Here is a 288,358-nt window from a genome sequence, read left to right on the forward strand (position 1 = left end):
TGTGCATGATTCAATGGCATATGAAGAATGTTCTACTGGGGGCATCGGAGGAGATGTGTATTTAGCATAGTTAGATAGGAACTTCCTGGTATTTTTCAAATAATTTCCTCCTGATTGGCTCAATTGGAGACTTCCTGTTCCTTTAAGCACACTTCCTCTGTGATTGCCTCCAAAATTGAAGAACACAATTAGCCAGAATGAACTCTCTTTGCTATTTACAAAGTTGTTTTTATTCTCATTAAAGAATTTATTCTTTAAGCAGCCAGTGCTTTGCCTCTTTGCATATTTTAACTGTGCCAATACTTCCTGCCAATCCAAGATGGTTTTTTGGCTACTGCTGGAGCTGCAGTATGGTATTTGCTTTCCTCTGGGGCCACTTGATGAACTTTGGATCATGTACTGCATACAGACCCCCCTCCATCTCAGGAGGCTAGTGTAGTCCCGGGCATTTTAAATAAATAAATCAACTCTGCACTGTCCTAGATCAATTAATCCAGGGTCTGGGACAGCCTGATAAGGACTGATTGATTAACTAGTTAATTAAGAAAATGTGTCCAGATCCTTTTTAAGGCTGTTCACAATTAAACCAATGAGACAACGCCACCCAGGAAATAAAAGCAGAGTAAGTCAGTAAAAACATTAAAACAGGACAAGTTAATAAAATTAGTAAAAACCAGTCAAAGCAATAAAAATGGTCAATAAAAACAGAGCAGGGCAGCCATGGGGAGGCAGCATACACATTTTCTAAATAAATAAAAACAACCTAAAAGGACCAGAGCAGTCTAAACTGATACCAATACAGCAGCCTTTTTGTTCATAATAGAACACATCATATCAACATAATGCAATGAAGGGGAGGAGGAAATGAAAGGCGGGAAGCAAAGACGGAATGCTTGGCATTGCAAGGGGGTCATTGAGCCTGCAGGGACTGTTCTCCACGTGGGACCTTGGGCCATTCACACATTCTCAGCCTAGCCTACCTCACAGGGATCTTGTAAGGATAAAGTGGAGGAGAGGAGAATAATCTCAGCAACTTTGAGTACCCACTGGGGAGAAAAATGGGGCATAAAATGGGGCAAATAATATTAAAATAAGTGTTCTAAGAACAAGACTGCTTATCATGGAGGTGCTTGGGGGGGGGATCCCATGGCTTCTTTGGAGGCTTATCGAGGGGTTCTTCGACTCCAAGATCATAACAAGCCACCTTGCCTGAAAGAGAATTTGCTTGTTCTTGCTGCCCTCTACAACAGGAGTAGTCAACCTGTGGTCCTCCAGATGTCCATGGACTACACTTCCCATGAGCCCCTGCCAGCAAACTCTGGCAGGGGCTCATGGGAATTGTAGGCCATGGACATCTGGAGGACCACAGGTTGACTACCCCTGCTCTACAATGTACAGGATTCATTCTGGGGTGCATTCTGGTTTGCGAATGTGATGGTTAAACCTGATACGACTGTCTGGCACCCAATAGGAACCCTCTCCAGAATCCTTTGCAAAATGCAAGGGGTTCCATGGCATATGGGCAGGTGCTCTGCAACATATGGGAAGGCTGAAACCATGAATGAGACTCAGCGCTCCGGGTTTTCTGCCTGAGCTCAAAGGGTTCATTCTGGCCAGCTCCCCACGCTCTGGTTGCTTTTAAGGAAGTGACCTGGGCGTAAGATAAATTGAGTTCCATCTGTGTTTACAGCACTTACTCCAATGTCTCTCTCACCAAGCCTCTTCCTGAGACAGAGATGTGTCTGTTTTTCCATCAATCACAACAGGAAATTTTTTCTTTGCTCGTCCGCAGGACAGCCAGCGATTCCTTCTAAGCCATGAGCTGCACACTTAGCTGCCCACAGGATAAGACTTGCCGGACTGTTTTGAACTAAATATCCTGCCGCGTGGGATTGGAGGCCAGGCCTTCCAGAGCAAACATTGTCCAGAAGAAAAAAAGGACAAAACCAGGTGTGCAATTTCAAGTAAGGGGATTCACATGCAGCTATATGACTGTTCAAATGTTGTTGCTTTAACAGAAAAAGCACATCTTAATTCTGAAAAGGGAATAGTAGTAGTAGTAGTAGTAGTAGTAGTAGTAGTAGTAGTAGTAGTAGGTTGTTATATGCCACTTTTCCTTCCCTTTCCTCTCCCCACAACAGACACCCTATGGGGTGGGTGAGGCTGAGAGAGCCCTGATATCACTGCTCAGTCAGAACAGTTTTATCAGGGCTGTGGCGAGCCCAAGGTCACCCAGCTGGCTGCATGTGGGGCAGTGGGGAATCAGACCTGGCTTTCCAGATTAGAAGTCCACGTTCCTAACCACTGCACCAAGCTAGTTCTCTATGAGCAGTGGAAAACACCTCTCCCCTCAATTTCACCCCTAGTACCCTCTTTTCTTTTCTTTTCTTTTCTTTTCTTTTCAATGTTTTACGTATTTTATCATTTGCTTTTGTACATTCACTAATTTTTATTGACCACCCCCCCAAAAAATGGAATAGCCTTTCTTGAGCAACTACTACTACAGTTTTAATGTAATCACTTGATGATATCTATCAGATTTAGGGTGTCACACATCAGCTTTGGCAATATGGAGCCTTTGGAAATGCAACTTAAAGAGTCTGTTAACTCAAGTGGACACCCACAACACTCATGGGAAGATCCATTCTCCCTCTTACATTTATTCCCCTCATTACTGCCACGGGGGCCGGTGGAGCTCCCACCACGAAGCCCACCAAGGCTTCTTCTTCCCCCATGACACCAGCAGCAAGCCTGTATAGCTCCTGGCCTCTGCCACCAGCCTGGCCGTGGCTGCCTGCCCCTCATCACTGGCACCACTGTTGGGAAAAGGAGGAGGTAGGGGAGTTGTCTGTCCATGCTCAGGTAGCACATTTGTTAGGGGGGTAATCTGCCTGCAATTCTATATAAAGAAACTTCAGACATATTTTAAATGTGGCTTATTAGAGAGGCTTGAATTGGGCTAGAGCCTACTCAGCTATGGACCAATAGATGTCATTCATTGCCATGGGAGGGGGAGGCTGTGAGATGCTTGCCTTGTGCAGTGGAAAACTGTTTCACTGTACTACCATTCTGCCTTGTGCACGGGGTGACTGTCCCAGAGTGGCCATCTGGCTGCCATCTGGGTCCTCTGTTGTCACCATGCTGTCTAGATTCCGTAGGGTACTTGAAAAAATTGGTACGCAGTCCTCCCGGAGAAACAAACAATGGACGCATTTTGACTCTGGGTTGCCGTCCCACATAGCATTTTAAACCACAGTAGTTTATTCCCCTGTTAACTTCAGCTCTGGAGTGTTTAAAATCTGTGCGGCCTGCAAGCTGACACTTCAGTGGGGAGGGGATCAAACAACTGCCGTTCCTCCCAGCACTTCACTCCCATGCTGAGACAAAATGCAGTCTCTGTCCCAATTTTCTCTTTCTTGTCGAAAAGAAAGGCAGATGTTGCCTTGGCAGGAAAAGAAGTCCTACCCACCACTTTATACCTAGGAATACAGAAGTAGCTTGCAAGCCAGGAAAAAAAGTCCATCTGATGTAGAAGATCTACAAGGCCTCAATCATGCCTGTAGGCAACTCATTGTGGTGCTAGAATCATAGAGTTGGAAGGGGCTTTCTCAACCAGGGGGTCGTGAAATCTTGGCAGGGTTTCCTGAATGGGTGGGAGTTAATTAAGTTTTATAAGTTTTTAAAATCGGTTGAACATTTATTGGGCAATGTGACCATATCTGGTCATGTCAACCTGCTCCCCCCCCCCCATGGCCAATAATGAGCCTGGAGGGGATGGTGACCCCAGGTAGGCGTGTCCACAGCTAAGCTTCACAACCATATTCTGCACAATCTTGTCACTTCTGGGGTTTCTCGAAGCCTGAAGAATGCTTTCTCAACCCTAAAGAAGTTGAGAAAGGCTGAGCTAGTCCAACTCCCTGCTCAATGCAGAATCAGCCTCAAGTATCCATGATTATGTATCTGTCCAGCTGCTGCTTCAAGATCACCAGTGATCACCTCCTTAGGCAGCCAATTCCACTGCTGAACTACTCTGACAATGAACATTTCCCCCCCTGATGTCTAGCTGGTACCCTTCTACATATAATTTAAAGCCAGTACTGCAGGTCCTAACCTCTGCTGCCAACAGGAACTGTTCCTTTCCCTATTCCAAGTGACAACCTTTCAACTACAAGAGAGCCATCATGTCCTCTCTCAACCTCCTCTTCTTCAGGATGAACACTCCCAAGTCTCTCAGCCTTTCCTCATAGGGCTTGGTCCCCAGGCCCCGGATCATCCTAAAATTTTGTTGTGCTACTTCAGACCAACATGACTACCCACTTGAATTAGACTTTGAAGAGTGTTACTGTAGAATCATAGAATCACAGAGTTGGAAGGGGCCATACAGGCCATCTAGTCCAACCCCCTGCTCAACGCAGGATCAGCCCAAAGCATCCTAAAGCATCCAAGAATAGTGTGTATCCACCTTTGCTTGAAGACTGCCAGTGAGGGGGAGCTCACCACCTCCTTAGGCAGCCTATTCCACTGCTGAACTACTCTGACTGTGAAAATTTTGTTTCCTGATATCTAGCCTATATCGTTGTACTTGTAGTTTAAACCCATTACTGCGTGTCCTCTCCTCTGCAGCCAACGGGAACAGCATCCTGCCCTCCTCCAAGTGACAACCTTTCAAATACTTAAAGAGGGCTATCATGTCCCCTCTCAACCTCCTTTTCTCCAGGCTGAACATTCCCAAGCCCCTCAACCTATCTTCATAGGGCTTGGTCCCTTGGCCCCAGATCATCCTCGTCGCTCTCCTCTGAACCCTTTCAATTTTGTCCACATTCTTTTTGAAGTGAGGCCTCCAGAACTTCACACAGTACTCCAGGTGCATTCTGACCAATGCAATATACAGCAGGACTATGACATCTTGCAATTTTGATACGCTATAAAGTACAGCCCAAGACTGCCTTCATCTTCTTTTTTTCAATATTCTCCTTGCCTCTTGTTGGATCAAGGTGGAACTGTTCTTTTTCTGCCCCCTCCGTGATCTTCTCTTTACTGCTAATCCTCGGAGAAGTTTCTATATTCGTCTGAATGACTGGAGTGGACTCAGGCTCCATCTGCGAAGATTAAATTGACTTTATCTGCTTATCTCGGTCTCCACTCAGGCCCTTAGCAGCTCATTCTCAACCATATTTCTTTCGACAAAAGGCTTATTGATGTCAATGGCTCGTGTTTACATGGATGTGTAGTTATGGGATTGAACGTTTGTCTTCCTCTAATGTGTTCAAGGAAGGGATTATTGCCATTGGCAAGGTTTTCTCAACCAGGTGTTCGTGAAACCCTGGGGTTTCTTGTGAACCTGGAAGGGTTTCCTGAATGGGTAGGAGTGAATGAATGTTTAATATATTTTTTAAACTTGTTAAACATTTATCAGGTATTATGACCATACTAGGGGCCAAGCCCGTTGATTCAGGAAGACAATGGGCGCTAGATTAGGGGGGTAGAGTGGAAGAACTCAGCCTCTCCCTCTTCCCAGGACCTGCAGGCAGCTGTTAAGGAACTCACCAGCAGAGGCAGCTCTCTCGTGTGGCAGGGATCCGCAGCCTCTGAGCCTGGGAGGGAAGTGGAAGGAGGAAGAGGTGGTCAGGGGTGGTCGTGTATATTTCAAGTATTGAAGACATGTTATCATGTATATTTCAAGCCTCACGGTCAGTTTCTTCATTTCTTGGCTGCAGCACCAGGAGGTAGTTTTGAGATCTGTGTTGGAGTATTGTGCTCAGTTTTGGGCACCACAACTGAAGAAAGATGTAGAGAGACTGGAGCATGTCCAGAGGAGAGCTATGAAGATGGTGAGGGGCTGGAGACCAAGTCGTATGAGGAAAGGCTGAGAGAGCTTGGTCTGTTAAGCCTGGAGAGGAAGCGACTAAGAGGTGATATGATAACCATCTTCAAATACTTGAAAGGCTGTCATACAGAAGATGGAGCAGAGTTGTTTTCTGTTGCCTCAGAGGGTTGGACCAGAACCAATGGGTTGAAATTAATTCGAAAGAATTTTCGGCTAAACATCCGGAAGAAGTTCCTGATAGGTTCCTCAGTGAAACAGGCTTCCTCAGGAGGTGGAAACTTCTTTGGAAGTTTTTAAGCAGTCTAGATAGTCATCTGACAAAAATGCTGATTTTATGAACTTAGGCAGATTGTGGGTGGATGGGCAGGAAGGGACGTACCAGTGATTGTCTCTTGTGGCCCTTTCTTGCATACCCAGGGAATTGCTGATTGCCAATGTGGGATGGCAGGTGAATTTCCTCCAGGCCAGACTGGATTCTGGAGATTTGTGTGTGTGTGTGTGTGGGGGGGGGGGATCACTTGGGCATGAAATTGGGGTCACTGTGGGTAGGCAGGTAGTTGTGAGTTCTTGCATTGTGCAGGGGGTTGGACTAGATAGCCTTGGAGATCCCTTCCAACTCTATGATTCTATGATCTCCTGGGATTACAAGTGATCTTCTAGAAGAAAAAGAAGAGCTGGTTCTTACATACCGCTTTTCTCTACCTGAAGGAGTCTCAAAGCAGCTTACAGTCGCCTTCCCTTTCCTCTCCCCATAACAGACACCCTGTGAGGGAGATGAGGCAGAGAGAGCCCTGATATAACTGCTCTGTCAGAACAGCTTCATCAGTGCGGTGGTGAATCCAAGGTCACCCTGCTGGCTGCATGTAGAGGAGCGGGGAATCAAACCCAGCTCACCAGATTAGAAGTCCACACTCCTAACCCCTGCACCAAGCTGGTTCTATCTAGCGAAAGAGATCCGTTTGCCTGGGGAAAATGGCTGCTTTGTATGGTAAACTCTACAGCATTATACTTGGCTGATTCCTTCCGCTTCCCAAACCCCACCCTCTCCAGTACTTCCTAGGATTGCCAGCCCTGGGTTGAGACCCTGGGGGGGGGGGTGGAGCCAGGATTGGGCGTGATTGGGAACAGGGAGGGACTCAGTAGGGTATAATGCTATGGAGTTCACCTCTAAAGCAGCTATTTTCTCCAGGGGAACAGATCTCTGTTGCCTGGAAATAAGCTGCAAAACCAGAGAATCCCCAGGTTGTACCTGGGGACTGGCATCCCTACTCCACCCCCAAAATCCCAGTGTGGAGCTGGCAACCCTATTTGTGCTGAAGAGTTTTATATTTTTTAAAGCCCCCCCCCCAGATCCTGGCACTTCTTTCCTCCCTCATTTCTGCTGCCTATGTAAGCCAGGACTCAAATTGAGCCCAGGAGGGATACTAGCGGATCGTTCATCCTCTGTTTTGCAGGGAGCGTTTTACCTCGGAACTGCTCTCTCTCTCTTTCTCTGTGTTAGTGTGTGCATTTGTGTGTGTGTGTGTGTGTGTGAGAGAGAGAGGAGAACTGAATTATGTTGTAGTCCAGGTGGCAGATTCATGGTTTTAACAATGTCCTTTGGGAAGTGATCTTAGGCCTCTAGAAGAATGGGACTGAATCGACTTGGATGCTCCTGGCGGAAAGTAAGGACATTTATTCCAAACAGAGGAGGGCAAAGGGTTCCAGACAGGGCTGTTTAATGTCCTTTGGTTTAAGATAAAGGCTTTACACACACAGAAACACACATCTACTCTCCTCTATGGGGTGGCTGGACTTGAAAGTGATTCCCATGCTTGTGGCTAACTCAGAATCCGTCACCTGAGTTCAGTGGGACTCAGTCCTCAATAAAGCGTGCACCTTGGTGTTTTTCACAGAGGAAGTTTCAACAAGATTTCACATTTCCTAACATCCGTGGCAGGCAGAAATGTCAACCCCTGTCAGTTGATTTTTTAGAAAATGGCTCTTTGCCATTTTCCACCAACCTTCCATTGTCCTGCAAACAGTGCTAGGAAAATGCAATGCATGGGAGTCAGTTTGGAGAATGGGTACAATGCCATAAAGGCCCAAACATCGCATCCAGGAGAGCTGTTCTCTGTTGTTTGGACAACTGGAGCCATGGGAGATTGCCAGGTCCCACCTGGAGATTGGAAACCGGACCTTGAGACCATTCCCTAGCAGCCCTTGCAATGCACAGAGATCGCCACCTCTGAAAGTGGGTTCAGAGGTTAAGGGACTTTCAGCCTGACACATGCAAATCAGTTGGGATCCCACAAGCTCTCCAGCCACCACCTGGAGGCTGGCAACCCTAACCAGAGACTTTGCTCCAGCCTCACCAGATCTGCTTTGGACACCGAAGGTCCGAGGTTCAATGCGCGGCCTCTCCAGCTAAAAGGATCGGGTAGTGGGTAATGTGCAAGACTTTGACCCAAGACCTTGGAGAGAAGCTGCCAGTCAGAGTAGGCAATGCTCACCCTGATGGTACAATCGGCTGACTCAGTATCGGGCTGCCTGCCATGTTCAAAGCGGTAGCAACACTGTTTCCAGGAGTGGGGAACGGCGCTTTGGACTGGTCCACCGCTTGCCCCGACCCTCTTTGGGATGGGACCTGGGCAACCTGGAGCGCGCAGGCCAGGAAGCCGACGACGAAGGGGCCCGGCCGGGCTCACGAAGGGGGCGGAGCCTGGGCCTCCCCCCCCCCCGCAGGAGCCCGAGGGGCGGTGCGTGTCTCTGGGCCGGCGATGCTGCCGTTGCGCGATCGGCGCAGGGGGCGCAAAAGGGCCCGCTCCTTTCTCCGCCAGGCAGCGCCGGCGCTCTCCGCAGGGGGCGTTCGAGGCTTGCTCCGCCGGCCGGCCGGCGCAAAAGCCCGTGCGCCGCTTCTTCCTTCCCTCCGAGGCAGGCAGGCAGGCAGGCAGGCAGGCAGGCGGTCTCCGCTCCCGTCCCCGGGCAGCTCTCCGCCCTTCTGCGTGCGCGCAAGCCCGCCTGGGCGAGTTCTGCTCTGCGCGCTTGCCTGGCTCAGGGCTGCGTGGCTCCCGCTGGCCCAAACTTTGACCGCCGTCGCTGCTGCTGCTGCTGCTGCTCGGAGTGGCTCGAAGCGAGCGGAGCGCCCATGGATTTACCCCGCCGGTCCCGCCGCTGCCCCCGCCGCCTGGCGTGGCTCCTCTTCGCCTGTTGCGTCGGCCCCTTGGCGGCCGCCCGGAGGAACATCCCGCGGAGGGAAGGTAGGTCGCCGGGGACGGGCACCGCGACTTGGCCGGCGACCCTGCACGGAGTCCCGGGGGAAGCTCAAGGAGAGCCGCGTCGGGCGAAAACCTGGAGAGTCCTGCTGGGGGGGGGGGGGTGGGAGAAACTGCGACCCCAAAGCCTTCGAGCCCCCCGGAGTCCCACTTAACCCAGGCGCGCCCGGAGGAGGAAGACCCTTCGCCCCTGCCTGCCGGAGAGACCTCCGCGGTTGCGCCGAATCCCCTCCGTTGTCCGTCGGGTCGGCCCCGGACGCGCAGAGAGACTCCATGTCTCTCTGCGTTAGGTTGGGTTGCGGGTTTTTTTTTTTTTTTTATGATATGTGACCCGCCACGAGCCTTGTGGGAGTGGCGGGCTATAAGTCGAGTAAATGAAGAAATGTCCATATGATCTCAATTGGCAGGCGCTTGGTGGGTAGGAAGGGGGGATGGAGAGGGCTGGGACTAGCCCCGTCTTGAAACCAGCCCTTATTTCAGCCGCTTTGCCCAAAAGAGGCTTCTGTTTCCTGTTGCGGGAGGAACCATCGGGTGACTCTTCCGACCCCACGGAAATTCGTTCCCTCGTGGCCGCCCCCAGGTTTAGTCTGCTCGGCGCCCGGCAGATGGCAAGGAACGGGGAGCAGAAATGGTAGGGAAGGGAGTCGGCTTCAGCAGTTCTCCTCGGGTTGTTGTCTGAAAGAATTTGTAGGGCTTTGACTCAAATCCAGCTATTCTTAGTTGCTGGTATTACTAGTCTTCATAGTTGCCAAGGTATTGTTTAGCAGATGTGCATGAATCACCGTTGCAGACGCATATGACTTTAATTCAGTATTTACACCTAGCGTTAAGAAGGGGGGGGGGATCTGGCTGTTTTCAGAAAGGACATCCTTGCTTTGAGTCCAAATAGCAGATCTGACATCTCCCCCCCCCCCAGCTCCTTTCCCCTTTAACGGGTAGGCAGAATCCCCACCACTGCCATTCCTCTCCAAGCCGAGAAAAGTTTAACCTGTTGAATTTCTGCCTGCTGCATAGCTGTTCAAGGCAAGGGAGCTATGCCAGAAAAAAAGGGGGCAGGCTGTAAAAAACCAGTTGCTCTATGAAGGGTCAGCCTGAAGCTCAGCTGAAAACACCAACTGCACACACATTGGGTAATGCACTTTCAGTGTACTTTTGCAGCTGGGTTTTCTTGTGCGGAAACAGGAAAATCTACTTCTGAAGCGCCTTGAAAGTGCATCGTCCAGTGTGTGCAGTGTCCCTTCCATTGCCCGACTCCAGAGTAGCTCCTTCCAATGCTCAGCAATGAGGGAGTTGTGGTTATTTATTTAAGGGTTCCCCATTTAGTCTAGTGCAGGGGTAGTCAACCTGAGGTCCTCCAGATGTCCATGGACTACAATTCCCATGAGCCCCTGCCAGCGCTTGCTGGCAGGGGCTCATGGGAATTGTAGTCCATGGACATCTGGAGGACCACAGGTTGACTGTCCCTGGTCTAGTGGATGCTTGGGCGTGCTTCTTGTGAGCATTTCTACCGGGCGTCTCTCTTACGGCTAGGTAATACTTTATTGCTTCAGGAGATATCCGCTGGAAGACTTAACTCCCTCCTCAGTCCTGCGGTTAAAGGCTGGCTCATCGTACCCCCCTACTACCCCCCCCACACACACTATTTGACAGCAGGCAGCTGGTCTTGAACTGTGACGGTCTTTGGGCAGGTTGCCTGCCAGTCTGTTTCATTCACTTCAAACACGAGAACTGTTGGGGTTGCTCCCAGAGGCAGTATAATGTTCTCCGTCCCTTTGGTGTCCACAATGTCCGGGTGTTAATTGGATAGGGCCTCCGATGGAATGAACCAATCAGGGCCTCTTTCTGCGGCGTCTAACAGGGGAAAAAAAAGAAAGCAGGCTCAGATATCAGCATGAACAGAAATGCCGTCCGGCTCGAGAATCAGAGAATCGTTCCGATGGGAAGAGGCGGCCAGCCTCGCTTGGTCCATGCCGAGAACCTCTAGAGCAGGGGTAGTCAACCTGTGGTCCTCCAGATGTCCATGGACTACAATTCCCACGAGCCCCTGCCAGCAAACGCTGGCAGGGGCTCGTGGGAATTGTAGTCCATGGACATCTGGAGGACCACAGGTTGACTACCCCTGCTCTAGACTTCCCTAGCTCAGTCCAGAGGCGCTGATGGGGTGCAGTCTGCTGGAGGGATTGGTGTTCAAGTGTGTGGCTTAGAGCTGCCCAAGTTTTTCCTCTCGGGTGCTGCCGTCTCGCCGTCGTGGTGACTTCTCCATCCTGCCTCTATCCTGTTGAATCTATTGGGGAAGTGTAAATACAGGAAGCTGTTTCAGCCTCATCCAGGCCATCTGATCTTGAAAAACCTCTAGCGCAGTGGTTCTCAACCTTCCTAATGCCACAACCCCTTAATACAGTTCGTCATGCTGCGGTGACCCCCAACCATGAAATTATTTTAGTTGCTTAACTGTGCATAACTGTGATTTTTCTACTGTTATGAATCGTAATGTCAAAGGGTCCTGAAAGGGTCGATCAACGCCCCCACCCCCCACCCCCGAGGGCTCACGACCCCCAGGTTGAGAACCTCTGCTCTAGAGAAAGAGGCGGATTTGACCACTTGCTTGGAGCTGTGGCTGGCCTGTTTTTCCAGTTGAGGACTGTTTTGTGCTCCTCACTTACCTGTGTTAACTGGGGCTCATGCCAGATTGCCCTTCTTTTATTGCCCCTAAGAAATAGCAGCTCTCCCTTTTCTTTCAGAAGGCGATAGGGATATCTAAAAACTACACTAGGACCCTTCCTTAATCTTCAGTTCTTCAGACTAAGCATGTGTTTCTCGTGTGGGCTTCAAGCACATGATGTTTGAGCCTCTGCACGTTTACTCTGAAGCAAAGCCCATTAAGTTCAGTGGGGCTTACTCCATAATAATCAATTTACAGTTGTGCAGACTAATCCAGCGCATGATTATTGTCAATAAATTATATTGAGCATACCAGGACAAGCGCGTGTTACATGCTTGAATAGCCATGCGTAAGATCTCTCTGTCAGCTAATTTTTTGAGGTTTTTTTCTCTAATTCTTCTCTGGTTTGTGTAGTGTTCCTTTTCAGTCCTATAATAATAATATGGTCTGTGTATAAGACTATAATAAGGTCTTTTTGGTGACTGGTTTGTAGTACCCACCAGTTTGTCAGTAGTGCTTAGGAACTGCCTTCAAGTAGCTGAGTTGTTTGTTTTAGTGGCTAGCACAGGTATATGTGGGAGATGTGGTGGTAGAGCATTCTATGCGCTGATAACTTCTGTGGACTGATCTGCAAGGCTGGTTCGGGTGCGGTTTCAGACTTGGAAAAATCCCTACATGGAACACTCTTCTGCATAGGAAATAACACAAAACTTGCACATACATTACCCCAAGAAACAGTTGCACATGCAGATCCTTTGGTATCAGTGCTATCAACAGTCTTCTAGGCTCATTAGAATGTATGTATTTACTTGTTGTAGTCCACCTTTCTCTCTGATTGTCAAGGCGGATTACAGAACACAACAGTGCAGTCATCCAGTATAATCATATCCATGGGTTCCTCTTAATATTTAGGAAACTGGCCAGGGGTTGGAGTGTGTCTGGCCCCTGAAAAGTGTCTGGAATCCAATCTGGCTCAATCAGGGTGTGGCCAGCAAAGCTGATTGGGCTGGCCCCTACAGCTACTGCCCTCCATGGCCAGCCGGCCGCTCACCACTCTGCCACTCAGCCCACAGATGCGCCTGGCTGCTGGAGCCATCTCATCCGTTCGGGGGGAAGGTCGCAGAGGGGGCGGGAAGCCTGTCCGCACCTCCGGATGCCTGCCTCCTGCCCTCCCTTTCTGCTGCTAACACCTGGTGCGTTTTAGACTGCAGCGGGCTTGAAGACTAGTATTTTAATATTTCTGATTTTTCTGCAAACCTGGAGAGGCTCCCAAGTTTGCAGAAAAATCTGTTCAACATTGGTGTGGCCCTGATCCACAGATGTGGGCCACATGTTGCCATTTGATATATAGGTGAAAATGACCACACCTTGACAGGGGTAGTCAAACTGTGGCCCTCCAGATGTCCATGGACTACAATTCCCAGAAGCCCCTGCCAGCATTCGCTGGCAGGGGCTCCTGGGAATTGTAGTCTATGGACATCTGGCGGGCAGCAGTTTGATTACCCCTGTTGTAGGATAATGCTGTAAGTGTCATCCAGGCTCCATATGGTCCAGCGGCCAATAGAAATTGCTCAGTACATGTAGATGAAACAGACACACCTCTAGTGGAACGCCCATGAAATAATTGGAATGGGGACAGAATATGCTCTAAAGAAGATGATGAAGAGCTGCTTTTTCATACCCTGCTTTTCCCTACCCAAAGGAATTCCAGAGTGGCTTATGAACACCTTTGCCTTCTTCTCTCCCTGTTAGTTAAGTTGGGACCAAGAGAGCTCTAACATAACTGTTCTATGGGAAGAGCCCTAGTAGAGCTGAGACCAGCCCAAGGTCACCTAGCTGGCTTCTTATGGAGGAATGGGGACTCAAACCTAGTTCTCTGGATTAGGGGTGACCACTTTTGATTCCCTATGCTCCTTCGACAGGCAGCCAGCTGGGTGACCTTGACCCAGTCTCAGTTCTCTTAGGGCTGTTCTGGCGGAGCAGTTATTTGAGAGCTCTCTCAGCCCTACCCACCTAACAGGGCATCCGTGGTAGGGAGAGGAAGGGAAAGGTGTTTCGAAGCTCCTTTGGAACTCCTTTGGGTAGTGAAAATCAGGCTATAAAACCCAACCCTTTGTTTTCTTCCATCTTTCTCTACTTGCTTACTTGGTATGCGGGGGTGAGGGGAGTTGCAAAAATCAGGGCCAAACATCCATGCTCATTGTCTGCCAGTCTTTGCCGGACGAAACGCACATGCTCCGGTTTAAGTGGCCCCTGCTCTGGGTTGACTGGAAGGGTTGAACCTTGCGGGGCATCTGGGACGTTAACACAATGAGGATTTTCATGTCGAATGAATGAGAGCAGCCAGAAGGAAGCAGACAGTCGCTCCGTTACAGCACACTGACGGGGGCTTTCATGGAGTGGCACTTCTGTAAACTTTCTTGGGGCTCTTGAAAGGGGGCGCTTTAAGAAACATGAAAGCCCCCTCAGAATCCGGGCTCCTTTTGATCTGCAGCTGACGTCAATCGAGACTTTTGCATGGGGATCAAGGGCAGTGCTTGGTGTGGAAGGCTGGATTCAGAGCACAGTGGGTACCCCCCCCCCCAGTTTTGGTGCATATATAAAGGTTGAAGTGATGCACATGCTTGCCAATTACAAGCTAGGGGCTGTGGCTCAGTGGAGAAGCATCTGCTTTGTATTCAGAAGGTCCTAGGTTCAATCCCCGACATCGCCAATTAAAGGACATGGCAGTCCATGAGACTGTGGAGAGCAGCTGCCCGTTTGAGTTGACAATACTGACTTCAATACACTGATTGTCTAATTCAGCGTAAGGTATCTTTGTGTCCATTCATGTGCATCCAACGGATGCTCACCAAGTTAGGCCCTGAGGCTCAGGCGATGCTCTGGAGAGGTCTCCTTCTCAAACTGGAGTGAAACGACAGATGATTAAATGAGAACTTTGATGACATATTAAATAGCATTTTTTAAAAATGACGGATTCTAGGACTATTTTGCTCATGAACCCCAGGCTTTGAAGTGAACCGCTAGCATTAGCGAATCAGTCCTGCTAATTAATTAATTGCAGGCCGAAATGTGGCTCTTGGTTAGACTTTAGTTGGAGATGGTTACGTGGGAAGAGGTGCTTGGTGTTGAGGAGGCTGCTGAAGAGAACCCAGATGCCATTTTGGTTCCGATTCCGCTGAGGTTATTTTCCAGTTGCTGCGTGGTGCTTTTGCCTTGGTATGTCTTGGGGTTGGATTGCAGACATTTAGGGGGGCTCTTCCCGGGGGCGGGCAGGTCAAGCCACAGCCATGAGAACAAGGGCTTAGCACTTCCCATGGCACTGTTTTACCGACTGGAAGTCACAGTTTCCTCCCTTGGAGAAACCGACAGGCAGCCCTGCACATGCATTTGTTGTTGTTAGGTGTGAAGTCATGTCTGACCCATCGCGACCCCTCCAGGCCTTCCTGTCCTCTACCATTCCCCGGAGTCCATTTAAGTTTGCACCAACTGCTTCAGTGACTCCATCCAGCCACCTCATTCTCTGTCGTCCCCTTCTTCTTTTGCCCTCGATCGCTCCCAGCATTAGGCTCTTCTCCAGGGAGTCCTTCCTTCTCATGAGGTGGCCAAAGTATTTGAGTTTCATCTTCAGGATCTGGCCTTCTAAGGAGCAGTCAGGGCTGATCTCCTCTAGGACTGACCCGTTTGTTCACCTTGCAGTCCAAGGGACTCGCAAGAGTCTTCTGCACATACATGCGGAGCCCTCAACTGGACATGTAGTGGCTCTTTGTGTGTGTGTGTGTGTAGGTTTAAGCACCTTTTCCTGTGGGAGTCTAATCACCATGGAATTGGCTCTCCCCCCCCTCCCCGCTCAACACTCATCTGTAATTTACCAAAGCATGTCTCTGACCTGCCACAGGTTTGTTTGGGAGCATTTTAAAGAATCTTATTTGTAGTGAAACACTTGAAGTTTAATTAAGTAGGGAAATTGGGTAAGATTGAGCGGAATGGCTGATAAGCCCCTACCTGTGCTTATCTTGCAAGGCAATCCAAAGGGGAGTTCTACCCTTGGATTTCATTGGAGTCCAAAAATATGCTTTGAATGGCTGAGGTAATCATACAGTTCGGCCCTTTATAGCTGCAGCATCTTGTTGAATGCAAACTCGGGGGTGATCTGGAGGGAGTCCTCTAAGAGAGGGGAAGGAGCCCGCATTTGGAAGGGGTGTTAGGAAAGAGAGTGTGACAAACTTAGGCAGATTGTGAGTGGGTGGGCAGAAAGGTTTGTTTGTCTCTTGTGGCCCTTATTTGGAAGCAGAGATAGCGCTTCTTCACCTCCATACATTTCTTTAGCTGCTGGCCTGCTGGTTGTCCGCTGGAGGATAGCACTTTTTAGGTTGGTGAATCCACTGTTTGGGATTCACCAACTCGCGCTTTAAAATGGCAGATATAGTGAGCAGTTTGCTGGCCAGACGTGGGAGGTTGGCAACGTCACGTGGAGCACCCAAAATATAGCATCTTCAAAGGGTAATTATGATGCTAAAATTAAGACATGCAGAAAAGCCCGAAGTCATTCGTTGATGTTGGGGGCAAGTAGAGGGGCTTGGCAATTGCCCTCTGAGCTCCTTTCGGTAGTAGGCTGCCCCTTGGTAGAGGCAGAAGACTTGGGTAGGCCTGGGTTTCGTGCAGAAGGGCACAACTTGCGCTATTGTATGTGGATGAGCTTAATCATCGCGTTTTCATAGGCACTGACTAAGGTTTAAGAAAAGCTGCAACCTTTGCTCATCCTTCTGCTGTCTGCAGCAAGGAAAACAACATCTGCCGGGCCCGCAAATAACCCCTCTGAATTCCAGTTTGTCTGCAAGATTACCCCAAGTAAGAGGTTTATAAGGTGACAGCTCTGCTCCAGAAGTCAGGAGGAGTTTTAATTAATTGACTCCAACTCGGTTTTGATCTGATTTAGCCAGTTTACCCAACTTTATTTCCAGTCTAGTTGCTATTTATTTTTTCCTTCGTACTTCGCTCCATGGCATAACTTGTTCGCAAAGGTCAAATCAGTCATTGCTTTCTCTCTCTCTCTGTCTCTCTCTCTCTCCCTCTCAATAATTTGATGAAATTGTAGTTTTAAAACTTATTTTGAGCTGAGTCATAGTTTGGTTGTTTGCTGTTGTGCAAGTGGCACAGTGGGAGCCTTAATGCTCGAGAACAGGCTGAGCATAAGCTTTTATTGGACAGATGGCTAATTTTACTAGCCTGACCTCAAGGATCTTGTTCCGTGATCCCTGGTTAGCTCAATTGCTGCCGCTAAGTACTGGGATAAATGGGAGAGACAGAGTTTGTGAATTAAATGGCCATTAGCTTACTCTAATTAAAGGGGGGGGGGAGAACAAAAAGGACTCTAGATGGGGAGAAAAGGAGATTCACTTCTAAAAGCAGCCTTCTAGATGTCTATATAATTCTGTTAGGAAAAAAGAGGTTCACTTCTGAAAACCCACTTCTAGATTCGTATATGATTTTGTTAATTTGGGTATACAAGGATGGGAGACAAAATGGGGGAGAAATTGAGATTCATTTGTTGTTGTTGTTAGGTGTGAAGTCGTGTCCGACCCACCGTGACCCCATGGACAATGATCCTCCAGGCCTTCCTGTCCTCTACCATTCCCCGGAGTCCATTTAAGTTTGCACCGACTGCTTCAGTGACTCCATCCAGCCACCTCATTCTCTGTTGTCCCCTTCTTCTTTTCCCCTCGATCGCTCTCAGCATTAGGCTCTTCTCCAGGGAGTCCTTCCTTCTCATGAGGTGGCCAAAGTACTTGAGTTTCCATTGGTGTTCGGAGTCAAATGTAGTGCATTTTTATTGATGCAAGGGTTTAGGGGGGGCAGGTAGGGGGAAAGATTGGATATATCTCTGTTAACGCCATCCCTCTGCCACAACTTGAGTTGTGTTGGAGTCGGTCTGGTGTGGGAGGAGAGTTTTACAAATGCTTTGGACTGCCAGGAATGCCAGTAAGTGGGTTCTAGATCAGCCTTATGAGAAGACAGGACTTGGTAGAAAAGACGATAATGCTAGGAAAAGTTGAAGGCAGCGGGAACAGAGGAAATCCCAATGTGAGCTGGATTGACTCAGTTTGCAAGACCCAAGCAAGGCAGGTAATGATAGGACATTTTATAGGCCAAAAATTCACATGGTTGCCAAAGGTTGGAAGCGATTTGATGGCACATATGTACGGGTCTGGGAAGTCCAAGGTCCCATTCAGCCCCAGATAGTAGGGTCATTAGATATCTCTCATTCAGGGACATCAGTGGGTTAGATTTGCTTAGATTATGGTTGGCAGCTCTGGATTGGGAAATTTCTGGAGATTTTAGGGATGGAGCCGGGAGATGGCAATGTTTGGGGAGGGGAGAAACCCCTGAAACATTCTTCAGGCTTCGAGGAACCCCGGAAGTGACGCGATCCTGCAGAATATGATTGGGAAGCATTGCTGAGGACACGCCTACTCAGGGATCCCCCTGTAACCCCCTCCTGTTATTCCTGATTAGAGTGGTCTGCAACACCCACACATACAATTACCTGGCAGGCCTGAGGAAGGCTTTTTGCTGGGGCTTCGGAGAGCTATTGACAGCCTGTGCTGCCTTAGTAAAACAAAGCTTCATGAAGGTTATATTACAGGTAGGAATAGTTGTCAGTCCTCATGGTAGCTGCGAGGAGCAGATCAGAGCAAAGCGCAAAACCCAAGAGCAATTACATTCCCTTCCTGGGACCTTTTCTCATCTGCTTCCATCCTTTAACAGTCGGCTGGTCTCCAGCTGTGTTTTTCGGGTAAACCCGTCGATCGCTGAGTTTTGTGCATAATGGTGAAGACACAGTCATCCTCTTCAGAGGAACATTTGTGGTATTTAAGAAGGTTAACGTGGAGCCTTTGCTAACGTACATTCAGACACAAGTGTCCTGTCTCATAAAAACAGATGAGCTCAAGAAGGTACTTTCAGCTAGTCTGATATCTTTGGCCATCTGTGCATTGACTGAATGCGGGGAGAAAGAGTAGTGCATGAGCATACTGGCCTTGTGCCCCCTCTGCCAGATCTCACATGCTCAAGAGCATGGTGGCTGTGGGTGGAGGAAGAGCTGCTTCCCTGGGGCAGCATGCAAAAAGTGCCCCCCTGGATCGCAGGGAAGGGAGCCTGTGCAAGGACTCTTCTTCCACAGGTTTGCACTGGGCAGGTGATCCCATGAGCATTCAGAATTGGGAAGGTCCAGTGCATGTGTGCCTGGAGTGGTCCTATGTTGAAGGCAGGCTGTTAGTTGGTCTGCCAAAGTAAGTACTTCCAGGCTACATCAAGAGATGACATCATCTAAGTACCTGATGCTAGCAATGAATCATAGAGTTGGAAGGGCCCATCAAGTCCAACCCCTGCTCAAGGCAGGATCAGCCTAAATCATCCTTGATAAGGATCTGTCCAGCTGCTGCTTGAAGACCGCCAGTGAGGGGGAGCTCCCCACCTCCTTAGGCAGTCCATTCCATTGCTGAACTACGCTGACTGTGAACATTTTTTTCTGATATCTATCTGTATGGTTCTTCATGTAGTTTAAACCCATTGCCGCAAGTCCTATTTTCTGCATAAATAATGGCATAAACAGGATACCTGAGCCGACAACTTGTATGAAGAACTTTTCTTCATGATGCCTTTAAATTATTGTGTATAGCCAGCAATACACAGATTGTGGGTCCCCCTCCCCTTATTGCTTGACTCTGTATATGCTTTTTTGTATATTATTGATCTTTGCCTGGTCACAGTTCTCTTAGGGCTGTTCCCACTGATCTATTCTCTCAGAGGTCTCTCAGCCCCACCCGCCTCACAGGGTGTCTGTTGTGGGAAGAGGAAGGGAAGTGTTTGGAAGCCGCTTTGACACTCCTTCAGGAAGTGAAAAGTGGGGCCTATAACCCCCCAGCTCTTCTTCTTCAATTGGAGATTCTGGGGGCCTGAACTTGGGCTCTTCTGCATGCAAAACAGACCCTCTGCCACTGAGGCACTGCTGCTCCCTTGAGCATGAAATCCTCCATGGTACCTTTTATGTATTAGCAGCCACCATGGTCCCCCCCCCTTCTGCTGCCATTTTGGGCTGTATCAACAGAGGCATCACATCAAAATCACAAGATGTCATAGTCCCATTGTATACGGCACTGGTCAGACCACACCTGGAGTACTGTGTGCAGTTCTGGAGGCCTCACTTCAAGAAGGACATCGATAAAATTGAAAGGGTACAGAGGAGAGCGACGAAGATGATCTGGGGCCAAGGGACCAAGCCCTATGAAGATAGGTTGAGGGACTTGGGAATGTTCAGCCTGGAGAAAAGGAGGTTGAGAGGGGACATGATAGCCCTCTTTAAGTATTTGAAAGGTTGTCACTTGGAGGAGGGCAGGATGCTGTTTCTGCTGGCTGCAGAGGAAAGGACACGCAGTAATGGGTTTAAACTTCAAGTACAACGATATAGGCTAGATATCAGGAAAAAGTTTTTCTCAGTCAGAGTCATTCAGCAGTGGAATAGGCTGCCTAAGGAGGTGGTGAGCGCCCCCTCACTGGCAGTCTTCAAGCAAAGGTTGGATACACACTTTTCTTGGATGCTTTAGGATGCTTAGGGCTAATCCTGCGTTGAGCAGGGGGTTGGACTAGATGGCCTGTATGGCCCCTTCCAACTCTATGATTCTATGATTCTATGATTCTATGATTCTCTGTCTCAGCTTCCCCCTTCCTCGCTGTGCTAAATAGTATGTGCTGTTGCAGTACCATGTAATCAATGAAATTGCTCCCATTACCATTAGTCTGAAGGGAACAGGAGAGAGGAGCGGGCCGGTTCTTGCACTTTTTGTGGACCTTGACCCCTTTTCTGGTCTCTTTAATAATGTAGGTTGGAACAACCCTGCACTACACTGTTGACTGTCCTACCTGTGCTCTCTCTAATTTCGGAGTTGCACCACTAGACCTTCTCCTTTTTTATCTTGTTAGAAGAGAGGCGGGGGAGACGACATTCTCCTAACGTGGCTTACGTCCAGATAAAATCTCGGTTGCAAACGAACACAAAATCGCATCGTTAAAAACAGCCGCAGCAAGGAAACAGAAGAACTAACAGTCATCAAAGGACAAAATCCAAAGCAAGGTTGCCTAAAAGCACCCAGCGGAAACTGTCAGGATCCAGACAATCTAAATAGCAGTTCTGGATACATTCTAATTTAGCAGCTTCACAGTGGAGTCTCCCTTCGAAATTCTTTTGTTGAAGAACGGTGATTTTTCAGTTTAGCAACAGGGTGTCTTGGGAGACTCAAATATTCCGCTGCTGGTTTCTAGATGCTGCCACATTTTAATGTCTGATTTGTGCCTGTTTATTCTTTTGCACAGTGTCCCTGTGTAGGCAGAAGGGAATGGTTGGCAGATGATGGCCTCTAGCATGTTGGCTGATGACCAGACCTCAATGACATGGCTGATGTCAGGCCTTATAATAGTTTTACCAAAGGGCTCAGCTAGATGGTATGTTGGGTTTGGGGGCTCATTACATGGAGAATCAAGACATTCCATTTCCCAAGTGCTGCAGGGCTGGGTTTGGTTTGTGAGCCTGGCACAGGGAGTAGACGGGTGTTGGCCTTCCCTCTAGCCCCATTTTCCCTGGCTGGAATATCCGTGTGGGGAAGGTTGCCCTCTTTTGGGCACCCCAGTTGAAGAGGGATGTGGACAAACTGGAGCTTGTCCAGAGGAGGGCAACAAAGACGGTGAGGGGTTTGGGGGACCAAGATATATGAAGAGGGAGCTTGGTCTGTTTAGCCTGGAGGGGAGACGACTGAGAGGGGATCTGATCACCATCTTCAAGTATTGAAAAGGCTGCCATGTAGATGATGGAGCAGAGTTGTTCTCTCTTGCCCCCGAGGGACAGACCAGAACCAATGGGATGAAATTATTTCAAAAGAAATTCCGTCTCAACATCCGGAAGAAGTTCCTGACAGCTAGAGCGGTTTCTCAGTGGAACAGGCTTCCTCTGGAGGCGGCGGGTTCTCCACCTTAGGAAATTTTTACACAGAGGCTGGATAGCCATCTGACGGAGAGGCTGATTCTGTGAAGGTTCAAGGGGGTGGCAGGTTACAGTTGATGAGCGAGAGGGATGTGAGTGTCCTGCATAGTGCAGGGGTTGGACTAGATGACCCAGGAGGTTCCTTCCAATTCTATGATTCTCTGTGTATTGAGTGCAACTTGAGGGAGAGCTGGAGCAGACTTATGAACAGAATCTGACCCTTTCCCAGGTGCCCTTTTGGTATTTATGTATAGTCAGCAACAAGGCTGGTGCAGAGTGTTACCTAGAACTGAATCTCCTTTCACACCATATTGAAAAATGGTCTTTCACAGGAGAGGTTTCTCCCATCCCTCACGCCACCCACAATGCCAATAGCTTTGGGCACAGCGTAGGTGGGATTTAAATGGCGTTCGGCCGTAGACCGACTCTCTTGGGGCTCGGCCTCCTTCAATCTTGCTGCAAACGAGGGGAGGGGAGTTGCCGCATTTGTCTGCACGGTCTCCTAAATGCTTTCAGCCACTCTTAAAGGATACAGCAAAGCCGAATATAAACAAAACATCCTCCTTCCTGACGAAAAAGGCTTAAAAATTTTTAAATGCAATAAGGGAAAGCAGGTGAGGGGCATAGTCAAACATTTAGGTAAGGTCAGAGAGAAAGACCTGTCCAAAGAACCACCTGGTGCATTTTGTGGCAAGTGGGGCCCTGTCTTGGCTTTCTGTGTATGATGGATGAAGGCACCATGTTTGGTGAATCATAGAATCCTAGAGTTGGAAGGGGCCACACAGGCCACCTAGTCCAACCCCCTGCTCAACGCAGGATCAGCCCTAAGCATCCTGAAGATGAATGATGGACCAGAGCTGGCTGGCCATGGCCTGCCTCTTCACAGCAACCCTGAACCTCCTTGGGGATCTCCCATCCAAATACTACAGTGGTTCTCAGCCTGGGGGTCGGGACCCCTTTCGGGGTTGAACAACCCTTTCTTAGCGGTTGCAACAGGGTGACCAGCTTGGCAGCGGCGGGGGGGGGGCACGATGCCACTGTTGGCGCTCCTCCTGAAGGCACCACCAGTTTATATACAATTACGAACAATGGAGCTTCACGCCATTGGTCAGTTTCGGTTTAATTTCCGTGAAAGAACCCTTGCATAATTTTATGGTTGGGGGTCACCACCACATGAGGAGCTGTATTAAAGGGTCGCGGCATTAGGAGGGTTGAGAACCACTGAAATACTAACTAGGGGGAAACAATGTGTGTGTGGGGAATCTAAACATGTTAGCTTTCAAATGCATGGGAAAGGGAGCCGGTCATTGGTGGAGCTCCTATTCTAACGCTTCCCTGACCCGGATAGGCTAGGCAAGCCCGATCCCATCAGATCTCAGAAGCTAAGCAAGGTCAATCCTGGCTAAAATTTGTATGGGCGCTCTCCAAGGATTTGGATGGAGTTCCTCCAAGGAACACGAGGAGTCGTGATGCAGAAACAGGCCGTGGCAAACCACCTCCCAACACCCCTTGCCTGGCTGCCAGACAGTCCTTGGCTCTTCCAGCTACACTACACACACCACGTGATAAGTAAGTAATAGTTGAATGCAGGCCCATGTCTGGCATCTCCAATTAAAGGATCTCAAGAAAGCAGGTTCCGAGAGGGGTGTTCTTCTTGGCGGAGACTCAGGAGAGGCGCTGATAGTCTACCGGTCTGATTCGGCGTAATGCAACTTAATATATTCATTTCAACAACCATCTTACAAGCGGGGGGGGGGGGGGGCGGGGACCAGGAGGGGAGGCGCAGTCAGTAAATAACAGAGGAAGCAGACATTGAAATGAATGTCATATATATATATTTTTTTGCCATTGCATTTATTCCAAATCCATTTCCACCTGCTTTTAAGCACCACTTTAAAGCTTTGCCCGCCCAGACTATTAAGAACAGCAACAACAACAAAAAAATTCCTTGGGCTCAGACATCATAAAACAAGTGGGCGAGAGAAAGGAAAGACAGGGAGACGTGTTCCGTCCCCCTCCGTTGCTCTTTTAATACGGAGAGACAAAGTGAGTTAATGCAGGCGCTGCAGCTGGAAAAGGTCACCCCGAAGAGAGCGGTGGTAAAGCGAGTCCCATTTCAGTAATGAGATCTGACTTTGAAAGGTCTTGGGGGTCAGGAGTAAAAAGGTAGTCAAACTCTACTTGGGTTATTTCCCCCCCCCCCTTCTCCCCAATAACTTCTTCTGCTCAGACTCCTGCTAGCGTGCACGGATCAATTTTGTAACCCCCAAGAAACAAGCGATGGAGAAAGAGATTTGTCTCCGCGGCTGGTGACAATGAGGGGAGGGGGTGGGGAGGAATTACTGTAAAAATAAAATGCCACAAATTCAGCTTTCTAAAATCAAACTCCGAGATCAAAAGCCCTTACGGGTCCGATTCGAAACCTCTTGATGGCCGCCGGGTGCGTTTTGAACGTTTAATTTTAGTGGCGTGTGAGATGCATTATGGCTAAGGGAAAAGGGGAAGTCGAGCGCCGTTTTACAAAGGGCGAAATGAAACGGCAGCTGTCAGGAACGTAGGTGTATCAATGAGTGGAAGAGCACTACCTTCCCCAAAGACTTGACTATTTCTCTCCCATTTCCACTGTGTCCTTATACAATTGCCGCTGGTGGCCGACGTTTAATATTCATAACGTTTCTTCACCGTAGCGTTAGGTTCCCCCGCCTTTTCCCCTTTTTCATTCCAATTCTCATTGGGTTGTTTGCAGAAGGAGCTTAAACTGTGCCTTCACCATGTGTAAAAATCATCGGCGTCATAATAATGAGGCTTAATAGTACTATAATTGTGTGAGTAGGCAGAGGAGAGAGAAGAGGTCCCCAAGGAGGGGTTTAAGTGGCTACCAGCCCTCCTTCCAGCTCATTGGCAGTTTCCTCCACACACCACACTGAATTGTCGGAAACACCTCCGGGTATAGTAAAGACAATGCAAATTGAACTAAGGCATTCAAGGAGGACTGTGCGTCAGAGGGAGTTCAGTATGAACGGGCACGCATCTCAGGCATTGAGAGCCAGCGTGGGGTAGCAGTCAAGCATGTCGGACTAGTATCTGGAAGCCGCAGGTTCGAATCCTCACTCATGCTGTGGAAGCTTGCTGGGTGACTTTGGTCACACTCTCTTAGCCTAACCTACCTCACAGGGTTGTTGTGAGAATAAAATGGAGGAGAGGAGGACAATGTAAGTTGCTTTGGGGAGAAAGGTGGGGAGCAAAGAAATTACAGTTCGTTGGGGAAATGCATAGGCCTTCCAGGGCAGTTTAATTTCATAGTTATTAAAGATGATGATCGGTAGCCTTGGTCTAACCCAGTCGTCCTTACATTTTTGCCATGGAGAAACCTATGAAACATTCTTCAGGCTTTTGAGAAACCCCAGAAGTGGCGTGATTGTGCAGAACATGGTTGGGAAACATAGCAGCGGACACGCCCACCTGGGGCCCCTCCCCTTCCCACTCCCTTCAGGTCCATCATTGGCCATTTTGGGAGGAGGGGCGGGTAGTTGGGTCTGACTGACAGCACTCTGCAGCTTGGCCAAGGTTTCCTGGTAGGTTGACAGGGGTAAGGAAAGATGAGGAAGAGCTGAAAGGCAGATGATGGTAGGCTGGCTGGTAGGTGGGAAGGGGAGAAGAAAGCAGGGAAAGAGAAGAGGCCATGGGTGCTTTCAAAGAAGAGAAAGAGGAAATAGTTGAGGAGGGTAAAATGACATGTCCCCCAAGCATTGTGGGTCCCCCACCTGTACATGTATAAAATATGACACGCTTATATATGAATTAGGGGCCAAGCCTGTTGCATTCAGGAATACAATGGGGGCTAGATGGGGGGGGGGGAGGTGGAAGAACACTATGGATGGCCTCTCCCTGCCACCAGGACATGAAAAGGCTGAATTCTGGAGGCCCCCGGGAACTCACCCACAGGGGCAGCTCTCACGCAGCAGGGATATGCAGCCTCCGAGCCTCAGAGGGGAGTGGAAGGAGGAGGGGGTGGTCAGGGGTGAGAGACAGAAGGTGATTGGCTGGCTGCTAGAAAGACAGGCAAGCCGGTTGGAGGAGGAGGCACTCAGGAGCAGGACAGCCATCCTGAGTGGGTGTTAAGCACTGAGTGGCACTTAAGCCATGAGACAAGCTCCTCCTCCAAGGCCTTACCAGAAATATATTATGTGGAGCAGATATGTAGGTTGTTGGCTTGACTGACCTTATGCTTTTAGATTATATCTTGGATGCTTTAGGATGCTTAGGGCTGATCCTGCGTAGAGCCGGGGGTTGGACTAGATGGCCTGTATGGCCCCTCCCAACTCTATGATTCTATACATCAACATGTGATATAAAACATTACCTCCTGTAGAGGAGAGAGTGGGGGAATGCCTATTCTGAGAAGATGCCTGCCTCCCTACTAGCTTTTCTGATAGAACAAAAAGGGAGGGGGAGCTTCTCTTCTGACCCTGAAGAAACTATGCTGGTTATAGTGGTGCTTCCGTGGACGACAAGCCATGCAGCTTGCGGTATGCAATGAGGAGGGGAATTGGGTGTGATCACCCCTCCTTCCTTTTGTGCCAGTAAAGACCCCCAAGGCCATCTGAAAATGGAGTGTAACTTTGTGCTGCAAGTTTTTTAAACGCGGAAAAATTACATTTGCTTTCTCTGTGTTGGATTTAAAAATTTCCACTGCCTGTCCTGCTATTTGACATCTCAAGGGACCTTAGGAACTTGGGCTGGGAAAGATCTTTACCTCTGTCCCTGGAGCTCGAGTTTCAAGATTTGCTGGCAATTAAAGCTGACAGTGTTGTCCCAGCTGTACGCTTTCTCCTGCTTGGCAGGTGTCATTCATGGCCTTGGTTCTTGTGACGGACAGCGATTAAAACTAGCCTTTAGAGTTTTTATCCCATTTGCCAGTCTTTCACTGCAGGAGCATGGGAGAGAAACAAAACGTCTGTGTTGTCATCCTGCAGAGAATATTTTATAATGACTACCAGATTTGAGAACAGGGAAGAAACTGTATTTGCTTTGGAAACGCCTCAATAAGACCGAACCGTCGATTCCTCTAATGATCCTCACCGAATCGCTGGAAATCACAGAGCCATGTATAAATGAATGCCAGGCAGGGAAATCAGAGGCGTCTCTCAGAAGTCTGTTTCATCTGACCACTTAGTAATTTCTAGATCAGTGGTGGTCAACGTCCGAGGATCCATATTAGGGGGCAACACTGTTGACTTTCCAGAGCAACACTCCAGGAAAAAAAAAGACTGTTCAGGAAAATCTGCCATTTTCCCCTCATGGAAGGCAATGGAAGACATCTGATCTCAATGAAGACAGAAATAGAACCCAGTGAGTCTTTGTGCTACCACATTTGCTAAAATTCTTAAAACCAATACACCTTACGTTTTGTAAATTTTAATCTAGAATTTAAATGATAATTTCTCAGTTTATATCTCAAGTTCCTAACAGGACCTTGAGAGGTTGGCTTGGTTACAAGAACAGTTGGTTTTTATATCTCACTTTTCACTACCCAAAGGAATCTCAAAGTGGCTTCCAGTCACACCTTCTCTTCCTCTCCTTACAACAGACGTCCTGTGGGGGGGGGGGGGAGGCTGAGAGAGACCTGATATTACTGAAGAAGAAGAGTTGGTTCTTATATGCCGCTTTTCTCTACCTGAAGGAGTCTCAAAGCAGCTTACAGTCGCCTTCCCTTTCCTCTCCCCACAACAGGCATCCTGTGAGGTAGGTGAGGCTGAGAGAGCCCTGATATTACTGCTTGTTCAGAACAGCTTTATCAGTGCTGTGGCCAGCCCAAGGTCACCCAGCTGGCTGCATGTGGAGGAGCAGGGGATCAAACCCAGCTCTCCAGATTAGAAACTGTTGTTCTTAAGCATTACACCAAGTTTATTCAAACTTATTTAGCATGTATATATTCAGTGTTTGTCATTGGGGAGACCCAAGGTGACTAATAATACAAAGAAAAAAACAAATGAAACAAAACAAAGAGATGGGTTTTCTACCCTGCTTTCTACCCATTTTTTATAATGGGCTTTGAAGCTAGTATCTGTATATACCGAGAGATGTTATTCAGCTGCTCCTAACTAGCAGGATCTTCCCCAATACCTCCCCACCATTATTCTAAAAAGGGGGGAGATCAGAACCTCTGGTCCCTAGGGGCCTGACACTACCTCTTTCCTATCACTTTCATTTTTAGATTGGCTACTGAGTGCCAGGCAGCTCTCTGTTGGCTTCCCATTGCAATTTGGCCATCGGGATGCCCTCAAAAGACACCTGGTTTTGCACAGATGCCCACTAGAAGAAGGAGGAGGAGGAGGAGGAGTTGAAGTTGGAGAGCCCTGCTATTACTGCTCGGTCAGAACAGTTTTATCAGTGCTGCGTTGAGCTCAAGGTCACCCAGCTGGCTGCATGTGGGGGAGTGCGGAATCGAACCCAGCATGCCAGATTAGAAGTCTGCACTCCTAAACACTACAGCAAACTAGTGATCTCATTTTGCAGTCAGATGCTTACTGAAATGGAACTGTTGTTTGGGGATGGGGTAGCAGGGAAGACCCGTTACAAACCAGGAGGGGCATGTTTGCTCCTCTGTGACCCTTTAGAACCATGGGCCACATCACAAAGCGACACTCCCTGAAAAAAGGAAGTTAGGATTTGCCCCAGGCATTGAAAGGGGGAAAGGACAAGAATTCTGACCCTCTGCACAGTGATTCTAACAAGGGGATTTTCTTCTTCACCCAGAACCTTCCTACTCTTCAGTTTTTAGCCCCTCCCTTACACGGTGAGCTAGGGATACTCATGCCTGCCCAAGCAGCCTGCTGAAGCTCTTCTCTGTTGTCAAATTAAGGTAGCTTCTTTCCACCCCATAGCTTCTTTCACCCATAGGAGGGGACATGGCTCAGTAGTAGAGCACCTCCTTTCGATGCAGAAGGTCCCAGGTTCAATCCCCGGCATCCTCTGGCTGTAGGTCGTGGGGAAGACCCTGAAGTTAGATTAGCAGACTAGTCAAATAGTGACCTTGATCAACCTATGGTCTGGCTTAGTATAAATTAGCTGCCTGTGTGCATGGGCTCTCCATTCCCCCCTCTTAGGAGGCATGGCCTGTACAACCATCTTTTTCATAGTGCTTGTAGCTGCTTTCCTTTCCAGAGCTGATTCACCCAAATATTTATGTAATTTGCTTGTTTTCTCTGCTGGATCGCTCTAAACCAGACGGCCCATTTCCGGAACCAAACTGGCAGCTGCCAAATCATGGTCTTTTGAGGGGACAGTAAAAAACCATCCTTTATTCCATGGGAGGATGAATTCTTATGTGCGGTTCACCACTGTAGTCTTCTAGGGATGGATGTGCATGTATGAACCAGCGGTAAGAAGCAACAGAGCTGTATCCTAGAATCATAGAACCATAGAGTTGGAAGGGGCCACACAGGCCATCTAGTCCAACCCCCTGCTCAATGCAGGATCAGCCCAAAGCATCCTAAAGCATCCAAGAAAAGTGTGTATCCAACCTTTGCTTGAAGACTGCCAGTGAGGGGGAGTTCACCACCTCCTTAGGCAGCCTATTCCACTGCTGAACTACTCTGTGAAAAAAAATTTCCGGATCGTGTGGAGTTTATTGCGCTTCCTGTAACTGCACTCCTGTGCAGGGCTGGAGATCCTGAATGGAGGCATGTGGCTCTCTGTGATGGACTGGACGCCATTAAATACCGCTCTGCAGAGTCCTATATAGCTATTTGTCGTGCCTGTGAAGCTGTCTTTCTGTCAGCTGGTAATCTTATCTGAATCCTTTCAGAAACTGGCGCTTAAAAGATGCATGGCACCCTGTAGCCTCCTTTCCCCTCTCTCACATCCCAACGCTACTATTGCCAGAGGCAGTGCTTTTTAGATTTGAAAACTCATCTACCTTCATGATATATTCTTCAGATATCTGATTTCCCAGCCCTCCCTGTCAGCACACGGTGAGGCGAATTTTTCTAAGGATCAACAGTCAGTTGAGGGGAAAGGTGTAGATCTGTTCCAGTTGTCTCGTTTTGAAGCCGCAGTGTCAGGATGGGCTTGGACTTCATATCTTCTCTTAGCCACGAAGCTCATTGGGTAGGGTTGCCGGCTCTGGGTCGGGAAATACCGGGAGATTTGGGGGCGGAGCCTAGGGATAGATAATGCTGTAGAGCAGTGGTCTCCAACCCCCGGTCCGGGGACTGTACCGGTCCGTGGATCAGTCGGTACCGGTCCGCAGCTCCTTCTCGTCCTCCTCCTCAGCTGCTGCCCCAGGGGCTGCCCTGCCACTCTGCCACTGGCTCACCTTTGGTGCTCTCCAGTGGCCATCATGGCTGGGGCTCCCCCTCGGCATGGCACTACGCAGCTGCTGCTGGCAACACCCCCAGTGGGTGGCAGGAAATCAGGGGTGCCAGCGGGAAAGCAAGTGGAGCAGGGGCTCAGGCGGCGGCGGCATTCTCTGGGCCTCAGTAAAATTGTCAAGCATTGACCGGTCCTCGGTGATAAAAAGGTTGGGGACCACTGCTGTAGAGTCCACCCTCTAAAGCAGCCATTTTCTCCTGGGGAAATGGTCTCTTCAACTGGGGGTCTGTTGTAATACTGGGGGGTCACCTGGAAGTGACTTTGGTGGCCTTGACCTTAGTGACTGTGAGCATGATGATGCTGTCTCCTAGTGTAACTTGTTTTTGTGATGTTAGTAATACGTAATGTGAATTTGAATTTAATTCTCTGGTCTCAGGACAAGATACTTGACAGCACAGTTTGTCACTTGCAGGGACGTTTCCATGCTTGGGTGGAGACGGAAGGTACCAACAACAACTGGGAAAGTGTCTGCCATTAATTACTAACGTGGGCAGTTTCATTGCTCCAATGGTTTTGTGAACTACAGCTGAACTCAAAAGGACTGCTTAGCTGTTTTAGCAAAGAATTGTCATATGGCATCCTATGGCTTAATTTGGATATTTTGACACAGTTTACTAATTTGCCACAATTTGCTTTTGGCTTACATCTCTACAGTTATGATGGTTGTTCGTGTAGTGTGAGGAAGAGTGCATGCACTCGAAAGCTCACACCTTGAAACAATCTTTGTTGGTCTTAAAGGTGCTATTGGTCTCTTTGCTAGTTTTACTTGGTCATTTTGTAGTTAAAATGGAGTTGTTGCACATTTCAGAATGCTTGAGCACATGTTGGCTTGGCCCATGTTCTTTTTCGTACTTTCAAAAGTGGTAGCCATTTTTTGATGGACTGTGTGTTGACTGTTCAGCAGGTTGCTTTATTGCTTTCCCTTCAAATGGTGCACTGCAGCACCACTGGCAATCTGTGCCTGATGTTCCCACACAGCTGGATTCCATGCTCCAATAAATGGTTTAAACCAGGTGTAGTCAACCTGTGGTCCTCCAGATGTCCATGGACTACAATTCCCATGATTCTCATGGGAATTGTAGTCCATGGACACCTGGAGGACCACAGGTTGACTACCCCTGGTTTATATAGACAGTTAAATCACTTGCAAATCATATAAATCAGTCCTAAATAAGGGCTGTGGTTTAACAAGAACAACAGTTGGTGTTTGAGTAGTCCTTGGCACCATTTATGTTTGCCAGTCTGTTTGGATGGTCAGCATTTTTGATGCTTCCACAGTTTGGAAAACCCTACTTCAAACCTGTTCAGCATGCATTCAAGTAGTTCAGAGTTGGCTCATGTCATGCAGGAAATTCACTTGTCGAACAAGTTCATGGCAATATTCTGTAGCATCCCGGATTGTACTGTCAATTTTACCACCCTGAACTCTTTGGAGGAAAGACGGGATGTAGAAGTAAAGAGATTATTCTAGGAGACAATCTGCCTGAGGGCTACATCATGTATTATAAGAATAGTGGGCACATGTTTTCATTCTCTATGGTATTCTTTGTAGCAGGTATGGAAGTGGTGCTTTTTTGTGCATTTATAAATATTCTATGCCCCGAACTGAGCTCCTACAGTCAGTTTCTCATGGAGTCATTCGTTCTCTGTTCTGTAAAAGGTCAAGTGACCAGAATTAGGGGAACCTAAGGTGGGACCCCTCCCTCCCCAACTGGCCTCAAGAAGGGCAGCGGCAGCCGAGGAAGAGCCCAGCCGACGGATCCATGGAGGCAGGAAGGGAAGGTGTGAGCAGGCGGCAGCAGAATGGTGGGCTCCTGCGGGAATGGCAGCACCGTGCAAGTCCTGCCCCAGAACCCAGGCACCTGCGCGGGGGCCTCCTGAGCCCGGCCTGGCTGCTGGGCTGCCGCACACTGCGCTGCAAAATTTTTTTTTTCCAAATTGGAACGCTGCGGGATGCGGGAAAAATGCCCCCAAATGCGGGACTGTCCCGCCAAAGGCGGGATATCTGGCCACCTTAGTAAAAGGCCTTCTTCGTCATCAAGAAGAAAGCCACAATTTAAATAACTGTCTTAGATCAGTTTTCCTGCTGCGTAATTTATATTAACTGGTGATTGCTGTCCAACAGTTAAAACATGCTTGACTTGCAACTAAATAGAGCATTGGTGCAATCTAGGATGGTGGTACCAATCTGCTGCTTGTAGTGAGGTACATTTGCATGCACTATCAACCCAAAGGGCCATATGACTCCTGTATGAACTCAGGTACCTCACTGGCTGTAGTACAGTAGTGTATATATCCCCATAAATAGGGTTGCCAACCTCCAGGTGTAGCTTGGAGTTCTCCCAGTACAATACAATACAATACAAAAACCTTTAACGGCATCCACAATACAAAACAATGTACAAATCAGTTCTGCAATACATCAGAAAAGTTGTAAGGAAAATGACAGATAAGAGAAAAACGAAACCAGCAGGCCAAAATGATAAGTCTTTCAGCCACTCTTGTGGCTGAATCATATAATTTCTGGGCAATCATATAAATCATATAATTTCTGGGCAATCAGAATGGGCTCCTAGGTATATTTTTCCTCGTTTTCAAATACTTCTTCAATGACTGCAGAGTCTACAAATAAATGTTTTCATAACAATTAGCAAGGTATCATGAAATGTTCAGAATAATACAAAACCAAACTAGATCCATTTGCCAACATACCTGTAATCCATTTAACAGTAAATTAAGACGTATCTCTCGGCTTTCTCTTATCTGTAACATTCGGAAATGAACGGTGTAGTTCCTCTTCACTGAATTCATCGTGGCATCGTGGCAGTAAGGAAAATTACAGCAGGAGTTCTCCCAGTATTACAAGAGATTGCCTGACTACAGGAATCAGTTCCTCTGGAGAAAATGGCTGCTTTGGAGGGTGGTTTCTGTGGCATTAAAGCCCTGATGACCTCCCTAGCCTCCAAAACTTCCCCCTTCCCCCAGCATCAGTCCCAAATCTCCAGAGGTTTCCCAAGAATTGGCAACCCTATCTTAGGAGACCCAGGAAGAGATTGTAAAAAGATCAGGCCTGAGCATCTTCTTTTTAAAGTTAATTTCATGGGATTTTTTTTCTCTGTGCTGCTTAATTGATGGGTTAGTATCTGGTCCTCTTCCTAGCCCATGTTTTAAGCCCGGAGCAAAAATTGGTAAGGAGATAGTTGAGGATATTTTTCATTACTGAGAGGTAGCTCAGGTTAAAGTAAAGGTCGACACCCCACCCCTTGTCACTTAAAGGAGGACAAACATGACATGGAAGTATTTTTCTGCACATGTATATAAACATTAGGTGCAAACTTAAATGGACTCCGGGGAATGGTAGAGGACAGGAAGGCCTGGAGGATCATTGTCCATGGGGTCGCGATGGGTCGGACACGACTTCGCACATAACAACAAAAATATAAACATTAAGGTAAAGGTATCCCCTGTGCAAGCACCGAGTCATGTCTGACCCTCTAGTGTTTTCATGGCAGACTCAATACGGGGTGGTTTGCCAGTGCCTTCCCCAGTCATTACCCTTTTACCCCCCAGCAAGCTGGGTACTCATTTTACCGACCTCGGAAGGATGGAAGGCTGAGTTAGCCTTGAGCCGGCTGCTGGGATTGAACTCCCAGCCTCATGGGCAGATCTTCAGACAGCATGTCTGCCTTAACACTCTGCGCCACAAGAGGCTCTTTATAAACATTAACGTTCCCTTATTTGACAGCTAAAAGCGCAATCCTAAACAAAATTGCAAGGCTTACCTCTATTTAGGATTGATTAGAAATATCCTGAAGCCCCCCCCCCCAAAAAAAACCCAGATCGTAGTTCCCAAGCAGAATAATGTTTTTTTTCCCATGAGGCGGAAAGTAAGAGTACTATCCTGCCGTATTGATTTCTCTGAGGAGAGTAAACCATAGGCCTACTAAGTATGTCCTTTTGAAATCAAAATCCATTGATTTTTATATATCTTAGTTGTTATGTATCTACCCAACACACTGCAAAGAAGAGTCATTATTGCGGGGGGGGAAAGATGTTGTTGGGGAAACAGTCTCACCTAGAAGGGGCAAACTCTACACACTTGAAATATATACATTTCTCAGGAAGATAACACAATTCCGCATTCTAATTATACCTCAAGCTTTTTTTTTTTAAAGGAAAAGAAAAAAAGAGGAGCATGGAATTGCTGTCACCTGTTTGCGAGAAGCCCCCCTGCTACCAAACATGTACGAGGAACAATGAGAGCGGCATAGATTATTGTACGTTTTCTCAAAATAGTGTCATATGCACTATAAAGCTTCGCTGTTTGGTTTCCAAGCGCAAGAGAAGATGATGTGCCCAACCCATTAGTTCCGAGGATTTTAGGACTTGTCAGTTGTCATCAAAACACACCTGCAGCGCTGCTAAAATGTATACTTCCCTTATGGTCATTAACTCACAAAGGACTGAGAATAATGGAAATATTTCCGCGGGCCTCACGAGCACGATAAAAGACCAAGGACAACCAATTTCAAACCATGAAATGTTGGTATTTTAGTACAGGTATGGTTGCGCAACCTGGCATGGTTTGGGTTGTTAGGTGTGAGCACTGCCAACTGTGGAATCTTACTGTTGTAGCTATCCTCTGAACAGCTGTGCCGGCTGCAGGCATGAGTCGAGGATAATGTTCAGTTCCGTGTCATGAAAAACTGCACCTGCTGATTTCTGGGCATCAGTCTGGCACTACAGGGCAGGGAACAAGCCAAGGGGAGGTTGTTTCTAGCCAGTTGGCAAGCCAAGCAGGCCGTAAAAATCGAGGGACTAATAAATAGAGCAGAATGCCGTTTTGACTCCTCTACTGACATTTCGGTTAACAGGGAATTTTTGCCAGGTAGGAGCGCAGCCAGTCCATAGCTATATTCAGCACAGCGGTACTTACTGCTGCAGATACTTTTAGCCATTCTGAATACTTGGGAACTCAGGAAGTCTCTGAAGTTGCCTGATACGGAATTGATGCATCTAGATCAGCGCTATCCACTGCAGGAAGCAGCTCTTCTCTGGCTGAGAGGGAACTTTTCCAATATTATGGTTACGACCCCTGGAGTGCAGACCACAGTTCTCTTCAGAACCAACAAACAGGAGTTCCAGGCAGTGGAATAAAACCGAAGTCTTTATTGAAGCAATGTAGGAAGCAACAAAAAGGGATCATGTTCAGGCAAAAGCATCGTCATACACAAGTTTGTTTTTGGACAGCAGAACGGTTATGTTCTCATCTCCATGCCTCTGAATTGCCATAGTTCAAGCAGGAATCCCTGTTTCCACAGTCGACCGTTGAATCTGAGTGTGAAAAGAGAAGAGAGTCTAAGTCAGGGGTAGTCAACCTGTGGTCCTCCAGATGTCCATGGACTACAATTCCCATGAGCACCTGCCAGAATTTGCTCATGGGAATTGTAGTCCATGGACATCTGGAGGACCACAGGGTGACTAAAGGTAAAGGTAAAGGTATCCCCTGTGCAAGCACAGAGTCATGTCTGACCCTTGGGGTGACGCCCTCTAGCGTTTTCATGGCAGACTCAATACGGGGTGGTTTGCCAGTGCCTTCCCCAGTCATTACCGTTTACCCCCCAGCAAGCTGGGTACTCATTTTACCGACCTCAGAAGGATGGAAGGCTGAGTCAACCTTGAGCCGGCTGCTGGGATCGAACTCCCAGGCAGAGCTTTCAGACTGCATGTCTGCTGCCTTACCACTCTGCGCCACAAGAGGCTCACAGGGTGACTACCCTTGGTCTATCCATAATACTGTTCCAGTGTTTGTCTCTTGTGGCCCTTCTTTGCATACCCAAGGAATTGCTGGTCACCACTGTGGACTGGTAGATGAATTTCCTCTAAGCCAGGCTGGATTCTGGAGATTTTTGGTGGGTGGGAGATCACATGAACGTGAAACTGGGGTCACTGTGGGTGGGCAGATAGATGTGAGTTCCTGCTTTGTGCGGGGTGTGGGGTTGCAGTGGACTAGATGGCCTTGGGGATCCCTTCCAACTCTATGATTCTATGAGTCTAACATCCAGGTGCCAGGCTGTAGCCAGGCAATGTTTACATTCTAGGTGGGAGCAAACTGATAGGCATTAACATAACAAATGCAGTACTCTGCACTTCAGAGAACTATGGGAAAACCAGGCCCTGACCAGGCTCTATTCTGCACACAATAGATAATGCACTTTCAACGCATTTTAGAAGTAGATTTTCCTGTTCTGTACAAGACAATCCAACTGCCAAAGCACATTGAAAGTGCATTATCCTATGTGTGCGGAATGGGCCCAGGAGTGCAACTCCAGCCCAGGGGATAACTGCAAGAACTGACATGAGCCAAAACGTGGCACGTGACAATTATTTACATGATGATCTTGAACTGTGGGTTCCAGGGATACAAAGCATGCCCTCCGCCACTGAGTTGTGGCCCAGCCCCTAAGAAGTGGCTATTAAATGCAGATCTAAACAGAGGGGCAACTTCCATGTCCATCCATTAAATTCAATGGGTATAGAAGGGTGTCAGTCCATTTAGTGTTGCCCTATCAACAGGTTTGTGCAAAATAATTTAAACAACATTTCCCTCGGGAAGGCTCAGTGAATGACAATTTAGTGAGCGACACTCAGGGGCCGCAATATGTGACAAAACCAAATCGTTGTAAGGCTATTGAACTCTGTGGGTTTAATCTTGTTTAAATTTGTGTTGGATTGTGCCAAGACTGTCGAATGAGAGTGATTCAGAGCCCCCTAAATCTATTTCTTTATGATACTGCTCAGTCAGGCCATCAGCGTGAACTCTCCTATAAACACTCCTGATAGGGTCTGCTGTGGTTTTATCCAGTAAATCTGTGAAATGCCCATGCCCTGTGTGTGTTTATGTTCAAAGGCAATGAATGATATGCAGGACACATGGCATGCATTATGTTTGCTTCCAGGACATAGCCACACAGCTGTGAGCTTACCCTTTAAAAAAAAAAATCCGGATAAACCCAAGTTTCTGCCCCGGAGAGGATGTCTGCTTGCACTTCAAAGTGCTGATCTGAATAAAATGTAAAAACAGAGATGAAGCAAAACATTCGAAAACTAGCAGAGGATTCCTGAGTGTTGGAGGAGGGGTTAGTTCCGCTGGTTGAAATCATGGATGACTGATCACTTCTCGGTTTGGATTGCACAAGTGAGAAGAAATTGTGAGAATCCCCCCCCATTCTTTAAAGTACAATGAATATTGTTCTGAACTGCAGGATGTTTTGCAGGATGATTTTGTATTGTTTTCCCTGTGGCTGTTTCTCCATTTTACATCCATCAGTTATGTACTGTCGTTGGTGCTGGACCAAGGCGGCGTTTGGGTCACACTGGTATAGGGGGAAATGTTTCATGCATTAGCCCTCTTTTTTTAGTTTTGCACCTCATTTGCAAAAATGGAATAGTTCATAGGTGGTTCTTGTTTTTTGTTCAGACAAAAGAGAACTCCTGGCCAATCAATATATCCTATTGAGTATACATTGATATGAGAAGAAAGGACTCCCAGCCTAATGCTGGGAGCGATGGAGGGCAAAAGAAGAAGGGGGTGACAGAGAATGAGGTGGCTGGATGGAGTCACTGAAGCAGTTGGTGTGAGCTTAAATGGACTCCAGGGAATGGTAGAGGACAGGAAGGCCTGGAGGATCATTGTCCATGGGCTCGCTATGGGTCAGACACGACTTCACAACTAACAACAATACATTGATGTTAAGTGTGTTGACCATATTTTATGTTTGTTTTTTTTCCCCATGGGACAGGTTGGGGAAAAAATGGAATTTTCAGAACTGGATATCAGGGAGCCCAAAATACCAATGTTCCCAGTTTTCCAGGTTGAAAATACTGGTTTGATATTCAGATCCAGCCCCACATCAAACCACATAAAAAGTGAATGGTAATTCCAATGACCTGCTGGCCCTCGGGGGAAGATCCTCCCCTCGGATGGCCATTCAGATGGCCTGGAACACTGTTGAGAAGTGCTGGGGGGGGCACTGGTTGGCCCTCACTGGGAGGGTCCTCCTACTGAGGTCCACTCAGAGGCTCTTTCCTGCCCCCCTGCTCCCACTTCACAAGAACATGGAGCACCCTCAGGAAGTAATCCATACACCTTGGGACGAAACCCAGGCATGCGCTGTCATGCTCTGCTGTACCACCACACCACTCCACCACAACTACCCAGCTGAAGGCCACGAAACTCCTCCCACCTGTACTGGGCTGCAGCTGCTTCGCCCACCCTGCTCTGTACAGTCAAAGGCGGTCATCACTAAAAGCCTGAGCCACCCATGCCGAGCCACAGCTGATTGGGCAAGCACTTGGATGGCTCCTGCAGGGCAGGCTGAACTGGCTGCTGAGCTCACCTGCCCTGCTCTGCAGGAGCCCTCCCCCCTTTTGCCTGCCTATCCTTTTGAATGGCTGCTATGTTCCTTCTCAGGGTGCGCGCCCAGCCCCTGCCCTTTTGACAACTGTACCACACTATGTGGGGGTACAGAAGCTGCCAGGCCTCCCGATCAGCATGCCACTCCAGGTTCTGTCCTGGTGGTCCATGATCTTCTGTACCTGTTTTTAAAACAGGCTTTGCCACTAGTATTCGTATATTAATTGGCACCAATATTCCCAATGGAGGGTCTTTCTGGAGCGCTGTTTTTTTCAGTAAGTTGCATAAAACTTGCAGCAGAGCTGCTGGTATCTGTTTTTCAAACAACTCCCAAATTTCAACTGAATTGGACCAAGAGGTCCAGTTCCATGGACCTCTGAACAAGGCCCCATAGAATGCACCAGAAAAAAAAGAAGCCTTGAAACGCTGTCTCCTGATATTTCCAGTTAATCCTGAATGTTTGTAGGACTCTTCCTGGACCCATTCTCAGTATCCCAGAAAGAAGAAGAAGAGGAAAAAGAAGAAGAGTTGTTTTTATGCCCTGTTTTTTTTAACACCCAAAGGAATAATAGAATCATAGAGTTGGAAGGGGCCATACAGGCCATAGAATCATAGAATCATAGAGTTGGAAGGGGCCATACAGGCCCCTTGTCCAACCCCCTGCTCAAGGCAGGATCAGCCCAAAGCATCCAGGATAAGGATCTATCCAGCAGCTGCTTAAAGGCTGCCAGTGATTAGGAGCTCACCACCTCTTTAGGCTGAACTACTCTTAACTGAATTCCTCCCCTCCGATATCTAGCCTATATCGTTCCACACATAGTTTAAACCCATTACTGCAGGTCCTATCCTCTGCTGTCAACAGGAACCTTTCCCTGCCCTCCTCTAAATGACAGCCTTTCAGATGCTTGCAATTGCTTTCCCTTCCTCTTCCCACAACAGACACCCTGTTAGGTAGGTGGGGGTGAATTGAGCTGTGAGAGAACTGCTTTAAGAACAGCTGTAATAGGACTGTGACTAGCCCAAGGTCACCAAGCTGGCTGCATGTAGAGGAGTGGGGAGTCAAAACTGGTTTTCCAGGTTAGACGCCACCGCTCTTAACCACTATACTAAGCTGGACACCATCTGAGGACCCGAATATATCCAGAAAATACAAGGTATTTTTCAGAGACAAATGTGGATGACATGTATCTGAATGCACAAGCAAATACAAAACCAGCAATGCTGCTACCCATAAATCCTCAAATAGCTCAGACAAAAATCTTCAAAATGATTCTGGCCAAATTATGCTTTGCTAAGGCCTGTTTTCTGGATATCGTCCATGACATCTTTATCATTTAGATACCAAATCAGCACATGTACCGTCCAGTTCATACATAATTAATGACCAAACGCATGCCTCCCTTAAAATTAAATGGGGTCAATAAATCTCACGCTTGTAAGAACAGCCCTTGGAAGGCACATGTATGATGTAAGAGTCACACCATGCTAATGTTTTATTTTGTAGCTTTGAGAAAGTTTTTAACCTGGCCTTTGGATTTTGAGTTATGAGGTTCTTATATTTGGGATGTCTTATGCCCTTAAGTTGCGAAGGCTGCGAAAGTTGGACCATAAGGAAGGCCGAGCGTCAAAGAATTGAGGCTTTTGAACTCTGGTGCTGGAGAAGACTCTTGCGAGTCCCTTGGACTGCAAGGCGAACAAACCGGTCAGTCCTAGAGGAGATCAACCCTGACTGCTCTTTAGAAGGCCAGATCCTGAAGATGAAACTCAAATACTTTGGCCACCTCATGAGAAGGAAGGACTCCCTGGAGAAGAGCCTAATGCTGGGAGCGATCGAGGGCAAAAGAAGAAGGGGACGACAGAGAATGAGGTGGATGGATGGAGTCACTGAAGCAGTCGGTGCAAACTCAAATGGACTCCGGGGAATGGTGGAGGACAGGAAGGCCTGGAGGATCATTGTCCATGGGGTCGCGATGGGTCGGACACGACTTCGCACATAACAACAACATGCCCTTAAGTATAGAAGCTTTCTGAATTTAAGATGGCAGATGGAAATATTGGCACCTTACCTCATGAAAACTTGAAGATGTCCATTAAGCCAGTGGTCCCCAACCTTTCTGAGGTTGGGGACCGGCAGGGTATCGGGGCGCGGCCCGCGGCCCGCACGGCCACGCCCACGCGCATCGGGCCGCGCCCGCGGGTCGCACCTACGCATCGGGCTGCGCTCACGCATCGGGCCGCACCCGCGGGCCGCGCCCACACATCGGGCCGCACCCCGCGGGCCGCGCCCACGCATCGGGCCGCGCCCGCATGGGCGCGGCCGGCCCTGCTTCCCTCTCCCCACCCTCCCGCAGTAAGAAGCTTCCCGGGCTGCAAGCTTGTGGCCTGGGAAGTTTTTTACTGCGGGGGGGGGGGCGGGGAGAGGGAGCCGCGGCCCGGCGCCATGGCCTTCGCGGCCCGGCACCGGGCCGCGGCCCACAGGTTGGGGACCACTGCATTAAGCATTCATTCAAACATAGCAATATAGTTGCCATACTTGGCAGGGATGTGGAAGGTTAAAGAATCCACTGTCTATTTTCATGTTCCCCCTTTTCGAGCCAACCCAGGGCCTCTTTTAAGTCAGAGAGTACAATTGTCTCAGCGTCATCACCTTTCTTTGCCATGGCTGCGTCTAGAAGATTTTTGGGGCTTCTTATTCTTTCCAGCTGAGCTGTGGTAATTACACACTTCAGGGGGTGGGCGAAATGAGATGTCACATTTTTTTCCATTTTGTATTTCCTGACCCCTTTTTTTGTGTTGCCTCTCCATCTTCATCTCCCTGGACTTGTTTCTTTAGCCTCGCTCACCACAAGTAAAACGCAGTGAGCTGTTACTGCTGAAACTGTGAAAGTTGTTTCAGTGGAGTTTGGGTGTTTTTGAAGAAAAAGAAGAAGAGTTGGTTTTTATACCCTAAAGCAGGGGTAGTCAAACTGCGGCCCTCCAGATGTCCATGGACTACAATTCCCAGGAGCCCCTGCCAGCGAATGCTGGCAGGGGCTTCTGGGAATTGTAGTCCATGGACATCTGGAGGGCCGCAGTTTGACTACCCCTGCCCTAAAGAGTCTCGAAGCAGCTTACGGTCGCCTTCCCTTCCTTGCCCCACAATACTCACCTTGTGAAGTAAGTGGGGCTGAGAGAGTTTCAGGGAGAACTGAGATTGGCCCAGGGTCATAGGGAGGAGTGAGGAATCAAACCCAGTTCTCCAGATTAGAGGCTGTCGCTCTTAGCCACTATACCATGCTGGCTCTCATGGTGAAGAAATGATTTGGTGGGACAGTTATTTTTGAAATGTTTATTTTTTAAAAAATTATATTTGGCTTTATATACCGCTGTTCCCTAGCGAGCTCACAGTGGTTTACAACCATAAAAAGAAAACACAATAAAACCCCATAACATCCCTTAATAAATACTATTACTACTACTAAGGCGGCAGGCGAAAAAATCCACTAAATGTCTCATCCCCTCATCCAGTCAGCGGTCAACCTTCCTACCGTTCTACTGGTGGAAGTGAGGTATCAGATTAATCAGATGTTATCTGATTTTCTGACTATGGGCAAAAGTTTTTAAGCATTAAGAAGAAGAATTGGTTCTTATATGCCACTTTTCTCTACCAGAAGGAGTCTCAAAGCAGCTTACATTTGACTTCCCTTTCCTCTCCCCACAACAGACACCCTGTGGGGTGGGTGAGGCTGAGAGAGCCCTGATATCACTGCTCGGTCAGAACAGCTTTATCAGTGCTGTGGCAAGCCCAAAGTCACCCAGCTGGCTGCATGTGTGGGAGCGGGGAATCAAACCCAGCTTGCTAGATTAGAAGTCCGCACTCCTAACCACTACACCAGCCTCTTTGTTTAGAACAGGAAAAAAAGATAATGATTTCTCTGGTTCATATTTACAACCCCAATGCGACCAGCAAATGTTATACTAATGCTAACTACAAAAACAAATGAGGCATTCGTGTGAAAATATGAGCTCTGACTCATAGGATCTGTTTTCCTCTAGAAATAAATTGTTTCGGTCTCTAAGGTGCCTTTGGACGCCTCTTTTATTTAGTTACCGACTTACAGATTTTTCCATTTGCAAGTAGTTAACTGTTATGTTTTTCAACAGCTTTTTAAAAGCTACAGCAAATTATGATAACTTTTAACAATGTTAGACAAGATTTCCATAAATCTGTATAATTCACCAGGTAGCCCTTTTCTTTGTGTTTTGTGCTGGATCGCCAGTGGCATGTTGATTTCCATTTTAAAAGAAATAAATTGCTGCATCTGAACGTGCTATCACCAATAATAGTTCTTTAGGGACCTGTTTTCCATGATTGTTCACAGGTGAATGTTCCATCCTGGCAAAAGGTAATCCTACTTTTGAAAGTCACTGGTTGAAATATCAACCTTGGAAAATTAGACTGGGCCTCTTTAGGTCATTTATACCCAACATCTCTCAAGATAGGCAGAAACATAGAATCATAGAATAATTGAGTTGGAAGGGACCTCATGGGTCATCTAGTCCAACCCCTGACCTATGCAGGACACTCACAACTCTATTGCTCATCCACTGTAACCTGCCACCCTCTTAAGCCTTCACAGAATCAGCCTCTCCGTCAGATGGGTATCCAGCCTCTGTTTAAAAATTTCCAAAGATGGAGAACCCACCACCTCCCGAGGAAGCCTGTCAGGAACTTCTTCCAGAGGTTTAGACGGAATTTCTTTTGAATTAATTTCATCCCATTGGTTCTGGTCCATCCCTCTGGGGCAAGAGAGAACAACTCTGCTCCATCATACATGGCAGCGTTTTAAATACTTGAAGATGGTTATCAAATCCCCTCTCGGTTGTCTCCTCTCCAGGCTAAACAGACCAAGCTATCCCAACCTTTCTTCATACGTCTTGGTCTCCAAACCCCTCACCATCTTTGTTGCTCTCTTCTGGACACGCTCCAGTTTGTCTACATCCCTCTTCAACTGTGGTGCCCAAAACTGAACACAATACTCCAAGTGAGGCCGGACCAGAGCAGAGTAAAGCGGTACCATCATCTCCCATGATCTGGACACGATACTCCGTATGATACAGCCCCAAATCCCATTTGCCTTTTTAGCCACTGAGTAACACTGTTGACTCATGTATGGTTGCTAAAACTCCTAGATCCTTTTCACACATGCTACTGCTAAGACAAGTCTCCCCCATCCTATATTGGTGTATTTGGTTTTTCCTACCTAAATGCCGAACTTTACATTTGCCCCTAGTGAAGTTCATTTTATTCAGTTTAGCCCATTTCTTGAGCCTATCAAGATCACCAGCGAAAGTGCCGCGCATGCACGATTTCGATCGTGCATGGCGCATGTGCGCATGTGGGGGTGCGGGGGCGCATGCCAAATGTGCGGGTGGTCAGTTGCCCTGCCGGTCCCCAGCCTCAAAAAGGTTGGGGACCACTGTCTTACAGGATGCATATGACTGCGTATGAGATGGCAGCGAAGAATGCAAAGAGAAATTTCTATGCAGCCTCCATTGTGCCACTAGCTCTCACCCATCACAATTATTTAGGGTAATTTGGACCTTGATCTCCCTTGATAAGGGGCACCCAAACAATAGTCAATTGGATATCGATTGAATATTAGCAGTGAGGCATTTGTGAGCTTTTTTGCGGATAAAATCTTGGCACTCTGTCGCAGCCTCTTCCCAACTCTTAATACAGTAAGGAACTAGAGACCACTTGGCCATCTCTGGGGGGTGGTTTTGATTGCTTCAGATGCCTTTTGCAGGTTGAAATGGATAGGTTGCTAGCATCAATGAGGCCCACCACATATCCCATTGATCCCTGTCCTTCATGGGTCCTTAAAACAGGCCACGAGGAAGTGGAAGGCCAACTCCATGAGATAGCAATTCTTTCCCTGATGACAGGGATCTTTTTTTTGGGGGGGGGGGGTGAAAGAGGCTTATTCCCAGGAAACTATCCTTAGGATTGCAGGAGGACTTACTATGGCTTTGCCAATTCTTACTCATTGGGCTCTCTTGTCTGGAAGAGAGCTGTATCCACCTGTGAGGATTCTCAGAACTGTTGGTTTATCCAGGTTTATTAAGCAGGCAAAATAAGTTTTGGTTGGTTACCTGCATTCTGCAAGTATGCCCAAGCATCCTTACTCCCCTTTCACACCACTAAGCTAACATTTTCTAGGAGAAGGAGTGCACATGAAATCTTCATATTAAGACATCAAGACTCCTGTTTATTTCTGCAGCAAGAGGCTTAACATAGCTGCCCCTCTGGAATTATGATTCTAGGACTGTGGTTAATCTGAGCATTTGGGTGTGATTGCCAGAGGGCGAGTACACAGGTCACTGTTGTATTGGATTATGATTATGTGCAAGTGCTCACCTGTGAATGTTTGCTTTATTAAAAAACACCAACGATCTGCTTCTGCAATCTTTACTAGGCCAGTGCAGGTCTTTTACTTCATTTGGAGGCAGTGTGCAGCTGCATTAGTCTGTTGTGCGGGACACAATGACTGGTATGCTGTTGCCTGTTTGGTCTTAGCAGCAATACTGGCCCTGGTTGTCCTTCACCTCAGGAGTTCCTTTGATCCTCCCTTTTGCTTAAGGGCTAGAAGGAGAGGGTCAGCAATTGTGAAGTTGCAATGGGAGACCACCAAGGGTTGTGGTGCCAAGGCAGGCAATCTCAAACCACCTCTGAAAGTGTCTTGCCTTGAAAACCCTCTGGGGTTGCCGTAAGTTGCAACTTGACGGAGAAAAGAATGTATTAAACCCTCCAGGCATTTTTACTTCTTCCTTTTTGTGACAGTTGCATTTCCCCCCCCCCCATGCTCTCCTGCTATCATCATCTTTCATGAGGCTCCAGCATTAATGGAGGTTGGACACAGCATGGCTGCAGGTCCAACCAACCTTTGGAAAATAGCCTGTGCCCTACACCGATGCTGTTCTAATTCAACCTTAAGGCTATTTGGTTCCATGATTATGCCTTCATGTCAAATGTTCTAGAGCAGCCTCCCTCAACTTTTTACCATTGAGAACCCCCTGAAACATTCTTCAGGATTTGAAAAACCCCAGAAGTGGCACGACCAGGCAGAATAGGGTTAGGAAGCATAGATGTATACAGTGACTGGATGGGACTGTGAGCTTCGCTTTGGAGGGAAAATTTACGTCAGTGTGGGGAAGGGCGTGGAAGGGTATGCCATCATAGGGGGGAAATCTAAGACCCTTTACTAGGCACACCATGGTCCATATCCAAATCAGGCACCATGCATGTGGGAATAGAGGAGAATCCATAACTCATGCCTGATGGTTATCCAGTTGAGGGCCCCATCCTCAACCTGCATACTCTGTTATGTGCAGCCCAGCTTTTATGTAGAATAAATATTATGGGCTTGAAACATGGTGTGAGATTGCCTGTTCCATCCAATTCTACTTTAACAACAGTTCCTCAAAGCCTCAGAGTAGGATATTTCCCAATACCTTTTAGGGGAAATCCTTCAGCTTGATGGGTTCTCCTTCTGTAAAGCAAGTGCTATATCACCGAATTATAGACACAGGAGACTTTGGTTGTACCTTTGACACCAGCGACTTTAATCCCTATCTCCCTCTCCCAAGTTGTTCCATAGAAGAAAACAATCAAGTAAATTATTTAAAATCTCAAATGTCATCTCCCTCCGCTTGTTCTCTCTTATCCCCAAATGTGTTGGTGCTGATCGATACCGGTGAGTATTTGTATGGCGTTAAATTTTGTGTTTAACCACCGAACCGATGTTTGTGGAAATGACAAGAGCAAACCTGGAAGAAGGTTCTCTCACGTTTGCTAAAGTGACCTTTACGATAACTTCATTTCACCTGGCATTTTTGTTCAAATTGGTTGACAAGCCATGTTTTAGCGGCTTTTTCACCACCGTTTCAACAGATAAGGTCAGTGATACCATTAGAAACGAGAAGTTGTGATAAAAAGAAAAAGGTCTTTTCGCCAGTTCTTGGTTCTTGATGAAAGATCTTTATGGAATGAGCGGTTGGGTTCAAGACCACCGACAACAACTCGAGTGTTTTAAGTACTTTGGAAGAAATTCTTTTGCTTGGTTTGTATCCGATCAAGTATAATTTTATTGTTTCAGCCAAATGCAGTTTTCTTGTTTCAGCCAATCCGTAAAACACAACTATTAAAACTCCAAATGACACTTTCAAAAGGTATTCAGTATAGGAAGAATACAAGACAAGTATAGTTAGGTCAATCTGTCTTTCTTATTTTTTTAAACCTTTGAGAAACCCCTGGAACTTTCTGCAGGCTTTGAGAAACCCCAGAAGTGGTGTGATCATGCAGAATATGATTGGGAAGCATAGCTGTGTACATGCCCACCTGGGGCCCCTCCCCTTCTGACCCCCTCCAGGCCCATCACTGGCCATTTCGGGAGGGGTGGGTGGGTTGACATGACTATATATGGTCCTATCATGTTGGAGACAGATGCTGCAAATACCATGGACAGCTAAAGTTACCAACAAGATAGTTTTAGAGAGGAGCAAACCAACTATGTCACTAGATGGCAAGATATTACCACTAAAGCTCACTTACTTTGAAGAAGAAGAAGAAGAAGAGTTGGTTCTTATATGCCACTTTTCCCTACCCAAAGGAGGCTCAAAGCAGCTTACAGTCTCCTTCCCATTCCTCTCCCCACAACGGACACCCTGTGAGGTGGGTGAGGCTGAGAGAGCCCTGATATCACTGCTCGGTCAGAACAGTTTTATCAGTGCTGTGGTGAGCTCAAGGTCACCCAGCTGGCTGCATGTGGGGGAGCACAGAATCGAACCCAGCATGCCAGATTAGAAGTCCGCACTCCTAACCACTACACCAAACTGGCTCTTTGGACACGTCACGTGATCAAACTTGTTGGAGAAGTCATTAATGCTTGACATGGTCAGTTGCAAAAGGAAACGTGATCGCCAAAGGATCCGCTGCCTTGACATGATCAAAGCAGATACAGGGATGACCATGAACCAACTAAAAGAAGCAGTCCTTGACAGAAACGTATGGTGAAAACTTTCCTATAGAATCGCCGAGGGTCGGACACAAATGAACAGATAACATTACATCATCACCTGATAAATGTTTAACAAATTTAAAATAGATATATAAAATTATATAGATACTCCCACCAATTTGGGAAACTCTTCCAGGGCCGTGAAGAAACCCCAAGGTTTTCACGAAACCCTGCCTGAAAAAGCCTGCTCTACAGAGATCAGGTTGGCATACATGATTCTTCCATCCTGTGTTTTATCCTCACGGTGACCCTCTGAAGGTAGGGTAGACTAAGAAAGCATGATGGCTCATGGTAACTCACAGAGTGAGCAATCTAGCACAGGTTTATTCCCAATCCTACTCTGGTGTATTCAGCTGGCCTTATTCCTACAGCAATGTTGTTAGGACAGCATTGCAAATTTCCTAGCGAGCAGCAGTTTGAACTTTATGGCAAAGAGTGAAACCAGTTCTTTATAGCTTCTAGTCTTTTCCACCTGATTTGTTGGGTTGATTTGATTATTTATTGCTGCAGGTGATGGAGGGTGAGAGAATGAGTGGTAGGGAGAATAGCGAAGAGAAAGAAGTAAAGAAAATGACTGCTTGGTTGAGTCTAGAATTTGCTGGGAGGAGGGCAGATTTTATCCATGTGGCTTCTTATGACTTGGTTGCTAGGACTGGAGGCCTAACAACACACATGGATTTGAACTGTGTGGCCAGTTATTTGGCTACAAATGTTGAGTCTCATTTGCCATCCACCCCATCTCCTGTATGTGATTCAGCCCCACACAAGAGAGATTTAGTTTTGAAGCAGCCATGTCACACAGCTCAGGTCATCTTGTCAAGGCTAGTGGGAAATTTCTTCCAGTGAACAAGCAACAAGGTTCCTGTTCTGTTTGTTAGATATTCATAGTTCATTGATTGCTGCAGCTGAGGTCCTTCCGGATTCCTTCTGGAGAAAAGAAGATAGGGCAATTTGTGAAGAGGACAGAGCCCTAGAGATACTATTTCTAGCCAAAGGGCTCCGATCTGCCATAGGCGAAGCAAGACTTCTAAAGCTACAGGTCTTTCCACTCTACAGTGTCAGGTGTGATTTGTGGAGGTGAGGCAAATTGAAGGGCAGGGCTCTTGTTGAACATCAACTTGGCATTCAAACGGTTTCTCTTTCAGTCCGTCTTCTCCAGGTCAAAGGATCAGGTCAAAGGTGATGTGAGAGATCTCCACCTGAGATTTTGGAGCGCAACCGCTCGCCAGAGTAGACAGCACTGACTTTGATACGCCAGCTGTCTGACTTCATCTTAGGCAGCTTTGTGTGTTCATATATGGTGGGGCCAGGAAACTGAATAATGTGAGAATCTCTAACCATATCCCTCTCCAATGGTGACATGGCCATTTTATCATCTTAACCTTGGCGTCATCCTCAGACTATTGAAAAGTAGCTCTGGAATGCATGAAAATACTTCAACTATTTCAAAATAATATTCCTCCAGACCTCTGTTGGCCCTAATCCTGATGGCCTAGAGTAGCATGATTTTGTCAGATATCAGAAGCTAAGCAGGGTCAGTTTTGGTTAGCATTTGGATGGCCTATTATGCACGGCTGCTGAAACGGCGGCATGGAGAACGTGGAGGAGGAAGAAGCGAAGCAAACCGCTTATGCACGGGACGGAATGCAATGGCGGCAAAACCCAGAGTATCCGATTATGCATGCGGCTGCTCCAGAGCTGCTTCTGGTTGCGCCCTGGTCCCGGGAAGCTCCATTTTCTTCCGCATCTCGCTAACGCAGCTTTTTCGGTGGCATACATTGACTCTGCGCCCGGTTGCTGCCTGCAGTGTGCATAATTGGTGATTTTAGCCACCGCCATTCCTCCCTGAATGCGGACCTTCCACTCCGTGCATAATGGGCCGATGGGAGACCACCAAGAAAGCCTAGAGTTGCTACGCAGAATTAGGCAATGGCAAACCACCTATGAATCTCTCTTTTTTTGAAAACTCTATGGCAGGTTTTCTCAACCAGAGTTTCTTGAAAGCCCTGGGATTTCTTGACAGCCCTGGAAGAGTTTCCTGAGTGGTTGGGGGTTAACTTTTAATATATTTTTCAAATTGGTTAAACACTTTTCAGGTGATATTACCATATGTGGTCATGTCAACCCAGCCACCCTTCCTAAAATGGGAGGGGCCCCAGGTGGGCATGTCCACAGCTATGCTTCCCAACCATATTCTGCATGATCGCACCACTTCTAGGGTTTCTTGAAGCCTGAAGAATGTTTCAGGGGTTTCTCAATGGTCAAAAAGTTGAGAAAGCCTGCTCTGTGGCATCACGATAAATCAGTAGCAACTTGGGCTTACTTTCTATCACTGTCTGCCTTTTGAGGCTGTGGCTCTGCCACAGTTGGCTGACTATGCATATGGGCATGGAATATTTTAGTGGAGCAATAATGTATGGGTAAGACAGAGAGACAAGAAAAATAATTGCCCAGGTGGCATGAGCCGTCCCTCGGTATGAACGGCTTTGGCTTCCCTTGTAGACGGAAGATGGAGGTCAGGCTCCATTGCTTCGTCATTAATTGTGCATAACATATGCTCTTCTTAAGCTGTGCCATCCTCTCTGTTTACATTTATTATTTCTTTGATGCCATTGCCAAGGTTAGCCAGCAATTAACTGAGAAGGTCTGTTAGCTTCCGCAACAAAGATGCCCTGTGATCCAACAATAAGAGATCACAGGTAAACCACCAAAGCAGGGAACCAGATGCACAACCCCAGAAAGGAGGAGCTGGTCCTCTGTATAGACAGTACTCAGGGGGCGGGGGGATAATCATCTCCTGAAATTAAAATACAAAATCTGTGTGGGAAAATACCTAGTTCTGGCAAGATGCTAAAAGTGTATATAATCTGATGAGTGAATACTATAACATAACAAGATTGCTGATCATAGAATCATAGAATCATAGAATCATAGAATCATAGAATCATAGAATCATAGAATCACAGAATCACAGAATCATAGAGTTGGAAGGGGCCATACAGGCCATCTAGTCCAACCCCCTGCTCAACGCAGGATTAGCCCTAAGCATCCTAAAGCATCCAAGAAAAGTGTGTATCCAGCCTTTGCTTGAAGACTGCCAGTGAGGGGGAGCTCACCACCTCCTTAGGCAGCCTATTCCACTGCTGAACTACTCTGACTGTGAAAAATTTATATACACTCGTTTTGATTCTTCCTTATGCTTGTTCAGGAAATCTTCTGGAATATGCCGTGTTCTGTCCCAAGAAATTATGTCACTGTCTTGAGAAATGATAGAACCCATAGATTCTAGATTCACAGCTCTGGCCTCTTTGTCAGACTAGAGTCTCTTGCTGTCTCTTGCACGATTAATTCATTGGGCCTTTTGTAGCAGGTGGAGCTAATCCGAAAATGAAAGCTCAGTTTAGGAAGTTGTTTATTGTGCTGGTAAGAGGACAAGAGTAGGATTAGTAACGGGAATTGCCAAAATAAGCCTCCTTGAGGCAGCAAAAACATTTAGGAGAAAAGAACCTATGGAGAGCTTGTGTCAGTGTGCACATGCTTGGCCTGAGTGCAAGAAGGTATTTTTTAATTTCCCACTGTGCCTTAAATGCTGTCTTTTATCTTTGGGACAGATAGGTTGGGGCCTCCTCTGGATATAACACTGGACTCGTTGAATTGCACAGCATTCAGCATACAATGGAGGATGCCTCGGCAGCATGCAAGTATTATTTCGGGGTACACTGTGAGTATTTTTGTTGTAAATCTGGGTGATAAGTATACTGGAGATAGAATCTTAGAATCATAGAGTTGGAAGGGGCCATACAGGCCATCGAGTCCAACCCCCTGCTCAACGCAGGATCAGCCCTAAGCATCCTAAAGCATAGCCTTAGCATCCTAAAGCATAGCTCCTAAATCCCATAGCTTTTGCAAATCCTAAAAACAGTACAGCATCCTTCCTAAATTAATCTGCCATCCTATGCAGAGTTACACCAGTCTAAATTCTTTCACACCAATAGGCTTAGACTGGAGTAACTCTGAACAGAATAGCACAGTTAGTCTATCAGTCTCTTCCCAAAATATGTTTCAATAAGTGAAGAAAATATCCTGGTGAGTGCTGGCCAGAAGAAAATAACGGGCCATGGGTGAAGCATAAATAGGCATGCACTTAAACTGTAGAAGGAAACATGCATTTTTGACTGACCTTTGTAAATGTCCTTCTATAAATGATGTAATCTTATGGATGCCCAGTCGTTTGAACACAGTGGTTTGATATTTTAAGAAGAAGAAGAGTTGGTTCTTATATGCCACTTATCTCTACCCGATAGAATCTCAAAGCGGCTTACAACCGCCTTCCCTTTCCTCTGCTCCAAACAGACTCCCTGTGAGGTAGATGAGGCTGAGAGAGCCCAGATATTACTGAAGAAGAAGAGTTGGTTCTTTTATGCTGCTTTTCTCAACCCGAAGGAGTCTCAAGCTGGCTTACAAATGCCTTCCCTTCCTCGCCTCACAACAGACACCTTGTGAGGTAGGTGGGGCTGAGAGAGTTCTGACAGGACTTCTATGTGAGAATAGCTCTAACAGGGCTGTGACGACCCCAATTTCACCCAGCTGGCAGCTCGTGAAGGAGCGGGGAATCAAACCCGGCTCTCCAGATTAGAAGCCACCGGTCTTAACCACCACACCAAGCTGGCTGTCTTTTGGCTGGTGTTGTATACCACCCATGAATGTGCTTCCTGGTGGGCTGCTGATTTTGGTTACTGCTACCATGTCAGAATGAAACTTAAATACTTTGGCCACCTCATGAGAAGGAAGGACTCCCTGGAGAAGAGCCAAATGCTGGGAGCAACTGAGGGCAAAAGAAGAAGGGGACGGCAGAGAATGAGGTGGCTGGATGGAGTCAATGGAGCAGTCGGTGCAAATTTAAATGGACTCCAGGGAATGGTAGAGGACAGGAAGGCCTGGAGGATCATTGTCCATGGGGTCGCGATGGGTCGGACACGACTTCGCACCTAATAACAACAACAACCATGTTAGAAGTTAGACACTTCCTAGAAGTGAAGAGCAGTTCAAGAATGGATGGGAGAGACTCATGGAAGGTCTTTAAGCAGAGGGTGGCCAGCCATCTGTCTGGGATTTGCTGCACTCTCTGGAAGGCTGGACGAGATCCGTAGGGCCCCTCCCCACTCCAGGCCTGCCACCCTTAATCTGCTTTTGCATTTGGGCTCTGTTAATGCACTTGTGTCCTTGTAACCTAAGCTGACTTAACCAACTTCTTCTCAAGGTATACTACTCACAGGTCACGGCCGATAAGCCAATTAAACAGCAGTCGCATGATGTGCCTCTCAGTCTGGACATGCTCAGTACAGTAAGTATCTGGTATTATTTCTACATCACTTGATGGAGCTTTTGGTGTACCAGTCGTTTCGCCACAGGTGCTTGAGTTATGGTCTGTTGGCGTTGCTGCCCTCTTTTTGCTGTGCCTCCTATGCCTCCACACCAGCATCTGTGCGGTGTATCTCCATGTTAAGAAAAGCTGTGCCTTTTGCATTTGGGCCATCCCACAGCTGTTCGAGAGGCTGGAGCCCTGTTAGAACAAGCAGGCTTTGAAAAGTCACAAAACTCACCCTGGGGATTTTTTTAGTACCAGTATTACTTTGTTTTGCTTCCATCTTCTGTTTTATTTTCCTGTTTTAAAACAGGGAGGAGGGGTTGAAAAACCGGGGCGGGTGGGGTAGGGGAGCCTTGTTGTGTAAATTGAACACACGTGGTATATATTTTACATATTTGCTTTATGGCACGGCGTTTTAATTAAGACGTCTGCATGCTTGTGGAAAAATTTATGAGTCACCGAAAGGCTGCAGGGGTTGTTCACCGTTAACTGCGACATGTGGTCCCCATCAGTGCTCTTCAGACGCAAAGTCTCATTAGTGTGTGCTAATGCCTTTTGTGCGCGGAAGTGATTGAACACAAGAGTTTTAAACTGAAACGCAGCTCTGTGTTTTAGTAGGATTTGGTCCTTGTGGGTTGAACTTAAAAACTGCAGTGTTTCAAGTTCCTGTACGCCTGTGCGTTCTCCGGCCTTCTTCATTTTAATCCTCCAAGAAAAATAAACTTCTCTTTGATCACTTCTGCTTCTAGGAGGAAATTGGAATTAGCTTGCAGGATGATGGAGCCCTCACTTGCCATCTACCAGAAGAGGGCAAGTGATGGCTTCGTTTCATCCCACCATCACTGCCTGTTTGTCCACCTACTTTCCCTTGGAGCAGTGAATGAGAGTGGCCTTGTCCTCACTGATACTGAGGGGAAGAGCACTAGGCAAGTGAGCAGTGAAGGTTTCTTGCCATCACTGGGTGAGTGAACTGTTGGAGGGAAAAGCCACCTTCCCTTTGGTGGCCAACTTGGGCAACAGACAGAAGGAACAGAGAGCAGTTCCCCACTGCTGTAGGAGATGGCACAGCTAAAGACTTCTGGAGGGAAACTTCCTGAAGGTCACACAGAAATCTGCAGGCAGTTCTGATGATATGTTTAATTTATGCATTTGTCTTTAAATGTACTGATTTCTTATGAAGTTTTTTCCTCCTTCCTCCAGGGCCAACTTGACGGGCAAGCAATTTTTGTAAGTACTTTTTTTGAGGGGGAAAAAGTTATCAACACCCAAACCCACTAATGCAGGGATTCAGTTCAGCTCTCTTGTGCAAGATTTGGCACCAGTCATTTGGGAAGGGGCAAGGGAGAGTGGCTGAGACAGGGTGCTGAGCACAATCCAGGGCATGTATGCAGACCCAAAGTCACAAAATAAAACAGTAACTATGCCTGGTGAGGTCCAAGGTTGCCAGGTTGCAATTTAGGAGCCACACACTTACCTTGAACCACGTGTAAGCAGTGAAAGAGGTGGACACAACTGAAGGTGAAGACTACACTGTGGAGCATGCAGAAGTTCCAAGATTCAGTCCTTAGCCCCTCCAGTTTCACAATGATGGGTATCAGAGCTAGGAACGTCTTCTGTCCAAGACCATGGAGAGCTTCCTCTGGCAAAATCTGGCTTCTGCCAATGCTGGAATAACTGGCCTGTTGGTGACCTGACTCAGTTTAAGCTTTACATGTTCACATTTTATTTTCTGAAATGACCAGGAGTCCATAGACACAGAGACAGGATTGAAAGGATACAGAGAGCAGTCTGGTGGCAGTGTCTTCTGCTGCAGATACATTGTCAAAGGCAATCTCTGGTCAAGGCTAAATAGGGAACAGCTTGTTCTGTTTTCTTTCTACAAGCCAGTCCAAATGATGGTGGAACAACTTTGTACTGCTGTGAGAGATGGTGTAGCATAGTGCTCTAGTTGCTCCATCAAGGTAGTGCCTGTTTCAAGTGTTACGTTGGCCAAGAACTACTCGGTGACCATCAGCAAACTCCTGTCCCTCCCTCCCCATGGGCGATGGGGTCCTGTGTAAGGATAATCAAGCAGATGCGCTGAAGTATCTTGAATGTTAGATGTGAACTTAAGAAGAACCCTTCAGGATTGGACCAAAGGTCCACTCAATTTAGCAATCCATTTCTAACAGGAATCTTCCCCATATCTCCAGAAAGTTCATGAGCTGTGCACATCTTTGAGCACCATGCTGTTGTTACTCCTATTAGCTGGTCTGGAGGTGGAGGGTTTGTTTGGCCATCTTGACTAAAAGCCTGTCTTCCATTGCCATGAATTGGAGTCCAGGCTCCAAGCTCCAGATGCCAGTGAGATATAGTGGTAGGCGGCTTCCAATATGTCAAGCTGGGTTTGATCTTCTTCATTGTCTTCATCTTCTTTATCTTCTTCATCATCTTTGTCATCTTCATCTTCCACCATGAATCTGTCCGCACCATTTTCCCAAGTCGTTTAAGCATGTGGCCATCCTTGCCTTAGTTTTCAGCAGGGAATTTTCCTATATTGGAAGACGTTCAGTTTTTTTTTCTCCTGAATCTGCTGCCTATTAGCTTCATTGGATGACCCCAATTTTGCATGAGAATTATCCAGTTTATCTGCTTCCACCACACTGCACATAATTTTATGTCTGCCTCATTGCCTTCCACTGTAGCCATCTTTCCTACTCTAAAATATAAACAGTAAGCATTACTTGTAAGTACCTATAAGGCCAGTTTGTCAACGTGAACTTCCATGATTAACATACCTGTTTCCAGGCCTGAGCAGGCTATACATCAAAAATAAATGAATAAGGTAATGCAAACTGATGCTCGGGGGAAGCATCCACTTCTCCTTTGCTCTGCCCCATTATGCCCAAGCAGTTCTCATCTCTGGGAAATGGCCAGCCTTGCAAGGGCAGAAGCTTCTGTTTATTTTCCTTTTCCGCCACAAGAGTGATGGATGACTTAAGCAACACTCCAGTAGCTAAGATGGAGTCTGGGCTTCAATTCCTGGCACTTGCAAAGGAAGTGATTTTCTCTCATTCCTTCCATTATCTTGGGGATGGAAAATAAGAGTGTCGCAGGAACGCCATGTGCTTGCTTCAGACAATCAAAGCAAAAGGCTGCTGTTTTGGGGGAGGAGGGAGAATAAAGAAGCACAGTATGGCCTGATGGACAAATTGTTAGTTTTCTGCACCTGGAAATATTATTTCAAGCTGTTCTGAAGTTTCGGTAGTTTTCCATTTGCTGTGAGTAAGATTTTAAGCATCTGGAAATGAGAAGCAGGGGGGAGAAGACAGAAAAAGCTGTAAGAGTTACCCTCATGTGTCAGAGCTGGACTGTCCATGTGCTTGTATTAACAATTTGCTTTAGCTATGAACATGAAAAAAAAATCTCAGCCAGTCCTATGGTCCTGCTAAGGCCAGCAATTGTTGTGCTAGTGCTTGTGCTCATGTAACATTGTCTAACATTGCTATGGTCCAACAAAAAAGGCCATCTGCAGAGTTCTTCCACCCCACCCACCCAATCTAGTGCCTGTTGTATTCCTGAATGCAATGGGCTTTGTCCCTATGAAAAATAATGTGCAACTGTATGAACCCTGCTAGATGGCACCAAAGCCTATCTACTCCAGGCCTATGTTTCTGGCTACAACTAGTCGACAGATTGGAGCTTTGTAGCCAGAAGAATTTGTGTTCACCTGAGGGACAGGAGAAGGTCCTGATTGGGATGTCAGCCCAAATTTAGGGGCCTCAGGCTGATTTGAGGGCAGGCAGGGAGAAGGATTCATCATGACAAGGGAAAATTCGAAACTTTGCCTTTTGTTTGAGAGATTTTTCACGGCCACTGTCTTCACCGTGACCTTGTGGGCGTCAAGCAGCTTGGAATTTCCTTCCGAACTATTCTGAAGTTCGCCTCTCTGCGGGTTTAAAATTACATTGGATCACATCCTTATTTGCCTTTTTTGTCCAACAGGAGGATGTTTCTGGCTTAACTTTCAAGAACAAACTTCTGCGAGCCTTTGGCAAACTTTCTGCAGAGGTCTAGAATGTACTGAGAAATGGGCGTAGGTCAAACTTCTGGATCTTTCAGAAACTTTGACAGGAAGAACACTTGACCTTGGTTGTGTTTGTTTGTTTTTAATCTATTAAACTAGCTTCAGTGTGAGTCTTCCAGAGAGATTTGGGATGGGTTTTTTTTTTTTTGTGGTGTGGGGGGGGGTGGAAACCCTCAGAAGCCAGAACTAGACACGATGCTGAACATAAGAAGCTGTTGATAGTGTTAACCCTCAAGTGAGTTCTACTTCCTCATGTCTTCACATGTGTTAAGGTTTTACATCAGGGGTAGTCAAAACTGCGGCCCTCCAGATGTCCATGGACTACAATTCCCATAAGCCCCTGTCAGCGTTCGCTGGAAGGGGCTTATGGGAATTGTAGTCCATGGACATCTGGAGGGCCACAGTTTGAAGGCCCCTGGTTTACATAATGTAACAATGTGCAATTTCCTGCTTCACTCCACCTTACTGAAAGCTGAAGTTGTAGAAATTCAAGGAGAAACCCAGTGTGATGGTGTCATGTTGTATGTTTGCTAAAAATAAAATAAAATTTCAGGAGGGAAATAGACATTCTTCTTAGCTAGAATATTTTGTTTTATCCTTCTCTTCCTCTGTGGAACTCGAAGTGGCATTCATGGTTCTCCCACCTTTATTTTAGCCTTGCTACAATTCTATGTGTTAAGTTAGACTGTGAATGAGCTAAAAGGTGAGTTGGGGAGTTCCATGGTAGGATGGAGGTTTGAACTTGAGTTTCCCCTGGATTCAGCGATGGGGTTCCCCACTCTGGATTGGGAAATACATGGAGATTTTGGAGGTGGAGTCTGGGTAGGACAGGATTTGGGAAGAGGAAGAACCTCAAGAGTTATAGAGTCCACCTTCCAAAGCAGCCATTTTCTCCAAGGTTGTCTGGAAACCAATTGTAATAGTGCAAGATTCCCAGGTGCCACCTGGAGGTTGCCATCCCTGTCCATCACTCTTAATATTTGTACCACTATTTGTCTCAAGGGTGCCATTTTTAAAAGCTTCAGCATATAAACACATGGAGCTATCTTATACGGAGTTAGACCATTGGTTGATCGAGGTCACAATTGTCTGTTCCCACAAGTGGTGGCTTTTCTGGGTCTCAAGCAGAAATCTTTTGTGTAAGTTGTTATCTGATACTTTGGACTGGAGATGTTGGGGACTGAACCTGGGACTTTATGTAGGCAACGCAGAAGAAGAGTTGGTTTTTATACCTTGCTTTTCTCTACCCTAAGAAGTCTCAAAGTGGCTTATGATCAACTTCCCTTCCCCTCTCCACAACAGTTTTCTTGTGAGGGACTGAGAATTCTGGGGGAACTGGGACTGGCCCAAGGTCACCCAGCAAGGCTTCATGAAGAGGAGTGGTGAATCAAACCCAGTTCTCCAGATTAGAACCTGCCACACTTATCTACTATGTCATGCAGACTGTACCACCGAGCCACAACTCCTCTCTTGAAGGGGGGCTTCCCATTCTCTGCGTTATGTTATGTCCTAGGAGAGCTAGGCCCCTCAAAGCATTATTTACAGTTAAACAAAACAGTCATTTTTGCTGGAGAAGTTTAATATATTCCCCTTTCCCCCCCCCTCTCTTCTTCTCTCCCTCCTGTTTGCTAAACAGGAAGTTGTTATTGGGGATTTGAAGCCAGGAGCACTGTTCCGTGTGAGTGTCGGAGCTTACGGCTGGACTGGAAAAGGCCGGCCCAGCATGCCCAGAGACGTAACCACTTTATCAGAAGGTAAAAGCTGTGTGAATCGTTTTCCATTATGGATCCCGATTGGGGCAGGCATAATCCCAACCATTTCATTTTGCTGGCAGGAAGACAGCACGAAGGCATGGGTACAATGTACGGTTGCGGAAGGTGGTGGGGGAAAATTCAAAGACGCTGCTGGTCAGAGGGCGAGATGCAGCTATAATGGCAGAACAGTCGGGAGCGTCATTAAAGATTCAGAAGGATAAACACAGCCTGATGTGCTTGGCAGTCTTGTGAACTCTCTTGAAAAAGCATTTACAAGGGCATTTGAAGATTTCTTTCACTTCAGACGACTCCCAGCACTTGATGCTGCCTCTGAATTGGAGCTGTTTTTGCCTGTGCTATAGACAAGACCAGTTATAGTTTTCCCTTTTCCACAACTCAGCTGAATTCGGGGGACTTAGTTCCTTTGGGATCCCGTGGATAAATTATGGGAAAGCATGCTGGTTGTTGTGGGACCCTCACCTGGCTTGCCCAGGCTAGCCTAATCTCATCAGATCTTGGGAACTAAGAAAGGTCAGCCTTGGTTAGTACTGGATGTCCAGAGTTGCTACATGGAGGCAGTCAGTGGCGAAACCACCATGGAAGGTCTCTTGCCTTGTAAACCCTACAGAGTCACCGTAAGTCAACTGCGACTTGAGGGCAGATGTTAGGGATGCTACTGAATAGTGCAGCCCTACCTGAAAGCCCTGACCTAGATAGCCCAGGCAAACATGGTCCTGTCAGATTGAGGAAACTAAGCAGAGTTGACCCTGGCTAATATTTGGATGGAAGAGCTCCAAGGGTTTGGGGGGTAGTTCCTCCAGTGAATATTAGGGGTCACGACACAGAAACAGGCAATGACAAACCACCTTTGAATGTTCCTTGCCTGGCTGCTGGACAATCCTTAGATCTTCTGGCTACACTACACTAGATAGGTAGGTAGGTAGGTAGATAGATAGGATTGGATGGATGGATGGATGGGATGGGATGGATAGAGAGGGAGGGAGGGAGGGAGAGGGGATAGATAGATAGATAGATAGATAGATAGATAGATAGATAGATAGATAGATAGATAGATAGATAGATAGATAGATAAGCCCTACCCAAAACATCTGTTTCATTCTCCCTTTTCCATCAAACTAATTGAACCCATGAGTCTTTCTTTTCTTGCCTTTTAATGTCTTCTTGTACTGAATTCCCTTTGCCATCAAATGTATGCATTTTAATGTTTTGGGTATTAGTTGTGTATCAGTGACACATGTGGATGGCTTATAACATAAAAATGCTGTGTAAAAAGTCATAAAAAGGACCAATGAAACTGGAACACCAGAGACGAAAGTTTGCAAAATGATGTGGCTCACGACAAGAAGATAAGAGAATAAAAAGACATGAAAAGCAGCTGATGTACATATACATCAGCACTTCCTTTCCTTTATCAGAGGCTCTCTTCTCCCGCTGTCTCTTGCCTCATGGGAGTTTTAGAAAGCTGGTTCAAGTTCTTTAACCAGGAACCAGTAAGACTTTTATTTCTGTGGGCCTTTGAAGGCTACCAGTATGGGATTTCTGGCCCACAAAGGTTTGTGTGACAACCTCTTTATTAGCCTTCCAGGTTTCACATCCTTACTTGTTTTTTGGGAGCAGATCTGTTCAATCGATTGAACCTGTCTTTGAAACTCCCGTGGCGCTCAGCAGTACAATCCAAAGTTTTATCAAAGAATAACAAAACATATTGTGGCTAAAGGTGCAACATTTCTGGAAGTGTTGAAGCCCTGGGGGGAAACCTGACATTCTAGGGAAATTTGAAATATGTGGCATATTTACTTGCCTATCAAATCTAATCTTATTGTACCAGTTTAACAACTTCAAATGCATCTTTTTAAAATTTAGCATCTAAAATTATGCTGTTTGGCATATTTAAGGAATTTAAAATGATACAGATCTTGGTTTTCTAGAAGAAAAATAGCTGTTAACAAGAAAACCAGATGCCCCATTCTTTAAAATTCTGTTGCCAGCTTTTAGTCTCTAATAATTGCCAACTCAATATTCTTGTTTCCAAGGAGGGGGATTTGTCTCAAGAGGGGGGCCAAATATAAAGGGTGTTTTGCAGTGTGCATCAGAAGAGATGTATATTTAGCACAGATAGGATAGGAACTTCCTGATGATTTTCAAATTATCTTTCTCCTGTGTCCTGATTGGTTCAGCTGACTTCCTGCTTGTTTGAGCACACTTCCTCCCTGCTTGCCTCCAGAACAGCAATTGAACAGAAGAATGACTGCAGCTAGATAGTTAGGTCTCTGTTCTCTCTTTCTATAGATAGCTGTTTCTTTTCATAACTATTTTATTCTTTAAGCAGCCTGGTGCTTTGGTCCCTCTGCATACACCGACTCTGCCAACATTTCACCTAGAGGTCCATGTGACACGTGTGTTTCTTTTATCTTAGATAAATGCATGCCTCCTGATCCACCTTTCCAACCCCAAGTCATCATAGTTTCTGATTCAGAAGTTGCTCTGTCGTGGAAACCGGGGTCCAGCGAAGGAAGTTCCCCACTTCAGTACTACACCGTGGAGTTTATCAGGTGATTGTCCACAAATTCTATCTCAGTTCATGTCTGTTTCAGATTCATATCTTGGTCTGAATGATGTTTCTCATTCATTTATTTGTTCCAAAGGTTTAACCCTATATGTTGTATTTTCTTGCGAGCTCTAAGATAGCTTGAAAGTTTTTCACTGTAGATAGCAAGGATGCTCTGTTCAGAAATTACAGAGGTTGCATATTCACTCCATGTACAGTGTTCCCATGATTGTTGGCTTTTTACATGTGTTCGGCAATTCTCGTTTTCCATTCAGTGCATGTACATGAGATACTGTACATGAGATTTTGCATATGAAATCACCAGGAACTCACACGCTCTGCTCCATGCTGCTTTCTGCATGCACAAGTAGTCAGCCAAGCTTGCTTTCTGCTAGAAGACTTTTATGATCACAGCTACCAGTGGACATTCTCCAGTGTGGAGAATGACAATTTCAGTATTGCTGTAAGTCAGGCAAGACCAAGTTATATGGGCATGAGATACTAGCCCACATGGAAAAAGTGCAAGAGTCCAATACCACCTTAAAGACTAACAGAATTTGTGGCAGGAAAGGAGCTTTTGTGAATCACTGAAGAACTGAGCAAAGACGCATGAAATCTCATCCCTGCCACAAATTTTGTTAGACTTTAAGGTACTTCTGGACTCTTGCTCTTTTCTACCACTACAGACTAACATGGCTATCCATCTGGGTAGTGGCCCCTAGTTTCTGTTGCAGAGTGAACGTGCGTTGGCTCTTACAGAAAGATGTGCACATGTTCACAAAAACAGATCTATAGATCCTGTGATGAGAACAAGTGTGGTGTAGTGCTTATGATTACCATCCAGGACCTCTGGGCTCAGCTCCCCAGTCTGCCATGGAGGCTGGGATGGGAGGATGGGAGCAGCATTGAAGCTCCCTGGGGCGCCCTTTGAAGAGAAAGCAGAATATAAATGTGGAAATAACATGCAGTGTTCTGTGACTGCCCACCCACTAAGAAACTCCTGGAAATGTCAGCCTTTCCGGAAATACTTCCATGTTTTATTTTGCCCAGGTATTCAGTAAGTCTTTTAAGTAGCCATTGTATATGTTTTATTGTGACTGTTGCTGACCACAGGTGATTTACCTGTGATGTCATGGTGGGCCTGGAACCCCTCTGGCTGGTATCGATCCAAACACTGCAATGCCAGCGTAGTTCTGGGGAGCTTTGAGGCAGGCAGCTGAGTGCAAAAGGGAACCTTGGAAAGAGTCAATTAATTCCATTTGTTAAATTAAACCTTTTAAGAATTTGCATTGGCAAGCAAAACAGCTGAGCAAGTGTGAAGTATTATAATAAATAAATACTGACGGGTGTGATTTCTTTCCCACGCATTGCTGCGCATCCCAAGCCTTCCCATGATTATTTTATCGTGTTTATTTGTAATTTAATTTGAGGATTGGTTTATGGAAAATGTACAACTGCCGAGCTCTGGATAATGGCATTTTGCATATGAAATCGCCAGGAACTCACACGCTCTGCTCCATGCTGCTTTCTGCATGCACAAGTAGTCAGCCAAGCTTGCTTTCTGCTAGAAGACTTTTATGATCACAGCTACCAGTGGACATTCTCCAGTGTGGAAATATCCTGACAATTTCAGTACTGCTGTAAGTCAGGCAAGACCAAGTTATATGTGCATGAGATCATTTCTGTGGGCTTCATACTTGGTTTGTATAGATACCTAATATTTAAGGACAAATTAATATTGACTGGGTTAGAGCTGTGGATACCTGTGGGTACAAGGTTTGTACATCTGTCTTATGTTCCTGTCCCCCTGGGAGAGTTGAGCCAGGAGGTTGTGGGACCCACGTGGGCTGTTAGCCATACAGGGAGGGGTTGTGGCTCTGTGATAGAGCATCTGCTTGTAACACAGAAGGTCCCAGGTTCAATCCCCAGATATCTCTTTCCAGTTGAAAGGATCAGGTAATAACTGATGTGAAAGACTCAGCCTGGGACCCTGATGCCAGTCTGAGCAAACAGTACTGACTTGGATGGATCAATGATTTCAGCCAGTAGAACGCAGCTTCATGTGTGTTCATGGGTCTGCTGTGAGGAAGAAGACGGGCCTAAATCACTCTTGATACCTCCTCCTTCAGTGGAGCTGTCCTGAGGGAAGAGGGAGGAGAAGACAGTTTCAGCCTGTTCACCCTCTTTAGTTCAGTCCCCACACACCCACCCACTCATTTTGGCTCCTGCAATTCCATCCACTCTGGGAACCCTCTTTCTTGAGATCAGAAAAGTCTTCTGGTAGGAGGGAAATAGCATCCATCACTATCTTCTACAACAGACCTCTAGATCCAACCATTTAAACTCACACTCAAACGTTCTTCAGTTTGAACCAAGAATACCTCATCCTAGCAATAAATTATTTGTATTTCATTTTAAAAACATGTGAGGAATGCAGGGAGGGTTCTAGCAATTTCTTCCAATGTCAGTTCAAAACATAAGTCAGCTCAGTAAAGCTAGTTCTACCATTGACTCTATCCAAACAGTTCCCTAAGTTTTGTACTTTTCCCATGACCTTGGGCAGCAAGATGATTTAGAAGCCAAGAAACTGGCCATGAAATATGCTTGAGCACATGGACAGTCTTCTGTAATGTGACTTGTGGGCTTTGGTGATTTGCGGTGATTGGACAGCCCTCATTGCATGGCCCAGAATTCTCATCCTCCGGTCCAGAAATTTATCATGTTGCCTTCACATTAATTCCAGCCCCCTCTTCAGAGCAAATCAAATGAAGAATCCAATGGCAGACACAAGGAGATCTACATTGAGTAGGAAATGGAAAGGAGAATAACACATGGGACAGCCTGTTTATAGAATTTTCTCTTTTGTACATGATGACTCAAGGTCAATTCATACCCCACTATTCTTATACTAAACCAGCATAGCTGGTGTGGAGCAACTGACTGATTTTCATTGTACTTTTACTTATGGCGGGGTACTCAATTTTCTTTTCTTGTGCTGGTAAAAATAAGCAATATGTTGGTTCAGTTAGAAACAATGTGTGGGTCCTGGAACGCTAGTTCCAGATTTTTATTTTTTAATTAGTTTCACATGGTCTCGTCCAGGAACGGTCGTGAAGATTGAATAATTGAAGGTCCACAGTCTCACAAATATATTCCTTCCACATAGAAGTCCAACTTGCCAGAGACATTGCTAGCCTTGTACATTCTCTCTTACTTGCTAGATTTATAAGGACAGGGAGAGTTTAAGGGTGGAGGCATTGAGGGAATCCGTTGCCAGCCAAAAGATGAATGCTGTGATGATATTTCTGGCCGGCATTTAAGGTCCGTTTTGTACTGGTATACACATTTGGCCTCAACCCACTCAGGAATTCACACTGCTGGCTTGTCTAGAATTTGTTGTTGTTGTTAGGTGCGAAGTCGTGTCTGACCCATCGCGACCCCACGGACAATGATCCTCCAGGCCTTCCTGTCCTCTACCATTCCCCGGAGTCCGTTTAAGTTTCCACCGACTGCTTCAGTGACTCCATCCAGCCACCTCATTCTCTGTCGTCCCCTTCTTCTTTTGCCCTCGATCGCTCCCAGCATTAGGCTCTTCTCCAGGGAGTCCTTCCTTCTCATGAGGTGGCCAAAGTATTTGAGTTTCATCTTCCGGATCTGGCCTTCTAAAGAGCAGTCAGGGCTGATCTCCTCTAGGACTGACCGGTTTGTTCGCCTTGCAGTCCAAGGGACTCGCAAGAGTCTTCTCCAGCACCAGAGTTCAAAAGCCTCAATTCTTTGACGCTCGGCCTTCCTTATGGTCCAACTTTCGCAGCCATACATTGCAACTGGGAAGACCATAGCCTTGACTAAACGCACTTTTGTTGGCAGGGTGATGTCTCTGCTTTTTAGGATGCTGTCTAGATTTGCCATAGCCTTCCTCCCCAGGAGCAAGCGTCTTTTAATTTCTTTGCTGCAGTCCCCATCTGTCTAGAATTACCTGAGCCTAAATCCATTGATTAGCTAATCTCATCTCTCTCTCCTAGTTGGTTGGTTAGCAAATGAAACCCAGGTAAGAGAGTGTGTCTGAGCTCATTCCTGGGGCTTCTGCCTCTCTTGAGAAATACTGGGATCAGTCTACAGAAGAGGGGTGGGGCTCCCCTTCCCACCCTCTTTTACTATATTTCATGAAATGTAGTATATGTTATACAAGAAAAATAGTATAGAATTACTATATAATTTCAAGAAACATAGTAAAAGAGGGTAGAGAGAGGAGCTCCACCCCTCTCCTGTAGATTGATCCCAACATGCCAATGTGATTGCAAGTAAATTTGGAAAAATAAGAGGTGCGTCTGAATTTTAAACGTCTCTTGGTGCTTTTTAAAGTATGTGGCTTCAGTTTAAATCGTATGCATCAATAGGAAAAGACACATTTTATTGGTCAGCGTCTGCTTGTTATGAATACAGTATGAACAGAATTTCTGTCTCAGGTCTTCATTCATAAATAGGAATCTGGATATGCTCCTCAATAAAGTAGCTGTGGAGACAAATGCGGTAAGGATTGAAAGGTACCTATTCGGGGTGTAAATATCCCAGAGATACTGTTAATTTATGCAGTTTCCTTTTGTTTTTAAGGTGAAACGTCTTACTCCACATAATTGATACAATTTTCATCTTGCTTGTCTGTGTTTAGAAACAAATTTTTGGGATCACCATAGTACTTTGCTCAATTCTTTTGCGGTTGGGAAACCCCTAAAGGGACCAAGCCCTTTGAAGATAGGTTGAGGGACTTGGGAATGTTCAGCCTGGAGAAAAGGAGGTTTAGAGGGGACATGATAGCCCTCTTTAAGTATTTGAAAGGTTGTCACTTGGAGGAGGGCAGGATGCTGTTCCCATTGGCTGCAGAGGAGAGGACACGCAGTAATGGGTTTAAACTTCAAGTACAACGATATAGGCTAGATATCAGGAAAAAGTTTTTCTCAGTCAGAGTAGTTCAGCAGTGGAATAGGCTGCCTAAGGAGGTGGTGAGCTCCCCCTCACTGGCAGTCTTCAAGCAAAGGTTGGATACACACTTTTCTTGGATGCTTTAGGATGCTTTGGGCTGATCCTGCATTGAGCAGGGGGTTGGACTAGATGGCCTGTATGGCCCCTTCCAACTCTATGATTCTATGATTATAAAACATTCCTCAGGCTTTGAGAAACCTCAGAAGTAGCATGGTTGTGCAGAATATGGTTGGGGAGCATAGCCGTGTACACAGCCACCGAAGGCTCCTCCTCTTCCCACCCAGGCCAGGCCAATCACTGGTCATTCGGAGAGGAGGGGAAATGGGTCAACATGACCATATATGATCATATCACAGATAAATGTTTAACCATTTTAAAAAATATATACAAAATTAATTAACTCCCACCCATTTGGGAAACCCTTCCAGGGCTGTCAAGAAACCCCAGGATTTCACAAAACCCTGGTTTGAGAAAGCATGCCTTAGTTAGTGGAACCATATAATATCAATATTTTAGTACTGAATTATATAACAGGAACGGTATTTGGTAACGAATTGCGAATTCACTATTAATGCTATTTAGGCAATTATTTCAGTGCATAGCGGTGGTAGAAATTGTTGTCAGGTCCTGGGCAACTTTTGGCAACCCCACAGGGTTTTCAAGAGAAGAGATGAACAGAGTTGATTTGTCGTTGCTTTTGCAGAGCAACCCTGAACTAACCAGGGATGACCCTGCTTGGCTTCCAACATCTGACATGATAGGGCTAGCTTGGTACATAGGAGCGCAGATACAAATTTGGCAGGGCACCTTTGAGCTTGTTTGTTGAGCTTAAGTACAAGCACTGTCTTGGAGTCTCCAGAGAAAACATTGTACAACTTGGACTGCTAAACGTATGGAAACTTATTCTACCTGATTTTGAGACCCTGAAACACTGCACAGTTTTTCAGTAGGGAGTAAAAAAAAAAGAACTATTTCCAAAATCAGTTGGATATTAATCAACAGGAATGGTTCTTTAAAAAGTAGAACAGTTCTATCACTCTGGTGTGAGAGACCTCAGATACACCTGGAGCTATTTGATACATAGTAGTTAATAAATTTGTGTCTGACTTATTTGGTACTGTTACAGAATTTCTGTCAAAATAATTTGAGAGCAGAAACGGGTCTTGGAAGTCACCTGAAGCCTTTATTCATGAAGGCATCTTAAGGTTTTTTATTACAGACTTTTCCTTGACGTGGGAGACATTTTAAAGGATACCTCTTGATAACGCCTTGACTATACTGGGAAATGCTGAGTCCATGTCACTGAAAAGTGTGACACCCGTGGTGGTATTTTTACATCTCAGTAGCCAAGAGGTAAGAGCCTCTTGTGGTGCAGAGTGGTAAGGCAGCAGACATGACATACAATCTGAAGCTCTGCTCATGAGGCTGGGAGTTCGATCCCAGCAGCCGGCTCAAGGTTGACTCTGCCTTCCATCCTTCCGAGGTTGGTAAAATGAGTACCCAGCTTCCTGAGGGTTAAAACGGTAATGACTGGGGAAGGGAATGGCAAAACCACCCTGTATTGAGTGTGCCAAGAAAACGCTAGAGGACATCACCCCGAGGGTCAGACATCACCCGGTGCTTGCACAGGGTATCTCCTGTGCAAGCACCGGGTCATGTCTGACCCTTGGAGTGACGTCCTCTAGCGTAGTGGTCCCCAACCTTTTTATCACCCAGGACCACTCAACACCAGGGACCATTCACTGGGGACCGCTCAATGACTTTTACTGAGGCCTGGTGGGGGGGGGGGGGTAGTTTACGCCTCTGCTCTCAACCACTGCCCTAATGCTCTCTGATCGCTATGGTAATGTTTAAACATCCCTTCAAAATAAGATACAGACATGCCACAACAATGAACATAAGGAACATTTTATTTTCATGTAAATTTTAACTCATGACAATGGCAAATCAATGGGAACCCTGAACTTGTTTCTCTGCAACGAGATAGTCCCATCTGGGAGTGATGGGAGACAATGACACCCGAAGTGTGTTGTAACGGGCCGGAGGGGATGAAGTAAAGGGCCGGGGGGGGGGGGGAGAAGGCGTCCTTCGGGGCCCACCTCCAATTAGTCGAAGGACCACATGTGTCCGCGGCCCACAGGTTGGGGATCGCTACTCTAGCGTTTTCTTGGCACACTCAATACAGGGTGGTTTTGCCATTCTCTTCCCCAGTCATTACCTTTACCTTTAGCCAAGAGGTAGAGCCGACAATCACATTCTCAGGGGATAATTTCTTACTTCTGCTGTGGTCAGTGGTCCACATCCCCTTTCTGAGCACCATTTTTAATCTGACCCTCCTACTATTCCACCAATCAAACGTGCTCATTCGGTGGGTGCAGTAAGGGCCTTTTCCATGGCAGACCCACAATTAAGGAACAACCTCCCCAGGGAGGTAAGTCTGGACCTTTCATTGTTGATCTTGCAGGAGGCAGTTGAAGACCATTTTATTTTTTAATTTTGAATAATTTCATTTTGATTGATTTAGCTTTTATTTTGGCAATCCTAACTGGAATATTTAAGCTGTGATTTTTACTGGTTTTATAACCGAGGTTTTAATGTGTTTTGCATAATACTTGATTTATATCATAAATCACTCTGAGTGCTTCAGGGGAGAACAGCAGCTAACAAATGTTTTAAATAAATAAAGCCACAGTCACATATCAGTATTGGTCAAAGAGCAATCAATAAATAATCAGTATAGATATGAGGCATTAATCAGGAATTTAGAATTCTGCTAAATATGTGTATTTCATCTACTACATTTCATTGTTGCAAAAACATATCTATTCCTCCTCCTATTGGTATATCTCATTGCTATTTTCTGACAGAAAGTCCTTGAAGCAGTAGAGACAGTGAAATAGATATTTTACTACAATTAGGTCTGGATTATCTCCCAATGGCCCCTTGTTTTACTCAAAGATGCAGTTTCCTCTTGAGCTGGGGAAATGAGTTTTGAAGAAGACAAAGCAAGAGGGGGTAATTGGGATTCTCTATGGATGTTTACAGGGATTTTTCCCTTTAAGAGAACTCTCAAAATAAACTGGACAGATGTTCAACCAGAAAGGTTTTTTATTAAAAGAGGAATAAAAGGGAACACACACACACACATACAAACACACTGAAAACATATACAAGGACAGTTAAGAGGAAATCGGGGAGGAGAGGGGAAAAGCAATTTCAGAAAAGGCTATAATTACCAGTCTTGAAAAAAACAGGTTCATGGAGGCAGCAGCAAAATGTCCAGCCTTTCACAGAGAGAAGCAGAACCCAACAGATTCTGGATCTGAGAATGCAGATACGCTGCTATGGAGCTGGGTGCCAATTTATAGGCCAAAATGCTCTCAGGGGCAAGCTAAAGTATTCACCCCCAAATAAATAACTTGATAGGTTTTCTGGAGGTGGACAGTGATTTGGGAAAAATTTGATATATTTTCCTGAGGTGGATATAGGTGTAAATGTTGCTTGATGACCCTGTAAGTATCAGATGGGAAAAGCTGCCAGGTTTGGTGAATAGAATTATGTGTTGCTTAAGTAGGGTAAATGGGGGCAGGGAAGTGAGGCTGGATATTAGTCTTTAGATACTTAGAAGACCTATTGTCCTAAATTATGCAGTTTGAGGTTGGTATGAGGTGAGGCTGAAATCCAGTACTCCTGAGCCAATTGGATCCTGGTACTCTTGGGAACATTTCTTGCAGGTAACTTTTGATTCTGAGATGATCAGAGCTAGATCGGAAGAACCTGGGCCTGACTCATACCAAACATCTAGTAGTCTAGTCTAAGTATTAGATGTCTCTTTTGTAGAGCACAGAAAGCTACATCTTAAAATAATATTAACTTCCATTCCTGTTGGATGGTGTATAGAACACAATTTTAACAGGCAGCAATTTTTAAATAGTGGAAAATGGGATCACCTATAAAATTTTAGGTCTGCTGTTAAGCAAGCAGTATAAAGAAGGAAGGAACAGATGTTCCTAATTATCTGAAACAGTAAAGGACCACAGCTTGGATCAAAACTAAATGTTGAGTGGTCAGATAGGTACCAAATAACAGGCTTCCATTTTTCTTCTTAGTTTGGAGAAAGCACCATGTTAGAATAATTTTTTTCAGCGAACAATACCAAGCACTGAGGTTTAAGACAAGACAATATTTTGGGACTGAGTCACTCTCTCTTGGGCAGTTGTATAAAGCTTTATAAAAACACATATTGGTGTCTCATGTGACTTGTGGGAAATTCGTCTTACATAGTTCAGAGAGTTCTGACCATGCTGAAACGAACAGTTCCAGACTGTTCTGTTTTTATCATTCCTGCTCGACAAGAATGACCCTCAAATGATTCTTGTATTGACTGATAAAAGAAGTCACTTGAATCAGTTTAGGCAGCAGTGGCCCCCAATCGCATCCGTTTCAGATAAACAGGAAACACACGGATGCCTGCCTTGTGCTATAATTTTAATTTGAATACAGCTAGACTTGTTTGCAGTTAGTTCTGTATAAACATTGGAAGCTCCAAGGCTTAGAAGTTATTTCCTGCAATAAATATTACATCTGAGAAAAGGACAGCAGCTTCATTTTACCTTGAAAGGTCAGTTCCACCCCTGATATTTTCAGACAGTTTCACTTGCAAGTCTTTAGTGAGATGGTGAATGGCACAATCTTCCTTGCACCCCACAAACAGAACAATGTGGAGATTTTGCCCCATAAAAACAATCTAGCACTAAGATGCTAACTGGTGGTTCATTCCAAGGCAAGATGTGGGAACTCAGAGCCGCATGTTTTTATCGGACTCTGTATGACTGTATTCCTGTTTTTTCCTGGACGTAGCCCAAGATCCGTGAAGCTGCTGGGTACTCTCTAAGAAGTAGCATAAAGGCCTTAGAATCATTGATTAATAGAGTTGGGTTATCAAGTCTAGGGTCACCTAGTCCCAACCCCCTGCAGAATGCAAGAAGTGGCTACAAGAGCAAAGCACCTACACAGTCCCTTCTGCCCACCCACTTACAATCTGCCTAAGTTCCCCACCTTATGGAACAGTGATATGAGTGGCAAGTTCTCAGTTCTGGTGCGCATGGTGTTCTGTTTCAGTCAGGACTGCAACGTATGTGGAAGAAGGGGCTTCAGCCTTCCCCAACCCTAGTTTACTGACCTGAAATGGGCAGAAATGTGTTATTTGTCCCTAGGGAAACCCATTTCTAACTCAGGGAACGTGTAGGCTTTCCCAGTGATGCAAATGGGATGTTCTCATGATTGTTTCAGGGAGGAGACTGAAGGCTGTGATTGGAATTGGGCAGGAGAACCTACAAGTCATATCTCATTGCTATGCTGGAAGCTCAATCCCAAGCCAGGTGCTCCATCATCAGCTCTCTGGCACCCTGGTGCAGATGTGACTCAACAGGCAGAATGGCCGCCTTGGTATTTATGGGTCACCCCAGCCACAAACCTTCTAATTTGTCATGCTTGTTTGATGGTGATTTAGAAAGCAGGTTTATGTGAGAGTTGAACACATGAAGCTGCCTTATACTAAACCAATCACTGGCCTATCAAGATCAAAATCGTCTTCTCTGATCGCCTTCTCCTTGGGGTCTCAGTCAGAGGTCTTTCACATCACCTTGACCTTTTAACTGGAGATTCAACCTGGGACCTTCTGGGTGCAAATCAGATGCCCTAACACAGTATCCCAATATCTGGCCTCAATGTAGTGTGAAGAAAGACACATGGAAATGTGGATTTGTTTTTCAAGGATGCAGAATGAGCGCAAGTATTTAATACGACTCTTCCTCTCTTACTTACACGCACAGAGCAGTAAGGTACTGGTTTGTATAATCAGTCTTTCCCAAAGAACAATAAATTCACATCAACTGATAGTGTGGGAGAAAAGCAATTCACACTTTTCTGTCAGGCTTGTACAACTTGCCGGCCACTGTTTGGAGGGGGGCTCTATAAACATCCCTTTTTTGCTGCTTGGCTTGAATTGCAAACCAGGGGTGGGGAGGGGCTTGCTGAACACACCTGGAATATTATACGGAATGGATGGTGGGGTTATATTCCAACTCTTACAAGTTGTGATGCCTGTTTCTCATTTTTGGGGTGCAAAAAGAAATCTGGCGAAATGTGGTTTCAGTATTTCATGGTGGGGTGCAATGTTCTGTCTTAGTTTTTGTAACACTGTGAGTTTGGCCTGTTTTTTTTGGGGGGGGATTGTGTCCCTAAGGGGGAGCTATAGTAGTGATTTGAGGGAAAAGACAGACGGGGGGGGGGGGGTCTCTAGAGGAAAAAGAGATAATTCTGAGGAGAAAAAAAAGGGACACAAAAAACATTGGGGTCCAAGGGTGGAGAACAGAGAGGCTTGAGGAGGATCCTTGAGAGATCTGCAGCAACATGAAAAAGCCTGGAAAAGAACAGCAATAGCACCACCACTACAGCCAGCCAAGCCACACCAGCCAGAGTGTGAGAGACTTCATGAAGACATCAGTAAAATAGTTTAGTATGTTCTTTGGGCCCAACTTTAAGCTGTGTGGTCTGAGTTATGCATATATGTTGTGCATATTCGTTGAATTAAACCCTACTTCTATTTTAGTATTTGGTTATAGTTCTTTCTTTCTTTCTTTCTTTCTTTCTTTCTTTCTTTCTTTCTTTCTTTCTTTCTTTCTTTCTCTCTCTCTCTCTCTCTCTCTCTCTCTCTCTTTCTCTCTTTTTCTCTTTCTCTCTTCTCCCCTCCTGCTAGGAAGTGGAAACCAAAGGGCTAGAAGCACTACTGCTTTTTCCCCCTACTCATCTCCATTCATAAATCTAGGTCCCATAATTCCTTCTCTTAACTGGGGTTGGTGGGAGAAACTGGGGTTACATTTGCTGGCACCACTGAGACCTGATATACCTAAAATGGTAGGCGACTGCTTGACAGAGTTAATTTTTTGATATTAAATAGGATTATTGGTCCGTGTACAACCATCCTTGTGTGGAAGACATACGGAGTGTGTCCACATTCCTCTCCGGCGGTTCCTTCTGACCTCTCAGTAAGCATTTCTAAGGTTGCAAGATCCATGCAAAGGAACGGCCACGATGGTCATTTTGTTGAGGGCAAAGTGGTGAAATCCTTTCCTCAGCAGAGCTCAACTTGTGGAAGAGGAAGGAAGAACAAATTTACCTCCTTGTCCTCCTCATTACAGCCCTCCCCACAAATCTGTCCAGCTGTTGTTCCATGTAGTCCCTTATGTGGGAATGTGGTTTCCAAAACCTGGAAAAAGACAGAAACATGAGGAGATGAGGCATTCTGTTTACAGAGTGATAGATAACGCCCATTTGGCTTTTTTTCAATTATTTGTCAATATTTGGCTAATTTTAATTATTCTTCATTTTTGTTTAACCCAAAGGCCTGACCTGGACACCAATTGGACTGTAATTAGAGAGCAGATCCAGATGGACTCCATGGTCCTGAAGGGGCTAACGCCAAACTATCAGTACCAGTTTGCAGTCCGAGCGACAAATTCCTACGGCTCCAGCCTGCCTAGCGATCCCAGTGATACCATCAAGATGTTTAGTGAGTAGAACTCTTTCATTTCTGCTGCTCGTAAAATGTGAAGAAACCCTTTTCCAAGCACTGATGAACATTGTTATCCAGCGCTGATGTGGATAGGGAGCCTCTGGTTAATCAAAGATGCTGGGGACTCAAACTTATTGCTGTGTTCTACCCCTTACCCACTGGAAACTATGGTGACCAAACCTCACACTCTTAGGGCCTGGAACCACATGCCTGGTGGAACCCTTCCCCTTGACACCTGTCCCCTTGAGTCGTCATCACCATCATTATTGTTATTAATTAGGCTTATATCTGCTGCTTTCCAAAGACTTGTGGCGACTTACAACATAACCCCCCCCCCCTAAAATCCCCACATAAACCCATTATACCCAGGGCTCTCAGTGTCATGAACCCCTGTTCCTGACCCGTAGTTTCGTCCCTTTTGATGTTTGGCTTTTTCCCTCGTGCTCCCAGATCTCCCATGAAACTGTGGCACCTTCCTCCTGCCCCTCCTATCCCCCTCTTGCATTTCAAAGCATCCTTCCACGTTCCCTCCCTTATTGCCTCTTGCAAGGATGGCCTTGCTGGGAGCTCAGACTAAATACCAGATGGCCGGATGAGCTGTTTTGGCACCTTGTAGATCAGAGGAAACTGTGTTGCCCTTTCTTTGTGAATCGATGGTTCCCGCCAAAAGCGGTCCCTGTGCCCCCCTTTTCCCCCTTCAAGGTATATAAGCTACGTAACCCCCTTCCTTAACATCTCTGTCAAGAATCCTGCCTGTGAGCTGTTTGTGAAGTGCTGATCTATGTCCTGATTCTCCAAATAAAGACTTCTCCGTAAAGCTTCAGCTTGAAGCCCGAGAGTGATTTCTGTTGCGCGAATCTGCTGGGTCTCAACTGCTTGGTTCCTGACACTCAGTCCCCTACAGCCCCAAAGATTGGCGGCCTAGAATCCCTCCCTCAAGCAAACCTCCATAGAAGTGGGGGTTGTAGATGTAATACAACTGAGCCTGAGGAAGGGCCATGGTGTTCCTAGCACTAGCACTAACTTGGCCAGGAACCAGCCAAAGACCTGGCGGAAGAGCTCCATTTTGCAGGCCCTGCGGAACTGTGATTGCTCTGTCAGGGCCCTCAGCTCTGTCAGGGAGCTCATTCCTCCAGGAGCCATCCTAGGTGGGCAACTACCCCAAAGCCCTTCACCGGAGCTGCCTTTTGATGCTCAAGACAGGCCAAGAGAGAAGAATGTTGCTGAGGACAATGTCCGCTGTCAGGGCCAGATTTCAAAAGCATGTCAATGATTAAATCTCGGCCGCTGTACCGAATTGCATTATGTTTTAATTAAGGTGTTTTATTGTTTTATAGCAGGGGTAGTCAAACTGCGGCCCTCCAGATGTCCATGGACTACAATTCCCAGGAGCCCTTGCCAGCATTCGCTGGCGAATGCTGGCAAGGGATCCTGGGAATTGTAGTCCATGGACATCTGGAGGGCCGCAGTTTGACTACCCCTGTTTTATAGTATTGCATTCTAACGTTTTAAATATAAACTGTCGTGAGCCGGCCTTGGCCGCGGGCAGCAGGCAATAAATCGAAATATGAATAAAAATAAAATACAGAATCAATCCAGCTGGCTATAGAGGCAGGAGCAGGACATGCAGGCCCAAATATTTATTTATTTAAGTTTTTATTCCACCCTATCTCAACAGACTCAGGGCGCACCACAGCACGAGTAAAATTACAGGAATAAAATCCTTTAAAAAATATAAAAATCTAATAATTTAAATTGGGATTTTAAACATTATAAGATTAAGGTACTAATATTGCCCTTAGAAATTTAAGGGGGGGCACAACCCTTACTGGGGGCATAGCTTGGAGGGTACAGACAGCGAGGTCAGTGAGTTCCGATGTCTGATTATACATGTCAGATACATGGGCAAATGTTTTCTGGGGGCATAAAAGTTTTTTTTCTGGGGCAATACTGGTTAAAGTTCTCCAGATATTCAGGTTCGAGATAATAAAGCCAGCATGGTATAGTGGTTAATAGTGGCAGCTTCTAATATGACGAGCTTGGTTTGATTCCCTGCTCCTTCACATGCAGCTAGCTGGGTGACCTTGGGCCAGTCACAGCCTTGATAGTGCTGTTCTCACCGAGTAGTCGTGTCAGAACTCTCTCAGCCTCATCTACCTCACAGGGTGTGGGGAGAGGAAGGGAAGGCAATGGTAAGCCGCTTTGAGATTCCTTCGGGCCGTGAAAAGCAGGATGTAAAAATCTACTCTTCTTCTTTTTAAAAGCAATCTTGCTCTCACCCCTATTTCTCACCCCCAAGTATGACTGAGGGTTGGCGATTTACAAAATTCTGTGAAAGCCAAGCTACCGGGGCAATTAAAGGAAGCTCCAGGCCAAAAAAAGAGACATAAACACTGTTCTCATGCTGCTCTCTTATTCAGCTGCCACTTTCAGTCCTGAATTACTAGTTGAATTTTTTGTTGATGGCAGCTTCATACAGAATTGATAGAAGCAAGTATCTTAAGGAGAAGTTCTGCTGACATTGTTCACCTCTTCCTTCAGTTCTTTAAAATTGAATTGTATATATTACGACCACAAGAAAGACCACAGTAAATCTTTAATACCGTGAAAGACAGTTAGTTGGAGGCGTTTGCTGTTTCCAGGATAGACCGAAGGATGGATATAACACAGATAAGTCTGCCTCTGTTTTTTTCAGTCAGAAGGCCATGGGTTAGAGTTTTGACAGCTGTTTGTTCTAACTGGGCTTGAGAATATCGTTGTATTGTTGGGACAATCCAGAAATGCACCAATCTTGAATTAAAAAAAAATCTTTTAAGAACCAGTATGCTATAATGTTGCACTAAGACCTAGGACAGTGGTTCTCAACCTTCCTAATGCTGGGGCCCTTTAATAGAGCTCCTCATGTTGTGGTGACCCCCAACCCTAAAATTATGCAAGTGTTCTTTCACAGAAATTAAACTGAAACTGACCAATGGCATGAAGATCCACTGTTCATAACTGTATATCAATTGTTTTTTTCCTCTCAGGTTTCTCAGTTCAGTTCTGCCTCTTGACCCACCATGCCGATCTTGCTCTTTTCCACTGCTCCAGACAGATAAATGCTCTATCTTGATCTACCCCACAAGGCTGTTGTATAGATGGCGGCCGCCCGACCAAGATGCTTGCCTTGCCACGACCCCTGTGAATGGGTCGTTTGACCCCGAAAGGGGTCCCAATCCCCACGTTGAGAACCAGTGATCTAGGAGATCTGGTTTCAGACTCTCCATTCTACCACAAAGCTCACCCAGGTGGTCAGCATCATAAGAACTCAAGAGGAGCCCTGTAGGATCAGACCAGTGGTCAATCACTCCAGTTCTGTTGTAGTGCCAAAGCCTTCCCCTGTTGTTGCATTCTGGTGCTGGTGTCCAGAGGTTTACTGCCTCTGAATATGGAGGTTCCCATTAGTCATCATGACTAGTAGTCACTGATAGACCGGTCTTCCATAGATTTGTCCACTCCTCTTCTAAAGCCTTCTATACCCGTGACCATCATTAAATCCTGTGGCAGCAAATTCAGCATTTCAATCACTTGTTAATGGAAGTATTTCTATGCCCCCAAGCTCTTGTAGTTAGGAAGAAGAAGGAAAATTCTCTCTATTCATGTTCTCTACCCACTATCATGTTACCCTTAACAGTCTCTTTTCTAAACTCAAAAGACTCTCCAGCCTTTCCTTATACAACCCCTTGATAGATTTGGTTGCCCTCCTCTGTATATTTTCCAGCTTTGCAATGCCCTTTCTGAGTTATTTATTTGTTTTACTTTATTTTTTAATTTGTATTGCACCCCTTCCAGCGTTGCCGACTTGGAGTGGCTTGCAACATGATCATAAAAACACGTACAATAAATGTATAAACAGTTATAAAATTTAAAGCCATCTAAAAACCCAATCAGCTGTATGGGCAGACTAAAGTAAAAAGACTCCCGTGATTTTTGGTTTTTCGGTGGGGATAGATAGGGAGCCCAGTGGTGTTTAATTAAGTTAGATGTTCACTGGCCCCAATCAAATGCCTGGTGGAAAAGTTCCAAGAGTCCTTGAAGAACTGGACCAGTTTCGTCAGGGTCCTCAGCTCTTCTGGGAGCTCATTCCATCAGGTCCAACCAGAACTGCACATAGTATTCCAAATGAAGTTGTGCCATGCATCTATGCAGGGATATTATAATATTGGCTGTTTTCATTCACTGCTGTGCCATGTTGGACTGACATTTTCACCAAGCTATTCACTAGAAGAAGTTACATACACTAGCTAGTAGATTAACAACTTCACATAAGAGTCATATAAGAAACCTTGGTTATATGCTGTCATGATCCAGAGACTTACTGGCTTTTAATTTCCCCAGGAGATCTAGAATTCCATCTCTTGTCACTTCAACTCGGCTCCATTCTTCAGACTCCTTTCCTGAAAATAGTTACCCTGGTCTGTGTACCCGCCCCATACATTCCACAGTGAACACAGATGCAAAGAATTCATTCAGATAATCTGTTATCTCCCTGTCTTCTTTTAGCAATTCTTTAATCCAGCCCCAAACTGGCTCGCTGGGTGGGTGGTATAGAAATCAATCAACAAACAAATAGCTTCCAAGCATCTTCTTTGTACTAGACTCTCTTGCATTTCCTGTTCAGTTTCCTTCTAACTAGTTTCCTCTTCAGGAGTAAACTGTCTTGGACTTTAGAGTCAGTTTGCTGTAGTGGTTAGGAGTGCGGACTTCTAATCTGGCATGACGGGTTCGATTCTGCACTCCCCCCACATACAACCAGCTGGGTGACCTTGGGCTCACCGCGGCACTGATAAAGCTGTTCTGGCCGAGCAGTAATATCAGCGTTCTCTCAGCCTCACCCACCTCACAGGGTGTCTGTTGTGGGGAGAGGAAAGGGAAGGAGATTGTAGGCTGCTTTGAAACTCCTTCGGGTAGAGAAAAGTGGCATATAAGAACCAACTCTTCTTCTTCTTTAGGGATAACTTGTCATTGACACGAATACTGAAATTAATAGCAACATAGCCAATGTTCCCAGTTGGTGCAACATCTGTATTTTGCACCATGTCTTGAGCTCTGCTCAGAACTAGATCTAATGAATACCTTTCTGTTTGGCTTTTTTCCAATGTACATTAATTTATGAAGTCTAGGAGCCTCATTTCAACAGCATGGTTTGAGCACAGGTGAGGGTAGCTGAAGTCATCCATTCGCACAAGGCTAATCTGCTTTAGTCACCTCCTTTATTTCCTTCTCCATCTCAAGATCAGCCTTGAGGCTTTGATCAGATGAACAGTCTGCTCTTTCTAAGCCTAACACCTCAATGCATCATTGCAGGAATAAACTGAGGAAAGAAAAACCATGTTAAGCTAGTCTGAACTTCATGGAGGAAGGGCAAGAAAAATGTACTTTGTTGGCTTAAAGGTGGAAGTAAAAGTTCAGTAACACATGGGTCTGCATCCAGGAACAGCAGGCCCCACATCATGATTCTCCCCCCTTCTCCATCATACTTTGTATAACTCATCCCATATCTTGATGTCATTAAGGACCAAGTATAATGATATCAAAGCAAAAGGTAGCTTGGTTCAGACTAACCTCCGAACCATAGTTTGAAGGATTAGGAATGGGTTCATAACACTCTTTGTCCTGTTCCTGTTTTTCTGTTTCATGTTAACCTCAGCTTGTCAAGGTGTTCAATATCTGAAATGGCTTATCTCACATGACATATCTCTTCCCTTCTCCTCCTCTCTGACCAAACATCCTCTTAACCACCTACTCTTGTATGAACCTACTTGGCCATTATAGTCATCTTTGGAGGTCCTCTTCAGGTGGCAGCTCAAAAGGTGGCCTTCTCAGTTGCAGCATCAATTATGGGTCTCCCTCCCTAGGAATATTCAGCTGTCCCTATCTATCACTGTCTTCTGCCAGTGGGTGAAGATTGTTACCCCCCCCCCCCTCCATCTACGGTTCCTTCAGGGATTGCCTCCTTCCTGCTGCATGTTTTTGAGTTTTACTTTGTTCTGATTATCATAACTGATTTTATTATATAGTTTTATGATGTTTGGGCTAACAAGTAGCCACCTTGGTGGCCCTGTTTAGGCAGAAAGGCAGGATATAAATATTGTAAATAAATAATAAACAACCTGTATCCTATTTTTGTGCAGACAAACTTGAAGATTCCAGGATAGATATATGATGCTCCCTTTTTAAAAATTGCAAATGACTCAGAGCCTTAACATTAGACCCACCTTCTTTATTTGCCATTGTTTAATATCCCTTCCCCCCAGACCTATTTATAATTATGGTTTCCTTTCTCTCCCATGGTTTGCTCTTTATGCCCAGTCCCATTGAGACCTTTCTACCTTTTCCTTAGACTGTTTTGAACACTTTTATCTGTGGAAGGTTCTTGGGTTTAAATTTAACTTCTGAAGAGATTGTTTATGGAAACCAAGCTACAGTGTGAGTCGCAGCCTGGAGATCTTGATAGAAGGTCAGCCGCCCTTGTTGTTGGACATATGTACTTCTCCATCCTGTTTATCTTACAACTGAAATGCCGGAATGCTTTTGTAAACAAAGCTAAATGTATTTTGCCATTCCCAATGGTGTAGGATTATCTTCTTCCCATTACACAATCCAGATAAGGGTTTATAGTAAATAACAATAATAATTATATGTAACATAAAAAATATTTTTGGGTACCTAGGATGCTTTTGGTGTTCTAAGTCAGAGGTAGTCAAACTGCGGCCCTCCAGATGTCCATGGACTACAATTCCCAGGAGCCCCTGCCAGCGAATGCTGGCAGGGGCTCCTAGGAATTGTAGTCCATGGACATCTGGAGGGCCGCAGTTTGACTACCCCTGTTCTAAGTGCTTTGCAGGCTTTATCTTGTGCCAAGGTTTACGACAGCCCTGTAAAGCAAGATGGTATTGTTGTTCCCATACTGTAGAGAAGATCAGAAATCTACCAGAGGCTTTCAGTGAATGGAAGGGGAGGTTTGCAAGCTTTTGAAGCCCTACAGAAATATTTTTGAGCAGGAATCATTGTTGGATTGGGGAAGGGAAGCCCAATGGGTGACCATCAACTACATGAAGTCCTATTGTCACTGGTAGCTCAGTTTTGGGGGATTTTGCTTGTTTCTTTAGAACAGGTGTAGTCAAACTGCAGCCCTCCAGATGTCCGTGGACTACAATTCCCAGGAGCCCCTGCCAGCATTCGCTGGCAGGGGCTTCTGGGAATTGTGGTCCATGGACATCTGGAGGGCCGCAGTTTGACTACCCCTGGTTTAGAAGCTGGTTACCATGCACAGTCCTGCATAAAGAGTTGTGCACTGTGGGAGCTCACATGACACTCAGGGAATGAATAAATAAAGGTTACAAACCTTAGGATTTTTACATGAAACAAGTGATACTTGATTCTGTGCAGAAATAAGTTGCATATCTCACAACTAAACTGAAGTTCATCAAGCATTTTCCCAAAACCAGAAAAGCCCTAATCTATAGATGTTTCGATTACTTTCCTATCCCAACTTTCTTCTGTCATGGAACTCAGTGCAGGTTTCTCCGAAGCTGTCCTTTCCAGGCATGGATTGGGACACACAAATCTTCTTCCTTCTCTTTCGATTTCGGTGCCTGGCCGTGGGTGAAGCATGACTGGGGACTCCAATCTGTGTTCATTATTGTGCATAGAAAACGACTCGGCATCTCGTGCTCTCTTGTCTGGGTACAAGCTGCACTCTTGTGAGTGTGGATTCTGTACCAACACTGCATTTATGTTCAATTGTGTCTGATAATCAGTTTTGTCTCCCCAGACCCAGAGGAATTAGGGAGTGGAAGCCATGGGCATCAGTATATCACGGACTCCGACATCGGGGATGATGACAGAATTGATATCGATGATTCAGACTATGACATTTACATTGATGAGGTAAATGCGAAGGTTTCAGCCTCATGTTTGGTTTTTTGATGCAGAATTTAGACAAGGAGACCTGATAGCAATTGAGTGTGGAAGCATAAAGTCATGCCCAATTGATGCTGGTCTGTCTCTCTAGGTGTTCTCATTAACAATTTTACCATATGCCTAGAAGGGACATTCTGTTCTTTATTACTGTTATATAATAAATAATAATATAATAAAATCAATAAATAATAATTTCTTAACAATTAATTAATTAAGTCAGGGGTAGTCAAACTGCGGCCCTCCAGATGTCCATGGACTACAATTCCCAGGAGCCCCTGCCAGCATTTGCTGGCAGGGGTTCCTGGGAATTGTAGTCCATGGACATCTGGAGGGCCGCAGTTTGACTACCCCTGAATTAAGTAATACATAGTAAAATAATAAAATAATATAATGATATCATAAAAATCCAATAACACAAACAAATAAATAAATAATAATTAATAAGAGGCTGAGCATGAAAAGAAATCCGGATTGTAGTAGAGAGAATGTCCATCATTAACACCAAGGCTACTCAGGTAGACTCATCTGTTTCCCTCTGTTGTTTTCTTCTGCCAGCCAATGAAGACTTTGTTTGGTTTAGGGCAAGCCCAGAGCACTGAGTCTCTGTTTCCTTTTGGGCAGCTCGAACACACATATGGTTGGGTCCAATGAAAAATGGACATCTAGCTTCTGTCAGGCCCCACCCTACCCATATGCTTCCATCTACACCGATATGGGAGATCTAGACCTTTCTCGGTCTGATTGAGATACGACAAGAGATACCAGTTTTTAGATAGCAATGCCATATTTTTAACCTGAAGTTGTTGAAGTATTCTAAAGAATACTCTCGACGTTGATTGAAGTACATCTTTAAATAACATATATTCCTCTAGACCAGCATTTCCCAACCTTTTGGCTCCTGAAATAATTTTTCAGGCTATGAGAACACTGGGAAGTGATGCCAGCTGGCTGCACTTCCCTACCACAGCCCCCCAGAAGTGACAGGTCACTGGAAGCGACATCACTGCCTGTGTTAACAAGCAGGTCTGAGGAGGAGAGAGACAGGGGAAGAGACAGGGGAAGGCTTAAGGCGGGACTAGGCATGCAGGCTCCACCCCCTCCCATATGCAGAAACAATGAGAAAACTCATGCTCGGAAGAGGGGGCGGGGAGCAATGGAAGCAGCCAGTTCCCTAGCTTGTGGCTGAGTCCATTAAGTCAAGAGGGGAAAGGCTACGGACCCCCTTCAGAGCTCCCACTGACTCCTGGAGGTCCATGGGCTGCTGGTTGGGAACCTCTGCTGTAGACCTAAATCTTGCACGTCATTCAGTTTCAGTATTGTGACATACAGAACTTCTCTAATGACCTAAGAACAAAGGTACTCCAAGAGAAGTCTAGGGGAATGTATGTATGTTTCTGAAGTGGAATGAAATAAGTCCATAACTGGTACACTTGTCATGCCATAATACTATTCACTGAGAAATTAAATGATCAATTTACAGACCGGATGTGATTATTTGAACCTGTATTTCAATTGAGTTCGAGATTATTCTTTAGAATACTTTATTGCATTTGCATTTTGTTTTAACTACTGATATTGTGTATCCTCTCTTGTATTGTTTTGGTCCATCCGTTCCATCAGGTCTAGTCAGTCTGGCAGCAGATCTCCATGGTATCAGGCAGAGGTCTTTCTTGTCACTTACTGCCTGTTCTTTTTTAAACTGGAGATGCCAGGTATTGAACCTGGGACCTTCTGCTTTTCAACCAGATGTTCAACCCCTGAGCCACAGCTTCATGTTGTTTGATTTAGTTAGGTGTTCTCTCACAAATTCTCATTTGTGAGAGCCAGCTTGGTGTAGTAGTTAGGAGAGCGGACTTCTAATCTGGCGAGCCAAGTTTGAATCTGTGTTTCCCCACATACAACCAGCTGGGTGACCTTGGGCTCACCACAGCACTCAGAAAACTGCTCTGATCGAGCATGAATATCAAGGCTCTCTCAGCCTCACTCACCTCACAGGGTGTCTGTTGTGGGGAGAGGAAAGGGAAGGCAATTGTAAGCTGCTTTGAGACTCCTTCGGGTAGAGAAAAGCGGCATATAATAACCAACTCTTCTTCTTCTTCTTCTTCTTCTTCTTCTTCTTCTTCTTCTTCTTCTTCTTCTTCTTCTTCTTCTTCTTCTTCTTCTTCTTCATTTGCCCTCCTCCCTGCGTGTGTGCCTCTCTGTTTATGTTTTAATCTTTGAAAATGTTCTATATTTGCCTTAATTGTTCACTGCTTGGTGACCCTTAATTGGGTGGAAAGGTAGCATACATATATTTATAAATAAATAAATATACTGGCTTTAATTGGCCCTTTGCTTTCCAGTTCTGTAATAGGAGGCTGAAAATGTTTCTTTCATGCGGGCCTGCCAAAGCAGATATAGCCATTGCGTAAAAAGAAAAAAGGGGGTGTAAATGAAATTAGTAAAGAAATGAATATTGTTGCTTGCATTCTAAGAGACTGACCATTAAAGCAAGATTCAGGATTGTTCCAATCCTGGTTGAAATTGACCCTTGCTGTATAATTCATTAGTAAAAGACTGCAAAAAATGACTTTCTTGTGGTCCAGCCAAAGGGGAGAGACTCAATCCCTGGAGCAGTGGTTGAATCCCAGCATCCAAATGTATACAGTTTCCATTTGGATGTAGATGTGCCATTATTTCTGCTGATTATTTCAAGTTTCTCTCTCTCTTTTTCATCAGCTCAAACCACTTCCTGCTATCAAAGGAAGTAACAGGAAGTTTTTAGTTGAAACGAAGATCATGCAAGGGTCTAACCCAAGACTCCTTTCTAGGCTGCTTTCAACTCCTCCCTCTCCTGCCACTTCCACTGTGACCACGGCACGCCCACCGTCCACCACCACCACCAGCACCACCACCACAGGAGCTGCAAAGGCCACCAGGAAGAACACTGTTGCTTCGTTAGTGAGACAGTTCGATCAGCCCTGTGACGAAACCTTCTGCTCCACGGACAGCTTCTGTGTCAATGACTATGAGAGGAGTGGTTCTCGATGCCACTGCAACCTCGGCAAAGGAGGCGAGACCTGCACAGAAGGTTGGTTGAGCTGGATTTCATTGGCTGGCCCTATCAGTCAAGATGAGTTGCCAAACCATGTTATTTCCCTTGATCCAATGTGACAAATAGCTCATTTTCCCATGATCCTTTTCATGGCCCTGAGTAATGTCCTTGGAAGGTCAACAGAAATTTGTGAATGCCCCTCCTATCCCTCAAATGCCTTCAGTCTTCTTGAGCAGGGGGTTGGACTAGATGGCCTGTGTGGCCCCTTCCAACTCTATGATTCTGTGAGTATTCTGTGAGTATTCTTATTTGCAGTTAATTAGGTGGTTGGGCAGAAAGTCTCCCTTGCCCTGGGACATACCATTTTCATAGCTTTTGGCATTATGGCCAAATGATGTTTTCCAGGGTCTCTGGCACCTGGATTGCTTCTATAGTACCAGTACGGGTGATAAACAGGATGCCACAATAGCTGCCATGGCATCCAGGTAGGTGGCTAGGCAGGAATTTATAGGAAAGATCTTATGAAGCGAGCTGCTTTCCTTAGGGCATGTTTGCAAATCAGTTCTGCATTTCATTTATAATTGAATCCACTAGCATCTTAGAGACCCACAAGATTGTCAGAATATGAGCTATTGAGAGGGACTCAGTAGTAGGACATGCAGAAGGTCCCAGGTTCAATCCCCGGCATCTCTGGTTAAAAGATCTGGCAGTAGGTGATGAGACCTTGGAGAGCTGCTGCCAGTCTGAGTGGACAATATTGACTTTGAGGACCAAGGGACTAATTCAGTACAAGGCAGCTTCACATGTGGTCAGGTAGCAGACGATATGAAAGACCTCATTCTGAGACCCTAGAGAGCCACTGCCAGTCTGAGTGGACAATATTGACCTTGATAGACCAAGGGTCTGATCCAGTAGAAGACAGCTTCACCTGTTCACATGAAGGTCACAGCTCCCTTAGTCTGAGAGGGAGTTTTGACTCTCAAAGGAAATCCTGTGGGTCTCCACATGAACTTAAAATCTAGCTGTTCTACTGCAGACCGATATGGTTACCCTCTGAAGCATTTCACTTGCCATTTCAGTACAGAAGTGGACATGCAAGCAAGGTCTTTCTCCAAAGTGATGAAGTTCATAAGGGTGTCTGGAGAGACATTTATTACCCATCTGCTGTTTTCCTTGAGTGGACAGCTGGTCTCTGAGAGGCAATATAGCTCTGGTTACCATATGTTTGGGATAATAATTAAAAAAAGACAAAGACAGAAGATGGCTTTTCTCCTTTGTGACTTGCTTGTGAGATTCATTGGAGTGTCTGATTTGCGATAGCTGGAAACCAAAGGGCTGGACCGCATGGACTTAGGTATGTCCCAGCAAGGCAACTGTTAGGTTATGATGAATACGTATCAAGAATATTTTGGGGAATGTAATTCCTTGGACTGCTGTGCTAAGTAGCAGAGTGAACATATGAAGCTCCCTAGTAATAACTCGGACCTTGGGTCCACCAAAGTCAGTGTCATTGACTCAGACTGGCAAGAGCTCTCCAGGCTCTCAGGCAGAGATGGTTCATGTCATCTAGAGCAGGGGTAGGCAACCTGTGGTCCTCCAGATGTTCATGGACTATGATTCCCATGAGCCCCTGCCAGGAAACTCTGGCAGGGGCTTGTGGGAATTGTAGTCCATGGACATCTGGAGGACCACAGGTTGACTACCCCTGATCTAGAGCCAGGGTGGTGTAGTGGTTAAGAGTAGCGGACACTAATCTGGATAACTGGATTTGATTCCCTGCTCCTGCACATGCAGCCAGCTGGTCACAGTTCTCTCAGAGCTCTTTCAGTCCCACCTACTTCACAATGTGACAGCTGCGGGGAAAGGAAGAGAAGGTGATTTTAAGCTGCTTTGAGACAGTGAAAAAAGTGGTATATAAAACCCAACCCTCCTTCTTTTTCTACTGACGCGTCCTTTTAACTGGAGATGCTGGGGATTGAACCTGGGACCCTCTGCATTCAAAGCAAGGCCATTTACACTGAGGCAGAACTGCTTGGTAACAGATGCTCCAGCTTCCCATTGCATTCTTTTTTTTTTTACATTTATACAGTCAAAGACCAGCAAAGCAGACATATGTTAACAAAGTAATTTGAAGAAACTGTATATAAAGGATACATTGAAAAATATTTAGAAAATATTTACAGTAAAATTCCCTATGTCCTCACTGTGGCCCAATGGCTCTGGCAACAGAGAAGAATCTTGCAGCTGTATCTGAGATTCCAGGCTCAAGGTTGGTTAGCAGATAGGAGGTTTATTATTCATCTGATTTTCCTGGAATACTTTGGAACAGGGGTAGTCAAACTGCGGCCCTCCAGATGTCCATGGAGCGAATGCTGGCAGGGACTCATGGGAATTGCAGTCCATGGACATCTGGAGGGCCGCAGTTTGACTACCCCTGATAGCCACTTGTGGAATTGGACACCATGGTATCGCCCTTCTGGCAAAGCAGAGGGCAAAAGATTAAAATGAACCAAAGTGAAAACTATCCTATGCTTGAGAATCAGATGAGACACTGTAGGTCAGGCTTTTTTGACAGCCCTGGAAGGGTTTCTTCAATGGGTGGGAGTTAATTAATTTGGTATATATTTTTTTAAATCTGTTAAATATTTATCAGGTGATGTGGCCATATATGGTCAATTCAGCCCACCCGCACCCTCCCAAAATGGCTGATGGGCCTGGAGGGGGTGGGAAAGGGAGGCACCCCAGGTGAGCTTGTACACAACTATGCCTCCCAACCATATTCCGCAGATCATGCCACATCTGGGGTTTCTCAAAGCCTGAAGAATGTTTCATGGGGTTTCTCAACAGTAAAAAAAGTTGAGAAAGGCTTCTGTAGTTAGAAATATTCTGGTGAATCTTAGTCAACCTAGCTTTTTGGAGCTTTTTGTGAGGACAGAGTGGAGGAGAAAATTTAATTGCTTATTAAATTACTCAAGGTCATTCAGCTGCTAGGAGAGTATCCAAATGGATTGTAATTTCTCTACTTTTCCCCATTTTGAATAGAAGGTGTCTGTTAGTGGTTGCTTGGAGGAAGGACAGGCAAAAATATTGATAGATAATGGACTGTCTACACCCTGGTCGGATGAAATACTGCATTCTTCTCCATGAAAGCAAGAAGCAGAGCCCTCATTAGAGACACCACCTGGGATGAGAAGACTATACCAGCTGCTGCTAGGAGAAAAGAATTAGGAGTAAGGGAATTGTCTGCTAAAGGTTAGAATGCAAAGGAGCAGGTGGTCAGCTTTTGCCGATAAGTATGATGTGGTCCAGAGAAATTTCTTCTCTAGTGCTGCAGTGTCTGTCTATTTTTACTTGGGAGTTATTTGCTAGCACTGTGTTCTCATTGCTTTTCAGATGTAAATATCCAGTACCCTCAGTTTTTTGGCTATTCATACATTACCTTTGAACCTCTGAAAAATTCTTACCAGACGTTCCAGATTTCTGTTGAATTTAGGGTAAGTGTAAAGGAAGACATTTTCCACGTTATGTTTTATTTTGACCGATACGAACATGATAACAAGGAAGAACCGAGAGCAGGACTGCGCCAGAGATGGGCAGCTCAGAAATTTTACAATAGCCCCCCTTCTACTTCAAGCCCCTTTAAAAAGCTGCCCATAGAGGCAAGGCATAGAAACTTAGCACGTCAGAGGTAGTTTAAGGGTTTGGATTTGACCTTTAAGGCCATTCACTGTCTGGGCCCCAGCATACCTGAGGCACCGTTTCACTCCCTATACCCCGCTCAGAGTTTAAACACGTTGGTGGTTTGTGCCCCACGAAAAGTACGCCTGGCCTTGACCAGGGGCAAGGCCTTTTTGGTCCTGGCCCCAACTTGGTGGAATGAGCTCCCGGATGAGCTAAGGGCTTTGTTGGAGCTTTCGTGGTTCTGAGGGCCCCTTGGTGCCCTCTCCATCACATTGCTAGCCCACCTTTCTTCTGAACAGCTCAGGGTAGTGTACATGGTTTCCCAGTTTGTCTTCATGACAACCTTGCTAGGTGGGCTAGGCGGATTACGGTCCAGGATCATCTGAATGAGCTCTGGGGTAAACCGGGAATTTAAAAACCAGGAGTCTCCAATTCTAGCCTAACGCGCTGTACTCATCAGAAGCTTACTTTACACAAAACAATTTGAGCAGAGAAGTCACCGCAAAGCGATCTGTCTCTCTGTTTTTGTGCCAAGTCACATCATGCACAAGGTCCCACTTGGGCAATTTGCGATTTAGCACATCCTTTGTGTGAAGAGCATGCAGAAGAGTCCTAATTCCATTTTTCAGGGTCCATAATACCTGTGAGATCGGAACATCATTTCTTTGTGTCGATAAATCAGCACCATACGTTAAAAGTGCATTGTGCACATGAATTGCGGCCGTTCTCAGTATAAATTGCATCTGAATTGACTGTAAAAAAAAGGGGGTGGGGGGGGCGTATGAAATGCAAACTGATCAACCAAGCCAGCAGTGAAAAGGGGGGAAATAAGAGAAACAAATATACAAAGAAATGAAATGGGCGACCGGGGGGGGGGGGGGGGTGATAGATCTCTCAGTGTTTTAATGGAGACAGCTTGGGTTTTCAAAACAATGCAAGGTTTGTCCCCCACTTAGGTATCTAAATGTGTTTTGGGGAGTGATGAGTGTCATTAAATCTTTTGTTTGCTTTTGCATTGTCAGTCTGAAGCAGAGGATGGCCTGCTTCTCTACTGCGGAGAGAACGAGCATGGGCGTGGCGACTTCATGTCCGTAGCAGTCGTCCGGCGAAGCATTCAGTTCAGGTAGACGGCCGGACAACTGCTTTCTGACCTCTTTGCTGGTAAAAAACCTGTGGCCGCAATCCTAGGGTGGAAACTTACACAGGACTTGATGGCTAAGTGAATCATAGAATCATAGAGTTGGAAGGGACCTCCTGGGTCATCTAGTCCAACCCCCTGCACTATGCAGGACACTCACATCCCAATCGCTCATCCACTGTAACCTGCCACCCCCATGAGCCTTCACAGAATCAGCCTCTCTGTCAGATGGCTATCCAGCTTCTGTTTAAAAATTTCCAAAGACGGAGAACCCACCACCTCCCGAGGAAGCCTGTTTCACTGAGAAACCACTCGAACTGTCAGGAACTTCTTCCAGATGCTTAGACGGAATTTCTGTTGAATTAATTTCATCCCATTGGGAAGAGGATCTGCTTGTTATGCAGAAGGCCACCTCCTGATTGAACTGAACAAATGCCTCCCCTGCTTATTATTAAGTGTAGAGAAGATCAAAAGGAGAATCTCTTTCCAATAACTAACAACAATATGTTGGAAGCACAATAAAATCAGAGTCCAGTAGCACCTTTAAGAACAGCAAAGATTTATTCAAGGTGTGAGCTTTGAAAGCTCATGCCTTGAATAAATCTTTGTTGGTCTTAAAGGTGCTACTGGGCTCTGATTTTATTGTGCTACTTCAGACCAGGTCATGGTGGGAAGTTTTGACAGCAGTTCTGATAAAGAGATTGCTTTCTGCAGTGCTCAGTCCTTTCTGAAAAGGCTATGAAGCACCCAGAAACATTTACGTTGGCTCTGTTTGACTGGCGAGGAAGCTTAATGTCCGACATAAACTTACAATGCTGAAGATCAAGACTCCAAGCGAGAATCCTTTAGTGCAGTGGTCCCCACCTTTTTTATCACCGGGGACCAGTCAATGTTTGACAATTTTACTGAGGCCGGGGGCGGGGGGGGGAGGTAGTCTTTTGCCGAGGAATGTTGCCGCCGCTGCCTGAGCCCCTGCTCCACTTGCTTTCCCGCCGGCACCCTGAACTTCCTGCCACCCACTGAGGGGTGCTGGCAGCAGCAGCTGCGCAGTGTCACGCCGAGGGGGAGCACCAGCCATGGCGCCCACCGGAGCCGGAGCCAAAGGTGAGCCGGTGGCAGAGTGGCAGGGCAGCCCCCGAAGCAGCAGCCGGGGAGGAGGACGAGGAGCAGCCAGGGCCCGGTACCGACTGATCCACGGACCGGTCCCGGTCCGACAACGGGGGGTTGGGGACCAATGCTTTAGTGCAGGGGTAGTCAACCTGTGGTCCTCCAGATGTTCATGGACTACAATTCCCATGAGCCCCTGCCAGCAAACTCTGGCAGGGGCTCGTGGGAATTGTAGTCCATGAACATCTGGAGGACCACAGGTTGACTACCCCTGCTTTAGTGAATTCCGATATGTCTGTATCACAAAGGCCTTTGAACTCCGGTGAGGTGACAAGGAGGTTTAGAAAGCGGGCCTTGGAGTCATTCACTGCCTGAGCTTCTAAACCATCACTCGTGTGCCTCATTTAGGAATTGAGCTGATCAAGCAGAGATGTGTTTTGTGAAGTGGCAGACGGCGACCTACAGATAAACTGTGAGCTAGTAAAAATGTGTACGGGCTAGTAACGCTGATGGGCTTATTGGCAAGGCTGATTTTGCAAGGAGCAGGAGTAGATAACTCCGTTCTGTTATTCGCAATTGTGCATTCTGCAAGCATAAGAGTATGGGCAGCAAACTCTTCAAGGCCGTTTTTCAGACTTCCCTTAATCAAACCCAAGGACTGGAGGCCAAGCCGGGGAAAAAATGTATGGCAAGTTTCTCGTTTTTGCATCTCCTGCTGGGGCCTCCTTGTCAATCAACTCTCCAGCTGCTTGAATTTCCTGCATAGAAACCTGCCATTATTAATACAACACTTGCTCTCTCCAGGGCGCCAGCAGAATTCCCAAGAGAAATTATTATGATAGCGCTAGGTCTGATTCGACTATCCCTGCATTGCCAAACTATGTCTGAAAGTTGGTAGTCTCTCTCTTGTAGATGGGGATATTATTTTTTAGACAGTAGCCGGTGGAGGCCATATATTCTGTGGGGAAAGGAAAGAGATTTGGAGGGCAGTAAAGAAAAGATAAATGTGGTACAGGCACCTGACCCTTCAGGTGGAAATGAAGCTGCATTTTGAAGAATTTTCCTCCCCCCCCCCCACACACACACCCCTCACACAAGTTGTAGCTACTATTAGGATGAGATTTCTAGGGGCTAATGGCATGAGGGGACAAGATTTTTAACCCCTCCCCACTTCCCCTTTCTCTCTGGCAATCATAAGCTCCAAATCCCTTTTATTCCCAGTGGGAAAATATACATTACTTATTTTTCCCTCAGCCACAAAGAGGTGTTTTGGTTTTTTTTTTTTTTTTTAAGTAAGGTTCCAAATCTCCTCTTTCCCTCACTGGCATCCCTCTGTAAAATAAAACAGTCCTTTCTGTCTTTATAGGTTTAGTTTACGCCTGAAATGTTTATAATGTCTGAAATGCATTTAAGCTTTTGATATTCACAGCCTTGGGAACCCTGTATCAAGTAGAAAGGCAGCCTTAGAAACATTCTAAATAAAAAACCCTAAAATTATGGTTTATTGTGTTACGTCTGAACTGAGCCATCCTGTGATATTCCATCCTCAAATGTCACCTGTTGCTCGCAGGTTCAACTGTGGTACTGGAATTGCGATAATCACAAGTGAGAACAAAATTAAGCTGGGCAACTGGCACCGAGTGACTGTGTTCAGGGACGGATCGGACGGGTGGCTTAAGCTGGATAGCAGCCCTCCGGTTTCTGGTAAATCTCAGGTGAGTCACCCTGTTTGTCAAAGGTGATAAAGCTACGGCAATGATGTCATGCTGGATGTTCAAACAGGCCCCTGAGAAAAGGGATGGCCAACTAGTATCATCAGCTTGTCACTGCAGGTCTCTAGACCAGGGGTAGTCAAACTGCGGCCCTCCAGATGTCCATGGACTACAATTCCCAGGAGCCCCTGCCAGCAAATGCTGGCAGGGGCTCCTGGGAATTGTAGTCCATGGACATCTGGAGGGCCGCAGTTTGACTACCCCTGGTCTAGACACCAAATCAGGGGTGTCTGCTCCTGGAAGTGGAGGATCTATATAAAAATTAGAAGTTAATAAGACCTTCATAGGTAATGTTCCACAGTTCTATAGGACATGTGTGATAAAGCTGTTCTACCAGGCCTATGGTTGAAACCTGTCAGAATTTTAGCTGGCCTCCCTGCCCAAATCCACCCAATTAATCCTCGTCTGAGAAACAACATTCTCAAACACTGTTCTCCTCCTCCTTTCTCAACAAGGGGGTGGCTTCTGGCAAAGCAGTTTTTTTTTTTAATTTTAAGAATTTGAAAGTTTAAGATTCTTATATCTTAATTTAAAAAAAATATATTTAAGCTATATGCTTTTATGTTGTAACGTGCCCTGGGCCTTCAAGGAAGGCCAGGCTAAAATATAATAAATAAAGTATAGGAGTGCATGTGCTTGGTCAAAACAAGGTCAAGGGGGTGTGCATGTGTGTGTGTGTGGGGGGGGGAGGAGAGATTGAGGAGTCATTTTGCATCCTGAATGTTCTCCAGACACTGGTTGGAAGTGATCCTTTCCATAGTATGCATGGAATCACAACACAGTAGAATTTCTAAGAACATAGAGTTGATTCTTTTCCCACAGTGTTTACTACACCTTAATTAAAACTTGTTAGGTAGCCAGATTTCCAGTTAGTTCAAAGACTAAATCTAAGGCACAGCAATGAAACTTGGCCTCTTCTTCCTCAGAGTGTTTCTGGTGAATTGAAACCCTTTCTAGACTGAGTTTTGGTTTCAAACTGTTTTATCATAGGATACTAGCCATGCCTTAGTGGCAGAACATTGCATTGTACTCAGAAGGTCCCAAATTCCATCCTTGGTATCTCCAGTTGAAAGGACCAGGAAGTAGGTTATGTGAAAGACCAGAAACCTTGGAGAAGATGCTGCTGGTCATGTAGTAGTGACACTGATAGATCAGTAGTCTGATGCAATATAATGTCATGGGCTCATGAGGTTTTCCCAACATGTGGTCTTAGACTTGTCTGAGTTGGGTCAATGTTTGGGAACCATATTGTCCCCCTTTGGAGTTCTGTGGATGAGCGGCATGAAATAGCTAATAACTGAACTGTTTTAATTATATTCTTCTCGCCAAATTTCCTATCTGTAGTTGATTCTTTTCCTCCTCCTCCCAGGGTCAATACAGCAAGATTACTTTCCGGACTCCTTTCTATCTTGGAGGTGCTCCCACTGCCTACTGGCTAGTGAGGTCTACGGGAATCAATCGGGGCTACCAAGGGTGCGTCCAGTCTCTCAATATCAACGGGAAGGCCATCGACATGCGGCCCTGGCCTTTGGGCAAAGCTCTCAGTGGGGCAGATGTAGGTAAGTGCAACATGTTGTGATTCCCATCTGGATCAAAGAAAGGAAAATATGAGTTACTTTCTATCAACGTTTTAAGACTGACTTTGATCTGCCCGTCTTCATTTTGCTTTTTGTCAGAATGTAACTAAGTTATCTGGAGCAGGCTTTCTAAACCAGGGGTTTGTGAAACTCTGGGGTTTCTTGACAGCTCTGGAAGGGGTTTCCTGAATGGATTGGGGTTAATTAATTTTTAATATATTTTTATTTTAATATATATGGTCAAGCCAACCTGCCCTCTCTTCCCATTCCCAAAATGGCCTATGATGGGCCTGGAGGGAATGGGAAAAGGAGGGCCCCCGGAGGGGGGAGGGGACACAGCTTTGCCTTCTAACCATATGTTGCACAATCACACCACTTCTTGGGTTTTTCAAAGCCTGAAGAATGTTTCAGGGGTTTCTCAATGGTAAAAAGTTGAGAAAGGCTGAGCCTTGGATAAAAGTGGGTGATTTCTCAGAAGGAAAAACTCCATTGCAACAGTTCTGTGGGCTTGCTGTGAATCTTTCGAAGCCTTGGATATGCACAGAATGTAATGCTGGTCACAGAAGTCAACTTCTGATGCTTCTAGCCCTTATGGATGCAGAAATATGATGGGAAGAATGACACTTGCTGATATCTCAAGAACCAGAAATTCAACAAAATAAGATCTGCATTAGTTAAGGGTGCGGCTACTGTATGATGCATAACCTTTTTATGCCATGCAGTGTAGTGGTTAGAAACTTGGACTAGGAATGGGGAGGCCAGGGGTCAGAGCCCCAGTTACCCATTAAGTGACCTGAGTAACACTAGATCAGTCAGTCTTTCTCAGTCTAAACAACCTCACAGAGTTGTTTTGTGGCAAAAATGGAAGCAGGGTGAACCACTGGGATCCTTGGGGAAAGAGAAAGATAGACAACTAACATTGACTTGTTCTGTTTTTGTTTACAAAATTCACACGCCACCTTTCTGCCCAGTCAGGGCCATCGAGACAGCTAAAATACTATTGAAAACATATTGAAAAAAGCAATTCATATAAATGAAAACCAAAACTGAAGTACACATTAAAAACACATAAAACAGTAATGAAAACAGGGCAGGAAGAAGGGATTGCTGGGGAAATGCCAATGATGCAGTGGCCTTCAACCAGAGGCAGAGGTCAGTGACAGAAGGCTACAGCATCCAAAGTCAGACCTCAAAAAATGACCTTAGTGGTTAGATAGGCTTATTATGCTAATGGATAGAATAAACCATGCTATTTATTAATGTAAGAATAATCCATGGGAGGTAAAAGAAGTGGTCCGTATCTTCCTGGTTTGCATAATTTATGCACCCTGTAGTAGAAGTTCCCTTGGTGCAGAATTCGGATTTTCCATGTACAGAGTTTAACTTTTTGCTTTTTTACGGGCTTCGCACCATTCTGCATATACCATCAGGAGTTTTGAAACCCCCCATATTTGTATCACTTTTATTACATGTTACTTCCTAGTATTCTGGGCCCGGACAGGAACGGCAAAGTTATGGTAATGCAGTTACAAAGCAGTTTCAGGTCTTTAAAGGAACAAAAGATGAGAAAGTATCGCACTGTGTGAGATCTGGATGTAACCCCACATAGCCTTATTCAAGACTAGTTTCCCTGCATGGCGTTGGTCAAGTATACCTCTTTCTGCCAGACTCCTGGGGTTAGGCTGGGAAAAGAAATATTAATGGACTGAAGTTTTGAATCAGAAAGCAGGTTGACAAACGTGTCTTAGTAGCCATGCGGTAGATACAGAGATAAAGCCCGATTTCATCTAATGTGTCTTCGATACAAGCTCTTGCTTTTTTTCTTTCTCATCCTCCCTCCAAAGAAGGCTCTGACCAGCATCAAACATATCAGCAATTGCTTCTCTGGCCTCTGGATAAAGACCAGGTTTTTGTGAGATATGAAAAGCTAACAGGGTGGCCCAGAAAAGCAGGCGCGGGAGAAAATAAGGTCTTCGGAGAGCACAGAGAGTAATTTCACGATAGAATGAGAATGTATGAAATACACATGGAGCTTGAAACTTATCAAAAGCTCTCTCTGATCTGTATTAGTTCTTTGATCTTAGCTGTAGCAGTTCTTGGTATTTCAGCAATCATATATACTACAGTAAATGTGTGTGTATTTGCCATTTTTGAACTGAAGTGGAATGATAAAAACCCTCAGGTGTGTACCATTCACTGTAGAGTGGTCTTGGGGCACATATGTACATGATAGTTTGAACACCTAACATTTTGTACTCTGATTTAAATAGTTCTGTTCCCTCCCTTGCCTGTCACCCAATAAATGTTTAATACTTAAAAAAATATATATATTACCAATTAATTAAATCCTACCCACTTGAGAAACCCTTCCAGGGCCATCAAGAAACTCCAGGGTTTTTTGAAACCCTGGTTGAAAAAGCATGGTCTAGGGCAGTGGTCAGCAACCTTTTTCAGGCTGCGGACCGGAGGGGGGGGAGGGCGATCTGGGCGCCGCGCATGCGCGGCAGACCATGCGCAAACACACATGTGTGGCAGATCCATGCATGCACGTTTGTGCCATGCGTGGCCGCAAATGCACATGCGCGGTTTGCCCATGAGGCTGGACATTCAATCCCAGCAGCCGGCTCAAGGTTGCCTCAGCCTTCCATCCTTCCGAGGTTGGTAAAATGATTACCCAGCTTGCTGGGGGGTAAATGGTAGTGACTGGGGAAGGCACTGGCAAACCACCCCGTATTGACTCTGCCATGAAAACACTGGAGGGCGTCACCCCATGGGTCAGACATGACCCGGTGCTTGCACAGGGGATACCTTTACCTTTACCTCAGCTCTACCATAACAAGGACTGGATGATTTCTCACTTTGTGGGAGATTTCTAGGGCTTTAGAGTTTCTGTCTCATAAGCTCCAAACAGCAGCTTTTCAGCTCTGAATCCTGCAGTCAAACTTCATTACATTAAGAATAAGCCTTATTCAGCCAAGACGTTCCATGTTTTATATTGCCTCGGTTTGAAGATAAAATGATAATGTTGATGGAGTGAGCAGATGGGAAGCGCAGCAAACGTTCACGTGATGGTGTAAATCTTGAAAAGTTTTTGATTGGATTAATAGCTTTTTATTCCTATCGCTTGATAACTCAATTCAGTTCCCTTGATGGGTTCTTTTCAGTGTGTTATCAAGGCTGTCTTTCACCCTGTGGGATTTGTTGCTGGTAGCATTCGTATCGAGTTGACTCCTAAATCTTTTGGGAGGCAATGAGTTGGATCTTACTTTTGTGTATAAGTGAAGATACTTTGTCATTTAAATTTGTCTGGGTTGGTGGGTAATGTAACTTGGGTACTCAAAACAAAGCAAAGGCCGTTTAGATTATTGCCTCAGCATAATCCGAGGCAGGATTTTTGGAGATATCCTCTCTGTCTGGGAAATAAGCAAGAGAGACCTTGTGAAATATTGTTTCCCCCCCTGCAATTGAAAGGGGAAGGTCCTGTAAAATATGCTACCAATCCTGTTAGAAACTCTTGTGGGAGAAGACAGTTGTAAGCTTAGACTGAGCAATGTCTGCTGTCTCCCGAGAGCATTGTTTTGGGGAAATGAAATACTGAGGGTGGCTTGCCATAGCAGCAATCCCAGAAGTCATGGCAAGCCCCTGACTGATGTTGATAGGATCATGGCACAGAATGCCTGCTGTGAACTAAGGAATTCCTCCTAGGAATTCTATCTAGATGCAGTTTCCAAGATTGATTTTGTTGTTGTTGTTGCAGGAGGTAATTATGTGAGGGCATGAACTTTATAAAAGGTGTCACATGTGAGCATAGAGCAGAGGTCACTGGGGGAATGAGGGGAGAGGTAACTATGAATTTCCTGCGTTGTGCAGGAGGATGGACTAGATGACTCTCAGGGGTCCTTTCCAGCTCTGTGTTTTTATGGGTGAGCAGAATGCTCAACAGCTGTTTGGAAGATGCCGTGCCAGCTCATATGTGGACTTGTCCTTCAACAGACACAGGGAGGAAGCAAGCTCATCTCCCTTCCATCATGGAGAGCAAACCAGTCACTCCATGCCAATGTCCCTCACTCATGCTTTGTGGGGTCTTACGTCTGATGAAGCATTTGCACAGAGTACATGGCTTTCCTACCCACATGCTGGAGGCCTAGATTGAAAGCAATCTTTCCCCTAATGCAAACTGAGTGTCAGCCATAAGGAACATGAAAACTTGTACTTAGAAGAAGAGGGTTTTTATATCCACTCTTCACTATTCAAAGGAGTCTAGAAGCGGCTTACAATCGCCTTCGCTTGCCCCCCCCCCCATAACAGACACTCTGTGAAATAGATGAGACTGAGAGAACTCTGAGAGAACTGTGACTGGCCCAAGGTCACCCAGCTGGCTGCAGGCAGAGGTGCAGAGAATCAAACCTGGCTTTCCAGATTAGAGGCCTCCGCTATTACCTGCTACACTAAGCCGGCTTCACAGGTTAATGGAATTTGGGTGTTTTTTTTCTTTTTTAAGAGCTATTTCCAGTATTTGGAAGAACTCAGAATTGAGTTTCACCCTTAGATTTATGGGAATGCTGTGTGATAAAGATACCTAAACCTATTTTTCCCACCCAGTAAGGAGGAGGAGGAGAAAATCAAAGCTGAAAGTAGTTTTCCCTGAACCTCCGGGGAGGGCGGTATAGAAGTATGATAAATAAATAAATAAAATAAATAGTCTCTGTGTTCAAAACAGCTAGGTGTGGAAGGTATGCCAGGCCCAATTCCTTGGGACTCCTGTTTCCATGGCCTCAGCAGGGAGGGGGCTTGCCTCACCCTAAAACTCATCTGCTGCTGCCTCATAGCCGGTCTAGAACTAAATGGGAGTCCCCCCTCAGCCTGGCCTTGTCACAATTTGTGTACCTCCATCAGCATTGCCCACCCTCATCCCCTTTCCCCTGTTGTTATTGTTGTTGTTCTAATAATAATAATAATAATAATAATAATAATAATAATAATAATACATTTTTAATAAATAAATAAATTAAATAGTTTTACCTGCCCTTTCTCTTTGGACTCAGGGTGGGGTACCCCATTAAAAAAAATACATTGAATATAAAGGTAAACAATAACTTATTAAAAATCTAAAACATTTAAAACAATTTCATCCATAATTGCCTAGTCTGAGGAAGGGTGCTTGCACTCGAAAGCTCATGCCTTGAATAAACTGTTGTTGGTCTTAAAGGTGCTACTGGACTCTGATTTTATTGTGCCTATTCTGGGATTCAGTAGGAGGGAAGAGGAGAGGGGCAGAGAAGTACAGTTGGGGCTTTGATAGGGAGGCCAGTTCAACTCAGTGATATTATAGGCCTCAACCATAAGCCTGGTAGAACAGCTCTGTTTTGCAAGCCCTGTGGAAACGTTCAGGGTCCGGCAGGGCTCTGATCCCCTTTGGGAGAACATTCCACCAGGCCAGAGCCAGAGCCAAAAATGCCCTAGCCCTGGTTGCGGCCAGTCTGATCCCCTTTCATTGGTCCTTGGATGCTGTGGCAACAGACAGGTTGCTTCAGCCTCAACAGCCAGTGGAGCTTGAAGGCATGGCTGTTGTCAAGGCAACTGTTCTCCATCCCCATCCTAAGACTCCATCTTCCTGGTCTTTCCTGAGATCTTTGCTTCTTGACCTCTTGGGCCTGTCACATTGGCTGTCTCATTGCTGTACTACTCCAATCACTGATCACTGAAGGCCCCTTCACGACTCCTCCATATCTGGTGGGGCTTTGCCCTGGTCTTCTCTTTGGGACTGGTGGGCAGATCCCCCATGTCAGGCACACTGCTGTCCCTCACCCAATTGGCATGATCACTAGAGCTTCCAAAGGTGTGGGGACTCTGTCCAGCAGTCTACAAAGTAGCTAAGAGTTCAATAAAACAGTTCTCATACTGTGTACCATTTCAGACTGGGATATGGCGGTTAGAGTATAAGAAAAGTCCTGCTGGATGACCCCAGAGGTCCCTTCAGCCCAGCAGTAGCTGGTTTCTGACTGCAGCCAGCCGGATCCTGTCTCCTCTTCTCTCCCCACCAACTGCCCCTGAACCTTTAGCTGTCATGGCTAATAGCTGTTCTAGACCAACCATGAATTTATCTTGTCTCCTTTTAAAACAATCTAAGCTAGTTGCCATCATTTCGTCCTGAGTCTAAGCTCACTGTCTAAGCTATTTTCCATCATTACCTCTTGGATGATCTTCCGTGGAAGAAGAGAAATGTCTGTATATAGAAAATTAGATAGCAAGAGGGAAGGCTCCTAGCCTTGTTTTGTGCTGCACTGAATCCCATTAATGTGATGGCAAATACCTTGTGCAATCTTTCTCAAGGCTCCTTTTTTAAACAGCTGGCTTATTTTGTGATGCTGTGTTTTCTTGCTGAAGCTAAGAAGTGCAAAGGTTGTCATAGATTCAGGTGGGTAGCCAGGCTGGTCTGGAGCAGCAGAGCAGATTCTGGGTCCAGTGGCACCTTTTAGACAAGCAAAGTTTAATTCTGGGTATAATGTTTTTCACACACATACCCACACACGTCTTCAGAAGATATCATATTGCTCAGAACTGCCTTTGCTATTCTTCGTGTCTGTGAATACAAGGACTAAAAGAGCCAGATTGGTGTAATGGTTAAGAGAAGCGGCTTCTAATCTAGCGAGCCAGGTTTCATTTCCTGCTCCCCCCCATGCAGCTAGCTGGGTGATCTTAGGCTAGTCACAGTCCTGTCAGAGCAGTTCTCACAGACCAGTCCTGTTCTCACTCAACCCCACCTATCACACAGGGTGTCTGTTGTGGAGAGAGGAAGGGAAGGCAAGTGTAAGCCAATTTGAAATACCTTCTAGTAGAGAAAAGTGGCATATAAGAACCAATTCTTCTCCTTCTCCTCCTCTTCCTCCACCCCCCGCCCACGTGGGCATGCCTATCAGCCCATGATGTGAAATGGGCCTCCTTTTGGTGACACGCTTGAAAACTACTCAGATTAAAAATAAAATAACAAACCATTTCAGAGGCTTGCTGAATATTAAAAGCAATGTTCAGTGGGCATAAATTGATGCCAACCATTTGTTGGGACCACAAATAAAGTAAAGCCATCAGGGTTTAATGAACTTGTGATGACCCCATTGTGGGTATTTCAAGGCAAGAGATTAGTAGAGATGGTTCCCTCTGCATTGCAGCCCTAATTTTCAATGGTGGTCTCCCATTCATGGCTGATCCTGCTTAGTTTCTGAGCACTGATGATATCAGGCTAAGCTGGGCTATTTGGGTTGTTGGATGCCAAAGACCTCGTTTCAAATCCTTATTCAGCCATAATGCTTCCTGGACACCATTGGTCACTAATTCCCATCATAGCCTACCTCGCAGGATTGTTATGATAATAAAATGGCCCCTTGTTCTCTGCCCTCTCTTCTTTAAAGAATGGCCAAATGCACATATTTCTGAAGCATCAAAATACAGATTATAGCCCTCATTTAACATTTTACTTTCTCATGGTTTTATTGAAATACTAGCCGAAAAGCTCGTTGTACTGGGAAATACAATGGGTTCTAGCCTCACCCTCCACCCCAGGCAGGCCAGCCAAGGTCTGGAGAAGCCCAGCAGGCCTTTTTGAGGTGGGGGGAGTGCTGGCAGGGACTTTTCCCCTGGTAAGGCTGCAGCCAGGGCTGCTCTGGGCGAGGGTGAGCGCTGGCAGGGGCTCCCTCCCTCCTTCTCCCCCAAAGGGCCAACAGTCCCAGGCCTCCACCCTCTCTATCAGCTCCCGTTGGCTTACTGCAGGCTGGCACTTCTTCCAGATGGAAGAAGTTGGAGGGGGATGCAGCCAGGAGCAGGACATCCTTCCTGATTGGCTATTCGTTGGATGGAAAGCCAATCAGGGATGGGACAGCTGAGACAGCCTACCTGATTGGTGGTTAGGCAGTGAGTCCTAATTCCTCCCACTAGCCCCTTACCGTTTTATTTATATGTTCAGAAGATTATGGGTGTGTTTTTGTTCATAGCCTTATATTCATTATAATCGCCATGAAACAAACTGTTCATACTTGTATTTCTCTTGATAGGTTATATTAATAATCTGTGGAGTGGCAGCATCTCCATTGCTCTTTTTCTTCCCCTATACTGCAGGGAAATAGAGAATGTAATTTTGAAAGTAACCATCATCTTAAACTTGCATTTCGCAAGACGATGTGAGCTGAAATATTTAAATGTTCTTCAGAAGTATCTTTGAAGCGGTCAAATAATTTCAGCGTTTGACAATTTCTCTACTATTACCTCGGGCCATTTTCCTGTTATATAGCAAGATGATAGAGATGCTGATTATAGACACTGGCATGCTGGCAGTATGGATTACCTGCCATGCAGATGGGACCATTAACGACAAATTGCTGAGCGGCTAATAAGCTTACATCCTGCTGCTTAACTCCTCCAGCTCTTATGGTGGGTCTCCTCACATGGGGAACCAACAAAGCAGCACTTAAGGTAATTGAGGTTAAGCAACAACATCGCCCTTGTAAACAGTCGGGTGACATTTGGAGATTTTTACATTTCGTCTGTGAGAACAAGCGAGTCTAGTGATGGGAGGGGATCCATGTGGCAAGCGTTTATCTACAGGGAGTCAACATGATTAATTCCTATTTCTGCCATTTTGTGAAACTTCTGTGTGACCTGATGCCCAGTCACTTAATCTGGGACTTAGATTTACATGTCGCCAGGAAAGAGTTGTGTGCATGCGGCAGAGAGCTGGTAAGATTTGTTCAGGCCCCTGGAACACAAGTAGCTAAATTAGCCCCTATCCTTTGAGGCCTGAACGATGCATCTGTATGGTTTCTCTGTGTTTTCAGGTGAATGCAGCAGTGGAATTTGCGATGAGGCTTCCTGCGTTAATGGCGGCACCTGCACGGCAAGCAAAGCGGATCGATACATCTGTCTTTGCCCGCTGGGGTTTAAAGGCCGACACTGTGAAGAAGGTGAGAGGGTTACTGCCAGTCTTGCCCATTAACATTTGGCACTGGGTATGTGCCAGGACCAACCTGTGCCCTCTTTAATCAAGCACGTCAATTGCATGCCCACAGCTTACTAGTGGTGCTCAGCTGGTTTTTTCACAGTCTGTAGCACTTTGTAGCACAGTCTGTAGCTCAGCTGGTTTTTTCACAGTCTGTAGCACTTTGTATTCTGGCTCAAGGAAATCTAGATCTCATTTTGCAAAGAAATCTAGATCTAATTTTGCTGGTTATAGTGTTGCAGCTTGCTGGAACATCAGAATTAGGTCTATGGATGCTTCCGTACAGAGGTTCTTTCTCACTTTGGCATCCAGATGGGAGTGGTTTTTTGTCAGCGCTTCCACAAAATGTCATGCTATGATTGTCTTGTTTTCCCTGTCCTAAACTCCAGCCATCTGGAAGGAATGGTCTGCCTTTTCCTGCCCTCACACTGGCACCCATTTTCCTGTCATGAGCCCCTTAGGGGTGTCATTTGTCCACCATGTTTTCCCTGCCACCAAATTGCATCTGTGTTTCATTTAGTTTTATAATAATGTACACATGAAAGAGCCTTTGTCGTACAGGTGGACTGTCGATTTTTACAATATTTTAGTATTAGATTTGTACCCATATTTTGAAACGGGAACACCGAGGGATGCTCAGGGGCTGCCTTGTATTATGTTAACAGGAAACAGACTGCTAAGTCTAAATGCAAGGGTGCGGTGTGAGCTTCTTGTGAAGCATTTAGAGCAGGGGTGGTCAAACTGCGGCCCTCCAGATGTCCATGGACTACAATTCCCAGGAGCCCCTGCCAGCAAATGCTGGCAGGGGCTCCTGGGAATTGTAGTCCATGGGCATCTGGAGAGCCACAGTTTGACTACCCCTGATTTAGAGTGTACCAACAATATTTTTTCATGGCACGCTGTTTCAGCAAAAGAATTTCAAGTGCTTGATGGAACAACTGAGCTTCTCTTGCTTCGCTGAGGAATTGAAGTAACATGTGTCTTTGGCCTGCTCTTTCAGCGTTCACCCTCGCCATACCTCAGTTCAACGCGACCTTGAAATCCTTCGCTACAACTCCCTGGCCATTGGAACCGCAGTACTACCTGTCCTTCATGGAGTTTGAGGTTACATTCCGTCCAGTTTCGGCCAATGGCGCTCTTTTGTACAGCTATGACACAGGGAGTAAAGACTTCCTTTCCATTATCATGGTGGACAGCTTTGTGGAATTCAGGTTTGACTGTGGTTCAGGCACTGCAATCATCAGGTAAGTGAAATCTGTACATGTGCTTCAGTTTTAGCTTGTTGCTCTTTTGAGGCATTTAGGTCAACAATTACCAACTCCTGATCTGGAGAGCAGGTCTTGATTCCTCATGAGAGGAGGAATGGTTAGGAGTGGTGGTTAGGAGTGTGGATTTCTAATCAGGCAAGCCGGGTTCGATTCTGCACTCCCCCACATGCAGCCAGCTGGGTGACCTTGGGCTCGCCGTGGTGCTGATAAAGCTGTTCTGACCGAGCAGTGATATCAAGGGTCTCTCAGCCTCACCTCCCTCACAGGGTGTCTGTTGTGGGGAGAGGAAAGGGAAGGTGAATGTAAGCCGCTTTGACACTCCTTTGGATGGAGAAAAGCGGCATATAAGAACCAACTCTTCTTCCTCTTCAGTAATATCAGGGCTCTCTCAGCCTCACCTGCCTCACAGGGTGTCTGTTGTGGGGAGAAGAAAGGGAAGGCAATTGTAAGCCGCTTTGAGACTCCTTCGGGTAGAGAAAAGCGGCATATAAGAACCAACTCTTCTTCTTCTTCCTACACATACAGCCAGCTGAGTTACCTTGGGCTGGTTGCAGTCTTGTTAGAAGCGGTTCTCACAGAGTAGTTCTGTCAGAGCCTACCTCACAAGGCCTCTGTTGTGGAGAGAGGGAGGGAAGGTGATTGTAGGCCACTTTGAGACTCCTTCAGGAGGTGAAAAGTGGGATATAAAACCCAACTCTTCTTCTTCTACTGCTCCTTGTTGGATATAGGAGGTCTTCCATGGCAAGGACATATGCAAGGAAAAAGGACATTTTCTCTATTGCTCTTTTTTCAGTACTGGGTCCTGCCGGATTCCTTTATGACACATTGCTCCGAGGTTGTTATTACTTTATTATATATCCACTTATCCAGGGTAATTAAATCCTACCCATTAATAAACAAAGGGAAGGGAATGAACTAATGACTTTTGGCAGCTAATTTTGGGGAAAGATGGCAAAGGGATTGTTTAGTACAATGGTTTTTCTAGCGCTTCTAATGCATTTTTCTTTTTGCTCTTGGGTAATGCTAGAGCTCATCAGTGACAACGTGTAAAATGTGGCGTGCATTTGAAATGTAAATGTGTGCGTTGTTGAATCCGAAATGCCGTTTCCATTTCTTCTGCAGGACTTAGCTAAACATAATCGGTCCAATGGGTAATTTAATTTATATCTATTTGTTATCGAGGCTGTCTTCCGCTCCTCAGATTACAAACAATTTTACAAAGATCACTGAGATACTTTTCAGAGTCGTCCTGCGGGAGGCCTGACACCTCAATTGCAAATTTACGTTTCTTAGGAGCTCTTTCCTTAATTAGGATTGTGCTGCGATTGGGCAATCCCAGAGATCTCTGGCTGTATTTAGGTACGCTTCAGTGAAACAGGTTTTATAAAACATACAGCACAATGCATCTTCTGCCACAGATACCCCTGGGGAGTATTCTGGGCTCTTTCCTCTTCCCCTCAGTAAACATTAGCTAAGCACAGGTGGTTCAAGGGGTTCTGTAACACCTCTCAAAAGATATCTAGTCCCTTGCGTCTCTCCATAACTTTCACATATAGGCCATCCTTGAGTAGTGTTAGTTTGTTGGACTGGGATCTCGGAGACCCAGGTTTAAATACCCACTTTGCCCTGGGAGCTTGCTGGGTGAACTTGGGCCAGTCACACATTCTCAACCCAGAAGAAGAAGAATTGGTTCTTATATGCCACATTTCTCTGGCCTCTGATCTTACTTGCTCTGGCCACAACCAAAGACCTGGTGGAAGAGCTCTGCCTTGCAAGCCCTGTGGAACTGTGCCAACTCCATCAGGGCCTTCAGCTCACCCAGCTTTCAGCTCCATGTTTTGAAGTTAAGGTTTAAAAAAAATGCTTGGGGAGGAGTTCTCTATTTGGTTTGTTCATTATCAAACTAACCTCATGGTTTGTTCTGTGTACCACATGTATAACCGTTTACTGCCATCAAATGTTGGTGAGTATGAAAGTCTTTGGACTTAGGTTACATTTATGTTCCTTCTCCTCGTGAACAGGAGTGAAGAACCTGTCAGTTTGAACCAGTGGCATGAGTTGAAAGTGTCCCGCACAGCCAAAAATGGCATTTTGCAGGTTGATCAGCAAAGACCAGTTGAAGGAATGGCTGAGGTAACAAAAACCCATTGGGATGGTTTTTAGCACTGGGCTTGTTCTTGTTTGGGGGTTTTGTCTGGGCTATGTTCTGGTTTTCAAAAAGGAAACAAACCCAGTGTGCAACACAAACCAGGTGAGTGCCATTTGGGGTTCCAAGACAACAGGTGGTGGCTGGAGATATCTTGCTCTTACAGCAGTTCTCCTGGCTACAGAGATTAGTTCACCTGGAGAAAATGACTCCTTGGGAAGGTGGACTTGATGCATTATACCCCACTGAAGTCTCTCCCCTCCAAAACTCTGCCCTCCTCAGGCTCTACCTCCAAAGTAGCTAATCTGGGACTGGCAACCCTACTAAACAGCAAAATACTCTGCTTATTAGCTTTCTAAAATGATACACTTTGGTGATGATTTGGCAAGCTTGAACATAAACAAACTGAAGACACTCTCATAATGCAGTGTAACTTTTCCCCCCACACAGGGAGCTTTCACACAGATTAAGTGTAATCCTGACATATTTATTGGTGGAGTACCGAATTATGATAATGTGAAGAAGAATTCAGGAGTCCTCAGACCATTCTCTGGGAGCCTCCAGAAGGTATGCGTGTTCCAGAATTATGCCTCTCACTTACATGTGTGTCCCACTTTTCCTAGGCCCATTCTGCACACACAGGATAATGCACTTTCAATGTGCTTCGGCAGCTGGATTTTCCTGTGCGGAACAGGAAAATCTACTTCTAAAGTGCATTGAAAGTGCATTATCTATTGTGTGCAGACTAGGCCCTGGAAGGTACTCAAAGCCATATGTATGGTTCTCATAAGGCGTGAAGCCAGTTTAAGTTTCAGAGATAAAATTACTTTGTCTTCATTCAGGCAGGAGAGACCTGACCATATAGCAAAGCAGCAAAGAAAACAAAGTGAGCAGAAAGCGAAACTGAGGATCGCAAATTAAATTTATTCCTCAGTGTCGAAGTCAAAGTCAAAATGAGTCCCTAGGCAGATTACTCGTTTTTGAACAACGTCCTCGATGACTTATTTTTACACCACCAGGTTTCCTTTCATAACAATATATTCCAATCAAATGATTTATGAGTCTCAAATTTTCACATCTATCCAAAAGTTTTCACATTCAATTGACTTGGGGATCTAGTGGTCTCATCCTATAAGCATCCTATTTTTTGTTGTCTAGAGCAGAGGTAGTCAACCTATGGTCCTCCAGATGTTCATGGACTACAATTCCTATGAGCCCCTGCCAGCAAATGCCGCAGGTTGACTACCCCTGGTCTAGAGATTAACTATAATAGCAGGAGATCTCTAGGTACCACCTGGAAGCTGGCAGCCCTCATGGAGCAGGCTTTACTGTCTGGGGTGGCTCATCCCTCTTGAGGTCTTAATGTCCCTTCCAGTCCTTGTTGGGTGCAGATCCAATTTGGCTTGTTCCTAGGCTGATGTCCACACTTGACTCTAGCATTGGGTTAGGGTGGCCATGCCATGCCATGAGTCCATCTCTCAAGGTGCCTTCAAACTGTTCCGCAATATAAACAATTACTTTGTTGATTCATTTTGGATTTTGATGCAGCGAATATTTCAGAATATATTTCGCACTGGAATTCTAGCAGACTGAAGAGTCTTCAGGATTCATGTAACTAGATGAGTTAAACTTTTTAGGCTTTTCAGGTCATGTGTGGACTCCCATTTTCGGAGGCTGCAGAGGGCTATCTATAGAAATCAGACGCGTCATTTTAGATGTTTTCTGGTTTGGTTGCAAGCATCTTGGGAAACTAGGGATTTGCTGCTTGATCAATTTGCACCTGCCAACCCAGCTTAGTTCCTAGAAAACTTATGCTTATTAATACCCCCACACAAACTTGGTCATCTGTGGTAAATGAGTCTCAACACCAGATCTTAGGGCACACATTTAGATTTGGATGCTTTCGCCATAGCTGAAAAGCAATATTTATTATGCCTTTATTCCATCCAAGATGCTCTAGGTCAAACTTTCTCAGCTTTTTTAATGTTGAGAAACCCCTGAAACATTCTTCAGTCTTCAGAGAAACTCCAGAAGTGTTACAATCATGCAGAATATGCTTGGGAAACATAGCTATGTACACACCCATCCAGGGCACCTCTCCTTCCCACCCCCTCCAGGCCCATCATTGGCCATGGGGGCGTGGAGGAACAGGTCAATATGACCCTATATGGACATATCACCCAATAAATGTTTAACAAATTTAAAAATATATTAACTCCCACCCATTTGGGAAACCTTTCCAGTGCCATCAAGAAAGCCTGCTTCAGATTTCATATGCTCCAGCTTCTCTTTTCTACTTCCAGCATCCCTGCAAGTTTCCTTGGGTGAGAGATAATGGCAAGACACTCAGTGGTTTCATAGTTAAACCCAAGGCTGCCTGCTCCCAGTCGGAGATGCTAACCGCTACATCACATTGACTAGAATAGAATTACCTAGACAAAAAATAAATGGAAAGGTTTGATATCTGTAAGAGAATTGGTTCATTATTTTTCCTCCTTTCAAACCTTCAAGGTGCTAGGTGCGCTGACTAATAAAATTTCTTTGCGCGCCTCTAAATTCTGTAGATGAATTTGCAAAGCTACAGGAGCCGAAGGGGAAATCAAACAAATGTTTCCCTGAGCTGCTGCAAAGCTTCCATCCAACGCTTCACTCCAGGGTTGCTCCCATATTTCGCACGTCAGTGATGCTTGGGAGGAATTTCCCTACAGGTCATATCCTTCTAAACGACCGGCTTATCCCTTGCCCTTCAAACCAGGACATTAGAATTTAGCACTCTGATCCCGGTTTGCAGAGGAAGCACAAACCACAGTTTGCACCTCCAAAGCAAACTAGGATTTGCACCAAAACTGGTAGTTTCTAGTGGGTTAGTCGAGAGGATGCATGCCGCTCTGTACTCCCTGAAGAAAGGGAGGGATTAAAAATGCAGTAAATGAACTAGTTAAATTGGGAAAAGTGCAAGAGGTTCTGGGAGAAGGATGGGGCAGCAAGCAAACCTGTAGTGTCAGCTTCTCCCAAGAAGTTTTCCTCATCCATCACAGCTTTGGCTCAAAATAAAGCCATGAAAAAAACTATTCCTTCACTACGGTTCAGGCACAAGGCTCATAAATCTGACAACTTTTAGAAGTTGAAATGTTGTGCTGCAGAGCTTAAAAGAGCTGATCTCTGTTACCTCCTCCTTTTTCTCTTGAGGGTAAGCAGTGGAATCTTTTGGAAGGCTGTTCTGAAGGAACATCATGATGAAAATAAACAGATGTTAGAAATGACCGCTCCAAACAGCCTTCTCTTTCTGAACTCTCATGTGAAAAGAGAGGCCTTTGAGAGGTTAATGTGTTGAGTAATAAAGCAAAATGTTGAAATAGGAGACTTTCTGTGGATTTCTGTGCCCTGTCTCTTAAACATAGATTATTCTGAACGACCGGGTAATAGACATGAAGCAAGATTTCACATCTGGAGTCAACCTGGACAATGCTCTTCATCCCTGTGTGTACGCCCCCTGCGTCAACGGGGGCTCCTGTGTGCCCAAGAAGGACAACTATGAATGTGATTGTCCATTGGGTTTTGATGGGCAGAACTGCCAGAAAGGTAACGAAGGTTTCTTTTGGTGCTTGAAGTGCAGAATATGCACCCCTGTGGGGTAGACCTGCCTAGAGAATGAACTTACACTGCTACATTTAACAGGGAAAAGAAAGCAAGGGGACAGATGCTTGCAAATCGTGGCCTTGTAAATGTACTCTAAACCAGGGGTAGTCAACCTGTGGTCCTCCGGATGTCCATGGACTACAATTCCCATGAGCCCCTGCCAGTGTTTGCTGGCAGGGGCTCAAGGGATTTGTAGTCCATGGACATCCGGAGGACCACAGGTTGACTACCCCTGCTCTAAATCACTGAAATAGGGACTTAAAGGAAGGCCAATTACCTTGAAGCTTCATTTCCTTCCAGTCTTGTCCCACTTATTGTGTTTGGCGATTTTCCCCATTTTAGTTTGCTTTTTAATCCAATTTTTACCTCAAATACCATTTTATGCGATTACATTAGCATTTACGCGCAGTTGATAACAAAAACACAGGGGTGTCAGAGATAAGGGTCAGGGACTTGAATCGGCCTGTCCAGGACTGTTATCTGGCCCACAAGCAACTGATTAGACAGAGGGAACAGGAGGCTGCTGAGATGTGTGTGTGTGGGGGGGGGGATGAGTGAACAGAGCCACCCCAATTGTGCCTTCAGTACAGTGGAATAACCTTCTCTGCAGCTATCAAGGGGAACCCCTTCACTTCCGTCCTTGCCTCACCATAAGTTGGGAGCTGGCACTGCTGCATTCATGCCTGCTCAAGATTCAAAGGAAAAACCACACAAACCTCTCCACTTGACCTGCAGCTCCAGGGATGCTGTTCTGGATGGCCACAGGAGTTTAGCATTTGGACGGGGGGGGGGGCACAGATGATCATCTGCCAGGGCCTGCTAGTGGCCAGTACTGCTGCTGTATTTATGCCTCCCCATGCTGTGACTGTACTTTGGCCCATGATGGGGTGTTCTTTGACTGTTTCTTCCATACATCAGAGGCCTAGAAGAAGAAGAGTTGGTTATTTATACCCTGCTTTTCTCTACCAGAAGGAGTCTCAAAGCAGCTTACAATTGCCTGTCCTTCCTCTCCTCACAACAGAAGCCCTGTGAGGTAGGTGAGGCTGAGAGAGCTCAGACAGGACTGCTCAGTCAGCACAGCACTATCAGGGCTGTGACGAGCCCAAGGCCACCCAGCTGACTGCATGTGAGGGAGCGGGGAATCAAACCCGGCTCACCAGATTAGAAGCTGCCACTCTTAACCACTGTACCATGCTAGTACGAATCCTGCCACAGAGCATGCAGTTTGTTGGCTGGGCCATAGGCTGCTGCCACCTCATGGAAGGGGCATGCTGGCAATCTCCAGCTGTTCAGCACAAGCGCATGGCCTTGTGTGCGTGTGGCCCACTCCCTTTCAGATGATCCAGTGGCCTTTGGCCTGGGGCATGTACAGTCACAGTTTCATTGTGAGTTTGTAGAAACTAGTAGGGAGGCTACCTAATTTCAAATTGAATCAAAATTCTCACAAATTTGGCGGTTTCCTTAAGCCTTTCCTACAATGATCTAAGTTAGTGACCTTTACTACATCACATGATAGTGAGTTTTGTGAAGATGTCATGTGAAGAAGTGGCTTCTTTCTTAGTCCTGTCAGGTTCATTTGGTGACCATGAGTCCCTCAGCATTGTTCAAAATTTTATAAACAGCTATCATGTTTAAACCTGTTCTCTAACAGGCCACTAGGCCCAACCTCAGATGCCCCTTTGAAAATGCAGTTCTGTGGAAATTTTTCCTCACCTTTACACTTTCCAAATATCCCAAGCTAATTCCCCATGTGGACTTCTTCTGTGGTGATTGTGGTATCTACAAGATAATCCATCACGGTTTCTTGACTCAACCTTTTTGACCTAGCAGTTTAATGACTCACTAGTTTTGAGTTGTATGCGTTATCCATAAGAGGAGCAACATACAATAGACCATTTTCAGCCACAGATGCCGAATAAAAAGTATTCATGATGGGTTTTTAGGAGGAGGAATTATAGCCAAAGAAATTGCATTTTGTTAGGGGATATGAATCTCCTCAGAATTTGAATTTTGTTGGTCTTGTGCCCACAAATCGGAGCTTCAGAATATAAGAAATAAACACAACCCAAATCGCATTGGATTAGTGATTACTGATAGATTTGACAGTTTCAAATATGGATATTAATTGTAGTGCCAGTTATTCTACATTTGTTTGATGCTGAAAACTCCCATGGTTAGTACTGGAAGACTCTGTGCCGGTGTTTGTGAGAGCAAAGTATCTCTGCGGCGGATGGAGCTGATGCCCTTAAGGAAGGGGATTTAAGGTCTTGAAACTTTATCCTCATTTGAGTGAGCTGCCAGGCCACCGATGCACGCCTCTTAATCCTTTGCTTTACTTTGGCTCCCTTGTAATTTGACAGCAGGAACAAATCCTTCTTCAGTCACACAATGGAGACCACCAAAGAACTCTTTACAAAATAAGAGGTGGGTGGGTTATACCCCAGGAGCTAAATCTGCTGTAGTATGGCCTTTCAAACCAGCAGATTTCTTGGTAGAAACTTCCCTAGAGTAAGTTGCATGCAGTTTTATTCCACCAGGGGGCAGCAGCATTCTTCTGTTGGTTTGTGTCTTAATATGGAAGATGAGTGGAACTCTCAGGGAGCCACACTTATAATTTCCTTCACCCGAAAGAGCCACAAGGCTGTTGTCTACCCTGTTCGCCATCTGTTCGCCATCTCCGACACTCACACACTAAATATAATATGATAGTTGAACATTCTATCGATTCACAGCCAACGTACATCAGGGCAAGAGACATTCAGAGGGGTTTGCCATTATCTGCCTCTGTGTAAAACCCATTGTTGTTGTTGTTAATGTGGAACACATCTCCTGGTGTGCTCCTTAAAACGGAAATGATAGCAGACATGACATCCATTGTCCCGCCTTAGGGAACGCGCCAGCAGATGGAGGCTGCAGCGGCAGAGCTGAGAGGCTCAGAGCTGGGCCTTGGAGCTCTGCCATGATGGCACCCAACTTCACAGGCTGGTCCCGCCCTCCAGATAGCGGGGCCAGCCTGGGAAGAGGGAAGATGCTCCGGCCGGTGCCAACAGAGCTCCGAGGCCCAGCACTGGGACTCAGAGCTCTGCTGCGCCGCTGGCAGATTGCCACAGAACTCCTGCTGTGACAGATACAGAGGGGGAGGGTGTGGGGGGAGGGAGGGATCAGGAAGGAGAGGTAGGTGGGTAAAGCAAGTACGGAGCAGGGGGGAAGGTTTGTGTGTGTGATAGAGTGAGGGGGGAGGGACCAGGAAGGGAGAGGAGGAGTCATGTGTGTATCTGTGACAGAGAGGGAGGGGGCCAGGACCAAGGAGTCCCACAGCAGGTATGTGTTCCATATACCCAGTGATAGTCAGACTCTCACTAGATGTTTTTGTTTGTTTGTTTGTTCTAATTTTCTGTCAAGTCACAAGTGACTTAAGTTGATCTCTTCTCAAGAAGAGGCATTCAGAGGTGGTCTGTTATTGTCTGTTTTTCTCCGTACAATTGACTACCTCCATCTTGTTTTTTTTTTTTCATATCAGCTTGCTCAAAAGGTTTAACCTTGAGTCCAGAAGCCATGCTCTGCAAAACCATAGCTTAACATATATCCCCAGATTTTCAAAGTCTGGCCAACACATTTTGCAGATAGGAAAGGTTCTGGGGCTTAGCCATGATGCAGTGGTAAAGAAGGTGAATGCAGTCTTGGGCCGTATCAACAGAGACATGACATTGAAATCACACGATGTCGTAGTCCCACTGTGTACCGCATGGGTCAGACCCCAGCTGGAGTGTACAGTTCTGGAGGCCACCCTTCAAAAAGGATGTGGACAAAATGGAGAGGGTGCCGAGGAAAGCAACGAGGATGACCTAGGGTCTGGGGACCAAGCCCTGTGAGGAAAGGCTGAGGGACTTGGGAATGTTCAGCTAGGAGATTGAGAGGGGACATGTTTGCTGTCTTTATGTATTTGAAAGGAGGTCACTAGGAGGAGTGCAAGGGGCAATTCTTGTTGACAGCAGAGAATAGGACCCACAATAATGGACTTAATTCAAGTGTAGAACAGTACTGGCTAGATATCAAGAAAAAAATTCATAGTCAAGAGTAGTTCAGCAGTGGAATAGGCTGCCTAATGGAATTGGTGAGCTCCCTGTCACTGGCAGTCTTTCAGCAGCAGCAGCTGGACAGATCCTTCTCATGGACACTTTAGGACAGGGGTAGTCAACCTGTGGTCCTCCAGATGTCCATGGACTACAATTCCCAGGAGCCCCTGCCAGCTAATGCTGGCCAGGGCTTAAGGGAATTGTAGTCCATGGACATCTGGAGGGCCACAGTTTGACTACCCCTGCTTTAGGATGATCCTGCATTGAGCAGGGAGGTTGGACTAGATGGCCTGCATGGCCCCTTTCAACTTTATGATGCTAAGTTTGAAACAACCCGTTCAACAGGTAAAAACAACAACAGCAGCAAAAACACCTAATGATGCAATTGTTTAACAGCTAAAACTAGATCTCGGGTCCAGACCAGACAAAATGCACATGTCGGGGCCTTGGCAAGAAGCTGAGGACCTTGGTAGAACTTTAGGTGCCCATACAGAGGTTCCATTTATTCAGTTTTATTCTGATGTCCTGCAGCATAGTTATAAAAGGGAGGGGACAGGTCTGAAGTCTTGCATACCTAGAATGAGTCATCTGTTTGAAATTGTGCTGCTGGAAAATGAAATCTTAATGTTCTTCTGCTTTATGCTGACCCTCTGCAGAGTGTGGAAATTATTGCTTGAACAGTAAGTAACCCCTGAGAAAGGCTTCCTTCCTTCCTTCCTTCCTTCCTTCCTTCCTTCCTTCCTTCCTTCCTTCCTTCCTTCCTTCCTTCCTTCCTTCCTTCCTTCCTTCCTTCCTTCCTTCCTTCCTTCCATTGTTTGTGTCTCTGTTTGTGTGCACCTCTCTATCAAGGTAGCTGCATGATTGACACTGCTTTTGGTGCATAACCTACAACAAACAGCATTATCCTAGATTGCCATTTAATGCCACAACATCATTATAATGTGGCTTGTAAACAGCCATTTTGACTTATCCCCAAAGACTATTGAGAATTGCTTGTGTAAATGCAACAAGCCAAGAGTCTTCTGGCTCTCTAAAGATTAACTATTTAGCATGGCAATACGTGTGTGTTAACCTTTAAGGCTCTTTGTTGTTTTGGCTTCAGCAGAGCATCCTTTCCAACATTCAAGTATATGTTGCATGCAGGTTTGTACGTTGTATGAGTTTTCTCGCACAGCTGATATTTTTACCCTCAAAACAAAAAAGGGGAGGGGAATCAGAAAAAGAAGGCGAGTTGGATGACTGCTTGGAATTACCAGCTCTTGTTTGTATACTCGAAATCTATTGGATTGCCTTGGAAATAGAGGATCCAAGTTTTGCTATTTATTGCAAGAGAGTTCTAGCTTATGTGATTGCAGCTAAAAGTCTGCAGCTGCCCATCTTCATCTGATTCTATTCAGTCCTTGCCAGAAGAAAAATTCAAAACTCAGACTTTGGAATTATATTGGAATCCGATCCGATGGGATGACAAGGAAATATCAGCAAATGCGATCAGTCTGTGTCCTGTAGCTCATTCACGGAATTTGGGCTGCGTAGAAAGTTCTGTTTAGTAGAATAGAGAAGTTGCTAATTTTGGTATTGGGTGCAGTCCAGTGAAAGTTAAGCACTTCTAACACCCACACATTTCTGTGATAAGAATGTAGTGAGTTTTCTTGCTAGAAATCAAGAAACTGTTGTTCAGTTGAGGCCATTCTTCCCTGATTTCACAGTGACTTCATTCTCTAGAAAGTGCGTGAAGAACAGTAACCTTCAAAGTGCTGAGCATTGCCTGACTTGCACCCAAGGAGAATGAAAATGTCCTGCCCTTTCTTCCGAATTACTCTGCATGGCACAAAAAGCATTCTCCTGCCTGCTAAAAAACTTCAGGGAGGGTTCATCATATCCAAGTTGCGCCTTGTGGTCCTGGATCAGCACTTAAAGAATCCTCCTGGAATCTGAAGACAGAAATGTCCAGTTTTTCACTGCAGGGGATTGTGGTATTTCCAAACAGGAAAGATAACAGTAATGAGCTTTGCTGATTCCAGCAGAACGTGACTAGATGCTTGCAGCCTCATTTCTTCTGCACAAAACCCCCTTAAAATTCCATTCAGTGGAACTGGGTGGTCTTCAACTGCAGCAGCCGCTGGAGGACCTTCCATCAGTGCAATTTGCTGAAGGTTTGCAGGCTTCAGTGCTCCTCTGTAGCTTCCGACCACACTGCAGCAGCAATGCATGGCATGGCTCTCCATAGAGATCAGACACATTGCACAGCAAATGCCCATCTTCTCACCAGGTGCTCTTGGTGATGATCGGTTGCATGGAAGCCCCATGCGGTAGGCAGGATCCACATGGTAAACCAGTCCTACACTATACAGCAGCCTTCCTATGGACACTGTACCGTGTAATCTGGTTTAACATTTAAGCATTTAACTTTGTTCTTACTAATTTCAGTGAACAGCAGAGCTGAAACGTGCACGATCAGTACAGGGACAGGGAATAGCTAATGCTTGACTGTACCATTCCCCCTCTTCACAAGAGCCTCTTGTGGAGCAGAGTGGTAAGGCAGCAGACATGCAGTCTGAAGCTCTGCCCATGAGGCTGGGAGTTCAATCCCAGCAGCCGGCTCAAGGTTGACTCAGCCTTCCATCCTTCCGAGGTCGGTAAAATGAGGACCCAGCTTGCTGGGGGGTAAACGGTAATGACTGGGGAAGGCACTGGCAAACCACCCCGTATTGAGTCTGCCATGAAAACACTAGAGGGCATCACCCCAAGGGTCAGACATGACCCGGTGCTTGCACAGGTGATACCTTTACCTTTACCGTGCTCCCTCTGCCCTGGTATGTTAGCCTTCTGTCTACAGAGAGTTTCTACGGGAGAGTGTTCAAATAGGTGGCTCCCATGCTCTGGAAATGGCCCAATCCCAGCATAGATGCATAGTTGTCAGCTAAGAGCCAATGCTTTAGGCGCCCCTCTTCCATTTGATTCCATCCAGGGTGGTTAGGATAGGCAAGCTGGGCTATGCAGTAAGTAGTAAAGCTGAACAGTGGGCAGCCCATCATCTTTGGTGGCCAAGGGAAGCATATGGCTTCCTCCTGACCAAAACATACAGGGACATAGTATGATGCAGAAGGTGCCATACTTAAACCAGTTGATTGCCATGGGCCTCAACATGCCTCACTCGGGTTGCTTGGTAGTAGCAATGCTGAAGAAGAAGGGGGTATGTTACACCTTTTTCCACCTGCGCTCCTAAGCAGAATAGACGTAGAAGGTGGTGACCCTGTTTGGGATTGGACTACTAGGCTATTATCAGCAAAAGTTGCCCTTAGTAAAAGCCTGGCTACATGCAACCCAGGCCTGTGTGGTTGAGTGCTTTGGTTGCTGCAGCTCCATGGCAGAGCATTCACTTAACACGCAGGAGGCCCCAGGTTCAATCCCCGGCATCTCCAGTTTAAACAACCAGGCAATAGGAGATGTGAAAGACCTCAGCTTGAGACTCTGAAGAGCCACTGCCAGCCTAAGTGGGCCATTCTGACCCTGATGGACCAAGTTTCTGATTTGGGATAAGGCAGCTTCATGCGTGTTCATGTATGTTCCTGCTTCAGCCACACTGGGCATTTTCCCTAATTTCATTGCAGATAAAACGGCCATTTGCCTACCAGGTATTTCTTGTTTGTTTGTTCGTATTTTGCTACCATACATTCTCCCGCACTCCACTTTTTCCATTTCAGCCACACAGAGGAAGGGCCAAACGTGATAAACAAAGGGAAGTGAGCAAAAGGAGAATGAAAACTTTAAACTCAAGTTCTTCTTTCTACTGCCCCTCCATTTTTGTTTATTATTTTGTTCCGAGGAGGGCCTGTGGCTTGGTGGCAAAGCATCTGCTTGGCATGCAGAAGGTCATACCTCCAACTAAAAAGATCAGGTGGTGGTTGATGTCAAAGAACTTTGCCTGAGACCCTAGAACAGGGGTGGTCAAACTGTGGCCCTCCAGATGTCCATGGACTACAATTCCCATGAGCCCCTGCCAGCATTTGCTGGCAGGGGCTCATGGGAATTGTAGTCCATGGACATCTGGAGGGCCACAGTTTGCCCACCCCGCCCTAGAGAGCAGCTGCCGATCTGAGTAGGCAATACTGATAGTGGTAGACCAAGTGTCCAATTCAGCCTAAGGCAGCTTCCTGTGTGTTGGGCATGGCCCTTAATGAAACTTTACTTGATCATTTAGCTGGAAGTCAGAAACAAATTAAGTGCCTCCTCCTCAGCATGCTGCAAAGATCACAACCAGCTCCAGTCAGAGGAAATGGGTGGCCAGCAAGATGAGCCACAAACAGTTACAGTCTCTTCAGAGGAAAAAGCTGCCTTAACACATTGGCTTTATTCAGATGTCATGAATGAACAATGGTGGTTTTGTGATGAGAATTAACCACTGAGGTCCTCTGATTCATGGGTTCATTTCTCCTCTGGCATGGCACCCTGAGTTGGGAGACTTTCTGGTTTCGAATTATTTGTTTACTTTAGAACATTTATATCCTGCCTTTCTGACCTCTCAGGGGCCAGCCAGGCAGCTGACAGAACTCACAAAATAAAATCACGTTTTAAAACCACTAAAGTTTCATCCAGATCAGGAACTTTTAACAAACTGCGGAATGATTACGCTTTTTTTGCCCTCGAAAAAGAACTGTAATTTTGGACTAAACTGTAGTTTAGAATCCATTCTTATAGGGAAGGGAGGGAAAAAAAAACAATTAAAGGATCTGATTTGGATTTTACAACAAATTGTGGGTAGTTTGAAAACAGGAAGTCTTTGAGCTTGACATGATGGGGGAGAGGAAATACCTCAAGCGTGCAAGATTTCTTTTCATCACAAAGGAACCATGGTTTGTTTTGTGTCTACATGTTGACTGAATGCATCCATGGTGTTTGGCAGCAAATCAGTAGGGAAGGAGGGAAGACAGAGGAGTTACTCCCTCATGGAAAGGTGTCTTGGAGCTGAGAGGCTTCCCACAAAGGATCAAGAAGGAAGGACTCTGCTTCAAGAAGCAAGATGGAGTCCCTACACCATAATTGCTCTAAAAATTCTTCAACCAAAATACTTGCCCTTATGAGTACTTGGAGAATGAGTTTCTCTGTTACAGAGGAGAGTTATGTTGGGTACATGAAAAATAAAATTGGTAAATGAATTTCCGGATCGTCATAATAAAGATCAATCCACGAATACGACTTTTCCGGGAAGCCACCTGCCGGCTTCTGTCGCATCAGCCACACTTAAACGGGGAACCATTCTATTTATTATTGAATTTCTGTGACCATTTACAACAGATATGATGTATAAAGATATTTAAACCACGGGAACATTACAAACATTAAAATATACCAAGTCACTGTAGCTACCCATTGTCAAGTGAACTGCTCCCTTCTGGTCCAGAATGGGCAGGAGTGGTTAAAGGATCCATGAGTCCCATAGCCCCAGAATGGGTTTAAGGATCCGCAGGGCCCTAGCAGAGCACAATTGCAGTGGGAACAGCCAGGCAGTAGAAAGGGGTGTCACTCTGAGTGTCCTTAAATTGGAAAAAGTTGAGAGAAACTATGGCCTTGATCTGTTGGGTGGGGGGGGAAAGCACCTTGCAGGGCCCCTGGAAGTGCGGGGCCCACCACACATGCTACCTGTGCTATGTGGGTAAACCAGAGCTGAGGATGGGAGAGAATGCTGGAGGAGAGCCCTAGATGTGTTCCATCAGCTCACATTTTCACATTCAGCTCTGTTGGGTGTTACTTTGCCTGTGCAACACTCTTTTGAGATCTCACATTCAAGCAATCACTCCTTGGTTTCCCCCCACCAATTAGAAGGGTGATCCCATATGTAGATGTATGTGATTGCTTCCTGAGCCTGACTTCTGAACATCTTTGGATAGTGTGCAAGAAATCTCCTGGGTTTTTACACTGAAATATTACAGTTAGCCGTATTCCAATGGAGTGGACTTCCAACGGCATGAAATAAAGCCCAGTTTCAGCCTCAAGGGATGAGTCAGATTAAGTTGAATTTGGTACCTTTGATTCCCATGGAGGAGATACCAATGCTCACTCCTGGTTATCCCCATCAAGTGGAATATGAGCAGAACAAGGCTTATCATTTTCCCCACCATGCTTTTGGACCTTGTTTTTTATTTGGAGCCAAGATATATTCTTTTTGAGTCATACTTTATCAGGCTGCCATTTTGTCTGGGTTCCATTGAGAGAGGGCCATTGCCTGAATATGTTTTATGCACTGAAGTTCATTGAGTTTTCTTCAAGTTCATTGCAAGTAAAGCCTGTTGTTTAATATTTCCCCCTCTTAATCTTCTAGCTGTTATGGAAGCAATTGAAATTCCTCAGTTTATCGGTCGCAGTTACCTCACATATGACAATCCAGATATTCTTAAAAGGTAAAATGATACAGAATATAGAAAATTCTTTCAGGTACATTTCAAGTCTTCTTGTGAAGAAAACCATGTGGAAAGGGGGATCGGTGCATCACTTTGTAAAGACAGGTGGCAGATATTTAAACAGTCATATTAAAAACTGTATTTCTGGGACAACCCGAAGTTGGGTGTTCCATTTCTAGCTAGCAAAATGCCATCTTGGAAAACATGATACCTTGCTAATGGAAGTTTATAGACCGGATTTTGAACAGTTGCAGTAATGTCATAATTGGGGGACTCTGGGGCTTGAACAAGGAGTTTGTTTCTGAGACTAGTAGCTAAACAAATGGTTTAGCCATCACTACTGCCCACCAACTATGCAACATAATGAATAACTTATGGGAATGCTGCAACTAAATGAGGTATATTTAAAATACATGTGTAATGTTAGGGTTGCCAGCTCCAAGTTGGGAAATACCTGGAGAATTTGAGGGTGGAGAAGGGCAGAGTCTGTGCAGAGGTGCGATTTCAGTTTGGTATAGAGTCCACCTTCCAAAGCTGCCATTTTCTTCAGGTGAACTGATCTCTGTTGCCTGGAGATTCGTTTTAATCCTAGAAAATCTCCAGCCACCTGGAGGTTGCCAACCCTACGTAAAGCACATCGATTTCAGAAATAAGTTCAGTGAAATTCATACACATAATGCTAATTCACTAACTCCTTAATGTTAGATCCTATTTCCTGTGTGCCACCCTTGAAAGGCCAGGGTGAGAGAGAGTCACAGTCTTAGATTTCATCCTTCAATCCGGGAAAAGAATATTAAATAGGTCTTCATTTGCTGTGAGAAGCCATTGTAAATAGTGGGAAGTTGCTGCCTAAAATTTGCCTTTACTCCTCCGTTTCCACATCCCTCAAGATTTGCCGTTCCTACCCTGTTAAGAATCACTGAGCTAAACTAATAATTTGCCCTAACATTCTTGGAGAAGATATTTTGTTTTAAAAATCTGAAGTAATATATTCCTTTGGCCTAGACACAGGTACTAATATTTTGTGTGAATTACTGAAACAGGTAATTCTGCCACAAAACTATGAACATTTAAATAGATTCTGGAGTTCTGCAGTTCACCTTTTACACTATTTGCCCATTTACTTAGGAAATTTATATGATATTTTTGAGTCCTGCTTGATGTTTATAACTAAAAACAATACCACTAACTTGTATGAAACATCATAAATTGTCAATACTGGAAACAAAGGAAGCCATTAAAACAAGCCAGGGACATAAAAGCAACATAAAACAATCCTCAAGCACCATTTTAAAAATCCATAAATGTCCAAAAGAATGTTTTTGTCTGGAAAAATATACCAGTTATAATTTTTCGTGCCAGTCACATTCCTACCTGAAAGCTCACTTGGGAAACTTGTTTTTCTCCTTCTTTTTCTCAACCGGGAAGTCTCTGAACATCTATAGAATTAAATTAATAATCCCCACCCTGTACTGTAAATATTTTGCAGGTTACCTGTGGCATGAGGAGTTATTTTGCCACAGGCTCTTTCTCATAGTTCTCATTTTAAAGACAAACATACAGAGAAGTGTGTCACTTTATAATCTAGTGCAGCTTCATGGTTCCCTAAATTACAATGGCAAGGCCCGATTGATAGCGAGGGAAGATTCGACTAGACTTGAAGCACAAGGGTCTATTATCGAGGCAGGCTTCGTATGTGCAGAGAACAGTGATTGATTGCAGGGGTTCAAAGGAATAATTTTTTTTCATTGTGACATCCGTTTTTATACAACTTAAAGAGTCTTTCCCTGTCCACTAAACAGAGTGTCAGGATCAAGGACAAATGTGTTCATGAGGTTCAAAACAGCGCTGATGGACGGCCTGCTGATGTGGCGGGGAGACAGTCCAATGAGGCCCAACAGTGATTTCATCTCGTTAGGTCTTCAAGATGGTGCCTTGGTCTTCAGGTAAGCTGCTTATACTGGGTCTGGGAGTGGAAAGTTTGCTAACCTCTAGATGAGGGGTAGTCAAACTGCGGCCCTGCAGATGTCCATGGACTACAATTCCCATGAACCCCTGCCAGCATTCGCTGGTAGGGGCTCATGGGAATTGTAGTCCATGGACATCTGGAGGGCTGCAGTTTGGCTACCCCTGCTCTAGATTAAGGTGACCAGATTTTAACATTGGTAAAGTGGGACACCATTGACCGGGGGGGGGGGTTCTTGATTAAAAATTTGGTCTATATGGAAGCAACAAAAAGTTTCATAGAACTCAAAAAATAATATTGTAATATATGTATTTTTTAATTTCAACATAAGTACAATTTGCCAAGTACCCCCAGATGTCCCTCCAAAAGTGGGACACTCTGGTCACCTTACTCTAGGTTGGGCCTGGAGATCTTCCAGAAGTAGTATTGATCTTCAGACAGTGTTCAGTTCCTTGGAGAAAATTCCTGTTTGGGGGGATCGACAATGCCATCTCAAGGAATTTGTGAACTGGAGATAGAATATAAGTACCCAGGAACTATGGGTATATTTCCTGCTTATTCAGATCTTCTACAAGGAGCAGTCCTGCTGCTAGGTATTCTTTCTCTGTATGAAATGATAGAGTTTTCAGTGGAGAGGCAGTGTGCAAGTTTGTTTGGTCCCATAGGAATTTGCAGCAAGCTGAGATCTATCTTCTTATTTGGTTTTCTGTTTTATTTAATCCCCTCACTGTCTCTGCAGGACATTTTTGATGCATTATTCTGAAAAGCAAATGTTCTTACTGCCAAAAGAAAGGAAATTTAAACCCAAGAAGTGACAGACAGTAAAATTAACGCTCTGTTCTTGGGGGGATTGTTTCCTGTCCTTTGGTGGTTCAGGAGCTTTTTATGTGGTGCAGTTCTCGTATTATTTGTGGTCGGGGTATTCATTCATCAAAGGGCCTGCTGTTTCTTTTGGTTAGTTTTCCATTCTCAGATTAAGTAGCCGCAGAGTCTCTCGAGAAAACAGTTGTCCATCTTGGTGTGATTATATAGTCACACAATGTCATAAAATGCTATTTTCACAGTGAAAATACACTAAACTAGACATCTGAGGCATCTTAACTCATGCACCAAGATGGAATATGAGAAAGAGAAATTATACTGAAAAATTGTTGAGCCTTTAAAAGAACATCCCTCATCAAAGATAAGTGCCTCATAAGGACCAATACAGATATTGAACTCTATCCTGAAATAAGCTTTCTCCCTGGGTGGGTGCCTTTCCGGCTTGTGAGGTCCTGTCATTCAGTAAGGAAAATGCTATGATGTATCGTAGTGTCAGATTTCTGGTTGAATACCCTATAGGCACAAGACTTATTATATACGGGTGTCTTCCCTCAATTTCACCGTGCATCTCTGTTGGATTTTCTTTGTCATTCAGCATTGATTATCCTCCCTTTGGTGCCCAGTTTACCTTCTGATTGCATTTTCCCTGGGTTTTCCGAGAGTGCTTTTGTGTCAGTTTTCCCCTTGTTTCACTTCCAAGCTGAGGTAATTCAAAAGCTTACAGATTCCCTTGGGTTTGTCCTCCGCCCTTTTGCTGCCCATCAAAGGCTGCTCCCAGCACGTGTTGTTTCGCCCACTCTGCATCTTCCACCATCCTCCCCCCTACATTGACGCACAAGCTCCATTTCCCCCTTGGTTTTTTTCCCAATTTTTTACAAATGGCATGAGTCCAAACACAATTTTTACTTTCAGATCACTGAATTTAAAAAAGGTAACATTATGGAGGGAAAGTTTAAAAGGAGCAGCACAAGGTTTAGCTCCCTGCTGGTATTGACTTGAAAAGGGGATCAGAGAGGAGGCAAATGGCAACATCCCCAGTACAAAAAAGAAAAGAAAAGGATTTCAGTGCTGCATGCGCACAAAATAAGCAGAATCATAAGCGTGGAATGAAGTTGACCTGCGATGTAAGGCGAGAGAGACACACTGGAATGGAAAGCCCTACAGCTTTGAAAACTCTTTCCCTTTTAATGCTTTAGTGCAGTGGTCCCCAACCTTTTTATCACCAGGGACCGATCAACACTTTTACTGAGGCCCCGAGGTAGGGGGTTGTCTTTTGTCGAGGGACGTCGCTGCCGCCTGAGCTCCTGTTCTACTTGCTTTCCCACTGGCGCCCCTGACTTCCTACCGCCCACTGGGGGGCGCCGCTAGCAGCAGCTGCACAGTGCCATGCCGAAGGGGAGCCCCAGCCACTGCGGCCACCGGAGAACACCAAAGGTGAGCCAGTGGCAGAGTTGGCAGGGCAGCCCCCGAGGCAGCAGCCGGGGAGGAGGACGAGGAGGAGCTGCAGCCCAGTACCGACTGATCCACGGACCAGGGGTTGGGGACCACTGCTTGAGTGAACAAAGTGTGGGGCAAGTTGACCAGTTTGGTGTCTCTGGAAGGTTAACATTAAAATAGTGGCTGAGTCCCATGAAGCTTCAATGACCCACCAAACTGAAGAATCGCTTGGGATTGAGCCATTTGTTGGAAGAATGCAATCAGCACAGAACTGGCTTTTTTAAAATGCTAAGATTATGACCAGTATGCAGGATCAAATTAGAGAATCACAAAGAGAAAACCACACACACATTTGCAGAGGACAGGAAATCAGCTTTACGGGCCGGACACGACTTCGCACCTAACAACAACAACAATGCAGCTGCACCAGGGCATCAGCAACCCCCCCCCCCCTGCATTTTTTCAGTTAGTGAAAGAAGACTTTAAAAGCTGTCCAGAGTCTCCTACCTCTTACAAATTCAGCCCTGTGCAAAATGTGGAGTTGCAGTTGAAGTTGTACAGGTGTGTATGTGCGTGAGCATGTGTGCGAACACATGCACACAAATGTTGGCAATGCTTACAACTTGCAATGCCAGTGTCAATGGGTTTTACCATGTATTTTGTACACTCAACATGTTCCCCCATATTATGACATCTTGTGGCTCGTTCCCATTTTTTCAGTGGCTGATAACATAGCAGAGAATCCCCCAGTGCTCCACAGTATGGAAAACAGGGTTCAGAGTGGCTTATCAGTTTCAAAAAAAGTCTTGTCAATTTCTACATTGTGGTTTCCCTCTTGGCCTGCATTCCTTTCTGTTCCCTTTCATTCAAGGAACTAACACTAAAATGCATGTGAGAAACGAGAACCACAAGTATTTAAATGGACGATACTTGCTGGATGCTATTGCACAACTGTGTTAGTTCAATTGTGTAAATGTTTAATTTTTTTTTAAATGGACTGCTCCATTGTAAGTGACATTCCACTCCTATTTATAAATGAGCCTATTTTTAAAAAAAATTGGGGGGGATTTCAGAATTCACTGGAGGAAAAAGAATGGGGCATATAGCAAGCGCAGAATCCAGAGTCAAATTTAAAAACTTACTGCTCTGAAAGATCTGCAGTAAGATGTGAATGCATATTGGGCCAGAGGCACAAAGCCATTCCCTTGTGGTTAAACATTGCAAAACTCTTATCTACTTAGAAGGAGAACTGAAACAATGCTGACATCTAGTTGTATCGTTAAAAAGTAATTAGTTTCTTGTGGGATCCTGAGTGTGAAAATGTAGCCCTAGTAAAAGCATGAGCAAACCATGTAAGGGTGAAGATTTATCCTAGATTTCTTGGGAAGTCAAAAGATGTATCGATCATTGATCTAAGCTTTTTTGTCTGCTGAACGTTTGACAAAACTGGTTCAGAAAGGGGGGAGATTACAGAAATTCTGAATCAAATAGGATTTGCTAATTCTCTTCAAGGGTAAACTGTGTTGGTCTGCAGTAGAACAGTTTGCTTCAAGCTGTATCTGGAGAAGGGAGCTTTGACTCCCTCACATTTTTGGTAATCTCTGAAGAGCTCCTGGACTTGAGTTGATTTGTTCGTTTTGAATTGGAGCCCATTGGAATTATAGTGAATTTGCTGCTGTTGTTTTTTTTTTTGGGGGGGGGGGCTCCAGTTCACGTTTAAATTGTTGTTGGGAAATTCCTGTTTTGTTAACATCTGTAAAATCTCTGCCTGCTTTTCTTTAAACAAATGTTTACATGATGCTCCATTTTAAGTGCATAAGAACTACCTTACTGAATCAAACCAAGATTCTATCAAGTATGAGCTATCTCATATTTTCTCCGCCTTTGCATCTGGTCATCGGAGACAAAGTCACTCTGGATGCTTAGTGTTAGCTGTTTGGCTGTTGCTAGATTTTTCCTCCACACTTGTGGTTGCAGACTCTTTGGGGACTTTTCTACCTTTTTGTTGCACTCTTTTTCCAAATTGGGAACCAGATTCTGATTATGAGGGCAAGCACAGACCGCAGTTTGCCACTTTATATGAAAAACAGGGAAGAAATGGATGTACCAGAAGGAAGCAGAGGGATAGAGGAATGTGTCTATTATTGTGAGACTTGCTTGCACAGTTTTAATATAATTTTGTATCTGCCTTGAATCTCCATGAGAAAGGTGGGCACTGAATTAATAAACACATCTCAACCAAAACAGCTACATTTGAAGCCTTCGTGTTGGGTTCAAGGGTAATTTCCTGCTGAATGGCTCTCTTTTACCTGTTTTCCTTTATACTTCAAAGTGCTGCTCCTGGGGAACATCGTACTCTCTGGAAGAGCTGAGATCTGGAGATCTGCAGTGAAATTGGCAACAATCCACCTCTGTCCTGTTCTCTCCAAATGGCTAACTGGATCCAACCCAATGTCTATACTGGATCAGTTATATAATCCTGTCAATGCCCAAGTATTAAAGATGAAGCATAACTGAGTGTTCAGAGATTTGAGCATGCTTCCCTTTCATTCCAGCTATAATCTGGGCAGCGGTATTGCTTCCATCATGGTGAACGGCTCCTTCAACGATGGCCGATGGCACAGAGTAAAGGCAGTGCGGTAAAAAAAAATAAATTGTATTTTTATGCTCTTATCAATGTATTTGGTCCAGTCACTTGAACAATGGAAGGCAAAGGGTGGGATCTGCTCCAAAGAGTATGCTCTAAATGTGAATTCAGAAGAGACTATAGAGGGAGAAATAATGCTTGACGGAGAAGGGATGGATGAAAGGCAAAGGTTTTACAAGATGGCCGTCAACAGTAGTGGTTGCCTTGCCTTGGGCTTCTGTTTGATATGGGGCATAAACCAAGCCTCCCAAAAACAATGAGCTTTGAGCAGCCACCTGAAAAGATTTTCAGAAATTCACATGTGAGTCAGATCAGGAATGTTTTGACAGGTTTCAAATGTTCCCAAAATACAGGAACACTGAAAAGGAGTTCTCTGTTATTGTCCTACATTTGGTGCAGCAGTGGGAGACAGATGAACATTGTTAGCTGCCACCACAAGTTTGCTGGCCAGGAGTAACAGCCTAGAATCATAGAATCATAGAATCATAGAATCATAGAATAATAGAGTTGGAAGGTACATCATGGGTCATCTAGTCCAACCCCCTGCACTATGCAGGACACTCACATCCCAGTCACTCATCTACTGTAACCTGCCACCCTTTTGCCTTCAAATTGAATTAATAAAATAATAATAAACAGTCATATTGGCTACACCTGTGTTAAATCAGTTAGGATGTGGAGCCATATCTGAAAAGTGTGTGAGTGACTATATATCTTTTTCAATTTAAGAGATGGACAGTCTGGGAAAGTCACAGTGGATGATTATGGTGCTAGAACTGGCAAATCACCAGGAATGATGAGGCAGCTGAACATCAATGGGGACCTCTTTGTTGGTAAGATCCTCCTTACTCTTTTCTTCTTCATTGAGGATTTGGCAGATGGTGGGTCATGCTTGTTCATAATTTGCTGGACAAACCTTGCAAATCAATCCATTCCTGTTCCCTTCCATTACGACAAGCACAGGAGCGTCCAGATTCCCTAGATCAGGGGTAGTCAACCTGTGGTCCTCCAGATGTCCATGGACTACAATTCCCATAAGCCCCTACCAGCAAACGCTGTGATCTGCAACCCCTGGGCCACATTCCTGAGTGTCCCTCAACCCCCATAAACATATTCTGGGGGTGACTGAGCTTGGGGGAAAGTGAGGCACAGAAGTTTGCATTCCTTTGCATTAAATCCAACATTCACACATTGAGCTGTGATTGATCTTTGGAGAGATCAACAGGAGCATGAATGTGGTGTCATATCCTCCATGAAAGTTAAGGCTGATTTTTGTTGGCTTTGACTCTCTTAGGCCTGGTTTTAGAAAGCTTGCACACAAGCATTGGCTTTCACAGGCATGTTGTCTTGGAACAGTGCCCGCAGCAAAACTGGTTAAGTTGGAACGGATGGTTTTGCTTGGACAATTAACTCCTACGAAACTGTTTTGCCACAAAAAGACCAAGCCAAATAAGCAGCTCCCGGGATAAAATTCGAGAATCTTAAAATATTTGGCTTGGCCTTGAGTCTCTAAAGCCGCCATTCACAATAAGAATTTGATCTAACATGTTAGGCTGATAATGATTCAGTGCTCTGCCTTTTTTTAAAGACAATGCTCTGAAGGAGGGAGCAGCTGTGCTCATTTAGCAAGCCGAGATACATGCGTGCCAAAGGCTATACCACAAGCTCATAGAGGGGGGATGTGGCTCAGTGGTAGAACATCTGTTTGAGACACAGAAGATCCCAGGTTCAGTTCCCAACAAAAAGGTCCAGGCAGTAGGTGATATGAAAGTCCAAGACCCTGGAGAGCCGCTGCCAGTCTGAGCAGACAGCAGTGATGTTAACGGACCAGGACTTCCAGTTCTGGCTTTGTATGATCCACATTAGAATTACACTAAAACGCAACCCCATTCATAGAGCTCATCATAAACATGAGCATGAGAAAGAATGGGCCAGTCTATTGAGGACGGCCACATTAGAGAATATGATATTAACACCAGGGAGTCCCAGTCAGGATTGGTGTCATGATGCTGTCATGATTGGTGTCATGATAAGGGGGAACGACCCTTAAGTGGGCCACTTTTGCCATCTCCTTTGGAGCTGCTGTTCTCCTGCTTTGCTTCACTTTTTGTTGGTTTTCTACAAATGGGATTCTGTTGCATTGTGTATTTGCATTGTGTATTTGGTGTCCCACCCTATTGATTGCTGTGAGTCCCAGGGAGAAATCAATAGATGAACAAACAGGCAGATGAAAAGTGACTTCCATGGCAGGGGGACCCGGGCATAGTAAGTGGGCAGGGCTAGGTGGGACTCTGGAGATGTGACTGGCTGTGTGGATTTTTTTTAAAACATTGGATCTTTACTTTGGCAGCCATTTTGTGGCTGTGCCCACCGAGCTGTGACAGAATTCAAAAGGGGACCCCGGCTCTGCGGTAACTGTACATTTCCCGCATAGCAGCCATAAGGCCTTGAAACCCTCAAGGAAAGATTTCAGCATGCCGCCTTCTTACACACACACACACGAAACCAAAGTGGGCTTTCTTCCACAGCTGTTTTAATGTTGAAAAAATAACAAGAGAATCAAATAGCCCCTGGTTATCTCCCCCACTGTGGGCCCAGCATGCTTTCCCCCTCTTCCAGTTTATTCTTACAGCAGCAAGCCAGTAAGGCACCCCAAGATCTTAAATGGTGACTTTCAAACCTGATTCTCCTAGGGTTTAGATCAGGGGTAGTCAAACTGCAGCCCTCCAGATGTCCACGGACTACAATCCCCACAAGCCCCTGCCAGCGAATGCTGGCAGGGGCTTGTGGGAATTGTAGTCCGTGGACATCTGGAGGGCCGCAGTTTGACTACCCCTGGTTTAGATGGACACCCTGACCATAACATGATAGCTTAATTCCAAATGGATTTCTTATAGTGTAAGCTTGTTGCAGTTTGCTTGTATGGCTCCTCAGCTGGGGTGTCTCATTCACTCTCACTTCTCTCTCCCTCCCCGCTAGGCGGAATGAAGGAAATTGCACTACATACAAACAGACAATACATGAGGGGATTGGTGGGCTGCATTTCTCACTTCACCCTCTCTACCGATTATCATATTTCACTGGTTGAAGACGCGGCTGATGGAAAGAACATTAACACATGTGGGACCAAGTAAGAGCCGGAGAATCTTTGCATGGAAGAGCCTGCCTGACACGCACCGCCAACCACAATCCAAATAACCGATTGTGCACACTGAGGACTTTTTCGAACGGGCCTGGAGGCCAGAAAAAAACAGAAAACCCAACCCAATCTGAAGCAAAATAATTAAAAGGGGACCGTTTCCACACATTCCTTAACAAAAAAAAAAAGACGGGATGCTGTGCTATCTCAGTCAAAACGCTTTGGGCTGGAACTGTCCTGCTGCACAACTGATTTAGAATATCGTTCAGCGATCCCCAATGGACTTGGATAGAGCTGGTGCTTGGCCAGGTCTATAGCTGTGCATACCTCATCACCCCCTTGCACATGCAGCCGGCAAGCACACGAGTGAGCAGTAGGCAGGTGAGCGGGCAAAAATGGCACCTTCTCCAGTTTTGGAGAAGCGGCTTCTGCGACCGTGAGAGGCACCTTCTTGGCTTCGGTTCTAGGCAAACTGTAAGGGCTTTAATTTTCTCGTACTACTGCCTTGACTCCCACTAGGCGTCTGGTACCTCCCCCTAAGTAGATATTGTGTCCTCTGCAGAGATACTGGGCTGGAACAGTGGTAGCAGCGTCAATGTGCACACATTTAGATTCTGTAACCTCATGACAAGGCAAATGCTCACGGCAACTGTAGCGATGCAGCAGCAGAACCTCTTCTGCTTTGAAGGAGAATCAACTGAAACCGGGACTAAAACCGTATTTTCTGCATCAGCTGCTGCTGCTCCAGCCTCATTGGAGCCTCGGTGGAGAAAAGAAGTCAAGGATCAAAGAGTTTCTGTCCTACTCCGCTTCATCCTTTTGTATGTTTGAATAATTCCCCAGGAGCACTGCAGGGAAATCTCTCTGCACATTGGAAACCTAACAAGTCGCAGAGAAGGGTAGCAGCCCTCACATGTAGCTTTGTTCTCATAGAGGGGGACATCTGTTCATGCAATGACACTTCCTGTTAAAACAGTAGACTGTAAGGAAGGGGTTTCACCAGGTGCCCTGCTGGTTTTGCTTCATCTTCTGTCCTTGCACTGCAAAAACACCACCACAGAGAGCACGCTCTCTGCCCTTTCTTCCTCCCTGCAGACGGAAGTAACCAGAGGAGGACTGACATTCTGCAATAGCGTTGGGGCTTAGAAGACCTGCCTGTGGGTCTGTAGACCATGCCTCAATCCAGTGTCCCAAGGACAAGTCAACAAATGAGAACCTGCATGTCTGCAAAATGATGCACTGACAAAATCTTTGGAACTGCAAGAGCAGGATTCCGAACATTTGGACCTTTTCTAGCATGCAATGTCACGGTGACGATCATCAGGCAATCTTAGTGGCGTATTTTGAAAGCACTGTATGGATCCATTCGTTCTCCTGCTCCAGACTCATCTTTTGCATTTACTGAAGGGGGAGGGGGGGGATAGAGTTCCAGCTTCATCCTGCCCAATGTAAATAATCACCCAAAGTTAACCCCTTTGGCAAGCCCTGCTGCGTGGTGAAGAGGACCAGACTTACTATTTACAAAGTTTACTTTTTTATTCAATGAAAATCAACAACCACAGTTTTTTAGCAGTAATTTTGTACCTGTATATTTTTATATAGCAGCAGCTGCAAGATTGACGGGCTAGCGTAGTTTTTGCAGATTAGGTGTCTTGCTCTCACCATTCAGATTGTTGCACAGCTAAGCGGAGGAGAGCTAAGATGTTCATTGGACCGTGGGATTGAAAAAAAAAGTTTCATGTGTATTCGTGATACAGTTTCAGTGGAAACGTCTGAAACAGAACTGGGGTTACTGTTTTTTTGTAAATTTAGTCAGCTGAATATGTACATTAACAAGGCTTTCTGCTTTAAAAGTATTGTAAAGATGTTAAAAATGGTGTTCTATTACAATTTTTGGCATCCTTTTTTTTAAAAGAACAGGGGTCCAAATGAGACATTATAGAGGTCACAGATATCCATCAGTTAAGGATATACAAATGGAGGACATATTATTGCTCATGAGGGGGGGACATTTCCATATTCCCATCAGTAACATAAATAAAACAAGACTGGGTGGTGGTGGGAGGAGTTGGTATTCCTCACCTACTTGATTGGACTTAAGTCCAACAAACAGCCAATCAGGTAGACTGTCCTGTCCCTGGCCACCTCCCACTCCCTCAGGAAGAAGAACCAGCTCGCTCTGCTCACATATCTCCAGAAGGTGAGCCAGCCAGTGAGTGGGAACTAAGTGGGAGGGAGGGCCTGGGATGCCAGTTGGTCCCTGCCATGGTGTCACCTGTGGGAGGGGAGGAGATGGGAGAGTTCTGCCTCACCGCAGCACTGCCTGCTTGTCCATCTCCACATGGCCACGTCCTGCTTTCAAGCCATGGCCTGCCTCTCCGTCTCTGTGGGCCGAGGCCGCCTCCCAGCCACATGCTCAGAGCAGATGTGTGATCTGGCCAGCCCCTTCCCTACACCCTCCCCAATCCTATGCGAGGCTGGGGGTGCTACAGCCCTCCCTTCTGTCCACCGATCTGCCTGCCCGTCAGCTTGGTGGGTACTGCTGCTGCACCAGCCAGGGATGCAGCTGCTTCCCTGCCTTGTAGGGATGGTGCTGTCCAAAGCTGCTGCCTGTCAGGGGGCCAAAAGGGCTTGCAGACACTACATCCCTGCCGCAGGCCTACTCATCTCCCCATGGCCCCAGGCTGCCTCCCAGCCCCTGGATACTTACCACACTGGCATACCGTACCAGGGTCTGCCTCTCTAGGCTCTCCACTTTCCACTGCTCTTGGGGAGAGGGCAAAGGGTGCTCAAGGGCCCCATAGGGGCCTGACCAGCCTTGGGGTGCTCCTCCACATGCCCTCATGAGTGGGGGAAGCTGGAGTCTTCCCTCCTGACTCCCTTCTCTTTCTCTTCCTTCTTTTGTTTTATTATTCCTGCTTTGTCTCTTTTTTCCTCCCTTTCCTCCTTCTCTCCCCCCCCCCCCAGGATGTCCTGGGGCACAGCAGTCTTTGTGACATACAATCTTAGTTACATCATTTTCTTTAAAAAGCAAATGTTGCTTGTATCATTTAATCCCCCTGTGGGTTTTTGTTTTGTTTTTATAAATTCCATATTTTATGCAAATCTGGAGTTCCCCCTAAGTCTTGTGGGGATTTTCTGGTCCATTCTCTGAGGCTGATGCCCAGAAATACTTACCAAGCATGAAGCCAAGATTGGATTAGGACCTTTTCTAGGAAAGGGAAGATGGGCTACTAATCCTTTGAACCCCCATTCACTGACACTGGGTGGTCTGTGCTATTACCATTTCTAAAGGAAAAATAATACATGTTCTTTAAAACCTGTTCTTCCCCATGCAAATAGAATCACATTTTTGATTAGAAAAGCCAGTCAGAGGGTTGAACGGTTCAATTCACCTCCCACATTGATCCATAATTTCTATCATAACTTCAGCAATGAATCCCAGGCTTACAGTAGAAGTCAAAACCTGTGACCTCTCAAGCACTGCCTGAATCATTATTACTACCATATATCTAGTACAGGAGAGTTGTTAGAATTTTTGGTTATTAGAGTAGTAGTTAGTCTCCATGCCTCTGAAATCATATGGAACTCCAGAAAACTCTAATGGTAAAGGTATCCCCTGTGCAAGCACCAGGTCATGTCTAACCCTTGGGGTGACGCCCTCCAGCGTTTTCATGGCAGACTCAATACGGGATGGTTTGCCAGTGCCTTCCCTAGTCATTACCGTTTACCCCCCAGCAAGCTGGGTACTCATTTTACCCACCTTGGAAGGATGGAAGGCTGAGTCAACGTTGAGCCAGCTGCTGGGATCGAACTCCCAACCTCATGGGCATAGCTTTCAGACAGCCTTTCAGCCTCTTATCACTCTGTGCCACAAGAGGCTCTTAGAAAACTCCACAACCCTCTTATATTCTGCACTGAGAGAACAGAAAGTCACAGTGCAAGGGTTTCAGCACATGGCTATGAACCAGAGAACTCAACCACCCAAAATGAAAAGTTAGAAGTGGGGAAGGGCTTGTGACGGGAAGGATACTAAAAAATAAAAATCTGAGAATGTATAAGAAAATACATTTATTAAACTTCATGGCAATATTCTGGCAAACTCTTCAATTACATGCATATTTGTAAAACAGATAAGCAGTACATTGCCAATATGAGAACCAAGCAAGCTTGCTGTATGTTCATGCTAAATTTAATAAGATTAGTACAGACCACCTTTTCTTCTCCAACTGTGTTTCCCAATGTTATATTCCATATTACCAAAAGTCTACTTAGGTAATTTTACATAGCAGCATATGACTACTTTATGGTTCAATTTACAGCATAGCTATTTATTAAGCATCGGCTCTTCTCCACTGACTTCTTAGCTCAGTTAGACTGGCAGTGCCAATGTTCCACTGCTTGGCAGGAGAAGTTTAGTCCTTTCCCTAGTGCTAAACAAGTTACTGGCATGGGGATCGAAAGATTACTTCAGCTGAACAGGGGAAATTATTAATATCTACATTTCTAGTTTTGCAATATGTAATGGGGACCCTCTAAGGCAGGGGTGGCCAAAGTGTAGCTCTCCAGATGCCCATAGACTACAATTACCATGAGCCCCTGCCAGCTGGGCTCATATAGTCCATGAACATTTGGAGAGCCACAGATGGGTTTCCCTTTGCTGGCATGCAGTACAGCAATGATACCAAGGACCCAGAGAGACTGAAAAAAGAGACTCAAAAGCCATCCCAGAGATTTCAGCATATACAGTAGAATAAAAAATACATTCAGTTGCATACGTCATTTAGGTTTGCTTAAGAGACAAAGACCATCTGAGTCATTGGGAACCAAATTGGCAACTGCAGCAACTCTCTGTAGCCAGACTAAAAGGGAAGGTGGGTGACTGTTTAATTGTTTGCACACAAAACACCACAAAAACTTAAGCAACGGTAAGTATTCCAGTTGGATTAATATTATAATGCTTATTTTAATATTTCAAAAAGCTTTGGAATTATCTTCACATCCATGAGTACAGAATATTTAATATGCTATCTACATTTCAATAAAATCCATTAGCATTTTGAGCTATGAAATACAGTATTTATCATACAAATAACATTTAGTATTGTCCCCCCCCCCAGCCCCCTTCTTCGTGTTCTTGCTCACTGACCCAGTTCAACTTCCCCAGCTCTACTTCCCTCCATTTTCTCATTTCAGAGGAATTCACATTCATAATGAAGGCCTCAGCCAAGTGATCACACAGGAAGAAGGCAAAAAAATCTAACCTACCAAAGTTTAACATCTCCGGTTTAGTGTCTAGAATTCAGAAATCACTCAGTGGGGAAGATCCATTGGAAAATGGTAGGCGTCAATTCCTTATCTTCAGAGAGTGCTTGCTTAATGCACCTAGCCAAGCAAAGGATTCTGGGGCATAGTGATTTGGGTCCACTTTCAGTTCATATGGAACAACGGCCTAACAGGCCTCACCCTTCAGGACTTACGAGGTGAACTCTCTCTCACACACATCATCATTGTCCTTGCAGAGGACCAGGATTGGATGGTTTAAGGAAGCATGTCTGCCATTACAGATCTTTTAATTAAGGAATCAGTGTGAGAAGGCCCAGTTTGAGATAACACTGGCGTTCAATCAATGCCTGTGAATTATCCTAGCTGTTCTTTTTCTGATAACTTTGTGTGAGCGCACCACTAGTCTTGGTCCACGTAAAACCAGATCTGATGGAGACGACCCATGATGTTCAAGGATGTGATGCTCTAGAAAGGGCTCCATATTTTCACCCAGCTTTGGTGGGTGAAAATTTGCATCCAATAGGACTGCTTTGAAAATGGGCAAATAATCTTCCCCATTGCGTTTTTTTTCTTGAGTTCAACACCATTCAAGCAAAACCTCTCTTAAGATGAGTTACAATGACTCTTTGGCTGTATCTGTTTGGCAGCCTTGGTCTAAGCACTTAAGTGGCCCATCCTGACATTTAGGACCCACCGTGGAAGAAAGATGGATTTTTGAAGGCACTCTTTCTCAACCTGTTAACCTCTAGAAGTCCTCCATGGAAGCAGACAGGCCCTTTCAGATCTCTTCCTGCCGTGCCTCCTGCTTGGTCTTAGGGACAGGTTTGAACAGCCTCTGTGCATTGTGACAGCCAACCCCAGCAACACCTTGGCTGCACATCTGGATCTTCCTGAGCAGTTTTTGAAGGTGGGCCTTGGAAGGCAATAATGGTCATGCTGCCTGAAACATAATGCACCATGGTGACTCCTGCTACACACAAGAGTAATGACAGCTGATCATGATTCCAGGCCTTTGGACGCATAACACCCACCCACATCTGCTGGTCTTGCATAGTGTTCACTGAACTGGTTGATACACGTAACCAACAAGTAATGTAATGAGAGATTTTCCATTTAACCCAAAGTGACCACAACGCCCTACTTTGCTTTTAAACGAAGCTTACGACATGGTGGTAATATTTGTGTGAGGTATATATCATACACAGATGATTCAAAATGTACATTCTTAAAACAGTTCAAAAATGCCATTTCAAAAACAGGATTCACAGTCCCTTTCTCCAGATTTGCTAACACAAAAGCAACATAGAGATAATTAAAGGCCATCATCCTTTGTTTAAAAAATAAATTCATTCTCTCTTCTTTTTAACAAAATGATTTGTAACACACACACATAAAACTATATATGGCTCAAAAGAGAAGCAACTTACTTCAGTATTTTCTGCAAGGCATTTAACGGGATGGAAACAATGGTTTAAAAAAGGCAAATGCTACCAACTGAAGTGCCAGAATTTTATGTCCGGTACTTCCCCCCTACCCCAAAGAGGTGCAAAGGACAGATTAACTACATAATTTATAAAACTCCCCTTTAAGAGAGAGGTTTCACAGAACTGCTTTTGAAACCACAAACAATTTCAATCCTGCCTTTATGGATATAGTGTAAATTCTTGGCTACTAAAGATGCTCTTCTGAAACTAGAGAATCGTCCAGTCTAACCTCAACATTTACTGTGAAAAATCAAAACCAAAGGCAACCACTGGGCTTACCTTTGATCTAAAGAGCAGACAACTTTTGAATTTAACTCAGATTCTTACCTCAGAATTTACCTCAGATTCTCAGAATTTACCTCAGATTCAAGGGTACATAGCACCACAGAAAGAATTAAGAAAAAAATTGGCATAGAAGATCAGTTTGCTTTGGGATTTGGAGAACAAAAGTGTGCATTGAGAGATATGGGAGATTTATGGGGCCAAGCAAGCTACACTGAACTTCTTGGTGGGGGGAAGGTCAGGATATAAATGGATGGATAGGCTCAACAGACATTGAGGGTACCTCCTCTTTGCTGGAGGTCTTCACACAGATACTGGCCAGCCGTTTTTACTGGGGATGGTTTTGAGTTTCCTACACTGAGAAGAAGGCTGAACTACATAGCCCTTCCAAATCTAAGACTTGGTGACAAGTAGGCAAAAATTGTCACCACATAAAACAGAAAAGGGATATTGGCAGCTGTCAGAAATTACATCCCCTCTCCCCACCACACACACTTAGTCAACAAAGGCAATAAAAGATTCACCCCTCACATTAAAGGCACAACTGTAACTGCATTAAAGTACTTTTTCATCAAGAAAATCAGAAATTTCCCTGCTCAGATCTGCCAAATGGTGCTAACAAACAGCCATTCAAAATGTGGTAGACCTTCATACAGTTAAGGATACATGATGCATTTCAGACTGCAGCTAGAAATGCAACAGCCATCCCAGAGTTTAACTGAAAATCTCTGATATACAGCTGAGTTCACACGTGGGACGCACTTGGACTGAAATCAGGTTCAGAAGGTCAGTGCGTTGGTCCCTTGATTTGACTTCCCTGGAGTCTGCAATGCACAAAAGTGTTCAACCCGCAGTTGCCAATGAAGAAATCTGAAAAAAGTTACATGCCTTGAAAATATAAAGCAGCAGCTCTACAAGTAGTGTGTAATTACACAAGTGCCTGTGCAAGAAATATAATGTAAAAGTTAAAATCTGGTTTAGCTTCATTTAAAACAGAAGCCAATCGGTTTGTACCCCGAGTCTAAAGAGTTCTTTATCTTTGTGGATGGTAGATTTAAGGACATCTAGGATGGGTACTTGTCTATACAAACAAAACACCTGTTCTCCACTTTTAATTTGGGCAAATGGCAAGGAAATTCAGAGAAAGAAGCTCCACTTTGGATAGCTAGACGTGGAAAATATTCACAGATGGTCAAGGTATTTACAACAATAAGGGTTTTTCATGGAAACAAAGGAGAGGAACAGTTATCAAACTTATCCTGCTTCCATTGGTGGTGCCTGTGCAGGAAAAGTGCCACGGAAAACATTTTTACTGTAGTTAAGTAGTCCTACTTGGGACAATCTGCCTGTGGCCTTCTCATACAAACACAAGTGACAAAGCAGTTTCTATGGATGCACGAACAAAACCGTGATCTGAAGTGGAAAGCCAGTGCCTGGGGCTATATCGCTACAGACCGGTGTGTGTGTGTGTGTGTGTATGTGTATGTGTCATGGGACCGAAGGGGCCTGTGGAACAAACACAACAAAACCACCTAAAAGTGAAGCATGTTGCAAAGAATTATCCTAGCCAGGCATGACCACATGATTTCAGCCAAATAGTCATTCGATTAAAAAAAAAAAGCAACCAACCTGGAAAAGATAAGCATCATTTAAAATACTGGAAGCTAAAACTTTAATCTATTCCTGACTGAGATTTTAAAATCAGTGTTACACTCGTTTTTGCACCCCTGAGTCAACTTTTGCATATACATTTATACAGCAGGTACAGAAACAAGCATCCATTGCTTGTCAAAAGAAAGACAGACTTCCCAAGCCGAGGTTGTAATGGACAAGCTATCTCCCCTGGATTTCTTCAGCTCAAAGACTGGTTGGGTTGAAAGTGCTGTCAAGTCAGAACTGGCTTATGGCTAGCCCACACGGTTTTCACGGCAAGAGGCTAACAGTGGTGGTTGGCCTTCACTTGCCTCTGTGTAGCAATCCTGGGCTTGGCGGTTTCCCATCCAACTACTAACCAGGACTGACCCTGCTTAACTTTGGAGAGCTGATGACACTGGGCTAGCTTCGTCAGGGCAAAACCTGCATTTAGCCCCAGAGATATTAAACAAAACAAGGAAGCCCAGACTGCTTTTAAGCGTTGAGTGCTCTGCACATCAGTTCAAGGACTAATACCTCCCAATGATCATCAATGCAGTCTTGTAGTGTTGGGGACAACTTTCCCCAGAATCCTAAAACTGTTCAAAGATGCCTCTGCCTGGACGACAACTGGATGGGTGAACAAAGAGCTCATCCTGGACGTGCCTACATGCTCCAAATTTTTACACCCCACACATTTGTGTCCAGGCCAAAGGCTAAGCTTATATTGACTAATTATTTCTTTCTTCTTGATCTTGATTTCTGGAAGTGGGTTGGGCTTTATTTAAAACATTTATATATGCTGCCTTTCAGCCCAGACAGAGTCCCCTGTAAGAACCCTAGCCCTAACCCTAACCCTAACCCCAAGGGTGGGGGGGGGGGGCGGTTCTATCCATTTACCCATTCTATCAATGCAGAATGCAGTCACAAAAAGAACGTTGTGCCGTCTGACAGCGGGGAACAACTGCTTAGAAGCAGTTGGCTGCTCTTTGGTTTCGGTCGTAAGAAAAGGTGACCACAGGGTACGCCCCCTCCCTAACTGAGATACTACAAATTAGCAGCTCAGCCAGCTGTAGTGCTGGTGAAACCTTGCCATTTTTACACTGCAACTTATACAAGGTTAACATTCAAATTTCACTGAAATGAAATTATAAAACCTGCTGCAACAGCACCTCTGGGGCTACTCCTAAAACAAGTCCCAGCGTACAGGAGCTTTCAAGGCAAGTTCTACCATCATAATGCTAATCGTTTGGTTTGCTGTGAAATAAATTTGTGAAGTGGGTTAATGTCATTAACCCCGGGTTAACGGCTTTGGGGGAGTCTTCGTCCTCTTTGGGCGGGATCAGAAACTGTCGCGAATTGATCGAACAAGGGCTCCCGAACGAGGCATTTTCGTTGTTGCTCTCTATGGATCCAGGAGAATCTGGGCAGCCCGTGTTCCAAGTGGATGGATTCACTTGAGGTCTATAGCCTGCAGCCTCGTCCATATCTTCTTCTGCAGATGATGTCTCCTCCATTTTTATTATGCTGTTTACGGGCAGTTGCATTTGGGGCTTGTAGCCTGCAGCAGCCACACAGTCTGCCTCTGCTCTTTCCTTCGGTTTTACTTGAGACGGATACATGGACTGGATGTTCAGATAAACGACCTGGGAAGACCCCATGGATTCATCTCCTGGTGCGTTGGAGATCTCTTCTTCTATTATTGGTGGACAATAGGAGACAACAATATGGCTCTCTGTTTCAGAGTCAAAGCCGTCTTCTGAAAGCTCATCTGCCATGGGCGATGAAATTGCCGTGTCCTCTATCTTGAGGCACGGGGACTGTGTTTCCACCACTTCGATGTTGTTGGGGGTACATGGATTCATCTCCAAGGTTTTAGGGTTAGCCTTCCCCTACAAAGAGAAAATGCAATAACTAAAAGGAGCACTGAAGCATTTCTAACATTTACTAAAAAACAAGTAATAGAATCATAGAATCATAGAGTTGGAAGGGGTCATACAGGCCATCTAGTCCAACCCCCTGCTCAATGCAGGATCAGCCCAAAGCATCCTAAAGCATCCAAGAAAAGTGTGTATCCAGCCTTTGCTTGAAGTCTGCCAGTGAGGGGGAGCTCACCACCTCCTTAGGCAGCCTATTCCACTGCTGAACTACTCTGACTGTGAAAATTTTTTTCCTGACATCTAGCCTATATCGTTGTACTTGTAAGTCCATTATTACCAACTGGCAGCAATCCCTACCTTGGTATGCTGCCTCTAGAATATTCCCTGACCCAGCAATTGAAGCTAGAAAGAGCAGATTGTGTGGTAGGATTCACAAATATTAGCATGACGGATACAAATGGGTAAAAAATCCATTCCCAAAAACGTTCAAATTGAGCTAACGAGCGTCTATATTCTTTCAATAAAATAAAATAAATTCCTGACACGTTTTGAGGTATCAGTGAATATCAGGATTATTTTAAAACATGTGAAATGATTTTTTAAAAATAACTGAATGCAATTTTTTGCAGAGACAGGTCTGGGGTGAGGGGACAATCCTTGGACTCCAGGCACCTACAGGAAGACCCTGGAATGTTGAAGAATCAAACCCATTCCTCTACCACAAAATATGATGTTAAGAACAGTTCTTAAGAGATTGTGAGGTCGAGCACCCTCAGCATCTTTAAAAATTAGCAATATAGCGTTCACGTTGTCCAAGAGGAGCCATCATTTTAAAGGGACTATGATGAGACAGAGAGGGCCAATGTAACTGGGGTCACAATTGGAAGGTTCCAGTAAGATCTTGAAGGCAAATGGATCCTTGATCTCCAAGGACTGAAGAATAAAGCTGGGCAGACACAGGCAGAGAGAAAGGAGGAGATTTAGGCCCATGAAAATGGTTGGAACTGACCCAAGGAGTACACATAATGTTTAGCAAAGAGATTTTCTGCAAATGTTCAGGTCTCTTTACCAGTTCCCTGTACCTTGTTCCATACAAGAATCCTTGGTTATCAGCCTACCCCTGTTTCACCAAGTGTTAAAGCCACTTTTTATAGCTCAACAAATGCAATCACAATGACGTCAAAACATACAACATCCTTCCACCTCAGGAAGGAAACAGGAAGATATCTTTCTTCAATTCCTGCCCCCATTATCACCATCTTCTAACTATCTGCTAACCAGAGAACAGAGTAATAAAATGAAAACCATTACCTCACATGGACCCTTCTGGAATTCCAGAGCTTTACTGTTTACAGGGTTAGGAATGTCAGGATAGAAGGTTTCTTTGATCCTTTGGAAGTAAGAACACAGATATTACTGTCAGGAATTTCCAACAAACAGCTCCACAAGTACCAGGCAGATTTTTTAATTTCCATTTTTCGGTTCAGGTCTATTGGACTTGACAAAAGGTCACTATTTCTGAAAAACTCCAGATCCACATACTGGTATGCTATAGGGAGCCACGATTTTGAGGAAATCCTGATTTTTTTTTCTGGTTCAATTGACCCAAGAAGAAAAATACCAGTGTAAATTAAAAACAGGTGAATTCTGGGGCTGCCTTGGCTTCTCTTGCAGCACAGTTTAAACTGCACTGTAAGAGAAGCTGATCCCAGGATCTAGAAGAAGAAGAATTGGTTCTTATAAGCCGCTTTTCTCTACCCAAAGGAGTCTCAAAGCGGCTTACATTTGCCTTCCCTTTCCTCTCCCCACAGCAGACACCCTGTAAGATAGGTGAGGCTGAGAGAGCCCTGATATCACTGCACGATCAGAACAGTGCTGTGGTGAGCCCAAAATCATCTAGCTGGCTGCATGTGGAGGAGCGTGGAATTAAGCCTGGCTCGCCAGATTAGAAACTGCCATTCTTAGCCATAACACCACATGAAGCTCTTTCCTCTCTGCTCTTTTCAGATGTACCCATAATTCCTGAATAAATCCAGGATTTCCCCCCCCCCCCTGGGTTTTCCCAAGAAAACTTGGGTACATTTGGGAAGCTGAATTATACCTGAAAAATACTGATAAATTATTTTTCCAGGTATACTTTCAGGATGGGTAGATCCCAATGCACACCCTTCAACAAGAACAGCTGTCTTTCTCTACATAGCTGGCCAGGGAACAAACGTTTGAGGCATGCAAGTAGTTACCATTCCCTCTTCCGGTAGCAAAGGATGCTGGTCACCAAGGCAACCACAACCATGATGGCCACTGGGATGATGATGGCAATGATTAATCCCACTGCTGAAAAACATAAGAGAAGGGGGGGGGGGGGAAACAAGTTAGACAGCCAAGTTCGTTAGCTGCTCCTGACAAAAGTTACAGGCCCAAAAAGAATTGGGGCTTCCTTGCAAGTATTTTGAAGCCACAAAAACACACAGCGCTTCGTCATATTACGCCAAACTTCCATGAAGTTGCTATCTAGCCTTTAGATAGCTTGTCCTAAATGGAAGCATTGAATCTGGAATCTCTAGCTTTGCCCTTGGGGTCCACATGCTATGATGGTACTATGTCTTGAGTTGGGAATAAGCATTCTTCTTTAGGGAATGGCGGCATTTCCATGGCATGTGTATTTGTTTTAATTACAGGAATATATTTATTTGTTTGTTTGTATTTATATACCACCATCCCTTGCAGCTCAGGGCAGATAGAAATTTTACAATTTACATAATCTGCAGATTCTAGCAACTCTAAACCCGTAGCACAGGGGTAGTCAAACTGCGGCCCTCCAGATGTCCATGGACTACAATTCCCAGGAGCCCCTGCCAGCATTTGCTGGCAGGGGCTCCTGGGAATTGTAGTCCATGGATATCTGGAAGGCTGCAGTTTGCCTACCCCTGCCGTAGCACCTCCCAATATTAACCTCAAGAGGGATATGTTCAGAATGGATCTCCTCGAGGTCTACAAACTTGATTAGGATCTGTAAAGGCCATGCTCTTTGTAGATTACTATCTTCCCTTGTGTAAAACAGTAAAGCAATAATTTCTACATACATTTCAATTCCCTGCCCTGAGCTTATAAACCTATCCTAATAGCCGATACAACAGGCATCTCTTTAAACTGCCCATTGGGATCTTCATGGTGGGAACAGCATGCTAATCCCCAGGACTTCTCTGCACTAAGAAGAGTAGAGCTGAGTTTTTATAATCTGCTTTTCCCTACTTGAAGGAGTCTCAAAGCAGCTTGCAAGCACCCTTCCCTTCCTTTTTCTACAACAGACACTCTGAGAGTTATGTGGGTATGTGAGAACAGCTCTAAGAGAACTATGCCTGGTCCAAGGTCACCCACTTGGCTGCATGTGGAGGAGTGAGGAGTCCAACCTGGTTCTCCAGGCGACAATCTGCTGCTCTTAACCACTACACCAGGGGTAGCCAAACTGCGGCCCTCCAGATGTCCATGGACTACAATTCCCAGGAGCCCCCTGCCAGCATTCGCTGGCAGGGGGCTCCTGGGAATTGTAGTCCATGGACATCTGGAGGGCTGCAGTTTGACTACCCCTGCACTACACCATGCTGGCTCCAAACACAACAGCATATCAGAATTGCAAAAAAGAAGGGGCATATAGCTACCATGTTAAAACGATAGAGGTTGAAGGTGGGCTAGGTAAGGCTGAAAAGTCTGCTTGCCAAGATACTCTCCCTGTATTTTACGTTGGAGATCCATGATTGGATTTCCCCATTGTTTTTTTTTTTTAAATCACTAAGAGCAGTGGATCACACAAAGGGGGCCTCTGGACTGGCGTGTGTGGTATGGAGCAAGGAGGGGGAAGCTCCCTGCAGCTGCAATTAGCCCTGGGAGGAAAAGGAAGCAAGCACCTTCTCTTGGCCTGTCTTTCTCCCTAACATATCTAACTGCAGCTGAACTTCCCCCATTCTCATAGGAAAAGCTTAAGGTTCCATTCCAAGTACTTTGGCCCCTATCAAAATTGACCCCCATGATTACCCCTTGGAGTTTTTAAAAAAAAGAACCTTAGGAAAGTAAATTATGGATCTCCAACACCATCTGTGGTTTGGTGCTCAGTTGTGGATTTAAAATTTGGGTACTCTCTCCCTTCGTTAGTGTATAAGGCTGTCCTGATGTCCATTTTCCAGAACACTTAAGGAAATTCTGTTCTCTTGAGCTTCTCATGACTAATTCTCCATATTTACTGTGTTCTGTGTTCCAGCTGCATCTTGGAGCTCTAAGTGACAGCGTAATATGACTGTGAGACCCCCAGACAGAACTTCTAGCTGTTGTTTTGATCATTTTGGTGGTTTACCAGTTTCAGTGTACAACACTTTGTGCGTTTTATACGTCCGATGTCACCTGTGAATTTTCCATGAATAAAGGACAGGAGTCTGGTGGGATGTTCAACTCAGCCGTTGCTCCAAGACCCACCGTTTTACACAAGGGAAAATAGTAATCTACAAAGAGCATAGGATCCTTTACAGATCCTATTCAGGCTTGTAGACATTGAAAGATCCATTCTGAACATATCCCTCCTAAGGTTAATATTGGGAGGTCCTCAGGGTTTAGTGTTGCTGGAATCTGCAGATTTTACTTTTAAATTTGTAGATGTTTAAAAGATATTCTTAGGCACTATAAGTCCGATCAAGCTTGTGGACAGACAGGACGTATAAGGTACTGTATTTTAATTTTAATTTATTTAAATTAATGCAATTAAACAAACACAATAATCTCTGAAAACACCTGAAGAACATCTCCTTTCAAAAAGACCATTGCCTAAACAATAGACTTTCATGGATTTGAACTTGTATACCTCCAGATGCAATGTAGAAAATGGGACAGCTTTCCTACTGTTGAGCTTTTTTCTGAGATTGGGCATGATGAGTATTTCACGGATTGCGTATTTAACCATTCAATTTAGATGCACATAGAGTGGTCATAACAGGCCCCACGAGCAGTTTACAACATACAAAAATGTCAGGCTGTATAGACACGTCTTACAACACCACAGATAATGGCAACACCACCCACTCTGTGTGTGATTGGAATCTAGAAGGGGTGTATAATTCCTTATTTGGGGCCAAGTGACTAGGTTTTGAACTTCTCCACATGAGCCATGTCACCTGTCCTGACTATGTTTGCTCAAATATTCTGTACCTATGTTTTATTGGTGTGTGTGGGGATGGGGATAGGAGGGAGAGGACCATATTTCCCCTCAAGCTGTGTGCTAGCTGTCACCCGCACTTAATCTGCTGTCATATTTAAGAAATTTGAATTCTGAAGTTTTAATACTTCAGCAGTGGAATGGACTGCCTACAGAGGTGGTGAGCACCCCTTCCGTGACAGTCTTCAAGCAGCGGCTGGACAGATGCTTATCGTGGATGCTTTAGGCTGATCCTGCATTGAGCAGGGAGTGGGCTACATGGCTTGTTGGGCTCCTTCCAACTCTATGATTTTCTATTATTCTAAATGGAGGCCACCTCAAGTTCCATGTGCAGAATATAAAGACAAACCAGATGGGTAGGCCTTCTGTCAGTTTATGTCTTCTACACCAGGGGTAGTCAACCTGTGGTCCTCCAGATGTTCAGGGGCTCATGGGAATTGTAGTCCATGAACATCTGGAGGACCACAGGTTGACTACCCCTGCTCTACACCCAACAGGCCCTCCACCCTCCACTCTCTGTTCAGCTTCCCCAAATCTCTTCAAGCCTGTGATAGTTATAGTACCTTTTCACAGATCATGATCAGTACAGGGGGAAGCGGTGCTTGGCTTCCCTATGTATGGCCTCTATTGGATTACATATGTGGGAAACGCCTCTTGGATAGCAGAGTAGGAAAGTGGGTATTGGCCAGAGAGAGGGTGTCACTTGCTTTTGCAGAAGAACAAAGTCAAAGGCTCTGGTGCAGAATTCCATGAAACGATCCCTCGTATCACATGGGATGAATCAGGAGTAGTAGTTCGCAGGTGAAGAACTTTTGTCATGAGACCACTAGGTCACTGTGCATCCCTCCCATTACCCTAAGGCAGGGGTAGTCAACCTGTGGTCCTCCAGATGTTCATGGATTACAATTCCCAACTCATTGGAATTGTAGTCCATGAACATCTGGAGGACCACAGGTTGACTACTCCTGCCCTAAGGCAATGAAGACAGATTTTGGGGTGGTGGTGTTGGCCCAAAGCCGCAGAACACTGTTGAAATCCAGTGGCACCTTTAAGACCAACTAAGTTTCATTCAAGCTTTCCAGGACAAGAAGGGTGCTTACGCTTGGAAGCTTGTCTCTTGAATAAAACTTTGTTGATCTTAAAGGTGTTGCTGGACTAAAACCCTAGACGTCAGTCGTAACAGTTCAACACCAAGGCCAGATCAGATCTTCTGAGAAAAGCGTGTCGAATCCATGCACCTCTTTGAAGATTTCGTGCGTGGTGGAAAAAACAGTCATTTTATTTTTTTTTATTGAAAAACATCAAGCGGAGAGCAGGCTCTGATGGCTTCAGGCAGTGTCCTCACTGCAAAAGCTCATTGTGTGCCCACAGTGCCATGCTTGGCCTCCGCCCACGCCTTGCCTTGCCCCCGCCCCTCTCGTATGCAATTCAAGAGTCGCTCTGAACAACGCTGTCTTCGCAGAATCTCTCGGAGATCAGGGGAGCAGGCTGGCCTCCACCACAGGCATCTCAGAGCAGACGCTGCAATAAGGAAGCTTTAGCATTTCATGTGCCACAAAAACTTTTCTTCTACAAAGAACAGTTTGACAACACGTGTGTGCAAACACACTCCCCGCCATGTATCTTCACGACAACCTTTTAAGGCTGGCCCAAGATCACCTAGTGATATTTGGGGCAGAATAGGGATTAGAATGTGAGTCTCCCAACTCCTGTGTCTACCATCTATCTACTACATCACACTGAAGATTGATGATGTTAGACATTCAGTCGAATCCAACTCCGGGCGATCCTAAGGATCAAGTTGTCTCCATGGTTTCCGACCTTGCACCGTTTCTTTTAGTTGTATAATACTCTGGCCAGTGTCCATTTTGATCTAAGCACCATGCTCTTGGTCGGCATGGTTTTCTTTTACCACTGACCAGTCCAAGCATAACTGCTCTCTCCGCTGAGCTGGAATGCATGACTTGGCCCAAGTAAGTGAGCCGGAGATTCATGATTTTGCGTTCCAGTGATATATCAGGCTTTATGCGCTCCAGTATTTCCTTGTAGATGACGTTGCACTACTCCCTCCCCTGTTCTCTTATGCTCATTCTTTCCCACTCTACATCCTACGTTGGTTCTTCAGCAATGTCAATTGTTTCCCAAGCCTAGTGATTTTGTATTCCCCCAACACCTGGCATTGTTTTGGCAAGAGTTTACATTCACCTTTGTGGCTTCCACGCAGTCCCACAACTGCAAGTCCACACCTGCCCCACTTCACAATTTCTATCATCTGATGTACGCTATGCAGCTTAGGTTTACTTATGTTTACCAACAGTGAGACTCTGTTTGAGCAACATTAGTTCTTCTGAGCACACAATAAACACAAGCTACATCTCCACACAGAGGGGGTAGGGATTTGAGGATGCCTTTCTCCCTCTCCAGAGTCCGCTGGAGTCTTATCAAACTTGCTGGTGGTGATCTGGTAATGCTCATCCAAGCGACTGGAGTCTTGCCCTGGTTCAAAATGCAGGGGCTCTCCTTTATTGATTGAAGTAATGAACATGTCTCATCTGCCCTAAACATCTGCTCTGGTTGCTTATTTAATACCAGGTTCGATTCAAAGTTGCCAACTCAGTGTTAAAGTAGCCAGGAATATACAAATTGGAAGGATTGTGTCCCCACTATGTGAACCTACGCAAAAATGTGTTAGTTTTCAATGTACTATGTTTTAATGCAGGAATTGTCAACCTGTGGTCCTCCAGATGTTCATGGACTACAATTCCCATGAGCCCCTGCCAGTGTTTGCTGGCAGGAGCTCATGGGAATTGCAGTTCATGGACATCTGGAGGACCACAGGTTGACTACCCCTGTTTTAATACATTATGTCCTAGAGATGTTTTAAGTTGCACTTATATGTTGTAAGCCATCCTGAGCTTGCAGGAGTGGAGTAGTGGCCCATAACTTATAAAATACAGCATTCAACAATTTTTATCATGACGAATATTTAATTTGTCTCTGTCCCAATGTGTAACTCCCATCCATAATCCATGGTTCTCATGTTTGTGACACAGATGTAGAACTATGTACTTCTCCTTATTGGATTGCATCTTTGCCCACATTTCCAGCTTGTTCTGATCTTGGTGAACTCTAACTACCTTCTTGGGTGTTGGCTACTCCTCCCAATTTGGTGCCATCCACAAATTTAATGAGTAGTCCCTCCATCCACATAAATGTTGAAAAGTATCGGACCCAGTACCGAACCCTCTGGCACCCCACTACTCATTTCCCTGCAATCCAATGAAGCACCATTGACAACTACTCTCTGGGTGTGGTTCTCTAACCAATTCCCTATCCAAGTAACTATCTGAAAATCCAGTCTGCAGCTCTCCAGTTTTCTGAAATCCAGGCAAACAACAGAAGTGAGACTCATCCGGGGATTTTAATTAATCCAACGCAGAAATGTGTCTCTCAACAACCTCTCTGTCCATGTCAACCAGCTGTCCAAACACTGCACCTTGCCTTCTACCATCCCTAGATACACCTATACTCTTCTTTAGGGGAAAAACAGAGGCAAACTAGGCACTGAGCCTTTCTGCTTTCTCTCTGTCCTGTGTCAAGAAGTTCTCCAGTGGGTCTATTGCCTTATTATTTGCTCCTCACATGAAGCAGCTTTTCTTGTTATAGTGGTCTTCCCTGGTCAGTCTCAGCTCACTCCTAAGCTTTGACCTCTGATGGCTGACCTACAGTGCCTAGTAACCTGCAGATACTCTTATTTAGAGGTCTGTTCTTCCCTCCATTTCTTGAACATTTCCTTTTTCTTCATCAGCTCCTCCTGAAGTTCTCTGTTTACCCCCTTCCATGTTTCCATGGACATCGGGAGAGCCACCATTTGGCCACCCCTGATAGACGTCATGTACAGGAGATCTGTTGATTCACACCTATAGGAGAAGGGTGTATGTGTGTGTGTGCTATCTATAGCTTCCTTGATTACTTCTGCACCTTGAAAATTACAGAGGCCACAACTGCCACTTGAGAAATCATTGTGTTGTCCTGTTTGTTTGTCCCTCCTCCACACACACAAACCTAAAAGAAGTCAAGTGGGGGGGAGAAAGGGGATGGGAAGAGAGGCCCAATTCATGAGTATACAATGACTGTTCAACTGGCCTCAACCATAAGCCTGGTGGAAGAGCTCCGTCTTGTAGGCCCTGCGGATCTTAACAGGATCCGTGAGGGCCCTGATCTCCTCGGGGAGCTCATTCCACCAGGCAGGAGCCAGGGATGCAGATACGCAGAAGGCATGAAGGTGTATGAGCCCCCAGAAGTACAATTTAAGCTAGATATTGATATTTTGAGCAATTGTTGCATCAAAAAGGTGATCTACGTAATCATCTGTGCATGTAACAATACACTGGCATGATTGAGAGAACTGTAAGAACAAAGATATGTGAACATAGATTGGGGATTAGAAATAAGCAGGTAGAAGTTCCACTGGTGAGGTACTTCATAGACGCAGGGCACTCGGAAGAGGACTTTAAAATCTTTGTTCTGTCAGTGTTCCATCAACACAGATTCAACAATCTGGATGTTAAAAAATGGCTATCAAGCCATGAAGCGTGTTCCATACACAGATTAAAAATGTCGCTCCCTCAAGGTTTGAATTCAGAATGGGACTTATCTTTGTTTTCTACAGTAAATTGGGTCCATCTAAGAGTGAGCTTTTCTCTTTAAATGCACCAAGTCAATGTGACATTCAGCCCAAGGATAGGAGTCTAAAACAGCAACAGGGGACTGATTCTTTGGACGCTCAGTGCTGTTGTCAAGAGAAATCCCAGAAGACAGGGGACCTGTTTTAAAAATGTGCTTGACTCCTGTATTTCTAATGCTGAGTCAGTAATTTGATCTCAAGTAACTGTGTTTTCATTGTGACGGGCACTTGTAAATTTAATCACCATGATGGGATGTTATGCAGGTACAATACTGAGTAGATGTCAGTTTGTGTAGATGTCAACTGTGTAGATGTCACTTTGAATATCACTATTTGTATCCATTTGCATTCTAGAATGTACCGAGGAGGACATATGTGAAACAGGCTTGTCTACTCTCCTCTTGAAGTTGCCCTTTCTATTGCAGAGTGTTCTAGAAGATTAAAGGAAGCACCGCAAGAGATTGGTCTGACCTTTTTGATAGATCTAGAAGTCAACAGAGTTCACATTGTATTGCCTACACAGCACCTTCAGTAAATGCAGAGGATTGAAAACAAGTCGCTTGGTCACGCTGCTTTTAAATGTTTCCCTTAGGAAAGTCTTCATTCATTCATTCATTCATTCATTCATTCATTCATTCATTCATTCATTCAGATTTTTTATCCCATCCCTCCCACCAAAACATAGGCTCAGGGCAGTTTAGAAAAAGTTCAGACGTTGGTTGAACATAAATATAACAATAAATAACAATAATAACCCACTCCCACTTACCCAGTGTGTGTTCAGGAGGGGTGGGGAGAAATTCATTCATTCATTCATTCATTCATTCATTCATTCATTCATTCATTGCAACTGCCTAAAAGAAGCGGGCATCATCAGAATCTTTAATAAGGGATCAGAGAGCTAGGAGGAGAGAAAAGCCTACCCAGGCAAGATCCTTCTCCTCCCTCGAATGCCTACTGGAAAAGGGAGGTTTTACAGCCCCCACAGAACTGCAAAAGAGACTACAGGGCCTGAACTTCCAGCAAAATGGCATTCCAGAGGGTCGGAGCCTGTTGCTGACAGTCAGGCCTGCTTCAGGCCAGAAATCTCCAGCAGACTGGAACCCTGGAAGCATAACACCCTCTTCATGTTATAGCGGAGGATGCAGTCTTGCAGGTATGATGGCCCCAGACTGTATCAGGCCTTAAAGGTAAAAACCAAAACCTTGAATGCACTCTGATACTCCACTAGAAGCCAATGCAAGTGGCGGAACGCTGTGTAGATGTGTGCGTGGCAAAGGGTCCCAGTTAGAACCAGCACAGCTGCATTCTGGATCAGCTATAATTTTCAGAGTAAGCTCAAGGGCAGCCCTGCATAGAGCGCTTTACAGTAATCCTATCTGGAGGTGACCACTGTGTGTATCACAGCAGCCAGGTCTGAAGGGGGCAGATATGGCACCAATTGTTTAACTTTGCAGAATGAGAAAAAGACCAGCTGTGCAACCCAAGCTACCTTGACTTCCATGGATAATGAAGCATCCAGGGGCAGTGCTCAGTTCTTAATGGACAGAATCAAAACCAATTGTACTCATCCAGCATTAAGAGCTGGCCAGCCTCAGCTGCCCCCTCATAACCAAGCCATAGGACCTCCATCTTTGCTGGACTCAGTTCGAATCTGTTCCTTTGAAGACATCCAGCCATAAATTCCAGACACTGGGTTGATTTACCTGGGACAGGATTCTAGTCGGCTGCCCTTTGGAAAGATAAAGCTGAGTATCATCAGCGTACTGGTGAGAACCCAGCATGAACCAACTCTTCAAGGGGGTGCATAAAGATATTGAACAATACATTCCTTATGATATTGAATGTTTTTGATCACCATTGGAAGATTTTTTTTTTGCAGGAATAGGGCCTTTGCTATTTCAGTATTGTGCACGATACTATCATTCCACTGTGAACAAGGTCACAGCAACCCCCAATCCAAAACTAAAAGGAGGATGCCACTTACAATTTTCCTTGGTGATCACGTACAAGCTGCGCCCAGGTCCAATTCCTCCAGCCGTGTAGGCGCTTAAATTCACGTGGTAGCTGGTTTTCCCTTGAAGGTTTATTATTCTGAGGCTTAATTCGTTAGGCTCCGTAATGTTATACAATGCTGGAGGGCACGGGTTTAAGAAAAAGGGGAGGGGATAGAAACAAGTCAGGTATTCAAACTCATCCCCCACCAGCATCCTTCAATGCATCTCGGAAGCAAAATTTGGTAAGAAAGATTTTGTGAGAGCAAGCGAAGCAATGTGCAGTTGGTTAAAAGCACAGGAACCCCCATGAGCATCTGGCAAAAGCAACTAGATTCCTACAGCTATAGTTCTCAAGTTTGTTGCATACAAACTAGTAAGGTTCAGATAAATATTTCCACTGGTGGAAAGAAAACTGTGGCAGAGCAGCTCTGCTCTGAGCTGCAGGCTCTATTCCACTGTGCCATCCAAGGTTTTCCAAAAAACCCTGAGGGTCTCTCTCTCTCTCTCTCTGTCTACCCATTGCCACTACCTGGCCTTTGTAGGAATTGCTCACAAGGCTCCCATCTTCCCTTCCAGTCTCTGAGGCTTGCCTCTGTGTCTCCCACTATCCAGTGTCTGCTTATCGTGGGGACAGCTTATTGCTTTGGGCACCAGTGGAAGAGTAGCCCCCTGACAACTGACTGTCCCGCCCCTTCCTCCTGGTGCTCCTATTGCAATAGCATGTCCAAGATGGTGGGGGACTATGTGGTACAGAGAACCACTATCAGTATCAAAAGATATAAAGTAGCGATCCCCAACCTGTGGGCCACGGACCACATGTGGTCCTTCGACTAATTGGAGGTGGGCCCCGAAGGATGCCTTCCCCCCCCCCCGTCATGAGTTACACTGTCAGTTTAACTGTCATGAGTTAAAATTTCCATGAAAACAAAATGTTCCTTATGTTCATTGTTGTGCCGTGTCTGTATCTTATTTTGAAGGCATGTTTAAACATTACCATAGCGATCAGAGAGCGTTAGGGCAGTGGTTGAGAGCAGAGGAGTAAACTACCCCCCCCACCAGGCCTCAGTAAAAGGCGTTGAGAGGTCGCCGGTGATAAAAAGGTTGGGGACCACTGATATAAAGTATTTATTAAAAGGAAAGTGTTCACAAGCACCGGGTTGAGCAAAGGATTCAAAAGAAAAACACAGTTCCTCTGTCTCTCCCTGTACATATGCTCTCTATACATGTGACTTTATTTTATTTTATTTTTTTATTTATATCCTGCCACTCTCCGAAGACTCGTGGTGGGTCATGTGAAAATAATTTAAAACCTCATTAAAAATCAATCAAAAATCCCCATTGAAACCCATAAAACAGCTGCATAATCCCCAATCCTTCCCCAACTACAGTCAACCATCACAGGTTCAGGATCGCAGAGTGGAATAGCATTTGCCAGAGGAGGTGCCCTAGTTTTCCATGAAACCTGGCCTCAACCGGGCGGAAGAGCTCCGTTTTACAGGCCCTGCGGAACTTTCTCACTGTTCCCCACTCCTGCTGCAGCACAAAATGCCTCTGCCACAATGAAGCTCCTGGGGCCAGAAGCAGCATTTCCAGTGGCCTCTGAGACTTTGAGAAACTGAGGCTGTGATGGATAAGGTCATCTGCAGAAGCATTCCACTGGATCCAACCCACAATCTGCATTACTAGAAAGTCTCATGAAGATTTCTGTCTTTACTTGGACGGTCAATACCATCCAGCACATGTGCTGTTTGAAGCCCAATTGGTCACAAGCCACATTTCATAAGCGATAGGCACCATTTACCTGTTTCAAAACCCTTGGACTTTATACCGCCTTCTTCCCCCTTGGCAAAGTGAATTAAATAGCCTTTTAAGAAACCACCACAGTCACTGAGGGGAAGTTTCTCCCATGTTATCAAGATGGAATCTGAAGTGGTCTTTTGCACTACCACCTTGGGTGCAACTCTCGGACCTGGGGAGAAGGCAAAAGGAGGGAGAGGGTTGTGTTTGGATCACACATTAAACAGGAACACTGCAACTGAGCATTTTGGGTCATCCAGTTTAAAAGGCAAGCTACATTATAAAGGAAAGCATCTTCCATCAGCCCAATTTCAATGGTAGAGTGTAAGAAGTAACAACTGGATACAGCCCAGGAACAACTCTAGGTAGGCAGAAGAAAAGTTGGTTCTTATATGCCGCTTTTCTCTACCCGAAGGAGCCTCAAAGTGGCTTACATTCACCTTCCCTTTCCTCTCCTCACAAAAGACACTCTGTGAGGTGGGGGTGAAGCTGAGAGAGCCCTGATATTACTGCTCCATCAGAACAGCTTTGTCAGTGCCATGGCAAGCCCAAGGTCACCCAGCTGGTTGCATGTGGGGGAGTGTGGAATCAAACCCAATTTGCCAGATTAGAAGTCTGCACGCCTAACCACTACACCAAGCTAGCTCAAGTGGATGAGCTCTTAAATAAAAGCAACCCCCTAACAAACATGCCCATTTACCTAGGTTTTTGTTGGTAGTCCACTGCTCACTGGTCCAAGAGTATACAAATATAATTATAAATAAATAAAATTTGAATCCAGCAGTGTCTTCCAGACCAACCATAATTCCAGGGTATAAACTTCCAACAGTCAAAGTTCCCTTTGTCAGAGACAAACTCTCAAAAGCTTATATCTTGTAAAGATCTTCTACCAGAGGTGAACATGGCTACCCACCGGCAAACTATCTGCATTATTTCTGATTACTGTTTGATTTCACTGACTGGCAATGAGCTCCATACAACTGAAGACCAGGACCAGGCACTACAATTGGATAGAATCCCTCCTAGAAACAATGCAGTGAGAGTCAAGAGCATCTAATGAGACAAAAGCTCTTCTCCTAACCTTTAGGGAATGACCTTCAGCTCAAGGATCTAAAAAACAAATGGAGGAAAACTGTTGTTGAAACAGCTTTCCAAGACCAAATGACTTTGTTAACCCCAACCTATAATGCGAGAACAGCTTCATTTTTTTTACCTGTGCTGTTTTCGATGTAGATGTATCCTCCTTTGGATATAACAAAGGGCATGATTAGACCAGAAGCCCTAGAGCATCCTGTTGGCCACAAGGACTAGCCAGATGCTTCTGAGAAGACCATAAACCATAGTCTTTTCTGCGGTTGCCTGGCAACAGTTGATCAAAGGTGTTCCATTTAACTAACATGAGTGAGTGTCATTGATTGGCTGGTCTGATATAAATATGTCTAGTGTCTTTCTAAAGCTGATCTTGTTCTTTCCTTGTTTCTCCTGTCCAAGTGGGCTTCAGTCTCTTGCAAGCACAGAACTGTACAGCTGAAGACACACCTGTTCTGCTTTGAATCTGTCCAGAAAAATGGTAGTGACTTTGCTAGAGCCACCTTAAAATTACAGCTGGGGTAAAGAGCCAGCAACTAAACATTGTAGGGTAACCCAATTTTTACACGCATCCATACAAAGGTGAATGCATTTCACCACGCAAGGTGAATGCATTTCAACGAAAATAGGAACTGTTCCTTTGATCTCTTAGCATTAGTTCAATAAATTTCAGCCATATATATGTCCCTTTCTCTTACGTTTGACAGTTAAGCAAAATGCAAGTGTACTTACTCAGTTCTTCTGTGTAGCCACATATGAATTTCATTAGCTGATATCCTTTGTCTTTGCAGCCAAAGACAGAAAAATTGTATCTCAATCCAGGCTGGAATAAAGCTGAGAGATAATAAGAATATATTATTTCAAAGAAAACATTTCTTCCACAACGCTTTGATCAAAATATCTAAATGTGTGTTTTCATGCAAGTAACAACGGTTCTGCAGCTCGTTATTTTGTTCCTTGCAAAAGAAGGAATTGTTCCTAGATGGCTAAATTTTGCCATACCAAGCCAGGAACTGTGATGTTGTGGCTCTCCCAAAGCATGAAGGATTCTAGCTGTACTCTGATCTTGATATTTGGGGCTTTCCCCCTGTGGTTGTTCCAATTTCTACCCCATCTCCCTCCAAACTTGCCTGACTCATAGAAGGAAGATCCTGTGTGTGTGTCCAAAGACTCATCTCAGCTTTGGGTGATTAAGAATCATGCAGCAGCCACTGAAAAGGTTACTGCTTAAAAGGCTAAACCCCTCTTGCCCAGACCTCCGTCTAGCTGCAGGGGGAAGATAGGAGCATCTGACCACAGCTACAACCAGCCAGCTTCTCATGCAGTTACAAACACCGCACCGTAAGTAACTGCCAGACCCTAGTTGCTGGATCCCATTAGAACGCTTGTATGCATTTCATTTTCACTCCCCCACTGGCTAAAATTTTTCAGAAAGGCAGGGAAGGCTGCAACTGTAATAAAATGACAATCTGTAAGGCAATGGCCGATCTCTGTCATCAACAATATGTTATCAGGAGCAGCTCTAAAGGAACTGCTCCAGTTTGGCTACTGGAGACCTTGTTATTTTGTTATTTTAAGTCAGTGCAAGAGAAAAGGATGGTGGCCACTGGCCATCTAGACCGAAAAGGCCTGTTAAAAACAAGATGTTTCCCACACTTGTTCTGTTCCCCAAACAGAAGAAAACACAGATGGATGGGCATGCAGCCATTGCAACTTGGCTACAATTAAGCAAACAATTGTTTGCACCATGAAGGGACACACAAACAGAGATCTTGGAGGAATCATGGAAGGTTTTGTGGTAGCAAAGGAGAGGCAAATCATTTCACAAATACAGCGCGCCTGACAGGTACACTCAAAACTTCCTGGTAAGTCTGATGCTGCACCATCATCCCTGAATGGCCAATCAAGTAAGTCCAGCAGTTTTCCAAGGTCTCAGGAAGCTCTGCTACATAATATTGTTTGCTGAAGAAAAGTGAAAGTTTGGGGGCTTGCACATGCCACGCGCATGCTCCAGCACTGAGCTATGGCTTCTCCTGCAACAGGCCCTCACATTTGCAAAGGCAGTCTTCCATGAAAACAAGACAAAACACATGCCTCAATGAAGTGAAATATCCTTATTTTCTTACCAGATTTGATCACAGCATGGGTCACATTGGAAGGAAATGTTTCCCAGTCAACAACACAGGGTTTAGACCCAGGTAGTTGACACCATCTCACTTTGTAGCCACAGGTAACTTCAGAATCGGAGTCCCATTTAATGGAAACACCATCCCCTGTTGCAAAACCCTCTTCTCTTGTGGGATTGCCTGAAACACAAAGAGTGCCATAGATTCAGTTATTTAGACCCCCCCCCTTTTCCTACCCGTTCAATACAAATTCACAGAGAACCACAACAGCATACCTTGCGATGCCTAACGAATACACCTTCTAAAATTAAAGTTGTACAATCACTACCCCAGTTAGAACATCACACAGTGTGCGCCTTCCAGAGCGTCTTAGCTTCAAATTTCAGTTCATATCAACCAGTCTCAAATGTTCCATTTTAGAGCCAGGTGACTAAATGGATGGTGGGTGAACAGTATCAAGCATTCCTGAATAAATCTGCTTTCAGGTCTGGCTGCAGGACTGATAAATGACCTACACTGGAAGATGGACAGAGAGAGCACAATTCTGTTGGTTTTCCTGGACCTGTCAGAGATTTCTGATTCCCCTGATAATGGTGTCCTTCTGGATCAATTTTCCAAGCTGGGATGGGGAGGCATCTTCTGAGCTCCCCTCCCTCTTTGAGATGAGAACAGTGGCAATTGTGTCTACACCCTATAGCACCAAAGTTCCTGAAATCTTGACACTGAAATTCTGATACTCTGCCCAGAGAGACTTGCCTCTCCCTTTCTGTTGCCATATTCCACCAGCAAGTGAAAAGTTCTTCGTTTCGTGTGGTGTACCCTCCGTGATTGTTCCTCCATGCCATGTTCATTGTTGTGTTAATGTTTGCGTATGTGTGTGTATATCTTCACCTGGTTTTTAATGATATGGAATTTAATGGTTTTTATAAGGTGTTTTGGATTATGTATGTCTTTTATCTATTAGATGTCTTGGTGGTCCAGATGAGGGCAGCAAGACAAGGTATAAAATTCTGCAAATAAACACCCTCTCAGCTGCTGCTTCCATTTCCTTCCCCCAGAAAACCTGATGCCTTTTCAAGTAAGAAGGGGAAAAGATGAGGCAGACCAACACAGCTAGAGTATTTATTTAGATTTCTATACTGCCTATTTCTTTGCAGCACCCATTTCCTACTGAAGACAATCTGAATTTATTTATTTAGTCATATTTATATACCGGTCTCCCCTGAGGCTCAGGGCGGTTTACATGGAACGTAAAGAATTACACACTGAACTCTGCTTTGCCAATAAGCTAGAATAGAACAATGGTGACAATAGTAATAGCAACAGAAGATAACAATTTAACAGAAGAGTAATCAAACAGGTCCATGGAATAGATTCAGATACATGGATTCCAGGGCGGGAGGTTCAGGGGCCCAGTGGATGTCGCTGATTCCGGCCGACCTCAACCAATGAATGTAAGACCCCATTGCACATGATTGCTGTAGTCACCACTAGAGTTTTATTCTGCAGGACCTCCATAATAATGGAGACCAGGTTGCTTGACACAACTGTGGTAACTGGTCAGAAACTACAAGTGTGCCCCTTATCTTATCCCAAAACCAACGCTGTTTGTTGAAGGAACATATGATGTTATCCGTTCAGTCGTGCCCGACCCTTAGCGATTCTATAGGAAAGTCTTTGCCATGCGTCCCTGTCTCTAACTGCTTCTTTTATTTGGTTCATGGTCAGCCCTGTATCGTGTCGAAGGAACATATATATATGGAGAAAAGGAGAAAAGGAGGTTGAGAGGGGACATGATAGCCCTCTTTTAAGTATGATAGCCCTCTTTAAGTATTTGAAAGGTTGTCATTTGGAGGAGGGAAGGATGCTGTTCCCATTGGCTGCAGAGGAGGACACGCAGTAATGGGTTTAAACTTCAAGTACAACAATTTAGGCTAGATATCAGGAAAAAAAAATTCACAGTCAGAGTAGTTCAGCAGTGGAATAAGCTGCCTAAGGAGGTGGTGAGCTCCCCCTCACTGGCAGTCTTCAAGCAAAGGTTGGATACACACTTTTCTTGGATGCTTTAGGATGCTTAGGGCTGATCCTACATTGAGCAGGGGGTTGGACTAGATGGCCTGTATGGCCCCTTCCAACTCTATGATTCTATGATCTACCCAATCCAAAACAAAGCTGTAACACACACAATTTACTATGGGTAGAGATGCATGGTCTAGGGCTTTCATAACAACCAAGCATTCCCCCCCCCCCACACACACACACATACAAATATTTATAAGAAAATCTTGTACTAGGAAGCAACACTCATAACAAGACACTAGACACACTAACTTAATGTCTGCTTGTGCTGGAGCGTCTTGCAAGTAAATCAGATTTCAGTCTATTAAAAGCTCATCAGGACTGTATTGGCTTAAATTCAGATTTTCCAGCTCTCCGTTAGGAATCAACTGGGATAAACCAGACTGTGGAACAAGCTACACGTCCTAACCAAAAACAAACCGTATGAAACAAGTAAATAAGGATAACTTTCTGTAGTACCATCGATAGGATGGCTGTGCTAAATACATTTTCTGGCATCCCTTTTCCCTTCCTTGCCTACGATTGTGTCGGCAGCTAATGTAATGCTTAGATTGCTGATCCATTAGCCGCTCAGCCTGCGGCAATGACGAATACCAAATATAGGCTTGAATTGGCACTCGGCGGAGAACCGGGGGTGAGGTGGAGGAGATCTGTTTAGTGCAGGAGCTTACTGTGATAATATTTATTTCTAGCTACCAGCTGCATATTGCAAGTGAAACCAGTAAGTTGAAGGAAGCTAGCAAATCCCCCCCCATCTCAAGGCACCCAAGGGACACAGGCAAGTTTCATTAGAACCGACTCACAAGGAAATGTATCTAGGATTGCATCTGCTTGCCAAGAGCCAAAGTGGAAATGTTTATCATGCCCCTAGCTCACACGGGGAAAATTTCAGACTTGCGTAACTTTATTCATGAGTAAGCTCCACTGATCTCTGTGGGCCTTACCTGCCTCGTCATACGCAGCTGTTAGTCAGAAGTGAACTATTTTGATCCAACTTGCTGCTAGGCTCCTGTCTCCCTTTAAAAATGCTCACGAAACTCACAGCACACCTCAAATGACATCAAGGGCATCCTTCTCTCTTCTGGGCCTCCAAAATATTTCCAGGATGCTCAGAATGCAGTTCGAAAAACAAGCTGCCAACTTATCCCTCGTACAACGTTCTGGATGAGTCACGCTTCAGGACTGCCATCCGTGACTCACAGGGAGCTTCAGAAATGAGTTACAGTGTGGGGTCTTGCAGACAGAGACATTCACTCAAACTGTGTTCCTAAGCAGCGTCTAACAAGCAGCAAGAATTGCCAGCTGTTCATTTAGTTCACAGCCACAGAACAGACACCTGGACCTTCCTACGGTTCTGAAGGACAGGAGGTTATTCCCCAGAGAACTAGCTTATTTTATTTAGATCCAAAATGTTTGACATTTTGTTCAGCCAATGGGTTGGATTCCCATCTGTTTTCCCACTGGTGAGAAATCTCTACCAGGGAACATGGACTCATATAGCCAAGAGGGGCGGTAGAAGCTGGAAAAGGAATTGGACGAGAACAAGCAGAAAAACTAGTATAATCCAACCCCAAATACGCAAGGGCAAAGGAATTCAAGATGGCGCTAGTGTACAGGGAGCTTCAATGACATTCAGTTGTGAGCTTTCTGTTTTTCACATTTCCTGCCCACAGGGAACAGCGAGGTTAATTCCAATAGTAGTAGAAAAGAGCAAGAATCAAGTAGCACCTTAAAGACCAACAAAACTTGTGGCAGCTTTTGAGAGACACTGCTGGGTTCTTTGGATATCTTAGTTTTTATTAACATCTGGACTGATGGACAGTTCCAGAGAACTCAATAATTTGCAGAAGAGCAGGATCAAGCCCAGTAGCACCTTAATGACTAACAAGACTTTGAGGGTTTAAGTTTCTCAGCATCAAAGCTCCTCTTATTAGCAAAGCATATGCTCTGGAAATCTTGTTGGTCTTTAAGATGCTACTAGACGCAATCTTGTAAACTTAAATGGACTCCAAGGAATGGTAGAGGACCGGAAGGCATGGAGGATCATTGTCCATGGGGTCGCGATGGGTCGGACACGACTTCACATCTAACAACAACAACAACAAGACACAATCTTGCTCTTCTACAAGTTATTGAGTTCTTCAGAACTGTCCATCAGTCTAGACGGTACTTAGGAGTCCAGGGCTGCAGTGAGCTTCACCAATCGGGTATCCGCATTAAGTTCAGAATCAATATGGTTCACGATGGAGAGCTGTGGCCTTCCAGGTTGCCCAAGGATAGGTGAACTGGCCCAGGTGAGAGATTATGCATATACTGGCATGAAAAGATTTCAACATTATAAAATGGAGGTGGAGGAGATTTTTTTAAATGTTGCAATGTCTGGACTGATGAACAGTCCTTGGAAACTCAAAAACTTGCATCCTGTTATGTGTCCTTGGGTTAATTCCGATAAAGAAGTATCACATGCTTACTGTAGCCATAGTTTTAGCATGCTGCGTTTTGTTTCCTTCTGTCTGGTTGTTATCCACCCTGCATATTACTTTAACCACTGAAAGGCAGGAGACACATTCCCTTAAATTATTCTTCACTAATGGGTGGGCAAGCTGTTCTTGCCATAAAAGCCTGTCAAACAATATAAATCTTCTCGATGAGGAAATCCTGAGAAGGTCCCTTGGGACACCATTTGAAAACGTCGTATTACAGACACATGGAAAATCGGGGAAGGAATGATAATTGCCTTCACAGCATCGCAGAGTGAAACTGTGAATAACATCCCATGGGGGACTGTGACATGGGAATTGGATTCCGGAGGTCTCACGTACAGACCACAGCTGGTGTGGAGGCAAGATGCTTCCTACATCTCTTCCTCCTTTTGGGATGTAGGGAAAAACCCTTGGGGGAGCACAACAGTCAGTGCAGCTGAATGGTACAGTTGCCAGGTCAAAACTGCAAAGACAAAGTTGAGTTGTATCACTGTTTTCATATCCACACCTGGCTTTCAAGCAGGACTTATTGTGTCTGTGGCCTGGGAGCCAGGGAACGAAGGCCAGTAGTGCAGAGATGGTTTTCACAACAAAATTCCACCATGGTCTGCGAAGAGGTAATGCTCAAAAACACTACTGCTAAGAAAACTGGCTCCCCCCCCCCTTGAGAACTGAACAGTGCTGCTGATGAAACTAACAAACTGGAGCGTGTCCAGAGGAGGGCAACAAAGATGATGAGGGATTTGGAGACCCAAGACATATGAAGAATGGTTGGGGGAGCTTGGTCTGTTTAGCCTGGAGAGGAGACAACTGAGAGGGGATTTGATAACCGTCTAGAAGTATTTAAAAGGCTGCCATGTAGAGGATGGAGCAGAGATGTTCTCTCTTGTCCCAGAGAGACGGACCAGAACCAATGGGATGAAATTAATTCAAAAGAAATTCCGTCTAAACATCAGGAAGAGCGGTTTCTCAGTGGAACAGGCTTCCTCGGGAGGTGGTAGGTTCTCCATCTTTGGACATTTTTAAACAGAAGCTGGATAGCCATCTGACGAAGAGGCTGATTCTATGAAGGTTCAAGTGGGTGGCCGGTTACAGTAGATGAGCAATTGAGATGTGAGTGTGCAGGGGGTTGGACTAGGAGGTTCCTTCCAACTCTATGATTCTAATTATCCTGTTGTTAATTTCGACTGCTAATAAGATTTTTCCCAAGCTGTTTCAGAAAGACTGCTCTCAGTTAACCCCTTAGGACCTGACTTTTTAGAAGAACAGATCATCTCTTAAACACTTGGCAATTTAAGGATATCTTATTATTATTTACAGCTGAACCTCTCGGTCTCTTTCTTTGAGGAGGTAAAGACCTTTGAGACCAACACTGTCCAAGGATTAGAAGGATTGAGACTCTTAAAGCACTATCGATACAACAACTGGGTTCAAGAACAAGGGAGAACAAAACAGAGCTCGAGATGAAAGTATTCATATGGGAAATAGTAACAAAGCACACACTGGTTCTTCGTTTTGGATGGCTTCATTCTTCATACTGACCCACATGCCTTTCTGCAGTTTTTAATCATACCATGGGCAGCCTGTCCTTCCTTCTTCCTTACAGAGCACTGGTGCAAATCACTGAAAGCCAGAAACCTGCCATCTCCTTTCTTTCCACAGGAAGTGTAGCTTTGACACACTGAGTAGACCAACTGGGTCCTACATCAACTGAACTATCCCAACAAGAGATCGGTGTCAGACTCTTTCATTCAGAACAGACCCCAGGATGCCCAAGTATTCTACTTTTTGGATTTCCATGGATCCTTTATCTATTGCAATCAACTCCTTCACCAAGGCTTTTTTAGGCCTTATTGCTATAGAGCATGGGCCAAGGCAGAAAATCACCTGTGCACACTTCCCAGGCACACCTGCAAAGAGAAACACCAGCAGTGACACCCTCACACTTGACACGGGTCCTAGCAGCAGGACCTGCCAACAGGGAACTCTAGACACAGTCTGGTAGGTGAGACTGCAATCTACTTGAGGGCCTGAGCACATGGGCTGAAGGCTACCACCCTGCAATATCTGTGATTCCCTACACATTTCCTGTCCATTCCATGATGACCAGCGATGGAAGCTGATAGAGATGTTCCAAATGCCTCTAAACCCAGGCTTTCAAATCTTTATTTAACCTCTTTGTTACATACGTTGTTTCCTAGACAGCTACACAGTAGGACTACCAAACCTTCAGCAGTTGTGTAAAAGAAGAGACACAGTTTTTTCCCTCTCTACCCGAAAGAGTCTCAAAGCAATTTACCATCACCTTCCCTTCCTCTCCCCACAACAGACATCTTGTAAGGTTTACAACCGCCTTCCTCTTACTCTCCCCGCAATGGTCACCTTGTGAAGTAGGTGGGGCTGAGAAAGTTCTTCGGTCCAAGGTCACCCAGCAGGCTTCATATGGACCATTTATGCACTGGAGGTTTCATGCCAGGCTGCAGTTTTAGTCATGGCAGGTTGCCCCACTTCTTCCTGCACCCACACAGGGGAGCATTTGGCCTGGTGCACCTCATCTGCCCCCGATTTGTACTCCTGCATGAGAGCTGGGGCAGTGAAGTCCCCAGTGCATAAATGGTCATGGAGAAGAGGTGGGGAATCAAACTCGGTTCTCCAGATTAGAGTCCACTGGTCTTAACCACACCACCACACTGGCTCTCTGCAGAGGTTTTCTGCAGGTGCAGTTTGCTATTGCAGGCTGAGAATTGCTATACCTGCTCCAACTCCCTGTTTTTCCATAATATTTAGACACGCATTCAAAGTTCTTACGTCTCTGAAAAGCTGTTCATACCACATTCCCAGATTCCCTGCCTGATGTTGTACTTACCAATCAGAACTTCTGCACTCTTTATCCGAGCAGGAGGAGAGGCGCCCCCTTTGTTCTTTGCCATGACATCAAATACATAATCTTTCCCTCCGAGGTTTATTATAGTGCCATTGTGGATTGCAGAAACCTCCTGAAACATCAAGCCCTTATCCGGTTCAGACCAACACACTTTATAATTCTGTATCAATCCATTGGCTTCAGAAGCAGGTGGTGGCTATTGAGAGAAAGAAATTGTTTTGAGGGAGGGGGGAATTATTTTGAAACACAAATAAAATACGGCTTGCAGACAAAGCTTGCCTTATAATATTGATAGATACGTTCTCCCTTTACTACTGTTTTTATTATCACTTAGTAACAGTTCTTCGGATTCTGATATGAACTTAAGATATTGGATTTTTCAAACCCTCTCCACAGTAAGTACAACATGCAATGTTATTAAAATAGGTCCCCGTCAGAAAGAGACTGTGTGATATGATGAACTTAAGATTTTCATGACAAAAAATTATAAACAAATTCTAAGAAGAGTTAGTTCTTATCTGCCGCTTTTCTCTACCCGAAGGAGTCTCAAAGCAGCTTACATTAGCCTTCCCTTTCCTCTCCCCACAACAGACACCCTGTGAGGGAGGTGAGCCCTGAGATTACCGCTTGATCAGAGCAGCTCTATCAGTGCTGTGGTGAGCCCAAGGTCACCCAGCTGGCTGCATGTGGGGGAGTATGGAATCAAACCCAGCTTGCCAGATTAGAAGTCCGCACTCCTAACCACTACACCAAACCACTCCTAACCACTACACCAAACCACTCCTAACCACTACACCAAACCACTACACACGTATTTAATTACCGGTTATAACAACATTAAAGTTCACATAATCTGAGAAAGACATGGTGAAGGAAACAAAGATAGTTGAAGGAAATGTGATGGGGGAAAGCACTATGAGACGACAATTAATGAACTTGGGGGAGGGGCTAACCCCTCCCTCCCACACACACAATCTCAGTCGTGCTTGCTTCAGGCCATTTTTTTTAGCACTAGGCATTTATGTTTGAAACGTTTCTGACCAGGGGCTTCTGCTTGCTTTGATCTCCGTAATTAAACCCGGCCTGCCTTGCGAGAACTCCTCATAAGTCATCATGATGCAGAACTCACAGAGGGAGACCCTCACAGGCCTAACCCTTCATAATGACAGACATTTTGTCAGCAACAATGGGGACAGGACTTGTGGCAGCCAGGCACATATAACACACTGATCTTGGAATAGAGCTACCACAAGATAATGCCTACCGCAATCTAAAATGCATTTATTTATTACTTATTAATTAGGCTTATATACTGCCCCTCTTGGACCACCTGGCTTGGGGCAGTTCACAATAAAACATAAATCTGTCAGTTGTTTTATTCAGAGCATGGTAACTTTCCATGTTATCTGACCCCACAGAAATCATTCCTGTTAACTATTCCCTCCAGCCTCACATTTCTTAACAAGAGTGGTTCTACTGAGCATGTTAGCCATACACGGTCTGCGCCCAGTGTACCTGAGGGATCGCCTCTCTGCTTACACCCCCCAAAGAGCTTTACGCTCCAAGTACTTCCGACTTTCTGGTGATCCCTGGCCCCAGGGAAGCTTGCTTGGCCTCATCCAGGGCCAGAGCTTTCTCCGTCCTGGCCCGCACCTGGTGGAACGAGCTCCCATAGGAGATCAGGGCCCTGGCGGAACCTGAACAGTTCCGCAGGGCCTGCAAAAGGGAGCTCCTTCACCAGGCATTTGGTTGAGGTCGACCTGAACCACCACTCCTAATGGGCCCTTCCCCTGAGTCCACCTCCTACAGCACTCACTAGAACTCCGCCCAACCCACTGGGCTATGTTATGTGTTGATTTAATGTTCTCCATGTTTTTCTATTGTTCTACTATGTTGCTTGTCGTTATCTCTGTATTACTGTTAAACAAAATTATCTGTACCATTTCTGTTGTATGTGAACCGCCCTAAGCTTTCAGGGAGGGCGGTATATTAATATAATAATTAATTAATTAATAACCACTGGTGCACAATATCGGAGGAGAGAAACATCTCATCAGAGACAATTGTGTGCACTGGCTCAGTTGGTTCCAGAAGACCAGCAATGCATCTAAAAACAGCAGAAAATCTAACAAACCACTAAACAGTTAAACAGGTACCTTCCAAAAGATCTTTACAGTTTCTCCATCAGGACTTCTTTCGCGCCAAACATCTGGTCCTCTTGCCGGAGCTAGGAAAGGACAGTTTTTAATTACAAAAAGTAAATGATGACTTGTTAGCAGCGGACACCAAGTCCTGACACCTTTAGGGCCAGACCATCTGTTTGCGACACTGGCCAAGACTGACCCCACAGAAATCATTCCTGTTGACTATTCCCCCCCAGCCTCACATTTCTTAACAAGAGTGGTATATACTGAGCATCAAAACCAGCTTTGCGCAATCTTTTAGTACTGTGATTCAGGGCAGAACAGCAATATAGTAAAGCATAGAACATGTAAAGGTAAAGGTAAAGGTATCCCCTGTGCAAGCACCGAGTCATGTCTGACCCTTAGGGTGACGCCCTCTAGCGTTTTCATGGCAGACTCAATACAGGGTGGTTTGCCATTCCCTTCCCCAGTCATTACCATTTACCCCCCAGCAAGCTGGGTACTCATTTTACCGACGTCGGAAGGATGGAAGGCTGAGTCAACCTTGAGCCGGCTGCTGGGATCAAACTCCCAGCCTCATGGGCAGAGCTTTCATACAACATTTCTGCTGCCTTACCACTCTGCGCCACAAGAGGCTCTTCTAGAACATGTACATTCATAGAAAAAAGTGATTTTGTCCCCTTGCACCCCACCCCACAAATCAGACAAATATGATGGAGAGGAGGGAGAACCAGATACGAGTACCATTTGCAGACTTTAATTACAAAGGTTTCATTGGCTGTGAGCATTCAAAATTAACCCTTCTATTGGAGGGGCAGTCAACCTGTGGTCCTCCAGATGTTCATGGTCTACAATTCCCATGAGCCCCCTGCCAGCCTTTGCTGGCAGGGGGCTCTTGGGAATTGTAGTCCATGAACATCTGGAGGACCACAGGTTGACTACCCCTGTTCTATTTTATTGGCTCAACTGTCATGATATTATGGAACGTGCAAGTATGTGCTACGAACTCATATTTCTTTGGCAGGGGTTCAGCAGAATAGATGAAGTGTTGGTCAGCTATTACTGGGTAAACGAAGTGTGTAAGCCAGGGGGTTGTAGATGTGTGTCTGTACAATAAGAAGCAGGGGAAATGCAAAAGGAGATGAGGAAAGAATGGACAGAAAGTACATTGTAACTGAATGTAGAGAGATGAAATTCCAGTTGGCATGAAACTATATTTTTTTCCCCAATAGAATATTCCATTAGCTCATGCTACAGCAACAAATATTATCTTTAAGAAGAAAAAAAACCTTTAAACCTACTCTCTTAAAACATGATTCATATCGATTCCAGTCCATATCATGTGATATAAATGAGGAAAAAGATTCCATTACCTCCTTCTTAACATACCGTGAATGATTTAAAAATACCACTTGGTTGCCATTTTGTTAAAAGTAAATCTTTCCCAAATATTAGATTTTTAAAATAGAACGCAAACTCAGTTTATAAATGCCAGATTAACGATTCTAGGAAACAACCTGAGTTCGTCATCCATGATTAGAACTCCAGATGTGCTGTTTGATTCCAAGTCTTAGAATTCACCAATTACTTGACGTCTTGAAATCACTGCAGTGGGAGAGTAGACACAATTGTGCCAAACCCACCTCCACCTTATGACCCAGGGACACTCTGTCTACAGGAAGTGTATGCATGAAGGTTCCATCCCCATGAGTTGAACATTCCTGAGCCTGAGCTTGGAGCTCAAGATTATACAGGCAGGAGACGGGGGCCAGTTTGCTCATGACTGCTCCCCACCTATGTAAACTGATTTCGGTATATGAAGTAACATCAGTGGAGGACAACTGCAGTTGGAGCTTCAGATACAGGGATTCCCAAACTGACACCATGATAAAAAAAAATCAAGCACTTCTAAATTGTAGAAGAAGATTTATAATCTGCAAATCCATACACCACTCTGAATCGAGAGGAGTTTTCCCTAAGCAGGAATGTCTAAATTGTCTTCAAATCACTTTACTTGTGTTTCCTGGCTCGAACACGACTTTTCCATGCTTGAATTTGAAAAGAGAAACACATCCCCATTACTCGTTAAACTTACGGGCTTCCCGGGTTGTGTGGTGTTTACTCTCACTCCATTTGCTCCACTTCCAGAAGAAGGGATCAGCAGCTGAGCAACGAACTTGGAAAGCGTAATTTGTGTAGGGATGCAATTTCTCCACGGAGACCGAGTAATCTGAATTTTCGGTACCATTCAGCTGAACATTCTGCAATTGAATAAAATCAATTTATAATGGTGGAGAGTGCTGGACTGCTAGGAATAGAACAACTGGCATCATATATTTGTATAGCACAAGCAATGTACGTGGATGCTTTTCAGAAGGGCAGGACCAAAAGCACCTCCTCTCCCTTCCAACCCCAAGGAGCTCACAATCAGAAGGGTCCTTTCACACACAGCCCTAGCAGCACAAGAGCTACTTCCTTGCGGTGAGACTCACAGAGAAGAAACTGTATGTACTGAATGGCAGAGCTACACAGGCAGGGCCAATTCAACCAGTCATTCCCACCTGACTATCAACAAAGAAAAACTCCAAATGCAAGAACAAAAATGCTGCTCCAGAGTAGCGATCCCCAACCTGTGGTCCGCGGACCACATGTGGTCCTTCGACTAATTGGAAGTGGGCCGCGAAGGATGCCTTCTCCCCCCCCCGGCCCTTTACTTCACCCCCCCCGGCCCTTTACAACACACTTCGGGTGTAATTGTCTCACATCACTCCCAGATGGGACTATCTCGTTGCAGAGAAACAAGCTCAGGGTTCCCATTGATTTGCCATTGTCATGAGTTAAAATTTCCATGAAAATAAAATGTTCCTTATGTTCATTGTTGTGACGTGTCTGTATCTTATTTTGAAGGGATGTTTAAACCTTACCATAGCGATCAGAGAGCGTTAGGGCTGTGGTTGAGACTAGAGGAGTAAACTACCCCCGCCCACCGGGCCTCAGTAAAATTGTCAAGCGTTGAGTGGTCCTCGGTGATAAAAAGGTTGGGGACCACTGCTCCAGAGGACTACCAAAAGGAACCAAGAGCAGTGCCCAAGTGTTCTTGCTCTAGAACTCTTCATTGGGCTGGATATTAACAAAAAAAAGGATAGGGAAGAAAAGATGTCTCCAGCCATCATTTTAAGACCTTATCTTGTCACAGCATCCTCTGTAAAATGCTGAGCTTAACACCTACCCCCCACACCTTATAGCGGGTTTTGGAGGGGGGGGGGAGAACATCCAGCTTGATAATAAAGAGTTCTGGAGATCTCCAAAGCTTGTACTCTGTATCCTGCCATTTTGTTTGGTCCTAATCACAAGGTATTACACAGTTTTTGTTATCATTTATTTATTTTGGATAGTTCTATGCTGCCCTCTTCAAAGTCCTGCTAAAAGGCAGTTTGCAATGAAAATTCCCAGCATATGTATTAAAAATCCAGTAAATTACACAAGCCATTATTTTATTTATTTGTTGCATTTATACCCCGCCGTTCCCCAGAGGCTCAGGGTGCCTTACAAAGGACTTAAAAATACATAAGGAATTTAAACATAGACGTAGGCAGTATAAAAGCTATCCATAAAACAGAGCTGGGTGCTAAAGAGCCGGTCTGCTTAACTCCCTGACGTTTGAAACACGAAGTAGGCAGCTAAGCAAACACGCAAGCACACAAATTCAAAGCAAAAGGTACCTACCAAATTTTCTGTGCCCCCACTACGATGAATTTGAACCAGACACTGAAGCATAATTGGTTTGAAATTGCCAGAGAGACGCCATGAGAGAGTGAGGCCGGTCGCACTATCGTTACCCACAGTTAATGCTGTGGGGGCCTCTGGAGAAACTACAAGGGGGGAAAGAACAACGCATCAGAGGAACGAAATAAAGCTAGGACATTTATACAGCTGGACCATAATCCTTCTGGCTTTGGGAATCTGCGGGCAAAAGGGCCAATTTAACATCTGTGTTGGGTTGAATAGCTCTTCAGTCTGCTGTCTTCCTATTAGTCTGGAGCAGGGGTGGCCAAATTATGGCTCTTGAGAAGTCCATGGACTACAATTCCCAAGAGGCCCCTGCCAATTGGCCATGGAATTGCAGTCCATGGACATCTGGAGAGCTACGGTTTGGCCACCCCTGTTGAAGGGGGCCAACTAGGACTTCCTCCTGTGACACCTGACTACTGACGTACAGCTGCCTCCTCAAAGACCTCACCTGCCACCAAGTTGGACCATGCCACCCACCCAAACCTGTTTGTTACACAGGGGGGCAGTTTTATCATAAGGAAAACACTATTTGGGTAAAATCGAAGGAGAATAAAAGGTCCTTTGTCAGAGTACAAGTAAATTGCCCCAAGTTTTGTTCCTGTTACATGGAGAAACATGGAGAAACACAACTTTGAATATGATGCACTGTCTAATGAATTAGGAAGCTAGCACAAAATTTAGAATAGTTATGAGGGGGAGGGGAAATGCAGAGAAAACCTAAAGATATAAATGGAGTGCTTATTCATTTAAATATTTCATGGAGGTTTTGAAGGGGAAAAACTGATTTCTGAATGAATGTTTCATCTTGCACATGCACAAAATAAACTATTTTTTTGTGTTGAATATTTTAATAACTTACCTCTATAATTGATATCAATTAAAACAGAGGATTCTGATTGACCCAGGGGATTGGCACCATGGACTGTAAAGTTATATATTCTCTGATTGTTGAGAACTGGAAATTTACATTGATAGTATTCAGTAATTTCTTTTCCATTATATGTCACATTTTTCCCAGATATACTGCGAAATTTAAAAACAAGACGGTGAGAATTAATATTCCGTTCCCAACAACGCATTTGGCAACAAACTTCTATTATCCAATCAAAGGGCAGCATAATTAGAATGTATCAGAAATAGAGTAAAGAAAATAAACATGCGTTCATTCTTTTAAAAAGTATCACTAACTGGATCTCATAACCTATCGGAAGACAAGTGACAGCTGCCAATCTGCTCAGCTTTCCCCCTCCCCCAGGAGACCTTTCTCAGCCCAGGACTATTAAATCTGGGGGGCTGCAGGATCCAGGCAGGGTAAAAGCCACATGGGTCAGAAGAACAAAGACCTGCCCTCCTGCCTTTGTCATGAGTGAGGTTCACCCTCCCACTGCAGCTTCCTGACCCACAGACTATGACATCATGCATGTTCGACCACCCCTGGAATAACCTTTCCTGTGGCTGGAAGAAGGCTGCTGGAGAAAAGAGAAAGCTAGGAAAAACCGCAATCCTTACACTGGATCCAGCCCAGTAAATTGAGGAAGTGAGCAGTGACTCACAAAAGCTCATTCCCTGCCAAATTCTTTGCTAGTATTTAAGGTGCTACTGGACTTTTGCTTTTGTCAACAGAATATAAAAGAACTAGAAGCCCTTAGTCCAATGTATCCCCCTATAAATTTTAACAAATTTTATCTTCCAGGGCCATCAAGAAACCTCACAAAACCCTGGGCCTATTCTGCACACAATAGATAATGCACTTTCAATGCACTTCAGAAGTAGATTTTCCTGTTCTGCACATCCTATGTGTGCGGAATGGGCCCTGGTTGAGAAAGCCTGGTCTAGACAAGTGCCAAATCCAAACAAACTATTTAAAAAGTTATACTTGATAACATAAGTCTACAAACAGGGATGGCTGCAAAAATCACATTGACTGGATCACATACACCCCCATGCCCACTTGGAACACTTATTCGATGTAATCCATGTGTCTTCCAATGAGCCACCCAGCCAAGTTCTCCTCTCCCTCCCCCAGGCTTTGCAGAGACATCAGAGAGCACTAGTCAAGATCATCTAATGCAATGGTCCCCAACCCCCGGTCCAGAGACCGGTTCTGGTCCATGGAACAGTTGGTACCGGGCCGTGGCTCCTCCTCGTCCTCCTCCCCGGCTGCTGCCTCGGGGGCTGCTCTGCCACTCTGCCGCCGGCTTGGTCGCCATGGCTGGGGCTCCCCCTCAGTGTGGTACTGCACAGCTGCTGCTGACAGTGCCCCCCAGTGGGGCGGCAGGAAGTCAGGGGCGCCGGCGGGAAAGCAAGTGAAGCAGGGGCTCAGGCAGCGGCAACGTCTCTCGGCAAAAGACTACCCCCTCCCCCCGGGCATCAGTAAAATTGTCAAGCGTTGACCGGTCCCCAGTGATAGAAAGGTTGGGGACCACTGATCTAATGGGATATTAACATCATATTACATTAGGGAATATTATAATTCATATGAAATGATCCTGATCACCTTTCAAACAAAGTATAGTTCGTTCTTCGCTCTGGACTGTACAAATAGGTTTGTCTTCCTCTTCTCCATTCACAAGAGATGTCCTTAAAATCTGTTGTTTCACAGGTTAGGTTCTGTGGGATATCAGGGGGGTCTGTAACAGCAAGAAAAAAGCAACTAGATGTACTGTCATAAACAATGAACCTTAAGTCACAGAGATTTTTAATGTTTTCAAGTCATTAATGTAAGAACTTAGGCAGATTGTGAACTGGGTGGGCAGGAAGGGATGTGCCAGTGTTTGTCTCTTGTGGCCCTTCCTTGCATACCCAGGAAATTACTGATTGCCAACGTGGGATGGCAGGTGAATTTCCTCCAGGCCGGGCTGAATTCTGGAGATTTATGTGTGTGTGTGTGTGGGGAGGGGGGGGGGGAATCACTTGGGCATGAAAATGGGGTCACTGTGGGTGGGCAGGTAGGTGTGAGTTCCTGCATAGTGCAGGTGGTTGTACTTGATGACCCTGGAGGTCTTTTCTAACTCTACGATTCTATGAAACTCCATTTCAGTGTGGTGGAGGTAGACAGTGTAGTCAAATCACAGCTGACCTGGCAGGGTTTATAAAAGCAAGAGGTGGTTTGCTATTTGCCCCTCCACAGCAAATCTGATGAGATGGGGCAAGCCTGCTTGATCCAAGTTAGTGATGGGCAACTACTCCCTTCCTCTGAATAGTAACAGGGTTACCGAACACAAGGAGCACCACCAAACGTTTTTGGAAGTTCACCTTTTATTGGGTCCTTAGGGTAGAACAGGACTCTACATTTGCACAGATTATCAAGATTTCTACACATGGCATGAAATGTAGCTCAGACAGAGCTAAGCAAACTGATTTTGACAACACTGCCTACCTCCACCACACTGAAATGGAATTTCATAGAAACATAGGAGTTGGAAAGCAAATAGAGTAAATACTTAAGGCTCCAAAGGATGAACCTGGAAGTTTCAAAAGCCCAGAGAAAAAGCAGGCTGTGTAACCCCTGAACTTGTTCTGCCAAGCACTGACATACTTCTCACAGCAGCAGCCAGTACGGCTGCTAGTATTTCATTTGTTTTCTCCCTACTCATTATTTCCTTGACCTTTTTATTTTAGGCCGAGTCCAAAAGATGTGGTTTCCTGAACTTCAGCAGGAAAGCCAATCGGCCTAACTCGAAGGAACTAAAACAGGGAAAAGGTAACATTTCTCATATACACAAGCTTTATGAGTTAGAGACAATCATATTTTGAACCAGGTTGTTTAGAATTTCCTCCAGAGCTTAATATAATTCATTCTCGCTACATACAGTTTCTGTTGTGGGGATAATCCAGTCCCTGAAGACGACCAACAGACAGTTCCACCACTCAATCAGTTCTGCACCAGACTTGTATACATACAGCAGAGTCACAGATTGGGCTCCACGGACTGATAGAGCCAAAATACTTGCAGGACCGCCTTGCACCCTATGCCCCCCACAGGGCCTTGCGCTCAGCGGGTACAAATCTGATGGCCATATCCGGGCCCCGGGAGGTGCGTCTGGCCTCAACCAAGGCCAAGGCCTTTTCGGTCCTGGCCCCTACCTAGAGGAGTGAGCTCCCGGAAGAGCTAAGGGCCCTGCGGGATTTACCAGCTTTCCGCAGGGCCTGTAAGACGGAGCTCTTCCACCAGGTTTATGGTTGAGGCCGGCGCCTGGATGGTAGATTCCTTCCCCCCTGATTAGGTCAAGTTGGCGATCGTATCCAGGTGGGGGGGGACCCCAACATGGCAGTCTGCATATAGTATGTCTGCAGGCTTTCCTTTATTAAATGCTCACCCTTTTGGGGGAAATCAGGATCTAAGCTAGAAATAAACAATAAACCTTATTTTTGTAGTCCCCTCTTCTCGTGAGGCTCAGGGTGGCTAACATCAATCAACACATACAATTATCAAAAGCATTAAAACCGTCAAGTCATACCCAGTCCAATTTCCATCTTAAAGAAGAAACAATCCCATTATTTACATCCCATCAAAGCAAAGAGTTAAGATGAATGCCTTTGCTGAGCTATGTACTTACAGCCTACAAAGACAACAGTTCCAGCAAAATTGATGGGATCCACCTTGCACCATGCATTTTCCCCAGCTGAGATGCTCCTGTTAACGTTTGACACGTAGATCGCAGAACTCCAGTTGGAGAGGCGGATAGTCTGGTCAGGTGGGTGAGAGCTATACTTTAAGCTGACAAGCTTTTGTGTTGTCTCCCACACGCAGCAGAAAGTCAAGTTGGAACCTACTTGCACCACTGAATCACCAGGAAACATTTTAAACAATGAGCCCGTATCGTTCCCTGCAATAAACAAAGGGAAGGATTGGGGGGGGGTTGGGGGGGGGCAGGGGGAAACATTCAGTTTATGATTATTCCCTTAGTCACCCAGTTGCACAACTGAACATTTCACCCAGACACAATACACCAGGAATTATTCTTAACGCAAATCCCAAATGGAAAAGAAACTGGGTAAGAATTAGGACCATCCATCTTTGTCCGTGAAGCTTAAATTAAGGTAGTTTTCCATTTCAGCTGAACAATATTATGCAATTTGATTTTATATCTATCACACCTGCGAGTAGGATGCTGAACTTCCCATTCCTTTCGCCTCTACCTGAAAAGCCTATTTGAATTTTTGCAACTTTTTCTATTTTCTTCCAATAATTTCCCCCCTCCCCCTACTGTGCACATTTCTCCGTATTATGTGTGCCTTGGCATAGCGGCACAGTACGTTATAAATACAAATGGCACAGACAGGACCTATAAATGTCACTCAAAATGCATATAAAAACCATACAGCAAGCAAACATCAATAGTACAAACTGTGAAAAGTGAAGAAACTGAAACGGGTGACAAAAAAGTAAATGAATATACAAACTGACAAAATAAAAAAACTTTCAATTATTGCTAATTGTGTCGCACATTTGACATTACAGCTTCATTTCTTATCTCCAAATACATGACATGCAAGGAGACGGGGAAGATGAAGCATGGATGCACACCTAAATTGGAGGGTGGGGATGATGACTAGAAACAGAATGTGAGAAAATTGGAAATACAGGTGGAAAGAACTGGAGTACTGAAGGCAAGCATGTACAAAGACAGCCAGTTCAACTATTGTTTTCCAAATAGTTTGGGCATTCATTGCATTTTCATAGCACCCTCCCATACAGCTCAGAGCATTTTACAACATAGGTTCATAACATAGACATGGTCCAGGATACACATTACATTACCGTCCAGAGCTAGACTTGGGAAACTGTCTCAACATCAGTAAATAAATAGCCACTAACCATTCAACGTTTAACCGTAAGCCAACACAATACTCCGCATATATAATTTTGGTCTTTTATGTATTAACTTCATACAACTTGGTCTGAACGACTGTAATAAAGTTTGACCCTGACACTCCACATTTAACCGTTAAGTATTGAACAATTTAACGTCACGTTTGACCGTAATCTAAACAGTTGATTGGACCGAGGGCTGTAGCAGGGTGTTCTGGAAGGCCCTGTGGCTGTTATCCACTCCCTGGCCCCAACCAAAGGCTTGCCAGAAGAGATCTGTTTTGCAGGCCCTGAGAAACTGCATTAGCTTCTGCATGTTTAAGGAACATACCCTATCCTTAACTTTGGGTGTATGCGATTTTACCAACAATCCAACCAGTTCAAAATGCTGGCTCTCAACCAGCTGACTGGTGCTGTGAACACCACTGACCATGCCTACATAACGGCAACATGAACCCCAAGTAACATCTCATTTTACACTAAAGCCTAATGCTAATTCAAAACTTACAGGGGATCAACTCAAGAGAAAAATTCACACAGATGAATTCTGACTCTTACGTGTGTCACTGTTGGCACACTTAGTAACACACAAGCGAGATGAGGCGCACTAGCATAAAATCTTCTGGAATTTGAGCAAACGGAAAAAATTAACAAATGTATGGAGAAGCAATGCCATGCAAGCAATTTTTTTGTTGTTGTTGTTCTGGCACTCTGTAGCACAGTGGTTCTCAACCCTGGGGTCCCGACACCAAGTGGGGTCACCTGGCCCCTTTCGCGGGGTCGCCAGGGGAGGTTAGCAGTGGTGGGCAGCAGTGGCGGCGGAGGCAGTGCCATGGCACTAGCCGCTTCCACGCCGCCTCAAGATCATTGTGCGCTTGCGTGTGCCACCTCTGCTGCAGTTGGGGTTGCAGCATTACGGTGGTTGAGATCCGCTGTAGTAACATCAAGTCAGTGATGGTCTAGGTGTTTCTCTCAGTACCTGGTTCCAAAGCACAGGACCTACCTGTGCCGCATTCTGCTGTAAGCCACACATGCAAACCTGTTTTGCAGTAGCCATCATACGCTGACATCCTGTTACCTGGTATCTTGGCTAGCGGGCTCCACTCACTCCACGACGACATCCCCGGAGAGCCTTCCTTCAAGTGATGGTAACAGCGAATCCGGACATAATGAGTGGTACACTCTAAAGGTATGTCTGATGTCCAGCTCCAATAGAAGATGTTATCTTTTTTGCCAGTTAACTTTGAACGATACGTTTCCTAAAAATGTTACAGAAAACTTTATTAAAAGCTGTATTTTTGACTTCTTATTGATAACAACAGAAGGAAGTCTCAGGGAGGGATAGCCAAGTGGCCTAATCAGGGTCCCAATTTGGTCACACTGAGAGGAAAGCCTTTTAAGATGCCAATTATAAAGGAACAACAACAAAGGGTTGTACATCTCGTATTGTTTTTCTTCTAAGTGGAAAATTGGCTCATCCCAATGACTTTGCAGCCCTCTTGATCCAGCTGATCTCATTTGGCTTCACTGACCTTCAAGTTTACACTGGGATGACTTCAGTCACTGTCTGCTGGTGTTTTTGTCACCTCTTTCTGTCTCGTAATACTGAATCATGGCTTTATTCATGCTTCCCAAGAATAATTTTTCGGCATAGCCTAATCTTACTATAAAATAATATAATGCAATTTTGTTTATTTAATATACCACCCTTCCATAATTGTGTGCTAACCTGACTCATAGCAACCCCAGGCACATGGGTTTTCAAGGCAAGAGGTGGTTTTGCCATTGCATAGCAACCCTGGGTTTCTTGCTGGTCTGCAACCCAAGTATTAACCAGGGTTGACCCTTCTTAGATTCCAAGATATGATAAGATTGGACTAGCCTGGGCTTTCAGGCTGCTACCAAAAGGTTGTCCCTTCCCACCCACCCAATAAAGCATGAAGGAAGCATGTTCATTTCTGGCTTCTTTACAAAATCACCTTGAGTAGAAATGTTTGCTTAGATTACCCTACTCTGAGTACGCATCTTCCATATTGGGGGCATAGAGATAAGGTTTATCTGCTAAGCAAGCCGCTCTGTAGGGAATGGAAATGGGACAATCTCCCAAATGCTGTTCACAAACTAGATGTTGAACCTGTATCTGCTACTGACATCTGGCCATTTCCAGACACATCCAATACATCAGGGGTAGTCTAACTGCGGCCCTCCAGATGTCCATGGACTACAATTCCCAGAAGCCCCTGCCAGCGAATGCTGGCAGGGGCTTCTGGGAATTGTAGTCCATGGATATCTGGAGGGCCGCAGTTTGACTACCCCTGCAATACATGCTAGGCCTTCTTGCAATATTATCCCTTGTCTTATTAGCTCTTCCTCTGCATAGAAACATTGCCCAGTATTGTCCTGTACTGGACAGATAAGAGCATTGGACTGAGGTACTTTTCAGCCATAAAGCAGCAGCTGATTGGGTGATCTTGGACCAGGCTCCATCTCAGCCGAAGCCAGTTCTTCTGAGCACAAAATAGGAGTAACAGTGGCATCCTAAAGAGAGCTGCACCATTCTAAGCCCAATATTTTCAACTGATCTAGAAGAGACAACATTGCCTAGGATAAGGTGACCAGATTTTAACATTGGTAAAGTGGGACACCATTGATCGGGGGAGGGGGGTTCTTGATTTAAAATTTGGTCTATATGGAGCAACAAAAATCTTCATAGAATGCATAGAACGCAAAAATAGAATTGTAATATATATTTTTTACTTGTAACATAAGTACAATTTGCCGGGTGCCCCCAGATGTTCCTCCAAAAGTGGGACAATCTGGTCACCTTAGCTAGGATGACACTTGTGACTTTCTATATTTACCCTAAACTCCTTGGTGGGGATACAATGGCAAGATACAATTCAAGTGATACAGTTTTTATTCAGTAAGTTGGATCCAACCAACTATTGCACAAGTGTTAAAGGAAGGAGGGGACCCCCTCGGACTACCCAAATCAGGTACGGGGGGGGATCATTGACTCAAACCATGTGGAACAGGAGGTGATGTAAGGAAAACTGGGAAACAGTGACTGAAAAGCCTGGCTGAATCCCACTCCATGTCTTCAAAGGCTTTCTTATACTTAGAAAGTGATCTATCCTATTCAAAGCTTGGGATGGAGAAATGAGCAAGGACAGGAACAGAAAAGTGAAGTGACAACTCACCACTGCCACGATCTCCATCGGGTCCTTACGCAAAATCTGAATTTCCCAGGTAGCATCCATGTCCAATGGGGTGGCTGAGTCGCCATCATCCCACTCCAAATTCAATGTGCGGGTTGAAAAGTTAGCAGACAGGTTACGAATATGTGGAGCGTGGGGAACATATGCTTGGAGAAAAAAGAAGAAAAGGGAAAACCTGGTTCAGAAACTGCAGGTATCAATTCAAGCAATCGACAACAGAATTAACTGCATTGCTCCACTCTGAATATTCATATTGTACTTGAGATTTTTTCAGTTTGTACTTGTCTACCTAAGGGAAAGTTTTTTCATTGCTTTCCAAGCATGAAGACAATTCCAGATAAGCTGCCATTTTGCTGCTACATATTGGAGTCCAGTGGCATAACAAGAATAGCACAACACGTTTTTGAGAGCAGGGGCACAAAGGACCATCCAGATGCAGCCAACTTATGGCAACCCTGTGGGAGTTTGAAAGCAAGAGACAAACAGAAGGAGTTTGCCAGTGCTTGTCTCTCTGTAGCAACCCTGGGTGCCCACTGAGCAGGGGTAGTCAAACTGCGGCCCTCCAGATGTCCATGGACTACAATTCCCAGGAGCCCCTGCCAGCATTCGCTGGCGAATGCTGGCAAGGGCTCCTGGGAATTGTAGTCCATGGACATATGGAGGGCCGCAGTTTGACTACCCCTGCCACTGAGTATTAACCAGGGCCAACCTCGCTGAGCTTCAGAAATCAGATTAACTTGGCCTAGCCTGGGCCATCCAGATCAGACTGCACATTTCTAGGAAATACAAAAACAACCCAAACATACACACATACAAAAATATGTATATTCTTATTTTATTGATTTATAGTTATATTTATAACCTGCCCCTCTTGATTCAGTCATCGCAAGGAAGGTTACATCATGCAAAAATATAATACTTATAAAGCAAATCATAAATATCGGTTACAATTCAATAAAACATTCATTATCTTTCACTTAGTCGAACAAATGACTACTGATCCTACAGTCAGTATGTATATGTGTGTGTGTGTGTGTGTGTGTGTGTGTATGTATGTATGTATGTATGTATGTATGTATGTATGTATATGTGTGTGTGTATATAATGTATATATGTAAATGTGTGTATATATGTATATATGTGTATGTGTGTGTGTGTGTGTGTGTGTGTGTGTGTATGTATGTATGTATGTATATACACACACACACACACAGACACATACATACACATACACACGATATAGAGAGCCAGTTTCCTAATGCCTCCTCCGAGGGAAGCTAGTATGTTGGCAGGGGAGGCACACATGGTGTTAGATATTCCAAACATGCTGGCCTCAACCATAAGCCCGGAGGAAGAGTCCCATCCTGCAGGCCCTGCAGAACTGTGCTAGTTCCCAGGGCTGGTTTATCCATATAGCACATGCAGCACATGCTACGGGCCCCGTGCTTCCAGGGGCCCCTCAAGGTACACTTCCTCCATGGATCAGGGCCATAGTCTCTCTCCTTCCTCCTTTCCCCTCTTTAAGAGCACTCAGAGTGACACCCCTTTCCACTGTTGGGGACCCTTCTGCCCCCCATTCTGGCTGCTCGGACCACAATTGTACTCTGCAGAGCTGCACAAATCTTTAAACTGACCCTAGTGCTATGTGCCCTGCAAATCTTTAAACCACTCCTACTAGTTCCTTCAGACTCTGATGTTCTCTCATTCCACCAGGAAGGGATGAATGTACAGCCCACACTTCTGATGAAGTGAGCAAGCTCTGACACACAGAAAACACATGACAGCATACATTATGTTAGTCTTCTGTTTTATTCATCATGAAGAGAGTTCCTCTTATGGCCGGGGTGGGAACAGCCATATGGAAACAGGTTTTGCAAAAGGATTAAAAAAAAAATACAGGGACAACTTATATTAACCGTTTTGCAGGCATCTATTGATAGAAAGCATGTGGAATTTGACAAAGTACAAGACAGACCCAGCAAGCAAATGCTTGAGATAGCTAAATTAAGGGGAGGGAGATGAAGGACAAGGGGAATACTCTTCAGACGCCGCACGGTGTCCCATCTGTTTCCAGGGCCAAGGTGAGCAGGGGTCAATAGGGTCTGTTGGCATCTTTTGGCCGCTTTAGTTGGACCTTTAGCCTCTTCATGCCGATCTGGAAGCCGTTCATGGCCTGAATGGCTCCCTGAGCACTAGTTGGATTGTCAAAACTGACAAAACCAAAGCATTTACTTTGGTTGGTGGCACGGTCAACAAAGACTTTGGCAGAGATGACGTTGCCAAAAGGCAAGAACATCTGCATGAGTTCTGCATCCCTGAACTCTTGGGGCAGGTGATAGATGAAGAGGTTACAGCCTTCGGGACCTTCTCTCTGTTTCTGGGGAATGATGGGAGCTTGCTGGTGGAAGGCCTGGCTGATAGGTGCATAGGCGGCTGGATATGCTGCTGCATAGTGCTGCATGCCTGCGTAGGCTTGTTGGAGCGTGAATTGGGGGGCAATGGGAAGAATTTACATTCATTTGAACTAGTCATATGTAGGCCTGGTTACAACGGAGAAGGGAAACTTACAGGGTTCTGCCAAAAGATTCATGCTACAGGAAAGTATAATGCGACGGCTGATGTACTAGGTTCTTCTCCCAGGAAGGAGAATTTGTTTCACGAGGACGAGCGTAATGGCAGAAAAAGAGGCACACATTAAAAGGTCTGTGTATTTCAAAACAAAAGATAATGAGAAAGACCAAGCAGGAAACAAAAGTTCCACTTCCATTAGAGTGAAATTTGTCACGTCTCACCACATTCAGGTTAACCCAATTTGTGGCAGTGTCTGAACTTTCATGAGTCACCGCTCACTTCTTCTAGTACTGAACCTGAAGAAGTGAGCAATGACTCACGAAAGCTCATACTGTCACAAATCTGATTAGTCTTAAGGCAATGCTGGACTCTTTTCTACTGCTACAGACAGTCCAACACGGCTACCCATCTTGATCCATATTCAGGTTTTTGGCAAGCATAAAAGGCACAATCTGACCCTAGTTCAGTGAGACAGCCTTGTGCAACCTGTACATTTCCAGTTGCTACAATAAACTTAAACTGAAAAATATTGGGCCTGATATTGTCTGCATTATGGGTCTGAGTGAACAAGACATTTTCAAGGCAATTTCGCGTAGACTTGAGGATATCGAAATACAAACTTTATCCTCCATCCCATGTAATTCCTGTCCCCCCCCCCAATTCTGGGGCATTTCATCCAACTATAAACTCCAAAGTATTTGAAACTCAAATACTTTGGCCACCTCATGAGAAGGAAGGACTCCCTGGAGAAGAGCCCAATGCTGGGAGCGATCGAGGGCAAAAGAAGAAGGGGACGACAGAGAATGAGGTGGCTGGATGGAGTCACTGAAGCAGTCGGTGCAAACTTAAATGGACTCCGGGGAATGGTAGAGGACAGGAAGGCCTGGAGGATCATTGTCCATGGGGTCGCGATGGGTCGGACTCGACTTCGCACATAACAACAACAACAAATAAACTCCTACCTGCTTACCTCTATCAATTGGGGTCTCATTTGACTAGAAGGGCCTTCTTTCTTACCAGCATCAACTTCTTTCCCTCAAGTGTGTCCTGGGGAAGATTCCATCAGATTCCCGCCTTCACCTGACTCTGTCTACATGGTTGTAAAGTCCGGGACACACGACCACGTATTGTTTTGGCGTGTCCAGTCTTCTCTCCCCAATGAGCTTCTATCCAGTCATAGTGGATGGGTTTAAATTCCAAAGTCAATTCCAAATCCCTCCTCATCAAATTAATGCTTTCAGAAAAGGATCCCATTAAACTTTCCGGGGTAGCCGATGCCCTTGGAAGCATGTCCCAAATAAATTACTTATGTTTGCTAGCGCGGGAATGTAGTCTTGTCTAATTCATTTTGTTTCCTTGGATTGTGACTGTGTAAATGGTAATGACTGGGGAAGGCACTGGCAAGGCCACCCCGTATTGAGTCTGCCATGAAAACGCTAGAGGGCGTCACCCCAAGGGTCAGACATGACTCTGTGCTTGCACAGGGGATACCTTTACCTTATGCCAATAAAGGTTTTCTGAGTCTTCACAGATAGCAGATTTCAAGAGGAAACAGAGCCAACAACATATGGAATCAATGGGGCATGCAAATGATCAACTTTGATCAGAAAGTGCCCCAAAATGGCACACCGGTTTATGCACCTGCTTCGAATGCCTGAAGCCAGAAAACAGTATGTGAGTCATACAATTACAACAGCACCTTGAAAATCTCCACTGCTGAATACTTACAAAATTAGCTGGAGGGTGCCTAGATAATCACTCACATTTTGGCAGCTTCCAGATGTCAGAGGCAGTGACCAAATAGTTAAACAAAAGACACAACACTTCTGTGGAAAATTCCTACCTGGCCAAATCTCCAGGCAGCAACACTTATAATTCACTTCCAACACCCTCAACTCTCAAAACATAGTGCTTTCCTTTGAAGATCTCCAACGAAACACATTTTGTACAGAACAGCCTGGCACCAAAGTCGGCTGTATTTCTTTGATGATATGTATATGACACACACACACGCTTCTCACCAGAGAATGAAGTCATGCACAATAAAACATAAGCACATCCACAAATCATTTCTCCCTTGTGTCATCCCAGCTTCCTTCTGCTCTGGGTATACAAGATCAGAAATGGTAAAAAATTAATGAGCGTAGAGCTAGTCATGCTGAACCAAATTCTGCACAAGTCCATACAGTATATATAACTGGAATATACAGTATATATAACTGGCTGAGAGCCAGTTTGGGGGAGTGGTTAGGAGTGCGGACTTCTAATCTGGCATGCCGGGTTCGATTCTGCGCTCCCCCACATGCAGCCAGCTGGGTGACCTTGGGCTTGCCACAGCACTGATAAAACTGTTCTGACTGAGCAGTGATATCAGGGCTCTCTCAGCCTCACCCACCCACAGGGTGTCTGTTGTGGGGAGAGGAATGGGAAGGCGACTGTAAGCCGCTTTGAGCCTCCTTCAGGTAGGGAAAAGCGGCATATAAGAACCAACTCTTCTTCTTCTTCTTCATAATGTGCAGTGCCTTTTCACAGACCATGCAATGGAAGGCTCAAAAGTAGCTGGAATTATTTGCACTCTGCACATACACAGAAACAGGGAAGACAAACACAGTTCACTTAAACACCCCCATAGTCCTTGGAAGTAACTGCTGAAGGCAGTCCCAAATACACTTTCCAGGGAGTGAGATACTAGAATAATACGGGACTTGCATGCCAGCTCAGAAGAAGAGTTGGCCTTTATATACTGTTTTTCCCAACCTCAAGTCTCAAAGCAGCATACAATTGCCTTTCCTTTTGCTCCCCACAACAGGCACCTGGTGAGGCAGGTGGGGCTGAGAGAGTTGTGAGAGAACTGAGACTGGCCCAAGGCTTCATGTGGAGGAGCAGGGAATCAAACCCAGTTCTCCAGACAAGAGTCCCCTGCTCTTAATGACTAACACCACTCCTTTAACCACGACACTATTTGGGGAATCAAACCCAGTTCCCCACATTGGAGGCTGCCGCTCTTAACCATTACACCAACTGGTGGCGCCCAGGGTCACTGCACAGAACAGGCAATAACAGCCTCTGAACATCTCTTGCCTTGAAAACAAAAAACCCCTGTGGGGTTCTAATGTCAGCTGTGACTTGACACCAATGCCCCCTGCCCCAAACACCGTATGTTGGCTTTCAAGAACTGCAGTGGCAAAATGGTTCAGTCCAAAAGTCATTGATTTGGCCTGACTCACAGCAACGGTGCTGCCTGTAAAGCAGAGGCTGTTCACCAGAACAGAGGTACCCTGTTGCAACTCTGGCAGCTGCTCTCTACAGGAGCTGTGGTGCAGTGGAAATGTGTTTGGGTCTTACTCATTAATGGAACAGTTCAAAAGCAAGACTTCTGTCTAATATGAAGATTTGTGTATTGGCAGGACAGGAGCCCTTCAGCTCAACTTGGCAGAATCTTGCGTAAGACCTGGGTTCAGAATCTTCTATGAAATGACTTGCCATATGACTTGGGTTCAGAATCTTCTATGAAATGACTTGACGGTATTTAGGGATGCAGAAATCATCAGGACTCTTCTTGCTCTCACCAGCATGGATATGCAGGGTTAGATAACCCTTCATCTTGCTTTGTGGCAGAACAAGCCCAAAAACCACAGAACCACAAACCGCCGTTAAAAAGTGCTAATATATAGGAAGCTGCTGTCTGACGAAAGGGTGTCAGTTTCGATTCTGAGCACGGCCTAAATTATTCCCACCACCAAAATTATCCAGCAATTACAGCCCTGCACACAAGTTACAGTGGATCCATGCACAATCCATGCACAGCACACACATGATCTTGCAAACGTGAGTTGAATAATGCTTACAATACATCACTGTGATTGAACGTGATTGATGCCCCAGGCCTGGGCTCCAGTTTACCTTTTAAGTGAACAGGCACCTTTTAATTTGTTCTATTTTACCGCTCATAGGGAAAAGTGACACACACTACAAACACACTCTGCAGTCAAAACCCTCCTTCTGGCTACCTCTCATCTGTTGCCAGGCCATGCCCTACCCTTAACATGGGCAGGATATAAACACATTCACTCTGCTTGTTCTGACACGAAGGAAGGAAGGAAGGAAGGAAGGAAGGAAGGAAGGAAGGAAGGAAGGAAGGAAGGAAGGAAGGAAGGAAGGAAGGAAGGAAGGAAGGAAGGAAGGAAGGAAGGAAGGAAGGAAGGAGGGAGGGAGGGAGGGAGGGAGGGAGGGAGGGAAGGGGAGGGGAGGGGAGGGGAGGGGGGGAGGGGGAGTAGAAGAGTTATAGTTCTTATATGCCACTTTTCGCTACCCGAAGGAGGCTCAAAGTGGCTTACAGTCACCTTCCCTTCCTCTCCCCACAATAGACACCGTGTGAGGGAGGTGAGGTGGAGAGAGCCCTGATATTACTGAAGAAGAAGAAGAGTTGGTTCTTATATGCCACTTTTCTCTACCAGAAGGAGTCTCAAAGTGGCTTATATTCACCTTCCGTTTCCTCTCCCCACAACAGACACCCTGTGAGGTGGGTGAGGCTGAGAGAGCCCCGAGATTACTGCATGTGGGGGAGTGCAGAATCAAACTTGGCATGCCAGATTAGAAGTCCGCACTCCTAACCACTACACCAAGCTAGTGGAGGGAGGGAGGAAAGAACAGTTTTTCTGCTCTACATACTTCATAAACTCTTATTTCACCTTTTAAACCCTTGTGGCATACCTGAATGCAGCCATTACCCATTTTAAACCCATGTGGGGTAACTGAATGCTGCCATTACAGAAGGTCTTCCAGATGCATCATAAGGGGGCACAGGCAGACCAAACAGAAGCCCACTGAGTGATCTTGGGCCAGTCAAGGCACTCAAATTAACCTGCCACACAGGACTGGTGTCGTGATAAAATGGAGGAGGGAAGAATGATGTGGAAGGCCACACAGGGTCTCCATTACAGGGAAAGTTCAATTATAAATGAAGTAATCTGGCAAATTTCTTTTCCAGAAGGCTGGAACAGTCTGAAAGCCAGAGGAGCTGTTTTGTTTTTTAAAGAGGGAATCTCTTCTCTTATCATCTCTCTCAAAGACAGCTGCACTTTTATGTTTTTGCTACTCCATGTGACATCCTCAACCCTGGGAAAACAGCTGAGCAAGAGACTTCGGGCCTCCCGACCCTTCGTAAAATATTTCTTTCTTTCCAGCAGAGAAAAGACTGGCTACAGTTCCCGCAGCTGTGCCTTTCTCATGTTAGATGAAATTTCTGATTTCAAAAGGGGTGAAATCCAAGGCTAAAAACAAACTAAAAGAGGCAATAGAACAAATTCCAGTAATGTAGACAGGTCAACCTGTGCTAAGAATCACAAATAAAGGAGTCTTGTGGAATTTGTAAGACTAATAAAATTATTTCCTTGTAAGGTTTGCGGCAAATTAGAGTAGGTTTTATCTTGCTCAGAAAAGCATGGGGGGAAGGGGGGTTGTGGCTCAGTGGTAGAGCACCTCTTTGGCACACAGAAGATCCCAGGTTCAATCCCTGGCAGTAGATGATGCGGATCAGGGGTAGTCAACCTGTGGTCCTCCAGATGTTCATGGACTACAATTGCCATGAGCCCCTGCCAGCAAACGCTGACAGGGGCTCATGGGAATTGTAGTCCATGGACATTTGGAGGACCACAGGTTGACTACCTCTGATGTGAATGACCTCTGCCTGAGACCATGGAGAGCCACTGCCAGTCTGACTTTGATGGATCAAGGATCTGATTCAGTCCAGGGCAATTCCATATGTTCATGTGTATCACAATAAATTTGGCAGTTTTGAAGCTGACACTCTGGTCCTTTTCATCATCAGTAATAATAAGATCAATCAGCCTTTCCAAACTTTATTTCCATTTCAAGCGGTTTAATCAACTATTTATATATCTAAAACAACACAATATTTTACCCTCAAAGAGCCCTACTCTCCGCCACTGTGAACTGGCTGGTGATCCCTGGTCCCAAAGAAGCACGCCAGACCTCAACCAGGGCCACAGCCTTCTTGGTCCTGGCCCCCACCTGGTGTAACGAGGTCCCTGAAGAGATCAGGGCCCTTCCTGAACTACCACAGTTCCAAAGGGACTGTAAAAAGGAGCTGCTCCTCAAGGCATTTGGCTGAGGCCAGATGACTCAACAACATCTGCTGGTTCCCCAAACAACCCCCCTCTATGATCAGAGCCATGCTGTGTTCCCATAGGTTCATGTTAAAAGTTGAGAATAGTTGTTGCATCTATTGTTGAATTTTGTTATAAGCTGTTATGATCAGTTTTGGAACCATTGTTATATTTGCCATCACTAGACTAGGATGTATACTCATGACGTTTTATGTATCAGCCCTGAGCCTTACGAGAGGGTGGTATAGAAATTCAAGAAAATAAAATATAATAATAAGGTTTACAGCTTTTGTTCCATCATGACCTGCAATAAGGTGGGTGGATTCAAATGGGTCGCTGGGTTGGTCTGAGGCAGCAAAGTTTGAGTCCAGTGGGATCTTTAAGATCAATAAAGTTTTATTCAATGGATGAGCTTTTGTGTACACTTCCTCAGACACCAATAAAGGGAATGCTCCCTCAGGACTGATTTTTTCAGTGGGACCACCTTACTTCTGGAAGAGGCTCTCCACATGGCACAGAGTTAAGCTTGTTTGATTCCATTACACCTCCTGCACTAGCTACGCATATCTATCTACCCCAGGGGTAGTCAAACTGCGGCCCTCCTTAAGGATGGGCGATTCGGATTCGGAAACGCCCGAATCGGCCGAATCGGGGCCGATTCGGGCGTTTCCGAGCCAGAAACGGTCCGAATCGGACCTCTGGCGCCCCCTAGCGGTCCGAATCGCCGAGATTCGGCGATTCGGGCCGAATCGATTCGGCAGGCCCGAATCGATTCGGCATGAGTCGGAGGCTTCAGGCAGCCGTTGCCTGAAGCCTCTCTGCTGTTTGGCTTTTTTTTTTTTTTCAAACAGTATTTTTTTGCCGCCTAAAATGGCGGCGGGGGGGAGGGGGGGAGTGAGTGGCCAATCAGAATGCCTGTAGCTTTTCAGCTCAGGCATTCTGGCCACTCACAGAAGACTTTTTATTTTTAAATCCCCTTGCTTTGTAGCCTGCCCGGGAGGAGGCTACTTAAAGCAAGAGGCTGCTTGCTGGAGCTCACTTTGAGCTCTGGCTGGCTGGCTGACTCCTAAGCTCTGCTTGGTTGAGCAGCCTGCCTGCCCTGCCTGCCTGCCTCCTCTCCTGGGTGGACTTCTGGACCTGGCTGTGGACTCTGCGCTGGACAAGACAGCAATAGTTTGTTTTAGGGGTTTTTTTCTTCTGCTTTTCTATTTTTCTCTATTTTCCCCCCTCTCTCTCCCCCCCCCTCTCTCTCTCCTCTTTTCAAAAGTTTTTTGCCTTTGGGTTTCTGTGGGTGGGGGCCTGGGGGGGTTGGGGAATTGTGTTTGCTGTTCATTGTGTTAACTGTTTGCTGTGTTGTTTTTTGTTAAAGTATTTTGGGGGTGGGGGTTGGGGCTTGTATTTTAAAGTTGCCTTGCCTTGTTTCTGATTGTTTTTTTTTGGGGGGGGGGGTTGGTTGTTTTGGGTTTTTTTCTACAGGTTTCCTCAGTTGCCACCTTTGGGCTTCGTGCCCTGGGTGGCAGCTGGTTGTTTGATAGGTGTGTAGGTGTTTTTTTGGTGGGGGGCTAGTTTTAGTTTAGTTTGTTCTTTAGTTTAGTTTAGTTTGTTAGGTTGTGTTTGTTAGGTTGGTTTAGCTTAGGGCCTTGCAGGGCCAGTTTTTGCCAGCCACCTTTGGGGGAGTGCCCTGGGTGGCTGCTGCTTGTTTGTTGGGAGCTGTTTCTTTGGTAGAGTTAGCTTGTTTGGTTAGGGCCCTGCGGGGCAAGTTTTTCTTGGTGGACACCCTTGGGGGAGTGCCCTGGGTGGCTGCTGGTTGTTTGCAGAAGCTGTTTGGTTGGCCTAGGCTAGGCTTGGTTTGATTTAGCAGTTTGGGCCTTGCAGGGCCACTTTTGCTTGGTTGCCACCTTTGGGAGAGTGCCCTGGGTGGCTGGCAGCTGGTTGGTGTTTTGGGGATTGTTTGTTTCCTTCCTGGGGGGAATTGCTGCGTTCTTCTTGGGGTGTCCAATTAGTGACCCTTTAAATAGGCAGTAAAATCCATAGTGTTAGGAGAAATTATAAAGTGCAAATAATTTTTTAGAATAGATAGTTTCTTTCCTAAGTAGCCAGATAGGATTTTTATAAGAGAACAGTGATTTGGGTTTTAGGTTAAAATTGTATTTTCTTGATAGTTAAAAAAACATTTAAACCAGCAGGGGCTGTGCCTTATTGAAGGCCAGCTTTCCTGGTAGAGACAGGAATTGATTTAGAGGCCAACAGGTTTAGGGGTTCTTCTTAGCAGATCAGGTGGGGGCTTGGTGCACAAATCTGCTCCAGCCTTCCTTCTAGCTAGTAACACTCAGGTAGTTTAAAACACTTTGAAAGTCTAAAAAGGTTTTTTTTTCCTAATTTTTCCCTGCTGTAGGTTAGGTAGGGACAGTTAAACTTAGCTAGGACCAGACAGGTTCCTTTAGTTTAACAAAAAAAAAAAAAAAAGGAGAGAGAGAGAGAGAGAGAGAGAGAGAGAACAGGAAAACTCCATAGAAGTTAGGTCAGCTTAGGGTCTAAAAAAACTAAACAGGTAGCTGGTGGGAGGGTTTTATAAGTTTCAAGGTTTCCTTAGAAACAAGTGTTAGGGCAGTTAGTGGTAGGGCCTCAAATTTCCCTGTCTCTTAGATTACAGACAGTTAGTAGGAAAAGTTTGTCCAAGGGAACATAAGTGGGAAGAAGGAAGGTCAGGCTAGGGGCCCTGGGGGAAAGGCCCTACAGAAAACCAGAGGGGTGGAGGGGAGTGAGAGGGGGAAGGAAGCGTCCTTCCCCCCACCTGAGAAGAGGCCTGTCTTGGGTCGACCTTCCACCACTCCGACCTCTGGCCGGAGTGGTGCAATAAAGAGTGTCCGCAAGGGTCTCTTTATTGAGGCGGCTGACGGGGCGCCCCCTTCTAAGGTGCGGCAGGCAGGGGTCTTTGCTGGCACTTCTGCGGGGCCTGCTGATCAGGCAGCCCCTCGTGCTGCTCCTTTTGCTAGCGAGGCATGGGGGCGTCAGGAGGAGTTGCCTGATCTCTCCCTCGGGGTGAGCCTTGGGGACATGAGTGGCTTGTCCTTCATGTCCCCAGGCATCACCTCGGGGGTGCAGAGAGCCCTGGAGGAGATGGGTGAGGGACTGGCCCGCCAGTCTACTCCCCTTTCTCCTCCAGGATCCAGCAGGCTTCAATTGGGGGGGGAACAGGAGCAGATGGTTGAGGTGGTGCAAGAGGGAGAGATGGAGGTGGCACCCCCTGCCCCACCATCTCGACCCCTTCCCCCTCTCTCACCTCTTTCTGTCCCCACCTCAGGACACGGTGTGTCCGGCCCGAGCTCCTCACAGGAGGCAGCTCAGAGGACTTCGCAGGCTGCAAGCCAGCCTGCGTCGTCCAAAGGCTCCAAAGTCTGGAATTACTTCCAGATAGTGGAGGGAACCCACCTAGCAGAGTGCCAGCTCTGTAGGCAGAGGGTTAGTCGTGGAAGGCAGGAGCGCCACTACACGACTAGCGGCCTCATGAACCACCTGAAGAGGCACCACCAGGCTGTCCTGCTTCAGGGGGAGAGACAGGCTGGCAGTGGGGTGCCTGCGCAGGCACAACCTACCAGCACGGGGCTGGAGAGTCTCCCTGGGACCTCCACCTCGAGAGCTCTCCCTAAGAGTTCTGCTCAGGGGGCGGGTGGAGTTAGAGGGAGGCAAGCGACCATGGTGGAGATGCTTGCCCGGGCTGGCAGTGGCATGCCAAAAGGGGGGTTTGAGGCAGGGTGTAGGGCCGCGAACCATGACCTAGCTGCGCTCATGGCCGTGGGTGGGTACCCCTTTCGTCTGGCCGACGACATGTACTTCCACCGACTATGCCGTCGCATATCCACCTGGTACACGCCTCCTAGTCGTACCACGATTAGCAGGACAGTGTTGCCCTCTCTTTATAGGGCAGCCAGGTGCCGGGTGGAGGTAGAGATGTCCCGAGCTTCAGGGACCGTACACTTCACCTCGGATATATGGACGTCATGTCATGCGCAAGATGCGTACATCTCGCTGACTGCGCATTGGTGGGACGTACGGGAGGTGCTGGGTGGGGTTGAGCCTGTTAGGCAGGGTGAGGGCTGCCGGGCAGGCTATCGCCATGCCTTGCTGCACATCGAACCCTTCGATGTGCGGCACACGGCAGACAACATCGAGGGCACCATTCGTAGAATGGTAGATGGCTGGGTAGGCAGTGGGACGGGGGTCACCAAGGGCTTCTTGGTGACAGATGGTGCCCTCAACATGACCAAGGCGGTCAAGGGCATGGGCCTGAAGCACATCTCCTGTGCGGCCCACCTTCTCCACCTCGTGGTTAAGGATGCCCTTGGGATCGGCTCCAAGGGAACCGGTTCATCCGCCGAAGCCATTGACTTCAGGCATCTCATCGAGAAGTGCCGGAAGATCGTGGCGCATTTCTCTCACAGCTCGTACGACGTCTCGAGGCTGGAGAGAAAGCAGGTCCTGATGGGCGTGCCGCAGCACTGCCTTATCAGAGACGTCAGCACGCGCTGGAACTCCACCCGCGCCATGCTTGAGCGCTTGGTGGAGCAGAGGAGAGCCTTAGACGCCCTTGTCCAGGAGACGAGGATGTTTATGCCTGGGGAGTGGCTCACCCACCGAGAGTGGGAGATCATTTCTCAGACCGTGGAAGTGCTTGCGCCCTTCAAGACTTCCACGGAGATGCTCTCGTCTGACACGGCGAGTTTGGGTCTGGTCGTGCCCATGGTCCACAAGGCCCGTGTGGTGCTGGCCCCCTTCCTGGACCCGGCTCGAGGACGTGCAGACGTTGTTCCAGCCGTGCGCGCGCTTGCGAGGAGGCTTCTGAGAGGGCTTGAGAGCCGCTTCGAACCCCTCTGCAAGTCTGTGACATACAGGCTCGTCGCCATGTGTGATCCGCGCGTCAAGGGCAGCTTAGCAGAGAGGGAGAGGAGCCTTCCTGAATGGCGCGAGCTGCTCATTCAGAGGCTTGCCTGGTGGAAGTCCAAGGAGGCTGAGGTGTCAGGCCAGGCAGGGGAGGAAGGAGCCAGCACGTCCGCTGCTCCTTCCCCCCCAGCCTCTGCTGGCACATCAGCCACTGCGGGCCACCCTAGCGAGAAGGCTGAGCAGGGCAACTTCTTGCTGGGGTTCCTCCAGCCCACTCCTTCTCTTGAGGGCAGCGGGTGCCCGAGGGAGGACAGTGCGTCTGGGATGGTGAGGGCTTACCTCGGTGAGCCCCAGGAGTCCGAGAACGCCTGTCCCTTGAGATACTGGGCCAGGATGGAGGCGGTCTGGCCGGCCCTCTCCCGCCTGGCCCGTGTCTACCTTTCGTGCCCGCCAACGAGCGTCCAGAGCGAGCGGGCATTTTCTCATGCTAGCAGCACCGTCTGCGAGTATCGCTCCCGCCTGGCGCCCGAAAGAGTCCAGCAATTGGTCTTCCTCAAGGTCAACTTGCCGGCTCTTGGCCATCCAGAACTATTCTTGGAGGAGGACTGAGGTGAGCACAGAATTGCTGTGACTGCATCCTCTCTGAGTCTGTTCTGGGTGGCGGGGATGAAAAACGCTCGCCCAAGGTAAAAATTCAGACAGGACCAGTGCCCTGGCCAATCTAAATTGCCCCCCCCAACCACACAAACAGAAATTCTGCAATCACCAGAGGGCCAGAGATTAAATCTGGGTCCCTCAGTCATGCCACCCATTTGGAAAACTTTTCCCAGTCCCAAAGTGAGCCTTAGAGCTCAAGGTAAACCCAAGAAGTAACTGAGCATTTCTCAGTGGGTGCCCAGGAGGAGTTTGTTGTTGTGCGTGCGCCGATTTGTCTTTTTGCTGCTGCCAGGGCTGTTCTCCCAGAACAGCTCTGCCAGGGCTCTCTCAGGATGTGGCCTGAGTAGAGCAGTTGGGTTAGAGGTGGTTTGAGGCGGTGGCCTGTTAGGTTGTTGGATTCCCCACCAGTGTCCACTGCGCCGTGTGTGGACTTCTGGGGGGGGAATGTGTCTTTTTGCTGCTGCCAGGGCTGTTCTCCCAGAACAGCTCTGCCAGGGCTCTCTCAGGATGTGGCCTGAGTAGAGCAGTTGGGTTAGAGGTGGTTTGAGGCTGTGGCCTGTTAGGTTGTTGGATTCCCCACCAGTGTCCACTGCGCCGTGTGTGGACTTCTGGGGGGGGAATGTGTCTTTTTGCTGCTGCCAGGGCTGTTCTCCCAGAACAGCTCTGCCAGGGCTCTCTCAGGATGTGGCCTGAGTAGAGCAGTTGGATTTGTGGTGTTTGAGGGCGGTGGCCCAAGCGTAGGAAGGGAAAGGTGAGTGGAAGCTGCTTTGATACACCTTTGGGTTGTGAAAAGCAAGTCTTCCTCTTGCTTTGTATTTGTTAGAGGGGGGAGGCTGGATGGGAGAGCCAGTGATGAGTCCACAGCATGGATGGAGCATCCAGATTCGCCTCTGAGCTCCTCCATTTGCTTTCTGAGGCTCTCCTGGGTTAGTGCGTAGGCGCCGTGAAGCTTTACAGCTTCACTGGGGGTTTCTGGGGGGATCTCCAGGTCTCCCCTGGAGGTTGACATCCCTGAGCCACTAGTGTTCCTAGTGGTGCAGGGATATCCCCCCCACAGGCCAGTGCAGGGCCCCCCTCTCCTCTGCAGGGGAACCCAGGTGAGAACTCAGTGGACCTTATTGGTTCTGCAGTTCTCACCTGGAGGCTGCTTAGGCTGACAGCCACAGGTTCCCCTGCACCTGGGAGAGAGAGTCCCTTCCTGGCCTCTGTTTGGAGCCAATGCAAGTCAATGTCTCCATTGACTTGCATTGGCAAGCCTTCCCCCGCCTTCCCCGGGGGCTGGGAGGGAGGGGGTGCAAGTTGCACCCCTGAAACTTCTTGGGGATCTCAGGGAGGGTCTTCCCTGAGTCCCCTGAAAGTTTCAAGAAGATTGGACCAAGGGGTCCAATGCTACGGGCTCCCAAAGAGGGTGCCCCTATCCGCTCCATTGGTTACAATGGAGCGTCAGGTTCTCTAGGCTGAACATGTTTCTCCATAGACTTCTATGGGGGATGTTCCTTGGGAGCCCCCAGGATGGGACCCCCTGGTACAATCTTCCTGAAACTTGCAGGGGATGGAGGGAAGACCCCCCCAGAGATCCCCTGCAAGTTTCATGAAGATTGGACCAAGGGATCCCCATCCTATGGGCTCCCAAAAGCGTGAGAAAAAAATGATTTCAGCAGGTAAATTGCCAATTTCCTTGTTCTGTAATCATTTTTTTCTCACGCTTTTGGGAGCCCATAGGATGGGGACCCCTTGGTCCAATATTCATGAAACTTGCAGGGGATCTCTGGGGGGGTCTTCCCTCCATCCCCTGCAAGTTTCAGGAAGATTGCACCAGGGGGTCCCATCCTGGGGGCTCCCAAGGAACATCCCCCATAGAAGTCTATGGAGAAACATGTTCAGCCTAGAGAACCTGACGCTCCATTGTAACCAATGGAGCGGATAGGGGCACCCTCTTTGGAAGCCCGTAGCATTGGACCCCTTGGTCCAATCTTCTTGAAACTTTCAGGGGACTCAGGGAAGACCCTCCCTGAGATCCCCAAGAAGTTTCAGGGGTGCAACTTGCACCCCCTCCCTCCCAGCCCCCGGGGAAGGCGGGGGAAGGCTTGCCAATGCAAGTCAATGGAGACATTGACTTGCATTGGCCCCGAAACGCCCGAAACGATTCGGGAGGCTCCAATGCAAGTCAATGGCTTCCATTGACTTGCATTGGCCCCGAATCGGCTCGGACAGCTCCGAATCGATTCGGGAGCCTTTCAATGCAAGTCAATGGCCTCCATTGACTTGTATTGGCTCCCGAATCGATTCGGACCGGTCCGAATCGGTCCGAATCGGCCGATTCGGATCCGAATCGGTCCGAATCGGGCCGGTCCGAACCCAAACCGGTCCGAATCGGGCCGATTCGGATCCGAAACGGTCCGAATCGGGGCCCCCGTGCACAACCCTAATGTCCATGGACTACAATTCCCAGGAGCCCCCTGCCAGCAAATGCTGGCAGGGGGCTCCTGGGAATTGTAGTCCATGGACATCTGGAGGGCCGCAGTTTGACTACCCCTGATCTACCCGGTCCTATCATGAAAGGGACTTTATTTGACCCACTGTTTTGACATCTCTTTTTATTGTATTATATTACTTGTGGTCCTCCTTTTCCACTGGGACTCAAGGCAGATTTCACAGAATGAGTCAAAAAAATCAACAGGATGGGACATTCAATAAACAACGAACTAGGAAGTGGGCTGTAGAGCCAACTCAGAAATACAAAAACAGAACTGAAGCAAAGAAGGCTATTGGCATGACACATTAAATGAAGCAAAATTACATGATAAGGTCCAACTTACAGCAAAGTATACACAGTAGTATAGATCTCACCCGCTAATGAGGTATCCAAGTAACTATGTCAGGCTTTCTCAACCAGGGTTCATGTAACCCTGGGGTTTCTTGACAGCCCTGGTACGGTTTGCCAAGTGGGTGGGAATTTTCATATATTTTTTAATATGCTAAACATTTATTGGGTGACTATGATCATATGTGGCATGTCAACCCCACTCCCAAAATGGCTAATAATGGACTCGAAGGGATGGGAAAGGGAGGGGCCTCAGGTGTGCTTCCCAACTATAACCTGCACGATTGCGTAATTTCCGGAACTTCTCAAAGCCTGAAGAATGTTTCAGGAGTTTCTCAGAGGAAATAAGTTGAGAAAGGCTGAGCTATGTGAATAATTTTGTACAGGGCTATCTTATTATCTCTGTTAACAAGCTATACCTTTCTCACCTTAATTTTTGTAATTTCCTTATCTGTTTTGTGCCTGGTCTATCGGTATAGTTTTATTGCTAATGAATGTTTTATTATCATTCTCAGTGCTGGTTTGTCTTTTTATCTTTACCATGTTATGTTATTTTGGGTTCATAGTTACTTGTTTTAACTGCTGGTTTACTCCGCTACTATTTACTGCTGCTAATTATTAAGTTTTGAAAAGCTCAAAAGCGGCTGCTTTCATCATAGCTGCTGAATGAGACTGTTGAGTTCTCAAAGGAAACAGTTAAGGGGAAAGTACAATGTCCCCTCTAATTTACAGCTGACCACATCACTGGATCTTAAGAATAATCCGTGACACCACAATGAGTCACTAGCAATTATACGGCCTCTCCACCAGGGCTTTGAAGTATAAGGTGCGGCCTACCCAGCTTTCAACTACGAAATCTGATCCCCCTAATACAGGCTGAATGGCTTTCCCTCCTGGAATTCAGATGCCCTCAAAACCGCTAGAGGCACAGCCATGCTGGCACCCAACTAAACTTTTCGAAAAAGCATTAAAATGGCTCTTCAGTATAGAGCCACCTCCACAAAGAAGCTAGTTCCGCAGGGAGTATATGGTGGAGCAGGTTACCCCTTATCAATGCTGATGCTCCCTTCTCTGCTGGCTTCATTTCCAGTTTGGTGTAGTGGTTAGGAGTGCAGACTTCTAATCTGGCATGCCGGGTTTGATTCTGCACTCCCCCACATGCAGCCAGCTGGGTGACCTTGGGCTCGCCACGGCACTGATAAAGCTGTTCTGACCGAGCAGTAATATTGGGGCTCTCTCAGCCTCACCCACCCCACAGGGTATCTGTTGTGGGGAGAGGAATGGGAAAGCGACTGTAAGCCGCTTTGAGACTCCTTCTGGTAGAGAAAAGCAGAATATAAGAACCAACTCTTCTTCTTCAGTAATATCAAGGCTCTCTCAGCCTCACCCACCTCACAGGGTATCTGTTGTGGGGAGAGGAAGGGAAGGCGACTGTACGCCACTTTGAGACTCCTTCTGGTAGAGAAAAGCAGCATATAAGAACCAACTCTTCTTCTTCAGTAATATCAGGGCTCTCAGCTTCACCCACCTCACAGGGCATCTGTTGTGGGGAGAGGAAAGGGAAGGCAACTGTAAGCCGCTTTGAGCCTCCTTCGGGTAAAGAAAAGTGGCATATAAGATCCTCCTCCTCCTCCATCTCTACTTCCCTCCCTGTGTTCCTCCAGTAACCTTACTCCCAGTCGGGCTATCCTACTCTGCCCATTCTCAAACCTACCCTCTCCTCCCTCCTTTGCTAACAAGTCCTTTCACCCCTCTGGCCACTCTTTTCCTCACATGTATGGTCTTTCGCTCAACTCAAAGATTAGAGGCATGCTTTTATTGGATGTTTATATTGCAGTTAAAAACATGGGAAATGAATATAATGTTAAGGCTGAGAGAGTGCCTCAGTAACCTCTGACAGCAGACTGAGGATTCGAACCTGCGTTGCCCAGATCCTAGGCTGCTCACAACAGCAGAGACTATGAAATCTGCAACTTGTATGAATTTTGCCAATTATACAGTTTGTCACATTTCATTAATCTTGTAGGCCCCAGCTCCAAGTGATAATTCACTGTGAAATGAATTAACTCAGCCAGCTCTGACTCAATTACTTGTCAGAATCTCATAACGTTCAATTGGAAGAAGTCTGTTTCCCCTCTTTGAATTAATTCAAGGGCAACATCCCTTAGGTCAGGGGTAGTCAACCTGTGTTCCTCCAGAAGTTTATGGACTACAATTCCCATGAGCCCCTGCCAGCGTTTGCTGGCAGGGGCTCATGGGAATTGTAGTCCATGAACAACTGGAGGAACACAGGTTGACTACCCCTGCCTTAGGTGGTCGTCTACAAACTGCTAGCCTGTTTAAGGTACCCGCACCCCATTGCTTCCCTCTTGTACTTTCTACTAGTCCTTCATGAGTGTGGAACCTAGGCATGTGCGTTTTGGATCGTTTTGGCTGAAAAGTACCCGAATCAAGCTGAGAACTCCGAGGGGCCCTGGGGACAAGGCTTTGGGAAAGACTCCCCCCCCCATTGGAAAAGAGGCCTGTCTAAGCACCACCTTTCACCCACTCTGACCTCTGGCTGGAGTGGTGCAATAAAGAGCACCCTAAAGGGTCTCTCTGGGGGGCTGCTGGGGCACCCCTTCAGGGGTGCAGGCAGGAGCAGGTTCTGCCACTTCATGGGGTCCTGCTGATCAGGCAGCACCTCCTATGGATGCCGTTGCCCCCGGGCCTGGTGCTCACTGGAGGAGATGTCTGATCAGTCCCTTGGGGTGAGCTTCGGGGACATGAGCAGAATGTCATTTGACTTCACCCCAGGGATGCAGAGAGCCCTGGAGGAGTTTGAGGAGAGACTGGTCCTTGTCGACTCCTTCAGGGTCCAGCAGGTTTAAGTCTGGAGAGGAACAGGAGCAGATAAGAGATGGGGCACAAGAGGGGCAGGTGGAGGCACCCTCCCCATGCTACCATCTCAACCCCTTCCCCCTCTTTTCACTCTTCTTGCCCCCCTGCCCTCTGGACATGATGTGTCTGCCCCAAGCTCCTCAGAGAAGGAGGCTCAGGGGACTCCCAAGGCTGCTACTCAGTCCAGGGGCACCCATGTGCCTAGAGGTGGGTTCACTGCAGCGAACAAGGGTGCAACCCGCACACTGGCCATATTGATGGCAATGGGTGGGTACTCCTTCTTCCTGGCAGAGGACAAGGTGTTCCACAGATCCCACTGGTACATGCCTCCTAGTCACACGATGATTAGGACAGTGTTGACTTCTCTTTATAGGACAGCCAGGGCCCACATGCAGAGAAATCCCGAGCTTCTGGGACTGTGCACTTTACGTTGAACATATGGACAGTGCACATTGCATCAACTGCACATTGGTGGGATGTCCTCAAGGTCCTGGGTGGGGTGAAAAGTGTTAGGCAGAGTCAGGGCTGCCAAGCTGCCTATCATCAAGGCCTTCGATGTTTGGCACATGGCAGACAACACCAGGGGCATCATCATGAGGATGGTAGAAGGGTAGATAGGCAGTGGGGTCACCAATCTAATTGAAATTTGGAGGGGGGGTCTTTAGGTAAGAGAGTCCTCAAGCTACACCAAAGGTTTGGAGCCTCTAACTAAAACCTCCACCTCCCCAGGCTACAAAGAAGATGGAAATATGAAAATTCCCATTGACTTTAACGGTGCCACTGACTTTAATGGCCAAATCCTCTCTATAAGGTTTTAGAAGGCACTGCATAACAATTTAGTTTGCTATAGATTTCAATGGAGGGACTCTTCAGGGCTTTACTGTGCTTTGCATATTTTTCACTTGGGTTTCTAAACAGCCCTAAATACCACATGGAAACACAGGGCATAAATATTTTAATTTTAAAAATTAACAAGAATACTTCTGCTGTTATAGGTTTTAGGTGCTAATCCAGGGACAGTTTAGATACTTGCCCTAGGTTTCAAAATGTAGTTTCAAATGCACATGGAGATACAGAGCTGCATTTGCTTAATTAGCAAACTAAAGAAGAGCAATGTCAGATTAATAATGCATGTTTTATTCATTTCATCAGTATCTACAAGCATCTCCCTAAAGGCTTCAGGGCACGTACATTTCATTCAAAACAAAAAACAAACACATGTTCAACATGTTCGGTATCAAACAGCAAAGCAAACTTTATAGGGTACATTAAATGCAAATCACATGCTTTTAACATCTCCCGCCTCCTTTGCACAAGATGATACAGATTTCTTTCTCTCTTCAGTGGCAAACGTTTTCTTGCAGCCAGGACCTGAATTCCACCCACAGGTGCAGTATGGTTGCATGGTCACAATCATTTGCAATAGCATTGCCTAATTTATTAATGAACTCAAATTGTAGACTCCCACACAGCAGCTTGTGGTGGGTAACGACATATAATGCTCACAATAATATCCCTTTAAAAGATAAAACTGATTAATCCCACTCATAACAGAGATAAATAACCCTCCTCCAATCTATAGGCTTCAATTCAGTGCTTCAGGGACACAACAGGGTAACCCGATGACCTGGATAATTCATGGAGGGGCTCAGATCTAATTGGCCTGGCCTCAACCAAAGACCTGGTGGAAGAGGAATAGGCTGCCTAAGGAGGTGGTGAGCTCCCCCTCACTGGCAGTCTTCAAGCAAAGGTTGCATACACACTTTTCTTGGATGCTTTAGGATGCTTTGGGCTGATCCTGCGTAGAGCAGGGGGTTGGACTAGATGGCCTGTATGGCCCCTTCCAACTCTATTATTCTATGATTCTAAGAGCTCTGTTGTACAAGCTCTGCAGAACTGAGAAAGTTCCATCAGGGCCCTCAGCTCTCCCGGGACCGAAAAGGCCCTGGCCCTGCTCAAGGCCAGGTGAAACTCCCTTGGAGCCAGGAATCTCCACCAGATTTGCACCTGCAGAGTGAAGTGCCCTGCGGGGGGCATAAGAAAACAGGCGGTCCTGCAGATATAAAGGTTAACACTAAAACCTTGGATCTGATCCAGTTCAGTTGCAAAGGATTCACATGTTTCTAGTGCAAACACCAGGCACAGATCACCAATTCTGTTAGAATGGCAGAATGATTTGCCACATAAGTAAAAGTAAAGGTATAGGTATCCCCTGTGCAAGCACCGAGTCATGTCTGACCCTTGGGGTAACGCCCTCTAGCGTTTTCATGGCAGACTCAATACGGGGTGGTTTGCCAGTGCCTTCCCCAGTCATGACCGTTTACCCCCCAGCATGCTGGGTACTCATTTTACTGACCTCGGAAGGATGGAAGGCTAAGTCAACCTTGAGCCGGCTGCTGGGATTGAACTCCCAGCCTCATGGGCAGAGCTTTCAGACAGCTGCCTTACCACTCTGCGCCACAAGAGGCTCTTACGCCACATAAGTACAGCAACCCTATTGCCTTGCCATGCACGCCTCACGCAACAATGGTGTCTACATTAAGCCAGAAAAAATGCCGAGAAATCGCAATTGCAAATACAGGCGGCAAGTTGCATTCAGCGGCACCAACCTGTCTGCTGACTGCGGGCGGAGCTCAGGAAATAAAGCGAAGCTGCTGCTGCCAAGAAAGAGCAGAGACTTGGACTCCTCCACATTCTTTTACGTTCCACAGTGCAGAACTGGACACCTTAAGCGGGAAAGTGCATCAACTTTTACACAGCCAGACTCTAAAAAAAGAAGAAGAAAAGAAAAACAGGTATATTTTCCAATAGTGCTATTTTATTTGTTTTAAAATGTATATCCCTTGCTTTCCCCTACCCAGGATTCAACAGTCAGCTTATCTTTTCAAGAGCCACATCAAAATATCAGAATCAATATTTGCATAATTGTGGACGGGCTAATGCAGCAGAGGCATATACTAGGTCCGGGATGCACAAAGCTTTTGCCCCAAGTTCCAAAAACAAATGCTATTTGACAATATCCTTATGCCAGCAAACAAAAGCATGTGCAAATTTTAGTAAGAAAGCAACAATGAAAGATGCTAAACAATACCAAACAAACAAAAAATCAGAAATCAAATGCCAAGACCTCTGCGTGAGATCCTAGATCAGGCTTTCTCAACCAAGGTTTCGTGAACTCCTGGGATTTCTTGATAGTTTGGGATGGGTTTCCTGAATGGGTGGGAGTTAGTTAATTTTTAAATATATTTTTTTTAAATTTGCTAAACATTTGGCCAGTTCCTTCAAAAGGTAAATGCTGGCCATTTCACAGCTAAATGCTGGCCATTTCAAGCTGTAATCCATGAGGGTCACACTGCTAACTGGTTTCCTCCTGGTTTGTCTCATCTTCTGGCAACCAAGCTTTAGAGATTTCAGAGCAGTGGATTGATTACAGCTTGAAATGGCCAGCACTTACCTGTGTGGATAAACAGCCTCCTCTGAGGCTTGTAATACATGATAGATCCTGGTTACATGGACTTGTTAAGTTAGATGGACTTGCTGTAAGATTGTGCTACAGTATATTATATGTGGCTTCTTCTAGACAGAATAAGATTCCCACTAGCACAGCATTTGATTTTTAACCTCCTCTAAATCTTCCAAAAGGAAAAGACTCCAGTGAACTTTTCAGCTGAACATCCGGAAGACGTTTCTGACAGCTAGAGCAGTTCCTCAGTGGAACAGGCTTCCTCAGGAGGGGTAGATTCTCCTTCCTTGTCTCCTAAGCAGACAGACACAGAACTGCTGATTCTGTGAATTTAGGCAGATAGTAAGTGGGGTGGGCAGAAGGGACTGTGTCCATACTTGGGTCTTGTGGCCCTTTCTTGCACACCCAGGGAAACACCGATCACCCTTTTGGGGTTAGGAGGTAAATTTCCTCCAGGGATTTGTGTGTGTGTTTTTGGGGGGAGGGGCAACTGGGCATGGAATTGGGGTCACTGTGGGTGAATCTCCTGCATTTTGCTGGGAATTGGACTAGATGACCCTGGCAATCCCTTCCAGCTCTATGGTTCCAGAATCAGAGTTGGAAGGGACCACCTGGGTCATCTAGTCCAACCCTCTGCACTATGCAGGACACTCACAACCCTATCGCTCATCCACTGTAACCTGCCACCTCCTTGAGCCTTCACAGAATCAGCCTCTCCGTCAGATGGCTATCCAGTCTCTGTTTAAAAATTTCCATCTAAGGAGCTCAGTACAATAGGGTCCTTTCCCCCTTCCATTATTTATCCCCCCCCCCTTTGAGATATTGTAGGTCAGGTTCAGTAGCCCAACCTCAGCCATCAAGCTTCACGGAAGCAGGAGGACATGAACTCGGATCTCCCAGATCCAAATCCAGCACCCTAACACTACATCACTATAGCTAGCTTTTTTATTTCGAGGGCCAAGAGAAAAAGAGATACAGGGCAGTACATGAACACAGTCCTATCAACTTACTTAAGTCGGTCTCTCGAGTTAGAAGAATTAGGTTTTGGAAACACAGTTTTACCATAGAGTTCTGCTGCCAAGCCCTCCCCAGAAGGCCAGACCCACAGGACTCTACTCTATGGCACCACAATGTCAAGGCAGGTAGCTATGTTAGCGCAGTGGTGACAGACAGGGGGAAGGCTGGCAGGCAAAAGGAGGAGGCAGGAACTGCGGCCAATCAACTGTTTTCTTAGAAACAACATAGGTTTGCCCCCAGGACAGCAGAACAGCCCGTTGACAGGAATAGAAAGGTATTTTGACTACTAACTCTCTGCACAGATTAGAACTGCCCTCCAGCTTGGTGCCTCAAACAATATCACACCTTCTGTAATTTTTATAGCTAGCAGAGGGTGGTGGTAGTGGTAATTAAAAACAACAACAACATGGTTCTTTATCTCCTTTTGCCCCATGGCCATGACTAATCGTCTGCAATTACAATCCATCTTCCCTCCAAGCAGTATGTTTTACAGTTTGCTGAGACGCAGACAAGAGTGGGCAAGAGAGAAACCGATCTCTTTATGCTGGTGCCTGAAACAGGTTGCAAGAGGCATCCTTTGATCAGATGGAAGTCAAATGGCCCCAGTCTGAGGACATGCTGGAACAAGAGCCCAGCTCAGCTAGAAATGGAAACACACATTCAAACAAACAGCGATCTGGGTTGCTGTTTGACTTTCAAAGCACTTGCCTCCACAAAACCTCTGCACGAATAGTTACAGCACAAAAGGAGCTGGCTTCACCAGAGGGCTGGCTTGAAATTCAACTTGTTTGCATGGCCACCTTTTAAAAACACTTTCAGCAGTTCAGATGAAACCTGGGCAAAAAACTACTTGCACGCGTAAGATTTATCTATTTACTTCTCCCCAGTAGGGACCAGGTAACTGACTTGCGACATCGTTTCCTCCTCAAAACAACAGCCTTGTGAGGAAGGCTAGGCTGAGATTATGTGACAGGAACGCCACTCCCTGATGGAACAGTGGAAATCAGCCAGAGCAGGGGTAGTCAACCTGTGGTCCTCCAGATGTCCACAGCGCCCCTGCTGTGGACATCTGCCAGCGTATGCTGCCAGGGACTCATGGGAATTGTAGTCCATGGACATCTGGAGGACCACAGGTTGACTACACCTGACCCAGAGGATGTCCTTGCCCCCTTAGAGGGAGAATCAGGTGTTCCTCCTTGTTCTCTGTTCTGGTGAAGACTCTTTATAATCTCCTAGCTTACACCCACTTATGCCCGATACTTCCCATGTGGGTCATACATGAAACATCATGAGATTGTAGAGCCCTATGAGAAAAGGCTGAGGGACTTGGGAATGTTCAGCCTAGAAAAGAGGAGACATGATTGCTGTCTTGAAGTATTTTAAAGGTGGTCACTTAGAGGACAGTGAATGGTTCCTGTTGGCAGCAGAGGATAAGGCCCACAGTATAGAATGGGAGAGAATGGTACCAGCAAGATATCAGGAAAAAATGTTCACAGTCAGAACTGTGTAGGTTCAAGCAGGTTCCTCAGGGGTCGTCAACCTGTGGTCCTCCAGATGTTCATGGACTACAATTCCCATGAGCCTCTGCCAGCAAACGCTGGCAGGAGCTCATGGGAATTGTAGTCCATGAACATCTGGAGGACCACAGGTTGACTACCCCTGACTTAATTGACAAAATCATGGCTCCCAAAACAACTTACAGATGACTGTGGACAGAAAAAAAAAACAGATGTCAAGTGTCAACATGGGCCTGTTTTTTTTCAGTGTTTGGAGATTAAATAGGAATTCTGCCACCACCACCCCTTCCTACCTGCTGAGTCAATGACCATTCTTTCATCACACCGAGGAATCAAAAACAGGCCAATATTTAGTTAATGGTTGCAAAGGAGGAGACAAATACGAGCTGCCACCCACACCCCACAATTTGGAAATGTCAGGTTTAAAGGAAAGTACTTTGTAGGAAGCTCTGGATTTGGATCATTCCTTTTTCTCCTGGCCCTAAAACTGAATAATTGTTTATACAACTGTCTATCTTTAAAGCCAAAAGGGACAGAAATTAGCTTTGTAAAACAGAACAGAATCCCAAGATCTGAGGTTTTCCATATTGTTAAACCTGATTGTTGGGTTGTGAGTGTGAAACCCGCAGAGTTTACAGTCTTCACCAAGGACATGGGATTGGGCCAGAAACATCATGTGTGCATAAAATACACACACTCTGGTAAGACTGTGATGCACCTACTGCCACAATAGCCTCCCTCCACATGCCCAGCTTGATAGGGAGGTGCTGTGGCTGAGTGGTCAAGTATCTGTTTAGTATACAGAAGGTCCCAAGTTCAATCCCCAGCATCTCCCATTAAAAGGACCAGGCATGAGGTGATGGGAGAGACCTCAATTTAAGACCCTGGAGAGCTACTGCTAGTCTCAGTAGACAATTCTGACCCAATATAAGAAAGTTTCGTATTTTCAAAATGTATCACGACCTTATTTTGGAGGTGATGTCACAGTTCTGATGTCACAGCTCTTAAGGTAAAGGTATCCCCTGTGCAAGCACCGGGTCATGTCTGACCCTTGGGGTGACGCCCTCCAGCGTTTTCATGGCAGACTCAATACGGGGTGGTTTGCCATTCCCTTCCCCAGTCATTACCGTTTACACTCCAGCAAGCTGGGCACTCATTTTACTGACCTTAGAAGGATGGAAGGCTGAGTCTACCTTGAGCCGGCTGCTGGGATCGAACTCCCAGCCTCATGGGCAGAGGTTCAGACTGCATTTCTGCTGCCTTACCACTCTGCGCCACAAGAGGCTCTGTCACAGCTCTTACATATGTGTTTTTGGAATGCTACCAACAAGGTAAATGGGGAAAGCAGAAAGATAACAGGAAGAGGTTATCCAAAAGTCCAAGGGGGGGGGGACAAAAAAATTTACAATGTTTGCAAAGTCTACCCAAACCCATATGAGTTAGGCAACAGATGTTACAGTTTTGAGTACCCTTGCTTTCTCCTTGGCATCACGAGATGTTGCAATCCACAGGGAGATAGATAATTAGGGAGTTGCGTACAATAATACTTCTAAAAGGCCCTAGCAGACAGAGCTTCTAAACAGAAAAAGGGAAGTATGCACAACACTCTGCTCTTGAGGAAGAGAGGAACATGAACATCTCAGTTTAGAAGGGGCAACTTGTCTGTCTGGTTCATCTACCACAAACCCAAAGCCACAAGTTCCTCTCACCACAGCACAATGGACGAATCTGCTTGTGGTGAATCCATCAAAGGGAACTTGTTTGGAGAGGAACTCTGAAGAGAATGTTTACTGCATCAGCCCCTGGAAACACCACCTGCCTCTCTCTGCCAAAGAGTTCAGCTGCAAACACATCCAAGCACATCCCGCCTGCCAAAATGGATATTAAAAATCTGCAGTCCATCATGGAGGAACTATCATGGAGGAACTATCGCCCAAAGGGCCTAACAAAAGGCAGAAATAGCCAAATTATAAAGCACAAGGAACAGCATAAATATCTCCATTGACAATAAAAGTATGGGAACTGAAAATGGAAAGATGAAAAGCGTACTCAACAGCAACTCCAATTCTGACCGGACTCTAGTAAAAATATGCCTTAAGGATGGGGATCAAAAGGTTATATTTTCGTACATCTACCAGAGGCAATAGAGGTAGTCATTTGCTGGAGTCAATGTCAACAATTCTCCCAGAATATATTTAAATTGTTTTAATGATGACAAATTATTCCGACACTGCATGGTTTTTCTTCAGTTGTAACTCACACGTTTTGTTTGTTGTGACAATTAAGTGTTGTATCTACCAACGGTATCTATTTGCCTCAGATGGCCAATCGTAAGCTCGCCCTGCCCTCCCTTCAATTTCTTCTACACATAAAAAGAGTCTATTGCATTTGCTTGGTGAATAGGTGAAGACAGGAGTAACATTTCAAGTTCGGTGGGAATTATTTTAGTATACAGAGAAAGAAGAACACGCACATGCCTCTAAGAAAAAGCTGTTCGGCACAACTCACATGGAATCTGGAAAACAACGGCTTTGGTCAGCACCTATTGGCTAGTATTGGCCTTTCTCAACCTTTTTAGCATTGAGAAACATCTGAAACATTCTTGAGGCTTTGAGAAACCCCGGAAGTGCTATCAGCAGGCCGTACCTCCCTGCCATGACCTCAAAAGTCACTTGTCACCAGAAGTGACATCACCCACACACTCCCACCACATGTAACTGCATGCTCTGTTGCCCCCCACTGCCAGAAACCACCCAGTGTCCTACTCAGCTGTGCCAGGGTTGGAACAGGCATCCGCCGCTCTGTCGCCTCCTACTACCCACCCCCAATGCAGTTAAGTTAAAGTGACACTTCTTATCTTTCAGGACACCAGTCACTACGACATGTCATAAGCCTTGGCCAGCAGGGATTTGACTGGAGCCCCCTCATTGGCTATTGGGAGGGGAGCGCGAGTTGACATAACCATATATGGTCATATCACCCAATAAATTGCCTTTTAATTACAAAATTTATTTTAAAAAATTAACTCCCAACCAAACGGCAAACCCTTTCCAGGGCCACTGAGAAACCCCAGGGTTTCACAAACCCCCTGTTGAGAAAGTCTGACAAACCTGTGTCATACCTTTCAATTAAGGCCAACCAAAATAATACCGTGCCTTAGGCTGGATGTTAAAAATAGAACAGAAAAGTAAGTGTCCATGTGGGGGATGATCTTTCCAGTCCTGATCTTAAAATCTCTGTTTGCTGGTCGGGGAATCATGGGAATTGTAGTCCATGAACATCTGGAGGACCACAGGTTGACTACTCCTCTCTGTCAGCATCCTGTGCAGAATGCTTTGCTAGCTTCATTAGGTGTCAGGTGTGGTTACCTGGTACGAAGACATGCTCTTGGAATGCAAGAAGCAGAAAATGAAAGCCACCAAGTGCTCTCTTGGCCTCACCAACCTCGCAGGGTGTCTGTTGTGGGGAAAGGAAAGGGAAGGTGAATTGAAGCCCCTTTGAGACTCCTTTGGGTAGAGAAAATCGGCATATAAGAACCAACTCTCCTTCTACAATTCAAAACAAAAGTGTGAACCTGAAAGGCTGACCAGATATGCATCACTATTACCTTGGAGGGGAGTGAACACTTCAGTGACGTTAAGTTAGGGGAAAACTGGGTGTTAAATATGTATCTGAGACCTGGGGAACTACTGGGCCTTTCCACAAAACACTAAGAAGGGAAGGGAATGGTTGGGGAAGGTAAATGATAATTATGAGAATGCATGTACGGGTGTGTGAGTGTATAAATATATATAATGCCTATTGTTTCGGTGGGAAGAGGAGAGCACTCAAGAGATGCAAGTATCATATTACACATCCTGTTATGATTGCCAATATAAAAACCTTCGAAAAAATTCCCCCTAATTGCATGCCAGAAGACATGTACATTTCTGGGAAACAGCAGCAAATTGCCAATTTGGCTGACAGTAAAGATAAAAGATGAAGAAAGAGAAGATGAACTTATTTTCTTAAGAGCAAGCTCTGCTGACCTCCAGCTTTCGGGCCCCTCCGACTTCTCTTCATCACATCAATTTAGTTCTTGCTCTAAATTATCATAAGGACAAGAAAATGCTCTTATTTTTTGAAACTGTATTATTTCAAAACAGATGTCAGTATTAAATAGGTGGAAAGAGAGCAGAAATTTGCCTTTCCATCCACATTTAGGAGCTGCTCCCCATTTTGCAATAAGTGGGAATTCAAGAAACACATGACCAGTGGGAGGTGCTACTGACAATCAAAAAAACTATCAAAAACTCAAACCGAACTGTCTTGTCATCACTTTGCCTGAAGACCCTCCAAGAAGCTCATGAGAGAAGCTCCGCCCCTCCAGGAAGCTCACAAGAGAAGCTCCACCTCTCCAGGAAGCTCACAAGAGAAGCTCAGCCCCCTTCCCCCATATCTGTCTTTCATGCCATACTGGACTAGCTGCTATGATTCCCAACCTTACAAAGTTTCTGTCTACATTTGGAAGTTTGAGAACAAAAAGTTGGCAACACAACAACAAAATGTCTGTCATGGGGCTGGGCCAAACAAAAACACTGGAATGTTTCAGGCCAAGCTTCTTCCTAAAAGGAAGAGTGTCTTCATATCAGTTTTTCTTGCAGAAATGAAAGTAATACTTCCTGGGCTTTTCTGAAGCACCTCTTGCTCCAGTGAGGTAGAAGAAAGCCATGGTTGGCTCTTTAGGGAAGAAGAAGCAGAGAACATATTGGCAAGTACCATTTTGATCCACACTTGGCTTGAGTAATAACAATTCTAATTGATGGGTTGGAACAGGGGTAGTCAACCTGTGGTCCTCCAGATGTTCATGGACTACAATTCCCATGAGCCCCTGCCAGCAAATGCCAGGGGTTCATGTAGTCCATGAACATCTGAAGGACCACAGGTTGACTACCCCTGGGTTAGAACATTCCTCCAGCTGGCTGAATACTCTATTCCTATTTGCAGCATCCCTCTAAGATGGGGATGGCCAAACAGTGGCTCTTCAGATGTCCATGGACTACAGTTCTCATGAGTTCCTGACAGCACATGCAGAGCTCATGGGAATTGTAACCCATGGATGTTTGGAGAGCCATTTGGCCACCCCTTCTCTAAGGTCTCGTGGCCCAGACTAGCCCAGTCTTGGAAGCTAGGCAGGTTTGACCCTAGTTCATACCTGGATGGGAGACCACTATGTACACAGAGGCTAACAATGGAAAACCACCTCTGAATTGTCTTATGGGGTTGCCATGCGGTTGACGGCATTTTCCCTCAAGAGTAAGCTCTCAAGAAGAGGTATTGATTTAAGCCTGTCTAACACAGATCTGCTAACTGGAAGCATATGTGATCTGGGACCACCACATATGTCATGGCCCGAACTACTAAGCAAAAGATACTTCTCTATACCTTTGGGGTTTTTTTGGGGGGAAGGGAGGGGGGAATCTGTGAGATACCCAAGCATAACCAGGCATTTTACTAGAATGAATAAATGCTGTGGCTCAGTTTTCAGATGCAGTATAAACACAAGATTGTATCACATCACCTTAGCATCAATTAAATTCAAAGTTCCCCACCCACGCCTGACAAGCTCTCACACCCAAAAGGAAGAGGATACACATCTGCTCACACCCGTTTGTGAACACAGCAAGGTAATTAAACATCTCATGACGTGTATACGCTTGAGCAATCCTGTTGTGCGGCCCCAGTGTCACTTCCAATCCTGTTTCATTTGTGCTCCATTTTCTCTCACTCAATTTGAGGAGTTGTCGGTCCACAATAAAAGGTGAGCCGTATCCATGTTTTCAAAAAAAAAAACGTTCGTTTTCCTTGCACCTTCTTAGATGAAAATTTGCAAACACCAAGACTGCTTGGACACAACTCAAACCCATAAAGTGGAAAGTGCTGTCATGTTGTCATTGACTTATGGTGACCCAGCAGGGTTTTCAGGGCAAGGGATGCTCAGAGGCGGTTTGCCATTGTAAGTCTGTGTTACACTGCTCCAGATTCTTGGAACCTTCTAAGAGGCCATGGCTGGGTTGTACTGAATACCTGGTGGAACGAGCTCCCAGAGGACATCAGGGCCCTGGTGGAACTTGAACAGTTCTGCAGGGCCTGCAAAAGGGAGCTCCTCCGCCAGGCATTTGGTCGAGGTCGACCTGAACCAACCACTTCCCACTGGCCCCCAAGCTTCCCTCCTACGATGACTACTAGAAATCCACCCAACCCACTGAGCCTCAGTATGCGCTGAGCTGATGCTCTTTGCAGTTTCCACCGTTCTTTAATGTTATTGCTGTTGTTATTGTTATCACCTTGTTATTATGATAAATGAAGTCACCGGTATCGTTTCATATAAACCGCCCTGAGTCTTCGGGGAGGGCGGTATATAAATACAATAAATAAATACCTGTTTCTACTCAGATATCTTGAATGAGAGTACATTGTTTGAATACTACAATATAGGTGCTTGGAGAGAATATCCGGAAGAATGGGGCAGCCAGTCTTAGTCCTTGAAAAGAGCATAACTATCTAGATACCATTCTGGCTTAACCCTATTCTACCTGCAAGAACTTTTGAATAAAAAAAACAGAACATTATAGCATGGCAAACTTTTCATTTCATCTGGAACGCCATTTGGTTGGTTTTCTTCTTTGGTTTAGCCTCCACATCACAGCATGACCCTGAGTATCAAAGTCAAAGCATGTCTGTATTTACTCTAAGTTTTGAATGCGTGCAGGTCAGTACAAGTAATGTTATGCACAAAGACAGCATGGGAATTACTGGCTTAACATAATACTTCTCACCTAGCTAGTGTTTTCTTGTCCTAGTCAGATGTGCATATCCTTGGATTTTAAAAATCTAGCTTTGGATAGAACAGGCCATGTCCTATCTATTTAAAGGCTGCCATGCAGAGGATGGAGCAGAGTTGTTCTCTCTTGCCCCAGAGGGACAGACCAGAACCAATGGGATAAAATTAATTCAAAAAAAATTCCATCTAAACATCTGGAAGAAGTTCCTGACAGTTAGAGCGGTTTCTCAGTGGAACAGGCTTCCTCGGGAGGTGGTGGGTTCTCCATCTTTGGAAATTTTTAAACAGAGGCTAGATAGCCATCTGATGGAGAGGCTGATTCTGTGAAGGCAAAGGGGTGGCAGGTTACAGTGGATGAGCTATAGGTGAGTGTCCTGCATATGCAGGGGGTTGGACTAGATGACCCATGAGGTCCCTTCCAACACTATTATTCTATGATTCTAGGCCAGCATGGAATGAGGCAGGGAGAGACCCTGTGGCCAGGAAGCTCTATTTAAAGAGCTTCCTGGCCACTGGAAGGAGTAGGTTTGAACAAATCCATAAAACACTTGGCACATGTTCTTGGTGGTCTTCCATCCAAATACTGACCAAGGCCATCCCTAAACTTTTGAGATCTGCTGCAACTAAGCTAGCTCTAAGTCAAGGCTGTGAATCAACTAGCTTCAGTGAATTGAGAAAAAGAAAAGGCAGCCATAGGAAGTAGCAGATGTAACCCCTACTATTCACTTTGATGACTTCTAAAAGGTTGGAAAAATTATTAATTCTCGGCATGGTCAGCAGCAAAAGGAAACGTGGTCGCCAAAGGATCCGCTGGTGCAACACGATCAAAGCTGATACAGGTATGATCATGTACCAACTAAAAGAAGCAGTCAGAGACAGAAACGTATGGTGAAAACTTTCCTATAGAATCACAGAGGGTCGGACACGACTGAACAGATAACACCATCATCAAAAAGTAGCCACACACACAGAAATGACCTGTTAATGTTTAGGGTTAAATGAGGTTTAATATTTCACTCAGTGTTTTCGTGTCTTATCGCTTTCCCCTACTTCTTCCACAAAAGCTTCTTGTGCACTAAAATAAACTAATCCATCACAGGATTTCTGTTTGACGGAGAATCGATAAGAGCTAATTACAACAACCGATAAGGCAGCCGGCTTCAAGTCCCCAGCTGCAGGGCAACTGACATGCATTTATGGCGGGAGGGGAAGGATCAACAGTTTATCCTCAAACTAGTTTCTGGCTTATTTCTGTGAGAGGCTGGAGATAGCAGGGCAATGCTAGGATCCTTATCTGGGTCCACCCAGAGGGGGGAAAGGTGATGATTTGGCAACAGGCAAAGCACAGGGGGGCACCTTCAATCTATGGGTTGAGGCCACACTGCCTATCTTCTGCCGTCTTCATTTCCTGCACCGGACTCTCAATGCAACAAGCCCTTCCCAGCCAAGTTGTTCGGTTCCTTTATCTCTACCCATTTTGGAAACTACATAGCACTCTACAGGGAGTGAAGGAGGTGGGTTATATCACCATGGCACAGAATGTGGGTGGGCAGGTAGCTGTGAATTTCTTGCATTCTGCAGGGGGTTGGACTAAAAGGCCTATGATGCTATGAACTGTAATACCAGCTCCACGCTTGCTATTGCGTGATCCTCAACCATTAAATTTGGAGGAGGTGCTGCAGGAAGGTTTTACGGATGCCATGGAATGCCCAAAAGACAAATCAGTGGATTCTAGACCCAATCAAGCCTGAATTCTCCCTAGAAGCTAAAATGATGATATTGTGGCCATCATACTTTGGCCACTTTATTAGATGACAAGAGTGACAGGAAAAGACAATAATGCTAGGAATAGTTGAAAGCAGCAGGAATGGGACCAGAGAGAGGTGCCATGGATCCACCGCCTACGCCTTATCTCACTCATATCCAAAAGCATCTACCATACGGAAGTTAGGTTCAATCTAGTAGCACTATGGAGACCAGCAAGATGTTCAGGGTACAGGCCTTTAAGAGTCAAAGCTCCCTTCGTCAGATTCCTGGGTTTCCACTCCGTGACCTTTTCCGCACCTGGAATTCGGCCCGGCCCACCACTCCTCTGGTCATGGGGCTAATTCCCACTTCCAGATGACATTGGTGCCGGTCCAGGGTGATCCAAGGCCCTGTGCGCTGCAGGCCCTTGGACAGCCCGTGGCAAGGGAACACGGATTTCCGCGGCAAGGGAATTATGACTCGCCAGGCCTCAGACTGCCCCAGACCAGCGCAGACATCATCCAGAGGCAGGAATTAGCCCTGTGACCAGAGGAGTGCTGGGCCAGGCCAAATTCCAGGTGTGGAAAAGGTGCACATGGGAACAGATCACATGATCTGCCTGACACTGGGCCAACCAAAAGTGACCAGGCCCCTGGAATTTGGTCTTTCTAGTCCTCTGCTTTCGAAAGCCCTGAGAATGGGGAATTTCATGCTACACGTTTCCCTCTCAGCCACACCAAATCCTTTACAGCAACACTTTACAATCCAAGGTATGGAACCTAACACCATTTGCAAAGCCAGTTACCTATAGCAGTGTGTTATAAACCTGAGACTCTCTTCTCTTACCAGAGGTTTTCAGCTGCAGCACACAGCTAAAGAAAGAGTGACAGCTGAAACAGATATTGTAATTTCCAACTTCAGGGCAAGGAAAAATGCCAGATCTGCAGCAAGAATATACATGTCCTTTGCTGAAAAGCGTACCTGCAGGTCAGTTCCAAATATGGCTGTGAGGAAGTAAGCCCAAAAGGCTTTTTCTCTTACTAAGCATGCATAGGATTATAGCCTAAACTCAATTACGCAAACCTGTGAAAATACTATAGGTTTCCCCACCACCACCCCTGTGTTACACTTTGGACTATTATGAACTTAATACTGATCAGACAAAGATGCATGGTTCGGATACAGCAGAAAGATATCATATCTTGTGAAGATATTCGGACTACTGTGTAGTGTGGATCAGACAAAGCTCCATGGTCTTGGATCCAGCAGAAGGATATCAAGGTAATTTGTACCGATTTCCCCCATGTTCTGAAGACCTCCAACTCTTCTATCCCAAACACTTTCTCCCCTGAAACCTCATTTGGGATGAGAGGGGAAGTAAGGACTCCTGCTCCGTAGACCAGGGGTAGTCAACCTGTGGTCCTCCAGATGTCCATGGACTACAATTCCCATGAGCCCCTGCCAGCAAAAGCTGGCAAGGGCTCATGGGAATTGTAGTCCATGGACATCTGGAGGACCACAGGTTGACTACTAGCAGGGGCTCATGGGAATTGTAGTCCATGGACATCTGGAGGACCACAGGTTGACTACTAGCAGGGGCTCATGGGAATTGTAGTTCATGGACATCTGGAGGACCTCTTTGAGGTTTCTTCCCCCTTCTTCTTTACATGTTATAACCCTCTTTTCCCCCTACCCACAATAGCATTCTATTTGTTCCCGACAATTCATTGTTTTAACACTGTTTTACTATCTTAATATTTTTATGTAGCAATACTCTTGTATTTTCATGATACCTTATTTATTAACTTCTATTATTAATTGTTATAGTTTTTCTGCAGATGTATCATTTATATGGGTCAATTGACTGAATAAACATACTACTACTACTACTACTACTACTACTACTACTCCGCAGAGCTTGCAAAACGTCTTTAGGGCCAGGCACCATGAGTAGATTTGGGTTCCTTGATATCAGAGATCTTTACAGAGCCTAACAGAAGAGGCAATTCTGCAGATACTAAGCAACTTTATTTCGCCGTCACAAAGAATGCTGCTCAGTTTAACATTTTTGTATGTTTTTAATATTGGATGCCACCCTGAAGACTGAATCCAAGGCATACTGTGAGATGAAATAAAACCCATGCAACGTACATACTTTAGAATTCAGGTATCAAAACTTATTTAGAGAATCGTACTAAACAAAATAATAACTCCATGGGAAAAATAACACTATGGCCACTTGTCAAACTGAGCTACAGTCTACAAAGGTTTATGGCACAATAAATCTGGCTGCTTATAAAATGCCGCAAGGGTCTAGCATGATTCAGACTTATCGACAAGCCACGGTTTGGTCATTGCAGCTCGGACTCCGTGGAGTTTCACCCACTTCTGCCCTGCCCCATGCGGCAGTTAAATAGAGATTTCTCCATCGTTTGCCCTTTTCCTTGAAAACCTGGATTAAATCACAGTACCGATGTTACCCATGGTTTGGATGCAACAATGATTTGTCATGGAAAACTTTAACTCAGGGGTAGTCAACCTGTGGTCCTCCAGATGTTCATGGACTACAATTTCCATGAGCCCCTGCCAGCAAATGCTGGCAGGGGCTCATGGGAATTGTAGTCCATGAACATCTGAAGGACCACCGGTTGACTACCCCTGGTTTAAATTATATCTGCAGCAACAGACTGGCATGGTTACCACACTGCCACAAAGTGACTTCCAGATTTCCCTGTGCTTTCCAAACAGCTTTAATTTGCTATACTACTATCCCTTGGAACTCTCCAAGCACTTACATGGGGCTCCCAGTGGTCTCCCCATCCCAGCAATGATTAGCTTCATATGTTCTAAGCTTCCCAGTCTATTTATATAAATTCTCTCAAGGGAAACTATGTAAAACAATTGAATTCTGCAAACAATATTCTAATTGAATTCAATCTCCTTAGTACAGAGCAGATGGACTTGCAGCATGGATTTAGAGCCATTAAAAAAAAAGACCGTGCTCTGTTCCAAAATGTTGATTAGAAGAGGAACTGGCTTGCCAAGGCTTGGCTGAGACGGACAAGAGCAGTTCCTTTTATGATCAGTAAAAGTTGAACAGCTTGCTGAATCTTTTCACAACTGCAAAACAACAAGGAAAAGTTCAACTATAACAGAGTTAAACTGGCAAAGACTGAATTAGATCACTCAGTTCCTTTCCTACCACAACTGTAGAGTAGTTTCTCCCCAAAAGGAGACTGTAAGCTTAAAATGTGCTGGAAACTCTGGGATTCTTCATAAATCTCTCTGGCATTTATAAAGGGAGGGAACTTGCTTCATGGAGGGAAATTTTCGATATTCCATGTTCCTACCACAGGCCAACATGGTGCACCGGGCGAAACCCTGGGGAAGCACTTTCCAGGAAGTAGGGACAGCTGAAACCAAAAGGAACAGGTGGGACAAATCTAACCCACAACTTCTGTCTTTCACATCATTTGACTGCCGTTCTGCTTATGGTGAGGAGGTCTTTTACAGACCCTGTATTGCATCTTTGCAAAGTCATCCCGGTAGCCTTTTAAAAAATAAATAATAAACATCTGAGTTCTTAGCAGGACACGCAGAGACAGTTAACCCTGATGACACTTTAAGGTAGCAAAGAATACAACCATTAGCAGTTCTCTCCTCTTGCAGTGCACTGACTTGGACAGGGCAGGCTGAGTATGCAGGGTCAAGCTCAGCTAGTATTCCGATGGGAGACCTCCAAGCTTATCCTGGGTCATAATGCAGAGGCAGGCCATGGCAAACCACCTCTGAATGTGTCTTGCCTTGAAAACCCCACCAGGGTTCCCAATAAGGCAGCTGTGACTTGACTGAATTTCCACCCCATAGTATATAGCTGCATTTGCAAAACTGCTTGCGGAAAACAAAGTGATAAATATGCTACAATGTTATATGCTAGCTACATGTTAAATGATATATTTTATGTCGTTAAAGCAATGCATTCAGTTTAAGCTTGATGTGGAAATACTGCATATATTTCATTCTCCTTCCCATTTTCCCCATTTTCCCCCCTAGAAACACACTATTTTCTATCCATGGCTTTAAAACTTCTAGAAGTGTTATGTTACTAATTAGAACTCACACCTGCATTCATGCAGTGCCTTTAAACCACCTGCATCAGAAACATTCCTGTTGGCGTGACCAAAAGGCTGCTCACGAAACGTGTGCCACGAACACACAGGTCAGCGGCTACTTTTTGTTCCTCTAAAAAGCACAAACACAACAAAAAACAGCTTGCAAATGAGCATTATTCTACCGGCGTAAGGACAAAGCTCACGCTTACAAAGAGGAACAAAGGACACGTCCAAACAAAAAACAGAGAAACAGCAACACTCCAAGGAAAAATGCTTCCACAATTTTGCAAACAAGGCACATGAGTGCAGTCAGCATTCGCCAAGGATAATTCCTTTGAAATTTAGCATGCTTATCAAGATACCCCTTCACACCCTTATATTCCTGTTGGCAGCAGAGAATAAGACCCACAGTAATGGTTTTAAACTATGTGTAGAAAATCAGCTAGATATCAAGGGAAAAATCAGATCCTTATCTTGGATGCTTTAGGCTGATCCTGCATGGAGCAGGGGGTTGGACTAGATGGCCTGTATGGCCCCTTCCAACTCTATGATTCTGTATTTTGGCAGGCAAAACATGTAGGATCATCACATGCAGATCATCCCATAAGGAAATATGAAAAGCTACTTTATGCCAAGTCAGACCCCTGGTCTACTCAGGCTACTACAACACAGTTTTACTTAGAACTACCCAAGACCCTTCGTATCATCTGTTCCCCGCTTCTTTCAACTGGAGGTGCTGGGAATTGAACCCGAGACCTTCCACACGAAAAGCAGACGCTCGGCCAACTGAGTCACAGCCCTTCCACTACAATCTACCCTTGACTAAGTCTGGATGTACTGAGAGAGGTCTTAACTCAATTGACATTTGAAGAGTTCTTGGCATCTTGGTCTCCCTTCCTAAACCTAGCAAGCCAAAGTAGTTAATAGGAAAGGAAGGAATTCTGGTATGTTTCCCTCTCTTCCTGCAGTTTCCATGGTTAGCAAAGCAAATTTGTAGAAAGGGTATTATTATTAGATAGATTCATTTTACAGCCTTCTCTCAGGGGGACTCAAGGCAGACTACAAATACGATAAGAACTAGTCAGTCAATCAGCAAGCAAACTATCATATGATGAAAACGATTTGATTCTAACAGCAAAGATTCCAGATAAAACAGAATAACGCTGTGGGGCTCAGCAGATTTACAGGAAAGACGATTCCGTTTATGAGCAAACTGAGTGGAAAATAAAACAAAACAAATCAGTTTGACAACAACAATCCTTCATACAACAAAATGATGCAATGAGGCTTGGACTGAAGAACTGGGAGAACAGCAAAGCTCCTTAATGACCGTTTATGCACTGGAGGTTTCATGCTGGGTTGCAGGCTGGAGTTTTAGTCGTGGCAGGTTGCCCCACCTCTTCCTGCACCCACACGGGGGAGCATTTGGCCTGGTGCACCTCATCCAGCCCCGATTTGTGCTCCTGCACAGGAGCTGGAGCAGTGAAGTTCCCAGTGCATAAACGGTCAATGACACAAAATAATGCAAATGGAGCCGAGGAACTGCTGCATAAGGCAACAAAGCTATCAACCAGGAGAAAGTCCCTGGTGCTCTGTTATCGCAAGAGTCTTTCCCTCTTAAAACCTTCTAAAATCTTCCAATCTCTATGTCATGTTCTACCCACAGGAAGGTGGACCACCCGCGGATTAAGATCCACTGTCCAAGTTACATAATCAATAGCCAGAAGAGAATTATAGTTGCTGGCATGATTGATTTTGCCACTTTTAAGACACACACACACACATAACAGTTAAGCCTTGGGAGACATTGAAAAATATTAAGCCAACAGTAATTTATCAAGGAAGTATAGATCTGTGCTTTCAGGAATTCGCTGAATACGAAGAAGAAATCAATTCAATTCCTGTAAGTGGCTCTCGTTCCTTAACAAGACTCTGAAACCCATTTTCATCTAGCAGGATATTCCATGACCGCAAGGTCCTACCTCTCCATAAATTATTTAGATTTCTTTTTTACACACATGCAAAGACCTGGAACATTTGTACCGTTCTGTTCAAAGGCTGGTTCCTCTTGCCTTCCTTGCTCTAGGCAAGGTTGCCACAATTGCCTTTCGCTCTAAGGGGGGAGAGAAGTATGCAGAAGCCCGAATATTTCAGTTGCCACTGAACAGGCCGAATGGGCAGTGTACAGATGTGATTCCTGACGAGGGAGTACACTTTGGGTGTTCAGAAAAGGCCAGTGCAAACTAGTAGTTCGCAAATTATACTGTGTCTTGCCCACCAGCCAAATTCCGCACTTGCTATAATACTGCTGTGGATAATTGGGGTCTTTTCTCTGATGTTATGCTGAATTTCATAACTAAATCACAGCACAAAGTCAAGGATGACCTCTATCTTTTTGCGCATCTCTAAGTGCAAGATCAGGAACATCCACAGGGTACTTGACGGGAGCTGCTTTTCAAAAAGGCCTACCTTTGAGGCTGAATACAGGGTCACAACCAGGGTCTCATCAGCATTTGGCAAACTCCTGCCTTGCTTCAAGTTATTGGAGCATGGTTGCTTTAGCACTTGAAAAAGCAGGGGGGACAGAAGCACCTGGTCCTTACACATCATGGGCCCAGCCAAGATTAGGCCATCGTGACATTTTTAGATGGCCCATATTCAGCTCTAAAATGGCAAAACCATGTTCCCAAGTCATCCCCAGGGATGCCATAAGATCTATGTCCTAAGGCCTTGTCCTCACAAGTGGTCACCAAGACCATTTACGTCCTGGGAACTTCACTGCCCCAGCTCCCGTGCAGGAGCACAAATGGGGGGCAGATGAGGCACACAGGGCCAAATGCTCCCCCATGTGGGTGCAGAAAGAAGTGGGGCAACCTGACACAACTAAAACTGTAGCCAGCAGCCCGGCATGAAACCTCCAGTGCTTAAACAGTCCAACTGACCTACCTCTGCCCCCTCCCCTTTTCAGTTTTCCCTCCTCTAAGGAATCCTTCCCCTTTCTTCTCTCCTATCACCCCCTTTTTCTGATTCTCCCCCAGAAGCTTTTGCCCCTCTGTCGCCTACACAACTTTTTCCATTTTAGCTAGGATTCTATTTGATTCATTTATTTGTCAGATTTTGAGGTCTCCCTCCCCAGAGGGCTCAGGGCAGCTTCCAAACCATAAAAAAAAATGAAAACTAGCATTAAAATCCAATATATATTGGGTTGCCTATCAACTTTCCAAATGGCCACTGAGATCTCACACCATAGACCAGGGGGTAGTCAAACTGCCGTCCTCCAGATGTCCATGGACTACAATTCCCAGGAGCCCCTGCCAGCGTTCGCTGGCAGGGGCTCCTGGGAATTGTAGTCCATGGACATCTGGAGGGCCGCAGTTTGACTACTCCTGCCATAGACTCATGAGATCTCAGTGGCAGGCTCTTCTTAAAGAAGCAGGCACTATTTCTATGATTCTGGTGTTTTTCAGCATACATACTTTAAGAAACATATTGATTTCCTTCATTGGTACTCCACCTTTCTCCCCAATGGGGATCCAAGGCCATTCTCTTGACCACTGTGAGGCAGGCTAGGCAGTATGTGTGTGACTGGACCAAGATCACCCCAAAAGCTTCCATAGCACAAGTAGGAATTCGAACCCATCTATCCCAGATACTAGCTCAACGTAGTTAACCACTACACCACACTGGCACTTCTGCACATTTCTTAATTTCCTGAAAACCTGTGGCTTCCCCCATGTTAGCAGGAAGACACTCCCTATCTGTATGTGGCCCCTTCTCTGCACATTTCTGAGCCATGCTCTGGAGCCACTGATCAAAATTAGATAGAATGACACACAATGTGAAGTAAATGCATGCAGGTTTGGGGGGGGGGGGCGGGCTGGGGAATCTCCTTTATTGACTCTTTCCAACAGGGTTTTGACCACGCACTGCCAGAAGCAGCTTTCATTGCAAGTGTAACTAGCTTCGTGAGAACAGATGGAATGATTTAAGGGAAGTCATGGCAGGTTTCTCACCCACACTAAGATCTCAGTTCTGCAGTTTTCCTGCTAAAAGGCACTTCTAAAAAATCAATGAGTCAGCCGACAGTCTGCCCCTCCCCCCACGGCAGGGTGGAATGCCTGCTTTTTTAGGAAGTCAAATGCCGCGTGCAAATTTATTAATCCCTATGTTCACCCTTTTTTCTTATTACAGAATTCATTTCTAAAACAATTACAAGTCCGGACATACGGCTGCTATTTTTACTCCAGCTGGCAAGGTGTTTTAGCGAACTGTTTTGTTTGAGAAAGCACCTATGATATAATTTAAAAAGAAATAAAAACAAATAAAAACTTCTGGGGGAGGGAACCGTGGGAAGGTGGTTCGGACACAGCTTTGCCATGACTTGTATCACTTTTGGCTGTACATTTGTCACACACCCCAGCTCCTGAGTTTAAATACTAGTCTACTCATGTTATTTATTTCCAGCCGCACACATGCCCTGACTCTAACTATGGTGACCACATGTCCTCAATTTCCTTTCACTATCACTATCACTACTAGAAATATTACAACAAAACCAAATCAGAGTCCAGTGGCACCTTTAAGACCAAGAAGGTGTGAGCTTTCCAGTGCAAGCACTCTTCCTCACTCAAAAGCTCACACTTTGAATAAATCTTTGTTGGTCTTAAAGGTGCCATTGGACTCTGATTTTGTTTTGTTGTGCTGCTTCAGACCAACATGGCTACGCACTTGAATCTACTAGAAATAGAGTTTAGGAACATTCCTGCTTGCCACTCTGCTTTACTGTAGCACTAGGTAGCAATATTTAACATTACAAGTACCCATTAACAACACAAACACTCAAAAGTTGGGGAAATTATCCCTAAGTCGTTACAGCAAAGAATCCATCACAAGCTAGTTGATTCAGAGAAGAATTAGCCCAGATCACAGCCAATCTAACGCAACTGAACATTTTTTCATCTTTCGAAGGGCTATGACTATTTTCCTTTTGGATGTTGCATTTCACGGAAACATCTTCCTAAAAGTGTAAGTCAAATATGCAGTTATCGATACAGTAGACTACGTATAACCTTAATTCTTTATATTCAGATCCATATTTCAGAAAAGGACACTGTGTCATTAAGTCCCCAAGATATAATTGCCACACGGCGGGGGAGGGGGGATCTGCTATTTTCCTAAATGCTGCAATGCTTGTCGCTGTTTAAATTTATTTTTTCAATGAAATATAAATGCACAGACAATGAAATGCTATTTACATCTTCATAGAAAACAACAGTCCATCGAGGAGTTAACACATTTAAATGGTAAAAGAAGAAACTTTTATTTTATATACTTCATTTATACCACGCCTTCCTCTACCCAATCAGGACCCAAAGTCACTTACTTCATTTTCCTCTCCTCCTTTTTATCCTGGACTGGTGACTTGAACCTGGCTCTCCCAGATCCCTGTCCGTCACACGGACTAACCAGTACAACACGCTGGCTCTCTTTCTCTGGCTAAAGCTTAATGAATTTTAAAACTGTGAAAACATTATTGCCAAACTGGTTAAAGATCTACCAGCCTGATTTCAGTATCCTGAGTGGAAGAACACAGCTAACACAGAGGGTCAAAGGTTAAGAGTCCTCTGTGTTAATGGAACGCTTCCATCCGAGAACTGATGCTTCCCATTGTAAATGCTGCACTTAAGGACGCATTTGTTTGACTATTCAATTTAATCCATCATTTGAATCATTTCCTTCTGAAATTATTGTAAAGATGTGCCTTCAGGGGGGGCGGGGTGGGGAATACAAGTCATTAAGTAGCTCTTTTACATGGCATCAGTTTCTCTGTCTGCAGTGCTGATCTGAGGGGGTCTTGGCTCAATGGCTGAGCCTCTGCTTGGCATGCAGAAGGTTCTGGGTTCAATCCCCAGTGCCTCCAGATAAAAAGGACCAAGCAGTAGGGGACATGCAAGACCTTTGCCCTGAGACCCTGAAGAGCTACTGTCAGCCTGAGTAGACAATACCAACTTTGCTGGCCCAATGATTGTGTTTAATATAGAGCAACCTCATATGGGGCTGTGCTGCCCCATACAGTTATTGCACCATAACTCAGACACCTCCTTTCGTGCAGAATCTGGCAGCCATAGGTCCTAAAGCAGACCTTAGGAAGCCTTTCCCGTTCAGCTCTTGAGCATGCTAGATCAAACACTTCTCATGATAAACACTGCACTTAACGTTATTCCTATCACTCCACCTTCCAGGGGCCACACACAGAGCCTTCCTCCCCATGGAACAGGGCTGCAGCCTCTGTCCTTCCCCCTTTTCCCCTCTTTAAGAACACTTGGAGTGACACCCCTTTCCACTGTGGGGGTCCCATGCCCCCAGTCTGTCTTCTCCCACCCTGCACATCCTTAAACCATTCTTGCACCCGGAGCCAGCATTTCAGAGAAATTTGTCTCAGCAGTTGACAACTTTTGTTGTCAACTGAATCTGACAGAGTAATCCTCCATTCACAATGTCTGTCTCACAGTAAGAATTTGTGAGTTTCTGTTAAGGGGTGTGTGTGGCTATAACAGACTTTTTAAAAGCACCTAATTAGGAATTAGTAAACATTTTCAAGATTTCGAGTCAGATGTTGCGGAGAGAAGCTGCAGTCCTATGCACGTTTTCCTACGAATAAGTCCCACAAAATACACAGAATCTGACTTCCAAGTAAACATGCAAAAGACTGAAGAAACAGTTCGCGCACTAGAGTTTCTCTGCCAAAATTTCATGCAAATTCAGCTAACAGTAAGTAGCAATGTGTACAGCAGCACTCCACACCTATTAAAATAGAAACACTTGACAATTTACGTCATAGAACCAAGTAAGATTATTCACCACCTGGCTGCTTCCCATTGTGATTCATATCGTTGCATACTTGGAAAGAGTATCACTGTAGCCATGTCCTCCTGATCCCAAAATACTATGCAACAAAACTGACAAAGCGCGGACCGCCAAAAGAAAAAGACTCTCAGAGACTAAGGGCTTTCGTTTTATTTCTGTTTCAAATCTAAACTTTCTTGCAAACCTCAAAGGCTAAAACCTCCTTTCCCTGCCATGACAGAAGCAGTTCTCATTTAATTTTACATTATTATTATTGGCCTTTACTCTAAAGCACTAGGAAACTTGAGAACCATCTTCCTGCAACAAAGCTCGGAGCGATTACTGCTAAAAAAGACTTGGTGCAACCAAATTGCTTCCACTGTCTTCCCTCCACTCCCCACCTATCCAAGTTTTTCTTTTTTAACCGAAACAGCAAGTTTCTGGCGTCCAGCAGTAAAATATATATATTCAGTAACATTTCAACTCCACCTCAAGCACGATTATCAATGTGATCTGCAGGTTACACCCTTCCACCCCTCATACTATGTCACAGAAGAATTAGAACTGAAGCAACCAAGTTCAAAAGGTGCCAAGAAAGTCAAATTTCTGGATAGCCGTCAAGTGACCGCTGGCATGACATTCTTCAAACCTGACATTCACACTTGAAATTGTAACCACAGGGTCAACTAGTCTCTCTAGCACGATTGGTAGGACTTAAACAGAAGGCAAGAGATCTGTGATTGGTCTACTGGAGCAATTCTCAAAGGTTCCCACTCAAACCCAGCTTGGTGTAGTGGATAGGAGCACAGGCTTCTAATCTGGCAAGCCGGGTTCGATTCTGCACTCCCCTACATGCAGACAGCTGGGTGACCTTGGACTCGCCATGGCACTGATAAAGCTGTTCTGACCAAGCAGTGATACTAGGGCTCTCTCAGCCTCACCCACCTCACAGGGTGTCTGTTGTGGGGAGAGGAAAGGGAAGGCGATTGTAAGCCACTTTGTGACTCCTTCAAGTAGAGAAAAGCGACATATAAGAACCAACTCTTCTTCTGTGATTGGGTAGAGCATGTCACATGATGCCGTGAGCGCCTGAATAGCCCGATTTATTTATTTATTGCTGCCCCTCATGATGAGATTGGGAGATGCCTAAATTGTACCCAGAAGTTCTCCAGGATGAGTGGTTCGCTAGAGTAGAACTGTAGCGAATTTTTGCCCATGAAAATTTTAAGGATCAAAACAAGGGATCAAATGGAGACGAACGAACATCCAGCAACAAACATACAGACAGGCATAACGTACCTTTGAGAAAATGCTTCCTGCAAAGTGTTCTCTCTGCTGCTTCTGCAGAGCGTTTTCCCCTTTCTCTTTCTCTCTCTCATTTTGTATCCCTGCCCAATCCCATCCAATCAAAGATAATATTGAGGGCAAGACAATGTCACATTACTAGGGAGCCAATCATATGTCACTGTGCAACTCAAATACAAAGAAGGCAGCCCCACCCTCATCCAGCAAGGAATGGAGGAAACACACCCACCCACCTTAGAAACAAACAGGCAGCACTCCCAGACTCTCTTTTTGACTAGTTTTACAGTGCAGCAGGACAGGGAACAATGCTCAGTTGCCTTGAAAAGATATTAAAAAGAGAGATAAAATTTGGAATTTTGGAAGAAGCTCGGTAACTGCATCTCACGAGAAGAGGCACAGATACCCAACCAGCTAACGGTATCGCTGGGGGTATGAAAGAGCAGGTCTCCCTTTTGAAACTTGTGTTTTATACACCCCCTGAGCTAGATCCAGTTAGGTCTCCCCCCCACCCACCCCGAGAAGGGATGGAAAATTCCCTGATGCCTGCTTCTTATTACAGACCCAAATCTGCCCCACAAGACCCCCTCCCCCCATGGCAGGCAGGGTCTCAACCGGGACAGGAAGGCAAAAGTTCCATTCTATGAACAGCCAACTCCTCCTTGTCTGCAGTTTTTTAAATGCATTCCCATTTAACTGATTAACAGTGTCACCTTAAGCAGAATTATGAGCTTGATGTCATGAAGGTAAACAGACACAGGTAGCTGCCTAATACTGAATTAGGCCCTTTGTCCGAAGAGGTCAGTATTGTCAATTCAGACTGGTGGCAGGCATCTCAGGCAGTGGTCTTTCTCATCACCTGCTGCCTGGTCTTTTTCATTAGAGGTGCTGTGGATTGAACCTGGGACCTTCTGCATGCCAAGCAGATGCTCTACCACTGAGCCACAGCCCCTCCCAGGGTCTTAGGAGAATGTCACTCTACTTAGGATTGACCTACGGGGGAATGGGAAGAATGATCCTCCATCTACATTTTTGGAGCAAGTATTAAAAAATTGCTCCCTAGAAGAGGCAATCTAAATAGGTCTGCTCCATGGGTTATGTTATTCAGTGGGGAATACTCCCTGATAAAAGGTCCTTTGGATCACATTCTCATTTACTTTGGGGAAATGGCACCGGACAGAAAATGGTGGATTTGGACTTCAGTCAAATGCCAACTTATCTGCAGCTCAGCGGATAGCATGAAGAGAGCAATCATTCTGTTCGTGGCAGAAGCCCAATCTGTGGCAGAGGTCACGTCTGAATTGAAACCTTTCCAGGACAGATTTTTATTTGCTCTGCTGCAACAGCTCCCATGATTACCGTTTCTGACAAAATGCACGATCAAGAGACACATTAGATTTGTGCAAAAACTACGACACAACTGCGAACCTCGGAAAATTCCATTCAGCGTTCTGCTTTAGCAATCTTTGTTAACTACTTCATCCTTTGCAGTATGGGGTAGCAATACAGGGCTGCTGTGAGGATCGCAGCAAAACAGCCACTTGGAAAGACGAAAGTGCTGTGTCAGTGCTGAATATTATTAAGTCATTAATTGCCTGGCACAGAACTGCTGTTCTGAGAACTGGCAGATCTTGAGCTGCTATTTGCATTAGCCCAGAATGAGATATCTGCTTGGTACCCTGGCTCACTAAGTTGGGGGCATTGCTTCTGCCAAGCTCTTATCTTTAAAAGGTGGCACCATGTTGAACCTTAAGTTCTTTAGAAAGCTGATGCTCCTTTCGAAATGTATACCCAACATACAACTGCGGTGAAAGCTAAAATCAGCCTGACCACAGGAAATTACAGGGGAACCACAAAATTAGCAGAAATATTCAAGTCACTTGCATTAGAAAAAAAAAAAAAACTACTTCTGTGATTTTTTCCTTGTTCTACTTCCTCTCTTTTCGTGTGCCATATATCATCCACATTTGGACTATTCTCTGTATCTGGAAGCTGGCCTCTGCAGTTTGCAAATGCTGCATCTTTCAAGCTCAGAATCCATACGATTCAGTTTAATATGAAAATCCATTTGTGTAATTTAATGGAATTTGGCAGTGTGTGCACGAAGCTCTTCTCCGTTCAGCCGTAGGTGAGAGTTGCAAACCCCTCAAAGTTCTTTTCTGCTGTAAGCCTTTGCTTTTTACTTACGGCAGTAGCTGAAACCACTAAGGACAAAAATGTAGATCCCTTTTTGTATCGGGCAATGTTTTAGTAAGCGTTTACTCAGAAAAGCCTTTTCTATAGCTTTCCCAACCAGTTTTAGCCTTACTAGAGACTTGAGAGATAGTTTGAAACACCCAGGAAGCTTCCTAACCGATGAGACCTCGATGCAGGCTTCTCTGGTCAAACTAACTCCAATGCCCTGCACATTATCTCACAATTTTTCTCCTCAAAAGGGCTTAGGGACGATAGAAGGGACTGCTTGAAGGCAAAGCTTAGGGCGTATTAGGAGAGCCCTGGAAATATGAGCAGGAAAGCAGCATTCGAGCTTTATGCTGACACACCGCCAGAATCATGTTACATTTCTTTGCATAATACCTCAGTCAGCGAACAGTTACGCTAATTATATAACATTTGTGTTTCAGTTGTGCAGGATCCCACAAACAAAATTGCAGAGCGCTAGAAGAGAAAAAGCAGTAATCAAGACCAAACTCTTTGCCAAATTAGGGGGGGGGGGAATTGAACGGTCTATATCACTTCTTCCCCCACCCTGCAACAAATTTTCCATGCTTACTGCAACTGAATGAAAGGCTAATAACAAACAGATTGGAAGCATTTTTTGTTGTCCCAAATATGGCACTTAAAGAATGTTGCATAAAGTGGTCATTTAAAAATAGAAAGGGTTTTTGCATTCAGAACCATTTCTGCTAACAATAGCCATATAGCAAAATCTGTTTTCCTGAGAGATGCAAGGTGGCCAACAACCTGGAGAAAAAAATTGCCTGCCACTTTAAAAAAAGGTTTAATGGGATGATATTTACGAGATCATGTTATCTACCTCTACGCTATGAAATCCTTTCCACACTTTAAGGTTTTGTTATGGGGGAGACCTCCTTTTTTCCCAGTTTGAGGAGAGATGGCACACACCCAAGATCATGAATAGGTGGCCTTCTGTCAATTTGGTCCTTCCGTCTCCTCTCAAAGTACCCCTGCAGATAAATACATTTTCACTGAAGGAAGGGAAATTAGCACAGAGAGACTGGATGCATAGATGTTTGCATTTTCTGTTTCCAAAACTGGAATGGAATACCTAACTGCACAAACAGTACATCCAGTTGAAAAAACTGATTTCTTTCTGCTTTGTTTCCAGTGATAAAAAAATTTCACTCAGACAAAAGTTCCTCCTAGATGCTTTTTGTATCACGGTAAAACATTCAGACTTTCTGAAAATAGCATGTTTCAATATTATGGCATGTTGTTGTCACTTCCCAAGTGTTTGTGCCCGGAGAAACTTGTAACGCCATACACCCAAAACTTTTAAAAAAGATTTCTGTCGTCCTCGTAGATTTCATTCCAAAAGCAAACATCTTTGAGAGTCATGGTCTACTTTGAATCCTAGCCCAACTACTCAATGGTGCTTAATCCCAGAAAAGTGTCCTTAGGAGTCAACTGTAAATATTTTAACATAGGTTTGGTACAGAGAAGAACTTAGGCACACACACATATCAAGGCTTTTAAACTAACAATCTAGAACAGGCCAGATTACTTCCACTTTCAGCAAAAGGATAATGACATTTTCCCACTCTTGAAATTACACAAAACTGAAGCTGATTTTAACCACGTTTTGTCTGTGCTTTTTCAAAACAGAGCACTCAAAAGCTTCCCCAGAGGCCTTTCCTCACAAAGAGATGCCGATCTGCTTAAGTTCCATAAAACTGTTGAATCATATGCCTGCAGACATGTTTTAAAAACACACATATAAAAATTAATAGAGCGAGAAAACTAAATTCCTTCCCCACACTGCGCTCGACACGGGCCAAAATTGCACCTTGCAAACCACAGTGCAGTTCATAGAATCATAGAGTTGGAAGGGGCCATACAGGCCATCTAGTCCAAAGCCCTGCTCAACGCAGGATCACCCCAAGGCATCCTAAAGCATCCAAGAAAAGTGTGTATCCAACCTTTGCTTGAAGACTGCCAGTGAGGGGGAGCTCACCACCTCCTTAAGCCGCCTATTCCAGTTGTTAACCAAGCTTCTCGCATGGTCATCAATAGTTTCGGAAATCCAGTACAAGCTGCCCACACATCAGAAACATAATAATGGCACATGCAGAACTCCAGCTGGGAAACCAGAATCGCCACATTCATTCACAGGGGCATCAACACTTCACAAGAGGTCCAAAGATGCTGGGAGAGCGAGATCCTGCACATCTGGCCTGAAATCGGTCCAATTCAGTGAGAGATTACAGAATAAAAACATCAGGCTCTGAGATTCCCACTGATCCCTTAGGCCCTTTTTCTCTGACACATGAACCATCAGCTCCTTGACTAACGAAATAATTCCCTGAATTTGCAACTAAATGTCCTAATCTGGGAGGCCAGGCTAGCTTGAACTCAGCAGGTCATGGAAGCGAATCATGGTCATGGTTGAAGTCCAGGGTTGGCATAAAGAATCAGGCTATTGTCCAACCACGTCTGACCCTCTCTGGCCTTGAAAACTCTAGGGCAGGGGTAGTCAAACTGCGGCCCTCCAAGTGTCAATGGACTACAATTCCCATGAGCCCCTGCCAGCTGGCAGGGGCTCATGGGAATTGTAGTCCATTGACACCTGGAGGGCCGCAGTTTGACTACCCCTGCTCTATGGGGTTGCCTTAAGTCAGCAGTGCCTTGACAGCCCTTTCCACCCTCACCTCCCACCACCCCCTCCTAGGGCCCTCTCGCCCTTGCCGAGGCCACCTCCACAGAGGGAAAGGGACGGTCCTGAGTCACTCCGGGCCCTTCCGGTCTCCTCGTCCCCTTCCTAAATTGTCACAAACGGTCCTCTCTCCCGTTCAAAAAGTCCCCTCGACCTTTTTCTAACTTTACACGCGAGGAGGCCACGGCTTTGGCAACGGGAAGGCAAACTCAACCCGCCCTGCGCTGCCACGGCACGGGGGATCCACCGAAGCCACCCGGGCTGTTCACACGACTCTCTCCCACCCCAGCTCCCCCCCCACCCCCCGAGCCCTACACGTTTTTCCCAGGGCAAGTGGCCCGTCGCCCCGGAGCCTCGCCCCGTCAGGAAGCCGTCGGGCCGGCCCGAGCCACCCCGGGCAGCAGGGCGCCGTCGGGGGGGCGCGAACTCGCGGCGGGCCAAGCAGAACAGCGAGGCGGCGAGAAAGCGCAGCCTCCCTCCCTCCCTCCCCGCCCCCGCTCGGCCCCCGGCCTCACCTCCGCGCGCCGCTCCGGCTCCAGCTCCGGCCCCGGCTCCATCCCGCCGGCGCGCTTCGCCATAGCGCGCGGGGCCAGGCGGTCCGGGCCGGCCCTACGCTGTCCAGCCTCGCCTCTAGGGCCGGGAGTGCGCAGCGCCGCCAGGAAGGGGAGAGCCGGACGCCTCCAGGCGCCTCCAGGCGAGGGGCGCGCGCGTCCGCCTCGTCCCCGGACCCCTGGGCGAGGCGACCCCTCGGCGCGGCTGCCCGAGCAGGCAGGCAGGCAGGCAGGGAGGGAGGGAGGCCTGGCGGGCGGCGAGGGCAGCGGCGCAGTTCAGCCGAGCAGCGGCCGCCTCCGGAGAAGGCTCGGCTTCTGGCTCCCGGGAGGGGAGGAGGAGGTGGGGCGAGCAACAAGCGCCTGCTGTGCCGCCGCGCCTCGGAGCGGCCAAACTTTGGGGACCGGCCCGGCGGAGGGATCCCTGCCTGGGGCGGGGAGGGGGGGCACTCGGAGGGGGGGGGGGCTCTGTCCCGCTCCGCCCACTTCCTCAGCCGCACCTCGAGCCCGTGATTGACGGGGAGGGGAGGGGAGGGGGGCTAATTTGCTAGTTAAGAGTCCAGGCGCATAAGTGACTTGAGAGTTGGCAACTTAACACACACTCATACATCCATATGATAGATTCAGATGGGGAGCCGTGTTGCTCTGAAGTAGCACAGTAGAATCAGAGTCCAGGGGCACCTTTAAGACCCACAAAGATTTATTCAGGGCGTGAGCTTTCGAGTGCAAGGAGTGAGAAAAGGAGTGCTTGCACTCGAAAGCTCACGCCCTGAATAAATCTTTGTTGGTCTTAAAGGTGCTCCTGGATTCTGATTCTATTGTGCTACTTCAGTTACTCTCACAATCTGCCAAAGATTAAAATCTCTTTTGAGCTTTTCTACAGAGCTGGGGCAATGTCCTGGTTCAAGAGTGTAACCAGGGAAAATATCACCCCAGCCAGCAACGGATAAAAGTCGCCTTCTTTCATTTCATATGCCACCCCAAGATGTCACAGTGAAGGGCAGTATATAAATAAATCAAAACAAATGACTAAGTTCTTACCCTTGCAGTAGGAGAATAATAATGCTGGCCCACCTTACAGAATTATTGTAAGGACAGCTGAGGGAAATATACAAAGAGTCCTGTGGCACCTGAAATATTTACAAACTAGATATGTTCAGATGCATAACAAATAAACACCATAAAGTGTGTAACGTAAGTGCTATTTTGTTAAATAAACAAGTAAACAAATTTAAGACTGTATGAGCGGGACAAAATTAAAAGAAAATGGAACCTTTTCAATTATACCTTTGTGAGAAGGGAAAATCCAGACGTTGTGACTGCATTAGGTAATGATGATGATCTTTGCCAGATGATATGCAGAGAAAATGTATTTCTGCAGAAGAATAGAAGTCTGGTTTGTAACACACGTGGCTGTGATAGTATACAGAGCCTCCAGCAGCAAAACAGACTCTGTAAGTGTAAGTGAAAGGTCCCTGCTTATCTGTACCACCCTGAATCTGCAACAAATAAGCTTTCTCTTTATTCCCCACCCCCTTATCACCCTACCTTTCCTATCGTAGAAGACCACAGCCACAGCCGTTTCTATGAATGCAACTCCATTCATATGTTTTGTTTTTACAGATGACATTCACAGTGTGAATGTATTAAGTCTGAGATAATTAAAGATTTGGCTGGTGCGATAGGCCAGAAATTATTGGGAAACATTCCCACTCTCCAAAAACAGCCTGATAATATCCAAGAATTGCTGTTCCTCGAGGATTTTCTTCTTAAATGTTTATTTCGTGCTGGCCAGTATGCAGTGTTGTACAGACCATTGTCATAGTGCCTGCAATGAGAATTTGCTACCTTTATCCAAATGAGATAAAAAGAGTCTCGCTTTTAAAGAAATTCCCAGACTGTATCCCAGCGACATAATTAGTTACCTACTTTTTTGATTTGTACCCTGCTTTCTCCCCAGTGGGTTCCCAAAGCACCTTATCATCTTCCCTGCCACTTTACCTTCACAACAACCCTGCCTGCTGCTGGAAAAGGGCTCCTGATCACAGATAGCTTCAGCTGCTGTGTCACTGCATTGGATTTTAAGGGGATGCAAGACTATTTGTATTTTGCAATGGCAGACTGAAGTAGGTTACCCTTCACTCCTAAATTCTGGACAGGATGTGTCCAGAGGTTAGATTTAAAAATCCCCTAAAAGTCCCAAGATCACTGAAAAGGGATTGTGAAAACCAGGTGGTGGTGGTGGTGGTGTTCTATTTGAAATGGGGTACCCAGCACACACAAACATGCTGAATGTCAATCTAATATCTCCTCTTCTGGACTAGAGGGTGGCATTTTAATACATAAAATATATATAAATTACATAATCATTTTTTTTACCCCATCCTCCCTCCAAATGAGGGTTCTACCCACTTCAGTCTCAACAACCCTGTGAGGGAGGTCAGGCTGATACAAACATTCATATTCTTCTATCGAAAGTATACAAGGAGGTATATGGAAGTCTTCCTCCCAGGAAACTGCTTAATTTGATACGATCTCTCTCGTGTCTCTCATTAGCTTCTACTCTTCTGGTAACTGGATGCATTTCTCAACTAGAAATGGCACGATTGTTTAGAATATGATTGGGAAGCATAACTGTACACACCCACCAGGGGCCCCTCCCCTCCCCACCCCCTCCAGGCCCATCATTGGCCCTTTTAGGGGGCGGGGCAAGACAACATGACCATATATGGTCATATCACCCAACAAATGTTTAACAAATTTAAAAAATATATTAAAAAATAAATAATTTCCACCCATTCATGAAACCCTGCTTGAGAAAGCCTGGTCTACATAGATGTTTTGCACCATTTTGCCTTCTAACCTTCAGGTCTCCATCACTCTTTCTCTCTTTCCCTGCCTATCTCTGGCTTCCATGCATCTTTGTACACTGGTCTACCATCTGGTTGATGAGCCTCTTGTGGCGCAGAGTGGTAAGTCAGCCGTCTGACAGCTTTGCCCATGAGGCTGGGAGTTCAATCCCAGCAGCCGGCTCAAGGTTGACTCAGCCTTCCATCCTTCCGAGGTCGGTAAAATGAGTACCCAGCTTGCTGGGGGGTAAACGGTAATGACTGGGGAAGGCACTGGCAAACCACCCCGTATTGAGTCTGCCATGAAAACGCTGGAGGGCGTCACCCCAAGGGTCAGACATGACTCGGTGCTTGCACAGGGGATACCTTTACCTTTACCTTTACTACCATCTGGTGGATCCCTGCCCCCCACCCCCATTTTGTTTTAGTTCAGTCTTTCTAGAAAGATCATACTGAAATCAGGCTGGGTTGCCATGTGGACCAAAACTTACAGATTTCTCAGACCCTGCAAACGTACATACAGAGGCCATTTTTCCTCCCTGACCCCTCCCCCTCCCCGATGTTTTCCTCCCAGGCAGGCTCTTTGCCAGTTTTTGCAATAATGTTCAGTCGCTATATTGCCGTACGGCTATCGTGATAAAGCTATTGCCGATTTTAAAGATCTCTGCGGAGATCACTGAGAATCACTGCTAGTACTGCCCTTGATAGACCAGTGATGTGACTCAGTTTACTTATTTTCTAAGACCAAATGACTATTTTCTTTGCTCTCGAATGCTGTGAAAAGAGACATCCTCCTCCTGGGAAGTTTAGCATGTACAGCTTTCCTTACGCCTACAGAAGATATTGCCACTATTGTGCTAGAGCGTTTTTATCCCTCCAGAGAGCTCAGGATGGCTCTCCAATCCTCATTTTATCCTCCCAACAACACTAAGGTTAGGTTAAGAGGCAGTAGCTGGCATGCAGCAGCGTGGCTGAAGAGGGGATTGAATTCGAGACTCTCCGGTCTGAGATTCTGTAACACTTTTCTGCCCGTATATTAAAGATTTGAGCAGGCCTTGAATCCAGTGACTCCCTAGTAAGATGGGATCAAGTTATAGGAATTTCTGGGAACCAGAATGGCCCAACAAGCAAGCTATGCTACATCAACGTGTTTGGGGAGCCTGTTTTAACTTTTTTATTTTTGGCATACAGAATACTGCAATAGTATTATTATTTATCTAATAAACTCAGATACTTTGGCCACCTCATGAGAAGGAAGGACTCCCTGGAAAAGAGCCTAATGCTGGGAGGGATCGAGGGCAAAAGAAGAAGGGGACGACAGAGAATGAGGTGGCTGGATGGAGTCACTGAAGCAGTAGGTGCGAACTTAAATGGACTCCGGGGAATGGTAGAGGACAGGAAGGCTTGGAGGATCATTGTCCATGGGGTCGCAATGGGTCAGACACGACTTCGCAACTAACAACAACAACAATCCTTTAATTGATTTACATGTGGTATATGTAAATAAAGGAAATAAGTAAACTTGGGGGGATATACTAGGTAAGCCACAGCAGTACTGAGAAGGTAAAATGGAAATATATATACATTGCCAAATGTCAGCTTAATATTTATCATATTGTATATGTAATATGTCATGCTTTTTTCTTTTCTGAATAAATAAAAAAATCACTCAAAGAAAACCCTGGAATGAGGATATTTCACATTGCAATAATTCTCCAGAACTATTGTGTTTCTTTTTTTAAAAGATGTATGGACTTGGGAGTTTTATTTACAGCAGGGTTGGAAAAGCGGATGCTTTCATGCTGGGGGACTTTTTCCTGCCTACAATTGTTTCCCATTTCCGCAGTATTTCTTTGGGACCGGCTTTCTTCAAGATAATGGATAGAGGAAACCTGTCCCTTGGGTAGCAATTCTACTGAATTGTAATCCTGTGCATTCATTTTACCAAATACTTCGTGGGGTGGGGGGGAGAATCTCTCTTGCTGACATCTGTGTTGGGCTTTTGTGCGTCTCTTCTTCATGTTTTAAAAACATGTAGGGCAAAGGGAAGTTCTCCTATCTAGGAGCCATTGAAATGAAGAAGCATGCACACACACACAAGAGCTTATGCCTTGAATAAAACTTTGTTCATCCTAAAGGTGCCACTGGACTCAAACTTTGATCTACAAAAGTCAGATACGAGTCCAGCAGTATCCTGAGAGACCAAGAAAAGTTTTAGGGTATAAGCTTTTGAGAGTCACAGTTTGTCACAAACATTCTACTACAAGAGATTTTTTTCCTCATATATATATATTACAAAGGGCTCTTTCTGAAACACTTTTATTTAAAAAAATAATCAGTTGTAGTTTCAAAATACAAAAAGGATCCCTGACCCTTCTCCTTGCTTGGAAATATAGTTGCCAACTTTTAAACTGGTTCCTCTAATTGTCCCTTTAATCTCACTGGGAACTGCAGCAATTATCGGATGATCTTATTTAGCTGCATGGGATGAAAAGTTTCTACTGCCCATTCCTGTAGGTCAAAACTATTAAAGGAACAGAACGTTTACTGGCTAGGTAACAAATCAGCAGTACTCCCCATAGGGCTTACTTTGCTCTGCCATAATAACTGCAGGCTTACTCGTGGAAAATATATGATGCCAGGGAGTTTTCCCCATTTCTAATTTTATTATCAGTTGGAGTTTTTAAAATTAGCTCCCCATCAAAGGCTTCCTGGTGTCAGCAGCAGAAAAAATGAGATTTTATATATAAGTAAGGCGGCTCAGAATGGTAAGGCAGCAGACATGCGGTCTGAAAGCTCTGCCCATGAGGTTGGGAGTTCGATCCCAGCAGCCGGCTCAAGGTCGACTCGGTCTTCCATCCTTCCGAGGTCGGTAAAATGAGTACCCAGCTTGCTGGGGGGGGGGGGGTAAACGGTAATGACTGGGGAAGGCACTGGCAAACCACCCCGTATTGAGTCTGCCAAGAAAACGCTAGAAAGCATCACCCCAAGGGTCAGACATGATTCAGTGCTTGCACAGGGGATACCTTTTTTAAGGCTACAATAATATTTGGGATTTTTAGCCTATTTTCTAACAGGAGCATGATTAGGCTTTCCTCCCTCCCCCCCCCTTTCCCCTCTTTTTTACAGTTAGAACATACCCTGTAACTAAAGCAAATTGCTTTGGAGAAAGGAAGTCGAAGTTAAATTTACCCTGGAGATAAGGAAATTTACAAGTTAAAACTCTACAATTTATCACATTCTACCTTCCAACCTGATTTCCAAAGCTGTTGTTGAGAAAATGATTTTTGAAGAGTGACTCACAATTCTGAAGGCTTCTGTTTCTGAAAATGCTATGCTGGATTCTCCATGTGTTGTGTTTCATTCACAAGGTAACAGCTTTTGCCCAAGGGGTGTACAAGTATTGGAAACAACCATGTGTTGTCAAGCTGGGACCAGAATGCCTCCTTGCAAGATTGTTCCTTTACCTCTAGGGGATTCAAGCATGAAAGCGAACATTTATAAAGGGATGCGAAGCAGTTTCTTCCTCAGATAGTGTCACCTGACTTCACCAAGGATTGTGAACAGATAGCCAGTGTAATTAGAAGGGCCTTTCCAGGTTCCTCTACCCCAGTATTTCCTCTGTACAAAACAGCCTAAATAAATAAAACAATTTCCTTTGGAAAAATATGTGCATGGTCAAGAAAACAGCAATGCTTAGAAAAGTGTGTTTTGGGAGGAAGAAAAAAAAAGATTCTTTTAGAATCAATTTTTCTTTAGCTGTTTCCTTAGCAATTTTTCTTTAGCTGTTTTTTTGTACCCTGTTGTTACCTAGCCAGTAAACATTCTGTCCCTTTAATGGTTTTGACCTACAGGAATGGGCAGTAGAGAGAGCCAGTTTGGTGTAGTGGTTAAGAGTGCAGAATTCTAATCTGGCGAGCTGGGTTCGATTCTGCGCTCCCCCACATGCAGCCAGCTGGGTGACCTTGAGCTCGCCACAGCTCTGATAAAGCTGTTCTGACCGAGCAGGAATATCAGAGCTCTCTCAGCCTCACCCACCTCACAGGGTGTCTGTTGTGGGGAGAGGAAAGGGAAGGAGACTGTAAGTCACTTTGAGCCTCCTTCGGGTAGAGAAAAGTGGCATATAAGAACCAACTCTTCTTCTTCTACTTCCCAAAGGAGTCTCCGAGTGGCTTACAACCACCTTCCCTTCTTCTCCCCACAACAGGACACCTTGTGAAGGAGGTGGAGCTAAGAGAGCTCTGAGAGAACTGTGACTGTCCCAAGGTCACCCAGCTGGCTGGATGCAGAAAAGTGGAGAATCGAACCTGTTTCTCCACATTAGAGGCCGCTGTTCTGAACCACTACACCAAAGCTGTCAAGAGTCAATAATAGAAATCAATACTACTTCTTGTCTCATGAATTTGCTTGTTACAAATTAAGCCTTTTCTGGCCATGGCCTTTGCCCAGAGGTTGCATGCATCAAGGATTCACACCCAGGACATGGGTTCCTATAGAGCTCCCATTTCCTGCATCGACCCTTCCTGTGCAATGTTCTGTCATCTATATGTGCGTGCCCAGGCAGTAGCCACAAAGGTATGTGGTTGCTGTTTGGCCTATAGGGTTCGACTTAGTCTTTTAGGATCAATATTCATGGGATCGGCTGAACTACCTCAAAGGGTTGCTGTGAAGATGAAATAGAGGAGAGGAGAACAACATTACTGCTTCGGGACCCCAGTTGGGGAGGGGAGGGATATCTGTGTAGTAAGTAAAATAATAACAAAGCAAAACAATTAGATTTGTGTAGGGCTACGCACAAATTGGGAACGTTCAGTTTGTGACTCAGGCCGTGCTTGGTTTGTGAACCACGAATCATCATGATCTTTTAGGGTTTAAATAACCCAGAGGTTTGTGAGGTCCATGATGCAGCGAAACACCCCCCTCCCACTGGACTAGAGACACCAAACTCACAGAAGATCTCCAATTGGATATCCTCTATGTGCCCACCAAGTTTGGTGCGGATTGGATTTATGGAATCTGAGTTATGCCCCTCCCCCAAGAAGGTGCCCCCAGGATATCACTTTCTTAGGAAATGACAGGCACAGGCTCAGGAACGCATAAAACGGACTCTGTGCAAACTAGAAACCCCCAAACTTGCACGGGATCTCCGGATGACACTCCTCATTCTGCTTTCCAAATTATATGCAGATTGAATTTAGGGGTCCAAGTTATGGTCCCCAAAAGTAGATGCCCAAAGGAAAGTGCTTTGGGGAGGAAATGTCAGGCATAGGCTCCAAAGTGTGGCTCGAAAACCAGTCACAGGGAAGCCCCACCTGGGCAGACCCCAGCCCAGCCAGATACTGGAGGCAAGGCAAACAGGCACACATACGCCCCTCCTAGTGCTTGCAGGTTCTGAAGGACAGGGAGACAGACATCTCCAGAGTTTTGACAGGGACTGCCCAGATTATCCCAGCAACAGCTTGGCAGGCACCCTAGCCACGCAAGACGAGCAAGGGAGGTGTGCCCACAATTCTCACACACCCTAGTCTGAAAAACACAGATCTAGAGCATGGGTAGTCAACCTGTGGTCCTCCAGATGTTCATGGACTACAATTCCCACGAGCCCCTGCCAGATGCTGGCAGGGGCTTGTGGGAATTGTAGTCCATGAACATCTGGAGGACCACAGGTTGACTACCCCTGACACAGCCACCAAATGGGGTGTATTATTCTAGAATGCAGAGGAGCGGAAACACGTGTCAAGCTAGCCGGGCCACCCACAAGTCCCCAAAGGCAGATTTTTAAGGACAGAAAGGAAGACATTCCCAAAATAACCCCATGACAGCTTGGCAGACACCCTCGCCACATGACACAAGCAAAGGAAGTGTGCCCACAACTCTCACAACACCCCGCAGGCCAAAATACACAGTTCCACAGGAATGGAAAAACAGATGTTGAGCTGGCAAAACCACCCCCAAGTCTCCAGAGGCATAGGCTGAAATCCCCAGAGTTTCTACACACCCCCCCAAAAAAAAAGTAACGCCATGGCCGGATGGCAGAGACCCTTGGCAAGCACTGGAACCAGCGAGGCATGACCAAAATGCTCCCAATCCCTCTCAGGCCCAAACACATAGTTCCTCTGGTCACAGCCCACTCTGAGTGAAATTTCTGGTTATTCACCGTTAGAGGAACACGCTGTACAGATAAGAGATCACCTGTTGTAAATTGTACACATGCAAAGAGGAAGCCAAAACAGGGCCTTGCTTGTACAGGCAAATGTTTGTTGAGGTAGGTGTGTGCTGAGGTGGATGGGAGGTTCTGCCCCTCCGTACGTGGGCATGGCACACTCAGCACTCTGCCACATGGAGGTCACTGGAGAGGGCATGGTGATGTTTCCAAACTGTGGGCTGGAAGTGGGGCCCTAGAACTGGGAAGCTGAGAGGAACAGCTGCTTTCTGCCACTGGACTGGGAGGGGTGTACTCTAGGCAGGAGCAGCAACAGGGTGTTGTGAGGTGGAAGGAGTGCAGAGTTCTCCTCCCCAAAGACTGTTAGCAGCTAGTGTCTCTGAGCACTGTGGGGCTCTATTCCCTCTGTGGAAAGCCCCAGGGACAGATCGGGAGGAGGCTCCGAGCCCCTTGCTGATTCCCCGCCTAGAACCAGTTTGGTGTAGAGGCTAGGAGTACAGACTTCTAATCTGGCGAGCCGGGTTTGATTCTGCACTGCCCCACATGTAGCCAGCTAGGTGACCTTGGGCTCACCACATCACTGATGAAGCTGTTCTGACAGAGCAGCAATATCAGGGCTCTCTCTGCCTCATCTCTCTCACAGGGTGTCTGTTGTGGGGAGAGGAAAGGGAAGGCGATTGTAAGCTGCTTTGAGATTACTTCTGGTAGAGAAAAACGGCATACAAAAACCAATTCTTCTTCTTCTTTTTCTTCTTCTTCTTCTTCTTCCATTGCTTTAGGATGCTTTGGGCTGATCCTGTGTTGAGCAGGGGGTTGGACTAGATGGCCTGTATGGCCCCTTCCAACTCTATGATTCTATGATTCAGCCCCCCCCCCCCCCAAGGGTCAAAGTAAGGAAAATGTGCTCAAGCCTCTATAAGGTAACATGTAATATAAAATTGAATATTTATTAAAATTTTAAAACCAAGGCTTAAAATATAGCCTCCTTAAAATCCAAGTGTACATTCATACTAATGCTTCCACTGACCTCAAGCATCCTTTGGAGAAAGGCAGGCTCTTGTAGGATACTCACTGGACACTGGGAGTGCTCCTCTGGACCAGGGCCTGCTTTAGAAACAGGAGAGGCCTCCAAGTATTTTATCTGGCCTTCTGGTCCATAGAATCGATTAAGGTCCTTAATGTCCTACATAGTAAACATTTCATATCATTGTATGTAAAGGAGCCAACTGTATATTTAATATTTCTTTTCCTGTATTTTATGAATGCTGTTTTCTTTATGCCTGACCATTGATAAAGGCAGCCATGCCAAAACACATCCGGTCAGTGGAGGCATTAGTATGAATGTACACTTGGATTTTAAGGAGGCTATATATGAATCCTTGGGTTTTTAATTTTAATAAACATTAATAATCAATTTTACATTATGTTCTACCCTACAGAGACTTGAACACATTTTCCTTATTTTGACCAATGGGGGGGCAGTGGTCTTGACTTGGGTCAAGATATTTTCTCCTTTTTGTTGTGCCCGTTTCACAATTCAAGAATGTAGGTCATTAGCTGCAGCTTGAGATGCATTCTCTGTTGTCAGATGCTGAAATGTAAGGCATATTCTGTCTCTGCTGGTTGAGTTGGGTTTGATTTATCACTTTAAGTTCAGTCCTTCACCTTGAAAGTTCTTTACAGCTCCGCCTCTCGTGGCTAATCTGTTCTTGCCTTTTATTGTAGCAATCCTTCAGTGCCAATTTATCAGGGGCTTTCAAAACTGTTTCTCTCCACACCTTCTTCCCAAACATATGAAGGTTCACCAGGACTCACGTCTCTCTCCATTTGATATATATAAGGTTTAAAATGACCTGACAAAGAAGAAAACTTGGTTCTTATCTGCAGTTTTTCTCTATCAGAAGCAGTCTCAAAGCACTGACAATCGCCTACCCTTTCCTCTCCCCACAACAGACACCTTGTGAGGGAGGTGAGGCTGAGAGAGCCCTGATATTGCTGAAGAAGAAGGGTTGGTTCTTATATGCCGCTTTTCTCTACCCGAAGGAGTCTCAAAGCGGCTTACAATCGCCTTCCGTTCCTCTCCCCAAAACAGACACCCTGTGAGGGAGGTGAGGCTAAGAGAACCCTAATATCACTGCTCCATCAGAACAGTTTTATCAGCACCATGGCAAGCCCAAGGTCACCCAGCTGGCTGCATGTGGCGGAGTACAGAATCGAACCCGGCTCACCACATTAGAGGTCCACACTCCTAACCACTACACCAAGCTGGCTCTCACCCTGTGAGATGTACAAAGCCCAGTTCATCTGAACGCCCTCCTCCCCTTCATCCTGTAAAGGTGATAGCTGCAGGGGGAAAACATTTGCCCTTACTTTAATAAAGCTGGGGAATCATTTTTAGCTAATGCTCCAGGTAGCATATCAAGTAAAGCCAATTTGAGTAGCATTACCCAGTGGTTAGATTCAGGTGGGTAGCCATCTTGGTCTGAAGCAGCCTAACGTTTGAGTCCAGCGGCAACTTTAAGACCAACAAAGTCTTATTCAAAGTGTGAGCATCCGTGTGCACTGAGGAAGTGTGTGCGCGCATGAAAGCTCATACCTTGAATAAAACTTTGCTGGTCTTAAAGGTGCCCCTGGACTCACACTTGGTTCTATTCCCCAAGCTCTGTAGGCATGATGGAGCTCCCATTAGCAGAGTCCTGCTCAGAGGTTCCTCTGTTTTCATTGTCTCTTGCCCCTCCTTTAAGGAAGAAGCAACGACTAATGTGCGGTAGCAGAATACACGTGCAGTCCTCAGGCATTGCTTGGAGAACCGCATGGCTCCTGAGTCTTTGTTTTATTTATTCTTTTATTTAGATGTTTATACCTGGCTCCATGAGCCTCTTGTGGCGCAGGGTGGTAAGGCAGCCGTTTGCCCATGAGGCTGGGAGTTCAATCCCAGCAACCGGCTCAAGGTTGACTCAGCTTTCCATCCTTCCAAGGTCGGTAAAACAAGTACTCAGCTTGCTGGGGGTAAAACGGTAAAATGGCAAACCACCCTGCATTGAGTCTGCCAAGAAAACGCTAGAGGGCGTCACCCCATGGGTCAGACATGACTCGGTGCTTGCACAGGGGATACCTTTACCTTTACCTCGCTCTTCTTCCCATTGGAGACCCAAAGTAGCTTTCAACATGGTTCTGTCCCCCTCCATTTCTTTATAACAAGAACCCTGGGAAGTTGGCTAAGCCAGGACAGACTAGCTGGCTCAAGATCCCCCACCAAGCTTCCATAGCAGAATGGCGATTTGAACCTAGGTCTTCCAGATCTTCGTCCAATACTCCATTCTGGCACTCATGTTATAAAACCCAACTCTTTGCACCGGAGGGAAATTTCCACTGTCTGCATAACTTTCTCGGCACACAAAAAAGGAGAAAGAATGCAACCAAAATGATATATACTGTGTATCCTAGTATATTTTCACCCTTGGACTAAACAGAGTGGGGGTTACTAATTGGGATTTACGAGACCCGAACTAAACCGAAGCTGCCTTGTCTTCCAGACCTCATTTTGCCAAAAGATAAATGGAACTGAGATTAGGGAATTGGGCGCTAGAAAAATGGGATTGTGCTCTTTACCGCTCGGAGTCATGGCACGCCCCTCCTGGAGTCTGCTCCATTGCTTTATTGCTGCTCAGCTAGATCCTAAAAGCCAATTAGTTTGCTTTACAGATGGTGCTTCAATGCCGGCTCTTGCAAACACAGTTAATTCATGTAATCCGACACAGACCAAGAGGTCCCGCAGCATACGGGTGATGCATTAGCAATTAACACTCAGAGGAGACAGTCATTAGCTCGGATATTAATGGGTCGTTTTGCATTTATTATCATTTACCAAATCAGCAGGAGGCAGGTTTCTCTGGAGAAGATATGAAGTCATTGGTTTCAACAGAACTTTTTCTTGCCCCACGGAAAAGGGCGGGGGGAAGGTCACAGCTAAGGAAGATAAATGCACTTAGGAGACAGAGATGCAGAAAAGAGATGGTTTCCTTGGGGATTCTGTTTGACTTGCCCCCTGCAAAACAAAAGAAATGACATCTTTTTTTTGCCTGTACCCCATCATCATCACCAATTTAATATATATACTGCCCTCTCCAATCAAGCTCACGTTCATTAACCCTGCCTATGTGGTTGCCAACCTCCAGGTGGTGGCTGGAGAGCTTCTTGGATGACAATTAATCTCCGGGCAACAGAGATCAGTTCAGAGAACAGACCCCCAATCCTGAATTAGGCTAGAGAAACTGGCCACTCTGACTATAGAACAGACCTGGTGCAAGCTAGAGACACCAAACCTGGAGGGCAAGTGGGAGAGGTCCACAACAAGTTTGGTGTTTCTTACTAGCACAGGATACATTCCATCCACTCTGGAATCTCTCAAAACTGTGCCTGTCCAAATGACCAACGTTCAAGTTTTATATAGAATAGATCCTATGCAAGCTAAAGATATCAAAGTTTCAGGGGACGTCGCCCAGATGCATCTCTACATGCCCTCCAAGTTGTTGCTTTAAAGTTTTGGAAACATTTTGATGGAGCAAAGACACTCTGATTGGGACTGTATCCACTCATGAACCACCACAAGCAACATCAAAGTTCATTAAAAGTTCATGCCTGTTGACCTGCCATGAACTTGACTTCACAAACCACAAACAGGACAAAATTTGTGATGAATTTTGCTTCATGGTTCAGTCCATGCCCATCCCTAGTCAATACCCCTCATGGGATCAATCAGTAACTCCCATGGAAGGTCTTTTAGGTCCAGATTCACATAGAAAGTTTTGATCGTGGCCCTTCAGAACTTCATGCGATTTTGCCCTAACAGGTATATATGGACAAGTACATGAGCCAAAATATCTGTGGCCTGAAAACATTTGCATTCCAAGGCTGCCCTCCTATCTACTGCAGCTTCCATGGTGGCATCTATGCTGTGGCATTCATTCTGCAACCTTTAACAATCAATAGAACATCTGGTATGAAGAGGGAAGATACTCCTGTACTTGAAACTGTTAATAATTAGAGACGTCCAAGCACATCTCTGTGTAATATTAACTTGCACAACCTCAAAATATTCCACTTGATAACCTGAGTCTCCATATCACTGCAGAACGGAACCTTTTTTTGGTTGTTGTTCATTAATAAGCCATTTTGTTGACGAGAGTTAGCGTTCCCGATAAAGCCCACATAGGAACCTTTGACATTACGGCAGTTTCTACGCCTCCACTCCATGGTGCAACACCAGGGCATCATGTTCTGTACCAACGTGGGTAGTTGGATTTGTAGCAATTCTGTAGTCAAAGGAAGAACGGTAGAGAGATAACAGACCCCCAATCCTGAATTGATGATGATCGCTCCAAGGAATGGTTCAGATAGAATAGGAAAATGCTGTTCGGGTTGCATTGACACTTTGCTGAATAGTGCACTGTTGTTATACTGTAGCAGAAGGGGGTCGTGTCTCACACCGGCTCATTTTCAGTACATTAAATGTACTCTCAACTCTGACCTTGGGTAGTTGCAAATATTCTCAACTGAAACCTTGAGTAGTTTCAAGGATATGGAGAGAGAATTTCCAGACATGTCATGCAGCATTACAACTAAATCTGGGCACTTGAGCGGCTGAAGTGGCCGTTCCAGCCCAAAGCAGCCATAACCGCAGTGCGGGGGGAGGGGCGGCACCGGCACCAGCACTGCCCCCCCCCCCCGTGCCATGGCGCTGGCTGCTTCGAGCTGGAATGGCTGTTTCAGTGGCAGAAGCGCCCTGTCATTGGCTATTTATTCATTAACTATTTCAAAAAATCATAGAATAAGAGTTGGAAGGAACCTCCATTTATTCATTTAAAATATTCCTGCCTTTCCCCCAGGGCCCAAAACATCTGACAAATACAGTTAAAAACATACTAAACAAAAGTCCATTTCTGCAATGTATATCAGTCCCAACTACCAAACAGGGGCATTTGTTAGTTATTTCTGTCGAAGGTGCATCAAAATAATTTCACTTTTCATTGCATCTTAGCCATCATTTGCAAATCGATTTTGCTGTTTCACGTAGTGAAATTTGTGTGTGGAAGCTTCGTATCATAGGCCAGATCCAGCAGGCTGTTCCAAAGAGTGAACAGGGCTGCTGAAAACAAGCACACTCAAGCTCTTGATGAGCAAACCATCATCAGAATAAAAGAACGAGGTTCCCAATCACCTTAGCTGGTACATGGAGAGGCTCTAGCTATGCTGGCTCCAGGCAGCGGACGAGAAGATAAAACATTTCATTTTCTGTTTTTTTTTCTATTGTTGCACCACATGGGCCAGGAGTCAACTATATTTGTGCTTTGAAAGTACTTTCTTGCATTGATATCCCTGTCAGTTGAACAAGATTCAGTGAAACCTAAGCACATTTCTTATCGTGAGAGCAAAACCTGACCCAGTCAGTTTCCTGTTGCCTCCCAGATCTCCTTCACTTTTCCTCACCCCACCAAACATATTTCTCTGACACGTTTCTTGCTTCCTCTTCCCCGTTGTCCTTACTGCTCTGGGAGATCTATAGTTATTTATGTATTTTTCCAGATTTTTTTAATCCCACCCTACCAGGAGGAGTGGGTGGAATTTGGGGCAGGGAAGGACCTCAGAGGTGTATAATGCTATGGAGACCTCTCTCCCAAGCAGCCATTTTCTTCAGGGGAACTGATCTCTCTTACCTGAAGGTGAACTATAATTCCAGGGGATCCCCAGGCCTCCACCTGGAGATCGGCATCCTTACCTTGGTGCAAGTCCAGTGTTCTTAAACAATGCACCAAAATGGTACCAAATAATTTGACAGTTAAATAACAAATTTGTGTCATCAATTGGAGCGATTATCATGCAGTTCACAAAGCCACACTTTTTATCACTTAAAGCAGTGGTCCCCAACCTTTTTCCGGCTGGGGACCGGCGGGGCAACTGCCGCGCCCGTGCAGCGCGCATGCACGGCCGAAATCGCGCATACGCGGCACTTTCGCGCATGTGTGATTTCGGCCGCACATGGCGCATGTGCGCATACGCGGCTGGGCCCTCTTCCCCCCTCCCGCAGTAAGAAGCTTCCCGGGCCGCAAGCTTGCAGCCCGGGGAAGTTTTTTACTGCGGGGGGGGGCGGGGAGAGGGAGCCGCAGGCCTGGCACCAGGCCGCCGACCGCAGGTTGGGGACCACTGACTTAAAGTTACCCTTTATTATATGATGAAGAATATTTGTCCTTGCTAGCACAGGCTGCCTTGACTTTATTGACCTGTTCAGAGCCCCTCCCTCCCTCCCTCTCTCCCACACACACACACACACACACACACACAAGATCAGATTGTGTTCCTTTTTTCCTCCTGAATTTGTGTCTAGCCCTCCTTTGTTCAGTGAATAATAAGCCTTCAATGGTTTCTAGACTGTTGGAACCCTAGCCTTTAGCAGTATGCAACTTTAGTCATCAACAGAACTCATATGAGAATTTCACAGAGACAAAGCTACGCATGCAAATCCAGGGACTGTCCCAGGTCCGGAAAAGATGGTTTCTATCCAACTGACCTTTTGCACTTTGTACTGGGAGAAGATAAAGCAACAGCCCGTGAACGCAAAGGTTCAGTGGTTGCTGGCAATTTGTCATGTTCAGGCGGTCACCGCATCTGAGCTTTTCATGCGTCAATTAAATTAGCCACTACAATCCCAAGGAGTTCTGCATTCATAGTGCCATAATTATAGCTTGAGGTGGGTAGCTGACCGCGTCTTTCTGAAGCACCAGAACAAAGTGTGAGATCAAATGCCATACCTGACAGCAGAAGGCAAATTCATTACCTGGAGAAGCTGGGCTTTCCTTTGTTTCCTTTGGAAAAGAGCATTCCAGTCCCTATAGTCAGGAACCTAGGGTTGAAATTAATGCCTGATTAAACCAATGGGGCCAGATTTCCAGTGGCTGGGGGAGAGGCTCCTGGGAGAGGTATAAAGTGTTTGCCAGTTTGGTGTAGTGGTTAGGAGTACGGACTTCTAATCTGGCATGCTGGGTTTGATTCTGCACTCCCCCACATGCAGCCAGCTGGGTGACCTTGGGCTCGCCACGGCACTGATAAAACTGTTCTGACAGAGCAGTGATATCAGGGCTCTCTTAGCCTCACCCATCTCACAGGGGGTCTGTTGTGGGGAGAGGAAAGGGAAGGCGAATGTAAGCTGCTTTGAGCCTCCTTTGGGTAGAGAAAAGTGGCATAGAAGAACCAACTCTTCTTCTTCTTCTTTCTACTCAAACAGAATATGCCTGATTTGATGGCACATTCAAGTTACATCATCAGACTGTTGTAGTACAGAATCCTCAGACGAGAGAATGCTGGAGGCTATGGGCCACATATGGTTGCCATCCTCCAGGCAGGGCCCAGTGATCTCCCATAATTACAGCTATAGTGATCAATTCCTCCAGAGAAAATGGCTGCTTTGGTAGATGACTTTGTGGCATTATAGCCCTCCCTTCCCCAGTCCTTCTCCTTCCATGTTGCATCCCCAAATACCTAAGAATTTTCCAACCTGGAGCTGGCAGCCCTAGGGCCATGGCAGAAATACCATTCCCTAAATGCTAACCAAGTTCATCTAGGAATATACACCATTGAAGCATGACTTTCCTTCCTTCCTTTTCTTAAATCCTTCCACCTCCCATCTATCTTTATAATCATATAGCACAATGCTAAGGAGAATTACACCCTTGAACATCCATTGAAGAACTGTAAGCAGATAGAGGAGGTCTTTTAACTTTGTTGTTGTTAGGTGCAAAGTTGTGTCCCACCCATCGCGACCCAATGGACAATGATCCTCCAGGCCTTCCTATCCTCTACCATTCCCCGAAGTCCATTTAAGTTTGCTCCAACTGTTTCAGTGACTCCATCCAGCCACCTCATTCTCTGTCATCCCCTTCTTCTTTTGCCCTCAGCCGCTCCCAGCATTAGGCTCTTCTCCAGGGAGTCCTTCCTTCTCATGAAGTGGCCAAAATATTTGAGTTTCATCTCCAGGATCTGGCCATCTAAGGAGCAGTCAGGGCTGATCTCCTCTAGGACTGACCGGTTTGTTCGCCTTGCAGTCCAAGGGACTCGCAAGAGTCTTCTCCAGCACCAGAGTTCAAAAGCCTCAATTCTTTGACGCTCGGCCTTCCTTATGGTCCAACTTTCACAGCCATACATTGCAACGGCTTAACAGGCTGTCACTCACCAGGTGATTTTTTTTACCACCATTATATGAAAAGCTTCCTGTAGTGGCCTCTAAGTAAAAGTTGGGGGTCAGGCTTCATTTGGGGCCTGCTTCATTAGAGCTATTCAGCCTTCCATCCTTCTGTGGTCGGTAAAATGAGTACCCAGCTTGCTGGGGTGTAAACGGTAATGACTGGGGAAGGCACTGGCAAACCACCCCGTATTGAGTCTGCCATGAAAACGCTGGAGGGCGTCACCCCAAGGGTCAGACATGATTCGGTGCTTGCACAGGGGATACCTTTACCTTTACAGTGTGCCTTTAAAGCTGTTTCTTGCCCTTGCTGCTGTGCCCCTTGCCCTTGAAGTTCACCTGCATCATGAACTCAGCTAGCTTATTCCCAGCATGGAGGATTGAAGGAGAGCTACTCCCAGCTTCTTCTAATTAACAACAGCCATAATAGGCCTGGGAGCCTGGGCTGACCCTGTTGTTATAGCAGCTCAAGTGATGTCAGGTTGGTAACACCTGAACATTGGTTCCTGATTGGACATTGAGAGTGACCTTAATTAATTCAAATGAGTAGCCGTGTTGGTCTGAAGTAGCATAATAAAATCAGAGTTCAGTAGCACCTTTAAGACCCACAAAGATTTATTCAAGGCGTGAGCTTTCGAGTGCTGAGGAAGAGTGCTTGCACTCAAAAGCTCGCGCCTTGAATAAATCATTGTGGGTCTTAAAGGTGCTACTGAACTCTGATTTTATTCAGCTAAATTAATATAACATTTGGATTGGGCCTTTGAGTGGACCCCACATTGTTCATAAAAGAGAGACTACAGGAAGCTGTACTTAGGCCACCTTTGAAAAAAAATCAAATCTGGATTCCTCTGTCAAGTACTGCTCAGAGTGGAGCCCAATCTGGTCCTGTCTAGGAAGCTGAGCAGCATCCCATGACTTATGGATCTCTTTCCTTGAAAGACCTTTGGAGCCCCTGTAAGTTGGCAGCCCTTTCCAGCAGATGTATTGAAATGTTAAAAGGTAAAGGTATCCCCTGTGCAAGCACCGAGTCATGTCTGACCCTTGGGGTGACGCCCTCTAGCGTTTTCTTGGCAGACTCAATACGGGGTGGTTTGCCAGTGCCTTCCCCAGTCACTACCGTTTACCCCCCAGCAAGCTGGGTACTCATTTTACCAACCTCGGAAGGATGGAAGGCTGAGTCAACCTTGAGCCAGCTGCTGGGCAGAGCTCAGCCTCATGGCAGAGCTTTCAGACTGCATGTCTGCTGCCTTACCACTCTGCTCCACAAGAGGCTCTTGCTGGCAGTCTACTAAGGTAGTTTAGGAGGTATGCTTGATGCAAGCACTTGGGGGACCAGGGAATTGGTCTCCCTGGGTGATACACTTTAGCTGCCCATTTATACAACCTAGACATTTTTCTCCAGACCTGTGAGCCCCTCTATCCTTATCATAAACAACTGAATATATTGTCAGATGTGTTTGGGTTGCAGATATTCCAAAGTAAAGCCAGCCATTTTTTTACCATCAATTCACAGTGGATTTGTAGCTACCCTGTGGGCTTTTCAAAGTAAGAGATGGTCAGAGACGGTTTGCCATTGCCTGCCTCCAAGTCATGACACCTGTAACACTTGTTGTCGCTCTTCCAAATACTGGCCAGGGCCAACCCTACTTATCTTCAAAGATCTTCCATGCCTGGACTAGCATGGGTTACCTGAGTCAGGTAGTGTTGCCAATTATAGATTTGGGACTTTGCTGGAGTCTTCAGCAGGTTACAATGCCATGTAGACCAACTTCCTAAGCAGCAATATTCTCCAGAGGAATTCATCTTTGTCAGCTGGAGACTATTCCAGAAGAAGAAGAGTTGGTTCTTATATGAAATTATTCTCTACCTGAAGGAGTCTCAAAATGGCTTACATTCACCTCTCCTTGCAACAGACACCCTGTGAAGGAGGTGAGGCTGAGAGAGCCCTGATATTACTGCTCAGGCAAAACAACTTTATCAGTGCTGTGGCGAGCCCAAGGTCACCCAGCTGGCTGCATCTTTGCTGGTTGCAAAGAATCAAACCCGGCTCACCAGATTAGAAGTCTGCACTCCTAACCACTACACCAAGCCCTAAGGTCCAGCATGAGACCAACCACTCCCCCTGCAAAACCAACAGAGCTCTCCCATGCAGAAGAATCAATGGGTTTTGATTGAAGTTAATCTTGCATGTACAAATTCTGTAGCGGCCAGTTCCCAAGGACGGACACTGCAAGGCAGGGATAATGCATACTGAACGAATGCCGTCTACAGAGAGCGGGGATTGCAGCAGTGTAGCATTGTGTGGGGAAGACTAAACATTTCAGATGAATCAGAGCTCTTGTCTACACATTAACTGGAACGAGGGACTTCCATCTCTCTGTGGTTTTCAGTGTTTGTTGACGGAAGCAGATTACACCTGTTCAGACGTGTTTGTACAAGAGGCTCCCGGGTACTTTGTAAGAAGAATCTTGCGGGGAAAGGCACAATTGTTTTTCAACTAATATGGCTTGTCTGGTCACTGCAGTCGCTGTATGACAAATGGATGCATAAATGCCACCCTTTTCAAAAATAAGAGGAGGTAGAGTAGATAGCTTCCTGGAAGCAAGGGACGAGACTTATGGCACAACCCAATTAGCCTGCCTTAGACTGAGTCAGCTCTTTGGTCTCCGAAGGTCAGTGTCGCTACGCAGACAGGCAGGGGCTCTCTCAGGTAGTCCTTCGCATCAGCTACTCAACCTTTTAACTGGAAATGTTATAAATTGAACTCAGGATGATTTGCATGCAAAACTGATACTCTGGCTTTCTCAATCAGGGTTTCGTGAAATTCTGGGGTTTTCGTAACGGCTCTGCAAGGGTTTCCCGAACGGGCAGGAGTTAATTGATGAGTTATATATATATTTTAAAATTGCTAAAACATTTATTGGATGATGTGACCATATAATTAAGGTGACCAGATTTTAACATACAATTTGCCAGGTACCCCCAGATGTCCCTCCAAAAGTGGGACAATCTGGTCACCTTACCATATATGGTCATGTCAACCACTACCCCCCCTGCCATTTGGAGTGGGTTTTAATGGGGTTTTATTATTGTTCTTAGGGTGTTGTGGGAGATTGTAGTTACCTGCTGCAAGCCACTTTGTAAACTGAAATATAAATAAATAAGGTCAATGATGGGCCTGGAGGGGGCATGAAGGGGAGGGGCCCTGGGTGGGCGTGTCCACAGCTCTGCTTCCCAACCATATTCCGTACGATCCCACCACTTCTGGGGGTTCTCAAACCCTGAAGAATGCTTCAGGGGTTTCTCAGTGGTGAAAAAGTTGAGAAAGGCTGGAATCAAAACAAGGAAAATTTGGGCACGAAAGTGATTTCAGGAGACCTGGGGATTACAGTGACCTGAAAGTGAACTAAGCGCTCAAGGGAGGAAGATTAATGCAGAATGAAAAAGAAAACCCGACAGACTTGCATGGTGAAAGTGAGGGAAAAACACTCAGGTATTTGTATGGAATGGGAGGTTCAAAGAATAAAGAGAACAATGTCGAGGAAGCAGCCACACAAAGAGGGGAGAGCTAGAAAGAGACCAGGAGGTCTGGCAGGAATACAGTTTTAAACTGATTTTGCACATGCCACTGACATAACTTCTTAGCCTTTCTCCCACAGCCGACGGCTGCACATGTAAAAATGCAGCTTTAAATGTGCCTATCAAGCTTTCCCATTGATTTATACCCACATAGGAAGGTGGACTGCAGCCACACTGCAACCTTTGTGAACAGATGCATTCTATTTGAAGCGCATAGCTTCTGTACCCTGTAATAGAAATGTCCCCTTGGTCACCGTTCACAGGCACGACTCTCTAACTTGATTTTGTAGTCTTTTGCATTGCAGTAATTTGCACTGTGGTAAATGGCAGTAATTTCCATTATCTATCTCATTTGTCTCTGTCTCTCTTTAAAAAAGAAACTTACTGAAACTGACTAATCCCCAATCTTGTCAGCTTCCTTAGGTGAAACTGACAAGCCTTTTCCTAGTGGTCAATTTCACCGATGTCTTTACTCAGAAGAGGGGGTGGAATGGCAATTGAAAGGAAATTCTCTCAAGTGATTATTAAAGTACCTGAAAATGCATACATGATCCTGGCATTACAAGAGTCAGGAGTGCCAAATCAGCAAACCTGCCGCTAATTGTCCAGGAGAACTGTGATGGTCCCTGTGCTGATTGCTGTTAATGGCTAGCAGGAGTCCAAGCAAATGAGCAGAGAACTTCAGGGCCAGAACCAAGGCTAGGGCCTGGGGGGTGAGTGATGGGAAGGGAGCTACAAGACAGAATAGAGCACTTGGTAAGACTAGAAAAACAGAAGTTAGTGCAGTGAGGCCATTTCCACCCAGAGAGGAAAGGGAAGGCAACTGTAAGCCGCTTTGAGCCTCCTTCGGGTAGGGAAAAGCGGCATATAAGAACCAACTCTTCTTCTTCTTCTTCTTCTTCTTCTTCTTCTTCTTCTTCTTCATCTTCATCTGCTCTGCTTTCCATGATTTTGGGAAACATGCATTTCTCGCTGCTTCCCCACAGCATTATGGTACATTTGTAAACATCCTGGGTTTCCCCCACCCTTCTCAGACTTAATTTCTTCCAAAGTTTTGGGTAAGATAACAGTGAAGCCAGGGTGACTTCTGTGTGGGTGGGAAACTCCAGGTCTTCCTGCCCCTGTGCCAGCCATTTTCCTAAACCCCACAGCTACCATTTCCTCTCCTGACTTTTGGGGAAGGGGCTTTTTGTTTGTTCTTTTAAAATGAGGACTAGGAAAGCATTGCATTGATATTTATTTATTCGTATTTTATCGACTTCCTTTATACTCAGCCTTTCTCCCCAGTGTCATTCTTCTCCCCTGTATCCTCATGACAAACCTGTGAGGTAAGCCAGACTGAGAGTGTCTGACCGGCCCAAGGTTACCCAGCAAGAGCCGCCGTGAGCTGGCAAGTCTGGGAGTGGCAGCAGACAAATATAATAATGATAAATAAAAAATAAAATAAAAAGCCTCCATGGCAGAGTGTGGGTACCATCGTTATAGCAGTATGTATAGCAAGCTCTTTGAATTCCTAGGTTTCATTTTTTTAAAAATTTACTATGCCCTTCCATTGAAGAGATATGAATGGAAAAGCACATGGGCCTCACCTAGATAGAGCAGGCTAGACCAGTCTCAACAGCATTTGGATGCTAAGCAGGGTTGGCCTTGGTAGTACATGGATGGGAGACCACCAAAGAATACCAATGGGCCCTGGGCCCATTCCTCACACATAGGCTAATGCACTTTCAATGTGCTTTGGCAGCTGGATTTTCCTGTGCGGAACAGGAAAATCTACTAAACTGCATTGAAACTGCATTATCTATTGTGTGCAGAATGGGCCCAGGGTTGCAAAGGAGAGGCAGGCAATAGCTAACCTCCTTTGAAACCTACAGGGCTGGGTTGGCTGGGTCTTGATGGCAAAAATCAAGCAAGGGAGACTTTTTTTTTTTTAAGAAAGCGAGGAATTTAGAGAACCCGGCACACATTCTGATATAATGTCCTATCAATATGATTAGTGAACACTTTTAAAAAAATAGTTGGAGAAATTCTGGCAGCCTAGGAGGAGGGGTTGGGCCAGGGAAACTGTGGGAATCCTGCCATGTGGAAGCCCACCTGCAGCTGCGCATTATCAGCAGCCGTTCCGCAGTGGGGAAACCAGGCCGGCCCATGCCTATGTGGAAAGTACCAGAACGTGATCCTGTGAGGCAAGAAAAAAGTACGATACAAAGAGGAAGGGAGTAACTAGGTCATCGCAGTATTGTTATGCAATGAGAATAAACAGGATTAGCTGTAATGAGATTATCAGTTCATTCTGGGCACAGAATTGAAACAGGAAAACAGAGGAAGCTAGAAGGATCATTATGAGGTTTTTGGCATTTGAGGCCCCTGACAGTGTGCAATGATACCCATGACTCCCGGGACACCTCCAGCTGTTTACGTGCTTCTCTGTCCCAGATTCAGAGGAGAGAAAGGAATCCGCAGAGGGTGGCAAATTAGAACATTCTGCTGTGCCATTCCTTCCCTCTACCTCTGCTCAGATTTCTCCACCACCGAAGAAGCCTCCTATACCAAATTATGGCTAGGCACCAGGCTGGGTTTATGATCTGCAAATACTCTGGTTGCAATTGCCCTCTAACCATATGGGTTAATTTACCGTAACAATTGTGTTGTGAGAGCCTTCTTGGCCCAGGGCTGCAAGTCTGTTGTGAATTTATGGGAGCACAAAAAGCTAAGAATATTTCCCCCCCCCTCCACCCACACACACATTTCCTCCAATGAGATTAAGGTTTGTTCTTCCCACCTCCGTTTAGAGAAGTCAAGTCGTTCCACTGTCAGGGCCTATTCAGAGGTTTGCTTTTCGGTGGCTTCTGGTTCTCCCCTCCCTTCCTCAGACCCAGTCGATACATGCAAGTTGAACACACTTATGCTGAATCAGACCATTGGTCCTTCAAGGTCAATATTGTCTGCTACACAGACTGATGGTGGCTCTCCTGCCGCCTGGTCCTTTTTCAACGGAGGTGCCAGGGATTGAACCTGGGACCTTGTGCTTGCAGAGCAGATGCTGTCCCAGTGGTTTGATCTTGATTCAAACTGGACCTTGCAGACCTGATAAAATAAGAGGGATCATGACACCAGAGGGATGCAATGGATCTCCGTGTGCGAGTTTAAGCAACCTCTCTGTCCATCTCTCTCATGCACAGCGGTACACGAACCTGGGGCCCTTGAATGACGGGATGACTGGGGCCCTTGAAGGGATGATGTCATTGATGGAAATTGACATCATCAAAAGTAACCCCCTTCCTGAACGGGAGGCGGGTAGGGAGAAACGGAGACTCACAGCCAATGAGATTATGGAATATTTTAACTGCTTTTAATTGGTTTCTGATTGTAATTTTATACTGTGGCTGTGAACAGCCCCAAGCCATTAATCCTGAAGGGGTGGTATAAAAATCTAAAAGTAAAAAAAAAAACCCTGTACAGTCTCAGATCTTGACAGTGGTGATGCCAGAACAGTTTTCCAGATGGTGCTAGGAAGGCGTCTATTCTTTTATATTTTGCAAGGCTGAATTATTTAGAAGGATGCCCAACGATGGTTAGTAGGATGAAACTCTGTACCTTTTACCTTATTCCCAGCTTTTGCTTCATTGGATGCAATGAGCATTGTAGAGGAGTAGTTTTTAACTTTTGCTGTGGGTGGCTCTGAAAAGGGACCATGACATGTCCTAACGCATACATACATTTGTGCCATTTTCAGTGTTTTGCTCAATTTGCACAGTATCTAGGAGTGGTAGTTTAATGTAGGTAAAGTGATGCATATGCATATATATATATTTGTGCAGCTTGAACGGCTCATTCTGCTTGCAGGATTTAGCTTTCCTTGTTGCAGAATTTTGGATATGATGTAGGTGGGACCTATGTACAGTCTGGTACAGGAGTGACCAAACTGTGGCTCTTTGGAAGTCTGTAGACTACAGTTACCATGAGCCCCTGCCAGCATGGTAACTGTAGTCTATGGATATCCAGAGAGCCACAGTTTGGCCACCCCGACAGAGTTTGAGGTCAGAACAAGATAGCCATGTACAAAAGACAGTGAATGCTATAATGAGCACTGTAAGAACCTCGAATGGAGCAGGCAACTCCGCCCCCTGCGCCACTGTGTATCTGCCAGCTGTACACTTTGCCAGGGGCTGAATCAACTCCCACTAGACTCTGCTTTCTTATTTGTGCCAGAGGCTGTGTACTTTGGCCTACCCAGGAAGAGCACGCAAGGGCACGCTTTCATCTCTAGGAAGCCCTTTATCTGATCCAGGGTGTCATTGGCTGGTGAACGTTCTGTTTCTCCTCATTCTGATGGCCAACGGCATGAAAGAGAAAGGGCTGGTGTGTGCCGAAGCTCTCTGCCATGCCCTCCCGAAGACATTAATTGTTGATCACAGAGGATGTTTAATGGTTGGAATGCACTAGCTGTAATCCATGGAGGGTACTCTGATTTCTCCTGGGTCCCCCTCAAATTGCATTAAGGTCATTTGCTTAAAAGTTGCTGAGGACCCCTGGCCCAAAGGAAGTGAGATCGATCTTGACCTGAGCCTTTTGGGCCTTGACCCTGGCCTGGGGAAAAACTCTGCCAAAACAGCCCTGTGGGACAGGGCTGTTCTCCCAAGCCTACGATTGTGTTCCAAATCGACCCCACAATTAGGCAGGAGCTACTACAATTTATAAGAAGGTTTTGATTTTGTTATGAGATTCAGCAGTTTAAACCATGCTGTTAGGAAGGGCAGGATACAAATATAAAGTTTATTATTGTTTATTATTGACAAGAATCTAGGATCTGAACCGCTGCCAACTCCCTCAGTGTGTATTGAGCGACAGCATCCAACACTGTATGCTTTGCATATGGCAACTGATGAAGACAGTCTGTTAGCCACAATTAAGTAACTGCTGCTACAGGTGCATATGGGTGGGGGAGGGGTACTAACCAGGTAATTGCAAGAAGCAATTGTGGTAACAATTCCTTAGCTTGTTAGCTTGTTGCAGCGAAATGAAGTAGAAATCCAGTGAGAGCTTAAAGACATGGATTTTTCAACATAAGTTTCGTGAGTCAGAACTAAATTTTTGTTAGGCTTAAAGGTGCCTGCTTGACTCCCAAAGGCAAAACAAGGGGTGCATCCAAGGGTGAGCGAAGAGAAATAGGTGATAGAGGAGCGGCTCAGAGCCGAGCAGGAGTCCTTCAAGAGGAAGATCTGACAACTGGAGGAGCAGAACAAGCGAGCTCATTGTCAAAGAAAGGGAAGCCCTGCAGCAGCTGTACAGAGAATGCCAGGAGCTGCTGAGCCTCTCTGACCGTTTATGCATTGGGAACTTCCCTGCCCCAGTTCTCATGCAGGAGTACAAATCAGGGGCGGACGAGGCGCACCGGGCCAAACGCTCCCCCATGTGGGTGCAGGAAGAGGTGGGGCAACCTGCCACGACTAAAACTCCAGCCTGCAACCCAGCATGAAACCTCCAGTGCATAAATGGTCTATCAGAAGTATCTCCCTGAGCAGCAAGAGAAGCTGTCTCACTCTGGAGGCAGCGAAGAAGAAGGAGCATCAGGGAGTTCTTAGTCTGACGAAAGGTGCTTGCACTCAAAAGCTCACGCCTTGAATAATTCTTTGTTGGTCTTAAAGGTGCTACTGGACTCCGATTATCTTGTGCTTGACTCCTGTTAGGTTTTGCTACAAGCAGCATGGCCATCAGTTTGCAACTGACCCGAGGAGAAAAAAATCAAAACAAATGCCAAATTAGTTCATGTTTGGGATTACTGCTTTAGCTGGGCCCCAAATCATGATTCCAAAATTCCTTAGTCATCTCATTTGGATAAACATATGGAACAGAAGTCCATTAGTCACGATTAGCCACAAGTATGTCTGGGGCTGTGATGTCATGTATTCTTGACATTTCGGGGGCAACAGTGGGAGGGCTTCTGGAGTTATGGCCCAGTGGTGGACCTCCTGATGGCATCTGGGTTTTGGCCACTGTGTGGCACAGAGTGTTGGACTGGATGGGCCACAGTCCTGAGCCAACATGGCTTCTCTTATGTTCTTATCTGTATTAGAAATGAGCAAATGTTCCTTATTTACTTTTCTTTTGATAAATACATGCATATTTTGCTAGCACTTTTTGCTTTTGATATTGTGGATGTCTGTGTACTGTGTCTGCAGGTTACTTCATTTTAAAAACACAGCCAATTTCTATGGCTTTATAAAAACAGCATACTGTAATAATCTAACAATATACATACAATGTACACATGTCATGTAATGAATAATTATTAATCCCCAAATAATACGGAACGTTGCATACATTTTATAGGGAAAATGTGGTGCAAAGAAGCAGAAAACGGTGCGAAAATCAAAGATCTCGGGTTCAATTAGTTCAAGGGAGAAGTAAAATGAAACCAAAGATTTTAAAAAATGGGACGGCCAATCCAAATCACCCCTGGCCCATCCTTGTTTCCTAGTGCTGAAGAATGCGTGGAGAAGCATGGCATAACGAGATTCTAATTAAGGACAAGGTCATTTAGAAGGGCAAGCAAAGCAGTTGCTCCTCTCTGACAAACTGCTCACGCAAGCCTTTGAACACTGGTGTAAATTATGTCCCCTCCCCCCAAATGATGCATCGGGCTGGAATGCAGTGCTTTTCATATGCTGGACGACGTCAGAGAGCTAGCTTGGTGCTGTGATTAAGGAACAGCAGGTGGCAATCTGGAGGCTACCCGATTTGATTCCCCACTTGCCCACATGCAGAAGAAGAGTTGGTTCTTATATGCCGCTTTTCTCTACCCAAAGGAGTCTCAAAGCGACTTACAATGGCCTTCCCTTCCTCTCCCCACAACAGACACCCTGTGAGGGAGGGGAGGCTGAGAGAGCCCTGATATTACAGAAGAAGAAGACTTGGTTCTTATATGCTTCTTTCTCTAACCAAAGGAGTCTCAAAGTGAGTTACAATCGCCTTCCTTTCCTCTCCCCACAACAGAAACCCTGTGAGGTAGGGGAGGCTGAGAGAGCCCTGGTATCACTGCTCAGTCAGAACAGCTTTATCAGTGGTGTGATGAGCCCAGGTCAGTTAGCTGGCTGCATGTGGAGGAGGAGTGGAGAATCAAACCCGGTTTACCAGATTAGAAGCTGTCAGTCTTAACCACTACACCACACTGTCTGGGGCCAAGCTGGGGCTGGGCTCAGTTGTCCTGTGGAAAAGAAGAAGCTTTGTTTACTTACAGGAAATCCTGACCATAGAGTTTCTGACAATTCCTAGAAGTAAAAACAATAGCTATAGGAAACTTTTTGGAAACTCTACGGTAGCTGTGATACATTACTGTGGTAGAATCACCATAGTGTTCTGACAGTTCATTGAGCTGCCTGACCATCAGCTTGGCAACCCTCCCACCTCTTCATTGCCTCACTCACAAGAGCCAACACTGCTTGGCCAGGAGCTCAGGAGCTCCTCCATATCACCAAATGGACCTGCTGGCCCCATCTGAGGCTGGGTCAGCCAGCAGGGCTAATCAGGAAAATGGAGAACAGGTGCAAGAGTTTGGAATGGGCAGTTGGGAGTGTGTTCAATTAAGCTTGACCCATGTAGGGAACCATACGGCAGGCCGGGGAAGAGTCCCATAGAAGGAGCCAAATGGCACGCCCCAGGTCTTCTCCAGGCTCCTGAGAAAATAGGAAGAGGAGGAGGAATAAGATACGGTTTATTGGCATCTGCTTGCCCCGGGAGCTCGAATGGAAACTTGGATGTAGGTGTGGGGACCAAGTAGCCACAGACCTTCAGGATCCCCACACCGATAAAGTCCACTCTCCACACATAATCCTAAAACTGAAAAGCTGGAGCAACACTCAGGGCCTTTTCGCACGGGGATCTTTGTTGCAAATTGTTTGCGGAATGAAAAATCGCCATTTAAAATAGTGGAATTCGTCGTTATGCATACCTGGCTTTGTAGTGGAATCAGTTGCGTTTTTTAGCGTTTCCCACAGGCTTCCGGTCTCGGCAGAAATCGCTAGAAAGGAAGCGCTATTGCCAAGTGAGATCAGTGAGTCTGATCCCTCCAAATCTGTCATACAGACAGAGGCCCAGAGGCCCATTCAGATCTGTTTAGCCTAGAGAGGAGACGACTGAGAGGGGATCTGATAACCATCTTCAAGTATTTTAAAGGCTGCCATATAGAGGATGGAGCAGAATTGTTCTCTCTGGCCCCAGAATGAATGGAATGAAATTAATTCAAAAGAAATTCCATCTAAACATCTGGAAGAAGTTCCTGACAGTTCCTGAGCGGTTTCTCAGTGGAACAGGCTTCCTTGGGAGGTGGTGGGTTCTCCTTCTTTGGAAATTTTTTAACAGAGGCTGGAGAGCCATCTGACGGAGAGGCTGATTCTGTGAAGGCTTAAGGGGTGGCAGGTTACAGTAGATGAGCTATAGGGTTGTGAGTGTCCTGCATAATGCAGGGGGGTTGGACTAGATGACCCATGAGATCCCTTCCAACTCTATTATTCTATGATTCTAGGATTCAAACACTTTTTTAAGCATGTAGAAGCCAGTGGAGAAGGAGAGCCCGGAGCAATGTTGAGCAACGCTCACAATACACCTTGCTCATTGAATTAATTTGCATGCCCTGTCCAGAATAGACACTGGTAGTTACAGTTTGGGATTCCCTAAGGATGTGGTGCCTCCCTCCTTCCCCACAGCAGCCCTCTGTCGCATTACCCTGGTTTCCTCTAATGTCCGCAGACAGCGTGGCACCGTCGGTGTAATTGCTCGTGGTCTTTTGCACTGCCAGCTAAATGTTTAGTACATCAAAAGACAGTTAAACTTCCTGTTGTGTGCATGTGTGTGTTTTTAACCAATCTAATTATCTGGCAAAATTAGTAGTTTATTATTACAGGGCAGCTATAATCCAGCGGAGCAAAAAGGCCAATAAAGCGGAGATCTTAACAATGGTTGGCAAATCAGACCACGTTTTATCGCACCAGTAATAACTTATTCCTTAGATACCATCTGTGATTTTTCTCCTGTTCTGTGCCCTGCCTCTCTCGCGCACACACGTACATGCACACACACATGGGCATAAGACATGCACGCCAGTTTCTAACCCTGCTTTTGAGGTTGAGGATCTGAATTAGAGGCCGAGCTCAAGCAGATTTCTCATGGGAATAAGAGCGCAGAGGTCTGCTTGGGTCCTCTCCAGGTCCGGATGGCCAAAATAATGAGCATTTGTTTTCGGTTAAGCAGACAAGTGGTTTCAGCAAAAGACCGAGAAAGTGATTTCAGTGTTGCTGTCCAGAACTCTGAAAGAAGTTGAAGAGCTGCCCACTAAACAATACGCATTCCTCATGAGCCTGCCAACCAATTAAGATATTGAGAGGCTGGGTACAATTACTCTGAATGAACAAAAAAATGGACAGGCCCAACCGGTAAAGCCAAGTTCTTGTAAGTTTACCAAGAAAGGTCTGGAAAGAACATCATCTCAGTTCTTCCAATACAATTCCTCACCTAAAATGTTAACATATTTTGGTTTTGTTATACAAAGGAGCGCTTCTGAGGTGAGAGGGCTTCTCCCTGCAGCTTCAGGCCTTCAATCCCTCTGGCGAAATTGCACCTTTTCTTCCTTAAGGAATACCCCAACTCTACCTCCCTCTACTGGACTCGGGGTGACACAAGATCAAAAGACTTGGCAACAGTTGACCCATAGGGTCGCCAAGAGTCAGACATGACTGAATAGCTAACAGAAAAAAAAACATCATTATATGAAGAGCAGCTATATTGGAGAAAAGCTAGATCTAAGTCCATTAATGCCTTAGAGCAGGGGTAGTCAACCTGTGGTCCTCCAGATGTTCACTGACTACAATTCCCATGAGCCCCTGTCAGCGTTTCCTGGCAGGGGCTCATGGGAATTGTAGTCCATGAACATCTGGAGGACCACAGGTTGACTACCCCTGCCTTAGAGTCTAGCAAGATTTGGGGGGAATAATAAGATCAGAGTCCAGTAGCACCTTTAAGACCAACAAAGATTTATTCAAGGCGTGAGAGTACAAGCAAGCACTCTTCATCAGACTAAGAACTGACCATCATAACAGTAGGGATATATAAGCAAAAGTTAATCCTGTTACATTAGTAAACTGTGTCACAGCATCCAAACACAGCCATATGATAATTCCCTGCCAAACCAGCCAATCAGACCCCTCGAACGCATTTGTTCACAAAGACATATCAGAAATAAAAATGTCAAAGCCAGTGATGCACGGCTCACACCCCACTATTTGCTGCCTGCCCCATCTGTCTCCATACCAGTGTGAAACATTCCTACAAGAAGAATCTAAGCTGGCAGCTATCTTGTCCTGGGACCAGAAAGTAGAATTCAAAATTACATTATATATTACTAACAGTCACATAATCCCAATTGAAATAAATTGTGAGGAATGTGGGGAATAAGTTTTTGAGAATTAATGCTGCCTCTTTCAGATACACAAGCCTTGACTTTTGAAAACCATAACCCCCCGAATCCTTAGTCGCTAATGGTGCTATTGGATTCAAATCTAGTTCTTCTGCTGCAGACAAACATGACTGTCCTCTGAAAATACAAAACTAAAAGGGGAAACCAAAACCCAACTTAACCAGAAAATTTAGGAACCCAAAGGTTGAGCTGCAAAAATATATATTTTTTAAATTTTCAAATATTTATTGCATAAAGTGCACTAGTTCAACATATTAAAAACATGGTCATCATAATTTAAAGGCATCACATTTCTAACTACACATGGAATAGACCAACACAGAAGGGACCAAATGTATTTCGACCTTGAGGTGTCTTCCTCAGTGGTCAAATTGACTCACTCTGTCTAATGCAGGGGTAGTCAAACTGCGGCCTCCAGATGTCCATGGACTACAATTGGACTACAAATGGACTACAATTCCCACGAGCCTTGTGGGAATTGTAGTCCATGGACATCTGGAGGGCCGCAGTTTGACTACCCCTGGTCCAATGCAATATTGTCTATCAGGCAGCAGCACCCCAGGATTATTCTCATCACCTGCTACCTGTTCTTTAACCAGCAATTCCAGGGGACGAACCTGAGACTTTCCTCAAGCAGACCCCTGGCCCTTCCCCCAATTTGATGAATAATCTCCCGTACAGAACAATTATGTGTATTACCAATGAATTGCAAATTCAGATCCTTGCCACGAAACAAGGCCTATAAGGAGCAGCTACCCAGAAAAGCAGACTAAAGTAATCATATATTATCGAAACAAGAGAGCTACAACGCAAAGTCGTTTTGTGTTCAGCTCAGCAAATTAATTCACGCTGAGTACGAAGGAAACATGCATTTCTTAGTAGTTACAATAATTCAGTTAGAAGCAACATTATTTGTTGCTGGAGGGTTTTTTCACAGTTGTGTGTGTGTGTGTGTGTGATTCATAGCAGCCGTTGACAGAATTCTTGGATCAATGGTTTATGTGTATATTTCCAACCCACTGTTTCTAATTTACTGGAAAGGCAAATAGCCAAACCATGTCTCTTCTGGTTAAGATCATGCAGCCTGACAGCTGAAAGCTGAGCTATTGATATATTTTCTAACCCGACAGGTAGACACTGAGTTTTACATGATTAGAAATGCTGTCTTGGGCACCAGAAAAGAATCCTCCCAATGGACAAATGCTTAGATTTGAGGAGAAATTGCCACCCACATAAGATGACTGATCATATAGGCTCAGAAATTTACTCCCTGTAAGGAGATACTCTGTATTTCAAGACCAGTTTTATAGTTTGACAGACAGGCAGACTTTATTGAGGGACGCAGAAGCACAGGGTCAAGCAGTTTTCTTTGTCTCTTGGCGTACTGGAAAAAATGGTTAAGCTGCTTTATTCTGTTGCTTTTACAAACTCTGGTTCAGGCATGAACTGTAAGCAGGACTCAAACCGATCTTTTTGTAAAAGTATATGCCTTCAATTAAGTGAATTGTCCTTGGGGAGTCTTGCACCTGAGGCCTTGAAGCTTAGTAGCTAGTTCTGTGTTGAACATTTAACAGTAAGATGTTCTCTTCCCAGCTTTCTCCAACCTACACCATGAGAATTTGACCTAGTGTTGCTGCAGGTCACGATGATGTCAGCTTTTTTAGCTAAGGCCCTGGTTGTCTACTGTCTTAGCTTACCACCTTGACACCAAAGATGCTATTGGCCTAATTATTAACTGGCATATGAATTTGATTGTCCTTATATTTTAATTATTATGCAGATGTTCTCTCTACCGCTTACTTTATTGTGCCTCTGAATGAGCTTGTTTTTATCTACTTGGCCTTGCACGTGCAAGTTCCTTGTTAATGTCAGATTCTAACATCATAGATGTTATTGGCCATCATTAATGCAGGTTTCTTGTTTTATGCTTGTCTCAGGCTCCTCCGCCATTCTGCTTACGGATCTGCACAGCTTCCAGCATAACCGAAAGGCAAGCCAACACTGTGTCTGCAATATGAAACTTGGCTTTCATAAATGACTCTGCAGTTTGGCCGATGAATAGTTATTGAGAGCAGTTCAGATTTTCTTTTGCTGACCATTGTTTTTAGATTCCAAAAAAGAGCAGAAATATATTACAATGTTTGAGCAATTAACTTCCCCCCCCCCCAAAAAAAGCAACAATCACTTCCAAATACTCTTTTACTCCGTTAAAAATGAGGTGTGTGCAATTTATTCTGTAAAAGCTTGCTTTTTGTGGAATTTGTGCCAAGTGGGAGTTGTCAACTTCCTTTCAGAAAGTGTCATGCCGGACAAACAGGAAATTTTAGAGATCTGAATGAATAATAAGGACTGTTTTCATCTAAACATAGAAGCCAAGTTCTTGTTTCTTTATTCGGAGTAGTACTGTTGTATAACTCAGATCTAGGATAAGGGTTATGGTGATGGAAAGGCCCTTGGAAGGTCCACAACAACACATTTTGGTCACACAAATGTCTTTATCACTTGCGTTTCTGAACACTAGGAGCTAATTCACTTGTGCAAGACGTTGTAAAATGCTGGTGTGCACATGTGAATTAACTATACTTGCTCAAACAACATAGACTAGACTTCTCATAGTACTGTATACTGGGTTGCTGAGTCTGGGGATCTGGGAGCCAAAGCCTAGTTTGGAGAGTGGATAAGCTTAGCAGGGTATAAGCCCATAGATCCATCTTCCAAAGCAGCCATTCTGCCTAGGGAAACTGATCAGTTGTAAATCGGGGAGATCTCCAGCCATCACCTGGAGGTTGGAAGCCATAATTGTATGGGAGCTGAAACAAATGGCTTGCAGAAGAGTTTATTTGCACATTCAGTTATTCTCCCTCAATTGCTAAAATAATCCATGGAAAACAATTCATGCATGATCTTGAGCAGGGGTAGTCAACCTGTGGTCCTCCAGATGTCCACAGACTACAATTCCCATGAGCCTCTGCCAGCATTTGCTGGCAGGGGCTCATGGGAATTGTAAGACATCAGGAGGACCACAGGTTGACTATCCCTGATCTTGAGGTCTCCCTTACAATGAATTTGGGAACTGACTCCATTAAAAATTATTGCGTTGGACACAGCCAGCTTTTTAACTCAGTCTTGACCAGTTCCCTTTCCTACTAAATCCTTTGGCCCATGTGGGTTTTGTATATACAAGTTCCATGTTTCTCAGCTTTGCTGTTTTGAGTGGCAAAGAGGGTACCTCCTTCCTTTTGCATCAGCAGAAAGACTGGTGTATCCACCTCACTATGTTAGAGCTGGTAATTTAGAAGCTGTATTTAAGCTGTGATGGCTCATGCACATGTTAAAGTAACACTGCAGTCGGGAAATAATGTGCAAGCATACGACCATGCATCTGTGTTTCTAATGCAGCCCTTTTCAACTTTTTGGGCTTGGAGGAGCCCCTGAAATAATTCTCCAGGCTTTGGATATGCCCGATAAATCGGATATACCCAATATACCTAACATTGGATAGAACTCTCCACGGCCATAAGAGATTGCATTTAATTTTGATAGCATAATTGCTCGCCTGTATCTTGAAACAACCATTTCAAAATGTTAATTGTATTTGTTTTTGATAAGGCGAAGGATTGATCGCATGCATGTATAAGCAATTTATCCTGTCTGTCAACATATATAAAAAAGCCAATCACTGGGATCCCCCCCCCACATAATTTTCCCTAGGAGAGAGAGGGGGGACTCTTTTGACAAAAACATTTCCAAGGTATCCTCACTGCTCTAAAACATTAGTCTGTCTTCCACATAAGACTTGATGCTGATGCCATGAATTTGCTGTTTCACCAAAGTTTCCATCCCCAAATGTTTATGCCATGGCAAAAATTATTTGATGATAGTCATTATTTGCTCTTATACATCCTCCTGGCCTCCATTTTTACGCATAACATCTATAGACGTTGCACCAAATATAAAAGCGCCCAGATTTATTTTGGGAAATGGTGCAGAGCTCTGCTTTGCTACCAAGACGCCAGGCTCACTTTACATGTAGTGGCATTGTTGTGATTTGTGTCACAATATAATTGTGTTGTATGGTTCTGACTAGTGTTCTAGCACCTAGGTCTTGTGCTACATAAAATAATATGCTGCCTTGGAGCATACGGAATGAGGGAAGGGCATTGGTTGCATGTAAAAAGTCTCAGATTCAATCTTTAGCATCTCTTATAGCCAGCTTTGTGTAGTGGCTAAGAGTACTGTGTGCAGTTCTGGAGGACTCACTTCAAGAAGATGTGGACAAAATTGAGAGAGTGCAGAGCAGGGTGACGAGGACGATCCGGGGCCAGGGGACCAAGCCCAATGAGGAAAGGCTGAGGGATTTGAGAATGTTCAGCCTTGGAGAAGAGGAGGTTGAGAGGTGATGGCTTGCTTTAAGTTGTCACTTGGAGGAGGGCAGGGAATGCTTCCTGTTGGCAGCATAGGACCCACAGTAATGAGGTTAAACTAACTGTAGAATGGTACTGGCTAGATACCAGGAAAAAATATATTCGCAGTCAGAGTATTTCAGCAGTGGAATCAGTTGCTTAAGGAGGTGGTGAGCTCCCCCTCACTGGTGGTCTTCAAGCAGCAGCTGGACAGAGACTTATCCTGGATGCTTGAGGCTGATCCTGCACTGAGCAGGGGGTGGGACTAGATGGCCTGCATGGACCCTTCCAACTCTAGGATTCTGTAATTCTATAAGCATCAAGGGACTCCATCTCCAGATTCAGAAATACCTGAAGATCTAAGGTTGGAGCCCATGAGAGTGGAGTTGAGGGAGAGTCCACCTCCTGAAGCAGTCATCCCCCCCCCCCCCCAGGAGACGTAGAATAAATGTTTTAAATAAATAGATATTGTATGTAGTCTGGGGATCAGATGTAATTCTGGACAATCTCTAGCCCTTACCTGGAGGCATCAAGCCTTTTGTCAACACAGGAGAAGACTGATTCAAGTGGGTAGCGGTATTGGTCTGAAGCAGCACAACAAAACAAAATCAGAGTCCAGTGGCACCTCTAAATCTTTGTTGGACTTAAAGGTGCCACTGGATTCTGATTTTTGTACAGGAAAAGACTGTGAAAGTATTGAAACCCAGCAGCTGTCGGCTGATAAAGATAAAAGGTAAAGGTATCCCCTGTGCAAGCACTGGGTCATGTCTGACCCTTGGGGTGACGCCCTCTAGTGTTTTTATGGCAGACTCAATACAGGGTGGTTTGCCAGTGCCTTCCCCAGTCATTACCATTTACCCCCCAGCAAGCTGGGTACTCATTTTACTGACCGTGGAAGGATGGAAGGCTGAGTCAACCTTGAGCCAGCTGCTGGGATCGAACTCCCAGCCTCATGGGCAGAGCTTTCAGACTGCATGACTGCTGCCTTACCACTCTGCGCCACAAGATCTTGTAGGCTGATGTGGACACCCAAAACTGGATCTTTGCAGTCAAAGAGAAAGAGAAGCCATGGATGCCAACTCCCAGTTGAGGCCTGGATATTTCCTAGAATTACAATAGATCTCCAGACAACAGAGACCAGTTCCCGTGAAGAAAGACATTGCTTTGGAGAGTGGTCTCTGTAGTAACATACCACACTGAGGCCTCGTCCCTCCCCAGATCCTAACATCTCCAGATTCCACCTCCCAAATTGCCAGGAATTTCCCAATTTAGAGCTGGCAACCTTAACTCTGAGGCAGCCAGGCGGGAGGAGAATGAGCACTCTTGAGTAAACCCCCTCCAACTCACACAGAGGCCCTGAGGGAACAGGGCAAATAAAGATTTGGGTGGACAACAATACCAGCACCTCCGCCCAGGCACACGCAAAGAGGCAACCTCATATGTTTCTGTCCCCACAATCCTATGAATTACCATTGGCTTTTCCTGTACTAAATTCTGCTTTTCCTCTAAATCCCTGGGTAAATTCTTCAGTGGGAATGGGAGCCAAGCCAACGCCTCAAGATTTATGGCTGTTTATTCATTTGCAGTGATGAGGCTTTCTATTATAAACATTCCAAACAAGAACCCTCAGTGCCACATTCCACGGGCTGCCATTAAGAAATCCTTTCATGATCTAACTTATGTTGTGTCGAAGGCTGGATCTCTTGGCCTTTCCATCAGAACCGGATTTCGCCTTCTTCATTTGTTAAAACAGTGGGGTCCTAGTTAACTTTTTGGAAGCATAGCTGGTGCCAAAGGGCAGCCCATTTTGCAGTGTAAGCACCAGAATATCATCAGGGCATGTGGCATGTGAGCAAAAGAGGGGAAATGAGGGAGGGGAAAGAAAGACCTTTGTCAATGCTTCTTCTTCTGGTAATCAGAGGAAGGAAAGGACATTTTTCTGGCTATGAAACGAAACAAAGAGAACAATATGGATGCTGATACAGAAAATATAAATAAAATAGCAGCAAGGACAATTAGACGCAAGAAGAGTAGTACGATCAGCATCTAGGACAGGGGTAGAATCATAGAATCACAGAATTATAGAGTTGGAAGAGGCCATTCAGGCCATCTAGTCCAACCCCCTGCTCAATGCAGGATCAGCCCTAAGCATCCAAGAAAAGTGTGTATCCAACCTTTGCTTGAAGACTGCCAGTGAGGGGGAGCTCACCACCTCCTGAGGCAGCCTATTCCACTGCTGAACTACTCTGACTGAATTTTTTTCCTGATATCTAGCCTATATCGTTGTACTTGAAGTTTAAACCCATTACTGTGTGTCCTCTCCTCTGCAGCCAATGGGAACAGCATCCTGCCCTCCTCCAAGTGACAACCTTTCAAATACTTAAAGAGGGCTATCATGTCCCCTCTCAACCTCCTTTTCTCCAGGCTGAACATTCCCAAGTCCCTCAACCTATCTTCATAGGGCTTGGTCCCTTGGCCCCAGATCATCTTCGTCACTCTCCTCTGTACCCTTTCAATTTTATCTACGTCCTTCTTGAAGTGAGGCCTCCAGAACTGCACACAGTACTCCAGGTGTGGTCTGACCAGTGCCGTATACAATGTGACTATGACATCTTGTGATTTTGATGTGATGCCCCTGTTGATACAGCCCAAAATGGCATTTGCCATTTTTACCGCTGCATCACACTGCCTGCTCATGTAGTCAACCTGTGGTCCTCCAGATGTCCATGGACGACAATTCCCATGAGCCCCTGCCAGAAAACGCTGGAAGGGCTCATGGGAATTGTAGTCCATGGACATCTGGAGGACCACAGGTTGACTACTCCTGATCTAGGAGGCCCAAGTTTGAATGTTTGCCCTGCCCTGGAAGCTTGCCCGGGTGACTTTGAGCAAGTCACTCATTCTCAGCCTAACTTATCTGTAGGGGAACGTAGGGGAATCCACACCACCAGCTCGCAGGGGTATTGTGAGTCTAAAAGGGAGGACAGGAGAACAATGTCAGCTGCTTTGGACAGAACGGAAGGAAGTAAATGAAGTAAAAAAATTTAAAAGATGAGTTGTCCAAAGCATTTTGACATCTGCGATGGACTCATAATAACCACACTGAGATGACACAAGGGGAGCAGAATTATAATAAAAGGCTTGATGCCTAAGAAGAGAAATATATGTCAGATGAAGTTATATATGATTCAGCCAATAACCAGAACTAGGTTCAAATCCCCATAAATCTTGCTGTGTGACCATATAATATCTTTATAAGAATAAACCCAATGACACAGAAGCAAGCAAGCTGTTCCCCAGAGCTCTTCATTGGTCCAGATGTTACTAAATAAAAAGAAGGGGACAGCCCATCTAAGAAGATTTTGGGGTAATTAAGACCTTCTCATGCCATCATACAATAAAATTGTATGGGTTTACATAACAAAAAGGAAGCATAAAGTAAATGATTAGATTGTTCTATTATATCATTACATTATCTATCAACATATTCTATGACAAAGTCCCAGTGTTCGTTGAATTCTGCAGGTGGTCGTCTGTTCATCAAATTGGTGAATTCCGCCATGAACGGATATTCTTTGAATTTCTCCAGTCATAAGTCCAGGCCGGGTAATTCTTACTGCTTTCAGTTTAGAGTGACCAGGAGCCTGGCTGCAGTCATTGCATGAAAGAAAAATTCTCTGGCTAACACAAATTCACAAATACCCAACAACATATATTTCAGATCTAATGGAAACTGAAAGTCTAATATTTTCTGCAATTCCTGATGTATTTTAGTCCAAAATATTCTAGCCTTTGAGCAGGACCACCACATGTGAAAGAAAGAACCAATAGGACCATTACATCTCCAGCAGGTCCCACCACACTGACTCGTCATCCTACTTGCACCCTTTGGGGACAGATACCATTGGTAGAACATTTTATACCAGTTCTCCCTCAGAGATTGACACTGTGCCAATATGGTGGATTTCCTGACAGGCAAAGGCTTAAATACATATTATGTCCAACACATGTCTGGTCTCAGATGTGGGACTAGACTCACAGTCAGATGTACATCAAATGAACATTTCATAAATGGTGGTTGTTCAGTATGCACTGTGAGGGAGCATGGGGGGGAGGGGGACCTTCTGTTTCCCCTCCTGCCCTGTTTTCAACAAGCAAAAATGATGACTGAAGGGGGATCTTTTCATCCATTTTCTTGTCTTTGGCTCCATATGCCCTAGGAATTGAACCAGCATCATTTAAAGCATGTATATCTGACTGAGCCCAAAGAAAAGTCAGGTTTCAGGTCATGTTGGGCCAGTCACACACCCTCGGCCTAAGCTGCCTCACAGAAACATTGTTGTGAGGATAAAAATGGAGGACTGGAGACAATAAAGGCCACACTGAGGAGAAAGATGGAATTATGAATGGAGTAATATGTTAGGGCCACAGCTAATTAAAAAATTTAAAATCCCCACAATAGTAACATCAATGAAGTCAATCTCTGTTTGTCTCCAGTCACTGCCCAAGCAAATGGGACATGTTCTTCAGCTGGTATTCATACCCACTAATGCTCACTTAAGAAAGAAATGTCTAGCCCAGTGGTCTCCAACCTTTTTATCACCGGGGACCACTCAACACTTGACAATTTTACTGAGGCCCAGTGGGGGGGGGGGTAGTTTACTCCTCTACTCTCAACCACTGCCCTAACGCTCTCTGATCGCTATGGTAATGTTTAAACATCCCTTCAAAATAAGATACAGACACGCCACAACAATGAACATAAGGAACATTTTATTTTCATGGAAATTTTAACTCATGACAATGACAAATCAATAGGAATCCTGAGCTTGTTTCTCTGCAACGAGATAGTCCCATCTGGGAGTGATGGGAGACAATGACAACCGAAGTATGTTGTAAGGGGCCGGGGGGATGAAGTAAAGGGGGAAGTAAAGGGGGGGGAGAAGGCGTCCTTCGGGGCCCACCTCCAATTAGTTGACGGACCACATGTGGTCCGCAGCCCACAGGTTGCTAGTCTAGCCTACGGTGCCCATGGACGGATCTTAGCAACAGTTGCTAGGTGGACCAAGGCCTGCTGAAGTTGCCACCCTGACAGATAAATTCAGCATCTGCCTGCTCCATAGCCTTCTCAATGGTTGCTTCTGTGTGGTAGAACAGCCTTCCTGCTGAATTTCCGAAGACCTTCATAGTAGCATTTCAGTGGCAGGCCATGACCAAATAATTTAGAATGTTCCCCACCTCTCCCTCAGTCACCTGAACTTCTTTTAATCCATGTTAACTCACTGTAAGTTCTTTACAGATAGGCTGAAAATATCGTAAACAAACATGTCCATCTATCTATGCCTATCATAAGTACATGCCTGACTGGTCTTTAATGGTAGCTGGGCCTGAGGAACATTGTCCCTTCACTCCTCTCCGCATTTTAAAATGCAGTTATATTGCATTCCTAGGTATAATTAGTAAGGAGCACATGCAATAAAAATCAGTAGGGATTAACATATGAGTAAACAGCACTGAATTGTGTTTGTCTTCACTGGTTCTGCTCAGCCTTTAACAGCCGTTTGGGAACGTGAAGTAAAAGCTACTGAAACTTTCACCCCTTTTATCACTCCACCCCAGTGGAAACCAAAGCTTCATCTGCCAGATTTCTGTTTCCACAAAGCTGTGTCCAAGCAGAACCAATTCCAGAGAGTTGATCATTAAGGTTGACCACCTCCAGGTGTGGCCTGGATATCTCCAGAGATCTCCAGATGATTGATCTCTGGATAGAAGTTCCCCTGGAGAAAATGGCAACCTTGGAACCACATTACTCTGTTACTCTAAACATGTAGCTCAGGCCAGAATAAAAATGTATTCATATTGAAATTTCCAGAAGACTTCTTTTTCTAGAAGCAGAACTGGTAACCTGTCACATTTTTATGGTGCCCTGCTTTCCTGAAACTCGGGGCAACATATCTGTGGTTCTTCCCTCCTCTCCTGAAAAATGGCAATGCCAAAAACAGCAGGTGTAGAACAGTTTATAGTTGCATAAAAAGGATTTGTATCATTAACAAAATCCGGCACAATCCTCCTCAGGAGTAAATGGCTAGTCGATATTAATGAGTAACTAGAAATATCTGCTCGCATGCAGCTGTTAATGTTTAATTAGTCTGTTTTTCCTCCCGCCTCCTTCTTTCACTTAAAAAAAAAATGAATCCAATCCCTGCCCCCTTGTTTTACCATCCTTAGAACTGGAAGCTGTTTTATCCAATCCCAGTGTAGCAGAAACTTAAATGAGTAACCCCATGATCAATGATTTTAAGACTGTGTTTGAACTAGGGAATAAAGCATTCCCAATGGATGCTGAGAGGAGCAATTCTGAGGGACACTAGAACAGCTGCCTCTTCTTAAATTCAGTGGTAGTAAAAGTCGCAAAACATCCAGTAAAGTTTGCTTCAGTTTTCTGTTACGTAAATGAACTGCATTTGCAGAACTAAATATGGACCCCCCCCCCCCCGAGCTAAAAATCTTCAAATATTTTACCACACAAATTATTTCCAGTCTTCAGAATCTGTAGACGCAGAGGCAAAAATTCAGCCAAATTATTTCTCCAATATATTTCAGCCAAAATATGGCCAAATTATTAGCCAATAGAACAGAGAGCAATTTATGATGAGACTAGTCTTAGGTCTCCTGAACAGAAGTCCAGCACATAGAAATTAAGCAAATGGCTCCTTCACAATAGGCACTTAAAGTTGAGATTGTAAGGGCCTTCCTGTCCCATCCATTTCTACATTCTGAGTGTCAAAACAAGTGCCAGCACACAGAGAATAAAGGACAAAGTCTTCTCCTCACATTGCCCCCCAGGTCTGGGTTTTAGAGGTTGACTGCTTCTGGATGTGGATGTTCCTTTTAGTCATCATTTTAAGTAGTTATTGATAAATCTATCCTTCATGGAGGCCTCATTTGACTGTGGATACCCTCCCTACTCCCATCTTGGTGAGGTTTGTATGCACTGTATGCAAAATTCAACAACTATATGGTCTTCACCCATAATGTTGGGCGAAGCAGAGACAGAGCACCTGTAAAATTTCTTCCTGAAATCTTTTTTTTTCTCCCCAGAAAGGGATGAAGAGAGGAAGGAAGAAAGAAAAACGACCTACATATACACACAAGCAAATATTATGTTTGGTTTGTAGTTGCAGGTGCTGAACCTGAGTAAACCTATATGTATGTGTCTAGATCTGATGATATTCAACCTTCTGTGAACTTGAATGAGTTAATGATAACTTTATGATTCTTGAAGCCAGTGGCCAAAACTGAAAGGGATTTTAACGTACTTTTACTGTTTGAATTAAGTCACAAAGGCTGTGCAAACATTACAGAACTTGGCAGAACCAGGCACGATTCCTATTAAAAGAACTTTTATCAATATAATGATTTTTACAGTCTCTGGGATTTGTGCCCCAAAGACCTCGGATTTCACCTAGAAAGCTGTACAGACAAGTTCTAACAGAGTCAGGTATGCTTGGATCACAACTCTCGCTATGTTCACTTAGAAGTAATTCCAAAAGTTGCCTGAAATTTATGCTATTGGACTGCAGGCTGAACCCTATTTGTTTCGATGGTGGATTGGGGCCACCATTCATTCCTCCCCCGCTCTGGCTCCCTCTTGCTGAATATCGTGTGCCAGAAAGAGCAGGGAGGAAAAGCTGTTTCCAGCCTTTATTTTGAAAGGTTGTTTCTTCTCATCTGTATGCCAGTTTGACTAAGTGTGTCTCATGTTCTGGAACAAGGAGTTCTTGTGCCAACTGGGGAAGGCATAATTTCAAGGTCAGTCTAAAAATATAGTGGCTGTGTGAGAAAGGGTGTATTTTATTCACATTCATGATGGCTTTGCTATAACCCACCCAAAGCCACATTGTAAGTTCAGTCTTGGCTCTGCGGTTGCCAACTTGCATACTGTCATGTGTGCTTGAGAAATGCAAATTCTGTGTTGGGCAGTGTTAGGAAAGGGACTGAAAACAAGACAGCCACTATTCTAATGTCCCTGTATAGATCCATGGTGTGGCCTCATTTGGGATACTGTGGGCAGTTCTGGTTACTGTATCTCAAAAACAGACAGAACAGAGCTGAAAAAACACACGAGACGGCAACCAAGATAATGAAGACCTAGGAAAGGCAGAAGCGTCTGCGATTTTTGAATTCAGAAAAGAAATTAATAAGGTGGGACATGATTGAAGCCCATAAAATTAGGCATGGGGTAGTTTGAGCAGACAGAACCTTTTCTCCCATTTCCCCAAAAATTAGAACTCAAGGACATTCAATGAAGTTTATGGGCAGTAGATTCAGGATAGATGAAATGAAATACTTCTTTACTCAAGAGGTGATAAAAATGTAGAATTCACAGCCAGAGATGTAGTAATGACCAGAAGCTTTAAAAGGGGATTTGACAGATTCTTGTACAGATCTATCAGCGGCCACCAGCTGTGGTTACTAAAAGGAACTTGCATATTCCAAACCAGTAAACATCTAAATATGAGTGCTGGAATCCAACAGCCTTGGCCTCTGTTCCCGGTTGCTGGCCTTCCAGAATAATTTGCGGGCTACTGTATTTGTGTAGAAGGTCTCCAAGGAATAGCAGGAGCACTACATGGAGGTAAGCAATGGCAAACCGTCCCCAAATGTCCCTTAAGGGTTGCTGTAAATCAACTGTGGCTTGATAGCATTAAAAAAAAAAGGCAGACAGGTTACAGTGGATGAGCGATAGGGTTGTGAGTATCCTGCATAGTTTAGGAGGTTGGACGAGATGACCCAGGAGGTCCCTTCGAACTCTATGATTCTATGATTCTATTCCATGTGAGCTCCCTCCCAGCCCTTTCTACTCATGTGGAATTGGCCAAGGAGAGGTGTCCCATTCAAGGAGATAACAACTATACACACAAAGACTGTTTCCACACTTGGCCTTACGCTCTGTGGGGACAAATTTGTTGGTGATTCCCGGCCCGCCGGGAGGTGCGCCTGGCCTTGACCAGGGCCAGGGCCTTCTCAGTCCTGGCCCCTACCTGGTGGAATGAGCTCCCGGAAGAGCTGCAGGCCCTGTGGGATTTATCAGCTTTCTGCAGGGCCTGCAAAACGAAGATCTTCCACCAGGCCTATGGTTGAGGCCAGCACCTTCTTGTAAGATCGGGCCCCCCTTCCCCCCTTCCCCGCTCAGGGTTATATGCAGCGCACCCTGGTCTCCTCCCTGGGAATGCCGCTGCTGTCGGGTTGGACGGTGTATTTGTTTTTGTAGGATGTTTTTATGTATTAGGGGTTTTATGGGTTTTATATGTTGTTACCCGCCACGAGCCTTAGGGGAGTGGCGGGCTATAAATCGAAGTAGTAGTAGTAGTAGTAACAACAACAACAACAACAACAATAATATAGTTCAGAATTGCATTTTAAAGGTTCAGGGTTTTTTGTCTGTTTCCACGCTAAAATTTTCTTCTTTAGGCGCAGTCCTGAATTGGCCCCTCACTAGATCTGCAGCAAAGAAATCCTCAGAAAATTAGATTTCATCTTTTCAACTGGGGTCCAACAGGGTTTAATTCGGGGCTGCCCAATGCAGAAAGGGTTTCTCCCTGTGCCTGCCATTTTGAGCTGTTTGGGCACACCCCTTTCTTTGTTGTCATAGTCCCTCTTCCCTCCCTTCCTCCCCCTCCTTTCCCTCTGTTCTGAAAAAGCTGACTTAAAAAAAGGGGGGGTGATTGCCTTACAATGCTGTTTCTAAGTTTTTAAAAAAACCTAATCTTGCAATCTTACATAGCAGCATTATAATTTTGTAATGTTACAACCCAGGGTTTTTAAAGAAAAATTAAATTCAGGAGACTTTGTGGGGGGAAGGGGGATGGGAGGGATTATGGGGTGTTATGAAAACTAAGGTGCAAGCAGGCACCATTTTGCAAAAAGCAGATTTTTTGAAAAGGGGAAGGGAGCAAAGCATGATGCGAGGCTGCCTTTGTCGGACTCAGTGCGGAAAGCATGTGGTGAGTTTCGGCCTGGGAAATAATGCGGAAACGCTGGAGTCAACTCTCAGCATCCAAAGGAGATCCAAAGGTATGTCTCCTAATGTGGAAATTCTCAAAGACATGTAGCACCTCCTCACTCCAACATTATCTAAACTCCATGGCATGTGCTCATATTTTTTTCATTTCAGACCGTGCATTCCACAGTGTTAAGGAACTTTTGTTTTTGTCCTGTTCTGGTGACAATCTTTGCCGACAGTTCTGTCCTTGAAATCCATCTGGTTTTGCTTGACTGGCTTCATCCCACAGGAGAAGATACTTTAAGTCTTTCATCCCACAAATATGCTGCTGTTGGCTCACAGAGGTGGAGACCGAACGCTTTTCTCTGAAAGAGGGCTGCTAAAACCAGCGATGTGAAAATCTCAGGGTTTGGGTTTCGTAATAAACTTCGGAGAACAATGGGATTGAAGGATTTTCACTTGCTTGGCTGGTACTCCGAGATGCTATCAGAGGAGATCACACCATGACCAAAAGCAAATGACGGAGCAACGGCGAAGGAATTATTTTAAAGCTGTGCTGTGAGGCATGCTTTGCTCTCTGTCTAAGCTGTAAAAGCTTGAATGTTGTCATCATATTCCCATTGTATGTAAGTCCAAGAATCTCACAAAAGAAACTCTACCAGCAGGACTCAGGCTGCTTTGGTGGCACATAGTTGCCACCACCGTGCATGGCTGAAAGCTGGGATTACTTTTAGCAATTGAGCAGGGATCAGTCTTTGCAGCTTACTCTTACATTGCAGCTGCATAGAGTTACCAGGTCAATTGGACCAGCCAGCAGGAGACAGGGGAACTTATCAGAAATAGGCAGGGAAGAAGCAAGAAGTAAACATGACTTCTCTGTATCACCTGCAAGTGATGTAAGGACATTGTGGATATTGAGAGTGACACTGGTTTGTGGGCAAAACCTCTATGGTAGAATTCGCTTCTTACCTTAGAGTTTTGCCCCAAAATCAGAGCATCGCTCTTGACGTCACTGAGCCTATATCACTTTGGGTGATACCAGGACACTGTGTTTACTTCCTGCTTCTTCCCTTCCCGCTCCTGGCAAGTTCCCCCAGTTTCTGAGAGCCCTGGACCAGGGATAGAGACAACAAACTGAAGGATCCCCTGGTCCCACCTGGGAAACAGCTGACTCTCATATGGTCCTGATTCAGGCCTGGCAGCTTCAGGTGTTCTTAGTATAGCCAGCTTGAGATGGGTTTGATTCCCCACTCCTCCATATGCAACCACCTGGGTGGTCTTGGGCCAGTCACAGTTCTCTCAGAGCTCTCTCAGTTCCACCTACCTCACAGGGTGTCTGTTGTAGGGAGAGAAGGGGAAGGCGATTGTTAGCTTGGTGCTAGTGGTCAGGAGCATGGACTTCTAAGCTGGCGAGTTGGGTTTGATTCTGCGCTCCTCCACATGCAGCCAGCTGGGTGACCTTGGGCTTCCCACAGCACTAATAAAGCTTTTCTGACCGAGCAGTGATATCAGGGCTCTCTCAGACTCACCCCCACCTCACAGGATGTGTGTTGTGGGGAGAGGAAAAAGAAGGTGATTGTAAGACACATTCTGGTAGATAAAAGTGGCATATAAGAACCATCTCTTCTTCTTTTCTTCTTCTTCTTCTTTGAGCAAAAAGGTGGGGGTATAAAAAAACAACTCTTCTACTTTTTCAAACTATGGCTTACAGCAGTGGTCCCCAACGTTTTTATCACCGGGGACCGGTCAACGCTTGACGATTTTATTGAGGCCTGGGGGGGGGGTTGTCTTTTGCTGAGGGACATCGCCACCGCCTGAGCCCCTGCTTTCCTGCTAGTGCCCCTGACTTCCCACTGCGGGATGCTTCCAGCAGCAGCTGCGCAGTGCCACGTCAAGGGGGAGCTCCAGACATGGCGGCCGCTGGAGAGCACCAAAGGTGAGCAGGTGGCAGAGTGTCAGGGCAGCCCCCGAGGCAGCAGCGGGGGAGGAGGATGAGGAGGAGCCGCGTCCTGGTACTGACTGATCACCGGACCGGTACTGGTCTCCAGACCGGGGGTTGGGGACCACTGGCTTACAGGAATGCAGGGGAGTTTCTCTACCCAACCTGCCTTTTGGGGCAGCACAACAAAAAGGAAGCTAATACCCTGCAGGGACCATCTTGTTCCAAGGCATCCCTGACACTGGCAAAGTGGCAAAAGGCATCACTTTCTGGCATCACCAGGTTCAGTCCAAGGGTCTGACTCACACCTACCACAGGAGGCGGAGATGAGTTGAGGGCTTGATGAGATGGATTTATATAAGATCAGAGAGTTGATCTGTCAAGGCCAGTATTGTATGCTCTGGCTGGCAGTGACTCTCCATGGCAGGGGTAGTCAAACTGCGGCCCTCCAGATGTCCATGGACTACAATTCCCAGGAGCCCTTGCCAGCATTCGCTGGCAAATGCTGGCAGGGGGCTCCTGGGAATTGTAGTCCATGGACATCTGGAGGGCCGCAGTTTGACTACCCCTGCTCCAGGGTCTCAGGTTGTTCATGTCATCCCTGACATGATCCTTTAAAAATGAACTTGGCAGGGCCCGAACTCAGTACCTTCTAAGTGCAAAGCAGACACTTTGACCAGCCTGTTCCAAATTCTTATCCTCCATCAATTGTTAGGAGTCAACTGATCTCCTCCTTGAATTCTTCATTACCTGGATCCACTTAAGCAAACCCTTCTTCACGGTCCGGAGATCTTGTCCTTTTGTCAACAGCCATTAGTCATGAACTGTGCCATATTGCTTCACAGTTATGACAACAGGGTTCGGCGTGGCCCATTCATCAGCAGGATGGCAATGTAAAAGAGACCGAGGCTGTCGTTTTAACAGGGCACAGACATAAACAAGGAATCAGGCTGTCTGCTAACCTCACCCAGTCGCTTTACAGTAAGGGAAGGGATCAAATATCCTCAGACGGTCAAGTGCGGGGGACAAGCAAGTACTCTCAGTGGGCTGGCCAGAAATTTGTGGTCGAGGAACACAGAAGGCAAACCTGATGACCTTCCTGAGCGGCAAATGGCACCTACTGAGGGAACACAGCAGATGTGGGAGCTTTAGAACAGACTGTAGCACAGTATTGGTTCATGGGTGTCACTTCGTTCCTCAGGCCAACAGAATTATGGCTTGTTGCGCACCTGTTGTAGCAGCATGGTGTAGTGCTTTAGAGTAGCAGACTCTAATCTGGAGAACTGGGTTTGACCCCCTACTCCTTCACATGCAGTTGGGTGAGTTGGGTCTAGTCAGAGTTCTCTTAGAGCTGTGCTTGCAGAGAGTTCTCTTAGAGCTCTCTCAGCCCCACCTACCTCACGGGGTGTGAGTTGTGGGGAGAAGAAGGGAAAGGTGTTTGTAAGCTGCTTTGGAAATCCTTTAGGCAGTGAAATACACACACCCCAACCCCACCCCAACCCCAAACCTCTTCTTCTTTCTTCTTTCTTCTTCCTTGTTGGGGGGGGGGTCTTCAGTGTTCTTTCTGACTCCACAGGGAGAATGGCACCAAAGTGAAGCAGTATTCCTGGTTTTTGGACAGCACCATTTTGCCAAATGGTATCATGTAGCATCAAACTTGTATGTGTGTGTGGGGGGGAGAGTATCTTCTATTTTGTGTGTGACTGGGGGTGTATTGTGTGTATTGACAAGGCTGGGTATACTTTGAATTTATCCTCCAACAAGTGGTCTAACCAAAATGGTCCGTGGAGAACTGTCAATTTCCAGGTTGTGTAATTTAGACAATGTTGCTTACATTGCCTAAGAGATTCATGTTTGCTAAGGAGAGGGGCCAGCAATGAGCAGCGTAGGATGCCAATATCCTGCCCCACAAACCCCTGGGGACTTGCTTTATTATTATTATTATTATCTTGCTGCAGGTATCCTCTGTAGTAAATTTAGATCCGTGGAACAATGGGAGGAAAAAAACCAAACTGTAAAGTACAATCTGCAAGGCATCAAAGAAGGCTTTTGGAGCTCTATGGGAATTTTCAGGTTTACTCTCTTCTGGAATCCCCCTGAACTCAGCTTGTGTCGCATCCGCTGTGTGATTAGCCGGCATGAGGAAGATTACATTGCTTGCCCAGCTATTGTAGGGCTGAAGTGTTTGCCGAACCTTGTTCCTCAGCCAACTGTTATGGAATAGAGGGCAGTGATCCATGACGGCTGTGGATTCTGGTAGGCCTTTGGCTGCTCCATTGGAGATTATTTCCCCTCCCTCCAAAATGGTGCTTGTGTTCTTACTCTTAAACTCTGCCAACACCACAGGAGGAGAAGGAGAAGGAGAAGGAGAAGGAGAAGGAGAAGGAGAAGGAGAAGGAGAAGGAGAAGGAGAAGGAGAAGGAGAAGGAGAAGGAGAAGGAGAAGGAGAGTTGGTTCTTATATGCTTCTTTCTCTCCCAGGAGTCTCAAAGCGGCTTACAAAATCACACCTACTTGCCATGTCTGCTCTTTGGGAAGAGGCTTTGGTCCATTATTAGAGTTGCCAGCTCTGGCCTGAGAAAAACCTGAAGATTTTAGGGATGGAGCCTGGGGAAGGCAGAGCTTGAAGAAGGGAGAGACCTCAGGTGTAATGCCAGAAAGTCTACCCTCCAAAGCAGCCATTTTCACCAGGGGAACTAATCTTTGTTGTCGGGAGATCAATTGCCATAGGGGGAGATTTCCAGGAGCCACCAGGAGGTTGGAAGCCCCAACCAGGACTTGGGATGACCCCAGGGACACCTTTTCTCCCCCTCAGAGGCTCTGAGTCAGGAACTACCTGGAGATTTAGTGGGCAGAGTCTGAGGTGAATAGGGTTTGGGGAGGGAAGGGACTTCAATGGGGTATAATGCCATGGAGTCCACCCTCTGAACTTGTTTTCTGAACTGATCTCTCTCGCCAGGAAATCAGTTGTAATCCCAGATCTCCAGCCATCACCTGGGAGTTGGCAACCCTGTCACAGAGGGTCACTAGGAGGGACCCCTCCATACAAACTCAAGAACGAGATTGACAACGTTCTTTTGTGTCTCATTAACCCACCCACTCTCCTTCGCTATCCTGAAATCCGGCAGTTTCTTGTTAACTGAGGGGGCCAGCAATCAAACTAATTTGCTTTTCCTCCTCAATTGAGCCAGAGGTCACCCAAGCAGTGACCTCCTGCGACAACAGCTAATAACTTGGCTCGTTTAGAAATGCAGCATCTGGGAAGAACCGAATTGTTACTGGAAAGTCAGCATGACCTTTCTCATTGGTCATGGCTCCAGTACGTGGTGTGCAGAGCGAGCTTTAAGAAATAGATTATCTCGAAAGAGAAGAAGCATATGGGACCATTCCTCGAGACATGTGGGATCGGGGTTTCTTTCTAAAGAATGAATTTCTAGGAAAGCTTGTCCTACCAGGAGTTTTAGAACAGAAACCATCCATCCAGTTCCTATTTAGTATCAATTCTCTGCTGCAAAGCTGTGTCGAAAAGGAATGGGACACAATAGAGACATGATAGGTAGAAGGAATGGGGCATCATCTTTCCCCTCTTGCCCTGCCCTGCTTTCCTAGGCCCATTCTGCATTTGTTGGATAATACACTTTCAAAATTCTTTTACAGCTGGATTTTCCCTGTGCGGAACAGGATAATCTTAACACAAATCTGTCCATAGATTTGCTGATGCCCTGACTGGGAGTTCGCCTTGTAACCTGCTCAAGACAGACTGTTTATGCACTGGAGGTTTCATGCAGGGCTGCAGGGTGGAGTTTTAGTCGTGGCAGGTTGCCCCACCTCTTCCTACACCCACGCAGGGGAGCATTTGGTCTGGTGCACCTCATCCACCCCCTATCTGTGCTCCTGATAGGGGGTGGGGCAGTGAAGTTCCTAGTGCATAAACGGTCAAAGACAGGCAAATAATTCTCTGCACAGCTAAATTCTGCACTGCCGCCATGAAATTGCGTACTATGTATGTAGGTCAGAAAATTTCTCTCTGATCCAATTTCAAAAGTACAAAGGCCCATTTGTCACTGGAAACTTAAACTATGTTTTAAATACTGAATGTAACATCTTAGAGTTTTTATGTTGTCAGATCTTTAAAAAATTTTATAGTACTGTTACTGTTTTTTCTCCTTTTAAATTGTCTTAATTTTGTTTTAATTTTGGTCTGAATGACTGTAAATAAACATTGATTGATTGATTGACTGAACCTGCTCAGAACCAGTTCTGATTTCTTCGGCAACAATAAACTTTCCTTACCTGGTGATCATTATTTTGACTGCCTGGAAGGTCCCCAGATCAATATCATCAGCACAGTCACATCCCAAAAAGCCCAGTCTAATTTCGCTGCATGAAATAATTTCTGACAGTGGGCAGCTTATTTATTTTTAATGGCTTTTGATCAGCCCTCAGATACTGTGCAATAAAATCCCCTTTCCCCTTTCATATGTATGTTCTAACTATCTTCCAGCATTGTTTTCATTTAAATTGATTTCAAGGGATAATTTTCTTGCTCAGTAGCCCTTATGGGTTTTTTTTTTTTTTAACATCAGGAAAATGATTGAAAATGGATTTTAAAATATTCCGGAATAAGCAGGCCTTTTATGACAAGAAAGCATTAGAATGTCTCCGAGGTCCTGCAAATAAAATAGCTTATGGTAAATGAAATTATTACTGCTGGGAAAAGACCCGCCTTGTGCACGTATGTAGTGGGAAAATCCAAATCACGTAGCCTAGCAGGGGGAGCTGAAAAGCTGTGCACAAAGAATACCAAGGCGATGAGTAGGAAATATTTGCTGAATTGTCAGTCTTTTGCATTGAGACATCAATCTGTTGAATTGGAGACAGTAAAAGTGTCAAGAATGTGAAGATAGCAAGGTCTTTTACAGTCACCGCTGGACTGTTTCACTTTTACAACGTTACTTAGCCCTAAGCCCACTGAGTTGATAGGTCGTGAATCAATCCAGGCTAGGAACCTGTCAATGAATCCCACGTTAGACGCTCATCTGAAAGCATTCACTGGCATTGCGATAGGTCCTTCCAGGAGTTGTTTACGGATTTGCGGGGCCCTACCAGAGTACAATGGAGGGGGGGCGGGGGGAGGAGAGCAGCCAGACTGGAGCTCCCACAGTGGAAAGGAGAGTCACTCCAAGTGCCCGTAGAGGGGAGAGGAGCAAGGCTACGACCCCCGATCCATGGGGGGGGAAGGCACCGAGTGAGGCCCCTGGAATCATAGGGCCTGTAGCACATGCTACATATGCTAAATGGATAAACCAGCCCTGGGCCTTTCCTCTCTTCACAAGATTGAAAGGCAGAATTCACTGCCAGAGGATGTAGTGATGGCCACCGGAATAAACAGCTTTAAAAGGGGATTAGACCTATTCATGGAGGATAGGTCTATCAATGGTGACTAAATGGTGACTAAAGAGAGCCTCCGTGTCTAAAGACAGTAAACCTCTGAATCACAGATCAAGGAAGCAATACTGGGGGAAGGCCTCAGCCTTGATGCCCTGTGGTTGGCCCTCCAGAGGAACCGGTTGGCCACTGTGTGAGCCAAAATGCTGGACTAGATGGACCCCTGGTGTGATCCAGCAGGGCTGTTCTTATGTTCTTAAGACACTGGCAGGGGTGAAGAACCTGCATGGGTGCTCCTGTTTGTTCCCAGGACAAACTTTGCTGGTTTTATAATGAAATGTTAGCATGACATCACCGTGCTCACCCAGGCCTGATCTGGGATCGCCAAAGTCATATCCCCACTTTTAGAGAGAAGCTAGATACATGAAAGATGGCAGAGGCACAATCTTCTTACCTGCACTCATCATCATCAAGTTTAAATAATGTGTTTAAAATGCTACCTGTCCTAAAAGCTGCATGCATGTCTCAAAACCCTGCTCAGGATCTCAGGAAGAGGGTTTTCTTCGAATGCTTTCGGCCGCCAGTGAAAACGGACAAAGGAGACATTTCAGCGTCTGAAATCCTACCTCCTGCTCCCTGCCTGCCTGCCTGCCTCGATTCCCAGCAATGGTTCTGACATCCTCAAAATGAGTCTGAAGCCTGATTGCCTTAACTTGCGTGGAGCAAATGGCCTGCAGCTGCTGTGGAAAAGATAGACTGTAAATTAAGTACCTAAGTAAGAAAAGGGAGAGAATAAAAATTTGATAGATGGCTTTAGAGGGAAAGTGGCTAGCAGGAGAAGAGAGACAGCTTAGTGTGCTGGTTAAGAGCGGCAGCTGGGTTTGATTTCCCACTTTCCCACATGCGGCCAGCTGGGTGACCTTGGGCTAGTCACAGTCCTGTTGGAGCTGGTCTCACAGAGGAGTCTTATGAGAGCTCTCTCAGCCTGACCTACCTCACAGGGTGTCTGTTGTGGGGAGAGGAAGGGAAGGCGGTTGTAAGACAGAGAAAAGTGCAGTATAAAAAATAAATCATCTTAAGCACACCTTATTTACTCCAAAGGAGCATGTCTCTTGGACACTTTGAAAAGGAAAAAGGTCTACTCTAGCTTTCCCTGTGCTATTGCAAACGTAACAGCACGGTGTAGAAGTCAGAGTGTTGGAGCAGAATTTAGGAGACACCCATTCAGGTCCCTACTCTGCCGGGGAAGCCTGCTGGGTGACACATGAAAGGTGACACCTTGAGCTCGTCCCAGCCCTGATAAAGCTGTTCTGACTAATCAGTGATATCAGGGCTCTCTCAGCCTCACCCTCCTCACAGGGTGTCTGTTGTGGGGAGATTTAGGGAAAGGCTATTGTAAGCAATTTTGAGACTCCTTCGGGTAGAGAAAAGCGTCATATAAGAACCAACTCTTCTTCTTCTTCTTCGGTAATATCAGGGCTCTCTCAGCCTCCCCTCC

At 45.6% G+C, this 288,358-nt stretch overlaps 2 protein-coding genes across 8 annotated transcripts; one reads left to right on the forward strand and one right to left on the reverse strand.

Moving 5' to 3' along the window:
* Positions 1–8,562: 8,562 nt before the first annotated feature.
* EGFLAM (EGF like, fibronectin type III and laminin G domains) lies at positions 8,563–132,634 on the forward strand. Of its 3 annotated transcripts, none has more exons than XM_077347009.1 (24): positions 8,563–9,066; positions 51,242–51,351; positions 52,891–52,974; positions 54,199–54,225; positions 58,701–58,818; positions 61,256–61,391; positions 73,774–73,940; positions 81,760–81,875; positions 84,627–84,978; positions 88,336–88,436; positions 89,646–89,746; positions 92,439–92,583; positions 94,010–94,199; positions 103,046–103,171; positions 104,207–104,450; positions 106,496–106,607; positions 107,071–107,187; positions 110,022–110,202; positions 114,992–115,015; positions 120,655–120,733; positions 122,536–122,679; positions 127,514–127,597; positions 128,335–128,438; positions 130,585–132,634. In XM_077347009.1, exons 1-24 carry the CDS (start codon positions 8,955–8,957, stop codon positions 130,737–130,739), a joined length of 3,129 nt encoding a protein of 1,042 aa, XP_077203124.1. In that variant the 5' UTR covers positions 8,563–8,954; the 3' UTR covers positions 130,740–132,634. The 3 variants fall into 3 exon arrangements, with proteins under 3 accessions (XP_077203124.1, XP_077203122.1, XP_077203123.1); XM_077347008.1 differs by having other exon boundaries at positions 8,607–9,066; positions 51,246–51,351; XM_077347007.1 differs by lacking the exon at positions 114,992–115,015.
* Positions 132,635–134,800: 2,166 nt separating this feature from the next.
* LOC143842180 (leukemia inhibitory factor receptor-like) lies at positions 134,801–239,149 on the reverse strand. Of its 5 annotated transcripts, none has more exons than XM_077347011.1 (18): positions 238,981–239,149; positions 203,170–203,326; positions 180,602–180,765; positions 178,480–178,660; positions 176,146–176,415; positions 174,084–174,216; positions 172,446–172,609; positions 171,521–171,666; positions 169,890–170,055; positions 167,807–167,877; positions 165,633–165,846; positions 158,205–158,384; positions 156,811–156,912; positions 154,994–155,161; positions 153,183–153,329; positions 143,549–143,642; positions 142,620–142,698; positions 134,801–141,320 (listed from the first exon to the last, which is right to left on the reverse strand). In XM_077347011.1, the coding sequence occupies exons 2-18, from the start codon at positions 203,252–203,254 to the stop codon at positions 140,670–140,672; spliced, it is 3,015 nt and encodes a 1,004-aa protein (XP_077203126.1). In that variant the 5' UTR covers positions 203,255–203,326; positions 238,981–239,149; the 3' UTR covers positions 134,801–140,669. The 5 variants fall into 5 exon arrangements, with proteins under 5 accessions (XP_077203126.1, XP_077203125.1, XP_077203127.1 ...); XM_077347010.1 differs by lacking the exon at positions 238,981–239,149 and adding an exon at positions 232,796–233,212; XM_077347012.1 differs by lacking the exon at positions 238,981–239,149 and adding an exon at positions 227,384–227,507.
* Positions 239,150–288,358: the final 49,209 nt, after the last annotated feature.

This window comes from Paroedura picta, chromosome 7 (genome assembly GCF_049243985.1).
Source record: "Paroedura picta isolate Pp20150507F chromosome 7, Ppicta_v3.0, whole genome shotgun sequence".
In the NCBI taxonomy this organism is placed as follows: Eukaryota; Metazoa; Chordata; class Lepidosauria; order Squamata; family Gekkonidae; genus Paroedura; species Paroedura picta.

Bases quoted from the DNA above. Each gene is read 5' to 3' on its own strand.
- EGFLAM (XM_077347009.1), top strand. From the start codon at position 8,955: ATGGATTTACCCCGCCGGTCCCGCCGCTGCCCCCGCCGCCTGGCGTGG. The intron at 54,226-58,700 runs GTAAGTACTTTT...TTTGCTAAACAG, and splicing joins TTGACGGGCAAGCAATTTTT to GAAGTTGTTATTGGGGATTT. The intron at 122,680-127,513 runs GTAAGCTGCTTA...CTTTCATTCCAG, and splicing joins GATGGTGCCTTGGTCTTCAG to CTATAATCTGGGCAGCGGTA.
- LOC143842180 (XM_077347011.1), bottom strand. From the start codon at position 203,254: ATGTGGAGGAGTCCAAGTCTCTGCTCTTTCTTGGCAGCAGCAGCTTCG. The intron at 167,878-169,889 runs GTAAGTTTAACG...GTCCTTTCCTAG, and splicing joins CCACACAACCCGGGAAGCCC to CTCCGGCAAGAGGACCAGAT. The intron at 156,913-158,204 runs GTAAGAAAATAA...ATTATCTCTCAG, and splicing joins CCATGCTGTGATCAAATCTG to CTTTATTCCAGCCTGGATTG.